This window comes from Panthera uncia, chromosome F1 (assembly GCF_023721935.1).
Source record: "Panthera uncia isolate 11264 chromosome F1, Puncia_PCG_1.0, whole genome shotgun sequence".
Lineage (NCBI taxonomy): Eukaryota > Metazoa > Chordata > Mammalia > Carnivora > Felidae > Panthera > Panthera uncia.
The window spans coordinates 30,287,796-30,576,153 of record NC_064813.1 but is presented as its reverse complement, the minus strand read 5'-3'; the positions used below and the strand labels follow the sequence as shown (position 1 = coordinate 30,576,153).

Sequence of the window (288,358 nt, the reverse complement as noted above, 5' to 3'; positions counted from 1 at the left end):
TTGCCTCTTCTAGGCATTTTATATAAATGGAATCACATAGTGCATGGCCTTTTGTGTTTGGCTTCTATCACTTAGCAGAATGTTTTAAGGTTCATCCATGTTGTAGAATGGATTGGAACTGTGTTTCTTTTTATCGCCAAGTAATATTCTATTGTCTAAGTAATACCACATTGTATTTACCAGTTCATTAGCCCGTGGATGTTTGGGTTGTTTCTGCTTTGGGGCTATTATGAATCATTGCTGCTATCGCCATTCATGCACAAGTTTTTGCATGGACATGTGTTTTCTGTTCTCTTGGTTATGTTCCTGGGGGTGGAATTGCTAGGTCATATGGTAACTCTGTGTTTACCCTTTTGAGGAACTATCAGTCTGTTTTTCAAAATGGCTACACCGTTTCACATTCCCATCAGCAATGAATGTGTAAAGGTTCCAGTTTTTCCACATTCTCATCAAAACTTGCTATTTTCCCTCTTTCTGCTCCTAGGCATCCTAATGGGCGTGAGGTAATATCTCATTGTGGTTTTGATTTGCATTTTCCTGATGTTTAATGATATTGGGTATCTTTTCATACACTTATTGGCCACTAGTATCTATTCAGACACTTTACCCTTTTTACATTGGGTTGTCTTGTTATATTCAGGTTGTAAGAGTACTTTACATATTCTAAATACAAGTCCCCTACCTGATAATATGATTTGCAAGTATTCTCTACCGTCCTGTGGATTTTCTTTTCGCTTGCTTGATGGCAAAGAACAAAAATGTCTAATTTTGATGATGTGACATTTATCTATTTTTTGCTGTTGTTGCTTGTTCTTTTGGTGTCATATCTATGAAACCATGGCTTAATCCAAGATCTCAAAGATTTACACCTATGTTTTCTTCTAAGAGTTTGAGCTCTAGCTTCTCCAGTTTGAGCTAACTTTTGTATGAGATGTGAGGTGGGGCATCCAACCTCATTCTTTTGCATGTGGCTCTCCAGTTGTCCCAGACTATTCTTTCTCCAGTGGATGGCCTTGGCACCCTTGTCAGAATCAACTGATTATAAATGTGAGGGTGTACTTCTGGACCTTCAATTCTATCTATTGAAATATATGTCTCTACTTATGCTAGTACCATATTGTCTTGATGACTATAGCTTTGTAGTAAGTTTTGAAATTGGGAAGTGTGAATCTTTCATCTTCACTTGTCTGTTTCAATATTGTTTTGATTATTTTGGGTCCCTTGAATTTCCAGAAGAATTTTAGGATCAGCTTGTTGATTTCTGAAAAAACAACAACTGGGATTTTGATAAGGATTGTGTTGCATCCAAGGTGTCCTGGGGAGTGTACAATATATATTTTTTAATGTTTTATTTATTTTTGAGAGAGAGACAGAGCATGAGCAGGGGAGGGGCAGAGAAAGAGGGAGACACAGAATCTGAAGCAGGCTCCAGGCTCTGAGCTGTCAGCACAGAGCCCAACATGGGGCTCGAACTCACGAACTGCAAAATTATGACCTGAGCCGAAGTTGGACACTTAACCAACTGAGCCACCCAGGCACCCTGGGACTTGGTGGGGGGGAAGTGTCCATATTAAGTCTCTATTTGTTTAGATCTTCTTGAATTTCTTTCAACGGTATTTTGTAGTTTTCAGAATATAGGTTTTATATGTCTTTATTAAATTTATTCCTAAGTATTTTGTTATTTTTTTTTCAACGTTTTTTTTTTTTTTTTTTTTTTTTTTTAATTTTTGGGACAGAGAGAGACAGAGCATGAACAGGGGAGGGGCAGAGAGAGAGGGAGACACAGAATCGGAAACAGGCTCCAGGCTCCGAGCCATCAGCCCAGAGCCTGACGCAGGGCTCGAACTCACAGACCGCGAGATCGTGACCTGGCTGAAGTCGGACGCTTAACTGACTGCGCCACGCAGGCGCCCCAGTATTTTGTTATTTTTGATGCTATTGTAAATAGAAATGGTTTCCTAATTTCATTTTCAGATTTTTTTCATTGTGAGTATATAGAAAACGTTTTTGTGTGTGTATTAATCTTGTATCCTGGGACCTTGATGAAATCATGTATTAGCTGTAATAGTTTCTTTGTGTGGATTCCTTAGGGTTTTCAGTAGATAAGATCACGGTCACCTGCCACCTGAAGGTTCTTAGGGATGACAACAACTGCACAATGTTAGGAATAAGCTGGAGGTGGATCTTCAATCCCTTCAAAATAGAGATGTGTTTTTTGCTGGAAGTTCTTCATTATTCCAGTTAGAAAGGATGAGTCCTCAATTACAAAATTCACCACTAATTCTTTACACATTACATTTCAATTAATGCAGCTGAGAAACACAGTTTTGTTTTTTGACCACAAGGGTTGCACTTATCCATCTATGAAAATACATGAGATCATGACTGCAAACAACTGTCAGTGTTTATCTTTTTCATTCAGAACGCAGCCTGATTTCATGGAAAGACCTCCTTGGATTTAGAATTGGAAGGCTGGTTTTTAGTCCAGCTCTGTCCATATAAGCAGTGCTGTTACAGGGTTATTGTTGAGAGTCCAGGGAGGGGCCAGCTGCTTCCTGGGGCTTTCTTCTGTAGGCTGGCTGTTTCCCCTATAGAGGATTGAGCCTTAGCGAGGTGGCAGTGCCCTGGACCAGAGGAGGCAGGGCCGGCTGTGCAGTTTCCTTGGGAAATACCTACCTCTTTTTAGTCACGGCATTTCCCTGGTTTCATCAGGGATAATTCCTGATGATAATTTTTCTTAGTCTAAAACTATTATTGGGGCACCTGGGTGACTCAGTCAGCTGAGCGTCCAACTTCGGCTCAGGTCATGATCTCATAGTCCATGAGTTCGGCCCCGCGTTGGGCCCTGTGCTGGCAGCTCAGAGCCTGCTTTGGATTCTGTGTCTCCCTCTATTTCTCTGCCCCTCCCTCACCCTCTCTCTCTCTCTCTCTCTCTCAAAAATAAAAAAAAATAAAAAAAGTTTTAAACTATTATGGCATTTCACCTCATTGAGGAAACCCTCTCAAGCTGAGAGTGGATCTGTTTTTGGTGAAGGTATTTCCAGACCTTCCCTGGCCTGGTACCTGTGGACTGAAGAAGATCTACAAAATGGATGGGAAAGTCACAATAGTGATCTGGAAGAACAAACAGGCTGTGGCCTTATCTTAATCACAGAGCCAAGGCTTGTCACCAGGATGGAGAACTGGCAGGGGAACTTCCATGCCTTATCATAAGGCTCATTGCTTTGGCTGCATCACTGCGTCCTTCCTTAATATGCAATTAAGGACTGAATTTATAGGAGACAAACAACATGTCAGTTTTATGATAGCCAAAGCCTATAATCTGAACATGTGTTTTCCCAGCTGGGCTCAATAGCGTAGTGGCAAGAACGTGGCCCTAAAGACAGTTTGTCCTTAGATTTTAAATCCTGCTTCCCTCTCTTAACAGCATGTGACCTTGGCAATTTACTTAGCCTTTCTATGCCCCTACTTCCTCATCTGTAAAGAGAGCAAATAGTAGTTCATAGAAATGATTGTGAGAATTGGAGAAAATATATACAGTCCTCACCATATGATAAGCACATAATACATTTTAGCTATTAGGTGCAGGAAGAGGAATATTCTTCTTCGAGGCATTTTGTTGATGAAGCTAAGAAAACTATTTCAAGTCCATTCCAGTGGTGTTCAAACGAACAGTCACCAAGAATCACTTTTTTCAATGAAAATTCCCAGGCTCTACCCCCAGACTTTCCACTTCAGAAATCAGTGGCAGGGCCCATGCGTCTGCATCTTTAATGACACCTGTACTCCATCCAGTATTCTGATTCAGGTGATCCATGGGCACTTTTTAAAATTACCTTTAACTTTTAAAATATTTTTTTAAATGTTTTTTCACTTTTTTGAGAGACAGAGACAGAGTGTGAGCAGAGCAGGGGCAGAGAGAGAGGGAGACGCAGAATCCGAAGCAGGCTCCAGGCTCTGAACCGTCAGCACACAGCCCCATGCGGGGCCCGAACTCACAAACCATGAGATCATGACCTGAGCCGAAGTCGGACGCTCAACCGACTTTACCTTTAATTTTGATGTAACTTTAAGTTTACAGAAAAGTTGCAAAAACGGCACAAAGAACTCATATATGCTTTACAAAGATTCATCAATTTTTATTTTGCTACCTTTACACTATTACTCTCTTTTTTCCTCTATTTGTCTCTATCTAGAAAATTTTTCTCTAAATCATTTGATAGTGGGTTATATATCATACCTTTTTGACTCTTTAAAACTTCAGTGTGTATTTCCTAAAAAAAAGAATATTCTTGGGGCACCTGAGTGGCTCAGGTGGGTAAGCAACCAACTAAAGCTCAGGCCATGATCTCATGGTTCATGAGTTTGAGCCCCACATCGGGCTCTCTGCTATTGGTACAGAGCTGGCTTGTATCCTCTGTCTCCCTCTCTCACTGCCCCTCCCCAACAGCTCTCTCAAAAATAAATAAACATAAAAAAATTTTTTTTTGATGTTCTCTCTACGTAAGCACTGGTCAGTTAACAAATTCAGGAAATTTAACATTGATAAGATACTTTTATCTAATATACAATCCATATTCCAATTTTATCAATTGCCTCAATATGCCTTTTATCACAACTTTTTCTCCCCATACAGGATCCACTCCAGGGGCCACATACATATTGTATTTAGTGTGACATCTCTTTTGTCTCCTTCCACCTGGAACAGTGCCTGAGCCCATCTTTGTTTTTTTATGACATTGACATTTTTAAGCCAATTATTTTACAGAATATCCCTTATTGTGGGTTTGACTGATGTTTTCTAGTGATTAGATTTGGGTTATGTATTTTTGGCTAGAATCCTACATAGCTGATGTGTCCTTTTCAGAATATCTCCTCTAGAGGAGATACATGATACCCATTTGCTTCTTATTGGTGAGATAGACCACACTTACAGTAGCCACCTTCTGTTCCAAAGAGGCTTCAGAACCTAAAGTGGTCAGAGAAGGGATCAGGACTTTTACTGTTCTGAATTTTCTGATTGTGGGTTTGTTAAAGGGCTTATCTGTCCATTGCCTAGGAACTTCAGAAGATCATATATTAAACACACTGCTGTTACATTCAAAACCAAATCCTATCTTTATGTTTAAACTTATACAGTTCCCTACCTCTCCTTTCCATTTCTTTGGTTTTTGTTGTTGTTGTTGTTTGTTTAAGTAAGCTCTATGCCCAACTTGGGGCTTGAACTCACGACCCTGAGATCAAGAGCCACGTGCTCTATCAACTGAGCCAGCCAGGCACTACTGCACCCATTTAACTCTGGATCATGACTTCTGTGTTAATGCAGGTAATCTATGTGATGTATCATTTAACATAACGGGACACACCCGTGCTGGTGATGGTAGTTTGAGGCTAGTAGAGATAACTTAGTTTCTTGCATCACACGTTTTACAATGACATATCAGCTTCCTCTTCGATGGTGTGCTTGAAAGTGCTCACTTATCCTTCCATTGCCTCTAAAACACACTTAGGCATGACCTCTAACTGCTGTTTTACTCTATTACTTATGTTTTCATGTAAAAATCCCTGGGCTGCTCTCTCAGTATATCTACTTCATTGTAGACAATATAATTCTCTTGGCATGCATGCATGCATGCATTCCTTCATTAATTCATTCGTTCATTCTACAAGTAGTTTGAAGACTAAGAAAGACTATGCTTTAAGTCTTTAAAAAGCTGGCATTTCTTGAGACCAGCTCCACGTCAGTCACCACGAAGTGCCTCACAGCCAGAGAGGAATCTCTTTGTTGCTACCACTTTACGGACAAAGAAACAGAATTAAATAACTTACTTGACACCAAGCCACTAAAAAGTGATAGAACTAGGATTTAATCCTAGGTCTAATAAGCTCTAAACATACTGTATATGGGCACCACCAATAGAATTGCAATGGTAGGGGCGCCTGGGTGGCTCAGTCAGTTAAGTTTCCGACTTCAGCTCAGGTCATGATCTCACAGCTCGTGAGTTCGAGCCCCGCATCGGACTCTGTGCTGACAGCTCAGAGCCTGCAGCCTGCTTCAGATTCTGTCTCCGGCTCTCTCTGCCCCTCCCCAGCTTGTGCTCTGTCTCTCTGTCTCTAAAATAAATAAACATTAAAAATTGTTTTTAAATAAAAAAAATTTTTTTAAATGATAAAATTGCAATGGTAAAGATAGAATGAGCAAATGAAGTTCACAAATTTCAGAATGTCAGAATTAGGTATGCCTGTCAACATTGAAAGGGCAACTTCATGTCAGATGAGAGCATTACCTTCCAAAATGTCCAGGAAACTTAAGGAACTATTACCCCGCAGGACCCTTCAGGAGAAAACCAGAAGTATCATAAAAGATTCTTTTGAAAAATTTGAAAATAAAGTTGAAGTCCCAGTGTTCTTGCCCCGATCCCACCCACCCTCCTTCTTCCTTTCCCATAGGTTACTATTATTGTGTTTTTATACTTTGCATAAATGATGTCATTAAAAATATAAATAAATACAAATGGATGCAAAAATAGCATACTATATACAATAATGTACACTTGGTGTTGCCACTAACCATGTTTTCAAGACCTAGCACTTCTAGTAATCATGTAATCTAGTAATCGTGTAATCTAGTAATCATCTAACACACAATGTCTAAATATACATTTTAAATGCACTTATTTTTTTATGTTTATTTATTTTGAGAGAGAGTGAGAGAGAGAGCATGCATGCGTGCAGGGGTGGGGCAGAGAGAGAGGGAGAGGGAGAATCCCAAGTAGGCTCCATGCTGTCAGCACAGAGCCCGACGTGGGGCTCAATCTCACAATCCATGAGATCATGACCTGACCTAAAATCGAGAGTCAGATGCTTAACCAACTTAGCCACCCAGGCGCCCCAATGAATTTATTTTAATGACCATATAGTATGTGTATACCACGTGGAATGAATTCTCACATTTATTTATGTGTTCTCCTAATGAAACATATTTGGCTTATAATGGGTTCTCAGGGAACCTAAGATTGATTGAAAAATGCCTTTAATGTTTGAGATTAGCATTGTGAATAAAGCCCTAAAAGCCAAAGAGGATAAAAGGTGTCTGGAGTTGCATTTAGCATTAGGAAGACCGTTTGGCTTGAGCCTTAAGGTTTCAAAAAGATACACCTTATTTCAATAACTACTATGTATTAGGAAACGAGAGACAAATGTAAAGGAGAAGCTATATTAAATACTAATTAATGTTATATGTATTCTCATATGTGTACATTGTCCTTGTTTGTTTGTTTGTTTGTTTAATAAGCTTTATTTTTTAGAACAGGTTTAGGTTCACAGCAAAATTGAACCTATAACCTATAACCCCCCACCCCCTCACACATGCACAGCCTCCTACACTATTAATATCATGCACCAGAGTGGTACATTTGTTATAATCAATGAATGTATGCTGATACATCATTAATCATCCAAAGTCCATAGTTTATATTGGGGTTCACTTTTAGTGTTGTATATTCCATAGGTTTTGATAAATGTATGATGATACATATCCGCCACTGTGGTATCAGACAGAATAGTTTCACTGCCATAAAAATCCCCTGTTCTCTGCCTGTACATTCCTCCCTCTTCCCAAATCCTGGCATTCACTAATCTTTTCACTATGTCCATTGTTTTGCCTTTTCCAGAACGCCACATAATTGGAATCATACAGTATGTATGTAGCCTTTTCAGATTGGCTTCTTTCATTTAGTAATACCCATTTAAGTTTTCTCCATGTTTACATGACTTGATAGCTCATTTTTCTTTAAGTGCTGAATAATATTCCATAATTGTCTAGATGTACTACAGTTTGTTGGTTCACCTACTGAAGGACATCGTGTGTCTTCCAAGTTAGGGCAATTATGAATAAAGTCTCTATAAATACCTGTGTGTAGGGTTTCCTGTGTACATACGTTTGCAACTGCTTTCAGTAAATACCAAGGAGCATGATCTCTGGATTGTATGGTGAGAATGTATTTAGTTTTAAGAAACTGTCAAACTGTCTTCCAAAGTGGCTGTGCCATTTTACATTCTTACCATCAGTGGATGAGAGTTTCTGTTTATCCCCATCCTCACCAGCGTTTGGTGCTGTCAGTGTTTTGGATTGTGGTACCTCTGATAGGTATTAGTGGCTGTCATTGTTTTAGTTTGCAAATCCATAATGCACATGATATTTAGTGTATTTTCATATGCTTACTAACATCTGCATATCTACTTTGGTGAGATATCTGCTCCAGTCTTTTGCCCAATTTTTAATTTGGTTGTTTGTTTTCTTTTTGCTGAGTTTTAAAGTTCTTTGCATATTTTGGATAGCAATCTTTTATCAGATGTGTTGTTTGTAAATATTTTCTCCCAGTCTGGCTTGTCTTCTCTTTCTCTTTACATTGTCATTCACAGAGCATGAGTTTTTAGTTTTAAACATTTAAAAAAATTTTTTTAATGTTTTTATTTTTATTTTTGAGACAGAGAGACAGAGCATGAGCAAGGGAGGGGCAGTGAGAGAGGGAGACACAGAATCCAAAGCAGGCTCCAGGCTCTGAGCTGTCAGCACAGAGCCTGAGGTGGGGCTCTAACTCACAGACTGTGAGATCATGACCTGAGCTGAAGGCGGATGCTTAACTGACTAAGCCACCCAGGCACCCTGAGTTTTTAGTTTTAATGAGGTCCAGCATATCAATTATTTTTTCAGGGATGGTGCCTTTGTGTTGTACCTAAAAAGTCATCGCCAAACCCAAGGTCATCTGGATTTTTTTTCCTATGTTATCTTCTAGAAATTTTATAACTTTGTGTTATACATATAGGTCTTCGATCTATTTTGAATTAATTTTTGTGAAGGGTGTAAGGTCTGTGTCTAGATTCACTTTTCTGTACCTAGATGTTCTGTTGTTCCACATTTATGGAAGAGACTATCTTTGTTCCATTGCATTGTCTTTATTCCTTTGTCAAAGATCAATGTATGTCTACTTGTATAGGGTGTCTATTTTGCTTCATTGATCTATCTCACTATTCTTTTACCAATACCACATTGTCTTGATTACTATAGCTTTATCATAAGCCTTGAAGTTGAGTAGTGCCAGTCTTCTGACTTTCTTCTTCTCCTTCAATATTGGGTTGATTATTCTGGGTCTTTTGCCTCTCTACATAAACTTTAGATTCAGATTGTTGATATTCATAAGATAACTTGCTGAGATTTTGATTGGGATTTTTTTTCTTGTCTAATTGCTTTGGCTAGGACTTCCTCTCTACTAAGCCACTTATCATCACCTATCCACTTTCCATCAACAATAAAATGTTGTTGACATCCCTCATTTGCTGTGGTCCCCATTCTTTTCTTTTTCTTTGTGGATTTGTATCTTTTTTAAATCCCCCCCTTAACATTTTAGTGATATTTCAGAAGAAACAGAAATAAATAAATATGATTAATTCGTTAGGTTACCCAGAAGTGTATTTATTTTTCATATATCATCACTTTAAAAATTATGGCTAAGGGACCAAAAAAGCTGCAAGCTGTAGGGCTTCTTTCAACTTTTAGGTAGGTCTGATAGCTACAATCTTCATAAACTCTTCCTAGAGACAGAATCCCAAATGAATAATAGGTCTGACACAATATCCACATTTTCACATTTTTATGTACAAACACAAATTAGTGGATGATTATGTGCTTTGCAAAAGGATTTACTATGGGACATAGTTAGCTCCCCTAGGATATCTAGAGTAAAATTTTATGTGCAAAATCTCAATTTATAGCTAATGAGAATATAATCATTATATATAATATAGTGTACTTCTATCTTTCTGCTAGCCATGTCACTAAGCGTATTCTTTAATTTGGAAGCTGGAGTTTAGTAAATGGCGCCAACATTTAAATCACATTCTTATAGACCACAAAGAAGTGGAAACTGTAAAGAAGAGGACACACAGAGAGAAAACAGGCTTTGAGAAGGATTGGACAACAAGGTAGGATGACAGCCACAGGTGACAGAAGGCCATCTGAGTACCTGTACCTGCGGAAAGGTACCACTAAGATAATGTAAAAACAATGCTGAGTTCTCACTCATTGTAATGGAGATGGTAATGGAGAGATTAAGGGCAGGGAGGTGGGAGGTTGGAGCAAACAACTGTTGCAGACATGAACCTAGTGTCAAGGGCATGACTGTTGTGAAACCAAGAGTTTCCAAGTTATAAGATGTACTGGCTTTGAATAATGGGTTGTGTATCAAGAGTGTTCTAAATTAACAATAACGGCCAAGAGAGGCGACCTAGAGAATTTAAAGGGAAAAAAAGTAAAGAAAAAAGACTCAGTGAGGATCAGAAGGAAGGAATCTTTCCAGGTCGATTTCAGAATGTCAAAAATATTGATATTCCAAAAGAGGGGGAGAGGGAAGACATGTGGCCTAATTAACAAGGAAACAGTATATGTGATGACATCAGGGACAAACCAAACAAAAACATAGTGAAGAGGGCCTCATAAAGCATTAATATAATAACCAACGTATATTCAGCATTTACTACATAAGAAGCACAATGCTAAATATCATAGCATTATCACATTTAATCTTCACAGCAGCACTATGAAGTAAGAACTGTTGCCTGATTGATAGATGAGGAAACTGAGGTTTTGTAACTTTAAATACTTGCTCAAGGTCTCATGAACTCAAGTCTGCCTGGCTCAAAGTTGGAGCATGTGTTTCTAATTCATAGCATCAGTAATAATTACTATTTCATAAATATCACTTATGTGTCAGGCACATTATATACTTATCTTTATTCCTCACTTCAGCTCTGAAGTAGATTTAAATAATCATGAAGTTTTAATAAGGTATCATGCCTTATTAAATATTAATGGTAGCCTTAAACCAGTCCTGTGAGGTAACTGTACAGATATTTATAGGATATTATCTTATCAATTATTAATAATATTTTGATGGAGATTTACATTCAAAAGTATGAAAAGCTGATATTGAATTCCCTCAAAAGCAAACCACCTTTAGCCTCTGTGTCCTCCTCCTCCTCCTCTTCCTCCCCAGTTCCTAGCACATCTTAGCTTACTCCTGTACCCAGTTCTAGCTGCTGCTTCTCACACCCAGGCTGGAGCCCATCCTAACTGAGGCCGGGAGTCTGTCTTAGTTTATTCCAGCTGCTATAACAGAGTACCATAACAGGGAAGTCCAAGATCAAGGTGCCAGCAGACTCAGTGTCTGGTGAGAGCCTGCTTCCTGGTTCGTTGAAAAGCCATCTTTTCCCTGTGTCCTCACAGTGATGGGCAAGGTTGCTCTCTGGGATCTCTTTTATAAGAGCACTAATCCCATTTGTGAGAGTGGAGCCTAGAACCTCCCAAAGGTTCCACCTCCTAATACCGTCACATTAGGAATTTAGGATTTCAACATGAATTTGAGGGGTGGGGGGGTGGGGAAGGACACAAACATTCAGTACATAGCAGGTTTCGGTATTTACAGGCTTAGCCTGTCCCCATAACCTCATCTCATGGAGTTCAGAAGTAAGTCTAGTCTCTAACACCTGGAGTCGGACTCCCTAATTATGGCTGCTGGGTAACCACTGCCCTGTTTCTTTAGTTTCTGGGAAGACCTGGGATTCAGTGTTCCTGAGGAATGCACAGAGGGTGATCGTGTTGTTCTGTGAGGCACATGTCTCACTGCTTGGCCCTCGGCACACCTAGTCCTGAATTTTGACACGTATCCTGACCAGGACCTCGGTGCTGAGGCTGCAAATCAAAGGTCAGCGGGTTGGAACTATGCATTTCATGGCCAGGGTCACTGTTCTCCAGACTTTGAGTTGTTTTTTGCTGCAATCTCAATTTCATTTAGCTGTACTCCCTGCCCACCTCCAACCTACCTTCCAGTGCCAAGTTTTCTGAAATTGTGATTAAGGTAACTAGGCCTCATGGGCTTTGTGCCTTCTCTGCCCAGCCGGGCCCCTATCCAAAGCAGTATGCTGCAGCAAGGAAAGACCTGGAGACAGATTTTCCATAGCACTTGCTCAAGATGCTTAAACTTGAGGGTGTCTGTTAGCAGTGGGAGGTGTAGAGTATTCTAGGTGGGGAGAGAAAGCAGGTTGTCATAGAGAATTTTTTGCTGGTAACTTGTCTACTGTGATCTCAAAAGAAAGGTGTATGGGGCGGGGGGCTGGGTGGCTCAGTCGGTTAAGCGTCCAACTCTTGATTTTGGCTCATGATCTCATGGTTCGTGGATTTGAGCCCTGAACTAAGTGCAGGGCCTTCTTGAGATTCTCTCTCTCCCTCTCTCTCTTCCCCTTCCCTGCTCGTGCACGTGCATGTGTGTGTACTCTTTCTCTCTCAAAATAAATAAATGAATAGACTCAAATAAAAAAAAAAAGAAAGGGATATGAATCTCCAAGACACAAGTATTTTGTTGTAAATTATTTACTCATTCTAAATGAATATTCACTTCCAGATCTAATTTTTAAATTTTTATTATTTTTCTAAAAGAAGGGCCCCCAAATTTTATAAGCTTCAAGCCCACAAAACCTGGATCTGCCTTTGGGAAGACTCATACCCAAGCCTCATCTCCAGAGACTGTGATTTCATTGATCTGGGGCAGTAGATCTCAGCTGAGGTAAAATTATCCCGCCATGTGGATATCTAGCAATGTCTAGAGACATTTTTGGTTATCACAACTGAGAATGGGGGAGGTTTGCTATTGGCATTAACAGATAAATGCCAGAGATGCTGCTAAAGATCCTACAAGGACAGGACCGCTCCACAACAAAAAATTATCTGACCAAAAATGTCAATGGTGTTGCTCTGAGCATTGGCGTTCTTCAAAATCTTCCCAATTAATTTGAATATGCAAATGGGGTTGAGAACAACAGTTCTAGAGATAACAATAGCTAACCTTTATTACTGAGTACTGTGTGCCAGCCACTGTTCTAAATGAATTAACTTATTTAGTCTCTGGAGTAAGCCTATGAAATAAGTACTATTACTATTCCCATTTTACAGCTGTGGAAACTGAGGTACAAATATTAAAAACACATCCTAAAATTCAATCCCAGACAGTTGGGTTCCAAAGTCTGAGCAGTTGACTAGTATTGCACACCTGAGCCTCCTTGACTGACTTATTTCATCCAGCTAGAGCTCTCTAGGGGAAAGGGAGGGAGAGTGCCTGGTGGCTCCCATAGCCATAATCCTGCCTACCCCCAACACTCAGAAATGAAAAGGAGCAAAGGTCTCAAAGTAGATACAGCTGAGGAGGCAGGGGGTGGGGGCGGTCTAGATCCACTCTGAAGTTTATGTCAACAGAGAGCAGTTGGGGGTATGGGTATTTGTTCCAGTTTCTCACATATGCCTGTGCCTTGTTCAATTTGATGAAATTTCTTAAAATGAAAGTTTAATCTAGATATGGTAGACCCTTGCTCGGGTACGAAAAAAAAAAGGTGCCTTGGCCCATTAGACGGTAAATAAGTAACAGTAATTGTTGCTCCCATCACCATCTCTTGTACAGTAATGAGCTGTGTGGCAGTGTACCTTTCACAGATGGCCATATTTAATTGAAAGCCGGGCCCAGCAGCTGCCAGAAATGCTGGCTACCAGACTGGGAAAAGGGCTGCCAAATGAGAGGACTGCAGACAAGTTCTGTGGCAAAATGGTAGAAATATATAACGTGAAATGACTCTCTCTTTATTCACTGTTACAAAATGCTCAAGCAGAAAAGGAAAGTACCAGCACACTTGGACATTGTCGTTGAATTCCATAACACCGGGGTGATGAAGACAGCTGCTGCCTTCAGGGCAGGGGCTGTGGTGGGGATAAGGCAAAAATGCAAGTATTTCTAAAATAAAACGGGCTATGGAAAGAGGGCTAGCCCATGCTTGGAAGAGAACGCCAAGCCCCACATGGGAACTACAGCGATGGCCAACTCCTTGATTTCAGCCCAGTGAGACCCTGAGCAGAGGATCTAATTGTGCCATGTTTGGACTTGTGATTTATAGAAACTGTGAGATAATAAATCTGCATCGTTGTGAACTGCTAAGTTTGTGATAATTTTATACACAATAACAGGAAACAAATACAATGCATTCTAATGGTTGATTTTTCAACGCCAAACCAACTTTACATTCCTGGGATGAGCCTTATTTGGTCATGATGTGTTGTCCTTTTATATACTGTTAGATTTGATTTGCTAAAATTTTGGTCAGAATTGTTTATATCTGTTTATGAGAGACATGGCTTGAAGTGAAAGTGAGAAGAAATTTGAAAGAGGAAGAAATGGAAGTAAGCTGAGAAAGGAAGACATGACAGATGGGAGAACAATGAGCAGAGGTGGGAAAATGTCGGAATAGGTTTTGAAAACAGTCCAGCAATTCATCTGGCTGGATAGTCACATACAGGAAGTCAAGTGGTGGGGAATGCAGCTGGAAACCTAGGGAAGAGAATGCACACTTAATTTGGGAGATGAAGTCAAAAGCCGCTGAAAGTCATTGTTGGACATAACGGGATGAGCGAGCCAGAAGCAGTGTGTCATTTGAAGTGTACCAAACAGAACCTAGAGAGCAGTAGGGAGGCCCTTGCAATCGTCTGGTTAGAGGTCACTAGAGCCTAAGCCTGCACGTGGTCAGGGGGAGGAGAGGAAGCAAGGGACAGAGGAGGAGATCCAGCCCAGATGTTAGATTATCTCCACCTCCTCTTTGGACACCTGAAGAACACCAGCAGGACTTATTCTATCAACTGGTGATTGGAACCGAGTGCTGAAGGCAAATCTGAAAACTACTGGTTGTCTGCAGGTTCAGCTCCCTGTGTTCCCGCTGGATCCAGGCCTGGCTGGTTGGCCCCAGACAGTACACAGCTATTAGCGGGGCACAGGAGGACTCCAAGCATCTGGTTTGAGTCTGATGTCTACTCTGGGATGGGAGGTGGTTCAGCTTAACAGAGGAAACGTGGGAGAGGGCCAAGGGGGTTCAGGGAGCAGAACTGTGCTCACTCAGTAGGGGCTTGAGGCATCTCTTTTGGGTTTGTGGTCGCAATGCAGGATCAGAAGCAGAAGCTGACAGGAAGGACCTTCCTGGAAGGAGCCATTGCCGGACCGGAAGCTTATCCCACCACAGAGGTCAGAAGGGAACGGAGAAAGCTTGGGGAAACATGGCATGTTGGACATTTATTCTTGGTCCTTTGCCTCACACCGGCTCCCCAGGTGTGTGAGAGGCCCTATATTCGTGAGTACACCGGGCACTCGCCCACAATGTCCTCCTGGGAGTTGCCCCTCTAAATTCATTCTTCCTCCAAGAAGACAGCTTTTACTTTCACAGCAGAGGCAAGTGGCTCTAATGAGATGCTGGCATTTCCTGGGAGAGGATTAGTACGTCAGCGTACCTGACCATCTTGACAGGGGCACGGATATCTCTGGGAAGAGATAACGTAGTGCATGGGACGGACTGATGAGGGGAGGAGAGACTACATCTGAGACATTGGGCCAAGGAAGTGAGGATGGGTGTCGTGAGAGCACTGGGGTGGGTGGCATTGGCAACAGAAGGAGCCCCCAGTTCACAGCTTCGCTCCAGCCTCACCCTGTAGCTTCGTACAACTCTCCTCCACGTTCCCTTCTGTGGTGGCTTTCAATTAGGTCCACTAATTCTTTGATCAACCACTGTTCAGTCGGCGAAGGGAGTTTGATTCTCTTCCCCTTGGTTATGGGCCAAACTTAGTGACTACTAATGGACAGAGTATGGCAAAAATAACTGTGTTACTTCCAGGACTAAGTCATAGGGCTTTCCTCTTGGTTGCTCTCTCTTGGATCCTTTGCTCTGGGGGAAGCCAGCTGCCATGTCACAAGGAGAGGTCCACGTGTCATGGAGCAGGGACCTCCTGCCAACAGCTCTGTGAGTTCAGCCACCGTACGAGTGTATCCTCCAACCCCAGGCAAGCCTTAAAATGACTGCAGCCCCTGCTGACACCGGGACTAACCCTGAGTAGAACCCTCCTGCTAAGCTGCTCTCAAATTCCTGACCTAAAGAAACTGAGATAATATGCATTTGTTATTTTAAGCCACTGAACGTTGTAGTAACTTGTTATTCAGCAAGAGATAACTGTTATACCTTCCAGTATACAGTCTCAATCAGCTGCTTCAGCAAATATGATTCAGTGGCCCTTAGCATGGAAAGGCCTAGCAAATAAAGATTGTTGCGTAAGACCAATCTCTGTATTTTACACAGTTAAGGAAAACGAGACCCTATCTGGAATAGGGGCTAGAGTGCTTTGCTTTGTTTAATTTTGCCTACTTGAAGTAATACTTTTGAACTGTGACATGGAAAGTTGTATGTTGGAGTATACCGATTTATGCACAGCCTGAGACAGAATTCATTATTCGGCTTATAAACACCAGCTTTTGGCCTTGCCTATGATGGAGAATTTAAAGGGGCATAACACCAGAATTATAAAGTGCGCCATGAGACATGCTGACTGGGAGTAAATCCATGGAAAAGCTGTTTCCGTTAGCCTGGAGGTGTCTCAACGAGAGGATAAATCTCAAAACTGGTAACAATCCCCACCGACTCGCCAGGGTGGAGCAGTGTACCCTTTCTCCATCTATTCTGATCCCAGGAAGGTGGCTCTAGGTCCACTGACCTGACCTCCCACCCCGCCTGAAGAAGGGAAGAACAGTCTGGCTTGATAGGAACGAAAACGAGTGAAAATGGAAGGCACAGTCTGAGGAATTCTCGGATGCTCAGAATTCTCGGATGACCTGGACCAAACAGGGATAGCTAGGGCGGGATAATCAAGTCCATCAGGGCAGTCCGTGGACATATCTGAGAGGTCCCTGAGGGCAGCCCTCACCAGTGCTGTCAGGGGCTTCCTAACCTGAGCCCGTTGAACGTTGGAGCTAGAAGCGATTGAGAATTAGGACAGCAGCTCCGAAAGTGCTGGGGAAGGAGGCAATTGCGGACATCTCTTCTCTCACCTGCTCTCTTCTTCCCCAGCAGCTGGGAGCATGCGAGTCCATCACCTCTGCTCTTCTAAGGCAAGGGTAGGAGGCTGGCACAGACCCAGAGACCTCAACTTCCTCAGGCAGCTTTCCCTTTTCCGTTTCAGATGTGATCCCTCCACCTTCTGAGAGCTCACTCTACTGCACCTGTACCTGCCTTCCAGCACCATGGTGTCACATCACACTTGGTATTTTTTTTTTAAGTTGTTCGTTTATTTATTTAAGTAATCTCTACACCCTACGTGGGGCTCCAACTCATGACCCTGAGATCAAGAGCCACATGCTCCTCCACCTGAGCCAGCCAGGCGCCCGTCGGATTTTGTGTTACTGTGTTATATTCCCTCATAGCGGATACTGTGGTGTGCCACCCAGATCCCCACCTCCGGGGCTGAGGAACAAATCCCCCCAACTTCTGGGGAGGTCGCCTGCCGAAAGCTCATCGCTGAGTCCCTCCCCAGGAATTTCCCTCCCCCGAAGGGAACCGTCTTGCCCGAGTATTCTCCCTCCCAGGAGGGGGAGGCCCACACCCAATGACATTCTACAAAGGCACATCTCCCTCGCCTCAATTCTGGACCTCTCTGAAGGGCCTTCTCACTTCAGAGCTTCCTATGGAATCACATTCCACTTCAGCTCCCTCTTCTAAGTGATTTTTAGTGGCAGTGTCTATAGCCTTATTGGAGCTGTGTTTCTGCTCTAATGGGTCCCAGTCAACTTTCCCAGCAAGAGGTTGTGAGGCAGGTCCTCCAGTGGGTTGGCATTTTACTCTTCCAACAACCTTCTGCTCTGCTTGATCAGCCTTGTAGCCACCCCTCCCCTCCCCCCGCCATGTTATAGCCGCCTTCCTAACCCCCTGGGGAATACCAGAGGACATCTGCGGCATTGGGTTCTAGATTACACAAATCCAGGAGGTCAAAGTTCTTAGCTGGGCTCCTTGTTAACATTTATTTTTGTATCCCCAGAATCTAGCACCAAGTCTGGCTCGAAAATGTTTGCATGAAAGAATGAACGGACGAAATGATGACTCTCACTCGCTGGGATGGTGAAAGCCCACAGGTGGGTTAATCTGGCAAGCATGTGCCTTTGGTCATTCTCTGCAGACAAGAAGCATCAGCCTGAGATCCTTAATTCTTCACCCAGAGCACAGCGACCTTTATAGATTTTTCTCTCCTGTACTTTTTCCCTTTCAAATGCAAACACCAACACCATGCTTCCAGGAGCGGAGGATTCCTATCCTGAATGACTCTATTATGTTTGAGCCCCACATCGGCACTAGAGCAGGTCACACAGAGCCCTCCCATTCTCCCAGGTGGGCCCTGCCCCCACCCCTGGGGTTTAGTTCCCATCAAAACCTCCCAGGAAAGGCCCATCTTCACCCCCAGTGTGGGCACTCTCTAAGCCAGGCTCGGCTGACAAAGGCCCCTCAGTTTTCCCTTTCCTAACCAAAGTGTCTAGGGTGACAACCCCCACTCTCCACCCCAGCCCCAGGGGAATTCATTCCGTATTCAGTTACGTTCGTATATTCATCAGATGAGACTCCTGTTCTGTAAATCCAGGAGATATTCATTTTTTTGATTGATTTAAAGTGACTACCTATCTCTTCTCTGCTTAACTGATTTTAATTTCATTTCTTTTATTTCAGATCCATGATGCCCTCCTCATGGCTCATCTCACTGTTAACTTCTCGCTTCCTCTGGGGCCCCCAAAACAGTACGTAAGGATGGCTTTCCTTTTAAATGCTCAGTACTGTTGACCGCTCACGGGGCACAGCCTAGGCTACAAGGTAGCTAGCGAGCCACTGCTTTTTTTTTTGTTGGTTTCAGCTTTATTGAGATATGGTTGAAATACAACATTGGAAGTTTAGGGTGCACAGTGAGATGATTTGATACATGTAAATACTGTGACGTGATTACCACGAGATTAATTAACTCATCTATCACTGGACACTATTGCCATTTTGTTGTTATGTTTGTAGTAAGAACATTTAAGATTTGGTCTCCTAGCAACTTTCAAATATAGAATACAGTTTTGTTAACTAGAGTCACAATGCCATACAGTAGGTTTCCAGAACTTCTTCATCTCATGGCTAAAAGTTTGTGCCCTGACCTACATTTTCCCCATTCCCCAGCACCCCCACCAACGTACTCTGTTTCCATGAGTTTGGCTTTTTAGGATTCTACATATAAATGAAAATATGCGGTATTTGTCTTTCTCTGTCTAGATTATTGCACTTAGCATAACACCCTCTAGGTTCATCCGGGTCACAAATGGCAAGATTTCCTTCTTTTTTATAACTGAGTGATATTTCAGTGTGTGTGTGTGTGTGTGTGTGTATGTGTGTATACAGTATCTTATTTATCCATTCATCCATAGACACTTAAAGCTGTTTTCATATCCTAGCTGTTGTTTTTTTAAGCTCTTTAAAACATTTTTTTCTGTTTATGTATTTTTGAGAGTGAGAGAGAGCGTGCATGCGTGCATGAGTAGGGGAGGGGCAGAGAGCAGGCTCCAGGCTCCACGCTGTCATCACAGAGCCCAACGCAGGGCTTGAACTCACAAACCGAGAGATCACCACCTGAGCCAAAGCCGGACACTTTGCCAACTGAGCCATTCAGGTGCCCCTCATAACCTGGCTATTATAAATAAAGCTACAATGAACATGAGAGAGAAGATATCTCTTCAACATAGTGATTTCATCTCCTTTGGATATATACCCAGAAGTAGGATGGCTGGACGATATGATATGGTACTTCTATTTTTAATTTCTTGAGGAGGCTTCATATTGCTTTCCATAGTGGTGGCACCAAGTAACATTCTCACCAACAGTGCTCCCTTTCCTCCAGATCCTCACCAGCACTTACTATCCTAGTGAGCCAATTCTGATCCTTCTCTGCCCTTCCCTTTTCCCCAGTTACTGGCTCATTCAATAATCAAGTATGGAGCACCCACCAAGGTTCAGGTTCACAGCCATCTGCTTGGGATACAGGATACATATGTCTTGGTGGACCCTACCTTCAAGAACCCACAGTGAGGGAGGCATGGAAGTGTGATGTGGTCAGGGCAATGAGGGAACAACCCATTTAAGAGGATGGAAGAGGATAGTGACCTTGGGAGGTTTCCTAAGGGAGGAGATACCCATTTGTCATAAAAGATTAGTAGGTGATGGCCTCATGGAGAGGAGAAGATGTGAATATCCATTTATGATTTGATCACTAAGTGTGTTTTGGGACCTGCCACCTACCAAGCAAAGTTCTAGGTGCTGGAGAGATAGCAATGAACAAAATAGAAAGTTCACACTCCTGGGAAGAAACAGACAATAAGCAACATAAATAAGTAAAATATATACTATGTCATAAGGTGATAAGAGTTATATAGAGGAAAATAAATCAGGGAAGGGGATTTAAGTATGCATGTGTGTAAGGGGGTGACTTTTAAAAATGGTAGTTTTGGGGCACTTGGGTGGCTCAGTTAGTTAAGCATCCTAATTTTTGATTTTGACTCAGGTCATGATTTGAAGTTCGTGGGTCTAAGCCCTGCATTGGGCCCCACACTGACAGCATGGAGCCTGCTTGGGATCCTCTCTCCCTCTCTCTCTGTCCCCCTCCCCCAAAATACATAAATAAACTTCAAACAAAATGGTAGTTTAAAATACGGTAGCTAGGGAATGCTACTCTATTTTTACCAATCCCTTTTGTCTTCATGGTGGTTTAAACTATTTGCAAAGTGCTCTTACATCTATTAGCTTATTCAGTTCTGAAAATAATCCCACAAAGGGGTAGGAAAAATTGGTCTCCTTGTCTCTGTTGCTCCCTGTATTTGTTTGCTAGGGCTGCTGTAAAAAGCACCACTTAGTGGCTTAAACAATAGAAATGTACTTTCTTATAGCTTTGGAGGCTGGAAGTCCGAGGTCACGGTGTGGGCTGGGTTGGCTCCTTCCGGGAGCTATGAGGGAAGCACTGCTCTGGGCCTCTCCCTTTGGCTTGTACATGGCTGCCTTCCTCTTGTATCTCTTAACCTAGTTGTCCCTCTATTTGTGTCTCTGTGTCCAGATTTCTTGTTGCTATGATGACTCCAGTCATATAGGATCAGGTCCCACCCTAATGCCCTGATTTCGACTTGATTACCTCTTTAAAGGCCCTATCTCCAAATCAGGCTACATTCTGAAGGACTGTGGGGTTAAGATCCAACACGTGAATTGTGATGGAGGTAGGAGGTGAGGGACACAGGTCAACCCATATCACTCCTCAAATTACTGACCTTTGCATTTCACAAGATACATGGAAGCTCTTATCGAGCTGGTTAGCTCGAGGCTAGAGGTACAAGACAGCCTACGCTATGCATGATCACTCTCAATTCATAAGCCTACTTACCTAAGACCATTTATCCAGGAGTGAAGTCACTTTACATGAAGGGTTCTACTTGACTCATTTGGAAAGCCAAAAAAAAAATGTTTTAAAGGACCCAACAGATCTAGGTTGAATTAGATTTTGATTCCGGGATCAGCCACCTCTTTTAACTCTGAGTAACCCTGAAAAATCCAGACTAAGCAGGGCCTTGAGTGAGCTGCTAAAGCTAAGAAAGCCAGCAGAAAGACAAGAGAGAAAGGACTGATTAAAAGGGATATGAACCCAAGAAGGAAGGAGAATATTGAACAAAGGGGAAGTAAAGAGGTCAGGGAGCTGCAAACCCTCTGGTCACGTCAGAAATTATACCTCTTCGCTGGAGATTAAGTAACATACGCAAATGTATTTTGAAAGGTTGAAAGTGTTACAATTGTAAGGCATTCTCTTCTGAGGTAGAAAAACAGGGCATTGTCCCCTCTGGAGACTGGTACAGCCAGATTTTTCTGGCAGACTGCCTCCTAGTCTTGCCTTCATTTAATTTCTTCATCACAAATAGAATATCATAAATCTGGGAGTTGCCAGCATCCCTCGTCATTGCTTTGAGGAGGTTGCTCTTTTTAATTAACAAGTGTGAAAATTTCCAAGTCACGCTGACCTCCATGCTAACTTAACTGGGAGTGTCAGGTTGGAACACTCTGCTTTCTCCTGAGGTCCTGGCTTAACTCTTACTGTAGAAGTCAAGGGAGTTGGAATTAATGTCCCTGGCTCTCATATCTCACTCCTGCCTTGTCTAAGACCCCGGCAAATAGCAATTAGCTGTGTTGCAGAGCCTTGCTCCCAGTGATTCTCAAAAGCAACCCAAGGCACACCTGATGGACCTCAAACTGACCTGAGAAAGTTCACCTTCTCGTTAGTCCTTTGGGACAAACTATTTATAAATGCATATGATTGCTTTTATGTACATCTAAGACCTACTTAGTAATAGCATGCTAAGTGAATTATGAAAGGTTAATCTAATTTGGAATTCATAAACCAGAATCAACGAGCTACTAAATTCTATTGAGGATTCTAATTTAATATTCCACCAAGAAGTCTGGCTCTCAGAGAAAGTTCTGGTGGACCCTTGCCCACTTCCTCTGGATGGCGCTTTGTCATTACTCCATACTGCCCTGTGTGAGTTGAGGTCTTCAAATGCTGCCATTCTTGCTTCTAATTATAATTACTGTTAACTTTGCTTCATCGTTATCAAGTTAGTTGTGATGTGTTTGGTTAAAGCGACTAGCGTTGCATAGTTGTTTCAACTGTATTTTTTGGCTTTTAATTTTCCAGTAATTAGACTCAAAGACCATCATGCGTTGCTGTTTGAATATGAATCATTTATGCCCTAATTGCTAAAGCATGTGTACACTTAATCTCCCAAAACATACTTTGTAATGGCCCCTCAATAGTATTCTTGAATTATTTTTCCATTAGTACATGGGAAAGGAAGAGATTGATTAGCTATGGACTACTTTCCCGGCTTAGAGTGGGCTCAAGGAGGAAAAAGACAAGATTGAAAACCACTGTTTTAGACTCTGGGAATAATCAACTAAATTTACTGCATGTTTTGCAAGTAGCTTGTAAATGGCACGTGCAAACTCATTTCCCTTGGTAAATGCCTGGGAAATAAATATCCACACTTACCTTTCTCCAACCGCTACTCGGCTGCAGGCTCACTGTGGCTGGAGCAGGAAGTACTGCCGTCCAACAGATCAGGCGGCAGAGTGGTGATCGGCAGTGGGGTGGGGCCGACTTCAGAGCAAAGGTTTCGGGGCAACTGTAAATATGATTGGCAGAGTCACAAACAACGCTGAGCTCTACAAACAGTGGCCACTGCTCGAAGCAATAAGTTTCTGTTCAAGTTTGTGATAATTGCTGGTTGCACATCAATGAATGGCCAGTGCCCGTACAAGTCCAAAGTGACTTGAGGAGACCACTCTGGGGTTAATCTGGGCATCCAAGTATTCGGAATCCCCCAAAGCTGGCCCCGGGCTGACTTGAGGCATAATCACTCCCCTGTCCATCCCACTGAATGTTACTTGTATCTACGTTATAGCGCTGTGTTCTGCTTTGTTTTGTAGTGGTTTATAAGGGTCTAACTTCCTTGCAGACTTTGTTTCTTTGGAGCAGGACCAAGTTTTACCCACCTTTAGGAGGCAGCTTGGCAGAGGGCCAGCAGCAGAGGGCCAGGGGATCAGAGAAACCTGGAGCGAATCTTGGCTCACCAGTGACTGACTAAATAAATGACTTATACAAGGAGTGATACCCAAAGGTGTTGCCAGTTTACATTTATGACTTAACCCAGAGACTAAAATAGTTTCAGATTACTTCCCTACCCGCTCTCATAAATAGATAGATAGATGGCTGGCTGGCTAGATGGCTAGATGGCTGGCTGGCTGGCTGGCTAGATAAAGATATCTATCTCAATCATTCTTTCTTTACACACACACACACACACACACAATCAGCTCTGCTTCTTTCTGCAATTGCCCTCATTTTCTCCTACTATAAATGAGCTTCCTCCATACAAGTGGTGGCAGTGGTTTCAAATACTTTGATTTCTTTAATTTCTGCTCAGCAACTCAGAGGGAAAGAGGACTTCTCTTTCTCCATATTAGTATATATGAGCCCAAAGAAGTCTCTGATTAGCCATATCTGGGTTATATGACCACCCTTGGGAGGGGAGAAGGGCTTTGTATTGGCAGTCCCACCAGAATCTACTGGTGCAATGGGGAGAGGAAACTCCCTAGAGGAAAGGGTCTTTGTAAATGCTATTAACAAAAATAAGAATTGAGGTGTGTGTGCGGGAGGGGTGGGGGGGGGGGGGGGGGAAGGTGCTGAATTTGGTCAGACAAAATAGCAGCCATCTATTTCAATCAACAGGATGCTATATGTAAGGCAACAGGGCCTGGTACCAAAATAGACATTAAACTGAGCCACCCATGTCTTCCATTTTTGGCAGCTTCCAGTCCCTCTGTTCTTGGTGTCTCCTACCTCCTTTCTTAAGTATTTTTGTCCCAGGCACACCCAAAGTTACTTCTGGGACTGTAGGGAAACTGCAGCCAAAGGGGACACAGAGGACCCTGCCCCGCTTGACTCCATCCAGGAGCAGGAGAGAAAATATGCTTTCATTCTGGAATAGAAGGAAGGCTCACAGGGAAAGCTGAAAGCTGCAGTGGTAAAGGAAAGTGAGCAGAGAGGCCATTATCAGGCCTATTCTCTTAGTGCTTGAGGAATCGTGAGCCGGGGCACAGCAAGTCCCATCAAAATTAGTGGCAGGATGGGGTGCCTGGGTGGCACAGTCAGTTGAGCGGCTGACTCTTGATTCAGGCTCAGGTCATGGTCTCACGGTTCTGGGGATTGAGCCCCGTGCTGGGCTCTGTGCTGGCAGCACAGAGCCTGCTTGAGATTCTCTGTCTCTCTCTGTCCACCCCTCCCTTGCTCACTCTCACCCTCTCTCTAAAAAATCAGTAAATATGGGCGCCTGGGTGGCTCAGTTGGTTGAGCGTCTGACTTCGGCTCAGGTCATGACCTCACGGCTTGTGAGTTCGAGCCCCGCGTCGGGTTCTGTGCTGACAGCTCAGAGCCTGGAGCCTGCTTTGCTTCTGTGTCTCCCTCTCTCTCTGCCCTCCCCTGCTTGTGCTCTGTCTTTCTTTCTCTCTTTCAAAAATAAACATTAAAAAAATCAATAAATAAACTTTTTTTTTTTAATTACAGGAAAAAAAGAATTAGTGGCAGGGTTCAGGGAAGGGCCAATAGACTGATAGGTGGGGTTTCCTTTCTCCTTCCCCTCCTCCCTCTCCTCCTGCTTCTTCTCTTCTCTGCGGTTTTTCCACCGTATCAGGGAACTCAAGGCAGTGTTTCTCCCCTTGCCAGAGGCTCGGCACAAAGAGTGCCCCACTCAAGGGCTGAGGTGTTTAATCAGGAAGCAGAGAGTGATTTAACTCAGGCCCAGATAAGGCCTGGGGGTGGAGGGCATGCCAGGTTTCAATCCAGTAACCTGCACGGTGGGGCTTTGCTCTGAGTCCGTGACAGAGAAGACACCTGTGGAGGAGGGGTTGCTGACAGACCCAGGCTTGGGTTTGAGCAAGTTGACCCTGGTGACAGACTCAGAGCCAATGGGAACCATTTCCCCAGCACTAGGAAGAGTCAACACCTACACAAGGGTTTGTACTGAGTCCTTGATGATTTTCTGTTTCTGGTTTTGTTTTTGTTTTTCTGTCGGAAGCACACTCCAATAAGACTGGAAGTGCAGAGAGAAAGAGATAATATATGGTTTCCCCAGTTCTCGGTCATAGCTGGGGGCTGAGTGATGCAGGAGGTTGGGGACAGGAGAAAGTAAACGATGGAAGTTTAAGGACCCCCTCCCAGGCAGCTGTGATGTACAGAAAAGAGAAGGGATGTGGAATCAGGAGATCTGAATTTAAAGTCCGATTCAACTTCTTACTCACTGGGTGATCTTGGACAAGTTACTTGGCTCCTCTGTGCCTCAGTTTCCTCATTGGAAAGAATAGAGACAATAATATTTCAAAGGGTTGTTGTCAGGACGAAAAGAGTAAATACTGCTAATGTATTATTCCATTTCTCTGGGTCTACTAACTTCCTCAGGAAGCTGGAGAATGTAGTTGTTAAGGGCTTCGACGGTGGAATTTGACAGAGCTGAGTTTAAATGCCCATTTTGAATCACAAATAGAGGTATTTACGTCTGGAATGATCAAATACCTGGGATTTGCTTCAAAATAATGCAGGAAGTGGAGAGCCGGCGGGGTCTCACAGAAACCAGGCTGGCCAGAGGTTGATAATTATTGAGGCCGGGTGATGGATACATGGGGGTTTATCAGAGAATCGCCCTACCTTGTATCTACAGGCGGTCTTCACTTTGCATGGTTCTGATATGCATGGATTGCGGTTGCCATGGTTTAGTTAGATAACAACAGTCCATCCACAACACAGTTCAAATTTCAGTTACCGCGGTATATTAACCGTGAGTAATTGCGTAGAGCACACGTTCTGCTGCCAGCTCTTCAGTGCTCAAATCACTGCATAAAAAACCGACGCATGTCACCATCAGTGAGCTGTCACATCACTTCTTTTAAAGGCTGTCGCTTGGTTGTTGGTCACCGCCCATCTGTTGTTGGGCTCATTGGCAGACAGGGAAGCATGTGCTGAGTTGCCTGCCTGTCCCCCAGGAATAAACCCACACGACACTGTACAAAAATGGATGATCGAAAGAGAACATTGGCCGACAGAGATGGACATGCACCAGAGACATGGAAAGTGATAATACTGAAAGTGAAATGGGAGATCACGACTGTGGGTATGTTGGTGTTCCCGCCACCCGAGACTACAGATACAGCTGGAGGATGTCGGCAAAGGCAAGCTCAGGGACATACGTGCTTGTGACGAAAAGGATGATGGTGTCTGAGAGGAAGTGACACCAGGAAAATGTTCACATGGAAGGCACTCTGGGAGGTGTTTCACAAAATGGAAAGTCCAAATGATAAAATGTTGGAAACTGATCCAATCTTAGAAAGGAAGTTGACAGTTTGCCAAGGCATTAAAAAAATGCTCAGTCGGTGTTGTATGTTACATGAGGAGAAGGCAAACACTGTTCAAACTACTCCTGATATGTTTTTTTTTTTTTTTAGAAAGACATAAAATACTTTTCTTTGTGATGTGTCTAATGTTTTTAAGTTGCAGGGTACTAAATAAACATTAGCATTGCTTTTTTTTTTTTCATGTCCCGATACATTTACAACTGACAGAGAATTTTAAATGTTTTGACAAAAATATTTGAAGGTCAGGGCACCTGGGTGGCTCAGTCGGTTAAGCGTCCCAACTTCGGCTCAGGTCATGATCCCACAGTCCATGAGTTCGAGCCCTGCATCAGGCTCTGTTCTGACGGCTTAGAGCCTGGAGCCTGCTTCAGATTCTGTGTCTCCATCTCTCTCTCTCTCTCTCTCTCTCTCTCTCTCTCTCTCTCCGCCCCTCCCCCACTGGTGCTCTCTCTCAAAAATAAATAAACATTTAAAAAAATATTTGAAGGTCACCAAACAATTGTAATTTTTCTCATTGTTTACAAACATCCCTTTGCACGGTTTCAGCTCTCAGGGCCGTTTTAACAGTCCTGCGCACTGCCATGAGTGAGCACGTTTTCCATTTAGACATTTTTCAATACTGAATAGTTTTTTTCTCATCCCTATTACCCACTTTTTAATGCAAACTAACTTTCCTGTGCCTCATCTGTCAAATGGGAACAGTAAGAGTAATCACTTTGCTGTGTTGCTGTGAAGTTTTAACAAGTTAACGCCTGTCGGATACTCAGCAGAGTGAATGACATCAGTAAAGCATTTAATGCATGTCGGCCGCTGTTCTGTTTATTCGCCTGGACCAGAGACAGATAAAAGACACTGAGAGATCACCAAGTATCACTGTGTTATAATAATCACCACTGCTACCGTCAGATGTCTCTCAGTCGTTTCCTGTTTACCTACTTCCTTAAAATGCTGCCCGGAATACTACGCAGGAGATTTCAGACATTTTCATTTGGATGTTTGAATGTTACTATAGACCTAACTAATTTCCTGCCTCCTTCCTCTGAACTGCATTTCCCCTCCTGTGCTCTGGATCCAACACTCTTAGCCTCTGTATCTTTCAAAAATGCATCTGTCATGATTCAGCTCCTTGACCCTCAGGTACCACAAGTGGCCTTCTCCTCTAGTCTCCTGTAGTATTTTGAATCTCTCCTGTCACTCTTTGCTTATTTGTTTGTTTAATTACTTATTTGTTTAGAAAGAGAGAGTGCCTGCACATAAGCACAAGTGGGGGAGGTCAGAGAGAGAGAGAGAGAGAGAGAGATAATCCTAAATAAGCTCTGCGATCTTAGTAGAGCCCGACGTGGGGCTCGAACTCAGGAACCGTGAAATCATGACCTGAGCCGAAATCAAGAGTGGGACGCAGAGCCGACTGAGCCACCCAGGCTCCCCCCTGCCCCCCGCCTCCTGTCACTTTTCATTATGAGCAGATTACAACCCTGTCTCCCCCTTTCAACTGTAAACTCCTTGCAGAGGGAGACTGTAATAGGAAAATGGCACCGCATCCTTTGTGCGATTCCCTGACACCACCCTGATTTTCACTCAGGTATTTACTTTCTGGCCTATTAGCTTTGGGGAAGGATGACTCTACTCCCCCACCCCAACCAAAAAGATGGGATTTTATTGCCTAGAGGTAGTTCCTGTTGTGCCGAGGCAATTGGTTTAGGCTTAGGTTTCTGAACCAGTCAATGCATGACATTTCTTTGGATGTGGGGATTGGTTTTGAAAGGAGCACATGGTCCAGTTGGACCAATGAAAAATGGAGTTAACTTTGCTAGATGCTTCTGGGAAAAAAGTGTCTTTGCTTTTAAAAGTGAACCTCCAGGGGCCCCTGGAGGACAGTGGCTCAGTCGGTTAAGCATTCGACTCTTGATTTTGGCTCTGGTCATCATCTCACAGTTCTGTTTGTGAGCTTGAGCCCCGCATCTGGCTCTGCACTGACAGTGTGGAGCCTCCTTGGGATTCTCTCTCTCCTTCTCTCTGTTCCTCCCCCACTTCTCTCTCTCTCTCTCTCAAAATAAATAAATAAACTTTAAAAAAAATTAAAAAAGAAAAAGTGAACCTCCATGGAAAGCTTTCCTCTCTTTGGGAAATCCTGGCCTTTAGAAGAGCTGTGTCACAACGTGGGAAGCCAGCCAACCTGAAGATGAGGTCAGTACGCAGAGGGAAGATGACCCAGGAGCCACTGAATTAATCCAACACTGAAGCCTGAACTTCTGTAGACATGAGCCAAAAAAACATTACTTATTAATTGGAGCCTCATTCTCTGGAACTTGCCACGCAAGGATACTGAACTGAACTTTATCTTCAACTTTGTATCCACTATAGCGTCTGTGATATGGCAGGCAAGAAATGCTTGTTGGGTTGGATAAACTCCTGATCCTCGTACAGTTCCCTTCTGGCTCTCTGCATCTTGTCTGTAGAGCAATTCTCCTCACACAGGTCTCTGAAATCTCCCCTCCTCACCTGAGCTTCTGATTTGAATAGTTGATTTTTCTAAAACTGAAACAGAGCTGCCTGAAGTGATGGGAACGTTCTTGTGTATCCAGTCCTGCTCTCTCTTGGAAGTTCCTTGATGAACACTGGCAAATCTGAACTCATGGACTCTCCTTTTTTAGACTCTGGTCTGCCACTTTTTAGATTGCAATTGTAGTCATTTCAAAATACTTTCATGAAACGTTAACTGTATTACTTCCCAGCACTAACTTTGCAATCACCAGAATCTAATCAATCAGCTGTCTGCAAATTGCATTTTAGGGTAGGTTGTTGTTGTTAAGTATTCAATCACCAAACACTTGAGTTGCAAAATCCCACACTATGGAATGACATAATTTTTAGAAAGTTTTCTGTTTATTTTCTTCATCTCTGGATATGGATTATTAAGAGCTTTGTTGTTATTAAGTAACATTTCTTAACTTAAATATATTGTCCTTTGTCTAATTTATACCTGTCCCATCAGTTATTGTTTTATTTAATTTTTTTAATTTAAGTTTATTTAAGTAATCTCTATACCCAACATGAGGCTTAAACTCACAACTCTGAGAACAAGAGATACATGCTCTTCCAATTGAGCCAGCCAGGCACGCCTCATTTTTTTTTTTAAATGGTACTCCCCTACCTTATGGATAGTAAATAGGCCCAGAGATTAGCACTGATCCTAACACAGACACCTGTAGGCCACCTAGAAATGGTTTTGCGTGAGAGTATCATCCAATCACATTGTCCTATACTATGCTTGGGCAGATAATTAGATCATCTCTCAGACATTCTGAGTATGAACCATAGATAGGGAAATGCACACTGAGGAATTAAAAAAATTAAGCTTAACCACATTAAAATTAAGTACTTCTCATCACCATCAGGAGACCAGATAGTGAGTGAAAAGATGAGCCCCAAAGTGGGAGAAAATATTTGCAACATTATGTAGTAATTAATTGTTACATAAAAGAATTCCTAAAAGTTAATGTGAAAGAGATAGACAACCCAATAGTTCTACTCAAAAGTTTTGAATAGGCACAAAAGGGCAAGTCCAGATGGCCAATAAATAATATAAAAAGATAGTTAACCTCATTAGAAGTTGGGAAATGTGAATTAAACCCCAACAACACAACGTTATGCCTCTACCAGTTAGACAATATTAGAAGATCCAGAAATAACACATCAGACAAGGGTATGGGACAAAGGGAACACAAATACACTGTAGGAGGGGCTATAATTGGCACAATCACTATGAGAGTTTGACATTACTGAGTAATTAATGACCCTTTAATTGTACCCCTAAGAATCTACCCTAGAGAACTCTGTCCATTTGTGCACCAAGAAATATGTAAAAGAATGTTCATAACATGGTAACAAAAAAACCCAGAAACAACCTAAATATCTATAAAAGATAGAATGGCTAAATTATGGTGTGTTCTTACAAAGGAATACCATCACCCAATGAAAATGACCAATAGCTACATGCAAACAACGTGATTAATCCCAGCTGGCAAGAAGTGGTAAAGAGTATGGAAGAGGTATGTCCATTGACCTTCGTGGATGATGGCTTTGCCTTCTTGAGGTTATTCTGCCATCTATTTTTCTTCCTGGCAGCATTTGAAGTGAGCTCTGGATTAAGCCCTCTTTGGTGCCATGCAAATTTCACAGCTGGCTTCCTACTGGGGCATATGTCAGAGACTCAAGGCCAAGGGTTTCTTTATGCCTTGAAGACTTAGAGACTTTTTTTTTTTTCTGGATGAGGCTTGTTTCTTTGGCAATGTAGAAGTCTAAAAACCGTAAAAGCTTCAGTCAGTTCCATGAACCAGTCACCATTCCCAAAGTTCTTTTCTGAACATCGTTCGTAAAGCTGCTTTATTTCTTTGCTTCCTTGATTGATCAATAACTCTCTCTCTCTCTCTCTCTCTCTCATTTTAATAGTGGCTACCTTGAGTCCATCTGAAATGATAGGCTTCAGGGTAAATTCCTAGACCCTTAGTCTCACCTTTGCCACAGGCCTGGCTCTTGGTTCGGCTAAGAAGTATTAACTGACCTTTGAAAAATGCTCTAGACAACTATAGTTTTATCTCTTCTTGTTTTGGGTAGAGAGGCAATTGACTTTAAAGATCCCTATTTCTGGGTTCGTGGCGGTCTGACCAGTGTTTGCCAGCACTCTGTTGCAGTGTATTACTGAAAAACAGGAAGGAGCAGCCAGTATATACTAACAATGTGGTTTTATGCAACGACTTCATGTAGATTTAGGGGCTTAGGCAATTGGTCTGTCCTTCAAATAATGGCAGGTGACAATCTTTACAAGTTTTTGCCCCAGCATAACAAAGACACTGTCTCTCTAGTAAACCACATCAATTATCTTATCTCCCAACTGCTAAGCCAATGCCACATATTTTTGGTTTTTATAATAACAATACCATACTTTTGGTACCAATTTCTGTATTCATTAGGGTGAGGTTAGTTTGCTCTAACAAAGAGACCCATCAAAAATCCCATGCCTTAGAGAAGACAGAAGTTTAGTTCTTTGTCAGGTGACAGTCCCATGTGAGTGCTCCAGGCAGTGGGGGGCTCTGATCTACCTGACATTTAAGGATCGAAGTTTCTTCCATTTTGTGGCTTCTCCATCGCCTAGGCCTTGATGTTGTCTGCATGGTCAAAGTTAAGTCATGACCTTATTTGGATCCCCGTGTGTGGGAAGAGGGGAAAGAATAAGAACGAGGCACAGCCTGTTCACAGGTAGAGGCCTATGGCATACGGCCCTTCTGCTCACAGTTTTGTTTTTTTTGGAAGAAATTTAGCCACGTGGCCATTATACCAAGGAAGGCTGGGAGATGTGGCAAGGATAAAGGAGAGAACAGATATCAGTAGGCAATTGAAGTTATATTATCCCCAAAATTTCCATCTGGAGCCTTCAAGTTACTTTTCAGCTCTGAGAATAGAATGAGATTACAGATATTGATCATACACTCAGAGCTACATAGAAGATCAGAAAAACAAAAGGAAATTCCCTCGTGTATATTATTAGCTGAAAAGCTGAACAATGTCACAAGCATTTTGCTGAAATGCTGGGCCATTGAGATTTTGAATAATATCTAGCAAGCCAGACATAGTAAAAGAAAATAATTAATTCATTATTAGTAATTGAAGATACCTAAAATTTCATAGATAGGCTCTTAGAAAGTTGTATTCCAAGAAAGAAAGAAAGAAGAAAAAGAAAGGGAGAAAGAAAGAAGGAAAGAAAGGAAGGAAGGAAGAGAAAGAAAGAAAGAAAGAAAAGAAAGAAACAAAGAAAGAAAGAAAAAGAGAGAAAGAAAAGAAAAAAGAAGGAGGGAGGGAGGGAAGAAGGGAAAGGAGAGAGAAAGGAAGAGCCTACAACAGCGCCTGGTATAAAGTAGGTCCTTAAATGTCAGTTTCCCTCTCTTCTGTCATATTTATTCCTCTCCGGCGGCTGCCTCGGTTCACCTAAAAAGAAGGTGATGTGATGCAGAGGGGGCTGTTGCCTCCCAGAGAACCCAGAGACTCAGAGGGCAAGGCAGCAGCACCGAAGTTGCATTCAGGGTTGCCCACCGGGGACCAGTAGCCTGGCCACCATGAGGTGGGGGTGGCCAATATAACCCCCACGGAGCTGCTTCTCACTCATGGAGGCCTCTGCTGGCTGGCAAGCCTCTCCCCTCTCCTGTTCTCCCCCGTCTGCTCCAATTCCATCTTCTCAAGCCACTGTCTCTGCCTTGTTGTGAAAGACCTTCAGCAGCTGGGGCCAGAGGCGGGGGAGCTCGCCTAGTGCGCTGTGCGCAGCCGCGGCCTGACTGGTGGGGACGGTGGCGATCTCCCAGTGGCCACTTGGGAGGTTCTTGTTTGCTCTGTCAAAAAGTTCAGGAACGTGATGCGATAGATTTTTCCAAGCTCAATGAGGCCAATTAAATAGATATCTCTATTCCTGGACGTTTGAGTAAATTCCTGTCTGGTTGTGTAATGGATTCATTCACGTTGAATCCAAAGCCCTGTGTTGAACTATGTCCACTGTCAGGAGGGAGCCGGCCACAAGGAGAGGAGGGAAAAGGACAGGACAGTGAAGAAACTGCCATCAGAGAAACTACCTGTGAAAGCATAAGCACGGTATCATTATTTTGAGCTCTGTAAAGCAAACACAAAACATACACCCCAAAACCCCCACGAATCGACACCAGTTGTTCGTAAAGCCTTGTGCTAGGGATGAGAAAGAGAGCGAGAGGAAGGCCTTCGCTTTACAGCCTGTCAGGCAGACAAGGACAAAACAGGGAAGAAAAACTTGTCCCAAAAGAAATGATATTAGTGAAGTAAAACAGCATTGCTGGTGTGCCAGCACATCCGTGTGAAGAGACCGTGAATGAAATGAGTCCAGGAGAGAAATGCGTTGGTTTAATGATTCGTCCACAAACGCTTATTAAGTACCAACCATGTGCCATCCACTGTGACAGGGGCTAGAGACACAAAAACAAATAGGACGCAGACCCTGCCCCAAGGCCCTTCCAAGACAGGTAGCTTGGAAGACGAAGCAGGAATATGTCATCAGAGCTCTCACCGACATTGGTACAAGGTTCAGGCGAGTCCAATGAGGTGGGGAGTCTGTGGGCAGAGCCAAGAAGAGGCTTTCGAGAAGGTCTAGCAAGGGTGACAGCAGCAGTGTATAGGGAGCAGGTCCAGGGCGAGATGCTGCGGTAGCTGCTAGCGGCTTAGGAACCCAAGTTCCCAAAGCATCTGTTTCTGTGGCGTGCCGTTGAAACCTGGAGAGCGACAACACCGTGGGAAAGGTGCACGTTCTGGGGGAACGTGGGGAACTATTAAACGGTCTGAGCGAGTTGAGCAGCTGCTGAACAGCCCTCTCCCCTCATCAGCGCAGCTGGTTATGAGACAGATGACACCTGACGGGCACAGAAACCACCTTGATGAAGCAGAGAGCAAGCCGTCCCGCCAAACCTCCTTTTAGGAAGTGTTACCCTAAAACTGCCACTCTGGAGCAGACAGAAAGGGGCTGGGAGATCCCCATGGACGAACCTAAGTTGGAAGACTGGCCCCTTGGTTAACAGATGGACAAAACACCGTATTAGTTCAAAACTTACTGGTTGCCAGGAATAGACGCTCAAGCTAGTGTATGCAAAAAGGGTCAACTTAAAGACAGAGGGCTGTCTCTTAATACTGGAGGGCAGGAAGGCATCCAGGTCCCAGGAAAGAGCGGAGCCGTGGAAGTGGTGACTGCTTACCAGGCAGCACGTGGTGCACTCTCCTTGTCTCTTTTTCTCTGCGTATCTGATTTCTCTGTCTGTCTTTCTGTCTCTTCTGTTCTCTGTCTCAGCATAACAGAATATGGCCACCCACAGTGTCCTTGTGTCTGTTTTACAGTTCACGGGAAGCTTAGATCTCTCCTTGGACACAGTTCCGGATGCCTGGGGGGAGAGCTCAGACTCAGCTGAGGGCAGGAGAGCAGGGTTCATGCTAAACAGATGGCTGCTGAGGCAAGGGGCAGTTCCAAGGTTCGTGGGAGTGAGGCAGGCACGCCAAAGGAGGTCGGCCGTTGCTCCTCCTTCCTCTGGACCCTGATCCCTGAAAACAATAGGCATTGCTCTACCTGGTTACTGACTAGATATGTGAAGCAACTACCATATAGTAGATCCTTAGTAAATGGAAGTGGTTACAATTATAGTAAATATAGAATGTGATCTATTTTTAGGAAAGCCCAACCCAGGAGACTGGCACGCAGCCTTCTTTCCTTCACCAGAGCTGTTCACATTAACACGAAGCTATGGAGCAAGGCCTCTCTTCCTTTGCCTCCCCCCCAACTGTGCCCCCCAGCCTCTCATTTCTCATCTCTTAGTTGCAACTGGAAGGTCTCCCCAACTCAAGCTCTCTTTGCTATTACAAATCAATCATTTACATTTTGGGCCCCTGCCAGGCCCACAGGTACTCATCTGTAATGACAGTATTTAAGAATGTTAAGTTTATACAGTGATTATATGTCTTTCCTCTTTTATTAAACTTTAAACCTGTGGTCTGAGGGGCACCTGGGTGGCCCAGTCGGTCGAGCAACCGACTTCGGATCAGGTCCTGATCTCACCGTTGGTGGGTTCAAGCCCCGCGTCGGGCTCTGTGCTGACAGCTCGGAGCCTGGAGCCTGCTTCGGATTCTGTGTCTCCCTCTCTCTCTGCCCCTCCCCCGCTCACGCTCTGTCTCTGTCTCAGAAATAAATAAGCATTAAAAAAAAAACCAACTTTAAACCTGTGGTCCGAGAGACCACATCTTAATACTCCAGATATTGTCGTGTATCTATTGTTCACTTGATGATATTTGTTGACTTATCATGTTTTCGCAGCAAGGGCAATATCCACTTATAGGCTCATTAGAGGAATCTCAAGAACTCATTTATTTGGGGCCACTGCCTTTAGCCAAGACAAGGCTGAAGCTTCCTAAATAAATGGTCATATGTTTTATTTTCACTCCCATGTAAGCCTACGGTCATACAGCCTGGGATTTGGAAGGGATTTGGGAAGGGTCTTAGGTCAGGCACCTCCCCAAGGCAGAATTTCTCTCTCTAGGAACCCTGAGACATGGGCATCGGGTCTCTACTTGCACAGGGAGTTTATTACCTTGCTGGGAAGCTCATTCCAGCTTTATTCTTTTACAACCTAGAAAGTTCTTCTCTGTTGAAGAATCTCACATCTGCCTTTGTGTCACTTCCATAAAATGTTCCTACTTCTTTAGGACTAATACTAATGCCTCTTCCCCATGGCACCTCTCCTTGCATTTGGAATGAGGGCTCAGGTCACTGTATCATGACTCCTCTAAGCCTCTTCAACCCAAGTATACTTAAATCCTTCTCCACGAGAAACAGTTTAGAGACCCTTTGTCTCCCCGTTCACGCCTTCATATGTTGTGTTTCCCTTTGTGAATCTTTCTTAGAGTTCAGAATCCAGCACCGCATGTAACACTTCAGTGTGGTCTGATTGCTGAGGGGAGTAGGATTAGGACCTTTGTTCTACATGTAGCTGCTGTGATTTTATTAATGCTGTGTAGATTTGAGCTAGTGTTTTTCTTTCTTCACCTTCTTCTTCTTCTTCTTCTTCTTTTGGTAGAACTATCACAATTTTAGCTCATATTCATTTTAAATCTTCATATATTTTTTCAAAATATGGAAATTACTGGGGCGTCTGGCTGGCTCAGTCAGTGGAGCATGTAACTCTTGATCTCGGGGTTGTGAGTTCGAGCCCCACGTGGGACGCAGAGGTTACTTAAAAATGAAATCTTTTAAAAAAATATGGAAATTACTCTTTTTTATAAATGTAACATACGTTATTCTGGAAAATTCAGGGAGAAAAAAGCAACACGTGAAAGGATAAATAAGAGAATAACAACCATATTGTAACCATCCTCTTAAAGATAACCATCATTTACATCTTGGTATGTACTCTTCCACACATCATTCTCTATGCATAAACATGCATATGCATACATGTGCATGCATGAGCGTGCACACACACACACACACACACACACACACTGACAGACATGGAGGTAAACCTCTGTGGTCAATTAGAGATGGCTGCAAATTCTTTGCCGCTCCTCTCATTGATAGGTGAGGTCTATTTCCTCTCCTCTGTGTCTGGGCTGGGCCTGAGTCTGTTTTTTGGGTTTTTTTTTTTTAAGTTTATTTATTTTAAGAGAGAGAAAGCAAGAAGGGGAGGGGCAGAGAAAGAGAGGGAGAGAGAGTATCCCAAGCAGGCTCTGTTTGACATGGGGCCCAAACCCACGAACAGTGAGATCATGACCTGAGCCGAAACCAAGAGCTGGATGCTTTTTTTTTTTTTAACGTTTATTTATTTTTGAGACAGAGAGAGACAGAGCATGAACAGGGGAGGGGCAGAGAGAGAGGGAGACACAGAATCCGAAACGGGCTCCAGGCTCTGAGCTGTCAGCACAGAGCCTGACGCGGGGCTCGAACTCACAGACTGTGAGATCATGACCTGAGCCGAAGCTTAACCTCAGGTTAAGCCTGAGCTTAACCCTGAGCTTAACCGACCGAGCCACCCAAGCGCCCCAGCCAAGAGCTGGATGCTTAACCGGCTGAGCCACCCAGGCGCCCCAAGGGATAGTTTTTTGGTTTTTTTTTTTAACAGCAATAGATAACTGAAACAATTACATATAATGACAGCAAATGTTTCTACAGTATTTTCTATGTGCCAGGCACAGTTATAAATCCTTTATACATATTCACTCACATAATCCTCACAGTAACCCTATGAGACAAGTACTATAATTACATAGCACTGTTCCCATTTTACAGATGAGGAAACTGGGGCACAGGGAAAGAAGAAGCTTGCTCAGGACCACATAGTGAGTAAACGGTAAGGCTGGGATTCGAACCCATGCAGTCCATTAGGTTCCAATGTCTGTGCTCTAATCCACCATACCCGCTGCCTCTCTGTTGCTTTCTCTCATTTTAGATACTGTGAACAACTTTCAGTGTCAATAAATATCAATCTGTAAAATCATACTTAAGGGCCACATGTTGAAATCTGTTGAAATCTCAATTTGATCATCTAAAGTATTAGTAATCTCTTGCAATTCTGGGGTCCTCTTTGTTGGATATATATGCTACTGAAGTCTTCAAGTTGATAAAATTTGTTGACTAAATCAGAGTTCAGGAGTGAGCCCTCTTGAACCCAGATGAGATCTCCTTCCAGGATAACATCATTTGACAATACTTTGTCCAGATTATTCAACAATGTTTTGTTTTCTCATACACCGGCTCCCAGGCGCAGGCTGGGAGATGTGCCGCATAAAATCATGTGGGCGCTTGTTAAAATACAGATTCTCAGGCTTTGTGCCAGACTCCCTCATAAGAGACTCTCTGAAAATGGAGCCCAGGAATCTGCCTTCTAGTAACCCTTCACACATGATGCTGGTAACAGCTAGATTTGGGAACCATTCATCTAACCTCCCTTTCTCCTTTTCATCCATATTGGTAGCTCCATCAAATCCCATGCCAAATTCCACGTACACTAGGCCTGTGGGAATACTCTAATAACCATTTTGAGAGATGTCCCAGCTTGGCTGTTAACCGGCTATATGATTTCATCTCTGGACTTTTTTCACCTGTAAAATAAGGAGGTGGGATTAATTATTTGTGGGTGCCATGGTGTGCCCACACATTCTTTCTTCAAGACTGAGTCACTCATTCCCTCAGCTCTTGGGAGTGTTGGCTGCTGACAGTTCACAGGTGGTCCAAGGTCACACCTCGTCCAGGAGCATAGCCTATATCCCTGACTGGTTGATGAGGTAGACAGACCCAGCCCCCTAGCCTCAGGGTGAGCCAATTCTAAAGAGCCAGTCTATGGGGCGGACCTGAGATTTTCTGCATCTGCATTACAGTTCAATCCTGTTTCTATCCCCTTCACTCACCCAGTCGCCATCTCAGTCTCTTTCCTACGGAGCTGATTACCACAGTGAACTTTTGCTCCTGATTTGGATTGAATTGATAGCACAGACTCTTTTCTCACACTTTTTCAAACATCCTGGGCTCTCTGTTGAACTCCAAGGGCACTCTCCTCTTTATCCTCCTCCCATTCATTCTCCATTCCCTGAAGAAATTTTTATTGTACTCCTACTGTGTGCCAGATCCTGAGCTCAGCCTGAGCATTCAGAGACCTGGTTGTGTCTCCAATAGAGGAAAGAGAGCAAGTACTTAGGACCTTAGTGTCTCTTCTGTCTCTTTGTCACTTGTTAACACTGTGCTGTTTCCCAAACTGTGGGTCTAGCCCATCTTCTGGCTCTGAACATGACCCAGTGGGCCTTTTTATTGCCCTGGTCATGATTGGCAAGGCCCACCTTTGTAGGAGCTTTAACCTTCCTGACACCATTCTTCTGGGTTTGTGTCTCTCTTTGTATTACCTTCTTTGCTTTTGGGTTCCTCGTTCCAGCTCTTGGCAAGGGCCAACAGAAATATTTCGTTCATTTAAGATACTAGTGTCTATTTCATGGTTACTGGGATTGGGATAGTGAAGGATCTGAGGGGGAAGGATCTTAAGGTCTTCCAGAAGGGCTAGGGTAAAAGTAAGGGAGCAGAGTTTAAACTGGCATCCAATAATCCATCTAGGACCTCCCTACCTCAGGCAAAATAAATCAGCCACGTTTGCTGCTGCCACCCTTCTCTTTTATCACCTCCAGCAATTTCTCCCCACTCCTCTTCATGGATTTACAGCCTCCCTGCTTTCTGTTCTGCACACTCCCCCCTCCCTATGCTGTCAGTCGTTTTCATTTTTCACTTGAAAAATGCATGAGACTGAGTCGTAATGCATCTTGTCTAGGGTTTATCACATTTTAAGCGTGTTCTTATACCACATTGCAACATAGGGACAAAGAATCAATAGACATTAAGAAAATAGAGGGCTCTTTTCAGCCCTTGCAATCACATCATGTCCAAGGGCTATTCAGTGAACAGATATAATAATCTAGAAAGAAAGTAGAAGATGGGGCGCCTGGGTGGCTCAGTCGGTTAAGCGTCCGACTTCAGCTCAGGTCACAATCTCGCGGTCCGTGAGTTCGAGCCCCGCGTCGGGCTCTGGGCTGATGGCTCGGAGCCTGGAGCCTGCTTCTGATTCTGTGTCTCCCTCTCTCTCTGCCCTTCCCCCGTTCATGCTCTCTCTCTGTCTCAAAAATAAAAATTAAAACGTTAAAAAAAATTTTTTTTTAAAAAAAAGAAAGAAAGTAGAAAGAACCCAAACCCACCATTCTCATTGTATAGATGAAGAAACCAATGAACAGTGAGGTCAAGCAGATTTTCAAACATCCCACAGCAGTAATCACCAGAGCAGGAAAAGTTAATGGATGGTACATTTGGGGAAGGGCTTTGCCTGTAGGAGGTACTCATTTATGGATACTGCCTAAGAGTATTACTTTGATTACATACGGAAGTAGACCTATTCTTATTAGTCAGGCCTCTTTTCTCTGCTGCTTCTCCATCGTAGGTCAAGACCAAGCCCTAGATGCCCTTTTTGATTGGGTCAGGAGCAAAAGAACCCAGGTTCCAGCCCACCTGGTTCCAGCCTGTACAAGCTGTCTGACCTTAAAAACAACATTTAACCACCATATCCTTAGTTTCCCAGCCTGGTCTTGCCCTGGGTATCAGGCAAGACGAAGCACACAAAATCTCTCTGAAGGATGGAGAGCACTTTACAGCACGAAGAGCTGTTTTCCATTCTGCCTGTGCACTGGAATCCTTCATGGAACTTGAAATAGGGAGTGGGGGGTACTGGGGCTGGGAACTCTTTAAAAAGCTCCATAAGTAATTTTGATGCACAGCCAAGCATGGAAACCACTGACAAAGTATAAAAGACAAATAGGAGAGGAGAAATAAATGATATTAGCCAAAAAGAAGTCTTAGATTATCTGATTAAGGTGGTTAACAGATAACCTAAAGAACAATGAAATTGCCTGCCTTTTTCAGAGCCCCCGGAACCCTAATCTCAGATTCCTTTCCTCCTCCTAGAAAAGATGTCTGTTACTTCAGTGACACTCCTTTTACCTCAAAGTACACACACACACACACACACACACACACATCATGAGTCATCTCAACCCACCTCCATGCTGAAGTCAGATTCCAAGTAATGTCTTATATTCTTTGACCTCTGAGTAACCACGCTGCCCCTGTTCTGTCCTTTCAGGTCCAGGAAAACCATCTGATTAGGCCATGGAGAGAGTAACCCAAATCTCCACAGGGCGATCTATAAACCAGCCTGCTAATGTGTTCCCTGGGGAATATTCTGTCAGAGTCCTAGTTCCTCTTTGAAAGTAATTGAATGGCTCTGAGCAAACTGTCCAATCGCTAGGTCTCTCAGATAATTGTTGTCACCTGATCGTCACCCTCACCAAGCATTTCCTTCCCTGGAGCAGTTCTCTTTGGAATACCAGTTAAGTGTGGTCAGAAACTGGCTGCAGCAGCTATAACATTAAAGAAAATGAACCAGAAGGAGAAGAATGAATTTGGGGGAACACTTCATTCAGTCCCTGAGACACCAATGGAGACAGTTGGTACTTTTGTCTGCCCAGCACATCTCTCCCCTCTTCTGGGAATGGAGCTTCATTCCTTGGGAGAAAGCCTTTCTTCCTCTGCATGGTTCTGGGTGGCTGACCAAAGTACCCTGGCTTGTTCCTCTGAGGCCACAAGGGTGGACCTGTCCCCTGACTTATTTAACCATAATAACATCCTACTCACCTGGTCACAACAATTGGTCTGGGGATTATCCAAGGACTGATCAAAAAAAAAAAAAATAATAATAATAATAATCAGGGATTAAAAAAAATAAAGCTGGTGGCGAAACTGTCTTTTCTTTCTGGTCAAGTGGCTGTATAACTGTGACACCAGAGCTGCCACATGAGAAGGCGGAAAGGATGAGGCTGCCATCCAGAGATGAGGTTGTGAGAGAGAGAAGGAAATGAAAGAGTATGTTTTTACGGGGTCAAGTTTTGTCTGACTTGGCATCATCTGGCAACTATTCTTTTGATTCTTTGAGTTGCCCCAAGATTTTTGCCCAAAGCCTTTTTTTTTTTTTTACCTAAGCCAGTTTGTATTAGAATTTCTGTCACTTGCAACCCAGAGTCTTGATGGACAGAAACACTGACAGCATTCCTCTCTACCATCGACTTTTCTGAAACTTCAAAAATGTGTCTGTGAATCTCAGAACTGAGTGTGTTCCTGTCTTTCCCAGATCAGAGTGTGGGATTGCTGGATGGTCACCTTGATTATTCTGGGAACTGTGTTTCCCAGCACCCCCTTCCCTGAATGACTCTGGTTAGGGTGGCTAGAAGTGAAGTGGCATGAGATGGTGAGGGCAGCAGTGAAGCAGCCGCCATCTTGTGCTGAAGGCCACTGTTGGCTGGAGCTGGTGAGGGGCACAGAGATTCAGCCAGGCTCCTGTGTGTCCCTGTTCTTCCCTGCCCCTCTGGGACTGCCAGCCCTGCTGACCAACAGTGACCCCATGCCCACTCTCAGACATTTTGCTGCAAACTCACAGAGGCAAGAGCTGCAAAGAGCCAATCAACTCCAAAGAGTCAATCCTTCCAAAGATTCTGCATGAGCCCTGGAAGGCACCATTCCACAGCTCGACCTGCCTTGCTTTCTGTAAGCTCCACTTGGTTCAGCCACACCAAGGCTGGTTAGTGACTTCCGTGATCTTTTAGATTTTTACTCTCCCAGCTCCACACCCCCATTGTGAAAGAGCTTATTTATTATGATAAATTCCGTATTCTGTACTAGTCATAGTAGTTCTGCTTCCAGAGTTCAATTCTGACTCATACAAGTGGCATCGGGTGGACCCAGACACAGAAGCTTCCTGATTCCTTTCTTTGCTTGGTACCTACACTCAGTCCATCCATCTTTGTAATTCTCCTCCTCTCTGTTCACTACAACTCCTTCATCTTCTCCCGGCTCGCCCATGTGTTCGTGGGAAGACCTGACTCTGTTCCTGATCACCTTACCATTGTGCTATTTGCTGTCTCATGCCAATTTCCCCCCAACCTCTGTCTGACTCACTTTCACACTATTTCCTGCTCTCCCTTCCAATCACAAGACTGCAGGCAGTCTAGAGGTTTAACACACACTGACATCCAGTTAAGGCAAAGGCCAGGACGTCCTACCCAGAGGCTCCCGCTCCTGATTTCCATCTAGGAAATGTCAGTAAAGAACAAAAAAAGAGAACTTAATGGGTACTGTGTGTTGTCGATAAATATTTTTTAAATGAATTAACATTGTAAAAACTATTTGAGTTGAAAATTACCAAGCAATATTTAAAAAATCAACATGGCATACTATTGGCCCATTGAACGCTGCAAGCATGGGTTTGAAATTTCCAGTGTGATGGGCTCAAGGTCTCTTCCAGCTTTGTGATAATAGCTCAAAGTCCAGAACCACTAATCCCTGCCCAGCCATTGCTCAATGTGCAACCTCTGTTGAGTCAGCTGGCCTCTCTAGGCTTTGGCAAGTCTATCTGGATCCATGAAGTCAACAGAGAAAAATCTTAAAACTGTGGTGTGTCAGGCTTGGAAGCAACCTTAGGGGTTACCCGTAATTTGGAAGCTGCTTCTTGCTTATTTCCATCCAGTCCCTCTGGCAGTGTTAACCCTTCCAGCTGGAGCCATGTGGCCATGGGGCACTGTGCCACCATTGTAAGAGGAAGCCGGGGATGGTGGTTTGTGCCTCTGTTGGGACTCTGTCCAAGAGAAGAACAAGTCTAACAGCAGAATTTTCTTCATATAGAATTAGGCATCCTAAATTTTAAAAAGGATACTGTTACCCAGTTGACATGGGACATGAACAGCAAGTGAGTACTGAGGGAACTCGGACCATGCGAGAGGAAGAATAATTTATTACAAGCAAGAATAAAGCAAGTAGCTACCAGTATTGAGCATCTACAACGGGGTGTGTTAACATTTAATCTTCACAACGACCCATGAGTGAGGCTGTGCTGCCTCAAACTTACAAATTTACAAATGAGATCCAGCAATTTTGAGTAACGTGCCTCAGGTGGCACAGCTGGTAAGTGGCAGATTTGGGATACCAGACACTTTGGAGTGACCCCAACCTCTGTTCTCTTCCCGTATATAACCCTGTACCTCTATACCTGTCTCTCAGTCATAGTTGATTCAGGGTCCTTTCTAGTTTTTTGGTAAGAAAGGAATTAGAAGCCAACACATTGTATCATTATATTTTATAAATATATATATATATATATATATATATATACACATATATCATATCATATTATATCATATCAGTGGTTGGTTGGGTAAATTTATAATTAAACAATGAAATGCTCTTTCAGTCATTCAGATTTGGTTATTCTTCCCTCTTCCTTCTTTTTGTCTATATACACTCCCTGTAAAACTCCTCTGGCTTTTTGGGCTACTAGGTGGATTCTGCCAGGTCATTGAAATCAAGATTGGATATCCCAACCAGGTGAGCAGGGATCTTTATTTAACTGAGGTTTGTTTGACAATATTTGCTTGGTTCACATCCATTCGTATCTGTCCTCAGGACCTCCTGGAGTGCTATGGGCAGGCCAGCAGAGCCCTGACTGCAGCCCAGAGAGGAAAATGACTTGCCCCAGTCAGTAAGTGGCAAAGTGAGTACCAAAGGCCAAGTTCCTTGACTCTTGTGTGCATGTTTTGATGTTTCTTTCATACATGTAGGATGCATTTTTACCCAGGCCTAATGCGGAGCAGGGTTGGGAGATGTTAGCCACCCTCTCTTCAACTCTATCACCACCCCGTCCCTCCACACACTCACCTTTTACTTGGCCATGAACAGCTGATGTTCCCCTAGTTCAGGTAAATTCTGTGCAAAGACGACAAGCTGGGTCCTCAAGCCCACCCTTTCCCAACCAATGAGGGGCCTAAGTCCTTCCTGTATCGAAATTCTGGAGCCACCAGTACATAACTGCCTCTTCTAGGAGACTGTCAGCTTCTTCCCAAGGACAGGAAATAGAACCCCTCCCCCCACCGCTTTCTCTGATGTCCCCAGAAGTATAATGTGAGCTCTGCATAGTGTAGACTTACAAAGAATATTTGCTCCCGGGCCTGCTGCTGGAGTGGCCAACTATGCTCAGTCCCAATTAAGGAAGCTTGCGTATTTGAAAACCAGGATTCCTTGCATAGTCTCTCTAGGACAAGCCAGGAGTTAAATAATAAGATGAATTTCAATTTTTCATGGCTCATATCACTTCGATGCTATATATCATGGATTCCTACCCTACGCTGTGGATTCCTCAAGCAAAGCCGCCATGGGTCAGCACCTAGTTGCTACTCCGTGTTTGCTAAGTGAATGACTCAGAATCTGGATACGTGCTCCTTATAGTACCTAATAGCGTACCTAAGGGCAGCACACCTTACTTGAAAAGACGTCCGACTGTACTATCAAATAACAGTGAGTGATTACATAATGCTTTTTACCATCAGAGAGAGATAAACAAATGGAATTTACAACACAGTGTAAAATATGAAGGCGATCACTGGTCACCTCTGTGCCTTCTGCTTTTCACATTGTAGCGAGGTGACTCTTATAAGAAAGGATGGTACACATTTCAGGACGGCTGTAGACATACACTGGGTTATCTGCTCAGTTGTTATCTTCTCGGGGTACAGTTCAACCTGCCCCAACCCCCTCCAAACACATCCGCTCACCACACCCCTCGGTGTGGTCCAGGCAGCCATGTTTATGCAGTGACCTGCTCGGGTTCTCTCTTCTAAGAATTTGGAATTTGAAATATAGAGACACAAAGAAAGGAGGCTGTCTGGAGAGGCAGACCCATTAGTGGCAGCCCCCCTGGAGGGGAGGTTCACACACACACACACACACACACACACACACAGAATTGAAATGGAATCAGAAAACTTGGTAGTTCTCAGGATTCAGTACATAGAATCTGAAAGTGAATTAATCTTTTCTCCCTGTTGCTTTCTACACCTCCATGGTAAAAATAACAATAAAAGCTTGTATTTTATTTCATATTTCGAATGATTCTAGAAGCCCATGGAGGGCAAGAATGCACTTACCTTTCTACTTCCCATAGGCTTAACGAATCCCTGACCCTCCTCAGGCACTCAGTGAACATTGATGTAGCTGAAGTAATTTGATTGACCATATTGACAAAAACAGTGAATTTGCACGTTTCTGGGGTAAACAGTATTAAGACATTACTCACGTTTAATCACCTATCTGCTTTAACAACGACACCACAAGGATGAAAGGGAAATTCCTGTGGGATGTTTTAGTGGCTTTCTCTGCCCTCAGGCTTCCCCACTGCCTGTGTCCCCAGGGACCCCACAGGGGACACACCGTTGGGAAAGGGTACAGAGAGCAATCGGGGCCTGCAGTCCGTGGATACACCCTGAGCAGACTCTCTCCAGGCCCAGGCTGACCTTGTGAACTTTGGAACCAGCTCTTTGGGCACAGAGAGTCCAGAGGCTCTGGAGAGAGTTGAGAATGAGCTGGGGGCGTGGAGCCCGGACAGAAGGTGGGTGGGTGTGGAGGGTAACAGCTCGCCCCTGAGGACACAGTTGGCAGAGACCTTCAGTGGTTGCCTACAGGTGAGTAGCCTCCTGTCTGAAGAGTTTGTTAGTTCACTGCACTGGCCGCCTAAAGTCACTCATGAAGGACTGGGGAATGGTCTTGGTGAGGTGGGGAAGGGTGCAGAGTCAAGGCCGGCAGTCCCAGGGATCAAAGCATTCAGGGTGTGGAAACCTATCCCCCCCGCACTCCACATCAGGTGTCCTTCAGTCGGTGCCCTCGTTCCTGCCCTCTGGGAGGCCCTGCCCTGATAAACAGCTATGGAATGCCGACACACATGTGAATGTGCTTGCAGCTGAAGCTCTTGAACATTCAAATGCCTTCCCTGCTGGATAATCTCTGAAAGAAGTTGGACAAAGGAGAGGGGAATGGACCCAGGGAGCTTAAGAAATGTTTTTGTAAACCTGTATCCGGCCACACTAAATATGTATGCAATGTAGGTGGGCCTTGCACTCCGGGGGGTTTCCATTCATGTGTTAGGATTTCAGTGATAAGAAAATATATTTTTAAGTTCTTTTTCCATGCCTGTTATGTATCTTGGAAAGTTAGCAGCTGGGGAGATTTTTTTTTCCTACTGCGTCCTATTTAAAAAAAAAAAATGAAAACAAACCTTTTGATTTTTTAAAGTAATTATGCGTACCATTTAGAAAAAGCTACCTTATTAATATTTTGATAGACTTCCCAGGCTCTTACTTACACACCTATACATGAAAAGATACAGCTTTAAGAATATGAGATCATACCATACTGTTTCATAACCTGACTTTTTTTTTATGCAAGAATCTATAGTGAACCTGTGTCCATGGACATCAAAAGATGTACATCATCATCATCAATCTTTTTTTTTTTATTTTATTTATTTATTTATTTTTTTAATTTTTTTTTAACGTTTATTTATTTTTGAGACAGAGAGAGGCAGAGCATGAACAGGGGAGGGGCAGAGAGAGAGGGAGACACAGAATCAGAAACAGGCTCCAGGCTCTGAGCTGTCAGCACAGAGCCCGACGCGGGGCTCGAACTCACGGGCCGTGAGATCATGCCCTGAGCCGAAGTCGGACGCTTAACTGACCGAGCCACCCAGGCGCCCCCATCATCATCAATCTTAATAGTTACATAGTATTCTATTTTATGGAGTTAGTGTAATTTGATCAATTCCTATTGACAAAACTTTATATTGTTTCCAATTTTTGTCTTACTAAACCACGTTTGATGTTCTTTTATAATATCTTTGCTCTCTTGTCTCTATCTTAGGGAAACTTCTTAGAAGAAGTATAATTTTTACATGGATAGGAGAGACATTCTCCTTTCTAGAAAAGTTGTATTGATGTATATCAATACATTAATTGGCAGGGGCCAATGCATTGGCAGGGGCCTTCCAACAGCAGTTGTGTCAAAGTCTTTTAAAAATAATTTTAAGGATGCCTGGGTGGCTCAGCCAGTTAAGCGTCTGACTTCTGCTCAGATCATGATCTCATGGTTTGTGGCTTTGAGTCCTGCATCAGGCTCTGTGCTGACAGCCCAAGAGCCTGGAGCCTGCTTTAGATTCTCTGTCTCCCTCTCTTTCTGCCCCTTTCAAGCTTGTGCTCTCTCTCTCTCTCTAAAAAAAAAAAAAAACAAAAAGAAAAAAATTTAAAAACAATTTTAATTTTGTTTCCATTAAATACATGAAAATGATATTTCTAACATGTGAAGGACATAAAGACTGATAAAACATCTGTGAATTTACCATCTAGCTTAAGAGCTAAAAGATCATAACCATCCAAAGCCCCCATCCTGCTCCTCAGAAGAATCTACCTTCCTGAATTGAGTCTCTACCAGCCCCTTGCTTTTCTTTAGTTTCACCACATATGCTCATATTCTTTAACAATATATGACTTAGTTTTGCATGCTTTTTCCTCATGTAAATGAAATAATGCTTTGTGTGTGTATTCTTTGAGGACTTGCTTTTAAAAAACATTTACAAGTGAAGTATATCATGCATACAAAAAAGTGCACTTATCATGAAGGTTTAGCTTGATGAATTTTCTCAGAATGAACACATCCCTAGATCAAGACACAACATTGTTAGTGTCATAGAAATGCACCTCAGCCCTGACCCGGTTACTACGCCCTTCCAAAGGGAACCAATATTCTGACTTGGAACACCATAACATTTATATAAATGGAATCAGAGTGACTAACTTCATACACTCAACTTCATGCATGTTGCTACCTGTATCTGTAATCATTTGTTGTTAGCATTGTATAGTGTTCTATTGTGAATATATCATAATTTATATATCTACCTATTGATGGATATTTGGGTTCATTCCAGTGTTTGCTATTACAAATAAAGATATTACAAACATTCTCCCATGTGTCTACTTATGCCCAGATGCAAAGTTTCCTTGAGGAGGAATAAGGAATGGAATTGTAGGGTCATAGAATATAATTATAGTTACCCTTACTAGGTAACATTAAATGTGAGTTCACCATATCGCTAAAAATAAAAATCTATGCCAATCTAATAGCTGAAAACAATGAAATCTTTTTGCTTAAATTTGCATTTCTTTCATTACATTTATTTCATTATAACGTTTTTAAAAGCTGTTCATTAGCCATTTGTAATTTTTATTTTGTGGATTCTCTGGATCCTCAACCCATTTTTCTGTTGGGTGCTATTATTTTTCGTAATGATTTTCAAAGACTTTTATATATTAAGGATAGTACTCATTAGTCTATTATGAATATTGCAAATATATCCCCTACCATTTGTTCTTTTTATCTTATAGTTTGGGTTATGGTGTTTTTTTTTTTTTTTTCATTCAGGAGTTTGAAATTTTTGTGCAACCAGAGCCACCATTCTTTGCAGATCCTGTCCTTTCTTCTGTCAGAGCAATGCTTCAACATATTTTTCCATGTTGGATGATCTGTTTGTTAAGGGAGCTTTATTTTTCACAGATACAGTGCATCTGGGTGGTTTTCTAAAGTTGCTGCCCAGCGGTAGCAATGGCTGGGTCAAGATGTGACCCAGATGGGACTTCTGCTATGCAGAGTTTAGAAGCAAAAGTGGTGATGAATTTTCTAGTATCTGGAGATCCATCTTGGTCATACAGAGAATGAAAAGTAACCTGAACTGTGCTAAGGCCAATTCTTTGCATCTTATGCAAGGGAAGTGGAAGTAATGGTTGTTTCTCTCCAGAACCCAGCAAATAGGCTAGGCTCATTAGAGCAGGGAAATGTCACCCAAGTGAGAACACCTGAGGGACAAAACTGGGCCGCCTACAATGACCAAATCAACTCTCCAGCAATAGCCTGGCATGGGCTCCCCTCCCACAGGGGTTGTTGACTGCTCAGGCTTTTACAATTCTCAAGCCCTGTTCCAAGGAGCTTTTGTGGTTTAAATCAATGTGCTTCTGGGAATAAGTGCCCTTATTATTCCTAGTTTCCATTATTTGCCGTGCTCTTATACCACTGTGACATAATATCCTTTGTGCAGCTGAACAATAACAGTCCTTTCAGGAATCCCTAAGAGCTTTCTAATTAAGACCCACAACCACATGACAGATGCAGAAACTGAAGCCCAGGGACAGGGATGACAGAGCTTCACCTTGGTCACAAAGGGGCCAAGCCCATGTCTGGCTCCTACCGGAGACTGCAGGGCCCGGGCCACACTACTCATGGAGGAAATGCACCTCTGCAGCAGTGACTGCAGTAATTATCAGGTTGCCCAAGTGCATGGCCGGGACCGTTGGGCCCTTTTAGTACTGCTTAGGCTCCCCCGGGCAGTTGAACTATTGAGTTGAGGACTGAGAACTAGAAATGCCCATTGGGCTGGGCAAGAGCTCTTGAGTTTGCAATCTGTTCTCAGTGGCTTGGCTCCCAGGACCACAAACTGTACCATGGCTAGGTCATTTGAATTCTCAAGAAAGTAAACTTGACCGATGGCCTACCCTGTGTCAGGCACCAGGAATGCAAAGATGAACTTCCAATCCCCCCCTTGGATGTTCACAACCTAGACAGAAGAGGAGACAGGTATGTAAGTGGGGAGTTACAAGAAGCTGAGGGCTTTAATGGAGAGTAGACCAGAAGCTAGGGTGGTGTCCAGCTCTGTGGGGCTTTCAGGGAAAGCTTTATGGAGAGGCAAACTCTCCATCTGGGTAAATCTTTAGAGGTGATCTGAACTTGCTAGGCAGAGCCATAGGGAAGAGAGCAGTGCATGCTGAAAGCCAAGTGTGCGCACAGGCTTAATATGTGAAATGCATGGAGGTTCAGGGAACGGTTAGAATGCCAACATGTCTAAAGTGGGGCAAGGTAATCCTATTGTTCTTCCTCTCTTCTATGTTAATGCTTTTTTTTTTTTTTTTTTGAGAGAGAGAGAGAGATTGGCTAAGCGTGGAGCCTGAGCCTGATGTGGGGCTTGAACTCATGACAGTGAGATCATGACCTGAGCTGAAGTCAAGAGGCCATGCTTAACTGACTGAGCCACGCAGGCTCCCCTTTCTCTTCTATTAAAAAAAAAATTTTTTTTAAATGTTTAATTTTGAGAGAGAGACAGAACATGAGCAGCGGAAGGGCAGAGAGAGAGGGAAAAACAGGCTCCAGGCTCCGAGCTGTCAGCACAGAGCCTGATGTGGGGTTTGAACCCACGAACTGTGAGATCATGACCTGAGCTGAAGTCAGACACTTAATTGCCTGAGCCACCCAGGCGCCCCTTTCTCTTCTATTTTTATTGGCCAAACTCTATCTTTTTTTATTCTTGATATCTTCCCTATGGATGTTAAAAAGACTAAACATGGGTTTTTTGTTTTTGGGTTTGTCTTTGCATTATTGCTTTAACCCGTCACTCTTCAGGGCATTGTGGATGCCTCTGACTAGGGAAAGATCAAGTATTGGGGAGTGCCCAGATGAAAAGCACAAAGATAAATGTTTTCCTGAATTGTAAGGACACAAGGGCGGCTTACAGAACCTTGGACAGGAAGTCAGCTGGGCTGTCTTCTTTTATATAGCCAAAAACATGGCCCTGGACAGCTCCTGAGGTTACCTGCTCCAGGCTCTGTCACCCAGAGGGAGGTTCCATTTGTGGAGTAGAAGCTGGCAAAAGCACATGGGGATGTGAGGGGGAAACGCGAGATGGCCAGCAATGTAATAGAAGACCCGTACGGGAGTGAAAGCATCAGATTTGAACTGTCGGAGTCTGATTTGTAGCTGGCTCTGGAGTCAGGCTGGATTGGGGTGGCGAGAAACCAAAAGCCACCTCCGCTTCCTCTCCTTCCCCTTTCTTCCTTGGTGTCCTCCATTGCCCATTTCACCTCCCACGGGCTCTTCTGGACGGCACTTTATATACCTCCTGAGTCAATGAGAATAATGACGCAGAGTGCTTCTCAGTGTCCCCCTCTGTGCACGCTTGGCACCTCAGCTAGCCCTCAGCACCACGGACAAACACTGTCACCCTGACGTATGTGACGACTACCCACCAAAGCTTCCTGAGAGCACGGACTCTACCCAGGCAGTGCCCTGCATAGAACAAGCACTCAATCAGTCCACGGAGACGAAAGGCAGGGAGAGAGCAAGGGATGAAGAGAGGATGCACCGGGAAGAACCCGGCCAGAAACCAAAGCTCGCAAAGTATCAACGCATTCTAAGTTCTGACCAATTCCAGCTGCTGCTGGAGGAGAGTGAAGAGGACTCCAAGGAAAGAGCCGAATAAATGATCTTTAAAAATTTTTTTTTTTACTTGGGGTACGTGGGTGGCTCAGTCAGTTAAGGGTCCGACTTTTGATTTCGGCTCGGGTCATGATCTCATGTTTGTGAGTTCAAGCCCTGCATTGGGCTCTGCACTGATAGCATGGAGCCTACTTAGGATTATCTATTTCTCAATCTCTCTCTCAAAAATAAATAAACATTAAAAACAATTCTTTTTTTTCTCATGAGCTCTAGGCACTGGTCCTCTCCCTCCTGCCTCAGGCCTTAGATCAGAACCTGAGCTGTACTCTGGACCTCTGCTGGGCCCCGTGATACCTGTAGGCTGTGCTCCCACCATTACACTTCTCAGAGCTCAGAAACAGCAGAAAGCTGGTTCCACACCTCTGATCTCTAAGGTGAACAGCGGGCCGGTGGGCAGATCAGACAGGGCTGCTCCTTGCAGGGATGAGTGAGGGCTGGAGGCCAGAGAATAGCCACAGGCCAGTGGGGTGGGGGCGGACAGTGGAGGGAGCCATTTGTTCTCATCAGCAGGACATGGTAACGTTAGCTACGACGTGTCCTCCTTTATGCCTGCCCAAGGGCCAAGCAGCCTGACTGCTTCACACCATATTGAATAGGATACGGGCCATGCAGAAATCCTGCACCTGGTTGGAGAATCTGCCCACGGAGGGATGAACAGACTTTTCAGTGATGCCGAGAGGAGCATTCAAGTGGAGGGAAGATATGAACAAAACCATGGCGGTGAAAAAGTGCAGACTGAGCTCTGGGGATGTCCAAGAAGCCAGTTTTCCCACAGACTGGGCTATCCACGCAAGTGTGGCCAGAGGTGAGGCCCTCCCGGCCGCTAGGCTGACAATTGGGGCTGTTTCGAGAACCCAGTGGGAATGAAAGCTTTGGTCCAGACGAGTGAATTGGGAAGCAATGGGAAGTACGGATTCCTGAGGAGACAGAGACTGGCAGCAAGGAAAACAGGAAGTGAAGGTGATATCCAGGAAGACATAATGAGGTTGTGAGCAAGCATGATGGTAGTAGGGACAGAAGGAGAGAACGTTGTGAAGGCCAGTCTCCCTCCCTCAAAAGTAGGGCAGCTCCTCCCTTTGGCTAGACACATATCTCATATACACACACACAGACACTCACTGAGGAGGTGAGAGGAAACATAACCTCTTCGCCACCCCTCTCTTCTCAGCCGTCAAGCCTGACCCCCGCCCCCCAGCCCTCCTCCCACCTCGGTTCCCTTGTCCTTCTGGGCAGTGTCCAGAGGCATTTACCCTAAAGCCAGAAAGAGTCAAGCAGGGGTTATTAATATCTGCAGCCGCAGTGCCCGAGTACTGTCTGGAGGGCACGTGCCTGGTGGGGAGGAGGGCCACACCCCGTCTCCCAGGCAGAGCCCTCAGCTGGGGACGCTGCGGCCGCCAAGAGCTCCTGCTGATGGAATGGGCCAGGAGGTCCGACAGTCCATCCTTCTGCCTCCAGAGAGGTAACTGGCAAACACATCCTTCTGTTTGGACCGAATAGCTCACACAGTCCAAATGCCTCCTTCCTTTAGTATTTAATTATTTTCACAGTTCACGAAGTTCTTCCTTCTAGCCAACCTAAACATCTCAATCTTCAGCCTCTGTGCCTCATGGTCCGAGTTTGGGGGTAATGGCAAACTCTGATCGGTAGGAAAATAGTTACGTTCTGTCAGAAAGTGTCCATTGAATCCTGGGGCGTCTGTCCAGTAGATTTGATGGCAAAGAACTAAGTCTGGATATAAGCCCACTTCTTTTGCAGCTGCTAAATAACTCCGAATGACAGAGAAGCCTGGGTTGGCTCATTGCACTGGTGACATTTCTCTATTTTTCCCTCCCCACTGGGCCCAAAGATGATGCTGACAAGGATGCCGATAAATGTAAATGCCCTCCTCCCCAGAGAGAATAATAAATTTCTAGTGAGTCTAAGACATTTTAGTACTTTTAGGTCCTCAAATGCCCTGGGACGTCATCTTCCTTTAAGGTGGAGATGAGATGATCTGAGACAAACATCGCTGTTCCAGAAGGCTGGTTTCTCTTCTTGCTGTTCTCTGGGCCACCAGGCCACGCTGGCCACTTGACCAGAGAGGCCGAAGGCAACATTTGGTGGGTCCTTGCCAAGGAGCAGGCTTGGTACATGTATCAGTACATTTAATACTGACAACTCTTCAAAGGGCAGTCATCAGCCCCATTTCACAGATGAAGCACCCAGGGCTCCCAGAGGCAGTATGAAAGGAAACAGAGACCCTGAAAATAGCCAAACAGCTGATGTGGGGCATGGGACAGCACAGTGAGCTGCCTGTTCCTATGAACGGGACGTGGCAACTTTAGCCACCATTTGTCCACATTTGTGCCAACCCTGAAGGCTGGGCAGCAGACCGTACCCAAGACTGGGTTGGGTACCGGTCACACAAGGGGACCAGCTCTCATGTCTGGCTGAAGGATCAGGGCAAGGGGGTTTCTGCCAGGTCTGGAGGGTCTGGGATAGCTGGGGTCAGGGGAGACTGTTTTGATTAGAGCTATTTCCCCATGACCGTGGTTTTGGGGAGTTTTCCATTTCCCTCAAACACAGAGAAGCAGGAGGCCGACTGCCATGAGGGGCTTAAGTTGGACAGAAGGAAGAACTTAGCGAGGCGTGAAGACGACAGATACACAAGGAGCCGCATCAGGCTAAGCGCTTTACCGAAGGGCCGCCCTGGAAACCACGAGGACTCTAGCCTCGACAGTCCTGTCCAGACATCCTTTTCCCCTTTCACTGGAGCAAATGATCAGAAGCTCAGATCCACCAGCATAAATCAAGAGCACGGTGGGTTTCTCACAGCCTTCCCTCCCGCGGTCTGCACAAACACAAGTGTCAGGGCCATAAACCCAAGGAGCTTGTCCATCATAAGCCCAGTTCTGGGTACCCTGGACGCATCCGATAAACATTTATTTGGTGAATGAATAAAAAAGGTCACCCGTTCTCAGAATTGTTTGTGTCCTTGTTGGCTGTGCCTTTGGCACAGATCGGGGGAATCTGTCCAAATTCACAAACTCCAGCTCAGACGAATGTTGCTGACTGAGCTACAGAGCCCTGTGATGTCAGCTGAGGTAGCTTTAGTGCTCAGGAGGAAGGAAAAGTGCTTTCCATCAGCTACTCCTGGCCCCAGCCGCTTGAGGGAGGAAGGAGAGGTACTGCTTAGGACAGACTCATGGGCCCTCTCCTGTGTCAAGGGCCCTCAAGGAGAGATTCCTGATGAGCTCACTCCCTGAGAGACGATTCTAGCCAGGGCCAATATGCTTTTGAGCATCCCAGGGGACACTGTAACCACTAAGTAGGATAGATCTGATGTTGCTTAAGTGATTCTGTGATGACAGATTTCTCCCTAAGGCCCTGGTACCTTGGAATGTGACATTGGGGGTTTGTGTCATTGAACAGTCTGGCTAGAAGCAGCAGTGGTTTCTGCAACATGAGACAATATTTAATTCTTTTTGAGTGTAAGCTCCTATCTCCTTGAGGCCAAATACTGACTTTACACTTTAGGAGTGTATCTTTTTTCCCAATGCTCTTGCGTTCCTCTCTGGCTTCCAGGGAATAGGTACCCAATAGGTACCCAATAGGTCTCTGATTATGTCAAGAAGCTGTCTGAGGAGGAAGGGAACTTACATTTCCAAGCGCTGCAAAAGGAGAAAATGCCAAATGATGGCCGCTTTCTAATCGCCTAAGAGCCAGTCCTGTTGCATACAAGGGGAGACACTATTAGAATTTCAGGAATGGCATCTTTTGGGCTCTCTCGATAGCTTTTTTTTTTTTTTTAATTAAAAAAAATTTTTTTTAACATTTATTCATTTTTCAAGAGACAGAGACAGTGCAAATGGGGGAAGGACAGAGAGAGGAAGACACAGAATCCGAAGCAGGCTCCAGGCTCTGAGTTGTCAGCACAGAGCCCTACGCGGGGCTCAAACTCACAAACTGTGAGATCATGACCTGGGCCGAAGTCGGACGCTTACCCGACTGAGCCACCCAGGCGCCCCTCTCACTAGCTTTTATAAAGCCCTCTCCACGTTCTGTAGAAATACAAGTCTCCTTCTGTCAAGAGACTACAAGTTGCTTGAGGGCTCTCCCTGTCAGTTTTTTGCATTTCCCACGCCCAGCTCAGAGCCTGGTATAGCGTGGAGCTCACAGGGAGGCCCTTCTCCCCAGGTCCCCCGCTTGCATTTGCACAGTAGGCTTTTCATCTACTCTTGTCCTATGTGTGGGTGTTGGGAGGGTTCAGAACTGACCTTCCTAACACATGACATCTGCCTTTGTTACTGGCTGGGGTGGGAAGGGAAAGCCAGGTGGGGGACACAAGTCTTAGCAATGCGTCATCACTTTGCTCATCTCCCCAGAGTGAGAGGACGAATAAGGCAAAAAGCATCATTAGCGTCACTGCTTCCAGGGATGGGGGTCGACTTGGGGCAGTACTGCCTGTCCTCACCTTCCATGACACACAACTAGACATTGCTATCTTCTCGCGATTCCTCAGCCTAATTTAGCTCTATGATGTCTTGGTTTTCCATTTGAAATATTTTTGCTTCTTGCCACAAAGAACCTTCATCAAAACCCACCCATGAATCTCCCAAGAAAACCAAAAGGTGAGGTAGAGAATATTTTCTCTCTGTAAAACAATCTGATTTTCTTTAACTCATCCTGACTTCTGAGGGTAGAGATGTTCATTTTGCTGACTGATTCATTTCCTAATGCCAAATGAGTTAGTATTATTTTACCTTTATAATTTGCTAAAAATAACTGCAAACAACAATAAAAATATTTTTAGTCTCCGTTTGCCAGCTAAGTACCACAAGACGAAAGCTAGCCCTTGTAGACAGGATCTGAGAGGAGAACAGTCCCTCAACTCGTTTCATCAAGTTTCAATCTTTAACCAAGCCTAAACAGAGGACAGTTATTGCACAACAAACTTGACTGGACATGACAGAATTGCTTTGGGGGAGATTAGCAAGGAAGCAGGAAGGGAAAAGATATAGACTGAAAAATGTTTTGTACCTGCAGTAGATTTGAAAAAAGTAAATTTACAACATTTAGCATTCTACATTTGAATGTGGAAATCAATGGCTCTAGGCCTTCATATATTAGTTAAGGAGAAAAACATGTCTCATTCTGTTTAAATCCCAACTGCAATTAAAAATTAAACTGCTCATAGAATGAATACGTTAGACCAGGAGATACTACGGGGTAATAATGGCCGAGGTGCACTCAAGCCAATAAAATACACAGCCCATAGAGTTAAAGGTCTTTGTGTTCTTGAGCAAGAAGTGAAAAGGGAGACCATGACCTCTGGCTGTTGGGAGGAGATCTAAGCCCACTCACCAGACTTTTGGACCTCATACTTTGAATGTTGATGATTGACAAAGGCTAAATCCAAGGGTTAACTACAGAAAGAACAGGGCTGGGTGTCTGAGCAGCACAGTATTCCTAGGAGCAAAGCACACCCACAAACCCCGAGTACCTTCCTTGTCGTTTACAGTCTTCCATGTGAAACCTTCAGGACATCAAAAAATTCCAATGTAGACAGACCTCTTATCTAGAAATCTATTTAAGAGTTATCTAGGCCCTAAGGGAATAGAGAATTTTTTTTCTTCGCACTCTTGCACGGTCCCAATTCTGCAGGCAGTAGCCATGCGAGGCTCTTTAAATTTAACTGAACTAAAAGCAAATAAAAGATTCAGTCACAGTAGCCATATTTTAGATGTTCAATAACTACATATGGCTAGTGGCTATATTGGAAGGCCAGACTTAGAACATTTCCCTCATCACGGAACCTTCTATCCGACAAGCGCTCCGTATACGCTACATACCAAGCGGCAGGATCCTCTCACTCCCAATGCTGGCCAGTGTTGGCACAGAAAGACCAAGGGACGAATCTAAGGATCCATGGCAAGGGAGTCTTACAAATACAACTCAAACTGGCATCTCTGGGACTCTCGTCTGGGCATCTTGGTTTCTTCTTCTAGGAACTATACCACAAGGTGAAAAGTCACTTAGTGCCTCTAGCTGCAAATTACCTGCCACCTTGGTTAGTCTGTGCTAGAAAGGTCATTATCACAAGACCTCTTAGGTCAAGCTGGAATATAACAGTACTTTAATTTCTAAATGGTCAATATACTATTGCTGTCACCATTGAAGACAATCAGCAGCTTTGGAAAGGATTTTCATGATCTTCTTCATACATGTCTTTAAATATTTTAATTAATAGGATTTATAGTATTGGTTGTAGACAGGAATTCCGTTTTGTTGAGGTCAACATTATTTTGTTATTACCCCACAATTGAGAATGTGGGAAGATAAGCTTAAATGTGTGTTTAGTAGCAGAGGAAGGTAACTTTTATTATGAATAAATAAAATACTAAAAATAAGAATGGATCTTATGAAAGATCAAATACTGTGAAAAATAGTATTCGGGAGGGTATAATAATAGAAGTAACAATGCTAGTGAACCTGTATATCTGCTTACTATATGCTATAGGGTTGTTCTAATTGCTTTCCTGTACTACGTCTATGTTAACTCACTTAATCCTCACACCTATCCCATGAAGCACTATTAAACTTCTCAATTTTAGGAGTAAGGAAACTGAGGCAGAGAGATATCAAGTATCAAGTAGCCTGTGCAAGGTCACAAAGTTAGGTACGTAGGATTTGGACCCAGACGGTGTAGCTCCAAAGGCTGTGCTCCGACCCCCCAGGTTATAATGCAAAATGACTAAACACAGAAAAATCAGCCCTGTCTTCCCTAGAATCGATCGGCCGATACCCTTTTTTATCCATATTTGTAAATTCACAGAACACGCTCACTTCACAATCAGTATACATGTATCTTTCATTCCTTCATCTTTCTTTTTCATTTATAATTATAGTGTAGAAATTATAAACACAATTTCCCCTTACTCCAAATAATTGCTTAACAGTTGATGCCAGAAATGCAGTAGACATGATACCAAACATAAAATCAGAATTCTAACCCTGGGTCTAACGGACACACTCAATTAAAATAGCCTTTTTTGCTTCACAGAGTTATTTTCATACTTTGAACTATTTGGATTAATTCCTACAGTGCACCAAATCAAAGAGTTTGTAACTACAGCTATCAAAAGCTGGTCTTTTAAGAACATAAAATTTGGGGGGCATCTGGGTGGCTCAGCCGGTTGAGCGTCTGACTCCACCTCAGGTCATGATCTCACGGTTTTTGAGTTCGAGCCCCACGTCGGGCCTTGTGCTGATAGCTTGGAGCCTGGAGCTGCCTCGAATTCTGTGTCTCCCTCTCTCTCTGCCCCTCGCCTGTTCGTGTCCTGTCTCTCTCTCTCTCAAAAAAAACAATAAACGGTTTTTAAAAAAAAAAAAGAACATAAAATTTGGGCAGGTCTCAAGGGAACTGGGGAGGGCTGGAGGCTTACAAGATTTGCCTCTTGAGAATTCTGCTTCAAAACAGTACCAGAAACCTGACAGCGACATTATAAAATTTCATTCTGAAAATAGACACTTAATTAAAAAAAAAAAATTTCTCCCCTAATTTAAGAGTCTTTTTTTTTTTTTTTTGGTCTTTTAGTCTTTCAGTCACCTGATAAAAACTCTAGATTGACTTGAAGAGATCCAGTCTAATTCAGTCATTTTAGAGACAAGGAAACTAGCCTAGAGAGATTGAGTAACTTGCCCAAGGTAACTCAGCTAATTCATCAGAGCTAAAAGGACAACCTGTGCTTGCTGAGTCAGCTCTTTCCACGCCTGGCAGGTCAAGGGGTCCGTAGCCTCCTCCACACCCCTCTGGCGGTTCTTCCTAAGGCCTGTGCCCTCAGATGCTATCACAACTGTTCATACCGTGCACTGTGTACAACGGGGCTGAACATAAAGGGATGCCATCTACAGTCAACACTGGAGATTCGTACGTTTTGCCATGATGTTCTGGCTGGCCAATGGCGAAGAGGGACAATAGCTCACCCGAGCCCGGCAATCTCAGAGGGACCCGAATCGCCAATCACTTCTCATCCCTGGAGGCAACATGACAAGGGAAAAAGAAATACCAACTCATTTTTTTTTCTTTGAGCCAATGTTGACTTTAAAGGGAAAAAAAGTACAAAACACAAACAAAGGAAATGGGAGATTTATTTAAAAAGGGAACCTCTATGAGGGTTGGGGGGGGGGAGGGAGGGGAGGGTGGGTGATGGGTATTGAGGAGGGCACCTTTTGGGATGAGCACTGGGTGTTGTATGGAAACCAATTTGACAATAAACTTCATATATTGAAAAAAAAAGAAAAAGAAAAAGAAATCAATAAATAAAAAGGGAACCTCTAGGGAAGGTGCCCAGCTCCATCTCGGGAACTGCTTCCAGCCCAACTGCCCCACACACGTCATGAACATGCGCAACCCTACGATCCCTGATGTTTGGAAACCATGATCCCAAGCACTGAATGATCCCAAACCGAGAACGAACAGGTAAAATACATCTAGTATACTGTGTTAAGACAAGAAAGTTTATTATTATTATATTTTATATAATGGTTTTCAACCAGTATTGAGATAGAAAAAAAGGGATTTTCTGGCTAACCAGAAAATTTCTATTCCCTGAGCATCCCAACTAATTGAGGTTGTGCTATAGATTGTTCTTTCTAGACAATCAAGTCTAGCATTACATAACTTAAGAAACCAAACCAATCAAAAGATCTGCCTCCTAATTTAAAAGATTAAGATATTACATGTGAGTGATTTTTTTCACTCTTGGAAATAATGTAAAAACTCTATAATATAAACAAATATTAGAAAACACAAATGATTACTTGCCAATCTTTGTTTGTAACTGTTAGCTGGTTTTGGGGGGGGTCAATTAAATACTAAAACAATAAATTAAGATTGCTTTAGCACAGAGAAATATAGGTGAATAGTTGAAATAATGTAGCAGGATGTTTCAATTCTGCTAGACTGCTTCCTCTCAAAACCCAGAAAACTGGATGTTTCAGGGGACACACTGAAGTCAGTCTAGGGGAGAACTCAGTTTCTACTCCCACAGACTCCTCCGTACCAACTAGTCAGCACTTCCCAATGCCTAGCTCAGAATGAGAGGTCTGTGCCAGGTAGTGAGTGATGTGTTTTGGTGGACAAATCAGTCAAATATATGAATTCAGTGATCCCAACACATGACTTTTCTTGAAAGAGAAAGAAAGGCTCAGCAACAGAAAAACAATGAAAATGTCAAACAGAAGATAAAGGACATGGTTTGAGAAGGAACAAGGGGAAAGCGTCTTTCTGGCTAGGAATCCAATTATTTCTCAAATTAAATTTTTAAAGAAAAACCAACTCTTTTTTTTCGCCAGAGTATGACATTATAGAAACCAATGAATAGATGGACTCCACATTCTTTTATATCTTAATCCATATGAAAAATCAAATTATTTTTGCCCATTTGATCAATTCCTGTAAAGTCTGTAGTGCATTCATCATGTGGCTAAAACCGTGAGTAGGCATTTCGTTGTTGCTGCTGTTGTAATGGTTGTTGGGCCTGCTGTTGTTGTAGGCGAATTTGCTGGGAATAAGGGTCTTCCAGGGATTTTACAAATATGGTAGTTCTGGGACCCGTCTTCCACACAATACCATTGGCATCTTTCACAGAAGATTCCACTGTAATGTTGTGTGTTCCAAGGATAGCAAAGTTCAACAGAAATTGAGTACTGAAGTAATCATTATGAGGTTCAACCCTCTGCTCCATCTCATTGGTCATATTGTCAATGGGTATCTGGAACGAAAAAATTGTTAAATAATAGTAATAGCTAATATGTACTGAGTGCTTACTGTGAGGTAGGCCCTGTACTAAGCGCTTACTTAATCCCTGCAAACAACCAAGAGGTGTAGGTACTATTATTATCCTTGTTTTACAGATAAAAACACTGAGGCAGAGAGGTTAAGTCATTTCTCCAAGGTCACACAGCTAATGAGTAGTGGAACTGGCATCTGAACCAAGGCAGGTGAACTCCAGAGCCTACACTCTCTATCACTAAGTGATACTACCTCCTCACTACCAGAACAAGCTCCCAGAGCCTGTCTCGACCCCTTCATATGCTGCCTTTCCTCCTTGTGAAGGAGCTCAGGACACGCCTCTTCAAAACAATGCTGCTTTGGCACATTGATTCTTTTCAACTAAAGGCACTTGCGAAACAGAGGATGTAGGAAGGGTCTCTGACCTTGCCATTTTTACCTAAAACAGGCCATAAAACCTCCCATGAGAAAGGTGCCTTCTCTGTACCAAGAGAAGGAGAACATCCTTATCACCAGAGACTGGGAATCAAGGTTGAAATGCACGGACTGCCGCCCCATCTCTCTCCCAGTCAGTCCCCACCTCTTTACTGCCCATTTGTCTTAAGTCTCCACAAATTTACTGTTTCTTTGTCTAAAAGTTACATAAGCTTTCTGCTCTGGTCACTTCTCTGGGTTTCCATTGTCTGTGAAGACTCCCATGTATGTGTACAATTCTAACAAACTTGTATGCTTTTCTCCTGTTAATGCGCCTTAATGTTAGTTTAATCGTAGGCCCAGCCGGAGACCTTAAGAGGGTGGAAAAGAATATTCCCCTCTTACACTTGCTTACCCAACCCCAACTCTGATTCCCATCTTTCTTTAGTCTGTAAAGAGAAATTCTGAAGAAACAGGGTACAATCACCTGTTTCAGGGAGTTTAAAATCTAAGAGACTGAAAAAGAACATAACTCTAAGTAAATACAAGTTAGGGTTCCTCCTCCTAGCCAGTCTGATTTTGTATTACTTAATACAGTCAACCCTCCCTCTTTAAAACAAATTAACTTTATAACTTGTACAGTGCTCATTTAATAATCAGTGTCTTGTTCAGATGGGCAGCACAATATATTCTAAAACACAGATTTATGGGCTTGTTCACTTATGTAGCTAGACACTCATGCCTTTGTCCTTCAAAGAACAGAGTAACACTTGCTGGTATACCCTGACCTGTACCTAAGATGAAGTATGTTAAGAGAGACACTTATTCTGAGAATGCATACACAGGTAACCTTAATGAATATTTGGCCAGATTGTTCTACATTTATGTGTGTGTTTCTGTTGTATAATTAATGATATAAATGTGCCCTGAAGCTTTGTGACTCAGGGAACAGGTTAATCTTTCCGTAACAGCAATGGAATGAAGTCACTGACCAATTCAAGATCTTAGATTTATAAGCCCGGTTTTGTTTGTTTGCACAACTTCTATAGGGGTTTTATGTCCCTAAACAACATGCCTACCAAATAAGAACTTCCTTAAAAGGACCAGAAATAGGCCAAGGCAACCTGATCGCTCTGAATGGATGATGCATTTCAAGTTGAGAACTCACTGCATGTAACACAACAGAGCAATCCTGTCCTATATAACTTATATCAGCTTCCGGGCATTAAGCAATGCCTCCAGAGGGAAGTCAATAAGCAGAAGACTGGTTTGAAGGTTTTTTTCTTAAGAGTGGAAATCATATACAAGGAACAATAAGAATCATCGTTACTGTTCTCTCAAACTCAAAGTGAGGAGACAGCTGTTGAAAGGGGTAAGTTAACTATGTAAATTCTCACTAGGATCTTCTGTGACAACAGGGATCACCCACGAACATAGCAGTTGTACTCCAAATACAGTAAATGATTTTTTTTTCATCATTCATCAAATATTTGCTACATAAGGCACCATGCTCCGTGTTGTGGGAGTCAGAGAGGAAGAGAAGAGAATAAAGGCTGAGCCATATCAGAGTGGGCAAAGAAGGAGGAGAAAGTTACCAAAGTAAAGAAAGTAAAAACGGCCTAAGCCACACCTTCTCTTGGGTTTTTAGCCTAAAACCACCAAAGAGAATAAAATGCTCTCTTTTTATATTTCTACTAATACTCCTTTCCTTGCTATGGAGCTCAGTTCAAGCGTGCCCACAATAAACCCGGATACAACCAATGTGGGCATCTGAACAACTCCGTCCCTACAACTGTGTACTTGTTCCCTTGTTCCATTTACTGTGAATAAACCATCAAGGAACCAGAAAGAGATGTCCATAGAAAGGAACACTCTGCATTTGGAATACTGGTATTCCACGGTACTCAGCATCCCAGTCTCAGCTAACAAAGCAAGCACGATTTTTGGTTACCTACCTCGTGATTTCTCAAAGCAGCCAATTCCTAGGGTTACACCCTTGAGGAAAGATTTTACTTTATCTGACCATGCCTGTCAATGTTGTATAGCCTTTTTGGGGGAAAATGCTACAATTCCCTTAAAATAGAGAAAAATAATTCGATGTGTGCTTTTTGGGGGAAAGGGAGCACTTATTCCCTCAGTCCTGAGGTTTCCCTCCATGTGGAGGGACTTTTCATTAGATGGGCAGTACTGGTCTCCAGGGAAGGAGGTAAATCCTACTGATGGGGAGTTTCTGGGTAGGAACTGAGCACGGGGAGCTAAGATCTTCTCTTTGCCTTCTCTGGGACTCAGGGCGCTCCTTCCTACCATCAGTTTTACAGGGGCAGGCTCTTGTGTGTGCGGGCTGAGGCTGGTGGGAAAATTCAGTGGTACAAAGCTAGAAGTCCCTGTTGCCAGATACCTGAGCGGGGTTTCCCGACAGCTATAATAATAAAACTCGTATCTGATTACTGTCTGCCTGGATGTTTCTCCATCAGCTGGCTCAGGCAGGGAAAAGAGAAGTGCTGTTCACGAGCCCCCTCAAGCCTGAGAATGTACTTTTAACTTGTGTCCGTATCTCATCTGTTAGGAGGTGTAACTGCAGTCTGCTTAGCACTAGAAAACTTCCATTAATGTAAGTTGATAAAATCCACATCATAACTCTGCCTCTTTTCTAAATTACCTTGTAGTCTTGTCCAGATTTACTCTGTAGTGTAGAAGAAACATTCAGACAGACGGACTGAATTTTGCGGAAGAGTCCTGGTTTTGATCCATGTTGAACCACTCCCTCTACCTTTAGTGCCAGCTGCTGGTTATTCTGGACCGCGATGGGCTCTGCAGGGTTCCGGGGGGACGGCGACAGAGCAAGCTAGAATACCAACATTAAAATAAATGCTAACAAGCAAGAGCAAGCTCTCTCCTGACAGACAAGTTTGTGCTAATTATTATTTACAGGTTACAACGTTACACATACAACTAACGACCTGGCTATGCCAGGATAAGCAGGCAGATGTACCTTTAAGGTCAAGGGTTCCTTCTCCTAATGCTTCCTTTTAAATACCACTGTGTTTTCTACGTCAAACCCCAGTTCTGTGTGAGGGTAAAAGAGGATTAGAAAAAAGTGAAGGCACTATTCTTGCCCATTCCTGTGGTGGGGCCTTTCTTTGACAAGGAACCAATTCCAGTACAGAAATGCATCATGTAAATTTTCATATCTAGAGGCTGTCCTCTGGTCTTTCGTAATTTTAAATACACTAAATTCAAAGGCAAACGTACTTAATATTCTAGGATTACACATAAAATCAAGTCACAATGGTATGAAAGTCAATTTCAAACCTCTCATTAGAGTAGTTTTTTATTTAAAAACATATTTAAAATCCCAATACACTTAAACTACCGAAAGCCCAAATTCTGCTAAATGAAGAGATGGAAGAAATTGGGTCTTTCTGATAATGTTGAGCATTGCCTCAATCAACCCTGCACACATCTTACCTAAGGTAATCAATTTTCCTTATTATTCACGTCATTCTGAAATGCAACCCAAAACATTCGAATGGATATGCAACGTGCACGGAAGACATTTACTGCCAGGGATAACCTAGAAAACCTCTTGCGGGTGACAGTTTTCCTCCTTTCCCAAAAATTCCATTCTCTGAATCAAAAATACATTTTTGAATGTTGAGTGGCTTACATATTTTCAAATACTAGCTCTTCTCATTGGCCAGCTCCTCAAAACTGGATATTCACAGACAAAAGTGCCCTGGAGGTAGGACTGGTGATGTTTTATTGGACCTGATTTATTCTGGGTCTGGAAAGTCCAATCACACACGGGCTCAGCTCAAGATCCTTGTAGGTGACTATCATGAAACCTCTCAAATTATTCTTGGAGACAAGGGACAGAGCTCCAGGTACCCAAACACCGTCTCACTGCATCTGGCACTGACAGGTCACAAGGGAGAGGGTTTAATCCCCAAATCCCGTTCCTTTCACCAAACCACTCAGTAAAGGGAGACGAAATTCACAACTAAAGGCTGTAAGTTTCATCAAAACCAAAGGTAAGATCCTGAAGCAGAGCTCTATCCCACATATTCTTCAAAAGGTAACTGGGTTTTTAATCAGTATTAACCTCTATTCTTGCTATTATTACCTTGATGCTGGTAGACTGCAGTTTCTGGAAAAAATATCTCTGAAATGAAAGAGGAACTTTCAGCAAGGAAATGATGGCATTGCAGAGGCATGCTGTATGCTGGGGGGAAGAAAAGAAACTAAGTCAAATAAAAATAAATTTCCAAATTTCATCAACAAATGGTACTTTAAGGAAGAAGTTTAAAAAGTAGAAATGGTTGGGGCACCTGGGTGGCTCAGTTGGTTAAGCGTCTGACTTTGGCTCAGGTCATGATCTTGCAATCTGTGAGTTCAAGCCCCACGTCGGGCTCTGTGCTGACAGCTCAGAGCCTGGAGCCTGCTTCCGATTCTGTTTCCCTCTCTCTCTCTCTCTCTCTGCCCCTCCCCCACTCATGCTCTGTCTCTTTCCATCTCTCAAAAATGAATAAACGTTAAAAAAAATTTTTTTTTAAAGTACAAATGGTCCTATGATTATTGCAAAGGTACATACCTATCAGGAAATAGGCATAACACCCAAATGTTTGCCAAATCTCTCATGTCAAGGAATACAATTGCAGATTTTTACTTTACTTTGAAGTATATTTGATAAAATAAAAAGTAAATGTAGAAGAAAATCCTCAAGGCAAAATAATGCACAAACTTTGCATTTCCATAACACTTAGAACTATTAGATATATTATTATATAATGATTTTAGTTACTACAACAAAGAGTAACTATTGTATGTTAAAGTAGGATAAAGAAAATATGGTAAAGAAGCCAGAGCAGTATATCGATGTCCGAGGCCAGACACCAAATCCCACGAACCCTGACATCCTCATTCTTCCATCCCATCTCCATCTCCATCTCCACATGGTGGCTTCCCTGTCCCTATAGCCCCAGAGTGAGCAATGGGGGAAACTTACTGGAATTCAGATGAAGAATGACAATACAGTCCAACTCTATGGAATTCCGAAATTTTAATAGAATACTTTATTTCAAATATCTATTTCACAAATTTAACTGAGTTTTGAAAATCCCAGCATAGCTGAAGAGAATCACTACAATGAATCCTTTGAGTCTTAGTAAGAGGAGCCACACAACTAGAACTTAAAAGAGTTCTGAGATATTATATGTATGTATATATGTATGTATGTATGTATGTATTTAAAACCACTTTATTGAGGTATGACCGACATACAAAAAACTTTACGTATTTAATGTATCCAACTTGGTGAGTTTGGAGATGAGCATACAACTGTGACACCGTCAAAGATACTGCAAAGATCACCCAGTCTAATCCTCAATTCTGCTGATAACACAGGTCACCCAGACAGGTAATGGGACAAGCTGGGACTAGAACCTGGGTTGCTTGACTCTTAGTTCAGTGATTTGTTTTCTATTTCACCAATGGTTTGCAAACTTAAGAGAAAAAAAATTACAGCACCATCAGAACACTTGTAACTTGAGGTGACCTAGAACTGCTCCTGTTGGTGTACCCTCCCCTCCCCTCCTCAGTCTACTTCCCCACCAATGGCCTGAAGCTGCAAGCCACTCTACTGTGCTGTCTGCCCTTCTGAGCTGCTGATTCTAAGCACAGTGCCACCTAGTTGCCTATGTTTGTGAACAATTTTAAACAGCTGGGCATTAAGGCTCTAGGCCAGAAGAATCCACTCCTTATTGGTTTCAGGCTGTTGAACATTTCGTGCCCAAGAGACTCCTAATACAAATGCCAGGTCTATTACTTGAGAAAACCACAACACAGATTCAAACACATTGGGTCTATTTCTTCAGGTTTAACTGCTAAGGCAACATTATTCACCTTCCTGCAACGAGGAATCTGGGAAGCACTTGCAGGGACATCCTACTGGTGGTGGAAGTCTGATGCCAACAGTATTTTAGGAGAGAAACCTCTTTAAAGGCTGGACTTAGGGGACCCAAGTGCCCTCAGGCTGTTCTGGGGCAAAAAGGCACCATTCTCTCTTTTAAAAGAATGGAGGCAGATTTTGCAATTCCCCATATGGAGAGTGTGGAGTGCCTCTGAGGCCGATGGCCCCTTGGGCACATGTGCATAGGTGTGTTAGGAGCAGATTACCATTATAGTTAACAGTCTGGAAATATGGAGGCACGTAGTGTAGTTAGTAAGCCAGAAGGAGGACTAGCATAGCACCAACACGCTCTTCTTTGTTGAGTGTGATACTTTACAGCCTTTGTATTTTTTTTTAAAGTTTATTTGAGAGAGAGAGAGAGAGAGAGAGAGAGAGGGCATGTGCAAGAGTAGGGGGAGGGGCAGAGAGAGAATCCCAAGCTGTGGGGCTTGAACACACGAACCGTGAGAGCATGACCCAAGCTGAAACCAAGAGTAGGATGCTCAATCGAATGAACCACCCAGGTGCCCCCAGCCTTTATATTTTTTGACATCTAATCAATGTCTTGCATGGATGTGTGTATTTCCTTCAAAGAGAATCTTTACTCTGTCCCTTAGCAACCAAGTCTCTGTCAAACAACCACCCAGGTCAATTCAACTCAGCAAATACGTATTGACGATCTTATGTCAGGGAATGTATCTGTCCTGAAAATCTAATCTAACTCTTCAACAACATACCTCACCAATTTCTTCTTAAACACCTGATAACGGGTGAGAGTACAGAGCGAGAAGAGCGGGAGCCAGAAAAGAGCTACAGGGAATGTCAGCATCTAATGGGTAGCCAAGGCAAGGGAAACTCTCCAAGGTATAAGGTCACAGATGGGGTGTTATGGGCTGAATGTGTGGCTTCCCCAAACTCCTGCATTGAAGCCCTATCTCCCAATATGTTGGTAATTGGAGACATGGCTTTTGAGAGGGTATGAGGGTTGGATGAGGTCATGAGGATGGGGCCCCATGATGCGATTAGTGTCCTTACAAGAAAAAAAGAGACCAGAGCTCCCTTTCTCTTCCACGTGTGAGGGCACAGTGAGAAGGTGGCTGTCCACAAGCCAGCAAGAGGGTTGTCACCAGGAACCAAACTGGCTGCCACCTTTGTTCTGGACTTTCCAGCCCCTACAACCATGAGAGAGAAGTGCCTGTTGTTTAAGCCAGCCTGTCTACAGGTATTTTGATACAGGAGCCTGAGCTGACTAAGACACTTGGGGAATGGCCAGACAGGGAGGAGAAAATCTGGGTGAAGGTGTGTCAGTCTGTCCTGTGATGGAGGAAACTGAAGGAAGAGGAAGAGCTGAACAGGGCCAAAGGCAATAGATTCAGCAGGCTAAAAGGACATCAGTGGCATCATCTGGCAGGAAGTGATTCACTGCCTTGTAGATGACAAGCACAGTTCTGTTTCAATTGGCCAGTGGTTCTCAACCCTGGTGGCAGGACAGAATCAATCACCTGGGAGCTTTTTATAAATACTAATGCCTGGGCCTCAACTGCAGAGATTCAAAGTTACTTGGTCTGGAGTGGGGCCTGGGTAGTGATTTATTTTTTAAAAAAAACTCCCAAAGTGATTCTAACGTGTAGCCAGGGTTGAGAACTATTGCAACTTCAGTTCAATTGTTAAAAGGAAAAAAAAAGTGCATTCTGGTAGAGCAGATTTGACACATTAACGTAACTCTATAGCAGTGAGAGATGTGCTAAGTGCTCCATGGATTAGCTCATTTCATCCTCACAGCAATTATTAACCCTTACAAAATAGGCACAGCAGAAAACAGGCAGAGAGGGGAATTCGATGAATTCACATGGTTAGTAAGTGTTGGATAAAAACCCACTTCTATCTATGTAATGAAAACTCACTAAAACAAATGTCACTTGCCATGTAAGAAACAGGGGTATATTTCCGATTGAGTGATTCCACTTCCTCCAAGACATGATTATACACAGACATCATTCTCCTCTCATATTCACTGTCAGCATGGGCCGCTCCAGTAGATCCGTATTCCTGGAAACTGAGGTCAAATCAGTATCAATTAATCAACCAAAATAGTCACTACTTCAGTGTCTACATGTGTCAGGCACTTTGCACATGTTCTCATTTAATTTGTAAAATAACGACGTAGGTATGGTTGTTCCATTTTACAGGTGGGGGGAAACTGAGGCTTGGAGAGGTTAAGTAATAAGCCTGGAATTCAAACCCAGACCTGACTTCAAATTCTGTAAGTCTAATCACTTTGGTGTTAGGTAGTAGAAAAATGTTTAAACCCTGTCTGTGCCATGAGGGGAAGGAGACCTAAGACATTTGAAAAGGTAATTATCCATAAGTGCCAAATAACCAGTGAAGATCTATAAATAACAGATCAGCACATGGAGGGAGGGGAGGAATGCCACAGAAGAGACAGGTCCTGAGCAAATTAGCGGGCTAGCAGGATGGAGATGTGGAGAGGTGGAAGTGTGGAGGGCATTTGTGGCTGTGGAAACGGCATGGATCCACAGCATGGATGTGAAAGGCACAGGCATGTTCAGGGGAGAGCTAGTATATAGAGCATGCTGGAAAGTTTTACCGAGATTCCTTCTTTCTTCCTCTACTGCCTCAGACCTAAAAGTGTTTTTGAAAGTCTTCCTAAGTGAAAAAAGAAAGCAAACCTTTTGTATTCCAACTAAACTTCAAGGCGGTTATTTGAAAATGCAACATAGGTAATTCGGCCACACTGGGCATAACTGTTCTTATTATTTCCTTATTATCCTTTTTAAAAAACGTTTATTTGTTTAGAGAGAAAGTGTGAACATGCGAGTGAGCAGGGGAGGGGCAGAGACAGAGAGAGGTAGAGAATCCCAGGCAGGCTCCACGCTGTCAGCACAGAGCCCAATGTGGGACTTAATGTCACAAACCATGAGATCATGACCTGAGCCAAAACTAAGAAAGAGTCAGACACTCAACTCACGGAGCCACCCAGGCGCCCCTCTCTTATTATCCTCTTAACATCAAGTGGTGTGTTAAAGGCATAACTAAAGCACTTCCCTTAGGTACTTTAGACAGGTTATTTCAGTTAACCACCACAACCACTCTAGGAGGTAGGCATCACAAGTTACCTGTAGTTCATGCATATGCGGCTCAATGTGATGAAATCACATGCACATATTTATACAGCTAGGAGTGAATGACAAGGGATTCATGTTTGTATTGGCCTGGCTCCAAAGCTTTGTTTCCTGCTCTGTACTATATCTTAAGTTCCAATAAGACAAGAACTGAACCTCATTTATAGGACTCTAAGGAAAACTATACACAAAAAGCATAAAGAAACTAAAGTCTTTTACGGAGTTACCTGCTACCAAAAGGGTCTAAATTCAGAATATACTGCTCTACCTCCTACCAAAGCATTCATTTACTTAAGAAATGAACTTCATTAAGATGTAAGTTGAAGGACCTTGGTACCTTTGTCAAAAATCAAATGATCACATACGTGAGTGGTCTCTCCATTCTACCATCAAACAAATATCATATAGTCTTAATTACTATAGCTTCATAGTAAGACTTGAAATGTTTATTAAGCTCTCCGCTTCAGCTTTTCTCCTTTATTATGCAATATGGTAAATTACACCGTTTGGTCTTCTATTGTTAACCTGGTATTCCTGGGATAAAACCTACTTAGTTCTGATGCATTATCTTTTGGATATTGCTGGATTCAATCTGCACATGTCTTGTTAAAAGTTTTTGTGTCTGTGTTCATGAAAACTGTTATTCCCTTATTATGGCTTTTAATAGCTATAGGACTTGGTCTGGTGTTTTTGATTTCTGGTATCGGTAATTTGTGTTCCTTTACCACTCAGACTAACTGGTTTTATCAGTTTCATTGTCTTTTCAAAGAGCCAGCTTTTGGTTTCATTGATTTTCTCCACTATTTATTTCTAATTCATTTATCAGTGCTCATATTTTTGTTACTTCTTTCCTTCAAATTATTTTGAGTTTAATTTGCTTTCTTTTTGTAGCATCAGATAAGGTAGAAACTTAGATCACTGATTCTAAACTTTTTATGTTATACAAAAACATTTAAAGCTGTCAATTTCCCTCTAGGCTCTGCATTCGCTGCATCCCACAAGTTTTGATATGTGTTCTCATTTTCATCCTGTTTTAACATATTTTCTAATTTTTCTTCTGATTTCTTGACCAGTTAGGTTATTCAGAAGTCTTATTTAATATTTAAATGTGTGGGGATTTTCCGGAGATCGTTTTTGTTAGTCAATTCTAACTTAATTGTCAGATACCATATTCTGTATGATTTCAACGCTTTTAAAAGTTCATTGAGATTTGTTTTCTAGCCCAGTGTATGGTTTATCTCATTAAATGTTCCAAATGCACTTGAAAAGAACATATACGCTGCTTTTGGTACATGTCAATTAGGTCAAGATGATTGATAGTGTTGTTCAAGTCTTCTACATCCTAAGAAATTTTCTGACAAGCTGTTCTTTACTCACAGAGGAAGTGTTGAAAACTTGATAATTGTGGATTTATTTCTCCTTTCAGTTCTGCCAGTTTTTGCTTCATGTTTCTTTGTACATATTTAGAACTATGTCTTCTTGATGGATGGAATCCTTTATTATGATGAAATGTACCTTGTACTGAGGTCTATTTTGTATGATATTAATATGGTCACTTCAGCTTTTAGAGTTTCAGGATATATACTTTTCTGTCCTTATGTTTACTTTTATCTGTGTCTTTATAATGGGTTACTTGTGGTGAGCAGACAGTTGGGTTTGCTTTTGTATTCAGTAGGGTAATCTCTGATTTTATTTAGAGTAAGACTACATTTACTGTAATAACTGGTATGATTGGGTTTATGGCTACCATCTTGTAATTTGTTTTCTACTTTTCCATCTGTTCACGGTTTCTTTTTATCCTGTCTTCCCCATCTTCTTTTGGATTAACTGGGTTTGTTTCTGTTGTTTTTAGTATTTCATTTTACCTCATCTCCTGGCTTGTTTTATTTTTTAGTGGTTGCTCTAGAGTTTATTCGTCCTTAGTTTATCACAAGTTATCTTCAAATAATTTTCTATATGCTACTTCATGTAAAACATAAAAATCATACAGCAATCCCCTCCCTGTCATGTCTTATTTCCTACATTTTACTTCCACATGTTATAAACTCCCATAGTTATTATTGTTTTGAATGATCAACACTTTAAAAAAATGAAAGAAGTCTTTTATATTTAGTGACATATTTACCATTTCCAGTGCCCTTCACTCTGTTTTGTGGCTCTAAGTTTACAGTGGAAATGGTTTCACTTCAGCCTGAAGAACTTAACATTTCTAGTAGTGCACATCTGGTGGTAACAAGTTTTCTCAGATTTTGTCTGAAAAGGCCTTTATTTAGTCTTAATTACTGAAGGGTAATTTTTACTGAATATAGAATACTGGGTTACCTTTTTCACTCTCATAACTTTAACGATGTTCTAATTGTCTTCTGGCTTGCATTATTTCTGATGAGAAATCAGTGGATTTCTGATCTTTCTTCCCTTCTATGCACTCCCTTTCTCCATTTAAATTTTTTCTCTTCATCATTAGTTTTCAGCAATTTGATTACAATGTATGGCTTGTTATGGTTTTCTTTGTTTACCTTACTTGTGGTTTGTTAAGCTTCTTGAATCTGTGGGTTTACATTTTTAATTAAACATTTAAAAACTTCAGCCATTTAAATATTTCCCTTTCCTTCATTCCCCTCTTTCTAGGATTTGTGGTTACATGTATATATTAGTACAAATGATACTGTTCCACAGGCTAGTTTTGACTCTGTTGTTTTTCAGGCTGTTTCTTATTTCACTGTCCGGTCTGGGTAGTTTTTATTGTTACGTCTTCCAAGTTCACTGAACTTTTCTCTTGCAATATCGAATGTACCATTAAACCTAACCCAAAGTTGAATTCTATATCCATCAAAATTATCTTTCAAAAATAAAGGCAAAATCAAGATACTGTATTTTTTAGCTCTAGAAATTCCATTTGGTCCTTTTTACATCTTTAATTTTTCTCCTAATTATGTTATCTTTTACCTTTAAATCTCTGAAAATATTAGTAATAGCTATTCTAGAGTCCAACTCTGTAAATTCCATCATCTGTCATTTGTTGAGTCTTTTTCCTAAATGACTTAATTTTCTCCTGGTTATGTCACATTTTCCTGCTTCCTCTCATGTCTAATAATTCTTGATCTGATGCTACAAGTGTGGATTTTATACTGTTGAACTTTTTATTTTATTGTCTTTAGAGAATGTTAAATTTTGTTTTGGTAGACAGTCAAGTTACTTGTATATAATCCTGATTCATTTGAACCTTATCTGAAAGACTGCTCTAGACTTAGTTTAGCCCTACTGCTAAGGTGGTGTGACCCTTCTGGTGTTTCTTCTGAATGCTCTCAGTGTTCAATAAGGTCTCTCCATTTGGCTAGGTGGAACTCAAAACATTTCTCAGACATGTGTGAACTCTAGGAATTGTTCAGCTTATAACTTCTGGTCATCATTCTTCCCCCAGTAGTTGTTTTTTGCCTGGCCTTGTGCAGTTTCCCTTACATATGTGTATCTTAGTACACATATGCTAATCTTCAGCCAAAGAATCACAGCCTATGAAATTTCTGGAGCTCTTTCCCTGGAAAGCTGCTTTCTCTCCCCTGTATTCTGTCCTGCAAGTTCTAGCTTCTTCTGGTTCCCTGAGCCCTGATTCCTATCTCTTCAACTAAGCAAGACCACTGTGTTCTGCTGAGTGTTTCCAGGGAAAAGAAAGGAAAGACTATGGTAGGGTTTACCTTATTTGTGTCCCTTCACCAAGGGATGACATTCTTGAATTTCCTATTGTCCAATGTCTGTAAACAGTTAACTGTTTACAGTTTTACATAAAACTTTTATGTTTTATCCAGGTTTTAGTTGTTCGCAGTAAAAGGAAAAGTCCAGTCTATTTATTCTGTCATAGCCAGGAACTGTTCGCTTATCTTTTAGGCAGTAACATAAAGATTAAGTGCAAAGGACTTATTACAAATAAAAAGTCAGAATAGAAAAATGCAATGAACCACCATCTCAAAATATTTCTTCTTGATAATTCTAAAAAGTTGGAATGAGGTAGACAATTCATAATTATAAACATCTACCCTGTCATAATCTATTTACTGTTATTGGTTCAGGCACTATATTAGGTGCTAGAGATACAAAGCTGAATAGTAAGACAAGATGCCTTCTTCCAAAAAAGCTTCTAGGCTATGAAAAAGATAGACACATTTTTGTAAAAACTACAGTGAAATACCAATGTTATGCCTCCTTTTCTTGAGTTTTTTTTTAAATTAACCTTAAAGTTTATATCCAAGTGAGTTAGCATGTAGGGCAATAATGATTTCAAGAGTAGATTCCAATGATTCATCCCCTATGTATAACACCCAGTGCTCATCCCAACAAGGGTCTTCCTTAATGTCCCTTGCCCCATTTAGCCCATTCCCCCACTCACAACTCCTCTGGCAACCCTCAGTTTGCTCTCCATATTTAAGAGTCTCTTCTGTTTTGTCCCCCCCCCCCTTTTTATATTATTTTTGCTTCCTTTCCTTATTTTCATCTGTTTTGTATCTTAAATTCCACATATCAATGAAGTCATATGATATCTGTCTTTCTCTAATTTTGCTTAGGATAATACCTTCTAGTTCCATCCACGTAGTTGCAAATGGTAAGATTCATTCTTTTTGATTGTCGAGTAATACTCCATTGTATATATATACCATACCTTCTTTACCTATTCATCAGTCGATGGGCATTTGGGCTTTTTCCATACTTTGGCTATTGTCGATAGTGCTGTTATGAACATTAGGGTGCATGTGTCCCTTCAAAACACCACACCTGTATCCCTTGGATAAATACCTAGTAGAGCAATTGCTGGTAACAGGGTAGTTCTATTTTTAATTTTTTGAGGAACCTCCATACTGATTTCCAGAGTGGCTGTGCCAGTTTGCATTCCCACCAGCAGTGCAAAAGAGGTCCTCTTGAGGTTCTTTTTTAGCTGCAAGTCCTTCTTTACTTGGAAGGCACAGAATATATAATATCGAGAACAGAAGTTTTAGGAGGAAGCCACTCTTAGCAGTTGTATACTATTGAGAATGAAACCCAAAGAACCCTCCTTCAAGGTACAAGCTTTCTTTTCCAACTTTTCCCTGCTATGAAGGGCAGAGGCTAGGAGAACTGGTTTGGAGAGTGAGAGGGGGCGGAGAAGAGTGAGAAAGAGAGTAGCAGCATGAGTAAGCTGGCTGGATAACTCCCTTCACCCCATCCCTGCTGACAGTGCACTCAATCTCTGTTAAAAAGTCAATCAAGAGAAAAACATGCCTATCATACCAGTCAACAGTACAACGATATCTGGGTGCTAAGAGGTAAAATGAGTATGGCACAATAAAAGATGGTGTGATGTGAGTCTTGAATCAGCAATTAATTGGCAAAGACTCTGTAAAGTACATGAAAGTGTAAGCACACTTTGAAACTTAAAAGGAAGGGGTTTGTTTTTTTAAAAACAAGCACTGCAGGTCTGAAGGGAAAATGAACACTGGTGAGAACAGGATAAAAGGAAAAATAAGCAAATATTAGTATGTTATGAAAATATTAAAATGGATCAGATGAATGGGGAAAAAGATAGCCAAGCGGCCTAGTCTAGGAGTAGGCAGAATTTTAAGACAGAAGCAAGGACTTTGCTATTGTCCGGAAAGGAAATGGTGAGTGAATGCTTCAGGGTAGAGAAATTTTACCCGGCTTTGTTGATTGTATTCTTTGAGAAAGCTGATCCTGGAATCACAGGCCTTATTAGATTGGAAATTACAGACACCTGAAAATGCACATTCCAAAACAGAATAGTATAATGGGAAAAAAAACAAAAAAACAAACAAAAAAACCAGTGGAACATTCCTGAATAATTAGTTAATGGAAGAGGAGAGAAGAATATTAATGAAGCAAAAATAGGAATATCTTTTTGTTTAGGAAACCAAAGAATAAAAATGTCAAGCTTAATTATATTACTAACCCAGTTTTCCATACCAAAATTTAGTTACAGTATACAAGAAGAAAATATTCAAATTTCAAAGAATTTCTTCTTAGTTATTTTTCCAGGTCAGTGTTTTAAAAATAGGAGGCAGGAGGTAAATAAACAATGGAGTCGGAAAATCCATGTTTTGTCAGTAGCTGTGACCTCAGGTAAATACTGGAGAAGTCCCTGTTCTTTGTTCTTCTGTAAAACCTCTTCCAAAACACTGTTGTGATGACTAGGTAAGATAACATATTTGAAAATGCACTTCAATGTAAACTATTATTAGAAATACCTTGCTGATTCTGGGTCCAAAATGAGGGCTTCTATTGCATGAGATATCAATAAACAGCTCTGCTGCTGTCTGGATGGACGTTAAGGTTATACATGAAAAGAGAGAAATCCACATAGACTTTATATTCTCTGAAGTTCAAGTCGAGATGAGGACCACATTTTAAGTGAGGCAACAATAATGTTATCAAATCAAATAGTTTGGGACTCTATTTTTTCCCCCTTTTATTGTTTATAATAGTGACTCTCACATTCTGTTCCAGGAAGAGTACTTCAGAGGCCGCCTAATGTGGGGTTGGGGTAGGGGGTGGGAACCAAGCAACAGGCTCTGTGATTCAATCACAGAAATGGTTTTCTTCTGCTTAGATGTAGAAGTTTCACTGATAAAAGTTAAAAACAGCAACAACCAAAATGGTCTCTAGATACCCCAGAGGTTCCTAAGCTGGGGCTCAAGGGATCTGTTAACCCTACTGCAACTTTACAAATCTGCTGGGGGGTGTGCATAAATGCATTCTGGAGAGGAGAGGGTCCACAGCATTCATAAGGTTTTTACTTAGAAACCCAAAAGGCCCAGAACTACTGGTTTATAGGCCCTACAACTTAAAAACAATTTATCTCTGCCCTCCTTTCAAAAAGGGTTTGAGGCTGCTAATAAGAAAATACGGAAAACCCAAGGAAGGCTTAGGGAACAAAAGGGACAATGAAGATTATGGAATAATAGATCATTAGTAAAGGTGATGGGAACCAGGGTTGTTCACCATGAAGAAAACAGAAGTGATGCAAAAGAGAAAATGGTTTTCTGGTGGGAAAATGTGTTACGTTTTCCGCTGCAGCTCAAGTGAGCACCAAGTATGTGACACTGGGGGACCCGGGTTTTGGATGCTCTTCTTAGCGGTGGAGAAAGGCCACCACTGAGTCACTATTAATTTTTAAAGCCTGGCTGAAGTTAAAAAGTACAACTGTACTGCTCATACTAGATTTCAAAAGAGAAGTTATTAATTATAATAAATTTGTAGGCTTATCTACTATATATTTTTTAGTCAAGCACATCTGAAGCATTAACTCTACATTTAAAAGAATACTTCCAGAGAACAAGAAATAACAAGGTGGGTTTAGGATATAGTTCCACATTCCTCAAAGTTGCTGAATCAGCATCAAAAGATGCCTGATAAAGATCCCCATATCGGGAAGCAAGGCTTCGGAATTCTTCCATGGACTGTTTCATCTGAAAAGAAGGAAAAGTATCCATTACCAGAAACAAACATGCTATCATTATTGTATAATAACAGACCACAAAAAAAAAAAAACAAAAAAAAACCCTCCTCAAACAAACAAACAAATCCAAAAGTAGTTCAACTCTTTTCATTTCCATTCCATTCATTCTTACAAATGTTGTTAAATAAAATTAACAAAGATGGTAAACGTTCAAGGAAGTATAATAATACATATAATACACAGAAACAAAAAACATTGCTTTTTTAGCTTCCAGTTCCACTAAAACAATTAATACAGTTATAAACATGCAGCACCTACTGAGACATCTTCAATCATTTTGCCACTAAAAAAATGTCAGCCTATTTTTGGCAAGACAGATGAGTTAATAAGCATTTGATAGTTAATGTCTTTTAGTCAAACCGCTGATTTCAGAATTTTTCATCTCACAACTAACCTCAAAAACCTCTAAAGTATAAATAAACACTGCACTGAAAATAAAGTTAAGACACACCTGATTGGAGATGCGACCACACCTCTGAAGGTCATTCCCTAAGGTCATGGCAATGGTTGTGGCAATTGCAGGTGGAGGGCTTGTCTTTAGGCTATTGCAAGTACAGATAAGTTGAGAGAAGGCTTGTAGAAGGTCAATCCTGAGTTTTACAAATTCACACTGAAAACTTAAAGGATTCAGTGGTGTACTGGCAGCCTGGGGGGAAAAAGATATATAAGACAAAATAAACATAAGAGCAAGATGGGGCCAGACAAAAAGTATTCGGCACCGTTTGTGCGTAAGAGCAGGAGCTCTAACACTGATGGATAAACAAACACCTACATTATAAGAGGAATGATGTAATATTAGAAAGAAAAACTTAGCATACTTAGCATCAGCTCTGAAAAACTGTATGTTTCATCAGCATTCAGGTTCCTTACTTCCTACATTCACAGTCTCTACAGCATGTGGGTTGGTTCGATCATCACCGGTAGGTTATCATTTGAGGGAGACTTCAAGGACATTATCATTCTTCCAAAACCCCCTTATCACCACCTTACTTTCTTTTAAAAAAAAAATTTTTTTAGGGGCGCCTGGGTGGCTCAGTCGGTTGGGCGTCCGACTTCGGCTCAGGTCATGATCTCGTGGTCCGTGGGTTCGAGCCCCATGTCGGGCTCTGTGCTGACAGCTCAGAGCCTGGAGCCTGTTTCAGATTCTGTGTCTCCCTCTCTCTCTGACCCTCTCCCATTCTGTCTCTCTGTCTCTCTCTGTCTCAAAAATAAATAAATGTTAAAAAAAACATTAAAAAAAATTTTTTTTTAACGTTTATTTATTCTGACAAATGGAGCAGAAGCAGGGGAGGGGTAAAGAGAGAAGGAGACACAGAATTCCAAGCAGGTTCCATGTTGTCAGCACAGAGCTCGACGTGGGGCTCGAACCCACGAACCGTGAGATCATGACCTGAGCCAAAGTCAGAGGCTTAACCAACTGAGCCACCCCAGGCACCCCACCACCTTCCTACCTTACTAACCTGAAATTCTCATCACTGGAATCATTAATAGGATTTTTAAAAGTTGGGAGGTGAAGGAGGAAAGAAAGATAAGGGCAGAAGAAACATGGTGCTAGACAGTCACTGTTAAAAAAACATGTTGTCTCATAGCTGCATTTTCCCACTGTGAGCCCAGATTAATACTAAAAAGAATTTCTGAGTAGACATGTTTAGAATGCAGAGAGAGGCTAATGGAAGGAAGAACAGTTCAAAACAGACAAATAAGTTTCAACGAAGATGGAGAAATATCAGGGTACTTATCCAGGGTCCTGGATAGTAAAAGCAACATTTGCTATGTAGAGGGGGCAAAAAATGTTAAGTCAAGCCAGAGACTCATTGGCAACGAACCAGGACAACTTTTAACTACTCAGCAACTACTCTAGCAGAGAACTGAGCATGGTGCTTTCAACACAAGGCATACCAAAAATATGCTAAATTAACAATAAATGGAGGCATAGTGAAAATAATTTTCCTCTGATATGACTAGCTTAAAACATGCTGATGCTGTTTGCTCCTTAGATACTACCTCACTTAACACTATCCTTTCAGCAGGAGAGCAACGCATTTGACTTAGGGAAGTCAGGTACAATATTACCATCTAGCCAAGTATCACATATTGACCTTAGTGTACTTCTCTCTACTTTTAACGTCAAATAGTAAGTTTTGTTATTTGGTAGTATTCATATTTTACTCTAGGACTTAGCCACTCCCTAGAACACACACCTGCTCTAGTATCCTTCTTAAATTCCAAGGTCCTTGATGATATTTAAAAGCTACATATAAATAGAGCTATAGTAGTTAGAGGTAATAATTGTACTCAATATAGTGAATTCTGTGGTTTTCATGCTTTTGGGATGTCTGTTCTAATCATGACACAGCATAGATTAGGAGATCAAACAGATCAGTTCAATTGTTTTTAATTCCTTAGAGATTTAATTTGCTCTTATAAGACCTCCTCTGCTCCTTAAACTACTACCTGCTATTTTTAACTTACTGCTTGTCAATAACTTTACAATGGTCATGAATACAAGTAGGTGTATATGATACTTTTATATAAATACAGACCATCTGACCAGACAAAAAACACTGGCAATCTTGTCCCAACATGCATTATAAAAATGAAAGAGAAGCAAGATGTAGTTACAATGAGGGAGATTTACCGCAATTCTGGATTTATTTTTGAATATTTTATTGATGATATAAGATGGTCACCTTGAAAGTGACTGTGCATCTTGGATTGTGTTAAACTGAAGGAAAGCAATGCTAGATATAACACATGTTCAAAAGAACATAGAAAAGATAGATTTGTCATAGAGGTCAGAGGCTTTACGGTAAGATCACCCATGAAAGACAGAAAATGTGTAAGAAATAAAACTTAGATTTATAGCAGTATGCATAATGCTAATAAGGAATATAAAGGATATTATTTACTTTTCTTTGTATTGAAACTAAAGCTTAAACAGAAGTTGGGAATCTAAGGTTAACAGGTAAAGCAAAAATTATATGTAACTAATATTACCCTTGCAACTTCCTCAAGGAGGAATGATATTCAGTGAATTCAACACATGCCAATGAAGGAACAACAGACTCAGAGCTCTCCCTAGGGCTTACTCTGAGGCATCAGCTAATTGGGAAGAGCTATCCCCACTATTTGGATTGCTATTTTACTTCCCCGTTAAATAACTATTTTTCTCCTTCCTTGCTTTTTTCCCCTTCCTTCTTTCTTTTCCCCTAAACATTTACAGTTAAATCTTTGTTAGGTATGCAAATAACACTACTTAACTGTTGACTTGTAGTACTTACCCAATTTTCTTTTTTTATTTTTAAAGTTTATTTCCTTTGAGAGACAGAGAGACAGAGAGAGAGAGAGAGAGAGAGAGAGAGAGAGAGACAGAGCATGAGTTGGGGAGAGGCAGAGAGGGAGACACAGAATTCAAAGCAGGTTCCGGGCTCCAGCACAGAGCCCTACGCAGGGCTTGAACCCATGAACCATGAGATCATGACCTGAGCCAAAGTTAGATGCTTAACTGACTGAGCCACCCAGGTGCCCCCCCACCCAATTTTCTAAATGGAGCTACCTAAAGAAACCAACATGGCTTAAAAGAAAGCTATCTGATGAGCCCAGTTAAAAAACAGGGTGTGTGTGTGTATGTGTAAGCCATAATGCAGACTTTGGACCTGGCAACCACCATTGTACTTTTGTTCCTATAAATCCAACTTCTTTACATATCTCGTACAAGTGGAATCACGTATCATGTGTCTTTTTGTGTCTGGCTTATTTTGCTTACTATAAGCTCAGATTTTGAAAGAATAAGCCAAGCATAAAGCAATCATGGCCTAGACTGTTTTAGACCAGGCCTCCTGCTAACAACAGCAGTGAAGACTGAATACAATATTAAGAACATCTATTTGAAAGCGCTGAAGAGCTTAAGGCAAAAAAGGATTTTGAAGTAAAAAATCATGGAGAGATGGAAAATGCAAGGAGGTGAGACTAACATTTGCTAACATTTTCTCCCTTGAGATATTTGCTAACTTGCAAGCTGCTCCTGAGAGTCTGAGAAGCTGAGCAGAATTGCTGGCAATCTCCTAGGACCAAGGGGGTGCTGGGAAGAACATTTCAGGCTTTTGGCTATAACCTCAAAGGGCTACGCCCCAGGAGTCAGGAGAACCCAAAAATGTACTGGCTCTCTCCAGGACTGAAGCCTAGCTTTGAATCAGTTCAGTCCTTGGTTGGATTAAGGTGATCTTACCCTAACTGCCTGCCAAGGGCAAAGAAAGAGATGTAAGGCTCTGGATGATGTAATCGGATACTTTTTCATCCACAGTGTCCAAAACCAAATAAAAAATTACCTAGCATACAAAAAAGACAAAATTCTCCAAACCAAGAGGCAGAAAAATCAGTCTAAGACACAAGCCACAATGGATCCAGAAAACAGAACATCAGACATGAATTAGTTAAAAGAAAGTAAACGGCAAGACAGAGTCCTGGCAGAGAACTGGAAAATATAAAATAGCCAAATGGAAATTCTGGAACTGAAAAAAAAAAAAACACAACAAATGAAATTAAGGACCTAATGAATAGGTCTGACAGCAGATTAGACACAATGTAAGAATCACTGAATTGGAAGATAGGTCAGAAGAACATACACAGAGCTAAGAATAGAGAGATAAAAAGATGGAAAATGCAGAAGAGAATGTAAGAGAAAAATGAAACATGGTGAAAAGAGTTATTGTAGGTATCTGGAGTCCTAAATGAAAGAGAAAGGGACAGAAGCTATAGCTGAAGAGACAATGGCCAAATGTTTGAAAATGATCAAAGTCATCAAGCCATAAATTCAAGAAACACTATGAACCCCAAAAAGCATTTATACTGGTAAGAGTCTGAGCTGGAAACCACCATGGGAAACTTTTGGTGGTATTTATTAAAGCTGAATCTCAGTATATCTTATGACACGGCACTACCATTCAGAAGAAATGCACACGTCTACCAAAAGATGAACATTAGAATATTCATATCAAATTACTCTTAATAGTCCCAAACTGGAAATAATCCAAATGTTCCCCAGTGATATCAAAGATAAACAAATTGCTTTAACAGTCACCAAAAGAATATCACAGAGCAATGAAAATGAATGAATTACCACAATATGTAAAAACAATAAAATGAATGAATAAACATAAAGCTGAGCAAAACAAGCTACAAAGGTAAAGGAAGCATGAACTGGGGAAAAAATTTTTAAAACAAAAACCATAAAGGAAGAAAGACCAATAACTTAGACCATTAAGTCTTAGACTACTAAGAACTACTGTTCATCAAAAGATAGAAAGTGGGGAATAAAAGCTACAAAATAAGATATTTGCAACTCGTATCACCTGTAAAAAAACTAGTATCCAGAACACATAAGGAACTCTGACAAATCAATAAGATAACCAGCCTGCTAGGAAAATGAACAAAAAACTTCAACTTTCACTTCTGTGAAACATCTTTTCTCTCTCTCTCTCTCTCTCTTTCACACACACACACACACACACACACACACACACACACACAAAATACAAGTGGCCAAATATGAAACAAATGTTCAATTGTTTCAAGAAAATAAAAAGGTAACTACTGAATGGGAGAAAAGATGTGCAAATCCTGTATCTGACAAGGGGCTAATATCCAAAATATATAAAGAACTCTTATTAACCCAATAACAAAACAAAACAAAACAAAACAAAACAAACAATCTGATTACAAAATTAGTAGATCTGACTAGACATTTTTCCAAAGAAGACATAAAGATGGCCAAGAGGTACATGAAAAGATGCTCATCATCACTAATCATCAGGGAAATGCAAATCAAAACCACAAGATATCACTTCATATCTGTTAGAATAACCATCATCAAAAAGATAAGAAATAAATATTATCAAGGATGTGGAGATAAGGAAACTCTGATATACTGTTAGTGGGAATGTAAACTGGTGTTAGCCACTATGGAAAACGGTATGGAAGGTTTCTCAAAAAACTAAAAACAGAACTACCATATAATCCAGCAATTCCACATCTGGGTATTCATCTGAAGAAAACAAAAACATTATCTCATATATGCACCCCCATGTTCATTACAGCATTATTTACAATAGATATGGCAACAACCCAAACGTCCATCAACAGATGAATGGATACAGGAAATGTGGTGCATATATATAATGGAATATTATTCAGTCATAAAAAAGTGAAATTTTGCCATCTGCAATAACACCGATGGACCATGAGGGCATTATGCTAAGTGAAATAAGTCAGACAAAGACCAATGTTGTATGATCTCATTTATATGTGGAATACAAAACAAAAAACAAACAAAAAAACCCCAAGCTCATAAATACAGGGAATAGATTTGTGGTTGCCAGAGGTGGGGAGGTGGGGGGCGGGGGGGTGGTAGGTAGGTGGGTGAAATGGGTGAAGGGGGTCAAAAGTATAAACTCCCAGGTATAAAATAAATAAATCATGGGGATATTGTGTATAGTATGGTGAGTATAGTTAATAATACTGTATTGCATGTTTGAAAGGTGCTGAGAGTAGATCTTAAGTTGTCAGCACGAGAAAAATTTTTATAACTATGTATGCTGATGATGGATATTAACTAACTACACTTACTGTAGTGATCATCTTACAATATATACAAATATTGAATCATTGTGTTATATACCTGAAACCAGTATGTTACATGTCATTTATACCTAATAAATAAGAAAATAAGTAAAATGTTTAATTGAATTAATGACTTGAGAAATGTCAATCAGAACTTCTAGAATATACCAAGTCAGGAGAACAATGCAGAGCAACAGAACTCTTATACCCTGCTGGGAGGACTAGAAGTTTGTAAACCACTGTAGAGAGGCTCCTGGTATTAGTTAGTTGAAGGTACACATAACCTTGCCATTATCCTCCTAGGAAATATATCAGAGCAGTATTTCTTAGCAGAGGCAGGAGTGTCCTGGGCATTTCAGGATTAAAGCCAGTAGCAGTCCCCCTTACCCTATGACAAAGAGAAACATCCCCACACACTTTGGAGCAGGGGACAGATACACCACTTCGATTGAGGTCTACTGCCCCAGAAGAGGGTTTTCAACCTCAGTGTACCAGCCACATTTTGAACCGAGTAATTCTTTGTTGAGGGGACTTGTCCTGTGGATTGTTGGATGTTTAGCAGCATCTCTGGCCTGTGCTCGCTATAAATGCCAGTAATACCATGACATATCACGATGACCAAAAATGTCTCTAGACATTGCCAAATGTCCTCTGGAAGGATGAAATCATCCCCAACTGAGAATGACTGTCCTAGAGAAAGCTTTACATAGGTGTATCAAAAGACATGTACAAGCATGTTCACAGCAGTACTGTTATACTAGCAAAAAACTGGAAAAATGAAAATTTCTATCAACACTAGAAGGGGCAAATATTCATATGATATAAGAATATACAGCAGTAAAACTGACCTAGAGCTTCACACAACAAGATGAATAAATCTTAACATCATCTAGATGGGGGAGCCTGGGTGGCTCAGTCGGTTGAGCATCCAGCTCTTGATTTCAGCTCAGGTCACGATCTCATGGTACATGGGATCAAGGCCCGAGCCAGGCTCTGTGCTGACAGCGTGAAGCCTGCTTGGGCTTCTCTCAACCTCTCACTCTGCCTCTCATGCACACTGTCCCTCGCACACTCTCTCTCTCTCTCAAAGTCAATAAAACTTTAAAAAAAAAAAAAAAGAACATAATTTAGATAAAGCAAGTTGAATACAAATATGTAGGATTCCTTTTTATATAAAATTCAAAAACAACATAAAATGGTACCTTGTCTAGAATTACAAAAAAGCACATTAAAATTATAAAGAAGGGCGAGGGAACGGTACACACAAGATGCAGGATGGTGGTTATCTTTGTAGGGTAGGAAATGGTCTGCAAACATGGAGGAATATGCATGAATTTTAGAAGCTATGGTAATGTCCCATTTCCTGAAGATGACAGGTATACTTGGATATTTGTTACATTTTTATATACGCTCTACAATGCATATGGAGATGTTATACATATTCACTCTTTTAAAATAGATAAAGTTAACAATCCACCATCATAGGCAGAATGCTAAGATGGTTCCTCTGGTTCATATCCCTTGGTATCCACATCTTCAGTAATCTCTGAGTGTGAATGAAACCTGTTACTTGTTTCTAACTAATGCAATATGACAAAGGTGATGAATTGGGGGGATGTAATTTAGATCCTTAATCAAGTTACTTTGTATCAATCAAAAGAGAGATTCGTATATTCTGGATGGATCTCCCCTAATCAGGTGAGCCCATTAAAAGACAGTCTTGAAGGTGAGAGATCTTCCTGCTGGACTTGAAGCTTCCACAGATTCTACAGCTGTGAGGAAATGAATTCTGCAAACGTGAGTTCTGAAGAGGACCCTGCACTTCCTTGAGCCTCAGACAAGACTGGCCCTGGCAGACACCATGACTGCAACCAGGTCAATATGAGCCGAGGACCCAGCTAAGCCATGTCTGGACTTCTGGCTCATGGACACAGTGAAATAATAAATGAGTGTTGTCTTAAGTCACTAAATTTGTGGTGATTTGTTACACAGCACAGAAAACTAAAATACTTTTTACAATTTTTATTCTTAAGTAGCAAGATAACTGTATCATTAATCACTGTGTTGGGAAATTAGCTACCCAGCGTCGCTGTAGGGTCCCCGTAAGCACAGAATGTTGAGCTTCTCTTGTTTAGTTTGGCTGAAGGAGGTAATTCACAGAGCTATACAATCTCACATCAGCTTATTCACGTGGCAGGAGTAGAAGGGCGTCTGTGCTCATATCTTCTCAGTTACAAAGATGCAAAGCTAGTATCAAATCCACACTTGCCCAATGAATGATAAAAATAAAATCTTTACAAAAACCCTGATGGTATAGTACAATAAGAAATGTGGAAAGTTCCAAATGACTGTAAGGATCATACTGCCTTCTTCTCTAACCTGTTATCAAGAAGAGAATCATTTCCTGATTTTTTTTTTTTTTTTTTTAACCTCAAAGCAGCGTCTGGCACATAGTAAGTGCTTATGGTCTGTTGAATAAAAGAACTCCATTTCAAAAGGAGATGATGTGAGGCCCAATAACCTGCCTTAGGTCATAATATGTTAACGGCAGAGCGGAGATGAAGACAGGGGCTTTCTGTCTGTCAACTGAGTACTTTCTGTCTATGTCAGAATTCAATCCTTAATTACTGCCAAGCCTCATTAAATACACATACCACACAAATCATTAGAAGACTATTAAATATTCAACAGGATTTTCATAATATTAATTCTGTCTGCTTCACTGTTCTCTGAGCTTCTTTCACGGATGGAACCATTTTCTGTGCTGAATAAACAAGCCCCATGTGAACTAGAAAATGAAATAATTTTACTGATCGCAACCAATAACCGTACCTTTTGATTTTCTGAGGCATTTATTAGCCTGATATAGGTAACAACACTCTTTTCCTGGAATAATCAAGAGGAAAGAATCACAGTAGTCCCTGCTACTGGGAGCACCATGAGCCAGAGAGAAGCCATTTGTGTATTCCCGTTTTTAAAACAGCTGCTGATTAATCCTAGCTAAAAAAGAAATTATACTTCAAAAGATATGTACCACGAGAGTCTTAATATTCTGTCTCTTTTGTGACATCTGTTTACTCTTTATTCTACTTCGGAGCATCTCTTTTGGGATGGCCCACCATTAAGAATAGTTTAGATTATGTGATAAACACATGTAAACAGGTACCAAAAGTTTTATGGTTCCATGTAAATATATACAATCTTAAAAGTTGGGTGACAATACTTACAAATTGTCTAATTTTGATTATATAAACTCTTTACTCTTGAGGGGAAAAAAATCTTTGCATTAATACAGAACACGCTCCTCTTGGATATAGGTTCTTACTTTGGAATACGACTCATTTCAAGGAAATGTAAGAAATGTTAATGGTCTGCCCTTCCTGCAACCCCTTTACTCTCCTGGCAGAGAAAACAAAAAACAGTAGCTGGCTGACTATTAATTTGAATAGGAGGATATCACAAAGGGGTAAAAAATGGGACGCTAGCATCCTTGATAATTCCTTCTTTGTCTACAAAGTAAGAAACTCTAGTTTCTTAGTGAGCAGCTTCCAGGCATGAAATAGGGGGCAGGGAGTTACATGTGATGGTTGGTACTGAGCCAGTACGTCTTATTACTAGGAGTCTAGAGAGGAAATACCTATCTCCATGTGTCCTTTCTGCATGGATTCAGTAATCCTTCTTCTCTGTGGTACCTAGTACCAAAACAAAATGATAAACTTCCATCAACTTATGAATATTAAAAAGTGGGGGAGGGGTTAAGGATTTACTACCACGTCCTATTTATTGTTTTAATATTGCTAAATCTATTTATCAGCAGATTTTTCAAGGTAGTTAGAACAGAATAACCCAAAAAGAAAAGGGAGACCATTCTCACACGAATCAAGTTATCACCACCAAAGGAGAATTAAGAGTACTTACTGTTAAGGAAGCAATCCCTTTGTGGTAGAATTTTAAAGACTCAGCAATGCAAGAAAGTGCTGAACTATAGTTCTCCTCTTGCAACCCGGTGAGGCACTGTTCTGCATGTGAGAACTCCTTCAGACTATTCAGCCAGAAGTAGAAATGTTCTGAGGCAACCTGAGTCAGCAAACTCTGATAAAGCTCTCTGGCCATGTCATGGTTACCCTAAAAAGGGGGGGGGGGGTGTGCACATGATGAGATTCTTACACTTGAATTAGGTAGTGAGGCAGCTAAAAGACTAACTCAAACCTTGGATAAGTTTTAACAATCATTCTTCACATTATATAATTCTTTGAGACTCAGTCTAAGTATTTCTTCAGAGAAAATATGCTGAGCTGCTTTTATATAACAGAATGCCTGAAGTTCTTTTCTAAAACAGTTCCAAAGAGAAAATAAATGGAATGAACTATAACTCACATCTAGAATTTTAGTTCAAACTATAGAAAGTATGAACACCTACTGTATGTCATTCTGTATGAGCTAGTTAGTGCAGTGGGGAGGTGGGGTGTGAACTCCAGGAAGTTCCCTGAAGTGATTATTAGCAGCACCGTGAATGCCTCTCGAAATGACCGAGGGAGGGGAGCTGTTGGGGGGAACGTGAGCTCGGTATCCTGCAGTGCCTGGATGCTTGGGGGTATTGACTATAACAAAGAATTGTTCTCTCGATAGAGCTCCTCCCCACATTTGAGAAACACCGTAAAATGAGAACATGTGTTACAATATCTAGGATAACACTTCTCAAACTTGCTCTCTGGTCTTATCCCCAAAGGATTTCTATACTGTCCAAGCTCTATATTTCTCTCAAACAAAATAAAAATTGTTAGGCTTTTCATATGGCCGAGAAGGGAACAGCCTACTAAAACGTGCCCCTATCTCCAAATAAGAATGACAAGGTTGGAGAGAGAGAAGGAAGAAAGATCTGGTGTACTGATGATGGAGGATGGAAGTGGTGGGTGGGAGGCAGCTGTGGTTATGAGAATACAGGGCAAAATGAAGTGGCTGAAACTCTTCAGCCAAAAAGAGTTCATATTTTTGGAATTCCCATGGAACTTTCCCCATCACAACACACGAGAAAAGTTATAAACTAGGTCCTTTCCATTATCATCTTTCAATCCCGTGACTAAAACATACTTCCATATTTACTTTCCATCTTGACTAGGGGTGACAATCACACAATCAAAGGTTTGTAACCTGTCACTTTCACCAACCCAGTTCACACAGAAGGATAACACGTACCATTCTGGATGCCTGTCTGGCAATTCGGTAAACAGTCCATCCATTGGACACACTTTCGAGCTGCTGCTTAATTACTGCCTTTACTTCAGCAGATAGTGCTTTCTGACTTGCTACGAATATCACAGTGGCCAAACTCACCTAACGTTGAGAAAGAAGTAAGAAAAATAAGGAAGAAAACATGTAATTCTATCCAACGTCATAGATAACTTTAACCAAAAGGGAGAAGAATTAGAACCCATCAAAAAAGAACAAAATTTGTTTTCCTTTGACATTTATTAATTTTCCACTTCGAAGTCATTAAGCAATTTATCCCACTGCTCAGAGTATTGTTTGTAATAGCAAATAGTCAGAAACAATGCCCATAAATATGGATTAGGAGATTATGATATCACACAGTGAAATACCATATAGTAGTGAAAGGGGTAAACCAGAGATACCCTTATCTATTAGATGGCTCCCACCAAACAGGCAAAGAGACAACATGCAAAAGATTTCATGTAGCAAGATAACCTTTATATAAAGTTAAAAATATGAAAAGAATATTGTTTATTACTTAGGATATATACCAAGGTAGTAAATGTATAACATGCATGGGAACGATGAACACCAAATGCAGGACAGTGGTTAGCTCTGGGAGAAGGAAGAAGATACTATTAGGGAGGTACATAGGGAAGTACAATTCAACTGTACTGGTAAGATTTTTTTTCTTAAGCTAGGTGACGGATGCAAATGTTTTCATATTATTCCTTATGCTTTAATATTATGTTTCATAATTTAAAACTGTCTCACAGTAGTACTAACAAAAAAGGGACAAAGAACATTAGTTGAAAATGCTGCTTCAATAAAAAATAAACTTGGCTAACTGTGTCTTAGTATTCTGAAGCTGATATATACAAAGGTCCACATAAGCTGGGATAACTGTATGATGTCATTCCCATGGCTACTGCCACTTGGTCATCAAGGGTAACTTTTCCTGGTAGGAATGAAATGGGGGTAATCTTTTACACAATTTTCCCTGGACGATTAAATATAAAATGAGCTTGAGTAAGAAATCTCATTACACTTTTCTCCAAGCCCTAAATTCAGATGACCACAATATGAAGCGGCCAACTTAAGGCTTCCATCTCATTTATGCTTATTTAGAGCGAAGCCTACTCTCAGCCCTGGAGAACTTCCAACTACACGTTATTATATAGCTTCCCTGTCTTCTGTTTCTAAGCATGCACCTTTCCCAACCCCAGGACTATACTGAAACCTAAACAGGATTCTAAACAGCTACAGAGGTCCTGAATTGGAAAAGAGGAATTTGAGCTAATTTATGGTCACTGTTATCATTACGTCCTTAACTTACATTTTTGAAAGTACAAAATAGGGTTTAGTTCATTACTGCTTTGCATTAGAAAGGAAAAAAAATTATTTTCACTTTGAAATAAAACAAAAATATCAGACTAGAGGCTTGGCTACACTAAGCAACTTGACAGGGCTTGGGAAGAATGCGGTTTTAGATTTGAACTAAACAGAGCTTTGTAAATCAAAAATCAAAAGTGGAAATAGTCAAAAGCTCACAGTTCCAATTCTGTTCTGACTTCAGCAGACTCTTGGTCTTACATAATTAATCTAAGTAGAGTCAAACAGTAACGCTGACTTCCTAAAGTAATTCCCACTATACCAGATCTATTCATCCCCGGCAGTTTCAAAAGGTGGCTCTTTACCAGAAGTTCCTGTTGCTTGTCTGTGGCTGACCGTCCGATCACCTTGTAGAGCTCCATGAGGTCCCCGAGCATTCCGTCGCCCAGCACTGGCAGCTGCATGGCAATGGCCGCCAGGCAATGGCACATCAGGATCCGCGCGGCATCCTGAGCACTGTGCAGCTGGGTCAACAAGGTCTCAACCACTGACTGGCTAAGATGAGGCCTGCCCTTGGCTAGCTTCACCATACAATTCAGAGCAATCTGCACATTGAATAGAAGATGGACCAGTTACATGCTGAAGGTATTAACTGAAGCTTTAAAGAAAAGAACTTCGTACAAGTGATTAGGAAATATCAAGGAAAAGGTTTTCTGTGGGCATAACATTTTCCTGCCTAAGAAACACACGGCATACTGAATCTTATTATCAGGATCTGAAAGTGAGCCATGTTTAAATGAGAGTAAGTCGGGACTGTGTATTAACCACTCATTTCAATGTAGGCCTATTTAAAAAAAAGACTTGAGATGAAAATCACAACAAGGAAGAGGCCATATACATGCCAAATGGGATATCACCATGCTGCACTTTCGTTACTTTTCAAAAACTGCTTCTGAAGTATGGTTTGTAAACTTCCCTATACCAGCATCACCCAGGATGCTAACGAAAATACAGATTTCCGAACCCCACCTGTCCCAAACTTAATAGATTAACTTTTTTTAGTATTTGGGTTACTAGGAGTTTAAAGTTCAAAAAAGGTGTCCTAAATGACACTGAGGCACACTGAAGTGGGAAGAGACTTCTAATTTTCTTTCTTTCTTACTTCTAACCTGAAATCCAAAAATCAATTGGCTTTAGAACTTCCATTCGGTCCAGTTAATGGCATCGACTAATATCCCAGCCACCAAAACCAGAAACCAGAAGTCCTCTCATTTTTATGTAGCCAAATGACTGCTACATTTAGTCATTTCCATTTTCGCCAAATCTTCAATATCCACCTCCTTTCCATTCTCTCTACCACAACGTAAATCTCTTCCTAATTTCCATCTCTTGAAAGCATGGGCCCGTTAACCCACCTTCACACTACAACCATGTAGCTTTCAGTACGTGTTAGGAAGACACAATGAGGTCTTCAGAACCAGACAGGTCCAAAGTTGAAGATCAGCCTGCCCTTGATCAGCTAGGTATCTTTCAACAAGTTATTTTATCTTTATGAATCTTAATTTCCTCGTGAGCATTAAAGAGGGACAAATTTCACTAGATTGGTTTTTTGTAAAGAAAAAAATATATATACAAGTTGTCAACAAAGTATGGCACATAGCAGACATATTTAAATAACAATAATAACTACAACAAATGTTACAGCATGTCCATTACTTTAGAAATTTTAATATTCCCTCAACTACCTTGAGAATCAAGACAAAGTTCCTTGGCATCAGGTCTGGTAACCTGCTTGACAGAGCAGATCTTCCAGATCTCCTAATTGTGTCATGTAGCCACAGGGGGCTATTCACCCATCTTCCAACATGAGAGGTAGATTGCTGTTTTCATAACTTCTATAACAGTCATCACTTGGATTCAAATGATCTTTCCTCAATACCGAAATTCTACCCCATCTTTCAAGGTTTAACTCACAAGACAGCTACTCGTTCAAATCTTCCCTAACATCCTTAGTTCAACTGAATCACTCTTAACTCTGTCCTCTCATTAGAACTGCACTTTGATTCGTACTACCAGGGAACTTAGTGCATTCTGTTTGGTATTATTGTCCCTTAGATAAATGTCAGTGTGTTCTAGATGGGGAACTCCTCTAATACAGAGACCTTTCTTGACCATCTATGTATGTCCTATGGTGCTGAGGCCAGTGTTTTATTGACACCTACAACTGGTAAGAAAAGGATTTGGTTTGTTTTCTTTCTCTCTTTTTTAAAACTTTTATGTAAATGTATTGTGGCTCCAAAGGGATTCTGGGGATGAATCATTTGCCAAACACATTTTTATTTAACTAATATCTTCACTGTTCATCACTGTGACATACCTTTTCTTAACATTCTAAACTAAGTTATGACTTACTTCGAACTGAATCATAACTTAGACAAGCTATCATTCTTATAATCTCTAATATCTACCTAATAGCCTTTTACTTCTATTAGCCCCACCTTTCTTAATTTTGTACCATCACAAATTGTATTTCATATTTCACTCCAATAAGAGTAGGCTCATTTCACATCTTAAAAGCCTTAAAAATCTCCAGTGTCATAATAAATTTTAAATATCTCTTTTAAAATCTCTTATCAGTGTTACCTCAGATTATAAACTTCTGTAAGTACAGGGGCTCTGCCTATTTAATTTTGCCTTATGTTGCCTAGGACCTTCATATGTATTTGCTTCAACTAAATAAACACTGTCAACTGAAGGCAAAATAGGCCAAAGTTTGGGTTTTTACTTTGTCTATTCTTTGGAATAACAATGGTCAAAGCGATAATTTTGAAAGTGAAGATCAAGGGCAAATTGTGTGTTTAAGCCAGAGTTGACAAACTACTGCCCTTTGGCCAACACCTGCTTGGTTTTGTAAATAAAGTTTTACTGCCGTACCACCACACTTTCTTTCTTCCCCTTATGCACACCATCCATGGCTGCTTTGTCCTGTAACTGTAGAACTGAGTAGCTGTGACAAGAGTGTATAGCCTGCAAAACTTAAAATATTTACTATTTGGCCCTTTATCGAGACTGCCAATCCCTAGTTGAGGCAATAAAAACAGGCATTATATTAAAATAAATGATATTTTCACCTTTAACGTGGCTTGAGCACCTGGACTATCATCTTGACTACAAAGTACCAAAAGGGATTCCAGGCCAAAGACAGCATCTTGTTCCAGTGCCAAAAGGTCTAGAGGAAAAACACTAAGTTTTACAATGGTCAAATGGAGAAGATTAAATACACACACACACACACACACACACACACACACACACTTAGAAGAAAAAACATTAAGGACTGGAAGATACAGGAAACACTGTCATGTGTAAAGCTAACCTTCCTGAAAAAGTACATGCGCCATTACTTATGAAATGTAAAGGCTATCTTTAGACTTCCACTTTCCACTACTTTACTAATGATTATAAAAATATATACATTACATCAAACTAAAAACTTTCTGCACAGCAAAGGAAACCATTAACAAAATGAAAAGGCATCCTGCTGAATGGGATAAAATATGTGCAAATCATGTATGTGGTAAGGGGTTAATATCCAAAATATATAAAGAACTCATATGCAGCAGCAAAAAACAAACTATCCGATTAAAAACTGGGTAGAGGACCTGAAAAATCATTTTTCTGAAGGACACATCCAGAGGGCCAACAAGTACACGAAAAGAGGCTCAACATCACCAATCATCAGGGAAATGTAAATCAAAACGACCATGAGAGATCGCCTCACACCTGTTAGAATGGCTACTGTCGAAAAGACAAGAAAGAACAAGCTGGTGAGGATGTGGAGAAAAAGGAACCCTTGTGCACTGCTGGTGAGAATGCATATTGATGCAACTGCTCTGGAAGGCAGCATGGAGGTTCTTCAGAAAACTGAAAACAGAACTAGTATATGATCCAGCAATTCCATTTCTGGATATTTACTCACAGAAAATAAAAATGATAACTCAAAAAGACATATGCACCTTCATGTTCGTTACAGCATTATTTATAACAGCCAAGATATGGAAACAACCAATAAGATGATGGATAAAGAAAATGTGGTATTGATACACAAAGGGTCATTATTCAGACACAAAAAGAAGGAAAACCTGACATTTGAGACAACATGGATCGATACTGAAGGCATAATGTTAAGTGAAATAAGTCAGACAGAAAAAGACATATGATCATATGATTTCACTTATACGTGGAATCTAAAACAAACAAATACACAAGCAAAAAGCAAAAGCAAAAGCAAACAAAAACCGAGCTCGTAAGTACAAAGAACAGACTGGTGGTTGCCAGAGGCAGGTGGTAGGTAAAAATGGGAGAAGAGAGTTGAAAGGTGCAAACCTCTAGCTATAAGATGAGTAAGTCATGGGATGTATTGTATAGCATGGTGAGTATAGTTAATAATGCTATATTGCATATTTGAAAGTTGTTAAAAGGGTAGATCTTAAAAATTCTCATCACAAGAAGAAAATTGTATAACTGTATATAGTGACTGACATTAAACAGACTGTGGTGATCATTTCACAATATATGCAAATATCAAATCACTCTGTCATACACCTGAAACTAATATTTAAAAAAAGATATATATACCCACACTAAATCAAGAGCTAAAGCCGTAAAGGTATAAATAAAGCATAACTGAAACAGGGTCACCAGCTTCGCTGAGGAAAATACTAGGAACGGCAAACCACGTCTTCCTAACTAGACATAAATCTTTAATCTTCTTTCCTAACTGGACAGATTATGCTTGTCTATTTTCACCTACAAGGTAACTTTCTAATGAAAACTGCACCCCTTTTAGGAAGTAATGAAGATGCCACATAATCTTATTAATGTTATAAGTCAGACCACAAAGAACAAATTCCTTAAGATGTCTCATGTAATAGAGTACTACAGCATCTTTCCACTTCCATGGGGCTAAAATTTCTCTAGAAGTTCTAGAAAGTTCTGAATATATTAGTTAACCATATTTAGGTTAATATGTATGAGCTTTGAGAACGCACAGTTTTCTATGTTACATGATAGAAAACACTCATAACTATTTAAAAAATAAAACAGGTTTAATTATTCAAATAAGAACAACATTTAAAGAACAATTTAAAGAAATGTTATCTGAATTAGTATAAGGCTTGACAAACAGTGTTAAGACTACTGAAGGTCAGGATGCTAGAGAAAAAAAATAGGTACTAAGAATGAGCAGTGCTGACGTTTTGTGGGGCTAAGATTTCTATTTATGATCCTTAATAAAGATCAAAATAAACACTGTAATAGAAGAAATATCCAAAATGCATTTCTGGTTTTGAACACCAGCATGAACTTATTCAAGCCTTTATTTAGATCAAAGATGTTAGGAATATAATAAAATGTAAGCATTTTCTTTCTTTCTTTCTTTCTTTCTTTCCTTTCTTTTTCTTTTCTTTTCCTTTTTTTTTTTTTTTTTCTGAGAGAGAGAAAGAGCTCCAGCAGGGAAGAGGGGCAGGGGGAGAGATCTAGAGTGAACCTTAACCAGGCTCTACGGTCCACAGAACCCCAAGTGGGGCTCAATCTCAGAACCCTGGGATTACGACCTGGGTCCAAATCAAGAGTCTGCCAACCACTTAACCAATTGAGCCACCCAGGCACCCCTAAGCATTTTCTATTCATATCTTAAATTATGCAAATCAGTTTAACTTTAAATACCCAGAGACAAATTCTATGCCAATTTAATTCATATTACTCTGTTAACTCATTTGCCCCTAGGTGAAAACTATTTGTTACTTAAGCCCCTTGTTAACTTAAAGTATTTTTTCCTAAATTTCTCAGGCTTTTGTACAGGTGAACAAACTGTCATACCACAGGGCAGTCATAAGCGATTCCTACCCACAGCACCATCCACGCAAAGTTCAGCACTGAGAGGAATGGGCAATGCTCCATGAAACCTTTCAGTTTCACAATCTCAATCCCAAGGTCCTCATTTTCATATTTTTATTTTTCATGGGATTAAGTAGTCTTGAGAAAACCTGCTCTAAGAACACTTCAGGAGGCAACCAGTAGGTAAAAGCACAAGTGCTAAAAATAATAAGGGATTAAAAAACCAAAGACACATACACAATTCCACCAAAACTTCAATTTGAAAGTTTATATAGAGTATCAGTCCTGATCAAACTGACCTTTTTCTTGACAGGAGACAGTTATATTAGTTAGGACTCGCACTCCATGAGCTGCAATGCCTCTGTTGTTATGGTAACAGCATTCTTGGGCTAATCGGACCAAGTCAGAAGATCTGGGGGAAGAACCCACGTTTCCTAAACAAGAAGAGAAAAGCAGCACCAATTTAATTCACTCATATAGTCCAAAAGCAATTCAATGTCTAGGTTCATTTTTCTCATTTTCAAAGGAAAATTTCTACTCCATCTACTTCTACTCCATCATCAATAAAAACAATCATTCCTGCTTCTCCTGTCAAGGTACTTAGAACAGGTATATGCGATAGTCTGTAATGATTAGGATCTAAAATAATATAGGACTTTCCCACAAAAATATTAATAAAAACTGACTAAGGAGCACAGCAAAAGCCAAAACAACTAAAGATTGGTTCTGGGGAACCAATTGGTTCTCATTAAAATTAGGATGTCAATACAGGCTTCTAATCAGGTAAACCTGACCTTTAAGAGAGGAAAGAAAAAGAGAAGCAAAACTTTTAAAGTTTGATTTTCTTACCTCAATGGCTGGCATAGAGTTAAGGTTTACACAGAATTCATGATTTTAGAACTGGAAAGGATTCTGACATCACATAATTCGATGCTTTTTACAGAAGAAACTGAAGCCCAAAGATTTTAAGCATCTTGCCCCTGAGATCATAAAATCTGTTACTTATGTCCTACCCCTGTGCTTTATACCTTATGCTCTCTGCTGTAGATTGCAGTGACTTTTAAAATTCACACTTGAAATTCTGTAACGTAAAATCCGTTACTTATGTCCTACCCCTGTGCTTTATACCTCACGCTCTATGCTGTAGACTGCAGTCACCTTTAAAATTCACACTTGAAATTCTGTAACGTAAGGCTTATGTTGCAAATATTTTTACATACAGTAGAGAAGCTCTCAGGTATAAGTGAGTGAGCTTCAAGAAGATTAAAGCTTTTCAACTTTTTAGCAGTCTCTTGTTTCTGCCTTCCTTTTTCCATTCTTGCTTATTTTCCATGATTCCTATCAACTTCAACCTTGCCTCTCCTACCAAGGTTGATCATATCTTTTGAGGCTGAAGGGGGACATCATTACTACTTACAACAGGCATAAACCAAGACTACCTCAGGCAGTGTGGGACATATGTCGCCTTACTGATTCGCAGTTTAACATAAAAATACTAGCTCAGGTAAAGCCTCAGTGTTTTTAAAATATTTGAAAAGCTTTTCAAAACTATGGCACTTGTATTTCCTCCATTCTTTTTCTTTCCTATGTGATTTGGACAAAACAGACTCATTTATAAATTTACAGATGTGTTCTGCAACTTACATTTTTCCTTTTTTTCTATGAAGCGTCATCATAGGACATTTGGCAAAAAAACATAAAGATCCAAAAAAAAAACCAAAAATCATCCCAAATCCCACAAATGAGTGTGGCATTATTTCATTAGCTTTCTAGAGTGTTTCCTTTAAATAAATTTTTTTCCCTTTACGCACATCAACACAATTTAAAAATTCACACATACTCATGATAAGTAGATAGTGGCCAATACTCTGCCTTTAAAATATAGTATTTTGTGGCATTTTTCTATGTTAACTGTTTCAGGGAAAATATTCCTTTTAAATTTAATTTTTTTATTTACTTAGAAATTATTTGCTAAGATAAATCCAACTGGTTCAAAAGGTTCAACAAATATTAGAAAAATGTATAAAGTCAGTGAATGAGAAGTCTTCTTCATGCGCCCAATGCTATCAGTTCCTTGTGTATCATTCCAGGCTCTATAAATTTGCAAGTGCACATATTTTGCTATTGCTTTCTCCTTTCATACACTTTTGCATCTTGCTTTTCTTTAAACATTGTATCACGGAGATTATTCCATGCCATACATTCTTTTTAATAAATTACACTGACTTCTATTGCCGTTGTATAACATTATTTCTTTAATGCGGTCCCTACTGACGGATTTTTTTATGCTCTTACACCCCTGCTGATGGATAGTATTTTGCTATTACATATAATGATGCTATGAATACCCTTGTACATCTGTCATTTGTCAAATATGTGACTATACTAGTAGGATAAATTCCTAGAAGTGAAATTTCTGGCTCATTTATAATTTTGATGAGTATTTCCAAATCACCTATGCAGACTAATAATTCACAACCCATGAGCAATGAATGAGAGTCGTGGTTCACCCACACCCCTGCTATCAAACTTCTGAATCTATGCCAATCTGATGGACTGGTAAAGTATTTCAGTGTGGCTTTGTTTGGCATTCTTCTTAGGTATGTGCGACACTGAACATCTTACATGCTTACGAGCCATTTGTTAGTGATTTAGATGCAAAATTTAATTTTGTTTTACAAACTATCCTGCTTACGTTGAAAAAATCTAAGCAATGAAAACATACTTAAACATTTACCATTGCTTACGGGAATAGTCCAATTTTGTAAAATCCCTGACTTTTAATTTCCTATAAGCATTACCTAATGTGGTTATTTAAACCTTTTGCTTAATTCCATATAGAAACTGCAATTTAATAAAATTCAACATTCAATAAAAGGACAAAGCTCAAGAAGTGCTTGAATACTATAACCTGACAAAGCTTATACATGACTTTTAAAAAATAAAGAAAAAGAAAGTCATTTTACGTCTAGGTCATTTAGTATAAAACTGCACCCTAAGTCAGAACTTTTGGGTTCTGGCCCAGGCTAAGGCTCTTTATAATGTGTGCCTTTGGACATATCACTGCAAATCTGTAAGCCTCGATTTTAATACTTATAAACTCCTCTGCATGTGCCTTACTTGAAAGGCTACTTGTACAGAAGCAATGAGACCTTGCATGGGAAGGCACTTGTAAGTTATAAGACACAATTAATACTCTGCTTACCACAGCTTTCTTCAGGTAGGATGTCGGTCAAGGATAGTAAGTATCAGCTGAGAAACTGAGACTGGCTGACTCATGTAGAAAAAGAACTTAGGGAAAGCATAATGGGCATGTGATTGTTGATAAAAAAGGCTGTAATAATACATCCCTTGCAGGCAAGCCCCTTTGCAATGCAATTTTCTAATTCCTTGCCTCAAGAGGTGTTTATTTCTCCACTTATTTAGACTTGGCTGTGTGACTTGCCCTGGCTACCGAGACATGAAGAAACATGTGCAAGCGCAACGCGAAGAAGTGCTTATGTGCTGGTGGCCTGCCTCCTTTTGGCTGCTGTGAGGACCCTGAGGACACGATGTTAACAAAGCTAAGCTGGCCTGCTGAGAGTCCCATGCAGGAGAACCACGGTGCCTCTGCTGAAAGCCTTTCACGCTCCAGCTGGTGAATGAGACTACCTTAGACCGTCCAGTCTGGTCCAGGTTCCAGAGGACTGCAGTTTTCTGAGTAAAAGCCAATCAAAATTGCTGATATACAGAATCAGAGCAAACACGATGGTTTTAAGCCACTAAGTTTTGAGGTGATTTATTTTGTAGCAATGGATAACTGACATAGAAATACCTCACAGAATGGGGCGCTTGGGTGGCTCAGTCAGTTGGGTGTCTGACTGAGGCTCAAGGTCATGATCTCACGGTCTGTGAGTTTGAGCCCCATGTCGGGCTCTGTGCTGACAGCTCATGGCTTGGAACCTGCTTCTGATTCTGTGTCTCCCTCGCTCTCTACCCCTCCCCCAGTCACACTCTATCTCTGACTCTCTCAAAAATAAACAAACATTAAAAAGAAAACTTTTTTAAAAAGAAATACCTCACAGAGTTACTGGAAAGGCTAGAAAACTAAGCTTAGAAAATAGGAAACAGGCAAGGCTAGAGACCAACCAAGATCACTGCCCAAATCATGCGCAGAATGAGTTCAGTGAAGATATTGCCACCACTGGCACTGATTCCTCAATGTCACAACTTACACTGCTGCCAAAGGGACCATGCATGACACAGCAAACGCCCACTGCCTACGGCAGATCCTAGAAACTGGTTGTGGCCGTGGTCACCGCTGTATCACTAGTATGTATTCTCCCACTTCCCAACTTTTTTTTTTTTTAATTTTTTTAAATGTTTATTTAATTTTGAGAGACAGAGGCAGAGACAGAGCACAAGTAGGGGAGGGGGAGGAGGGAGAGAGGGGGAGAGAGAGAGAGAGAGAGAGAGAGAGAGAGAGAGAGAGAGAACCCGAAGCAGGCTCCAGGCTCTGAGCGGTCCGCACAAAGCCCAATGGGGGGCTCGAACCCACGAACTATGAGATCATGACCTGAGCTAAAGTCAGGTGTTTAACTGACTGAGCCACCCAAGCACCCCAATAAAGGCATTCTGAAGTTAAATCATCTGGAATAGGCAACTAGGAAATCATTATTGAACTGGGGTAAAGTTTTATTTTAATCATTTTCCAGAGGGATGACATATACCTAAAAGAGGGCATGTGACATTTGCTTTTAAACATCACCACCATTTGGCCTTTGAAATGTACTTAAATCCAAAGGGCACTTTGAGTCAGAGGCATACAAAAGCAAACAAGCTATGTTAAGTACCTGCAAAAATACTGTTTCACCTACATATAATTCAAAACAGGGCAAATCTAGAAAACCAATATCCTTGAATTATAATCAAAGGTGCAAGATTTTATGACAACAGACATTAGTTAAGAAATCCTTTTCAAATCAATCACTAGCATATAACAGAGTATGAGATTGGAACCGTCCTGGATTCTAAGGCTTTACAGAAGAAGCAACATGACCCATCAGCATGAAAAAGGGATTACCACATTGTCCGTATGCTCTCCCCTGTCTTCGCCTTACCTGAAGCTATGCTGAAGTAATGTTTGATGGCAATGGTCCCTGACAGTGTGGAAAGGACAGACAACATCCCAAGTTTCAGACTGTCATAAGGAGTCTGGAGGGCACATTCACAGAGTGCCTGAAATACAGAGGAGTAAAGAACGCAGAAGTTGAAATGCCAATATACTTTAAAATTGTCTAGTTGTTTTAAATGTCCTAGCTTTTAGAAAAATTGTATCTTTTCCCCCCCATGATAAAAACTTAAGTCAAACTGCCACAGCCAAGAGGACCCTAAGGAAACATGTTAGCTAAATATAATGTAGTTTCCTAGATGGGCTCCTGGAACAGAAAAAGGACACCAAGTAACAACTAAAGGAACCAGAATAAGGAATGAACTTTGATTAATAATAATAATGTATCAGGGCGCCTGGGTGGCTCAGTCGGTTGAGCGTCCGACTTCGGCTCAGGTCACGATCTCACGGTACGTGAGTTCGAGCCCCGCGTCGGGCTCTGGGCTGACGGCTCAGAGCCTGGAGCCTGCTTCTGATTCTGTGTCTCCCTCTCTCTCTGCCCCTCCCCCGTTCATGCTCTGTCTCTCTCTGTCTCAAAAATAAATAAACGTTAAAAAAAAATTTTTAAAAATTAAAAAAAAAATAATGTATCAACAGTTTATTAATTTTAACAAATGTGCCATACTAATGTTAATTACCAATAATAGGGGTTAACTGGATGTGGGGTGTGTGGCGATCCTCTGTATTGTCTTTCCCATTTTTCTGTAAATCTACACCTATTATGAAGAATAAAGTCTATTTAAAAAAAAAGGTCATCATGACTGATTTTTTATTAAGCCCAGTGTATAAATTACGTACTATTTAGTCCTCACAAGCAGAACCTCTACCACACTCTGCTTACTTGAGAGATACCTATGTTAGTTCATGTATGTATATTTAAAAAAAAATAGAATGTGGCAATTCTATCTACTATACAAGTGAATGAGCTGTCTCTTCTCCATTTCGGGTCATCTACTCTATGCCTAAGATGACCTGAAGAATTACGAAAAAGAAGATGCTTTTCTTTCAGCACAGTCAGCTATAAATATAAGCTTATACTACAGGGACTCCTGCCTCATCCTGTATACTTACTCTTGGGACATGTCTTGTAAGTAGTCAAATAACTGCCCTGCTAAATTCAACTAATTCCCATTCTCCAACAAGGGCAAAGGTTCAGAAAATGGCAAAACTTAAAGACCAGGGGAAAAATAAAAAATAAAATTCCAGAAAGGGTTAATAAACTTTACAAAATATAAAATAAACTTAGTATGTCCCAGATAAAAATATCAAAATCTTGGGAATGGGGAGATTTAGATCTGTTTCTAAAGATAATATGGAAAAATAAAAATCAGAAAATATCCAGAAAAATTCTGATAAAGTATAATGACGGACAAAAATAAGCCCTACCAAATATAAAATGTATAATAAACCTGTAGAAGTCAAAGTTTTTCATACTCATGGACAGAGAAATCAATCAGAGAGAACTGGTCCCAGAAATGGATTCAAATACACATAGAATTTAATATACGATAATGGCATTTCAAATCAGAGGGGCTTTTAAATCAACAGTTCAAGGACAACTGGCGAGTCATTTGGGTAAGATAAAACTAAACTCTTGTTTCTTTTTTGTCACAAATAAGAACCAAAACTGTAAAAACTACTAAGGGATCAACATGGGAAAAGAAAAAGTAAAAAGATAATTGACAAACCTGGAAAAAAAAATATTCCCATCATGTAAGGTCAATGAAGGCCCAATAACCTCAATATATAAAAAGTTCTTACTAATAAATAGACAACCCAATAGAAAAATGAGTAGTTCACAGATAGTATTTATACAAAATGGTTTTTGTATACAAAATGGCTTTTAAATAAATATAAGAAGTTAAACCTCACTCATAATTTGAAAAATTTAAATTAAGAGACTTTTTTTCACCAGATTAGACAAGTTTAATAAAATACAATACTGAAAACAGTGTGGGATACAGGTGTTCTCATGCATTGCTGATAGAATGGTAAAATGGCGTAAACTTCACTGGTGGGTAAGTGGCATTAAATATAAAAATTTTAAATGTACATATCATTGGACCCAAGGACTCCTTTTTTAGAAATGGTACATTCATAAAGGTGATTTTTTTTTTTTAAACCAACTAGTCAATGTAGCAATGTAATCAGTAACAGTAAAAGTACTAAAAACAACTCTAATATCCGTCCGTCCGTGGGACTGGAAATATAAAGGGAGTACCACACAGCTGGTAAAAGAACGCAGTAGATCTAAGTGCTAACATGAGATGTTTCCCAAGATGTACTATTGATAAAAGGTTCAGAACATGTATATACTGTATTTCCATTTTCGTACAGAAAGAAGATGGGACATACACATGCTTGCATATGGATGACAAATGACAAAATTCAGAAGGATATGTAAGAAAATAGTAACGCTGACCACCTCTGTGGGCGAGGGCTGGGGGAAGAGATGATTTGTATCTCATTCACTGTGCACTTTGAACTCTGAATTTTTTATCATGTGCACATGTACTTTTTCAACTGAAACAAAAACCTAGTTAATAAGAAAAGCAGCAGCAGCAGAAGCAAATAATCCCGGGAGAAATGCAAATGGACTTGAAAGATAAAGTAGTTTCTGGTCATGGAAGGGAAGACTGTGATTAAGATGAAGCAAACAAGAACTGTGGCAATTAGATCTGAATATGGAGTATTTATTTGTGACCTATGAGGAGGTATGACCAAAAGAGAAACACTGCATAAGGAAGATTAGGTCAGATTAAGGATGACGTTGAAAGTTAGGCAGAGTAATTTAGACTTAATGAGAAAGGTAAAAGGAAGCCACTGGAGAGGAATAACTTATCAAAAGCATTAGGGAAGATTATTCTGGCAATGATAAACACAGTTGAGAGCCAAGGAGCCAACCTACAGACTATGGCAGTAATCCAGGCAGGTGGTGATGGACAATAGCCTGAACCACAGCTTGGTGGTGGGAATGGAGAGTGGAGTGTGAATATGAAAGACGTTTTGAAACAGATTATGTATGAGGGAATCAACAAGGACTCAATGACTACTACAAAATTTCAAACCTGATGACAAGAGCATGTTGATTCCATTTTTGAAGATTGAGAATTTACAGGAATAAGCTAATTTCAGAGGAAAGACGGAAATAGGAAGAGATATGAAGTCCAAGGAGAAATATCTACCAAGCATTTGGAATCTGACAAGAAACAGATTTTTAACTGGAAGATTCACACTGGAATTCTGGCCCTGCCACTTACCATCTCTGTGATCTGAGCCAATTACTGAAATCTTTGAGTCTCAACTTCTTTGTCTGCAAAATGGGGGTAAAGATGTATACCAAATTGCTTTCATGTAAAACATCTCTGGAAAAACATACAAGAAATTAGGCATTGGTTGCCATTGGGCAAAAGAGCTGAGGGGATGGCAGAAGAGTAAGTGGGAAATATTTTACATATATATATAGATAATACATATATATATATATATATACACGTGTGTGTATATATCTATATCTATATATCTATATCTATGGATCCTTTTGCAGCTTTTGAATTTTCACACACGAATGTATTGGCATAAAAAGAAATAAATGTTAAAATAAAAGGGGGGTGATGTTTATTGTCTATAATAATAGAAAGTCCAAGAATTCTGTAAGCTCTACAAGCTATGATGCTGGAGAGTAGTTCAGCTCCAGGAGAAGGACTAGAATGCCCAGGCTGATGTGAAGGGGAGCACTCAGACTGGCACAAAATAAGTGGGAGGAAGCACCCAGCTTCAACTCAACCCAAAGACTCAACTCCAAAGAAAAGGAGGGGTGAAGAATGCAAAGATGATACAGTTTCAAGGGTGGAAAAACTGAGTGAGGGCAGTTCAGTGCAAAGAAGCCAAGAGAAGGGGCAGGCTGAAGGGGCCATGACGAAGGCAGAAAAGCCTCCGGATTTAGCATTAAGAACACTGGCGACGTTTTTAAGTGCCTAAGCAGAAGCAATAGGGAAACATCTAAATGCAAGTGTATGAAAGAAAGAGTGAAGGATTAAGAAATAAGAGAAGACACAGACGCTGTTTTTGAAGTACAGAAGAAAGCAGTTTTTAAAAAAGTGATTGTGGTTAGGTAATACCACAGTCTTTTTTTATTTATTCAAATACTTAAGCCATTTCCACTTATCTATGTCTTATTCCCTAAACTGTCCTGCCTTGTGCTATTAACTTACTTGTGCTTAAGAATAAAACCCTCAGCCAAATAGCCCCAGAAGTTAAGGATTATGTCTTATATTGCTATGTATTAAAAATTATGCCTTGTAGAGTGCTCTGTGTATTAGGAGACATTTAACCTTTCGGGACGATCAAGAAGGCATATGTGAGACATTTATGAAAACGATATTAATGATTTTTAAAAAGCAAGAAGAATTTTACCATTTAAAAAATTGAGGGAAAATATTAGAAAATTAATGTTATCTTCTAATTTCTGTCATTCAGCACAGTACTGGGTACTAAAATGCTCCCAGTAAATACATACTGATTTCAAGGTTCATTAATTCAGATCAGTAAGCTTAACAGAGCACATCACGAAGTTCCCCAGGGATGGCACATCAATCCTATGTCAGTGATGAAGTCTGGCTCAAGTTTCGGTTCCAAGGACATAGCCTATTACAAACTGTTCTTACCAGGGCCATTTTCACATTGACAAAAAGGAAAACTAACTCTTCAAACAGAGCGCCCTTTCTCACTCACCACGACAATCTTCTTCACTATTTGGTCTGAATTTCTCTCTCTAGGCTGGCTTACCTCACTTCTCAACTGAAGCTCTGTCCTGAATTACCGTTTTCTGGGTCAGTTCCTAAATAGGGGCTTCTCCTCTACCCTAGAATGGGACTGGCCACCAGGGATGTGTTCCAGAAAAGCATGGCAAAAATTTTATAATCTTTAAGGTACAGAAAAACATTATGTTTCAAAGTACTCTGCCAGAGACATAATCTCTCAAAATGTCTCCATTCTACTAACCACAAAGAAAAAGATGTAAAAGAACTAATTCTCAGGCTTAACTTATCATTCCTCCTAGTATCAGATAAGGTACAAATCAGAGCTCTCAGGAGATATAAAACCAAAAATAAAATTATGTCTTTGAAAATATCCAGAATTATCTTTTGCTTCGTAACAGACAGGTTGTATAAATCAACTTCTTCAGATAAGATTATAACATCAAAATAAGTGTAAGCTATTAACACAAATTAACACCAACTAAAATGGATATTTATATTAGCAAGCATACAAAATCCAAACAAAAATATAAACACATGAAAAAATATTTTTGTTCTTATGAAATTAATTCTGTTTTTGGCTATTTTAATAAAAATACACTATATTAGGCCTTCATTTTGTTTTTAAAACATTTAGAATGAAAGGATTTCCTTTAAATCTGGAATATATGATTCCATATGTTAATTATAATACCTACCATCACACCAGCAAAAGTAGCAATGAAACAGACACAATCACTCTTGAAGTACCAAAACCCAAAAATTAATCAGTGGTGGATGCGACTGGATGAGAGGCAGGAAAAAAGGAGGGAGGGAAGGGGGGGGAAGAAGGAAGCCCTAGAAAAAATATAATTACTCTTGGTAATTGGGAGTAAAACTCAAATTTGAAACCAACAAATATCATTATCACTGTTTTCCTCTGTTCTATTTCAATATTTTCAAAAATATATCTAGGCTGTGAGGTAGTGATTATTTGACCATATCTATTTAATTAAGATCAATATGCTCAGGTTTCAGGCACAGGAAAAAATTCTTTGTGAGAGAAACAAATATTAAAAAATACATATTTTCAATTAAAATTAATCAAAGAAAAAAGTTAGTTAATCAAAGAAAAAAGAAAGATAAATCAGAATTAAAAACTCAAGGGAAGATGTGGTAAAATGAAGAAATACTAGCAAGCTGTGAAATAAACAAACTAGTTAACATTTAAGTGACTGTTCATGTGGCTGTGAAGTTCAGTGCATATATTATGAAAAAACTTATTACAAAAAAAAAACCCACTGTATAGCATTAAAAAAAAAAAAAGATTGATCATTAAATTCCAGATTATTTTAATAAGATATAGGAAAGAGTGAAGGGGAGGAAAAAAGAGAATTCAAGTCTGCTAAAATTTGCAACATTTCAATGACCACACTTTTCATTCTTAACAGACACACATGTTCTTACATTAATATATACTGAGTACAGATATAAGTAAAAACAAATGTTTAATTAGCATCTAAAAATCTTTTTAATTCACTAGAACATAAAGGAATAAAGAAAACAATCAAAGTAACAAAGGAAAGTAATGGAGAAAGGAAACAAGAAAGAATGTATAAGAACAATAGGAAGATGGGGAAAGTAAGCAAAAACATCAGGTATATCAATAAATGCAAATAATTTATATTACACTATTTAAAGAGACTCAGATTAAGTCTAAAGAGGTAAATTTAACTATGTGCTATTTATAAGGATTAAACCCAAATGACGGAGAAAAGTCAATAATAAAATTGACAGACTAATGAATACATGCAAAGAAAAACAAGTAGCAATGTTAATGATATATAAAGAATCAGAGACAAAAGGCTTTAATGTTTTATTTATTTTTGAGAGACAGGGACAGACAGAGCATGAGCAGGGGAGGGGCAGAGAGAGAGAGGGAGACATAGAATCCAAAGTAGGCTCCAAGCTCTGAGCTGTCAGCACAGAGCCCCATGCGGGGCTCAAACTCACAAACTGTGAGATCAGGCCCTGAGCTGAAGTCAGACACCTAACCAACTGAGCCACCCAGGAGCCCCTAGAGGCAAAAAGCTTTAAATAGGATAGAGGATCCCTTTACATTAATAAGTTCTATTTGTGCAATAAGAGCATTAAGATAAAAAAAATTCTTTTGTTACCGTTTATTTACTTTTAAAGAGAGTGAGAGTGCACACGTGAGCAGGGAAGGGGCAGAGAGAGGGGGAGACCCAAAATCCAAAGCAGGCTCCAGGCTCTGAGCTGTCAGCACAGAGCCCAACGCGGGGCTTGAACTCACAGACCATGAGATCATGACCTGAGCTGAAGTCGGACACTCAACAGTCTGAGCCACCCAGGCACCCCTAAGATTTTTAAATTAAAATACAAATGGGTGTGAGAAGAGAATAAATATCAAAACTCCATAGATCAAAAGAAAAAAAAACTAATTTAAGATGGTATACTTGAGTACTATCAATAAAGTAGATTCAATATAGCTTTATACTAAAACGCTATATTAGTAATATATAGTATGTAGTATACATATACAATATGTAACATTACATGTAATATGTAATATTAACGCAATACATATATATAACACGTAACATTATATACTATATATTTGTCTACATATTTTACTACATATAACATATCTGGTATAATTAATATAGAAAATATACCTTCTTTTTAAATCCTTTGAACTACAGTTGACACAGGGGTGAGGGTGCTGACTCCCTACACAGTAGAACATGGTAGTCTGACAGATATATATATAAAATCCATGTATAAGTGGACCCATGCAGTTCAAACACATGTTGTTCAATGGTCAACCATATTTATAAAAAGTGATCCTACACTGGGTCTCAAAGAAACTTTAAAATTAGACATTAATAACAGAAGGTTGGCAACAACAAAAATTCCATGAATACAAAAAACTGATAACTTCAAAAACAGAAACTTCCAGTTATAAGATCAGTTGGTATCAGGTGTGGAACATACAACATGACTACAGTCAACACTGCTGTGTGATGTATATGAAAATTGTTAAGAGAGTAAAGCGTAAGAGCTCTCATCGTAAGAAAACTTTTTTCTATTGTTCCTGCATGAGATGACGGACACTAAGTAAACTTACTTCGGTCATTATTTCACAATAAATGTAAGTGAAAGCATGCTGCACGCCTTCAACTTATACAGTGATGTGTGTCAAGTGTATCTCAATAAAACCAGAAAAAAACAATATGAATAAAGAAAAAAATTAATTTCAGGGTCACAGAAGAAATCAAAATTGCTCTCTTGGAAATCTAAGAAAACAATCATTTATAATACCACCAAAACCCACGAACTACTTAGGAATAAATCTAACAGAATGTTACAAGATTTGGATGCTTTAAACTAAGAACTGCTGATGATAAACTAAAACCTAAATAAACAGAGAGAGATATTTTGTTCGTGGATCAGAAAACTCAATACTATTAAGAGGTCAGCTCTTTTCAAACTGATTTATAGATGCAAATACCAATCAAAATCCTAGCAAGGTTTTTTGCAGAGACTGACAAATTGATTCTAAATTTTATATGAAAAGGCAAAGGACCTAGAACACCGAAAATAATTTTGATACATACAAAGGTAGAGGACTCACACCACCTGATTCCAAGACTTACTATAAAGGTACAGTAATCAAGATAGTGTGCTATTGGGGTGCCTGGCTGGCTCAGTCGGAAGAGCCTGGGACTCTTGCTCTCAGGGTCGTGAGTTGGAGCCCCACATTGGGTGTAGAGATTACTTAAATAAATAAAACTAAAAAAAACCCCAAGACAGTGTGCTATTCATTTAAGGATAGACACATAGATCAAAGAAACAGAACCCAGAAACAGACTTATGTCAACATGGTAAAAGAATTTTTAACAAAGATGCTAAGGTAAGCCAATGAAGAAAGGACAGTCTTTTCAACAAAAGGTGTGGGATGATTGCCTATCTAAATGCATATCAATCCCTACCTTGTACCTGAGTAGACAACAGTCAACTCAAAATGGATCACACAGAGCTAAATATAAAACCACAGTTATAAAACTTCTAGAAAAAAACACAGGGCAAAATCTCTGTGACCTTGGATCAGGTAAAGATTTCCTAGATAAAACAAAAAACACAACCTAAAAAAGTGAAAAAAAAATTGATAAACTAAATTTCATCAAAGTAAATAACTTCTACTCTCTAGAAGATACTGTAAAGACACATACTGGCAGGAAATACTTGTAAAATACATATCTGATCAAGTATCTGTATTCAGAATATATAAAAACCTCAGTAACAAGAACACCATCTTTAAAAAATGCATAAAAGATTAAAATAGGTACTTCACCAAAGAGATATAGATGACAAGCCTGTAAGATACTCATCATTAGTCATTAGGAAAATGCAAATTAAAACCATGATGCGATACCACTGCATACCTAATAAAATGGCTAAAATTACAAAGCCCTATGATAGAAAGTGCTAGCAAAGATAGAGAACTAGAACTCTTACATACTGCTGGTGGGAATGTAAAATGGTACAGTCAGCATGGAAAACAGTTTGGCAGTATCTTACAAAGTTAGTAATATATTTACCACACAACCCACCAGTTCAAGTCCTAGGTATTTACCTCAGAAATGTCTCCCAAAGACCTGTACAACAGTAGCTTGATTTATAATAACAAAAACTGGAAACAATCCAAGTGTCCCTCAACCTGTGAATGAATAAGCAAATTGTGGTACGTCCATACACTGGGATGCTACTGAGCAATAAAAAGGAACAAATTACTGCTTAATGCAGCAACATGAATGAATATCAAAAGCATTATGCTAAGTAAAAAAAAGTCATATCCAGAAGGCTACATACTGTGTGATTGCATTTATATTCTAGAAAGGCAAAATTATAGGGACAGAAATCAGATTGGTGGTTGTTAGGAGTTGGGGGAAGGACTGACTACAGAGGAGCCTGAAGGAACTTTTGGGTGATGAAAATGTTCTATATGTCAATTGTGGTGGTGGTTATATAACTATACACACTTATTAGAACTCATTGATCAGTATACCTAGAAAGGTTTCTGTAAATAAATTATACCACAATAAACCTGACTTCTAAAAAATGCTTTTCAAATTAATGGCAATGAGAGCACTAGAAGCCATAATTTATAGAATTTAGGCAATCTGCACTACGGGGAAAATTAATAGCCTTAACTGCTTTCATTATTAAACAAGAATAAAAATAAGTGTTCTAAGCCCTTGAAAAAGATAAGAAAGCCATGCCTCTGCAAAGTCAAATCAAGAAAAGGGGGATATAAACACAAAGAGTAAGAAAAAATAAAGATAAAATTTCAAATACAAGAACACTAAAAATTATAAAGGTTCTCTATATTGATACTAATGAATCTGAGAAGTGAATTAAATGGAAAACATCAAAACTGGTTGAAGAAAAGGTAGAAAAGATAGGGCAATACCTATATAAATAATTGGAAGTATTCTCAAAATACTATCCCTGGAGAAAGTTCCAGGTTCAGATGGGTTTCTGATACCTTTTAAGCAGTATCCTTAGGAGACAGAAAATTTCTGTCATAGTTATTCACCATTCCAGAATAAAGAAAGATAAAGATCCCAATTCATTTTATTAAGACAGCACCACCCGAACCCTACAATCTGTCAAAGTATACAGGAAGAAAATGATAGAAAAATCTTACCTTTTAATATAGTTTTTTAGAGCTACTCTTACAATAGCATTTTTTTTCTTTTTTTTTTTTAGACAGAGTACAAATGGTAGAGGGAAAGAGAATCCTAAGCAGGCTCAATGCCCAGCAAGGAGCCTGACACAGAGCTGGACGCCACAACCCCCAAGGTCACAACCTGAGCTGAAACCAAGTCAGATGCCCAACCGACTGAGCCACCCAGGCGCCTCTTAAAAAAGCACTTATATATATATGCCAGAAACCATATGTATATACACTGCTTTGCTCAAATATCTTATCTGGCAATCCTCTATTACCCTAGCTTAATGGCACTTCTGTTTCTTTAAACTCCTCCCATGATAAAAACAAAAAGCAGACAACATACACTTTAGCAGTACAGTCTCAATTCTTTGCTCTTTAAAGCAGAACTCCTGTATTTTTTATTTAGTTTTTAGTTTTTATGTAAATTCCAGTTAGTTAACATACAGTGTAATACTAGTTTCAGGAGTACAATTTAGTGACTCAACACTTGGTGCTCATCACAAGTACGTTCCTAAATCTCCATCACCTATTTAACTCATGCGCCCCCCACCATCCTCTCCACCGACCCCCTGATAACCATCATTTGGTCTTTATAGTTCAGAGTCTGTCTCTTGGTTTGCCTCTCCCCATTTTCCCCCTATGATTATTTGTTTCTTAAATTCCACCTGAGTGAAATCATATGGGATTTGTTTTACTCTGACTGACCTATTTTGTAAAGCAGAACTCCTTTAAAAGAACCTTCTAGGGGCACCTGGGTGGCTCAGTTGGTTGAACATCCAACTCTTGATTTCAGCTGAGGTCATGATCTCCCGGTCCTGAGTTCAAGCTCCACTCCACACTGAATGTGGAGCCTGCTTAAGATTCTCTCTCTCCCCCTTTCCCCTCCCCCATGCTCGTTCTCTTGTTTTCTCTCTCTCCCTCTGAAATTAAAAACAAAACAAAAACCTCAAACTTAAAAAAGAAATAAAAAATAGGGGCAGCTGGGTGGCTCAGTAGGTTAAGTGTCCAATCCTTGATGCGGGCTCAGGTCAAGATCTCGTGGTTCGTGGGTTCAAGCCCCACAATGGGCTCTCTGCTGTGTCAGCTCGGATCCTGCTTGGAATTCTCTTTCCCTCTCTCTCTCTGCCCCTCCGCCACTCGTGCACATGCAAGCACTCTCTCTCAAAATAAATAAACTTAAAAAATTTTTAAATAAAAAATTTTTAAAAACCCACTTTCTATATTCACAGTCTGTATTTTTCCTGTTTTCCTCCAACCAGTCTTGTGCCCACAATACTCCAATAAAACTGCTCTCATGCAGGTCATTAATGACTTCGTTTTGCTAACTGCAAAGGTAAATTATCAGTCCTATATCCTGAAGAATACAAATATAGTACAGTATCCCTCATGGTTGATTATAACCTTCTTCCTATAAAATAATACTATCTTGACTTATCTCCTGCCTCACAGACTGCATATCAGGTTGCTTTGCTGGTTCTTTCTTATTTCATCGTTCCCTGAATCTCATCTATACTCTCTCCCTAGGTGACTCATCTGGTCTCATGAGTTTAAATACCATCTATAAATTGATGACTCCCATATTTACAACTTCAGGTAGATCTGTTCACTAAACTCCCAACTCCTTGACATCTCTACTTGGATGTCTGACACTGTAAACGTCATTTGTTCAGAACTGAACTCCTGATCTTCAAGAAAAAAGCCTCCTAGAATCTTACTCAATCCAAGTAAATTTGTTGAAGCCAAAAACCTTGAGTCATTCTTTCTTTCTCTTACACTCTACGTATAATTTGCCAGTAAATCCGTCAGCTTTGCCTTTAAAATATATCCAGAATATTACCACTTCTCACTGCTATCTCCACTGCTCCCCCAGGTTCAGATAACCACAGTATTTTCTAATTGGAATATTTACAACTACCTCCTAAATGTTCTCCCTGCTTCTGCCCTTGTGTCCCTATAATCTAGTCTCGATATATCTAAGTCAGAGAGAGTCTCTTAGAACAAGTATACTAATGTCCTCTGCACCCCACCCCCATCACCCTGGTAACCACTGTTTTAGTTTTCCTAAGTTTGGCCTTTTCAGATTCCACAAATAAGTGACATCATAGAGTATTTGTCTCTCTCTGTCTAACCTGGGGGTGGGAGGATAGGACAGATGTTGTGTAAGGGTACAAATTTATGAGTAAATAAGTCCTAGAGATCTAATGTATCATACAGTGAATATGGAAAACAATGTTGTATGATCATCATCAAACTTGCTAAGACTCTAGAACTTAACTATTCCAAACACTAAAATTAAGAAATGATAATTATGTAATGTGATGGTGCTAATTATCACAACAATGGCAATCGTATTACAATATGGAAGTGTCCCATAATAACATGCTTAAATTAACACAATGTGATATGTCAAATATATTTCAATGAAAAAATAATAATGGCCTGTGCTAAAGTCCTTCCTTACAAAGGACTCAAAGGCCCTAAATGATCTGCTACCCCCTCCACCCATCTTACACTGTATGTACAGCCACACTGATCTCACACTTATGAATGCTCTCACATCAGGACCTTTTTCTTGCTGTTCTCCCTGCTGGTAATGTTCTTCTTTCAGAGGCTCACAAAGTTGGGATCCCTCCTTTACGTCCTTGCTAAAGTGTCAGCTTCTCAGTGAGAGCTCCCCTGACCACCCTACATAAAACTAGAACCTCCCTCTTCCTCACTCACTGATCTTCTTCCCTGACTTTATTTTCCCCACAACATGAATCACTACCTGGTCTCTCCATCCAGCAGAAGCAAACGCAAACCTTCTCTAGAGAAATTATTCTTTAGAAGATTCCCACACACACTTCTCCAAAGAAAATGAGGAGCTCAAAGTAAAAAACAGCCAAGTATATAAAGAAAAAGGGTACTACAAAAGAGGGCCAAGAGAAATAGAGAGCAGAGACAGGTCTGAAAAGACCTTAGATAAGCTGGAGAGATAATTACTGGACTAAAACATGGACGGGAGAAATTATTCAGAGCACGGCACAGAGAGTTAAAGAGGCGGAAAAAAGATATAAGATTACGGGGGGGATTACGAGAAGGGCTAACATACATTTAACTGGAGATCTGGGAGGAAAGGCAAGATAGACTGGCAACATCTGCAAAAATGATGGCTGACAATTTCCCAAAAGTGTTGAAAAACACCATTCTTATGTTTCAAGAAAATCAATAGCCGAGACAGTTTAAACAGAAGAAATCCACAGATGGTTCACTGTGCAGACCGTCAAATTAAACAGAGAAAATTTAAAGCAGGAAAAAAGTTCCTTCCAAAGAGTACTGCCATTCTCAGCAGTAATAATGAAAATCAGTAGACGGCAGAATGGTATCCTCAAGGCCCTGGGCATTATTCTACCCCCAGAGAAAGTATCTTTCAAGATGGAGGGCAAAATAAAGACCGTTTCAGACAAGCAAATACTGGGAGAGCTTACCACCACAGACCCTCACTAAAGGGCTTCCCAATCAATCAATCAACCAACCAAAAAAAAATCAATCAATCAATCAATAAAGGACTTTCCAAAGGCAGGAAAAAAAAGTATCCCAGAGAGAAAGCCTGAAGAGCAAAGACAGTGGAAGGTCCAAATGATCAATGAATTGATAAGACAGAATTAAGACACATGACAACAATACGTAAGAGTTTAGAGGAATATAAATGAGTAGTGTGTTGTAAGGTCTTTGTAGCAGAATTAACATAAGATATATCTGAAACATACAGATAAAGACTAGAAGTAAAAAGACGATACTCTACCATGTAGGTACATCCTGAAGAAAACTGAAATAATATATTAGTATCAGACAAAACAGACTAAGGTAAAAGATAAACTGCAGAAAACTAAATAAATGCAATGTATTTATTCATGTATTAGAAGACATAACACTGTAAAAACATCAATTTCTTACAAATTGATCTTTCCATTCAATGTAATCCCAATGAAATGATCAGCTTTTTTTTCAAGTTTTATTTATTTTGAGAGAGAGAGAAAGGGGGGGGGAGACGGGGGGAGGGGCAGAAAGAGGGAGAGAGGGAGAGAATCCCATGCAGGTTCCACACTGTCAGTGCAGAGTCCCACGCATGGGGCTAAACTCACAAATCATGAGATCGTGACCTGAGACGAAATCGAGTCAGATGCTTAACTGACCAAGGCACCCAGGCGCCCCTCTCAGCATTTTTTTTTTTTTTAACCTGGAATTTGATCAGCTGCTTCTGAAATTTATATAGAATGCCAAGGACCAATAAAGTACAAGTATCCAGAATATACAAAGAATGACTACAAATCAACAGAAAAGTAATCAAGACTTGAATAGCTGTGTCACAAAAGAGGAAATCCAAATGATCAATAAACATATTAAAAGGATGTTCAACTTCTTTAGTAATCAAGGAATTACAAATTAAAACTACAACTTCTAAACTGGTAAAAATGTAAAGGTCTGGTAATTCTAAGTGTTGGCAAGGAAGTGGACCAATGGGCACTCACCTTATTAGGAATGTAAACTGGCTCAATCAATTTGGAACACAGTTTGACACTAACTGGTAGAGCTGAAGATCTACATATTCTAGAAGTCAGCAGTTTCACTCTTAAGTATACAAAGAAAGCCCAGCACATATGTGCCAGGAGATAAAGAATGCCCATAGCAGCACTGTTTGCAAGTGCCCCGTGTTGGAAATAACCCATCAAAAGCAAATAAACTGTGGTCCATTCGTATAATGGAAAACTACACAGCCATTAAAGGGAAAAAAAAACAAACATGCAAACACATGGATGAGTCTCATCAGTACGATGTTAAGCAAAAGAAATAAAAACAAAAACTAAACATTATTTTTCAGGGAAGCATATATAGGTGGTAAAACAATAAAGAGTGAAGAAACGATTATCACAAAAGTCAAAATAGCAGTTTCCTCTGGGTAGGTGTTCTGGTTCTGATCAGGGAGGACTGTGTGAGGGAAGGTGGCAGGAGTCTGTGAGCCTGCAGTCCTCTATTTCTAGCTGGATGGTGGCTACATTGCTTTCATTTACAATTATTTAAACCATTAAGCCATATTTTACATACTTTTTTGTACGTGTGATGTGTCATACAATAAAGAGGCAAATGTGAAGGAATAATACAACACTTTCACTGGGTTTGCTTCCCTGCTGTAGCCGAGTACATTCTCTTCTTGGAAAGACAGTATTATTTAGTGGAAAAAGCATTAGAGGACAGAGCTCTCTTAATTAAAATCTCAATTAAGTCCCCTTAAGAAGCCCTCTTAAGCATATTAAGTCTCTCTGAACCCTAATTTGTTCACCCCCTAAATGCAAATACTAACACCTGCCCTTATCTCTTGGAATAGTCGGGCCTACCAATCACAACATACGGAAACGTGTTTAGAAAATGCAAACAAAAAACCCAAATTAACGCGGCACCTTAGCTTCATGATCTGAAATTCAAAGGTTTTTGTTGCACTGTAGCTATGATGACACCAAAAGATAATAAAATCCATGAAAATAAAGGTTACATTCTAATAATCCTCCATTTCACTTCAAACATTTTTTAGAAAATGGTGCATCTGTTAACAGTAATGAATAAACAAATTTCTTCTTTTGAGAAGAAATATAAAACATTAACTTGACCTAAAAAATGTTATAAAAGATGCCACATTAAAAGTCTAGAGATTGACTGGGGTGCCTGGGTGGCTCAGTCCGTTAAGTCTGACTCTTGATCTCAGCTCAGGTCATGATCTCACGGTTCAGGGGATCGAGCCCTGCGTCAGGCTCTGCACTGATGGTGTGGAGCCTGCTTGGGATTCTCTTTTCCCTCTCTCTCTCTGTCCCTTCCCTGCTCTCTCTCTTGCTCTCAAAATAAGTAAGTAACCTTAATAAAAGTCTAGAGATTGAGACCTGCTCCTGCATTTACAAAATAAAACTTAAGAATGTCCTTCCTATCTATAAAGAGGAAAAATATACTTTGCTGAGTTACGCTTCCAGTACCTTCTCCCTAATAAATCACAGCTGGCACCAACTGTTCTCCCTGAAGTGAGTAAAGGAGACAGGAATTAAATAAATGATTTTACTGGGCTTCTCATGTAGCCTTAGTGCTGCTATGGGAAAAGTAACAGGAAACTGAGAGGCAAAGTCTAACTCACTAAAACAAACAATGCACAAAAGGATAAAAGTTTTAGGTATTTATTTTGCCACTTAAAAAATAACTTCTGCCATACGTATCGACACTGCTCTTAATTTTTTTTTTCAAATTCAAACATTTAAAAGATGACAAAGATGGTACAAAATGCAAAGTAGAACAATTTATGACAATGTTGCATTATTTTTCTATATAAAATATTAATGTTGAAAGTTCTACATACCTGAATATTTTCCCTACTCCAAGTGTGTGGTGTTTTATTGGCAAGTAATTTCAGATCTTGAATAGCAAGTCTCTTTACTGCCTTCCTAGGGTCATTCTTCAAATACTGCAATAGTAGCTGAATCTATGAAAGAAAGGTCATTCATGAACAACACTGCCACCGAAATTACCATTAGGGATGTACTACGGTTTAGTGAAGCTTTTAGATCTGAGACAGGACTCATTTCAGATTGCAGCCCTATCATTAGCTATGGGTCCATGTTTGGGCCAGTTTCTCCTCGTGCATAAAAGTATACTTATATTGGGGCGCCTGGGTGGCTCAGTCGGTTAAGCGTCCGACTTCGGCTCAGGTCATGATCTCACGGTCCGTGGGTTTGAGCCCCGCGTCGGGCTCTGTGCTGACAGCTCAGAGCCTGGAGCCTGTTTCAGATTCTGTGTCTCCTTCTCTCTGTGACCCTCCCCCGTTCATGCTCTGTCTCTCTCTGTCTCAAAAATAAATAAACGTTAAAAAAAAAAAAAGTTTAAAAAAAAGTATACTTATAATCCTTTAACTCGTAAGATTCTAGCACAGGACCTGGCCTTTTAATCTTTACTGCCAACTCCATGCTCTGCCAAGTGCCCTCACTTCTACTTCATGTTCTTAAAGGGCTCCCAAGAATTACTACTGTGGATGCAGAAAGAAAAAAGCAAGCAAAAGGAAATTAAGTCATCTTTATCAGAGAAAGGGACCTTAATATTATCAAAGCTTAGGGGTTACTTAAATTTCTTGGTTTATACTTAATAGGAAAGTTTACTGAAGAAAAGGCAGTTTAAAGAAAACTGAAATTACCTGCTTAGGCGTATCAACCAAAGATGAAGCGGCAAGCAGAGTAAAAGTGTGCAAAGAAACAATCACCATCTTGGTGGAGGGATAGGATGTGACCAGCTGCTGTAAAAGCTGACGTGCGCTGGACGCCAGGATCGCATCATGGTGCATGTGCTGAAGGATGGGGATTAACTTCAGCTTCAAGTCAACTGGTGTGGCTAACCCTGGATGCAAAAGGAATCGTTAGGGACAGATTTCTGATTATCATCCTTGATAATATTTCACATTTAAAAGGTCTGATTCGGGGCTCCTGGGTGGCTCAGTCGGTTGAGCATCCAACTTCAGATCAGGTCATGATCTCGGGGTTCAGGAGTTCGAGCCCCACATCTGTCTCTGTGCTGACAGCTCGGAGCCTGGAACCTGCTTCAGATTCTGTCTCCCTCTCTCTCTCTCTGCCCCTCCCCTACTTGTGATCTGTCTCTGTCTCTCTCTCTCTCAAAAATAAACATTAAAAAAAAATTAAAAGAAAAAAAGGTCTGATTCACTTAGCAAAATGACCATTAAAACAAACAGTATACTAACGTTATGTTTACGACATCAAAGATAATTATAGTAAAGCTAACCCCCAATTAAGTTTGATAGTTTTCTTCCAAAGTATTTATCTTAACATTAATTTTTTGGTGAGTATGAAACTACATGCTGACAGTAGAAAATGCCTTTAAAAGGCACAGCAGAAAGCAAAGTTTATTATTTGCTGTCTATTTCTTCCCATAGCATACTAAAAAGATATATGCATGCAGGTACATATACATATGTACACACATACTTAATGGCTACAATTTAATTATATTTACAGTTTTAATTATTTCCTTCAACACTAAGTCAAGACCTGGATGTGAACAGACTGTGTGTGGAGGGGTTCTGAAGTTCTCTGAACTTAGTGAGGCAATGCCTTTTTTTACCTCCTCCACGGCAGGCATTCCATGAGGATTAAGTCCAGCATATCTTTTGCTGTCAACACTGTAGCTACACAAAAGCATGTTTTCTTCTGCAGCATGGCTTTGTGATGATAAAGAACAAAAACCTGTAGATCATAATTCACCACATATATGCCAAAAGCTAATTCATACTCTGCGGAACACTGTTTTCCCATTGTGAAGTCACCGTTAGTGGGAATATATAAGAACATTCCAACATCCAGGGTGCCTTCCATCGACAACTCCCTTGCTGTGTGGCCTCTGTTTAGGTCTGGCCAAAGCAGAGAGCCCCAGGAGATGGAGGGGAGAAAAATGAGGTCAGAGTATGGACTCCCTGGTTTCCTTTCTGTAGCCATAACCTGCTTATGGTATTAATGTTTTGATCCTTATAGCACCAAATGCGTTTGACACTGCTGGCCATTCTGTCTTTGAAACTCTTCTCTCTTGAAGGCATACTCTTCCTGGCTTTTGTCCTTCTTCTGGCTATTCCTTCTCAATCTCTCTGTATTCATCTCTTTTAGCCACACTTTAATTTCTGGTATTCCTTGGGGTTGGTTAAGACACTTTTCTTCTCACCCTCAGTACTTTCCTTGAGTGAGGTGATATAATCCCATGGCTTCCATTATCAGCTATATGCTAAAGACTACCTCCTCCTACCCCTCCACCCTGCCCCTGAACTTCAGATACATGAATCCCATTACCTCCTGTCACCTCCACTGGGATGTCTGGTCAGAAGCATTTTGTACTTACTGGGGTGCAGAGAACTTCTGGTCTTCCCCACAAAAAAATGGGAAAATTTTTCCCATTTTAGTATATGACAGGTGCATCATTATAGAGCCTTTCTTGATTCTCTTACTTCTCTCACACCCCACATCCAAATTTATTAGCAAATCCTATTGATCGTAGCTTTAAAATACAAGCCACATCTGACAATGCCATTCTGTTCCCATTGCTGTCCCTCTGGCCGACTTCCACCACCATCTCCAGACTGAATTACTGCAAAGTTCTCCTAAGTATTTTCCCTACTTACACCTTTCCCCATGGCAGACTCCTATCTCATATCCCTCCCTCCTTCCTCTGCAAATCTATGCTCAACCCAGCAGTCAGTGGAATTTTTCGCATTGATAGACATTTTTACTGGTTTAGGGACACTCAAGAGGTTTTCCTTGGCAGAAACACAAGCAACTTAAACTTAAATGTAAGGATGCTTTTATTACTAAGACTCCCCTGCCATTTCCCTATCTTGGGCTCCAGCCTTCCTCCACCCTACTCCTGTGCTTTTTTTCCCTCTTTCTCTTTCAACCCCCTAGAGTTCCTGTTCTTTTGCTTAAAATTTTTTATAGATAAAACTTGAGAAACAATAATGAATCTTAAGTGTGCAAACTAGTGGGTTTCTACATGTGAATAAACCCAAATAACTATCACCCAAATACACACAATACTCCCGCACCGGCATAGGAAGGTCATGGGCATAGCTTCCACCAACTCCCTTGCTATTTGCCCGCTGTCTGAGTTTAGCCAGTGTAGAGCCCCAGCAGGGTATAGGAGGAAGAAGAAAGACGTCAGGGTATTTATTCCCTGAGTCCCTCTCCACAGGGCCACATCAGGTCAAGCACACTGAAGGTCAGTTTTTCAAAGTGGCCCTCTTGACATGACTTCACGCTTCTGGTAGTCACTCCCTCTTTGCACCCTTGGGTGCAGGACTACATTATCCCCTACAGTTCATCCTGCCCACAACTTTATAAATCGCTGCTTCCTTAAACCCTCCTTGGATTATTTTAATTCAAGTGTGATATCTGTTCCCTGCTGAGCTCCTGTCTGACAGAGCAAGCGTTTGATAAAAACTACTCAACAAATGAGTGACGCATCCTTTTAATGATAGCTTTCTGCAGTAGAGCCCTTTTCTGGCAGTGAGAAAAAAGCACAAAGGAATAAAGGAGAACAGGACAAAGCTCAACCATTGTATCCTGGTCTTCAGGTAATTTTAACGTGGCTCCATTTCCTTTTCTGTAAAAGAGACCTAACAGCATTACCTGTCGACGTCTGCCAAGTTGTACAACTCAAAGGAACGTCACTTAGAAAAATACAAAGGACGTGGTGCTCTCTAGAGCTGTGCAGTGCTGGAGCCCCAGAGCCCCCTTTAATGAGCAGGAGGGTAAATGGGGTTAATACACATGAAGCGTAATATGGAAGATGAGATTAGAAAACTAGGGCCTTGTAGGCCATGGTAAGGAATCTGGATTTGAGTTTAGCTGCAACTGGAAGAAGACACTGGAGGAACATGAACAGAGTAAGAAACGAACTCCAGAACTTCTAACAGCCCTCCGCTCCCCAGATCAGACTGTTCTTCCCCTAAATATCTGCATCTCTCACACAAGTATCACTCCACTAGTGGCCTTCCTTGACCAGCATATACAAAATATAAAGCACCCCCTTCCACCCTGGGGTGGGGACTCTACTCTGGGAGCTCCCTGTCCCTACCCTGCTTTTTTTTCCATAGCAACTGTTATATTTTATTTTTATTTGTCTATTGCCACCACCCCCCCCACCCCCCACTTCTGCCACTAGAATGTAGGTTACAGAAGGGCAAGGACTTTGTTTTGTTCATTACTGTATCCTAAGCACCCAGAACAGCTCTGGCATTTAGAAGACACTTAATAAATATTATTTAAATGAATAAGTAAATGAATGGTGACAAGCACACAGTAAGTACTTAATAAATGGTAGCAGCTATTATTAATACAAATACCAGTAAGTCACTTCATAATACTAAATGAAGCACACATACCTTGAATCATTTCACTGATTTTGTTACAGATTCCTACAGCAAAATCCCTTTGAAAAAAGAGAGAACAGCAACAACTTTAAAACCAAGAATAATTACATTTGCTGACGTTTTCTTTTTTTTTTCCAATTTAATACATTATTTATTTTATTGTATTCATTATTAATGATTTTTTTTAAATATATGAAATTTATTGTCAAATTGGTTTCCATACAACACCCAGTGCTCATCCCAACAGGTGCCCTCCTCAATATCCATCCCCCACCCTCCCCTCCCTCCCACCCCCCATCAGCCCTCAGTTTGTTCTCAGTTTTTAAGAGTCTCTTACGCTTTGCTGACGTTTTCTAAGGACTTAAAGAGAACAAAATCAACACAATATTACAAATCGTAACAAGGGTCTGGTACAGGGGGTGGGGTGAGAACTGCAACTGACACCTAAACTTCCACCAGCGAACGGCTCTGTCAACACTATTCACCAGCGAACGGCTCTGTCAACGCTATTCTCAAGTGGTGTTCAAGGAACGATGCTCTGACTTACGAGTGCTGCTGCACGCATCCTGCATCACCAAGCCCCACTGTCTAAAAGATTCGAGGTCACCATCTCAGTTCGCGATGTTTTAGGAAAAGCTTTTAATTATGAAAAGCTTTTAATACCATAAGCTGACTATACAAGGAATAAAATATATTTTAAATATTCTAAGTTTTAGAAAAATAGACTAATTATGAAATAGAAAAGTGGTAGGAAATATGGGCAGAATCTTACCAAGAGCTGAATTATTTAAAGTTAGCCATGTTTGGGTTTTTTTTTTTTTTTATATTATATACATGTAAAGTATTTTCCAAGGGGCTGCTTTTGATTCTGTCTTAACAAAAATATAAGTGAGTGTTGCAAAAGTTATTAATAACATGAATATTTGGGATAGGACATTACATCATATGTAAGGAAATATGATACAGATAATATGATCAAGCTTGGCTCATTTAGCCATGATAAATGATATGTTAAGACATAAAATACTCCCCCTCTGCAGTTCAGTGGATGTCCACATAAAATATTTCCTGCCATTAAGATATTTGCCATTTTCAGTTTCATTCTCTCATAAGCTCAGTGTTTTCCAGAGGCTACATGATACATAATGACACCATTTCTTGACAGCTAATGGAATGTGTAATTGTGCATTCTTGTGTTTTCTAGAATTTTCCAAGGTAGTAGGTTTAGTATATGAATACGTTCTCTGAGATTAACTCAATTTGTTCTCAATTCTCCTGTGTTGTTACTATATTTGACTGTATCTATTTTTTTTAATGTTTATTTTTGAGAGAGAGAGAGAAGCGAGCACGAGGCAGGGAGAGGCAGAGAGAGAGACACAGAATCTGAAGCAGGCTCCAGGCTCTGAGCTGTCAGCACAGAGCCCCACGCAGGGCTGGAACAAATGAACTGCAAGATCATGACCTGAGCCAAAGTGGGACGCTTAACTGACTGAGCTACCCAGGCGTCCCTTGACTATATCTATTATTATCTTTAGAATCTCATTATCATTCATCATTATTTTGAAATCCTGAGGTTTTCCTTATGTTTATAGAGAAACATATCAGGAAGTACACATTGTCATGTTCTGCATTAAATTTTGAAAGATTTTCCTAAAATTTTATCTAAAGTTGCTTTTGTTTTAGAATTCAATAATATTTTATTCCAAAATAAAATAAAGTTTATTTGCAAAGTCTTTTTTTATAATTAAAAAAAAAAAAATCAGTGGCCAGAGATTAGCAGGCTCGTTTTCTCAACACACAGCTGTACTGTCTAGGTCTAAAGATGCTGAAAAAAGCTAAAACTGACATATCAGAGAGTTTTCTAATGTGTGGAAAGAAAGAACCTATTCTAAAGGAAAGCAAAATTGTAAATTAAAAAAAATGACTAAAGCTATCCTTGATTTTTTTAGATGTTTATAATTTAACTTATCGTGCCTCATGATATAAAACATTTCAAAATGTATTATGGTACCAGTTAACTCGTGGTTTCATTTTGAGACTATTTAGCATTTTTTTAAAAAGACTATTTTAAATGGGCTCTTTAAAAGCAAAATATTGATTTTCAAACCAAAAATAAGAACAGGGTGAGTTATAATGCACTGGCTGGAGAAGTGCACCTAACATAAGAGTCATGTGCAGCTGAGCACTGACAATGCTGAAAACCTGGATGAAAAGTCAGTGAAAGAAGTCAAGGCACTGCCACTTTTCAACATTAGAGTAATTTATGAAATAAAAGATTTAGCTGCAAACAGGAAGACTAAGTAACAGCTCAACTGCAGAGTTTTATTTCTGCATACAGATGGACAAATCAACAGACATGGCGAGATGTGCTCTTCTGGTTGTATCAGCATCACCTAATCATAAAACCTCATCTCTTATGTGAACTCTGGGCAATCAACATGATTTGTGCCGAAATTTTCAAAGTGAGTAACTTTTTTTTGGTTGTTTTTATATTTTCTGGTTTTTCTGGAACACCAATGCTGCCATCTTCACCACTGGTACCAAAGTAACGATTGAAATTGCTAGCACCTCACCAAGAGTCAAGGCAGTGTCCCCAAACTGAACTACAGTCATTGCACTGCTGACCGCTGCACACTCACATGAAAAGGAAGAAAGGAAGTCAGATGTGCTTACAAATGTCCCTGATAAAACAGTGGAAATTACTAATTTTATTGAATTTCAACCCTTGAGCAAGTGTCTTTTTAATATTATCGGACAAAATGGAAGGCACACATAAAGTACACACTGGATGTCTCCAGGATAAGTCCCCAGCAACTGTTTCAATTATGATATGAATTAGCCATTTTTTTTCATAAAACTTCATGGTTATTCAGACATGGCTATTTGGTAGACATTTTCTCAAAAGACGAATAAAGCCAGCTTGTAAATTCACAGAAAATAACGGGAAAATTTTTTGCCAATCTGAACTTCTAAGCAAAAATCAGGATTTCAGAAAACTTGCAACTATGGCCATGAGTTTGACAGCTTAATATTTAAAGACTTTCCTGATGAGATCGGTGGTGAGAGTAACAAATGTGAACCTCTGATATGATACAGTGAGGTGCATCAACATTTGGATGACGTGCATAACACAGCGAACCAATACTTTCCAAAAGACAAATGCATAAGTTACAAAAACAGACACGGGTAAGAGATTCCAATGGATTTCAGCATAATAAAGTACAAGTTCATGGATACGGTTCTAGAGCCCACACTGCAGTTTAACTTTAAGAAACCATACTTGTCTGGTTTTGGTATAGCATCAAAGAAAAATATCCGTAATTACCTATCAAGCCTTTAAAAATATTCCTTTCTGGGGCGCCTGGGTGGCGCAGTCGGTTAAGCGTCCGACTTCAGCCAGGTCACGATCTCATGGTCCGTGAGTTCGAGCCCCGCGTCAGGCTCTGGGCTGATGGCTCGGAGCCTGGAGCCTGTTTCCGATTCTGTGTCTCCCTCTCTAGACTCTGTCCCTCCCCCGTTCATGCTCTGTCTCTCTCTGTCCCAAAAATCAATAAACGTTGAAAAAAAAAATTTAAAAAAAAAATAAAAATATTCCTTTCTTAGATACCATATGTTTTCACTCTTATGTGGATCCTGAGAAACTTAACAGAAGACCATGGGGGAGGAGAAGAAAAAAAAAAAAAAAGAGGTTAGAGAGGGAGGGAGCCAAAACATAAGAGACTCTTAAAAACTGAGAACAAACTGAGGGTTGATGGGGGGTAGGAGGGAGAGGGGGGTGGTGATGGGTATTGAGGAGGGCACCCGTTGGGATGAGCACTGGGTGTTGTATGGAAACCAATTTGACAATAAATTTCATGTTTAAAAATAAAATAAAATAAAATAAAATAAAACCCCTATAATAAAATAAATAAAAAATAAATAAAAATATTCCTTTCTTTTCCAACTACATATCTGTGTGAGGTTGGATTTTTTTCATACACTTTAACCAAAATAACATATTGCCAGCAGAAATGTTGAGTACAGAAACAGATATTAGAATCCAGCCAGCCATTAAAGAGATTTCCAAAAAAGGTATAACGATGCTACTCATCTCACAAAACTGCTTTTTTATTTTGGAAAATAATTATTTTCATAGCAGTATTTTTACATTAACATCTTTAGAGAACTGTTATTTTAAAAATGAATTAATAAGTACTTTAAAAATTTAGACATTTAAATTTCTAATAGTGTAAATATCAACCACTGTAGTCCACATAAACAAGCTCTTTGAGGACCTCGATAATGCTTGAAAAGTGTAAAGAGATTCTAATACCAAATAGTTTGAAAACTACTGTTCTAAGATAACAATTTCACATTTGATAAGAAAACGTTAAGTTATAAATGTCTTTTAGGTATAAGGTAAAAGGTGTATCAGGTCTGTATATACAACTCATCCACATTTCAGAATGCTCTCATACTTGTTATCCCTTCTTCTTAGAATATTCTTCCTCTCACTTGCTGCCTCTTTATCACCCAGTTTCAGCTCAAATGTCATTTGTCAGAGAGGCCTTCCCTGATCACCCTACTTAAAGCAGTTCATTCAGGTCATTATCACAATGATGAAATTATTTTTATCACAAAATGGTTTTAGTGTTTCATATATTAACACGCATCTAAAACTATTCTGGGTTTACATAACAATAGGGCCATGATCTTCTCTACCCCTGTATTCCTGGGTGCTTAGACAGTTATCTGGATATGGTGGATATTCAATAAGAATTTTTTTCACTAACTATATAACTTTTATGCAACTCAAAATTTAAAAATCTGTTACAGGGCTTTAGGGCCAATGAACTGCAAATTAGAAGCCTGCAGTTTTCTTATCTTTTCCTTTCTTTTCTTTCTTTCTTTCTTTCTTTTTCTTTCTTTGCTTTCACTTATCCAGTAACACTTTTTAAAATTCTTAATGTCAACACTAAGAATGTACGTTAAAAATATATAGTCTCATATGGTAATAAGATTATAAACAGAATAATCAGATTTTCCAGCCCCCCCCCCCCCAAAAAAAGTCAGATCTCACAACATTGCACCTACATTCCTGCCCTATCACAATCAGCTGGGGCCAAGGGGCATGCAGCTACCACTTTTAAATGGCAAGTGCACTATTCAGTTCAGCACAGTGGCCACAAGAGGGCACCTTTCTCATTGACAATGCATCCCCATTCTCTGAAGGCATTTGGGTTTCCAACTCCTGCTTTGTGACCCGGTGACTAGCTCTTTAGATATATAAAATCCCAACCTTTTTTAGAACAAGTGAGATGTGATTATGATACTAGACAGGGGGAGAACAGTGTTAAATAAATTCTTAAGGTCTTATTTGGCCAGTTGCTCTAATCCATTTAAGATCCAAAATTGATAGAGATACTAAGACAAAAACCCTTCAGTACTGGTTGAACTATCTGATCTCAGGCCAGGTCTGTCATCATTTCAGAAGAGGTAAACGCTAATCTCAAAAAGATACAGTTCATCATACAATTTTACACTCTGATACATTTTGATAAGCCCTTCAGCCTTCCCTACTGTGCTATTTTGGTATTTTTAAACATCACAAATTATATCATATTGAAACCTTTTACACTAAAAACTGCTTCTACATAAACTGCCAATTTAAATGTTTACTGGTCATCAATTCTATAAACAAAGAATCATGTTTCTATGTTATTTGGTCTTAATCTTTTCTAAAACAGATTAGAAATTCCATAGCTGGTAAAATTGGCTTCTGATTATAACATAAGAGAAAATCTGAAGTAAAGATGATTCTCGTTAAATCAAATATAATCACTAAATTACAAATCTATCATCTAAATTTAGAAACTAAATTTAGAAAGCTATTTTGGAGGGGCACCTGGGTGGCTCAGTGGGTTAAGCGTCTGACTTCGGTTCAGATCATGATCTCTCAGCTTGTGAGTTTGAGCCCCACGTCGGGCTCTGTGCTGACAGCTCAGAGCCTAGAGCCTGTTTCAGATTCTGTGTCTCCCTCTCTCTCTGTCCCTCCCCTGCTCATGCTCTGTCTCTCTCTGTCTCAAAAATAAACAAACAGGGGCGCCTGGGTGGCTCAGTCGGTTAAGCGTCCGACTTCGGCTCAGGTCACGATCTCACGGTTCGTGGGTTCGAGCCCCGCATCGGGCTCTGTGCTGACAGCTCAGAGCCTGGAGCCTGTTTCAGATTCTGTGTCTCCCTCTCTCTCTGCCCCTCCCCTGTTCATGCTCTGTCTCTGTCTCAAAAATAAATAAACATTAAAAAAAAAAAAACATTAAAAAATAAAAAAATAAAAAAATAAAAAAATAAACAAACATTAGAAATTAAAAAAAAAAAAGAAAAAACTATTTTGGAGCTACAGAAAGTAGCAAATTTACTCAGATTATAAAGTACTGGCACTTTGTCAGTGGTAATCAGATAACCATTCACTAAATATAATTCTTATCCAATAAAAATAATTTTTAAAAAGTTCTCTCAATAGTAATTACTCTCAATAAGAAAAAAAACATTAGTTTTCAAAAGCACAAATAAGAATTGTATTTACTCAGATATTTCTCTTCCTCAATTACTGCCACACCTACTAATTTTGAGCAGTACATTAAAAATTACATGCTTTCTATTCTCCATTCTCCTTTTCCAATGAATAATCCTATGATTCTGAAGGTTTGATAGGAGCAGCTGAAGAAATGAATACTCATATGGCTAAAATCTGAATGAAGAAAATTGGTGATTATTTCAAGTTTTATCCAAATTTAGCAGAGATTCTTAATAGGAAATGCTATTTTTTAATTTCAAAAATAACATCATTCATCTGATTATAAAGTCCAAACCTGCTCCTGACAGTATATACAGAAATTTATAAAAAGTAAAATTAAAATAAGATACCAATTTATCACCCAGAGACAATATTTGATCTATATATCCTTTGTCTTTTTCCATTCCATCAATACAAACACACGTTTCTTAAAAAATATATTCTATACTATCCCATAAGCTATGATGTACCCTGTTTTCAAATACATTTCTAAAATATATTTGTTAAGAACTGATATAACACTTCATTATATGATCATATTTATCTACATACATTGGTTAGAAGTTAGGTTGCTACTAATCTTTTTTGTTTTTATAACATTGCAACTAGCATCCTTGCAAATAATTATCAGTACACTTTGCTGATTCCTTGGGGTAAGTTCTCAGAAGTGGACTTCATAGGCCCACTTAAGGAGAAAAAGGATGGACATGTTTAAGGCAAAATGCATACTACCAAAATGTCCTCCAGAGCAATGCTACTTTTGATTATCAGTCAGTAAAGGGGATAATATATTTTTTTAGAGAGAGTAATTTAACAAGTCAAACAGTAACATAATCATGGTCAACACTGCATCCAAAAAAAAAAAAAAACCAAAACTGTCCTACAAGATAATAGTGTAGGATATGACATCCCAAATAGGTTAAACCTGGTTTCAGCTCGAGTTACTATCTCTGTCAAACTATCCACAGCTCTAATGCCAAACAGTCAACCTTGAAGAGACAACAGAAAGTAGCAATTGAGCATCCGAACCGTGTATGTTTAGGAGGGTGCCTCGGTGGACAGAACTTCGGTTCCTCAATGGAGCCCTCCTTAACTACCCCAATCCGTGCTGATCTGTCCTTCTGGAAATTCTCATTTATTACAGTTAATGCCAACATATGTACTTTTCTATTACATGTACTGAGGTTCTGTTTCCCCAACATGATGTAAACTCTCTTGGAAAATACGCCTCGCCATTTGTATTTTCCTCTTAGTGTTTATGTACAGTGATGAGTTATTCCTTCAAAACCTCTTCTCGGGAAGCCAAATTATTAAAAGGCTGATGCTTACTTTGACTGTGCAGAAAAGTTTGCAGCAGCAAAAACGGCAGCTTCAACTTCTACGTTATCATGTGAATCCAGACTCTGCCGGATACTGTGATGAGCATTCTTCCTCTCAGGAATTATTGATGCCAGACTTCCCAACATCCTACAGAGAAAAAGAAACCCAAGAATAACAGAAATACCTTAAGCTAAAAATCAAGAGAGGAAGAAGCAAGGCAAAGCTAGATACCAAAATTAAAATTTGTAGGTAAATCCTTAAACCTCAGGTTAATAAAGCATCAATTTTAGGAACCAAGCAGTGACTCAAATTCTAAACACTTTTCCATACTCCAATATGTCAGAAAAATTAAGATGGCTTATCTAACATAAGCAAAATTTAAAATTATCATCCTGAAGTACATTCCAGGTACCAAGTGGAGCCCAGAAACTTCTGAATTATTAAAGCATCAAAATACCAATTTTCCAATGTTCTATAAGTAAGTCCATTTTAGCAGAGCAACATTTTTGCTATTAAGCAGATCCACAATGTAAAAAAAGTAAGATTTCCAATTTTTTTTTTCCACATCAGTAAATACTGATAGCATGATCTTCAAATCTGTCTTCAACACCAAGAGAAAAGAGGTAGAGGATGTTCCCTGGGGCTCATATTGGAGTCTGCGAGGGTAAGGAAGGTAGAGTCTGGAAAAACACAGGCTACTTTATAATAAACTGTCAATCTGGGAAAGGGAAAAAAAAATCTATTGTTTGTAACATAAACTACAGAAGGTAGAGCTTGAAAGATGTTTTCAGCAGAAAGGCGTGGATGTTAGAGGGCTGCAAAACACTGCAATGAACAAAACAGAGTTCTTACAGGGACAACCTTTGTCTAAGTCAATGTCCTAAGTACCTTCCAACTTGACACGCCATCACTATCTTATGGAGGTTTGACTGGACTGAAGTGTTAGAGTTTATACAAAACAAAATACTAAAACGGACTAAATATGTGATTTGTATTCAATTTGAAAATAAAGTTTTGAAATTACATAGATATTTTTCAAAAGAAATAAATGGCTTGTGATATATTTTATACAAGAAAATGAGATTAGGCTAATATTGACACATTTGGATTAACAGTTTGTTGCTATTTAAATATAAAAGGGCAAAACAAGCATAATCCCACTGGTCACTACTTTCTGAAGATATTTCTGGTAATATAAATAACTTGTAGCACTACATTTCAAACCTTATAAATACCTTCCAGCTTCTTCTCCTTCCATTTGCTTTGATAAGTCTAGATTTTTTAAAAATATTTTTGAGAGAGAGTGAGAGCAAAAGTGAGAGAGAGACAGAATCCCAACAGGCCCTGCGCTGTCAGAGCAGAGCCTGACCCGGGGCTCAAACTCACGAACCGTGAGATCATGCCCTGAGTGGAAATCAAGAGTCGGATGTTTATTAACCAACTGAGCTACCCAGGCGCCCCTGTTTTAATTGGTAAGTCTAAAGTAATGGGTAAAAAAAGAAAACATCTTTGAAATATCATCTCTTCCTTGTCCTTTCTCCTTTTTAAGTTTAAATCATTCTGACTCTAAAAACTCCTTAGCGTTTGAGAGACATCACTTTTTGCTTTTCTTCACGAGTTTAATCTTATTAATACATTCTTCTAGAAAGCAGTCTCCTTGAGATCAGAGTTCTCACTTAAATCTATGTTCCTTAAAACACACAACAAACTTTCTACTCAACGGGTACTTAATGTTGATCTATCATTTACCAGCCCCATCTTTTCTTTGTAGACTTTGTTTTTCTCAACAGACTCGTTTTTCAGTTTTTCATTGTGCTATTACCAGGCTCTTCAATGAAAAATCATGTTCCTATAAAATGTTAAGATCATTTCTGTATTATATCTTTTTATTTATAAAAAAAGTATTATAATCAAGCATTTCATGATAGAAGGAATGAATATATAATCACTAATATGCTTCATACATTTCAAAGATAGATTTTTTTTTTTTTTAACGTTTATTTATTTTTGAGACAGAGAGAGACAGAGCGTGAACAGGGGAGGGGCAGAGAGAGAGGGAGACACAGAATCTGAAACAGGCTCTAGGCTCTGAGCTGTCAGCACAGAGCCTGACGCGGGGCTCGAACTCACAGACCGTGAGATCATGACCTGAGCCGAAGTCGGCTGCTTAACCGACTGAGCCACCCAGGCGCCCCTCAAGGATAGATTTTTAACAGCCAGTTTCTTTACATTTCTATGGTGACTGAAAACTTTTTTTTTTTTTTTTTTTTTTTGGCATGTGTTGCATTTTGCCACATAGGAAATAAGTGAATCCATTAGGGCAGGTATCATTTTTCTCATTTTACAGCAGGGAAAGTGATTTATGAAATGTCAGCACATCAGAATGTGAGTTGGGACCAAAACAGTTCTCCCTATGCATACAGCCAAACTTCTCTTCAGTTGAGCAGGCCACTATTTCCCAAATGGGGTTTCAAAATGCTGACATCCTTTTTTTTTTTTTTTAATTACAAAAGTACTTAAATTACTTTTCCATTTTAAAAGCAGAATATTTTGAAGACCTTGTGGTATGAACTAAAAGCATATGTACAGTGGTTAGTGGCTATAACATAAGCACACTCGCAGCCTACTCACTTGGCTTTACACTGCCAGCATCTGGGGTGGTTTTGACAGTTACCCAGTTTGGAACTTTCTTTATTCTGAGGCATACATTATTTTAGTTACAGACAGAAAACATAAGAAACAATTATGTTGAGACATAACTTAATGAAGAGTATAAAAAATGGTAGTAATTCTGTTCATGGCATTCAGGCCCTAAAAGAAGTTTCTGTCTATTCTTAAATATGATATGTAAAACATGCATCTGACAAAGGACTGGTATTGAGAATATATCAAGAAATCCTACAATTCTGTAATAAAAAGACAAGTAAAATCTTAAAATCTAAACAATCTAATAAAAGAAAATGGGCAAGTGATTTGAACGACTACTCCCCAAAAAGAGAGAGAAAAACCGTGAGAAAAAGCTCAACATCATTACCATCAGGGAAATGCAAATCAAAACTGCTACACACCCATCAGAATGGCTAATGTAGAAGATAAGACACACCAAAGGCTGGCAAGAAGGTGAAGTAACCAGAACTCACATACTGTTGGTCAGAATATAAAATGGTTAAAATCGCTTTGGAAAAAGGCTTGGCAGTTTCTTATAAAATTAAATATACACCTACCCTATGGTTCAGCAATTTCACTCCTAAGTATATATTTGTCAGAAAGGGAAGCATGTTCACAACAGGTCTTGGACAAGAAGGTTCATAGCAACTTATGATAGCTGTAAATTGGAAAGAGCCTAAGAGTTCATCAGTAAGAGAACAAATAAACTGTTACTGTCACACAATGGAAAAGTACTCAGCAATAAAAACAAATTAATGACATACAAAATGGATTAATATCAAAAAACGAAAAGAAGCCTTATACAAAAGGATACCCACTGTAGGAGGCCACTTATATGACATTTGAAAACAGATGAAAACTTATCTAGGTAACAGGAAAAACTCAGACCAGCAGTGGCCTCTGGGGAGGTGGACGAGAGAAGTGAGTAGGATGGGGCGTGAAGGAATATTCTGGAGTAAGTTCTATACCTTGATAGTGGTTGGAGTTACTTGAAGCATCTGTCAGTACTCAGTAAATTAACTGACATTAAAGAACCAGATAACCCTGTAAACGAACTGAACTCTAGCTAATGATACGCATGCTAAAGTATCCAAAGGAAAGTGTATGGTCTATAATTTACTAGGAAATGCATTAGAAAAAATTTTTTGCTCTTTTGTTAAAATTTATAGTAAAGTGTTACTGGAAAAGAAAGGAATCTACATTTTAATATATTTAGTCCCAAGTCAAACATGTGATTTAAATTTTTTTATTGACAAATCATGCTTTTTCTTACATAAGCAGTAAATGATATGGTGTTTGTTACTTGCTGAAGCACAAACTTAGTTTTCTTTATAATTTCTAAAAGATTGTATTTTTATATTTTTTAATTTTTTTTAATTTACATCCAAATTAGTTAGCACATAGTGCAACAATGATTTCAGGAGTAGATTCCTTAATGCCCCTTACGCATTTAGCCCATCCCCCCCCCCACAACCCCTCCAGTAACCTTCTGTTTGTTCTCCATATTTAAGAGTCTCTTGGGGCGCCTGGGTGGCGCAGTCGGTTAAGCGTCCGACTTCAGCCAGGTCACGATCTCGCGGTCCGTGAGTTCGAGCCCCGCGTCAGGCTCTGGGCTGATGGCTCAGAGCCTGGAGCCTGTTTCCGATTCTGTGTCTCCCTCTCTCTCTGCTCCTCCCCCGTTCATGCTCTGTCTCTCTCTGTCCCAAAAATAAATAAAAAACGCTGAAAAAAAAATTTTTAAAAAAATAAAAAAAAAGAGTCTCTTATGCTTTGTCCCCCTCCCTGTTTTTATATTATTTTTGCTTCCTTTCCCTTATGTTCATCTGCTTTGTCTCTCAAAGTCCTCATATGAGTGAAGTCATATGATACCTGTCTTTCTCTAATTTTGCTTAGCATAATACCCTCTAGTTCCATCCACGTAGTTGCAAATGGCAAGATTTCATTCTTTTTGATTGCCGAGTAATACTCCAGTGTGTGTGTGTGTGTGTGTGTGTGTGTGTGTGTGTGTGTACCACTTCTTTATCCATTCAACCATCGATGGACTTTGGGGCTCTTTCCATACTTTGGCTACTGTTGATAGTGCTGCTATAAACAGTGGGGTGCATACGTCCCTTCGAAACAGTACACCTGTATCCCATGGATAAATGCCCAGTAGTGCAATTGCTGGGTCGTAGGGTAGTTCTATTTTCAATTTTTTGAGGAACCTCCGTACTGTTTTCCAGAGTGGCCGCACCAGCTTGCATTCCCACCAACAACGCAAAAGAGATTCTCTTTCTCCACATCCTCGCCAACATCTGTTGTTGCCTGAGTTGTTAATTTAGCCATTCTGACAGGTGTAAGGTGGTATCTCATTGTGGTTTTGATTTGTATTTCCCTGATGATGAGTGACGTTAAGCATTTTTTCATGTGTCGGTTGGCCATCTGGACGTCTTCTTTGGAAAAGTGTCTATTCATGTCTTTTGCCCATTTCTTCACTGGATTATTTGTTTTTTGGATGTTGAGTTTGATAAGTTCTTATAGATTTTGGACACTAACCCTTTACGTGATATGTCATTTGCAAATATAAAAGATTGTATTTTTAAAACTTTATAATGTAATATTAAATAATACACTAAATTAAAAAATACTTTTTTACTTTAAGTCATTTCTTATATGATGAAAAAACAATGAAATCATGAAAAAAATTTCTAAGGCTATTCAAAAATGTTCTATTTTTGTGAAAAGTGTTTGATATTCTCATATTGTATTGATACTACAATTTCAGTTTTGAGTTATTATAAAAACACTTTTTTTTTTGGTTTGGTATTTACAATTCTGCAAACTTTACAAAACGATCTGATCACCCCTTATTCCCAATCATCAAGCTCTTTATCCTCTTCCTAAAGTGCCTACGCCAAGAATGTTTTCAAAACAGGTCCTTGTATTTGGCAAAAACATCTGAGGCCTTATCTATCTGAAGACCTTCTTATTGTACTACATTTTAAATGGCAACTGGATTCCATAACACTCTTAGCTCAAATTTCTTTTAGTACTTTTTGCATCAAGTGTTATGTTGAAACCTATTACTTCAATCTGAATTTTTTCCCTTTAAAGTGCTCTAAATAAGTAAATCCTCTCTTTCTGGAAGCTTTCTAGAAATCTCTGGTTATTCAATGAAGAACTGTGGCAAAGCCCAGTTGCCATGACTTAGAAAGGGCAAGCATGCAAAATGAATGGAATATTCAAATATTAATCTATAGTCTTCTCAAAATATTCAAATTAGGTCTAAATTATTTATGAAATCATTCCCCTATTTACATTCTATTTTTTCTTTTTTTTTTTGTCTTCTGATCAAAATAAATAAATAAATAATGTATACATGTGGAAAATAACTCAAACATTACAAAACCACTCGGAAGTCTCTTGTAATCCGTAGCCCAATGACCCCTGACAAAACTCATCACTGTTAACAGTATATATTCCTTCAGATTTTTTTTCTGAGCCTGTATAAACACATATATTAATATTATAGACAAAAATGAGTTAATAAAATGAACATCACTTGACTGTTTTTTTTTAACTTAGTATCTCTATGTTAAACACATACTTACTTCATTCTTTAAAAGTTATACAGTGGTCCATAAATTAACTATTCCCATATCAACACATCATTTTTCACCTTTTACAAAAATGATACTATGATCATCTGTATACATATATCCACCAACTTTTAAAAATGATTTATAGCAAACAATTTCTGTAAGTGAATTTGCTGAATCAAAAGGTAAGAATATCTTGGGTCTGGGTAGTCAGTTAAGCATCCATCTAACTCTTGATTCGGCTCAGGTCATGATCTCACGGTTTGTGAGACTGAGCCCCACATGGGGCTCTGTGTTGGCAGCGTGGAGCCTGCTTGGGATTCTCTCTCTACCCCTCCCTCACTTGTGTGTGAGTGTTGACTCTCTCTCTCTCTCTCTCTCTCTCTCAAAAATAAACAAACAAAAAAAAAGGTAAGATATCTTTAAATCTTTTATATATGGTTTTTAAAAGATAAAGCCAATTTACTGTCTTTAAAATATCACACTGTGCTCAAAATTTAATCACTCAAAAGGCAGAGGAATGACAAAAGCACTTAATCCTGAACAAGAGGGAAGCGCTGGCTCCTGATGGAAAAACTTAGGGAAAAAGTGACATCCTAGACTTCATGGCTAAAAAGAAGATTGTCTGAACAAGGCAAGTCAGAAATGAGCCCTATAATTTAGGAAAGTCAATTTCAAAAGTCTAAACATTACACATACATTCCATAGATGGCAGACCTAAAAAGAAAATATGGTTGAAACTGGATAGAAGGCTTATAGTATAAAATTCTGACGGAATTAAAAAAAAATTTTTTTTAGATGCCAAGAAAGAAAAGGCTGAACAAACAACAGTAGTTGTATCTGGCATTCTCCAAGGGGTTCAAATACAAATGACTGCGTATAAAAATGAGCACATAACAGGGGCGCCTGGGTGGTTCAGTCGGTTAAGCATACGACGTCAGCTCAGGTCATGATCTCACAGTTCATGAGTTTGAACCCCATGTCAGGCTCTGTGCTGACAGCTCGGAGCCTGGAGCCTGCTTTGGATTCTGTGTCTCCCTCTCTGTGCCCCTCCCCAGCTTTCTCTCTCCCTCTCTCTCTCTCTCTCTCTCTCTCTCAAAAATAAAACATTAAAAAAAATTTTTTTTTTAAAATGAGCACATAACCACGGATGAATACAAAAACTGACTTGAAACAGAACAAAGTCAGGAAGAGTTCAAAATCAGCTGAGGCTAAGCTAGATTCAGATCCAAGTTATCTGATCAGAACACCAACTTAGGAAAAGGAATGTTTCAAACACACAAGTTAGGCAATAAGTCACAACCAAACAGTATCATAGATGGTAACTGAAAAGCATGTATAGATTGGGATGGTTACCATATTTCTGCCTGGAGTCTTAATTGAAAAAATAAATTAGTACCATCCAAAATGAAAAAAGTACATATACTGCCTTTCTTGAGTACATAATTACAGCCCAAACAATCTTGTGGTTTCATTATAGCAACAGAGTATACCGGAGTGTGATGGCTCTTGCCACAGGATCGTTACTATGAATCACAGAGAAAATTCTCTTCACAAATTCATCCACATTTAGAATCTTCTCCAAATGCTTCTCACTCTGTTGAGTAACTTTAAGGACACACAACCTCAGGAAATTGTTTCTACGAAGAAGCAGAGAAAAGGTAAATGAGACCACCTTAGGAAAGTAACATTTAATTAGGAATCAAAGCAACACATGATTTTAAATGTTAGCAACGGGGCAATGTTTTTCAATCTTATCATTTTTTCGTCTCATCACTAAAAGTGTTGAAGCCTATGCCTTGAATACAAAGCATAAGCAGTTAGCAATGCCTACAGTTCTGAGGCCAGACACCAAGAGGGTAGAGTCAGAAAGAGAAGCTGTGGAGATGAACCTCATCTCTTCAATTGTATTATAACCATGGCCGGGAGCTCAGATGGTCTTCCTCTTCTAGCAAGCTAATTCTACAAATCTCTTCTCCTTCAAGTCTGACTCGGTGTGTATATAAGTACCCGAGTGCATGAAAAATGGTGGAAAGAAGTAGGAGGGACTGGTGGGGAGAAAACAAACCAACCAACCAGCAGGGATTTATCCAGGGCTTCCATGTTTTAGGAACCTCACAGTAACATGCAATCTTGTGTTACAAAATATTAAGTCAGAAACTTCTCAAAACAACCTGTGCAAATCAGATACTTCCAAAATATACAACAATACATTAAGATCATCTTAATTTGATTTATCCTGTTCCCCAAAGAAGTACCCTCTGACTTGTGACTTCATTTGTGCTTAAAACACCACTATATTTCACACCAAAAAGTGTTGCAAACTGCCATGTGCATCCACTAAAATGGTCACTGACCACATGGAAGTCCTAAAGCGCAAAAAGAATAAAGACCACGATATTAAACAAAGAAACGTGAACAAATACTTTAGGATGCCGAGGCTTTAAAAAGACTTACCCAACTCTGAAAACGTCAGCTAACTTTAGGAATGCGGAATTGATGAGAATAGGGAATGGATACTTCTGAAAGAGCCTGGGAAAGCGAACAACTGCTTCACATTGCTCGCCAAGCTTGCCAGATCTTAGACCTACGAAAAGCCATGAAAACAGAAGAATAGCTTACAAATCTGTGGTTACAACAAGGCAAAAATAGCAAATACCAACACAGCATTACACAGTAAAATTACTTATACCATAAAATAACATTCACAACAATTAGGTAAGGTACAATTGTAACTCATGATCTTTTATAAATAATAGGCCAGATAGAAATTTGGTAAACTGTCACTTTTAGATATAAACTAATGAAGAAGAAACAACTTTTTTTAAAAAAGGTTGAGTAGTTTAAGAATATTTGGGGCCATAAAATAAGTCTCAACAAATTTAAAAGGACTGAAATCATACCTTGTTATGTTCTCTGACCATAATGGAATTAAGTTAGAAATCTCTAAGAGAAAAATATCTAGAAACTTACCAAATATTTGGAAATTAAAAAACTTATAAATAAGCCATGGGTGAAAGGGAAATTAGAAAAATATCTTGGGGTGCCTGGCTGACTGAGTCGGTTAAGCATCCAACTCTTGATCTTGGCTCATGGTTCATGGGATCAAGCCCCACATTGGGCTCTGCACTGACAGCACGGAGCCTGCTTGGATTCCCTCTCCCTCTCTCTCTGCCCATCTCCCGCTCATGTGAGCGCCCACAGGCACTCTTCCTCTCTCTCAAAATAAATAAGCAAAAAATAAACAAACTTCACAAAGAAATGTCTTCAACTGAATGAAAAAGAAAGCGCAACCTAAGGGAGGCAGCTAATGCAATTCTTCAAGAAACCTAACACTAAATGCTTTATATTAGGGAAGAAGAAAGGTTTCAAAGCAATGATGTAACAAAGGGGCCAAGATAATTCAATGTTGAAAGGATACTCTTTTTAACAAACTATCCTGGGACAACGGAATATCCATATGCAAAAATAAATAAATAAATAAAACCTTGATCCTTAATTTGCACCATACACAAAAATTAACTCAAAAATGAACCATAGGCCTAAATGTAAGAGCTAAAATTATAAACCATATGAAGAAAATACAGAGACAATCTTTATGAGCTTGGGTTAAGCAAAGACTTCTTAGATCAAACACAAAAAGCATAAACCATAAAATAAAAAAGTATTAAACTCCATCAAAATTAAAAACTTCTGCTCTTTGGGGTGCCTGAGTAGCTCAGTCAGTTAAGCGTCCACTTTGGCTCAGGTTATGATCATTCGGTTCATGGGTTCAAGTCCCACGTCAGGTTCTAACCCGACAGCTGGGAACTTGGAGTCTGCTTCAGATTCTGTGTCTCCTTCTCTCTCTCTCTGTCTCTCCCCCACTTGTGTGTACTCGCTCTCCTTCAAAAATAAATACACGTTAAAAAAAAAAAAAAAACTTCTCTTCAAAAGATACTGTTAAGAGAATGAAAAGACAAGCCACATACCAGAAGAAAATATTTAGAGAACACATATCTGATAAAGGACAATGTGGAGGCCACTTTTAGGCAACAGGCTCGACCAATGGAAACCTGAGTAAGGTAAAAGGGTCCATGGTGACTATGGAGCTGAATGCAAACGGGAAGACCCACCTCAAAATATCCATAAGCCCTAGCTGACCAATGGGCTGCTTATGACGAGGCCCAAGTACCAAAAAAGGAAAATTCCATATGTTCCCATGCCTCTTCACTTCCCACCCGCTTAAATCCAGTCCCCCAACTTTGCCTACTCGCTTGTCTCTCCTTTGCTATCCTGCCCCGAAGTTCTCTTGCAGTGTATTCAATAAACTTCTATCTCCTTTGTTCTGCCTTGGGTGAATTCTTACACCACCCACATCTCCAGCCTCTACCCTATAGGGTCACTCCACAGACATCATCCATACTTCTTCTGCCTCAATAAGATGACAACACGATTTTTAATTTTTATTTATTTAGTAATTTTAACATTTATTTATTTTTGAGAGACAGAGAGACAGAGTGCGAGCGGGGACGGGGCAGAGAGAGGGGGACACAGAATCTGAAGCACGCTCCAGTCTCCAAGCTGTCAGCACAGAGCCCGACGTGGGGCTCGAACCCACGAACTGTGAGACTGTGATCTGAACTGAAGTCACATGCTTAACTGACTCAGCCACCCAGGTAACCCTAGAAGACAACCTGATTTATTTATTTATTTATTTATTTTAATTTTTTTTTTTAAATTTTACATTTATTGATTTTTGAGAGACATAGTGAGACAGAGCATGAGCCGGGGGTGGGGGCGGGGGGGGGGGAGAGAGAGAGAGAGAGAACAAGACACAGAATCTGAAGCAGGCTCTAGGCTCTGAGCAAGTGTTCAGCACAGAGCCCCATGCGGGGCTTGAACCCATGAACTGTGAGATCATGACCTGAGCTGAAGTCAAATGCTCAACCGACTGAGCCACCCAGGCACCCCACAAGCTGATTTTTTTTAAATGGGCAAGATATGAAGAGATATTTCATTAAAGAACAAATATAAATGGCACACACATGCAAGTTAACAGATGTTCAACACGGCTGGTCATCAGGGAAATGTAAATTAAAAACCACATTAAGATGGCAGTACATACCCACTAGAACGGCAAAAAATGTTATGACAGACAATAGCAAGTGCTAATGAGGCTATGGAGCAACTATAACTCTCATATATTGCTGGTGGGAATACAAAACTATACAACTCCTTGGAAAACAGTTTGGTTGTTTTTTATAAAGGTGATCATTTACCTACTGTCCACTCAGCAATCCTACTTCTAAATATTTACCCAGGAGCATTGAGAATATTCGTCTGTACAAATACCTGTATTCAACTGCTCACAGTAGCTTTATTCATAATGGCCGCCAATTGGAAAAAACCCAAATGTCCATCAACTGGCGAATAAATAAACAAATTGTGGTCTATCCACACAAGGGACTACCACTCAGCAATAAAAAGGAAACAAATGCTGCTTCATGCAACAACATGGGTAGATCTCAAAATCACTAGGCTAAGTAAAAGAAGTCAGACCCAAAAAAGACTACAAAACTTTAAGACTGTTTTATATGACATTCAAGGAAAGGCAAAACTTTGGGACAGAGAACAGATCAGTAATTGTCAGGGGCTTGAGAGAGAAAATTGACTGCAAAGGGGTACAGGGAAAGTTTTTGGGGTGAAGGAAATGTTTTATATCTTTTTTTTTTTTTAAGTTTATTTATTTTGAGAGAGAGAAAGAGAAAAAGAACAGGGAGAGCTTGAGCGGGGGAGGGGGGAGAGAGAGAATCCCAGGCATGCTCCTTGTTGTCCATGCAGGCAGAATGTGGGGCTGGAACTCACTAACCATGAGACCACAACCTGAGCCGAAATCAAGAGTCAAATGCTCAACCAACTGAGCCACCCAGGCACCCCAGAAACATTCTATGTCTTGACTGTGGTAGTGGTTTCATGACTGCATGCATTTGGTGAATTTAATTATACATAAATTATACCTCAATTAATCTGATTTTTTTAACATAAAAAAAAAGCAACCAACAAATTATAAAGTTAATGTTCAATTCCTGAAAAAATATTCATTTAGAATGAGTATCTTAATATGGTATTAATATAATCAGCTTCAAATATTTCTTTTTTTTAGTATTTTAGCATTTACAAAATGCTAATTATATATATCTAAATCTGGGCAAGAATAGGGGCGCTATAATCTCTCTGTTCAGTAAAGTCTGCTCGCTGTTAGAAAATGACAAAGAAAATACTCATCTGAGGACTCTTTACTGGGTGTGACTACGCTTCAATACAAAAGACAGAGTAAATCTGCACGGGCAATTCCTACAACGTATTAATGGTTTGAGTTTTGTAAACGCACTCTTGTTGGTTATTTGGTACTTGGAATATATTTCCTTGTAGGAAAAAAAAAAGCACTGTCAGCACTCATCATATTCCAGAATCCAATAACAACTTATAATAAAAGTTCCCATGGGAAAATTCAAATTTCTAATTGAGATATTTAGAACATATCCCTTCTTTGCCTGCTCCCCCTTTCCTCTGCCCCCCACCTCCATACATATAAGAACTGCCATTAAAGCTCTAGAACTCTTCTCCCAGCCAAACACACCTTGCCAATGGAAATGTTCTAGGTACCTGGCAATGGCTCATGTAGGCTTAAAAGCTTTTCTAAAGGCCTGACTTGACAGAGGGTTCCAGAGACACACACACATGGCAGTAAAGACAAAAGGGAAGGGGAGATAAGGAAGGGCAGGTCTGAGGATGCAGGTGAGAGAACAGAGAAGTAACAGATATGTTTGTGCATGTGTGCTAGGGGAACCTATTGGGATGATGCACAGCCATTGAACTTTTTTCCTCCTCTTCTCTCTGCCAGTAGTTCAGTGATGCAAAAGGGAGTAAAATTCTGTTTGTAATGAATTAAACCTTGGTTGGGATGAAAAACGTAAAGTAGGAGACAGCCCATGTAGAGGGAGTTTCCTGACAGAATATGATCTGTTTTACATTCCCTTAAAAAGCAAAATCACAGATTACACTGATTTGTTTAAACATGGTGATTTAAAATGCACCAAAGATAATTTTGAATTTGGCCAGAGAAATGTTTTGATTTCTCTAATACTGTCTAATTTTATTTCTTTAAGATAAAATATACCCTCATTCCTGTAACAGAGCCAACCAAAATAAATAAGTAAAAGAAGAGTCAATTTCTTGCTTATTTTCTGATGTAAGAGCTTTTGGAAAAAGGAAACAAGAAGCTAGGTTGACTCTGAGGGACAGAAGCTAAGGTTCAAGGGAAGAGGAAAATGCACGAAGACCTAGGATTTGGCAACAATCCTAAGCTGGGGCTATGGTACCCATCTTGCTTGCTCTGGGCCAGTTTCAATTTCATAATAAACCAAGCACCTGAAAATGGGCACTCAGCACAATCAGATCATGTAAGAAGGGCTGTTCACTTTATTTCTGTTGCTAGCTACAACCAACCTGAGGAAGAATGCCCTGATCATAAGACCAACGATTGTGAGAATGCCACTATAAAAACAGATATTAAGGTGTAGGGATGTGATTGCTGTTTCTACATCTTTCTTTGTATTCTCCCACCAAAGAAACGGAGCTCTCCTTCTTTTTTATTTTTTAAATGTTCATTTTTGAGAGAGTGAGAGCGAGTGTGCACGCACGAGTGGGGAAGGGGCAGACAGAGAGGGAGAGAGAGAATCTCAAGGAGGCTCCACACTGTCAGCGCAGAGCCCGATGAGGGGCTCGATCTCATGAATCATGAGATCATGACCTGAGCTGAAATCAAGAGTTGGACGCTCAACTAAATGAGCCACCTTTTATCTCCATTTTAAAGATGACACAGGCAAAGACTTGTTAAGCAACTTGCCCAAGGAACAAAAGCTAATAAATGGCAGATGCGGGATTCAAGTCCTGGCAATCTGGCTCCAGAGCCTATGGTCCTAAACTATGAAGCTAAAATACATCTGTAGCACGCAACTAGAGAGTAGAAGTTAAGATTTAAAAAGGGATTCTTTGATTATGATTTTAGAGTGCTCTAATTCTGAGGGATAACAAATTCTAGGGAACTGAGGAAGAATAACATAAATTATGGTAAACTTGGGGGTTGTTATGTACATGAATCAAGTCTTCAAAACAACACACATTTCCAGGCAGCATGTATCAGTCAGAGTTCTTAGCTTCAAGCCACACAAGCTAACTGGCTGATTAGGCAGAACAGGAGTTTATTAAAAACCTAATAAACAGTTTCGAGGCTAAACAGCTAAGAACACCTAATACTGCACTGCCAGACTGATGAGATGCGAAGTCTTGTTGCTGGGAAACTCAGGATGCAACTATTAGCTCTGCTGTCATCCAGGAACGCTGAAGCCATTGCTGCCGTTACTGTCCACTCACACCGCAGCCACGGTCACTGCCAGGGCACGGAACTGTGAGTGTGCCCTCAAGTACATCTTCGTGCATTGCTAACCTCCTGTATCACAGAGCCCGGAGGAGGTCTCTCTGACTGGCAGAGCTGAGTTCACATCTCGCGCTTTGCAAAGTTAACTAGAAAGGTGAGTTTTGGCTTCCACTCTGGTGAGACAGGGCTCTTGGTGTGAGTCATTCCTCAAGCACAGGAGGAGCGATCACAAGATGTTAAGTGACCACCAACATGACTAATACCCACCACAAAGAACACTGCTAATACACATTACCATCCAAGCACGTTTTAAGAGAGTTTGGTATGTACGTTCGCTTTAGCTGAGGGGTGAGGATGATTTAAAATGGAACCATAACACGTATGTATCTTGAAGTGTATTCATTAAAAATGGGGGTAGGGAAGAAGAAATACCAACATAAGTATGCACCACACATTGTAAGATAACCTAACATCCCACAGCTTAATAAATTGATCACGGCAAGTCTCAGTAAATTATATTTAAAAAGCGGGAACAGAAACAACAGAAATGATAGTCAACTCAACTGATAATGAACAATAAAACGTCCTTCACTCAAATTTCATAAACTGTCTATAACTGTGTATGGTGGGATGTATGCAATACCGTACAGCCAGAATAGTGATTCGGAATCATAAACAAATTAGCTTTATTTTATGAATACCAACTTTCAGTAATATTTAAGGATGCAGTTTGTAAGTTACAAAATCGTCAAAACAGTAGCTCTTACCCACATATAAAAATGAGTCTATGGATTTCAGTAAGAACTGAAGAAGGGCCTTGGGTTTTTGGAATAGTTCACGACCCATCAAGTAATCACCAATCAGGAATTGAGATGTTAAGACTTTCAATTCCACGTGACCTTCTTACAGGTCCACCTCTTGATACTCTCAGGCTAAATATGGTCTGATGGTACAGATCTCAAGAGAGAATCCGGTTGACTCAGTGTGGGTCACATGTCCCCTTCTGAATCAGTCAGTTCTGGCATGGAATGGGTCACCTGGTACAGACTTTGTCGCAGAGGCCTCTCTCTTGAGCAGGGGATATGGAGATACTTCCACAGCCTCGTGTTTGTTTATCATAACACCAACTACATCTGTGCCAAAATGGACAGTGTAATAGCAATCTGTGGTTTTCAGTCTGAGAACTCACAGGTTTGGAATACAGGTGAGGTGATAGCATCTAAGGGGAAAATAAGGGAAGATAAATAGTTGTCCTGATTTGTATCAGTTTTCTATTTCATAAATTTTTCAAAGAGCACGCCTCAAAATTTCATGCAGCAGTAAGTTCACCAACACCTCAAGCAGCAACTCCATCTCTTATATTTCCTCTCTTCCCATAGCCCAGCTGCAAGAAAGGGAACCACTCCCTTCCTGGTTGCTCTTTCACCTCATCCTTTCCAAGGCCAACCTTACAGGAATCAGGCTGAGTGATGTCATTTAAAGGAGACTCCTTTTCACTCAGGGTGAAGGAGATCTTGCATAGGTTTTCCTAAATCATTAGGACACTTTCTGTCAGTTCAGACTATGCAGAAGTTATATTAATGAGAAAGTTATACTGATCAATGTAAACGAGATATGTCCTTTATAATGCCCGGATTAATGATTATCCATATTCTGAAATGTGGCAGATAAATTTAAGTTATACCTGATTGTAACATTTAACTCCGTATGTGCTTAGTCTTCACAGCTCAGTCAGCATGGTTATCAGCTAAAAACTCTGAAAAAGAGACATACCACCGAAAGACCTCTACAAAGCAGCTAGAGTGATCACTAAAAATGTAAACCAATCTCATGTCAGTCCTCTGCTTAAAAATTTTCAGTGTCTTCTCAATGCACTTGGCATAAAATCCAAACTTCTTGTCCTGACTAACAAGGCCATATATGATTTAGCCCTGTTTCCTTCTTAAAGCTGTACTGTTCACTAATATAGCCCCAAGTCCAAGTACAGTGACTAACACAATGTAGGCGATCTGTAAATATTTGCTGAGTGAATGAATGGCTATCACCTGATTATTTTTCTGTGTTACTAACTACATCTGGAAGGAATGGACTTGTGTCAGCTTCAAAATGGCATCCATTTATTCCTAGAGAGATCAGAAACAAATGGCTTAACTGCCATGCTTGCTCAAAAGGCTCAGAACAAAGTGCAAGAAATCATAAATGACATCTCCCAAGCGTGCATCTTAGGACACGAGTGCCACAGACATTTCCTTATAATGGAGTTCAAGTGTCACATCTGTACATCTAACTGCCTACACAACATCTCCATTTGGATGACTAAGAGATGTCTCAAATTTAGCAGTCCCAAACTGATTTCACTTTCATCCACTCAGTAAATGGCAATACATACTTCTAGTAGATCAGACCAAACACCTCTAAGTTTTTTCCTGACCACTAATTCTCACATTCTCATCACATTCATTAGCTAATCTTATTGGCTCTACCTTCAGAATATATCCAGAATCTCAGCACTTCACATATCTTCACTGAAATCACCCTGGACCAAACCACTATTGTCTTCTTCCTGGATTGTGACAATTGCCTCACTAGCTTCCTCACTTCCATCCCTGGCTCTCCCACTTCAATGTACTCTCAACACAGCAGTCAGACTGATCCTTCTCAAAATTAAGTCAGATATGCCACACCTGTGCTGAAAATTCCCTATGGTTTCCCATCTCAGAATTAAAGCCAATCATTTCAATGGATTGTATTGCCCTACACGAACTGGCTCCTGGCTATCTTTTTATCTTCAATGTCTATCACTCTGCTCCAGAAACAGCATGCAAAACAGGCTCCAACCTCAGGGCCTTTGCACTTGTTCCTCTATTTGACCAGTAAGGCCTGTCCCTCACTATCCGACATAAAATAACAAACCAGGGGCACCTGGGCAGCTCAGTTAAGCGTCAGACTTAGACTTAGGTCATGATCTCACAGTTTGTGGGTTCAAACTCCACGCTGGGCTCTGTGCTGACAGCTCAGAGCCTGGAGCCTGCATTGGATTCTGTGTCTCCCTCTTTCTCCCTGCCCCTCCCCCACTCACATGCTGTCTCTCTCAAAAGTAAATAAAAGTAAAAAATAAATAAATAAAATAACCAACCCCAATCCCACACCCAGTTTTCTCCAGCCCCCTTCATTAGTTTCACTTTTCTTTACAGTATGTATCACTGCCTGTCACAATATATGCTTAATATATTTGCTTATTGCCTGTTTTCTCTGTCCCAAATATAAGCTCTACAGATGCAGGGGCTTCATTTTGTTTTGTCACTGTTTCCCTAGCACAAAGCCTGATGAAATAAGTTGTGTGTGTGAATATGAGTGTACATTTTGGGGGGTGCAAGGGAGGGACATGAAGAGGGGCTATGGACTAAGAACCTCCTATTAAAATACTTGAGAAACTATTCCTTGGAATACAATTTGGGGAACTCTGGTCTAGATGTTTGGGAATTAAAACAAAGTCAGAACTTGTAGCCTTCTGACCCTATGACCTTTGGCTCATAAAACAGAAATACTTTAACAGATACAGGATGAAATGACTCAATAGTTAAAATACTAAACTATATTCTAATGAAACTGGCCATTCCTGTAATCTAATTTCATAACAGCTTTAAAAGGGGAGCATGGTGAAGCGAAAAAGAACAAAAGTTTTGTTCTTTTTTTTTTTTAATGTTTATTTATTTTTAAGAGAAAGAGAGATAGAGCACGAGTGGGGGAAGGGCAGAGAGCGAGGGAGACACAGAGTCCGAAGCAGGTTCCAGGCTCTGAGCCGGCAGCACAGAGCCCGACGCGGGGCTCAAACTCACCAACTGTGAGATCATGACCTGAGCCAAAGTCGGACCCTCAACCGACTGAGCCACCCAGGCGCCCCCACAAGTTTTGTTCTTATATTGTTCAAATTATTTTTCTGAGCCTGAGACATATGGGGAATACTCACCTGGGGTACTGCTGGGAGACTTGAACACGATCACTTGCTTAATACCTAGGACTGACTGCCGGTTTATAGTTAAACACTCAATAATCATGCATTTATTTCTTACAGATATGAAATACCGTATGCTATATCAACTTCTAAAAAGCAAAAATTGTGTTATATATTTTTTAACACAATGTCAAATTTTTAGGAATTCTAGATTTCTCAACTTCTTCAGAGCCTGATCCTGATCTTTGTTCTACAACCACTGTCCTACTGTCATGAAATGAGCCCACCTGGACCAGAGTGGTAGAAAATGTCTTCAGAATTGGTAGAGTTATGAGATATCCAGACCTGCAACTTTCACTGGGAAATAGGAAGGAATTTCCAGAATGAAAAGATTATGTGGTGTTTAAAAATCACATTTACTATTATAATTTCATATTTCATAGGGGAAACAGCTCACAGCTTTGGTAAGAGAAAGCAAAGCCCAGCATCATTTTCTTGGCTGATGAGGATGTACTAAAGTTAATGTGACTCAACCAAAGGAATATCTCATTGGAGTGCTGTGACATCTTTATGTTGATCAAAAGAAGTTAAAAGCTTTTTCTGGTAAACTCTTATCTAGACCTACCTACTAGAAATGTTTACAGGTTAAAAAACAAAAAAACGAAATCCCATAAAGTTGACAGAGTGTCCACGTTAGAGAGCTGGGAAATGGCTCAAAGTGCACTTAAAGACACATCCTTCTAAGCTGTAGTCCCAATCCTCGATAAAGTATACATTGGCTCTGGTCAATGAAGAATTAACTGTATACCAGGTGACAAAACGTTTCCTCCATTCAATAAAAATCACTGAAGTACACTGAAAGAAAGGTTTAATACTTTAGTTCTTTACCGTCAAATATTTGCCTTTGCCTCCCACATCCATCTCTAAGAAGGCATATCTCTTTAGCATTTAATAAAGGCTTCCTTTGCATACAATTACATCAATATTTACAACAGTCTTGCCAGCTCAGTGGTACTGAACCCACTTTGGAGACAAAATACCTAGGTTAGGTGAACTTAGGTGACCTGTCCATGATAATAAAATTAGTGGCATTGGAATTTGACTCAGTCTAACTCCAAAGCTCCTTCGACTACACCAAGCAGCCCTCGCACCTCTCACCCCTTCTCCGACAGGAAAAGAGAACTCGTGGAATTTACCAAAAAAGGGGCGATGCTTTTTGGATTTTTTTTAGCCATATTTAATCTGCCTAGTAACCCGTAGGTAACAGAGTTACAGAAATAAAATACAACGCTATAAAGTGGGTGTAAGATTATTATTTAGCACTCCTGGTGAAGACCTTGTCTCAACTGAACGTACTGAAAAACAATTTCACAATTTAAATTTAGCATTTTTACAAACTGCTTGGAAAAGCGGGGAACTGTGCCCTCAAGTGATCAAATCGGGCCCATCACTGGAGCTCGCTACTTGTTCAACTGGTGCAAAGCCAAGCCAGCAACGTTGCAATTTTCCTGCAATCTACCAGGGCTGCAAAAGCTCTGGATTCACCAAAAGCATGGGTGCCCGCCCCCGCCCTCTTTCCCTCTCCCAGGAAAACTAGGCGCATGCGCCTGTCCGGCGGCCACCACCGCCTGGTGGCGCCAGTGCCCCCCACACCCGTTTCACCCGCTCAGCCCGCTCTTTCGAATACCTTTGTCTAATTCCATAAGGGCAGAGTTAGCATCCAGCTCCTGTTCGCCATAGCCGGCATCTGCCAGGAAAGACTTAGTTGAGTTTGACGCCATGACCCGAATAGTTACTCGACTAGCCTATTTAAAAAGATTGCAAACTCTGCCCCAGCACCGCCATCTTCTTCCACCACCTCGCGGATTTTTCCTCCGCGCTATGTCAAGCCCTGTTACGCATGCGCCCTGGTCTCCCCGCCGTTCGCCAGCGCCTCTGCGGCCCCCCGCGCAGGCGCTCAGGGAGCTCCAGAACTCTGGGTTCCCGCGGCTCGGAGAAAAGGAGGCGGGGATTGGAAGGGGGAAGTGACTCGGAGGCGCCCGGACGCCGCGGCGAGAGCCAATCAGAGGGCGTGACGTCAGTTTGGCGGGGAGTTTGGTGGCCGGGGCTTACAGTGGCGGGAGTTGGAGGCAATAACTAGTCGTGTTCAGAGGGGCGCAAGCTACGATTTCTGCAGAACCTAGGGGCATTTCCACGGCTTTTCGTGCAGTTGAACCTTTTCCTCTGGCCCAGATGCTTTTCAATTCGGTGCTCCGCCAGCCCCAGTTCGGCGTCCCGAGAAATGGTGAGTAACGGCCCTAACCGCTGCTTGTTGCTGGCGGGCTTCACCTCCCCCGAACAACACCGCGGACCAAGGCCGACTCCAACTCTGTTTCCCAGCCCCCGAGTTCTCCCACGGCCAAAGTGAGTTCGTGTTAGTGAGAACTACTGAAGAAAGCTGCACTTTCCTGTCCTTGGGACACTTTTAATCGTAATCGGGAGTTTTTAAGTTGTAATACGGGCCGACGGAGGGAGGAAAGTTGAATCGGCTGGCCTTCTTTACGGCTTCTGTCTATATTGCACATTAACTGGACAATGCGTGCATTTGAGTGTGTGTGTGTGTGCGGTTTAACAGCTTTGTGAGATCTTCAAGACTCATTTACGGATCCATTTGTTAATTCATTGATTCATTTGTTGTAGAACTTTAGTAAGCCCTACTGTTTGCTGTATATGCTGGTGAATATGATTCGCTATTAAAGAACTCAGTCAAGCAGAGAAGACAGAACATCTGCTTCCAGCATGGTCAAAAAAAAATGTTCCCCCTGATTACTGCATGTGCATAAAAATTCGAAATTACACAGTGAAAAATGCCCTTAACCACATCCCCCAGAGATAATCACTGATAGTAGATTAAAGTATATTATTACAAATGTTTTTCGATGCCAAGGTAGTATGTATTGTTGTTTACAGAAATGGGATTAAAATGCTTTGTTTCGTTTTTCACTGTAGCGGTATAACTTGGGGATGTTTCTGTGTTAGTGGTATGTAGAAATCCAACTTACTCGCTACAGTTGTTGGGGTTCCTTAGGTTAAAACATTGGCAATAGGAGTTTTGAGCTCAGGTTTGAGTATCATCAACCTGAAACTTCCTGGTAAGTTTCTGACCAGGGAGTTACTACCCAGACTGAGGTTGGATAGAAATGAAAGCCCATTCATTTAAAAGGGGACCAGGTCTTCTTTCCCCCTTGACATCATGTGGAAAACAAAAAGAATCTGAGAAGGGAACTTTTTATATTATTAAGGCAAAGGTCTAGGAAAAGGATATTGAGAAGTAGTAGACTGAGGAATAGTCCCTCCGTTTCTTGCCCCCATTCTGAACTTTGTATCATCCTTACCTACTGCCCCCTTGTATATTTTTCTGATGGTACTCGAAATGCCCCTCTCTGACTCTCCTGGGACCTTGCTTAAGTACCTTCTCTGTGCCCTGTGTCCTGAGTGGCAGTACTGCCCAGTGGATAAGAGCTCTGTCTTTGGAGTTAAACTGCAAGAGTTTTAATTCCAGCCCGAGTCCTTACTATCTGTGAGACCTGAGGCAAGCTATTGGGGCTATATTTAGCCCCTATTTTGTAACAGATTTTTTCCTCATTCTCTCAGTGTATCTGTCTACTTCCCCTCTCTCTCTCATTCACAAATACTCATTTATTGTTATGTGTCAGACTCTGAAATTCATTCATTGTTACATACTATGCCCTGAATTTTGTAGGACCTTCTTCTTTCCCCTTCCATGTTGGCGTTCCATTCTAGGCCCCTTTTCTCCTTCTGCCTACTCCTATGGATGATCATAGCCACAACCAGGCCTTCTTCCCCTACTACCTGCAACCTTCCATTCCCTATACTTTACATCCATTCCTATAAAAGCTGTGTGAGTATCTTCACCCGGCAGGTCAGTCTCACAAACATCTCAGACTCAAGTACTCAAAACGGAACTTTTTTCCCAAACCTGCTCTATTACCTACTTTAGGGAGTGGTCCCATTATTTGAAACTAGTCTTCTTAGCCAGAAACTTGAGTCAATCAAAATTCCTCTGTTGTCCACAAGATACAGAAAGTTCTCTTAAAACCTCTTGAATCTGTCCTCTCTATTCCCACTGATTTTGCCTCATCAGTGTATCTTGGATCTGTTCTATGCTTACCATTCCATTTCCACTGGGTCCTGATAACTTCTTGTCTGTACTAAATAACAAGTTTCCTAAATGGTCTCTTAGTTTCTCTCTCTCCAGTTTATGCTCCACATTGCTGCTAACAGTCTTTCTAAAGTGGAAATCTGATTACTCCTCTATTTTTAAATTGTTATCTAAAAGTTTTTATCATAGGTTTAAACTTACTGAAATTTTAAAATAAAAAATTAAAATGTATCTAATAGAATATAAAAACTAGTGATTTGATGATCACATCAATCATTTTTTAAAAATATGAACAAACTCTTTAACTGCCATATTTTGCATGTACAGTTGAACCTTGAGCAACATGGGGGTTAGAGTCATCAATGCCACGCAGTCAAAATTCCACCATAACTTTTGACTTCTCCACAGCTTTACTAATAGCCTCCTGTTAACTGGAAGGAAGCCTTACCAATAACATAGTTAACGCACGCTTTCTATGTTATGCATATTATATATTGTATTTTTACGATAAAACTAGAGAAAAGTTATTAAGAAAATCATTAGGAAGAGAAAATTCATTTACAGTACTGTATTTGTCAAAAAAATCCACATGTCAAGGGACTCGCACAGTTTAAACCTGTGTTCAAGGTCAGCTATAGTTGCTTTTTCTCTTGATTTTATTTCCACTGTCTTTCACAGGATTTATCCTAATGTAATTTGATTCTAGGCTTGAAAAGTTATTTTACTGACCACACTGTCAAAATTTTCTGTAATCATAAGGCTCTAAGTGTCAAGAGTTTCTTCTGAATTGTTACATTTATTAGTATGCAAGTTATCAAAACAATATGGACTATTAATTTTGATAAGTAATTATGAAGCAAAAAGTAAAATTTCATTGGAAGTATATCTTAAAGAGATGGATTGGGCTATTTATGATGCCTTTATTAAAGGAATTATCCTATTGTCTCTTAGTTGGAGTCCCATAAGTTTTTATACTTTGGATCAACACAAGTTTTAAGATTGGGACATGGAAATGCCTTTCTTTTGAAAAGTAGAAGAAAGACCGTGATGAAGGGAGAGGAGGGAAAAGAGCCACAACCTTCTCAGACATTATAGAAATGCACATATATCAAATGATTCACTGAAAACTCATATCTTAGATACTTCTTGAAAAATTGGCGTGTAATTCTAGGGGCTTAAATTGTACATCGAGGAAAGAACAGGCTTTTCCAAGTGTGTGTTATGGGGGAAAGAATTATACATTCGTATTGGAAACTGCAAAGCACAATAAGGATCCAACAGTTGGTTAAGAGAGCCGTCTACAACTGTTTGTTATAGGGAGTGCAAAAATGTAAGGGTGGATAGGGACAAGTTACCAAGCCCTGTTAGGCCTTTTGTGCATATTAGTCCATAAGCAGTGAGGTAGAGTTTGAAGGAGTCCCTGTGTAATTGCAGAGAATTGCATCTCCAGAGCTTATCCTGTTCAGTTCTGCCTAAATTGTTCAAGACTTGGTCCTCTAGACTCTTTGTGTTGCAATCATTAGATTATTATATTTTTTAATCCCAAACCACAAGTGTACATTTACATGACTTTAGAATACAGGTTTTTGTTTTAAAATTCATCCTGTAGATGTATATTTTACAACATAACTGTTGTATTCTTCCTTTAATGGTCTTTTAATGGCTTATTTACCCTGATACCTGACCTTGAGGTAATATCCCCGGGAATAATGACTAAATCTGGATTGTATTCTTTGCTTCTTTTGTACCGATTCTTTCCGGTTATCTCTAGGAACACCAAAGCTAGATGTGTCTGAGGTATGTCAGACTAAGAGGTCTTCTCCAAACAGTATTTTTGATGAAAGTGGGAATTAAAAGTACCCTAAAACGTAAGAGGGTTTATTAATTATTTAGACAGCTCTCAATAGAATGTAACTTCATTGTCCTCTGGTGCTTAATAAACATTTAGTTCTCAGTTCTCAGTTTAAAATATTTAAATATTTTAAATATTTTAAATGTATTGACCCCTATATCTAAATGATAAAACAAATCTTTGAAGATTGCTTACTATTTATTTAGGACCTAGTGCACATTAGATCTCTGACCCAAGTCGAATAAATTCTCCCTGTACCCTGAATTTCTTCCTCTCTCTTGTATATTCAGTGAAAACTTACTCATCTCTCAACTTCTATTTCTAAAGACTCTAAAGACTTCCCTGACCCTACCACTACCCAGGGTTTAACCGATTGTACTCTAGGGGTAGGTACCTAATGCCTCACATGAAAACTGCTCTAATGTACTTTAAGATACTGTGACTTGTTGCTGTTAACATTTTAGAATCCTAGAATTTCAGCACTGGTAAGGAAAGAGGAAATGGAATTAGAATTTACTTGTGAATATGTTAGTGGCTAGGTGGGCACATTTACCTACATTATTTCCTTTAACTCTTTGACCATTGGATTATGTACGATATTTCTAGTAATTTAAGAGTTTGCGGTGATGTTGATTTAGAAACCCTGGAAACAATTTTTAATTGAAGAGAAGGGCAGTTTTAATGGTTGCGGTAATCTTTGTGGTTGTGTTTTGTGGTTGTCACCAAAGGGTGGAGGAGAGGTAAGATCTGTTTTAATGTGCAGAGGCCACTTGCTTTTTAAAATCTCCACTGTACAAAGGAGAGTCTCCATTTAAAATGGATTAAGACTCCATTTAAGCCTAAAGCTGTACCTCACCAGAAGTTGAGTGCGCTCTTTCATTTCCACCTTTCTACCTCAGATTCCCTTAGGGAAATATCAGAAACTGTATTCTAGAGGATCCTGGATAGTGAGTGGATCTATATAAAGTATGTAAAGCTTTTAAAAACAGATATGTACCTCTGTGCTTGTTTAAAGTACTGATATGTGATGATATATTGGAATTCTATAAGGAATTGTGTCTTACTTTAGGATGGTCTTCACAGTACCCTCTACAGTCCCTTCTAACTGGTTATCAGTGCAACTGTAATGATGAGCACACTTCTTATGGAGAAACAGGAGTCCCAGTTCCTCCTTTTGGATGTACCTTCTCTTCTGGTAAGAGAATTACTATCTAATCTAGGCTTGCTCAGAAATAATCTGTTTCACACTTAGAGAAGAAATAATACTGGCTGTCCCCCTTTCAAGAAAAAGTAAGTTAGATAGATGGTAGAGTTTTTCTATGTTTTTTTTTTAATGTTTATTTTTTATTTTTGAGACAGAAACAGAGCATGAGCAGGGGAGGGGCAGAGAAAGAGGGAGACACAGAATCTGAAGCAGGCTCCAGGCTCTGAGCTGTCAGCACAGAGCTTGACATGGGGCTCGAACTCCCCAACCGTGAGATCATGACCTGAGCTGAAGTCGGTCACTTAACGACTGAGCCACCCAGGTGCCCCTAGAATTTTTCTAATAACTGTTCTATGATTTATGAAATAGGCTTTTCTTAATCTGTATGCATAATTATAGATTTCCTCTAAAGCATAGACTATTATAGCACTGTTGGTTTTGTTGTTTTTTAATTGATACTGGGAAAGGATTGCAAAGGTTCAGCCATCATGAAAAACTGTTTTGCCCAGTAGGTACACCTTTTGGTCTGATGGAATCTCTCTCTTTCTATAATGCATTGGGGAACGTATGAACAGAAATAGAAGTACTTGTCCCCACGGTTAATGGTTTAAGAGAGGAAAAGTAAAAGGGTATGAAAAGGAAATTTAACTAGTAGACTCAACTTGCTGGTGGCTTGTATCATATGCTTTTCTTCGCCATTGGTTAGTACCACTCTTACTTTGTTTAAGTACTACCCTTCTCTAAATAAGAGACTATCTGAAGATAATTTTGGTGGTTTTGAGTCATTCACTGAATTAGATATTATGGCAAATTTTAAGCAGTCTTTAATTCAAATAACGTCTCTACCATATCAAATGCTATTTGGGTAGAATCCTCTTCCCTCTTTTCAAACAGATTCTTTGTGTTTAACTAGTAGCATTCAGTTAATCTATATTGTATTGTTTTTAGAGCTTTATACTCAGCTTTAAAATTTTTGTGTTACTTTTCATATATTTTATTTTTTATTTCTTATTTAGCTCCCAATATGGAGCATATACTAGCAGTTGCCAATGAAGAAGGCTTCGTTAGGTTATATAACACAGAATCACAAGCCAATCGAAAGAAGTGTGTCAAAGGTAAGTCTAGGTCTAAACTTGTTGTTTTAACATTATTCTGAATTCATAAAGCCTCATGTAAGGTGTTATTTGGATATATTACCAATTATATTCACTTCTTTTTTTTTTTTTAATTTTTTTTTTTTTTTAATGTTTATTTCTGAGACAGAGATAGAGCATGAGTGGGGGAGGGGCAGAGAGAGAGGGAGACACAGAATCCAAAGCAGGCTCCAGGCTCTAAGCTGTCAGCACAGAGCCCGACGCGGGGCTCAAACCCACAAACCGTGAGATCATGACCTGAGCTGAAGTCGGTCACTCAACCGACTGAGCCACCCAGGTGCCCCTATTCACTTCTGATTAAGTCTGTTCAGGGACCAGGCCGAAAGTAAATGGTGGACTGCCTTTCTGTCAATATTATTAACTATGGCAATACCTTTACTGAAAGCTTAAAAAACACACACACACATTTTAGGATTAAAAACAGTTCTTCTTTTAAGAAGTTAAATCTTTTACACTTAACGTGGTTGGAGGAAACATCACTTTCAAGTATTTATGTTGCCCAAGCATTTCCCAAGGAAAAGTTCTGCTGACCTTAAGAAGCTAATAGTTTGGAACTAGTTAAGTCAAGTGTGGAGATAAATAAAACAGGCTATAAATGATGTAGACATACAAGAAAAATGCCACAGTGTCAAAAGGAAAGCTTTCGTGTAGTAAAGATGGCAAGGAAGATTTTTCATGAAGTGTAGGATATTTGAGTTGGACTATGGTATTTAAACCAATGGAGGTGGAATAGGACACGCCAGGTGGAGGCAAAAGCATCAGCAGAGCCCTAGAGATAAGAAAGCATAGGCTACAATCAGGGAATAGGGAGTGATCCAGTTTGGTTGGAATAAGATATATGGAGAACAGTGAGAGATAAACCTTGCAACAGAGATAAAGACCAAAGTATGCAGAACCTTGAATGTCAAACTAGTTTAGATTACATTCAGAGAGCATGATGAAGATTTTTGAACTGGAAATGTTTCAGAAACATTCCATTTTAGAGAGTATAATACTAGTCACCTCATGGAAAGGAATTTGATATCAAATGGTAGTTCTCTATAGTAGTAAAGGGAATGTATAATGTCTGTGTGTACGCAAGTTCTCTTTGGCCCATGGACTGTGGGGTGCTGATGACTGATCTTTTCACAACAGCTTTCAAGAAATTCAGACGGCTATTGATATGGCTACCCCGAACATAGTCTAGACATTTCACATTCACCATTTTCTTTGTTTAGAATGGATGGCTCACTGGAATGCTGTCTTTGATCTGGCCTGGGTTCCTGGTGAACTTAAGCTTGTAAGTGACTTTCATTTTATTGGAATTTGGGTAAGCACTGGTAAAGCGTTTCTTTATTAAATTATGATACCTTATTTTTGAAAGGTTACAGCAGCAGGTGATCAAACAGCCAAATTTTGGGATGTAAAAGCTGGTGAGCTGATTGGAACATGCAAAGGTCATCAGTGCAGCCTCAAATCAGTTGCCTTTTCTAAGTTTGAGAAAGGTAGGTTTGTACCTTTCCCCTTTCATGTCCTTAACCTTTATAGTGAGTTAATAAGAAGCTGTGATTGTTTCCTCCCTTTTCCCTGTCAGAGTTGCTACTTTACCTACATAGATGATTGAGAGTCTCATGACTGAAACCCATGAAATAAAGTTGGCTTTTAGTCCCGTTCTTATGGACATTATCTCCAGCTTGTCCCTGTTAAGAATCTTCAGATAATTTTTTTCTATAATCTTGCAGATAAGGTAAATACTTATAAACAGCCACAATACCTCTGTACAACTTCGAGTGTCCTTTAAAATCAAAACCTGTACTGGACACTGGTTAACTCTATTTATAAATTAGATACTTTTTAATTTTAATTAAAATTTTAATTAAATGGGGTGTGAAGATAGAGTGGGAAACTTGATAAAATGGGCATGATTCTCTACCTAAAAATTTACTATATAATTACTTTAAATGGCCCAATTCTCTAATATGTTTTCAATTATTTACTCGCAATTGATCTTTCTATATTTATTTTGCTGTTGTAATAGAGAAAGAAGATATAAAGAGTGATATAATACAGAACAGTGCTGTAGTAGCTAGGGAAAAACAGGATTGTCTGAATGAGCTCTTCATTTCTGTTCACTTCTTTTCTCCTTCCTCTATTAGTTTCTCACTGAAGTTTTTTTTTTCTTTTTTTTTAACAAAAAGACCAACAAACAATGATCTCAAAGAAGTGGCTGAACTAATCTGATTTTTACCTCAGTGGTAAAGACAAGCATTGCGGTCTCCTTTATCGTTAAGAAATATTCTATTTTTAAAAGGAACATTTTCATTTATTCACATGAGCACTCAGGAAAATCAAACTGAGTTGTTGAGCTGATTTGTACTCAAAAAAATGTCAATTTTAATTGACTGGTTGCTTTTGAGAGCGCAACCTTGAAGAAAAATAAATGGCATAGTTTTTACCTCTAAGTTTTCATTCATACATCTATTGTATAAAGTTAGGTGTTTGTGTTCTGATTTACTACTGTGTCAGAGTTTACTGTGAGTTTATAAAAATAAGAGGAAAATTTACCTTACAAAGTAAATTTATTTAAAGAGTGATAGGAAAGGGAAACACTGTATCTTTTGGTCCCTTCGCTTAATTTCTTTAAAACTCTATACAGTAAGTCTATGCCAATGTGGTCTAGTAGAAAAAAGCACTGTGTTAGAAATTGGGGCTGATGGCTTTTATCATGGCTCCCAGTAGTCTGTAGGTGCTCTAGCATGAATTATCTGGTTGGACACTGCCCCCAAGGCCACATAGTTTGGTTGGTAAACACAGATTAGATTTTAGATCCTTCAGCCAAATGCCTTTGTACAGGGCACACTTTTACAACCATACGTAGAACCCCTGTTTTAATGTGGTTTCTGCCTCTAAACTCTTGGGCGAAGTCATTTTTATTTCCCTGGACTTTCATTTGTTGATATTTTTGTTTTAACAGGCAATTAACTCAGTAGTAGTTAGATGGCAGGCTGTTAGACATACAGAAGGGTCAGACCCCATTTTCAGTTCTTCAACGTAAGCCTTAGTTACCAGCTGCCTTTGGTTTTCCCTTGCATATATGGTTCAGGGGTCAACCAGAGACTTGTGCTAAATTTAATTTTTTTAATGTTTATTTATTTTTAGAGACAGTATGAGCAGAGGAGAGGCACAGAGAGAGGGAGACACAGAATCTGAAGCAGGCTCCAGGCTCTGAGCTGTCAGCACAGAGCCCGACACGGGGCTCGAACTCACAAGCTGTGAGATCATGACCTGAACCGAAGTCGGAGGCTTAACCGACTGAGCCACCCAGGTGCCCTGTGCTTTAAATTTAAACACAGAATTAGAGTTACCCTTTCTCTGGCTCTCTCTGGAGTTCCCCTCTCACTCTGGCAGCTCTTGTTGCCTCAGTCTCCTTTTCCTAGTTCCTATGGCTTGAAAGATGGCAGATATTTTATTGGCATCTTAGCTGCCTGGTACTGCTCGTGCAACTGTGGTCACCTTCAAGGCAAAACTACAAAAAAAACTGTAATTTAGCCCAGGCCAACCATTTGCTTCAGGTGTAAACTCCCCTCCAAAAATTGCATGTTTTTGTTCATTTTCTAAACAGCCCTCAGGTAGTTGGTTTTTATATTTTGTCCAAAATTTATAGCTAATGCAGGTAAAGATTGGTTCGGTAAGGGCTCACTCTTTCACACAGGAAACAGTCTTTTAGGTTTAGTTTTTAAAGAGTAAAACATTACAGATAAATTGAAGTTCCCCTGTGTTCCCTTCTCTAATCCCATTGCCCTTTTTTCTAACCTAGAGGCAACCTCTTGTACCATTGTGTGTAGATCTGGTCCCTATTTTAATACTGAGACAGTATAGCTTGTAGATTTGGAGAGTGGGTTCTCGATTTATTCTGCTAAGAATATCTTTATAAGTTACTTATCTTCTCTATGCCTTAGTTTTCTTATCAATAAAATGGGGATAGTAATAACCCCCTAAGAGGGTTGATAACAAGGATTGAGATAATTTGTATAAAGCACATGGGTTAGTGTGTAGCACTTAGTAACCTCTCAGTATATTTTGGTTACTGTTTGTTTATCATTATTCTTTCCATAAGCGTACCATATATAGTGTTTTGTGTGGTTTTAAGAATATTTACACAGAGGGATTGTTCTGTAAAGTGTTTTTTTCAGCATAAACCTTTTGAGTTCTTTGTAATCTTTTCCCTTCACGGCTTTGTTTTCTCTTATTGTTAAGCCATGTATTTTTTTCGATTTTAATCTCCTCTGCCAATTACAGTGTGTAGTATATAATACATGCTCTAGGAAACTTAAATTGAAATGCATGCATTATTGACTGGTTTTGTTAACTTCTTATAAACTATTTCCCCATAGCCGTCTTCTGTACAGGTGGAAGAGATGGCAACATTATGGTCTGGGACACCAGGTGCAACAAAAAAGGTAGCCTAGTTCCATTTTAGTTTTGATAAATGTAGGATCACCCCATACTTACGTTGATTGAGTTAGTGGTTTCATATAGTTACCACCAGGGGGCACATGTTCACAATCCCTCATTTCTGCTCACTGTACAAATTCTCATTGTGTTGCAAGTATTACCCTCCATATTTACTTCTGTTGTCTTCTGAACTGCAATAATTTACCTAAACTATTGATGGAATTATTAATACATGGGCTCGCTGGGAGATGATCTTTTAGTTTAAAAATTATTTGGCTTTAAAGAATTGGATTAAACATAATTATGCTCACACTGCCCCCATGATACCATTAAGCAGAATGCAATGATCGTATCTCTGCTTGCTTTTTTAAAAATAACTTATTTATTTTTAATAGACTATTTTTTCAGAGGGCTTTTAGATACACAGCAAAATGGAGCAGAAAATCCAGAATTTTCTCTGTACTGGTCTACTCCCTATCCTTACAGCCTTTCCCACTGTCAGCATCCCACAGCCGAGCTGTGGACATTTGTCAAAATTGATACACCTGCACTGATACATCATTAGTACCCAGTGTCCCTCTGTACTTTACATTAGGGTTCACTCTCGGTATTGTACATTCTATTGGCTTTGACAAACATATGATGACATGTATCTATAATTATGGTATCATGCAGACTAGTTTCACAACGCTAAAATTCCCCCGTGTTCTGCCTATTCATCCTGACCCTTGGCAACCACTGATCTTTTACTGGCTCCATAGTTTTGCTTCTTTCAGTATGTCATATAATTGGAGTCTTACATTTGTAGCCTTTTGAGATTTGCTTCTCTCACTTAATATGTATTTAAGGTTCCTCTATGTCTATTCGTGGCTTGGTAGCTCATTTCTTTTTACCAGTGAATAATATGCCATTGTCTGGATATACCACAGTTTACTTATACATTCATCTCCTGAAAGACATCTTGATTGCTTCTAAGTTTTGGCAATTAGGAATAAAGCTGCTCTAAATATCCCTACGTTTATTTCTTTTTGATATATTATAATCTCACTGAAAGAAATGTAATGCAGTAGCTCCTGGCTTCTTCTTTCACTTTTAGGAATACAATTTTGGGATCTTATACATAAATGTTATATTCAGCATGGGAATAAAGTTCTGAAACCTAAATCAGTTTGTTCGGAATATCTTTCAGATGGATTTTATAGGCAAGTGAATCAAATCAGTGGAGCTCACAATACCTTAGACAAGCAAACCCCTTCAAAACCTAAGAAGAAACAGAATTCAAAAGGACTTGCTCCTTCTGTGGTAAGGTTTTATAGCTGTGTACCTGTGTGCATCTTAACAGGATAGAATCTCATTTTACAGAACTTCTTGGGCATAAAATAGGAGCTATAGATTAAATGAATGAGAATCTTCATTTCCTCTTGGTATCAGTGGTTTATTGCTTAATACTCAATACCTACAGTACTACAGTAGTAGTTCTCAAACTGTAGGGTGCAACACAGTCACCTGGAAGTATAGTAAAAAGTCATCTTCCTGAGCCTCGTCCCTAGAGACCTCCATACGTACACGTATCTAGAGTATAATGTAATTCATTAGAAAAGGGGGGATGGTTTGAAGAAGCATATTAAGTACCTTGATAGAGTTTTCTTTAGGAGGAGGGAATTCCTGTTGTTTTCATAACTACAGAAAATATGTAGGTTTTTAATATTTTTTTAAACATTTGGCAAAATATTAAATATATTGAGACATTTAAGTAGAATATAGTATCTCTGAAAATTTGTAGTCAAAGCTTAAACAATGCCCATAATATACCTTTTCTCTTTCAAAAAAAAAAAAAAATCGCCATTTTTTTGGTGGGTCTTATTGTGTTTATTTTGCTAATATTCCTGGTCTGTAGGATTCAAATTAATATGTTAGAGAAATGTGTTTACTAATTAAAATTGTAAACCATGAATAGGACACAGGCATGAGAAGAAACTGACAGGGTTAACGTGATTTTTGGAGGCCAGATGAAGTTAAAATTAATATCATTTTAGACAATCAGTTTCTGAGCCAAGGAAATTTGTTAATGACAATTAGGAGGTAAAACTCTACTGAGCTCCTTTTAATTTTTCAGAGCGTGTAGTCATTTTTTATCCATAATTCTTTAGACACTCCTATATGATAGTTTAGGTAGACGGTGACATTTTACAGATGAAACAGGCACAGGGAAGTTAAATGAGTTTTCTAAGAATACACAGCTTATTAGTAGGGCTGATTTTAAGTAGAACCAGTTTGTTTCTTGAGTACAAGGCAAAGTCAACACTACATACTATAACTTAATGATGTTTAGGTCATTTTCACACAAAATTACTTCTTGGTCAGGATAAATATCTGATTTAGGATTATTGGAAAGGGAAAATTTAGTCTAACTCAGAGTTTGGGTGAGGGGGAAGCCATCATTTTAGCATCTTGGTTTCTTTGTGGTAAAGATTATGATACCCAAAATAGGACTTTCTGCCATTCTTTTTCTGCCTCTGGTGCTGTTAGGATTTCCAGCAGAGTGTTACTGTGGTCCTCTTTCAAGATGAGAATACATTAATCTCGGCGGGAGCTGTGGATGGGTAAGAGCCTTGCTTCTTTTGATGAGATGTTTTTCATAAACATAGGGAAGTCACCTAGTCCCGTTAAAATTGAATGTGTGTGCTTTTAACTTTCGACGTAGTGAATATCCAGCTGAGAACTACAGATGACACTGAAAAATACCTAGTTAGGACTTTTGCTCAAAAAATTAAATGAGGTAATGTATCACACTGAGCACATTACCTAGCACACGGGAGCATTGTTGGCTGCTATTGCTGTTGTAGAGAAGCTGGATGGGTAGCTCACTTGTCCGTGTGGTAGAATTTAAGCAGTGGGTCTTATTTTGAGGAGTAAGATTTCTGTTATTTTGGATTTTATCTTCTCAGGTTTAGTAATAACCCTAAAAGAAGAAATCTGATTCTGGGTATATAATGGGCATTTCAAGGAGTAATAAGGCCTAATGACTTTCACATACCTACCATCCGTGATTGGTCTGAATGTTTGGTTTTCAAATAAGTTTGTGGTGGGGCGCCTGGGTGGCTCAGTCGGTTAAGCATCCGACTTCGGCTCAGGTCATGATCTCACGGTCCGTGAGTTTGAGCCCCACGTCGGGCTCTCTGCTGATAGCTCAGAGCCTGGAGCCTGTTTCAGATTCTGTGTCTCCCTCTCTCTCTGGCCCTCCCCTGTTCATGCTCTGTCTCTCTCTGTCTCAAAAATAAATAAGTATTTAAAAAAAAAATAATAATAAGTTTGTGGTACTTCTTGATTGGTTGCTTTGTTAGAATAAAAATTCTTTGAATGTTTTTTTAAGCACCCTTCTTTGCCCTCTTATTTGCTCATTGTATCTCTGAAGACATCCCTACCTTCGAAACTAATTTAGGATGATGGCTTAATGAACTAGGATTTCTGTTGTCTCTTCTGGACACCAAAACTTGTCTGTGGACCAAATTCTCAGGCACAAATGAAGGATTATCTGAAGGTTATTAGTAATGCTTCTGAATGGCTGTGAAAGCTTGCTCTGTTTCCAAGGATACTGCCCTTTTATACCAAACTTGGGTTTTTTTCAGGTTGCCTATAAACTAGATGTTGAGGATTAAGACAATTATACCAGTAAGTGAAATGAAGAAATACTTCATTTCACGGGAAAATTTATTTAGATTACTTAAGGATTTATACAGAGAGATAACCATAGGGACAGGGCTTATTCCTTATGATGTTAGAGGTTACATGCAGAGTGTTAATGGCTTAGGAAGCATTTATTTTGTTTTGTTTCTGAAAACAATGAAACAATGACCATCGGAACCCAACCTTCATCTTCCTTTTCCGCTCCCTTAAAGTAAACTCAAGGTAACCCATCACTGGGTCAGATCACATCTGTTTCCGTTCTGCTTAAGTTGTTAGCCTGACATTGGAAATAACAGTATGAGATAGTTCAATCTGTTTCCCAGTGAGATATCCTCATTACACCTGATTGATGAGCCAGAGGAGTCAGATTAAAAGTCATTTCACATTCAATGTAGTTGAAACTGGTTGGAGTTGGGTGGCTACAAAATAACTTTCTTTACCTTGGTTTTTAGGGTAATCAAAATATGGGATTTACGGAAGAATTATACTGCTTATCGACAGGAACCCATAGCATCCAAGTCTTTTCTGTACCCAGGTAGCAGCACTCGAAAACTAGGTAAGCCTTTTTATAGCCTGTAGGACTTTTTTTAGATGTGCGAGTTTTTGTTAAAATTTTAAAAATAAATATCAAGCTAGTTTTCAGCAACACAGACTTAAAGCTAACATGTCATTGTATCTTTTTGAAATTAGAAAGATAAACACTCTGAAGAATATTTTTGGTTTATATATATTTGGGGGAGGACAAATTCTGATAATCTTGTGGAATGTTCTTTTTGCCTCCACATTTTCACTTCTGTTCTACTCACTGTCATCAGGACATGCTAACTAAAGTTTCCTTTTTCTAGGATACTCAAGTCTGATTTTGGATTCCACGGGCTCTACTTTATTTGCTAACTGCACAGATGACAACATCTACATGTTCAATATGACTGGATTAAAGACTTCTCCAGGTAAGATCTTAGCAACTTCAAATCTCCTACCCAAAAACTAATATGGAAGTGTTTGTTAATGATAATTTAATATTGGCCTTTTTTCTAAACCAAATCTATGAAGACGTATGAGGACTTTGAGGTCTTTGATTAGTTCTAGTGATGTTTTGATAGATATATTTCCCTGTGGTAATTGCACAAGTAAACAGAATCCTGCTCTCTATGGTGATTTAATTTTATGTTAACGGTGAGTCTTTCCTGAAATTATGTCCCTTTGACTATATTTGGATTTATCTCACTTTTCGTGATACAGAAAGCTGTTCTGCTTAGCTTTTGTCTTGTTTGGGGGTTGTTTGTTAAAATTAGGGGGCTGAAGTTTTTAAGCCCCTAAATAGTTTTTATCTACTCAGCCTCCTTAAATATCTCTAGTTTTCCCCAACCTCGCCTTCTTTTTGTCTTCAAGAAAATTAAAATTGGAATTTGGTGTTCAAAGTTGATACATGACATTTTTTAAAAAGTGAAAATTTCTTAGACATCATCGAAAAGGGTTATTTGGGTTATATAATTTTAAGAATATTATCAATTACTTAGGCAAGCTACATATTCGTAACCTGGTTCTTGCTCAGGTCAGAAACAGACTTTGAATTCTATAACCAATCCCCAAAGTTACCTAGTTCCCATTAAAGTAAGATGTGTTGATAAATAAGGAACCTTAAAATAGTATAGAATTTAGCTGGGCTCTTACAGAAGTTTCCAAAGACTGCCCCAAGCCATTATTAGGAGTTTGAATTCTATGACAGCTTCACAGTTGGTATTTCTAACACCCTGGATTGGTTCTGGTGTTTGTCTAAACAAGAACAAGATTATTTGGAAAGGGGAAGCGGTATATAACTTCTTTTCCTATTTTCCTGAGTAAAGCCAGAACTTGGATAGCTTTTAATTTAAATAGCCATATAAAATAGACTTTTTAAAATCTTCCAAAAAATAAAAATATAATCCCAATTGTGTTATCAAATATACAAGAGCTCCTTTTTTTAAAAAAATTTTTTAATGTTAATTTTTGAGAGAGAGAGAGAGAGCGAGCGAGCGTGAGTGGGGGAGGGGGAGCGAGAGTTGGAGACACAGAATCTGAAGCAGGCTCTAGGCTCCAAGCTGTTAGCACAGAGCCTGACGTGGGGCTCGAACTCACAAGCCGTGAGATCATGACCTGAGCTGAAGTTGGACGCTCAACCGACTAAGCCACCCAACGCCCCACAAGAGCTCTTTTTGTGTCATTTTTTTTTATGGTGTGGCCCTAAAGGGGGGCTTGAGTTTAGTTTGTCCCTCTGTCATCGAACAAATATGCCCAATGCTACTTTACTAATAATTTAGTGACCTTTTTCCTGTGCTCCTAAAATAGTATTAGATAGATAGATAGGTAGATAGATAACGTTCCTTAGAAATTGAGTGACAGATGTGTGTGTGACATCTGGTAATTACTTATCTTTTTCAAAACTTCAGAGGGTCCTGGGGCCCCTGGGTGGCTCAGTCGGTTGGGCGACTGCGGCTCAGGTCGTGATCTCACGGTTTGTGGGTTCGAGCCCCGCATCTGGCTCTGTGCTGACAGCTCAGAGCCTGGAGCCTGCTTCCAATTCTGTGTCTCCCTCTCTCTGTACCTCCCCTGCTCATGCTCTGTCTCTCTCTGACTCTCAAAAAATAAATAAATGTTAGTAAAAAAATTTTTTAATTAAAAATACTTCATAGGGTCCTGGGCTTAATATTTCATTTCCCATGCTTTTAATTCACAATATTTTATTATACTAAGTGATGTTCATAAGGATGACTCTGAACTACTTCAGTAAAGCATTTTCAGAGCCCAAATTATTAATTTAAATTAAGCTGATCAAAGCCAATACAGGTTTAAGGATTTTTCAAAAGGTTTGAAGCGTTTACAGTGTACATTATTAGACCAGCAGAGGGCAGTAAACACTTACTGGTTTAGTGAGAAATTTGGTCTGTAGTTTTCCATTCATAGTTCGAGTTGAAAAAAATAAATATAGTTTTGGAGTTGGATTCAGAACAAAGGAGGCTATTTATTTTGTGAGGATTTATCCATCATAATAGGTGAAAAGAAAATTATATCTGAATTGATTCACATTCTACTTCCACATTGAGAGTGTTGCAGTGGAAACTATTTAATATGTAGGCTTTTTCTTGAAAAGCAAAAACTACAAGATCTTTTTCCAGTTTTATTCTGGTAAAAGGAAGAGGTTTCTATGACCACTTAAGGAAAGCTATTAAGTGCCTTAATAATTCCTATTTCCTTTCTGTTAGAAGATTGGAGTGAATTTTTTTTCCTGTTTATATGTATCCTTAAATTCTCCAGTAAGTGAGATTATTTTTCTTATATTTCCTATTAGTGTTCTCATACCAGAGGCCTCAGGTTTTGGTCTGAGGGTAGAAGAAACTGTCAAGCACATTGTGCTAGATTAGATTACTTGCCCTTTTACCACAGGTAGTAAGAAGTCTAAACCTGAAGGCTAAAACTAGCCTAGTTGGAGTATCTTACGTGTGAACATATAGTTTACCCCACTAGCTTTTTCTTTCCAGCCTTTTTAAAGTGTGGAATTAAAAAGACTCCTACAAAAAAATTAAGATAGATTCCTACATCCCAAATGACCTGTCCCTAAATCTTAACTCTTTCCACTGATTACTGCTTATTCATGCAACAAATGTTTGAAAATCTACTCTGTTCAAAGCACTGTGAGGTCTAGTGAGGAAAGAATAAAATAGGAAATTTGTCCTTGAGATTTGAAGTCTTAGAGGAAGAAGGACCAATGTATTATACAATGGAAAAGCCCTTCCTCAGGGTGGGGAAAGAGGGGTCTAATAAAGGCATTTAACTAAAAGAGTGGAAACTGGTTCCATTCTTCTTAGGAATGTTTTTCATCACTTTCTCTTCTATAGCCAGCTCTATACCAAGTATTTGGGCTTAGGTCATGAGAGTGCGTCTAATATAAAACCTCTCTCTGAGACTTCCTTTACTTTTGTGACAATGTCCAATTCCTTTTAATTTAGTGAAAATAGCTTGACTATCTGTTTCAATATTCAATAGTCAATACACTAATAAAACTTGTTAGAACATTTATACTGTCTGCATTTATTTGAATACTGGAAATAATAAGAACCAAGTAATTTTATTTTTTCCCCCTCTGGCAGTGGCTATCTTCAATGGACATCAAAACTCTACCTTCTATGTTAAATCCAGTCTTAGTCCAGATGACCAGTTTTTAGTCAGTGGCTCAAGTGATGAAGCTGCCTACATCTGGAAGGTAAGTTGCCAAACTTCCCTCACAAATGTGAGACTAAAGTGTTCTTACAAATATTTTTTCTAAGATGAGCAAGTTGAATGCAAACACGTACTGTTAACTTTCTTTACATCAGATGTTCAATACAAGTTGCTTCTTGCTTCTTAACATAGCCAAACCTCTCTCTGTCAGAATATAACACACTTTCATGGCCAGAGCTGCTCAGAAATGACAATCCGTGTCCTCCAGGAGTTTCACAGATTATCAGGAAATTGAGAATTCAGAAGACCGGAGAGAGTCTTAACTACTTTGTCCTACTTCCTGGAAAAACACGTTGGACTGCCTTTCTGCCTTGATCATGAGATCAAGCCCCATGTCAGGCTCTGCGCTGAGCGTGGAGCTTCCTTGGGATTCTCTTTCTCCCTCTCTCTCTGCCTCTCCCCTGCTTGCACACACACTCTCTCTCAAAATAAATAAATAAAAATTTTTTAGAAATATCTTCAAAATACAGTGTTTTAATCCCCAGGATCCTCTACTCAAATTAACCATAGAGCCTTACACAAAACACTCAAAAATATTTGTATGGCAATTGTATCCTTTACTCTTTCATAAGTGTTCAATCTTAAGGTTACTAGAATAGAATAGATGCTTTATCAAGTTTATATATATATATACATTTTAAGTTTATTATTTTGAGAGAGAGAGAGAGAGAGAGTGCGGGGGAGGGACAGAGAGAGAGGGAAAGAGAGAATCCAAATCCCAAGCAGGCACTGCACTACAGTCAGCACAGAGCCCAAAGCGGGGCTCAAACTCACGAACTGTGAGATTCACGCCCTGAGCTAAAATCAAGAGTCAGACGCTTAACCAGCTGAGCTGTCCAGGTGCTTCTCACTTTTGTATATATTTAATAGCATTATTTAATTTTTTTATTTTACTGATTTCCCATTTCACAAGTTTATAATATTTTTTTACTTTTTTTTTTTTTTTTTTTTTTTTAACGTTTATTTGTTTTTGAGAGACTGAGAGAGCATGAGCAGGGGAGGGGCAGAGAGAGAGGGAGACGCAGAATCCGAGGCAGGCTCCAGGCTCTGAGCTGTCAGCACACAGCCTGACACAGGGCTCTACCTCATGAATTGTGAGATCATGACCTGGGCTGAGGTCGGACACTTAACTGACTGAGCCACCCAGGTGCCCCAATATTTTTTTACTTTTTAAATAACAATGATACCTAAGTGACTACTATAAGCTAAGAAGTTTAAAGCTGCTGGGGTCATCTGGGTGGCTCAGTCCATTAAGCGCCTGACTTCAGCTCCAGTCATGATCTTGTGGTTCGTGAGTTCAAGCCCCAAGTTGGCTCTGTGCTGACAGCGTAGAGCCTGCTTCGGATCTCCTCTCTCTCTCTCTCTCTCTCTCTGTGTCTCTAAAAAATAAACATTAAAAAATATATTAAAAAGAAATTTAAAGCTTTCCATTTGACATTAGTGGAGAAAACTGAAATACTACACAAGTAGCACTTGCTGACCACTGAAAAGTAGCTCTTGTGGGACTAATTAATTATAGAAGTGTCTGGGAGTTCAGAGAAATAAGAGTAATGTGGCATTGTTTTCCTAGGGCTAGAAATTATCTTCTAGGTTGCCCTGTAATATCATAAATGTCCCTGACATTGGTGAATTAAATGATCAGAATTCACACATTTTGGATCTTAGAGTCATAATGTCTCAAACTTCATAGACCCAGATTTAATGTTATCAAATCCCTTCTTAGGAGGCAATTACATCATTCGTAAGTCCTGCCAACCTATAGGAAGTTGTATCTTTAATGTTGGCTTAGGACAGGGTAGAATCTGTCAGGTATGAAGGATAATTCTTCAGCTTAATTTCATCTGGTCCTGGGGGACACACTAAAAAATGATTTCTCTGAATACCTAGAAGTACAAAAATGCAACACTACCTTAAGAGTTTTTAGTCACAATATCCTAGATGGTCACATGGTGGAGACGTTGTTCTATCCAAGTTGCTTTTGTGTTGTACTTGCCTCTTTTCCTACAAGCACGTTTCTTTTTTTTATTTATTGTATTTTTATTTTTTTTTTATGTTTATTTATTTTTGAGAGACAGAGCATGAGCAGGGGAGGCGGGGAGAGAGAGAGGGAAACACAGAATCTGAAGCAGGCTCCAGGCTCTGAGCTGTCAGCACAGAGCCCAAAGCAGGGTTGAACTCACAAGCTGTGAGATCATGACCTAAGCCATTGGTTGGATGCTTAACCGACCAAGCCCCCCAGGCACCCCTACTTATTGTATTTTTAAATGAAAATTTGCTTGTAAAATATATGCTTGAGACCCTGATTCATAAGAGTTTTTACTTAGTTTCTTGTCTATAAAATTTTCTGATACAAGTTTTAAACTTTGATGATATAGGTTAGCAACACTAATGCTTTCTTCTAATATTTTAAGTTTTGAGTTTCAAATTTGGTCTTAATGCTTATTTTTCTTTTTGTTTTCCCTTTCTCCTTCTCTCACTATCTTATCTCCATTCCTTTTTCTATTTGACTTCCAACTTAGCAGAAAGATTTTATTCCTACCAAAGTCTGTATCTTTTTAAGTTTTTTAATTCCTTAAAAGAAAAGTACACATACAAAAAAGCATAATAAAAGATTATGCAAAAAATACTTAATGCACTGATCATTACTAAAAATCTTTTAAAATAAGTTTTTTATTACATATGTGTAATTATGCATATAATTGTATATTATACATGGGTGTATGTGTTTACAGATATATTTTATTGTCAATTCTATTTCCTTTAAGTACACAAACTGTTTTGTTTCGTTTCAGGGAATAAGGGTGGAGGTCTAGTTTCTTTAGAGACATGCAGTAAAGATACTTGACTGTTGTTAGTAACCCATTTTCAGATGTCTACTCAGTGGCTATCACATACATGGGTGACCCTTTCTAAATTCCTAGGCAGGGTCACATGTCAGTGCTGAATGATGTGGTTCAGACATGATGTTCTCCTGCCTGTCCACACATAACTCAATGTGCAGGCTCTGATATTTGAGATCCTGGCAAGCTTACTGCTCCTAAAATTGAATTTGCCTAGTGACGTGGCTCAGTTTCTCTTTTCCATGATTAAAAAATAAGATGGGGGTGTAGTTTAAAACCATTCCATGCAAGCTGAGTATCCAGGCTGTTAGGTTATCTTATAGCTCTGCTGTGTTTCCAGCAGTCAGAATTCCTTCAAGTGTTGGGATTTTTTCCATGGTAAAAAGCCCATGGGCACAAGAAAACAGTGAAATAAAGGAGTTCCAGATCTTAAGACAGAAGAGAATAGCCTTCTAATCTTTACCACTGCTCAGCAAAGGGGAGATATAATATATAGTTAGGCTCTCTGATACTGAGGCCCAAGACTTCAAAAATACAGTTAATATATTTTTTTCTTTTTAATTTCTTATCCCTCACCTCCTTTTCCTGGTTCATTTCTGTTATAGCCGCTGAATAGTATTGAAGTGGTTATAAATAAACTCATTTGGCACAGTCAGTTCTACCGCTGACTGGCGAAACATTGAGCCTGACACTTTAGGAAGTGTAAATGATCTCATGGCAGAAATAAAGATGAGATTTGGTTTCTCACTGGGCATAGTAAGGAGATTTTGGGGGGAAAGGTGCTCATCTTTTTTACATGTTTAAGGATACAAAATGTTTATTACATGCATAGCTTAGAGCCAGTTCTTTCTACCTGTTGCGTTTATAGTTCCAGGAGTTTTACCATGGGGACTCTTCATGCCTTGAAGCAAAGTCTGTATAACAGCTAGAATATGTAAGAGAAGGCAGTTTTCCATGGTTTGACCCTCTCCAGGATGCACAGGTGTAAATGTCTCTTGGACTTAGTTTCCTCTTCCTACTTAAAAATAGAGAGAGGCTTTTAAAAAAATGAAATCATGTAAAGGCAGTAATGTTTTATAAAAATGAAGTGACCATAAATAAAAACTTACTTGAATAAAAAGGAAGGATTTAAAAACAACTTGAGCTTCACCAGAGGACATTTTATCTCCTTCGAGTAGTCAGCAAGGGTACTATACCACGCTAGTATAGTCCTAAACTGTGAAAGCGCTTGTAACTACCATTCAGATAAACTTGCTGGACAGTACCTCTCATTTCAGCCTACCTCATGTCCTTCTCTCCAATTTTTTTTTTGTTGAGATAGAATTCATAGGATATAAGGTTCATCATTTTAGTCATTTGTCAATGTACAGTTCAGGGATTTTGAGTATAATCACAATATCGTGCAACCACCATCACTATTCATTCCCAGATGTTTTCATTACTCCAAAACGAAACACTGTACCTTTTAATAAGAGTCGCTCTCTGTTCTTCCCTGCCTTCAGCCTCTGGCAAGCACTAACCTCTGTTCTGTCTATGGTTTTGCCTCTTCTGGACATATCCTACACATAGAGTCACACAGTGTTTTCAAGATTCATCATGTTGTTGCAGGTATCAGTACTCCATTCCTTTTTATGGCTGAGTATTCACTGTATGTATTGACCACATTTTACTTATGCATTTATTAGTTGGTAGATATTTGAATTCTTTCACTTTTTTGGCTTTATGAATAAAGCACCTATGAGCGTTCATGTACAAGTGTTTGAACATACATTTTCAGCTCTTCTGTGTGTATATCTAAGAATATAAGTGCTGGGTCGTCTAGTAATTAATTCTATGTTTAACTTTTTGAGGAACCTTCTCCCCCCACGTTTGAAGCTATGTAAAGTGCCTGGCTCAACAAATGCTGACTTTTATTGTCATTATTATTCCTATCTTACCAGTTTGTAAAAAGTTTTTCCAAGGGATCTTTTGTTTTTTCTCTTAGATCCTATAGGTAAATGCAAAAATGTACATGGATTCTATTGGCAGATATTTGTTTGTTTTTTAATTTATTTTAATCCTTTGTATACACGTTTAGGTTTCCTTAGGTATTATAATGCCTAGGAAATTGAAGAAGAGCCAGTATCATGAAATGACAAGCTAGAGGCCATAAGCAGAGTAAACCAATGCAGTAGAGTAATGTGTTCCTACCAGGGAGGGTCAAAAGAACATTAGGGTTTTCTCTCCCTTTTAATTTGCTGCTACCCATCCTGCTTGGGCCTTGGGTGAAGAGAAACTTAATGGGCTGGGGCCATCCCAAAGAGAGAAGGGTGGAGAATTTCTGTGACTCCTGAAATGAAAGTCTTTTCTAAAATATGCTACCTTGTGAGAGAATGAGTTATTGCTCTCTGTGCCATTGTAGGAGGCAGAAAGTGAGATCCTTTTTGTTAATACTCAGGAAAAAGCTTTTTCTGTGAAACTCTAATTAACCCAGCAAGGCAAATTAGACTCTGTTCTTTCTCTTCTTTTGCTTTTTGAATCATTACCTGTGCCATTTAACCCAAGAGAGGAGTAGTAATGATTGAGTTGGAGAACCTTATGAATCAGTGTGTTGAATATCTTCACTACAATTGAAGGACATCTATTAAGTTTACTTAGTCATTCTTGCAAATATTCTTTCCAGAGTCGCCTCCACTTTCTTCATACAGATGAACAATGATTCAGAGCCTTGGGAAAATGAAAAGGGAATAATTTCTCTTTTTCAAACACATGTGCTAATAATAGTTAAATGAGTTTGTGCCATATTGTGCTGATTAATTCCCATGGCCTCTGAAAGGGATTGACAGCTCTCGAATGAATCAACTGTCAAACGCAGATCACTAATGGCATCCAGCGAGGGGGGGATTCTGATCCTTAGTCATGTGTGTTGTACTGCATAATATGACCCTTGATTCATTAAAACATAGCAGAACTTAACTGAAAATTCAAGAGTTCTTTAATCAAATTAACCAAAATGAAATTGTAAAAGATTCTTTTTTTCCAAAAAGGATACCAAAGTGCCATGTAAAAGTATATGGTTTATAGTCCTTCAAAATGCAGGGATGACTTTGGTAAAAATCAGTGAATCTTTTGGATGAAAGACTGTCCTCTTGTCGCAGGAGAACTGGTAGTATGTCTGAGATGCCTTCAGGGTTTAGTTAATGCAGTATTCCCAGAAGTCACTGATTAGAGAAGATCTGAAAATGCCTAGGCTATGTAAAAACAGGGCTCCCTTGAAGTGCACACTACCTAGCAGCTGAACCCCATCCTTGCAGAAAGTTACCAGCTAAGAAGTGAGGAAAAATGTCATTCTTGAATTTTAGTCAAAATATATATAGATAGTTAGGTAGTCCTGTCCTGGTATCTGAGTTCATATCTGTTTTCTCAGATCGGTGGCAGAAATATTTTGCCCATTGGAACTCTTTTCTGAGCTATAACTAGGCATACTTAAGAGACGTTTGGTAACAAAGCTATCTAAGGCACAAATATGGAGAGATTCAAAGGCTCTATCTGGGAGACCTAGCACTGCTCTGCTGACTTGTTTTTTTCTTTTTTTGATGGTGTAATAGGTCTCCACACCCTGGCATCCTCCTACGGTACTCCAGGGTCACTCTCAAGAGGTCACATCTGTGTGCTGGTGTCCATCAGACTTCACAAAGGTTTGTAAATAAATCTCTGTAGTTGATTTAAAAAGTGGATCACAGATTTGTAGATTTTCCCAAGGTTATTCTGAGTGTTATACAGACTTCAATGTTTAAATAGAGATCGAAAGAACTAGAGGCCATCCAGGATCTATGTCAGCATTAATCATACACATTCTACTTTTCTCTACCAATAGAGAAACTTACACTAAAGAATAAGAATGGATTTCTTGATTCCTTGGAAGTCATTGTTTTCCTAAACATAGAATTAAGTTTTTAACGTCATTAAATTTTATCCGAAACTCTAAAGTAAAAAGAAAATTTTAAGGTGAAAAAACTAGTTTTATTAACTATCTACATATTATCAATGTGACATATTAAAGGTAACATCTCGACTGTTCTTCACAATCCAATTTAGTGTTCACATGCCTAAACAATGCTTGCTGTGAAGTCTTCATGTGCTAGGTTATCTATAGCAAAACTACATAAGTAGCTCTAAAATGTTTTAGACATTTCTCACTTAAAAAAAAAAAAATTTAACAGTAATACTTAAAAACAAAATCCTGAAATGTGGAAAGACCAGAAACATAATCATAATCTTTATGTATATGTAGGGCTTTCATACAATAGCGGCCCAAGTTCCAGTCACTCTCCTGGCCTGTACTTCCCCTGGTCTTTGGGTTATTGGGATTTACAAGAAATATCACTTCTGTGGAGATCTCCCCTTTCACGTATGAAGTTTTGAGGTTTTGTTCCCATCTGTTTTTTATCTTCCAGAAACTTTTTATGGTCTGCTCTACTCAAGGCATCTCTGCTAGCTTTCCAGTACTGCTGTGGATTTCTTTTTATTTCTGTATCCCTATATAACCATTTCTGTGGTCAGCCTCGTGATAGGCCTTTTTTTTTTTTTTAACTTAATCGTTTTAATCACCAGTAATTATATCCCAATGACATTTTCCTTCTGAGATTCCATGTAACTTCCAGTGAAATATCTGCTTTTAACATAGTTTCTATTTTGTAGAATTGGGATAGTTTTTTAATTTTTCAGTTATTTATGTCATCTTTTTTCAACCACCATATATTGTCCTCATGTATATGCACAGGAAAGACTCCTAGGAAATGACAGGGCTGTTTACCTATACTCATCTAGTGACAACCCTTTTAAAAGTTTTTTTTAAATAATTTTGCTCCTAGGGGCACCTGGGTGGCTCAGTCGGTTAAGTGTCCGAGTGTCCGACTTTGGCTCAGGTCATGATCTCACGGCTCTTGGGTTCAAGCCCCACGTCGGGCTCTGTGCTGACAGCTCAGAGCCTGGAGCCTGCTTTGGATTCTGTGCCTCCCTCTCCCTCTCTTCCCCTCCCCTGCTCATGCTCTGTCTCTCTCTGTCTCTCAAAAGTACATAAACATTAAAATAAAATAAAATAATTTTGCTCCCAGCCTAGAGTTAGGAAGGTAACTATGGTATAAAAACAAAAGGTTCTAGCCTCTGAAATTGGAAAAACATAATATTTCAGTTCTAGCTTTGCCACTTAATTGTGGTGACATTGGGCAAACAACTTTATTCTAATCTGCAGATGAGGTTATTTGAGTTCAAGGTTTTTTACATTGTGAGTATTAAACAAGTTAAAAAATGTAAATTGTCAGATGCACAGTAGGTGCTCTGGAACTAATAACTCTTATTAATAGACCGTAGAGTAACTGGGGATTCCAGGCATTTCTTGTTGAGCAGTTAAATATGTGTGTCTTCTTTTGGCCTCCCAGTAAGGAAAGGAAAAAGCTGCCAGTCTCTTGGGGGCCAAGACTTAAGAGAACGTGTGTTCTTTTTTTCTCTCTCTTTAGTGACTGAAATAGAGAAATTATATAAACAAATGCTGGGGAACAGCTCTGGTACCAGTGGCCATTTGCCACAAGCTCTTCAGGCTGGACTTTCTCTGCCATAAAAGGCTGGGACCAAGATCGGGAATGGTCAGATATTTTTAAAGGGGCAAAGGTTATTTTTAACTTCTTTCAGCCTAGTGAACTTGTTGTTTTCCGAGATCGCTCCTTTACCTATTTAAAAAGAATCTCAAAGGAATGGTTTCATTCTACTTGTCAAAGCTTCCTAGAGTCCTGAACTAAGCCTGATCTTGGAAATGATCCCATTACTTTAGCAGTAAGCCAGATCATGTATAATCCAGAAGAAAGTGGTAGAAATTGAATGGTGACATGTACTGGTTTATCACTTAAGAGGGAGAGTAAAAAAGGTATTATAATTATATATGTCATAGTCCTATAGAAAGTTATAAAGATAATGACTAGCCCAAGTTTTTAAGGCAAAAATGAAATGAACTTGGTTTTATAGTATGGCATTAGGTCAGGTAATAAATGACTGGTAATGAAAGACATACCAGCAGAATTATTAAGAAACTATAGAGAGTCCTTTGGAAATCTGGAGTGATTCCTGAAAGCAAAGAATGGAAGTATATGATTTTTCAGATATCATTTTCTATATCCTGGTGTGTCAGACAGAATAATTCTCCTTATGAGTCCTTAAGATCTACAAAATTTTTCCTTTGTTGTAAGTCTTTGATTGAAACTTCTTGACTCCCTTCCTGGTTCTCACTAGATTGCTACCTGCTCTGATGACAATACACTGAAAATCTGGCGTTTGAATAGAGGCTTAGAGGAGAAATCAGGAGGAGATAAGCTCTCCATAGTGGGTTGGGCATCTCAGAAGAAAAAAGAGGCGAGAGCTGACCTAGGTAAGGATCCCATGCATTTTTCTAAGTTGTTCATGGTTTAATTGGTTTCATTCTACAGTACAGAGTGATAAGCTAGATTTCATCTTGTCTTGGTATATTTTTAAAGGAAAGCACCATCTTTTTGACATTCATTCTTTTCAATACATATTTTCTGAGTACTACTATGTTTATCATCTATACGAAGCACTGGAATCCAGTGGTAGATTTATTTTCAAAATTTTTATTGAACATTTACTATGTGCCAGGCACTGTTCTGAGTTGCTGGAGATTTAGCAATGAACAAAAGAATCAAAAAACCCAAAGACATAAACGAAGCTTACAGATTAGTATGAGCGGCATAGAAACAAGTTAAAGTAAAATATGTACTATGTCAAATCATGAGTACTTGAGAAAAAAAAAAGAACACTGGGAAATTAGGTGCCCAGGGAGGTCTAAATGTTTAGATGACATTTGAGTAAAAGAAGTGAAATAGTGAGCCACGTGGACGTTTTGAAGAACATTCCAGGCAGACAAGTGCAAAAGCCCTAAAGTAGGAGCAGGCCTGACATATTTTTTTGTTCCTTGAAGGGGCTAATATGGCTATAGCCCCTGTGGCTGGTGCAAGCTAAGGAGAGAGGGAGGGCAATAGTAATGGGAAATGAGGTTCTTCTACAATTTGGCTTTTATTCTGACAGACAAAAAGCTATTGCAGGGTATTAAATAGACGAGTATCATGATCTGACTTTGCTTGATCATTCTTACTCCTGTGTTGAAAACAAATCGTAAAGGGAGCAGTATAAAAGCTGGAAGCTAATTTTAATGTTTTGAAATAATCCAGGAAGCCATGATGGTGACTTGGACAGAGGGGTAGCAAAAGATATGGTAAGAAGTCTTCAAATTCTGGATATATGTACAAGGTGGAGCCAACAGAATATGGTGTGGAATCAGATGTGGGATGTAAGGGAGAATTACTAAGGATGACTTCAGAGCTTAGGGCTTGTAAAACTAGAAGAAGGGAATTGCCATTGACCTAAACAGGAATCACTGCAGAAGGAACAGGTTTGGGAGGGAATAGCAGAAGTTCCCTTTGGGTATTTGTTTGATATGATTATTAGACATTCAAATGGAGATGTCAGAGAGGCAGTTAGATGTTAATTTTGCAGTTTGGGGCTAAAGCTATAAATTTGGGGTCCATCATCATAGAGCAAGGAAGCTATAGCTAAGGTAGAGAATAGGTCTGGGGTCTGAGCCTTGGAACACCCCAATGTTTAGAGATTAGAGAGGTGAAGAAACAGACACAACCAGAGAAGTTAGAGAAGAAACCAGGAGAGTACTGTGTTTTGGGACCCAAGTAAGTAATGGAGAGGGGGGTCCATTTGGTCAAATGTTTTTAGCATTCCACATAAGACAAGGACTGAAATGACCTTTGGATTTGGCAGTGTGGGGATTATTTGGTGACTTCCATGAGAGCAATTTTGGTGGAGTGTCATGGTCTGATGGATGTTCAGGAGGATCAGAGAAGAGAACTTGGAGACTACAAGTATAGAAGGCTCTATCAAGGAGTTTTGCTAGAAAGGAAAGGAGAGAAATAAAGTGGTGGCTGAAGGAAGAAGAAGCATTTGTTTGTTTTGTTTTAATAGGAATATAGCATTTTGGAGTACCTGGGTGGCTCGGTCAGTTAAGCGTCGGACATTGGCCCAGGTCATGATCTCACACTCCGTGAGTTCAAGCCCCATGTTGGGCTCTGTGCTGACAGTGAAGAGTCTGGTTAAGATTCATTTTCTCTCTCTCTCTCTCTCTCTCTCTCTCTCTCTCTGTCCCTCCCCCTCTCCCCCTCTCCTCCACTCTTGCTTGCACTCTGTCTCTCAAAAGTAAATGTTTAAAAAAAAATTTATTTAAGCAGTGTAGCATTTTGTATGTGATTGGAAGGATCCTATAGAGAGAGAAACTTGATGCAGGGAAATTTACTAGAGCAGTGTTCTCAAGTAAGTGTGAAGGGATGGTATCGAATTCACAAGTAGAAGGGTAGGACTTTGCTAAGAGTGTGGATAGTTCATCCATAATAATTAGAGAGAAGGTGGAACATACAGGCACAGTGAAGGTAGGTCAGAACCTATGGAAGTTGATAGCTTCTATTTTCTTAGTAAGATAGGAATCAGGATCATCAACTGAAAATAAGAGTAGGGGAGGAAGTGGTTGAGATTTGAGGAGAGATAAGTGAGTCTGAAATAGTCACGCAGAGAAAAGAAGAGAAAGTGGACCAGGGAAATACGGTTGTTGGGCAGTGGGTCAACTTGAGGCTAGTGGTCATGAATTGCAAGTGAGCAGTGTCTAATGGTTGTCTGCTGCCCAGGTACAGATACACTATAGGTGTGGAGTTGCATTTAACCAGAGGTGTGCTTTAAATCCACAAGTGTAAAGTGAGAGGAGGGCCAAGGAAGTTGAGGGTAGATACGAGAGGATGGTTGTAATGGTTGACTGCAGGATTTAAACTGGGTAAGGAAGGAAGTGAGCATATAATGGTACTAGGGGATAGTGTCAAAGTGGGAAGATAAATGAATTGAGGATCCCCTAGAGATGAGGGATTTTGGAGATTGATCACTAAAGTGAACTGTTATATAGGTGGTGGTTGAAACTGAGATAACAGGATTTGCAGATTGGTAGTAATAAGGTCAAGGAGTAAGTGGCTTGAGTGAATTAAAGGACAAGGCTATAGAAACCAAGGCATTGGAAAGACCATGTATGTGGATTTTGTAATAGCCATGAATTGACAGAGACAGTATTGAAGAGAGTGATAGTACACCAAGAGCAAAACTCTTCCAAGCACTGGACCAGCCAGAGGGGATTCTCATGTTATCAACAGATATATAGTAGTAAGCTGGAAATTCAAGCTTAAAGATTCATTTTACGTTAACCATCAAGGCCTAAGCTAATGGGGAATTGAAGATGAGACCGAATATATGCCCATTTTTCTAATGACTTAGTTCTTTAGTCTCTTAAAAGATGCTATAAGCAGAACTGGATTCCAAGGGAGGGTCTTTTACTTGTAGGTCTGCTTTAGTAAAGCCTTTGATGCCTTTATTTTTTAGTTTTTAGTGTTTCCTCTCTTTAAAAAAAATTTTTTTATTAGTATTATATAAGTTTAAAAAGCCAGCGAGTCCTTCAACAGTGAATGAGATAAACAGTCCCCAGATGCCCTGCCCCATAGTACCCTTTTCTCAGGGACAGCCACTCTCAAATCTTCTAGCTGATTCTTTGATATGTGTGTCTATATCTCTAAATAGTATTTGTGCATTTCTGTTTCTTTTGATTTTTGTTTTCTTTTGTTTTCAACTTTATCTACTGACGTCTCACTTTGTGAGATGAGGATTTCGCTCTCTGTGTCCCCACCATTACCAAGCCTCTGCATGCTCCGCATTCCCCTATCTTCCCCATACAGGATCATAATTTTGGTTTGAACAGGAGTTAGCTTTTTGTTTTTGGTTTTTTTCTATTCAGAAGGGAGTTAGATAGTAAACTGCTGTTACTTTTTATTTCCTGAACTTTTTTTCCCCCTTGAGGCTCTTTTTTTTTTTTTTTTTTTTTTTTTTTTTTAAGAGACTTGTCAAGATGTATTTACCTACCATAAGTCCACCCATTTAAAGTATACAGTGCAGTGGCCTTTAGTATATTGAATTAGGCAGTCATCAACACAATCTCATTCTAGAGTATTTTCATTATCCAAAATGAGGGTCCCAATTTCCCTATATCTTTATCAGCACTTGTTATTGTCTAATTAATTACAGCCCTCCTAGTGAATGTGAAGTGGTATCCATTGTGGTTTAGATTTGAATTTCCCTAATGGCTAACAATATTGAGCATTCTTTCCTGTGCTTATTATTTGCCATTTGTATATTTTCTTTGGAGAAATGCCTCTGCACATCTTTTGCCCAAATTTTAATTGGACTATTTGTCTTTTTAATGTTGAGTTGTAAGTGTTCTTTATATACTCTGGATATAAGCCCTTTGTCATATAACGATTTGCAAATATTCTCTTATTCTATAGGTTGTCTTTTTACTTCCCTAATGATGTCCTTTGACACAAAATTTTCTAATTCTGATGAAATCCAACTTACCTGTTTTATCCTTTGTCAATTAGTGCTTTTGATGTTGTGTCTAAGAAACCATTTCTTAACCCAAGGTCACAAAGAGATTTTTAGTTTTAAGCCATCTGGTCCATTTTGTGTTTGTTTTTGTGTACGATGTAAGATAAGGATCTAAATTCATTCTTTTATACATGGATATCCAGGTTTCTCAGTATCATTTTTTTTTTTTAATTTCTTTAACGTTTTTTATTTTTGAGACAGAGAGAGACAGAGCATGGACGGGGGAGGGGCAGAGAGAGAGGGAGACACAGAATCAGAAGCAAGCTCCAGGCTCTGAGCCATCAGCCCAGAGCCTGACGCGGGGCTCGAACTCACGGACGGCGAGATCAGACCTGAGCTGAAGTCGGACGCTTAACCGACTGAGCCACCCAGGCGCCCCTCTCAGTATCATTTTTAACAGAGACTATTCTTTACTCCATTAAATTATTTTCATACCCTTGCCAAAAATCAATTGACCATAAATGTAAGGATTTATTTCTAGATTCTCATTCTGTTCCATTGATGTATATGTCTATCCTTAGGCTGATACTACATTGTCTTGATTACTATAGCTTTGTAGCAAGTTTTTGAAATTGGAAACTCTGGGCCCCCCAATTTTCTTCTTTTTCAAGATTATTTTGGTTATTCTTGGTCACTTGTATTTCTATACAGATACTAGAACCAGCTTGTCAATTTCTACAAAATAGTTCCCTGAAATTTTGATAGGCATTATATCAAATCTATAGTTCAGTTTGGGGAATACTGCCATCTTAAAGATGTGTTAACTTTTGTGATCCGTGAACATAGATGTCTATCAGCTGCCTTGTCTTTATATTTACTTATCTATCCCTAATTTGGGAAAATAAAAAAGAGAAGAATCATGTGTTTCTACCACTCACAAATAATTTTAATTAACATTTTAACTTATTTTTGAGATTTTCCTCCTTTTCCACAGAGATTCTTATTAATAGAATCATGTTTATACTGTAAATACATTTGGATTTCTTGGGGATGTCTTCCCTGAACATGATGTTCTAAGCACTTTCTGTGTTATCTTTTTAGCAAAATATTTAAAATAGTCCACTGAGTAAATGTTCCACAGTTTATCTAGCTATTCTCTCGTAGTTGGACATTTTGTTTCCAAAATTTTGTGAAACTTTTTTCTGAATTTAGGGTTCCCTCATCCCATTAAAATAGATTCCCAGAGGTGGCATTTCTATGTTAATTGCTGTAACCATTTTAAGAGTATTAATGAAAAGTGAAGTTGCTTTTAATTATTTTTAGTGTATCATTAATTATTCTTGGTTTTGGAAGCCAAGTCACAAAAAGTTATACATGTTGACCAAGTTTGGACCATAATAATAGCGACCACATTCAGCCATTATTGAGTAGGAGACAATCTAAAGACCCACTTGGATTATCTTACTTAGTTTCCCAAACAGCCGAAACTAAAGCTCAAGGAAGTTAGGTTCGCCTAAGATCCCGCACAGCTGTGAAGTTTGTAGTAGAACCAGACTTCAAACACTTGCAGTCTGGTTTTAGAGTGCGTGCTTGGTCTGTGCTGACAGCTCAGAGCCTGGAGCCTGCTTCAGATTCTTTATCTCCCTCTCTCTCTCTGCCCTTTCCTCACCCACACTCTGTCTCTCCTTTTCTTAAAAAATAAATAACATTTAGAGTGCATGCTTGGAAGCACTCTCCAGTACTGCCTCCTTTAAAACCCAACACAGGAAAGCATAGTTCAAGTTAAGACCCAACCAAGATTTCTCCACTCAGGGTGCTGCTAGAGTTACTCTGAAGAGCACTAAAGAAAATCAACCCCACTTGAATGCCAAAGGTTGGCACATTGGCTATTCAGCCCTGTAATCCAGCTTCCAGCAACAGAGTAGCTGCTGTTAATCACACCACCAGTTTGAAAATGATGGTCCTCTGCTTTCCCAAGCTTCTAATTGCCACCCCAATCCTTCACTGTTGTCCTGGGCTTCGTATCTTCTCTTCTGGCCCTCTTAACACACCAACTAGAAGGCTTTAAACCCGAGGCACAGCGCCTTTTCCCTCTGCCCTACTTTTCCCAGCCAGCACCTGCTCTATCGCTTACTATTGTGTCACTGTTTCAGCCAGCAATCTGAGTACTGTCAAGGCAAATGGTTCTCAACCCTGGCTGTGCATCTTAACCAGTTGTGGAGCTTTTTAAAAGTTTGTGTGTCCCCAGAGATTATTCAGTAGGTCTGGGGTGGGGGCCAAGTATTCTTACAAAGCTTACCTGTATTCTTACCTGTATTCTTACAAAGCTCCAAGTAATTCTGGTATGCAGCCAGGATTGAGAACCTCTGGTCTAGGCATTATTGAGTGACAAAGATGATTGTCCTTATCTTGAAGAGAAGGAAACCTTACCTGTACTATCTCATGTGCTTGCCATAGTCTTGCAAGTGTGCAGAATGCTTACAGAGTCTGTTTTTTGATGCATGGAACCTCACTGTCATCCCTCTCAGCAGTAATGAAATTTCACAAACATTGTTTAATGATTCTTTGCTGGGTACTACAGGGGCCCTAGACCTAAAAATGAGTAAATCATCATCACCTGCCTTCTAGGTGCTCACAGTCTAGTCCAGGAGGCAGATACAAAAGCCCTGTAGTACATTGTAAACATTTCTCTTAGCTGTATAAACAAAAGGAGCCTACTTCCTGTGGGAGAGGAGGAAAGAAGTTTGTGAAATCTTCACAATGAAGTTAACGGCTGTCATCAGAGCCTGAAACATGAGGAGAATTTTTACCTGGCCAAGAAGGGGCAGACTTGGCAAGAAAGCCACATGAACAAAGACAGAGATGTGACAGTGCACAGCTTGTTCAGGAAGCAGTGAGTAGTCTCCTGTAACAGGATCCTAAAGTAGCAGTACATGATATGACTGGAAAGGTAGGCTGAGGCCAAATGGCAAACTCTTATACAGAAAGAAGCTGCAAAGTGACTGATTATTAGTAAGCTTTCTATAATTCCTCAAAAGAACTGACTTGCAGGAGGCCCTTAGGGCAGTAATGCAGTCTATGATACCGTGTCCTCAGATCTCACACAGTGCTTCGGGTCAGTGGGGGTTCAGTAGATGATGTACTACCGGCCATGTTATATTTAAATCGAGGGACCATATAGTGACATACTGTGTAGCTGTTAAAAAGAATGCAGTGTGTCTAAGTTTATAGAGACATAGAGAAAAAAAACACTGTTTAGAGAAAAGAAGAAATTGCAGAATGTGTGTATGTGGTGTGTGTTTGTGTAATAATCCATTGTTGGGTTTTTAAGATCTGATATACCTTTGTGTGGTAATAGGCATCTAGAAAATTGTGGGATGCACACGAGTAAAATGAGGTTGAAAAGAGGGTTTTTTACTTTTCGCTTAATTTCCCTTTGAAACTGAATTTTTTTTTACCATGAGATTTTATTATCTTAATAATCTTATTACTATTTTTTTAAAAAGATTGAAATTTGGTGCAGAGTTTTGTTAACCTTCAAAGTTAATAAAATCTTCTCTTTGAAACCCCATGGTCCACTCCTTCCTCCATTTAACATCCTAAAGGAAGAGAAATGCCCCAGCTTTCCACCACATCAGATCTCCCTCTGACCCTTAGTAAACACTTCAGATGTCTGCTACTCAGGTATCAGAAACTTAGATACCTGCTTAGCCCAGGGCCCTGCTTTTCCTTCTCCCCTAATCCTGTGTTAGAATGTGCCTGTTCTAAGACCCATGCCATTTTAGGACTTTCTGCCTTAACCCTACCCTTCAGCCCACTCTCATGGAACTAATAACTGTAGGGACTGTGCAGTGACTGTTGATCTGTGCTGAAGAGTGAAACAAATGAAAAGTTTCTGTCCTCCTGAAATAATGACTAATCAAGCTCTAGAATATGAGAACTATCACCAGATGCTTCAGGGACAGTCCCTGTCACTAACTCTCCTTCTGTAGCACGTTACTCCAGAATGGGATTTTCCAGTAAAATGATCTTAATTGAAAGAGCAGTATCACTTTGGCCATTTCTGAACGTATAGTTGATGGGGAAAGTTTAGGCAAAAGTCAGTTTGTAGAATTTCTCTGTCTCAAGGCAAAACTGCTTGATGAGTAAAAAGCACAGGGTAGAACATACAGGGTAACTAAATGACTGAAATTAGTGCTTGTGAATCTGTATTCTAGTGATTGTCTTGTGTCAGCTCATCCTAAATTCAGTTGCATATAAATGCAATTCAGTAATTAAACTGAATTAAATATCAGTTATAATTTAAAGAGTTTGTGACTTAGAAATAATTGATGGCCTTTCCTTGTTACTAGAGACAGGAACACTATTTCAGAAATCTAGAAAGCTCAGAAGGAAAGTAAGAAAATACAGAGTTGTCTATGGCGGGGCCAAAGTGGGAAGAAGCATGAAGTTTATAAGAATTTTCCTCAAGGGCTTGCCATTGCTTGTAAACAAGGGACAAGACACATAGAGAAGAGTTCTGTCCACTGACTTGCTTTACCGAGAGCAAGCATTTGGTTTTAGAAATGTTCTTTGGCATTCTTTGACTTGCGGAAAGTAGCCATTTATAAATTAAGGTGGAAAGCCAAGTGAGGCCTAATAACTTTAACAAGCAATTGATGGGATTATTTCCTGTGGGCATTAAAAGCTCTCCATTTCACAGATATGGAAACTGAAGCAGAAGCAGAGGAGGTAAGGGGTTGTGTTCAAGTCAGTAGTAAATGGTCGTGCCAAATTTTAGACCAGTGCACTTATGTTTGGGAACCACTGTGCAGTGCCCCCCTGCCCTCACATTGCTCCAAAGCATATACAGGAATTGTAATGGCAACTTTACTTGTGAAAACAAAATATCATTAACAACTTAAATGTCTTGCTGTTACCTTAGAATACTTGGTAGCTAGTAAAAATTATAATGTACATCTATATTAATGTGGGGAAGGTTCATTATATGCTAAGAAGCAGGTTACCGAATAGTATATACATTATGGTCTCTTTTGTATAGAAAAAATTTGAGGTGTGTAACGTATATATCACATGCACAAGTATAGAAAAAATGCTGTAAGTGGTGTACCTGGACGCTTTAAAATTTTCCCTTTAATATTTCTATATTTTCTAGATTATTACAAGTAAATGTTTTACAACAGAGTGGTTGGGAGGCTGGCAGTTAGGAAAGGGGAAGGAAAATGCTGAAAGGGTGTGGTAAGAATCAAGTGATTTATGTAATCGACTCACTGGGAAATCCATTCCTATATGAGTAAGTTAGCTCTAATTTTCCTTGGTGAGAATTCAGGGATTTTCTATGGCTTTCTCTTCTGATTTTTGTGACCCTCTGTTCTTTTTCAGTAACAGTGACAAGTAGCCAGAGCACTCCTGCCAAAGCCCCCAGAGTAAAGAGCAGTCCATCTATTTCTTCCCCATCGTCAGCAGCTTGTGCTCCAAGCTGTGCAGGAGACCTCCCTCTTCCTTCAAATACTCCCACCTTCTCTATTAAAACCCCTCCTGCCAAAGCCCGGTCTCCCATCAGCAGAAGAGGCTCTGTGTCCTCGGTCTCTCCCAAGCCACCCTCGTCTTTCAAGATGTCCATTAGAAACTGGATGACCCGAACACCATCCTCCTCACCACCCATCACGCCACCTGCTTCTGAAACCAAGATCACTTCTCCAAGAAAAGCCCTCATTCCTGTGAGCCTGAAATCATCCCAAGCAGTGGCTTGCTCTGAGTCCAGAAATCGAGTCAAGAGGAGGCTGGACTCAAGTTGTCTGGAGAGTGTGAAACAGAAGTGTGTGAAGAGTTGCAACTGTGTGACTGAGCTTGATGACCCAGTTGAAAAGCTTCATTTGGATCTGTGCTGCCTTGCTGGTAGCCAGGAAGACCTTGGTAAGGACTCTCTAGGTCCTCCCAAACCAAGCAAGATTGAAGGAGCTAGTATGAGTATCTCAGAGCCTCCTTCTCCCGCCAGTCCTTATGCTTCAGAAAGCTGCGGAACACTACCTCTTCCTTTGGGATCTTGTGGAGAAGGGTCTGAGGTGGTAGGCAAAGAGAATAGCTCCCCGGAGAATAAAAACTGGTTATTGGCCATGGCGGCCAAACGGAAGGCTGAGAATTCATCTCCCCGAAGTCCATCCTCCCAGACCCCCAATTCTAGGAGACAGAGTGGAAAGACTTCTCCAGGCCCGGTAAGTCGGCAGTGGTGGGAAGATGCATTTCCTAACTTGAAAGGAGCCAGTGAGAACATAGATTCTCTAACTTGAGGAGGTCAAGCACAAATCCCTTCTCAGAAGTCAGGATTTTCTTTTTTTTTTTTTCAGTAAATCTATTTATACCTAGGGTTGCCAGATTTAGCACATAAAAATTCAGGACAAATATTGTGTGGGACATATTTATACTAAAAATTCTTTATACTGAAAGGTTATTTGTTTGAAATTCAAATGTAACTAGGTGTTGCTGTATTTCATTATCTAGCAACCCGATTTACTCCCATTAAAATCCCTTCCGTGAAGGTCCATACCACTCAGCCCTGGTGTCTGTTTCCTCAAAGCCTTCATCATGCTCTAATATATCAATTCAAAAATATCTTCCCTCTTCTTTGTTTGGCATTATTCCCTCCCCACCCAACCCCTGCGTTTTTTGTTTTTTTTTCTTTTCCCCTTTCGCCAGCCCCTGGCAACCAGTTTTTATAGGTTCCCTCCCCTTTTTATAGATAAAACTGACATTCATGGGCACGTTACCAACATCCATGAATAGATTTCCAGTTTGGTCATTATGGTTTATGATTATTTCAAATACAGTGAAACTTAGATACTTAAAGCAATTTAAATGCAGAATCCTTCCAGATTTTTATGATTTTCCCCCCATTTTTTTACCGTCACCTTGCTCACACCAGTATTTTTGGCAATTCATCTATATCTATACTTTTTAAACATTCAGGTTAGTTTCACTTATCTTTTTAGGACTACTGTTTTCATTGACTGACACAATATTGAAGTTAAATAATTTCAAAAACACATATTGCTGCTAGAAATAGGTTTGTGAACCTTAAAAAGCAAATGACCTATTGAAATGGTGGAGGGAGAAGTAGCTATGAGCATCGAGTGAGTATGGGCACAGGTCAGAGGGACTAGAAAGCTTCAGGTAATCAGTTTGCAAGGGGCGGGGGGGGTAGGTTCACAAAGTTTCTGCTCTGATTCATAGTGGTTCTTGCTCTGTGTTAAGAAGGTGGTACAATGATTAAAATTCAATCTAAAAGCTGGAGAGCCTCAAGCCAGCTCTAGTTTAATAAGTGTTCATATCCCCCATCCTACTGTCCTGAAGCCTGTCCCATAATTTTAGGGAAAATAAACTAGAAATATTTTAAAGATTACTTAAAACACAGAATCCAACCAAGATCTTGCTACAGAACATGGGGAGAAAAAACAGCTATGAGGAATCTTTTCTTTCTTCTCCTAAAATTATCTTTGTATCTGTTTTTTGCCCCTGACCAAAATCCTTTTTTTCCAGAACTGATCTCAGCTGTGTGTTATCAGAAAAATAATTTCAGTGAAAAATTGTTTTCACTAATGTGTACATTATAAAGGCTTTTAAAAATAGTGTGCCAGTCCCATATATTTCCGGTTTTATAATTTCAATCTTTGAAGCTAAAGTTTCTTTAGAAGGTTTTTCTTCTTTATGTGCATAATGATAAGACTTCCTCAGAAAAGGGTAGCAGCTGCCATTTGAGTCCCTGTCCCATTTGTAAATTGGGGGGGGGGGGGGGGGGATTTACTCATTTCTTTCAAAGAGGAGGGTTATTATAGCCTTTGGATCTTATCGGGAGGTTTAACTAGTAAATATTTTCAGTTCACATGAAAAATCTATGCCTTCCATTCTTACATACATCTGTTAAATTTTTATTAAATTCAGTACAAATCAGCCAAAAGAGACATTGCCCTCAAAGTATTTGGAACTTGAAAGCTGGCTGACTAAATAATCAAATTTCTAGGCATCCCAACTTAAAATACCCTCTACTGATAACTTGCTGAAGTAACAGCTAAACTTTATCTTAGAAAATCTCTGAAATCTAAACTTTCTTTTTCTAGGTCACTATTACTCCCAGCTCCATGAGGAAAATCTGTACATACTTCCATAGAAAATCTCAAGATGACTACTGTAGTCCCGAACAGTCAACAGAATTATAGATTCTAATCTGAGTGAGTTAACTGAACTTTGGCCCCTTAAAACAAGACAAAAAATACAACAGAGTGATTCAGTAACTCTGATCTTTAAGAAAGCTACCATTCTTTCATTTTCAGAGAAAAATCGTTTCAACTCTGAAGCTTACCTACTCTGGTTCTAAACTTATATGCAGCTTCCTTGGGGTGAATGCTGTGTTTAAATTCCACAAAGTAAGTTTGTCACTCTGTAACATTTTGAATGAGTAGTCTTCACTTTTTAAATTATGCCTCTTCTCTACAATAATGACATCCCAGCTCATAGAGGCAAAAAGTAAGACTTGTCTCTTGTTACTCTGAGACTGTGGGTGCACGGTGGAAAATATCTGCTGGTCACAGCAGGAGGCCTGTCTGTGAAGGCCAAGTGCTGAAGAAGTCTTCTGCTGGGGACCCCTGGATCTGTGCTGCCTCAAACAAATATAATTTCATTTAAAATTTATATAATCTTTTCACTACACTTTTGGTTTTTTGTTTTGTTTTGTTTTTAGTATGTGTAAAAATGTGATGTTCAGATAAGTACATTTATATTGATTCAGTGTTAAAATACAGTCTTCTTAAGTTAAAATCATCTTTATTTTCAGAGCAGTGATAAATGTCGACGCTTTGGAGAAACTAGGAGAACAACACTAGAAACCTTTACTTGGCCTTTTTCCCCCAAATATATCTCCCATATGAGACTATGACCCTTATATTTTTTACTAAGCAATTTACTATGTAGCAACCCAACATCATGTTCTATAAGAGGTTATGGTTTTGCCACTTACTAGACAAAGATACTTATAAAATCAATAGTCCTGCATGGAAGCTGGGGTGTGAAATCATCTTCAGTTCTCTAGGGGCTGCAAGTTTTTCAAAATATAAGTCATCAGATTTTAAGAAAAAGTAATCATCTCTGATTGATACTTTTATAAAAGAAGATAGGTCTGAACTGAAAACCCAGAACCTAAAAAACAACTCTTGGCTTTTTAACTTGATTTTTTGGATTTTCTTCATGTATATATATGAAAAAAACAAAAAACAGTGACCCTCTAGAATAGCCCTGAGCTGAAAAGTCATGGAAATTTCTCTAGATATTTAATGTAGAAGATGTTTAGATTGACTCTAAGTTAATAGTGTACAGAATATCTTGAGCATCTTCTCCTTTAACCAACAGTTAACATGTCGATCATCTTGAACTGAACTGTTGTTTTATATTTGTCCCCTTTATAAGCTCATAGAAACAAGTTCCATGTACTTTCTATGTGCTACATCCTTAGAAGGGACTCCCCTAACAATCATGAAACTTGATTCATTTTATCCATAACCCTGAGAAATGTGTAGAGTTTATTCATATTTTTGTCATAATTTAAAAATCTGTTCTTAATGACAACTTTTTAATTCCTTTGCTTCCTATAAGTCAAGCTTGTAACAACCTGCACTACATATGTTGATTACGCGTGGTTTTCTCCAAGGAGAAAAATAAGTAAAGGGAAGCCACAGAATTGCTGTTTTTGAAACAAAGCACTCCATAGCATTAACTGAGTATTTAGGAATTCTACTTATAATTGGTGTTTGATTTTTGAATGTTAGGCTATGGGAAGGTGTTGCTTATGACCATATCTACTAATAATGATATCTGTCTCTTGCTTTGAACGCCAAGTGGGGGGGGGGGGAAGGATAACTAGATAATTACATTCTTTGTATCCTTGAACATCTAACAGCTCTGCTGAGTGAAATTGGGGTAAATGTGGCTGGCAGGAACTGTGCTGAGAGTCTACTGGCTGTAACACGTCCCACTTGGAAAACTAGTACTTCAAATGGGTGCCAAAGGTCAAATGTAATGAGATAATAATTATCCCTGCCTCTGTCAGTGTCAGACTTTGAGCTGATCCTGAATAATAAAGCTTTTTACCTTATCTGATATCCTTTTCTGAACTTTTTGCATTAACCTAGAAGCAGTCTACACAAAAGAACTATAGTAGTAATCAAGAATCCCTTCTACTTGTTCATTGAATAAAATTTGTTTATTCCCAAGGATATGATCTAGTTCAAGCTGAAAGAAGTTTTAATAAATATTGTCTTGCTTGGTCAGACCTTGAGCGCTTAAGATGGCTTGAATTACTTGATGAAGTAGGGTGGAGTGATGTAGTTCTTTTTCTGAACAAGTATTTCCAGCCCAAGCTTTTCCATTTGAATACACTCCAAGCATTATTGCTACAGTGCTGTATTAGAGTTTCCTTTGGCTGTTTCATCACAGGCCCATAATTTACTTTTGTGAGGGTTGACTAATTAGTCCTTTAAAATGTTTCCTTTAATCTGGGCTGCACATTTAACTGATGATAAATCAAAACCATCTGTAGCTATCGCTGTTGGACTGGCAGAGGGTGAGTTCAGCTCACTACCCCATCTCTAGCCCTAAAAGCTTAAAACTTCACTAAGACTTTCGGGAAACCCAGTATAGGAGGCATTTTTTTAAAACCTCAGCTGGGCAATATGGATGCCTGGAGATAACTCGTGTGTGTGTGTGTGTGTGTGTGTGTGTGTGTGTGTGTGTGTTGTTTAGTCCCCAGCTTGAAATTAGCCTATGGTCATGATCTTGTATAGGTCATATATCAGTTCAGCATGTGCTTTTTGAGAGCCTATCCTAGCAGATAAACTGCTACTCTCAGATCTATTTTTCCTGGACTTCCCTTCACACTGCTCATAAAGCAAAGGCTGAGTAGCCTCATAGAATGAGTTCACAACTAGGTAGCATGCGCAGCATTTTACAGCTGTGCATCAGAAGAGAGATTAGAGGAGAATGTTATGTTGGGGAAACTGAGTTGTCCTCCACATGGCAATTAAAGGGCTGAATATGGGTCCAGTGAGCTCTTGCTCATCAGCTCTCCCTACTTCTCAACAGGTCTCCATAGGAGGTTCTTTGGCTGCCTAGGTTTGGATCATGCCACATTGTGAACTAACTAACCATCACTCATTAAATTCTTGGGAATTATGGAAAACCCTGCTTTATGCATTATTAGCTCTTTAGATACTGGATAAAAGTTATGGGGAGGCCAAACACAACATTTTGCTGGACATGACGTGAGTCTAATGCCTCGTTAGATCTAGTGCTAGGAATACAAGCTCAGCATTGTTCTAAGGAACCCATTTTGTTGTCTAAAGTGGTAGAAAAGCCTTTTTTATTTCTGAGCTATGTTTAAATGCCTGTTAAAAAGTGCAAGGGTCGTTAGGGAATGTGGTGGGGTAAAGTCAGCCTTTTAAAAAAAATCACCTGAGCATATTAAGCAGCTTGTTCAGATCAGTATGCTTACAGCAAGTACATAGAACACAAATAAGAAGTATTATATTATTAAAGAATAGGCTTATTCCATCCCCAGAGCTTACCCCTCCCATTTCCTGGCTAAGCCAAGAAAGAGGATTTCAAGGATATATAACCAGGTTCTTTATTTTGAATTTCAAAGGTTTAGTATTCCATTTATACTTCATTTCTCTTTAATTTCCTTAACTTGCCACATGCCCCTTCCTGTTTTGACATTCTAAATAATTTGTATTCAAGCCATTTTGTGGACTATGAATAGCACATTTCAAAGTGCCTTTGACTGGAAGGCTTTCAATTCAGTCAACATTTTATTCATCACCTGGGTGCCAGGCCCCGTGTGAGGCACCTGGTCTGCAGAGTTCTTCTCTTTATTTTCGGTTGTCAAAGGAGTCACTTTACCTGTGGCACTTCGGTAGACTAAAGTCAGCATTTGAGAGAAACAGGCAAAGATCGGATTTTCAAGTCCTTTGAGTGAAGTTGTTTGTGAGCAGCTGTAAATGTAGCAAGTGCTGTCTGGAAGCCACATAGACTGTTCCCTCCAGGAAGTTCATTCAACAGCTTCTTGGAGCACCTTAACTTTTCAAAGTAAAATGCTTTTCTCATGCATGGTTCTATTATATTCTTTACAATATTATGAATAATGGTTAAAAACATATTCTCTGTAGCCAAACTGCCTAGCTTTGAATCCAAGCCCTAGCTGTGTGATGTTGGGCAAGTTCCTTAACCTCTCTGTGAAGCGGTTTTTCTCGTTTGTAAAATGGGATTGTGTGGTTATTATAGGTATAGCTCTTGGGACAGTGCCTGGCACATAATAGCTAACATTTATTGAACAATTACTGTTAGCTATTATTCTCAAAGTAGAGAGAGCAAGATTCTATCCTTATTTAATAAATGGGCATAAAGGTTTAACTTTTTGTTTCTAAATCATTCCTGTTCATTCCCGTTCCACTAGAGCCATGGTCCTCAAAGGTATGGGAACTAAATAAGAATCACTTGGGAAGCTTTTTTTGTTGTTGTTAGTGTTGCTTCGGTCTTCTAGTCCTGACACTTTTCAAAAGGAGCAAATAGACCTCTGGGTGGGGGGACAAAACCCTCCAGTTTCACAGGTGTTTGATATTCATGAATCTTTCCCACCAGGTACACATGAAAATTACAGAGGTTATTTCATATGTGGCCTCAGCCAATGTTCAAAGAGGTATAATTTGCAAATCTGTATCCTGCACTCCTAAGCAAGCCACGCATTTGCTCACACAGAGTCCATCCTCCCATTTCCTGACTGCTGCCCCCAGCTCTGCTATACTGTTTAACACGTGTTCACCCCTAGGGAGGAAGCCACAGCTGGCTCGCCATTAATGCCGACTCTTGATCACTTGTTAGGCTGTTGTGTTCCCTGGCCAGTGGGAAGGCAAATAAGACATGAAGCTCAAAGCAGGCCGTGTGGCTGTCTTAGTTGGATGCAAGATTCAAACATTTGACTGAGGAGTAATGTGTAGACTCTAGATTCTTTTTTCTCACTTAATGAGATTCTTCCCTGGGCTTCTGTTTGGTGCCAGTGATACCTGTTGCCAGTGTCACACCAGTGCCAAAATACCAGTCGTGAAGCTTTCAGACTCAACATTGGGGTTTCTCTTGGCATCTGAGCACCAGATTATGCTGCCACTGCCACTGCCGCTGTTCAAGACTCTGGTTTCCAAATGGGAACTTGTAGTTCTAGAATGGGGCATTCTTTTATTAGCTGGTATCTGCACCTCTGCAAACAGATGATCCCACCATGCTCAGCCCCCTTCATGGGTTGGTGCCAAAATTATCAATTCAAATGAAGATGATAAGGGCTACTTTTTTTTTCCTGTTATCAGCCTTTTAATCTTTCTTAATGTTTATTTTTGAGAGAGAGCGCAAGCAGGAGAGGAGCAGAGAGGGAGACACAGAATCCAAAACAGGCTGCAGGCTCTGAGCTGGCAGTGCAGAGCCCAGTGGCAGGGCTTGAACTCATGAACCGCGAGATCGTGACCTGAGCCAAAGTCAGCCACCCTGGGCGCCCCAGCCTACTCACTTTTAAAGTCATAGTGTAAAAGTACCGTAATTGTACAAATCAGCCCTTCCCCTAACAATATACTACCAGATAATATATGTTACTGAAACAACAAACTATAAATAAATTATCTGGCCTTGCTATGTTGACCTGTAGTTAGCAAATATTGTCATAACACATCATTCAATAATCATTCCAAACCACTCTTCCCCTTTTCAATTTCTTTTCTACCTTTTTTCTATAACCTACAGTGCACTCACAATATTCCAAGAATTATTTAATAAGAAGCATAATATGGCTTATTAAGCATAACGGTGAAATAGTAATGATACAGGAACTGAAATAATTAAAACTAAAATCCAGTAAGGCATTGTTGCCTCTGTAATGCGTCGTCGTTTGGCCCACCAGTTGATGTCGAGTTGGAAATGCTGCTTCCTCAAAAGCCTTATTGAATTTAGATAACTTTATGTGTAAGTAAGAGACTCAGAGCCCAAAAATCACTGTCTTTACAAGGGTTGACTTAACAGACAAGTCGAAGCGAATGTTAATAACTTCAGGGAAGGGGTAAGGAGAGGATGGCAATGCTAAACATTTCTCAGCTCCCTAATGAGGCGATTAGGTATTGGCCTTGAAGTGTTGAACCTGTAATTAAGTTTCTGGCTTTGGAAAACTAGGTCCTAAAACCAAGAGATACAAGCAACAAAGTCTGGAATCCTATATGGAGAGTCTAGAGGATAAGGAAAATTAGAACGTGGTTTTTTGACGATTGGGAATGGTTTCTGTTGCAGCCAACTCTCTTGTACAACAAGTTTCACAAGAGGGTGCCATTTAGAGCAGCTTGTTAATTTGAGCTATCCTCTGGTGTCCTCTTGCCTTCCTGTTTACTTTGACAGTATTTCTAGTCCCATTCACTTTTTCCTTCTTCATGTTATGTTGCCCACTGAACTCTGTTGAATAGTGCTTAAAGTCAGGGCTGTGTATTTGATTCCCAGATGGGCCAATTCACTTCACCCTGTCCTGTGGCCACAGGCGGCATCCCACTTGCCTACCCTAGCCAGCTGCTCCAGCAAGGAGCGAGAAAAGTATTTAGGCTCAGTATAAACACTGGAGACAAACTCATAGAATATCTCCTCACTACATTTTGAAAGCCTGTCTTTCTCCTTAAAGACCAAGTTTATAAACCTCTTTTGACCAAATTTATATAGATTGTTTCATGTAATACACAAAATTGCACTATAGGTAGGTATAATTTGTTATCCACATTTTGACAGATAAAGAAACTAAAGTACAAAGAGGTTAAGTAATCAGCCCAAGGACACATAGCCAGCACTTTGTGGATTTGGTCTGACTCAAAGCCCACAGTCTTAATTCCCATACTATAATGCCTCACAGAAAGAAACTTGTCCCTGGCCCTCTATTAATCAAATACATGCTTTCTATTTTGCACACTTAGAAGAACTCTCAAAATGTTCCAAATCTATTTTCTCTTTGAGTAATAAATGAAAAAATGTTACTTCTTGGAGAGGAAACCATTCTTAACTACCAGAGGAAGGTGATGCGCAGCACTAGAAGCTAGCATCAGTACCGATAATGTGTGTTAATAGGAACCTAAGATTAACACGATTGAAGGTTGGAAAAAAGGAGCGAAGAATTCTGAACAAAATTCTTCAGAAAAGAAAAGTAGAGAAAGGCTTGCTCACAAATGTAGGGGAGAGACTGAAGAATGGAGATGAGGATATACATACCCTCCGACCCAGCAATTTCACCCCTGTACTCTAGGGAAGCTCACATGCCCAGGGCACGAAAACGGAGATGGTCAGAGCGGCATTGTTTACACTGGCCAAAGCCTGGAAACAACCCAGATAACCAGCCGGGGTAGAATGGGTGAACTTGGATACTCATGATAGAACACTATGTAACCATGAAATGAAAAAGAATAAACTAGCTACACACAGCAAGAATGAGTGTTAGAACGGTGAGCAGAAGAAACAAGCAAATGCAGGTGATATGATTTTGTTCATGTCAAGTGTTAACAAAAAATGCAATACTGAACTAGGATGGAAACGTACATACATGGGCGGTAAAAGGCCAAACAAGGATCATGATCGCAATAAATCAAGACGGTGGATCCCTCTGGAAGGTTGTATACTTGGGAAGTAACAGGGGGACTTCCTAGGATGTGGCAAGGTTCTCTCTTCCCCAGCTTGGTGGTCACATGGGTGTTTGCTTTATAATTATGTCTTGCATTTATGTTATACACATATTTCTGAATGTTTTATGATTCATGTTTTTAAAGGCTTTTGAAAAGGAATGAAGATTAAATAGTTCTATAGAGAAGATTAGGCAAGATGTAGGGATAGAGAAATTCTAAATAGATTTGATAATAACAATTATTCAAATGGAATAAGCTACTAGGGAAGTCTGTGGGATCTTTTTAATACTCTGTAAGGAAAAAGGAGAATCCTCTGTTCCCTCAAAGCAGAAGGATGAACTGACTTGGATTCACTATATTCATTCAGTTTAAAAGAAAAGAACTGATCCTTTAGCAAACCATGCAATTGCTCAGATATAGGGTTGGGATTTCCATAATTGGAACTGAGCCAGAAGCTAGCAAGTAGGACGAGTTAGAAGAGAAGGTCCTGCAGCATTTGACCTTCTAAAAGTTTCACACTAAGTACATTTCTTTCTTTTTTCCTTCTTCCCCACTCATATTTTCTTTCTCTTTCCAAGATTCGTCATCAAATCAAGACAGAAATGGGCCATGGAAATCAAATTCTTACTTTCAAATGAAGAAACTGGCCTGGGGAAGTTAACCAGTTTGACTAAGGTCACAAAACTAGATAGTGGCAGAATCCGTTCTGGCACCCCACATTCTTTGTACCCTAGTCTTCCTGATCTACTAGCCATTTCTCTGCGTACCATTTTTAAGATCCAGTTCGAACCCTCCCTCCTTCCTATAAGAGGTATTCACAGATTTTCCTAAATAAACCTTCCTTCCACTCAGCCTCATGCGTGGTGCCTTGTTTTAATGCCCTCAGTAGTGCTTATCACATTTGTCTCAGAATTATTTCTGTCTTCCCTCCACCAGATTGTATCCTCCTAAATGTCAAATTGGTCTAATTCATTTCTACATACCCAGCGTTAGGCTCGTCGGAGCCAATTATTAAATACTCAGGAATTTTGTGAGCTGGTCGTTAAAATGTAGGTAGCTGGAAATCGGTCCTGGTGAGAGTCTTTGCACCATGGAGCAAACAAAAGCTGCAAATCAGGGCTTTCCCCACCCCACCCCCACCCCCCAGGGAGCCAGGTTACCAGCACATCACTGTCCGAATCCCACCACCACCAGCAGCCACCTCTAGACTTGCTGTGATGCAGAGCAGTCGCAAGGAGCACGAAGAAGGCAGGATCCAGTACAAGTGAAGACCAAAAAGTAACAAGAATTCAAAAAGCATCAGTTCAGGAGCCCAAGGAAGAGAATGTTTTGAGAAATAGGTGATTCATTCTGCAGACAAGTCAGGAAGATGAGAGCTTGAATAAGGCCAGCACATCTTTGTCCTCAAGAGCTTTTTCAGTAGCATAATAAGGATGAGATGTGGCTGGGAATGAAAAGATGGGGGTGGTTAGGAAATAGGCGGTGAATGTAGATGCCTTTAAAAAAAAATGGCAGTCTTCCTTATTAAGCAGCTATTTCTGAATACCTACTGTGTGTCAAGCCTTGCACTAAACAAAGATGACATACAGGCCCATCTTCAAGCTGCTTCCCGGTGCTTAGGGCAGACAAGAGAACATTGAACACGCTGTGATGAGGGCTCTGATGAAGACAGATGTGGGGCCTGTGGGAGCACATCAGACTGAGCCTGTGCATTCAGGGAAAGTTTCATACCAAAGCTGACCGAGCTGAGCCTTAGAGAAGAAACATTTTCTAGGTGGTAAGTGAAGGAGGGACATTCCTCACAAAGGAAATAGTGGTCTGAGGGCGTGAGGAAGAGTGGCGTGTCTGAGGAACTCTTGAGTAGTTCCCTTTCCTGTTAGAGCTGGAGCAGAGGGAACATATAAAACACCAGCAGGAGATGAGGCTGCAGAGGCCAGCAGGGCTCAGGGCATAGACACCCCTACAGTGCCGCCATACTGAGTTTGAACTTTATGTCAAAGGCCCTGGACAGCCACTGAATGACTAAGCAGGGAATAAGCACAACCGTTTTTTTTGTTTTTTTGTTTTTTTATTTTAGAAAGATGATTCTGGTAGCAATGTGGAGGGTCCGTTGGAAAGGGACCAGACGTTAGGCAGTTCACCCAGTCAGAAGGAGACTAGTAATCTAGGCGGTAAGGAGGGTGGGCCTGAAGTGAAGTAATGGGAGTGCATAACAAGGATATTGCCGATTTGAAAGATACTCCTGAAATGGCAAACTAGTGTTTTCATAAGTGGGTAAAAGAGGAATCCTGAATCCCAGGATCCTGGCACTGGCAATGGGGTAACAGTGGTATCATTTGGGGAAGGGAGATACAGAGGTGATAGGATTATAAGATTGTTTTCCTTGGGGACACCTAATGGACAGCCACTGGAGATGCCCCATCGGTAGTTGCATGTATACAATTGGAGCTCTGGAGAGCCGTCTGGAGTGGAAAGGATTTTTGGTGTGAAAAGAATAGTTCGAAGGGGAGCTCACAGAGATCAGCCAGAAAGACAATGTGTAGCATGGTAGCTCTCAAACGAGCAAGTTTTTGATTCAGTTTTTGATTCAGGGTGTCTGAGGTGGGACCTGAAAAATACGCATTTCTTTTTTTTTTTTTTTTTTTTTTTTTTTTGGGACAGAGAGAGACAGAGCATGAACGGGGGAGGGGCAGAGAGAGAGGGAGACACAGAATCGGAAACAGGCTCCAGGCTCCGAGCCATCAGCCCAGAGCCTGACGCGGGGCTCGAACTCACGGACCGCGAGATCGTGACCTGGCTGAAGTCGGACGCTTAACCGACTGCGCCACCCAGGCGCCCCGAAAAATACGCATTTCTAACAAGTTCCCAGACTGTGCTGATGCTGCTGGTCTGGGAATCACACTTGGAGAACCGTCAGTATAAAGAAAAGCCAGCATTTGGGGGTGATTAAAGAAAGAAGTGACAGAAGTGAGTGAGGAGGAGTCATTTTAGGAAGAGATGGTCAGGGTAACGTTTCAGGAAACAAAATTGAATAAAGTCAGGCAAGATGAAAAACAAATAATGTCAACTGCATTTGGCAATTTAGAGGATACTACTGGAGCCAGGTGGCAGTATCAGGGAGAAAGGGGGAGATGGTCATTGTAGTTTACTCTCCAAGGAGTCTGACTGAGAAAAGTGAGAAAGGATAGATGCTGGGGGGCAGGTCATGATCAGGAAAAGATCGGCTGATAGGAAAAATGGAGTAAACGTATAGCTAGGCAAAAGGAGGGTGTGGAAAAGAGAAGGAAAAGGAACAAATGCTTTGAGTGCCTAATCTGTGCCAGGCTCTACGCTAGGCTCTTTAATAAATACAACCCTTTAAGTGGATTATTATTTCCATTTTACAGAGAAAGAAACTAAACCTCTAAATTTAAATAATTTGCCCATAGAAGATAACAAGTAGTAAAGGAGGGATTTAAATCCCAGCCTCCAAAGCCAGTTCACATGGACATGGCTGGAAATAACCATTATGAGAATTACAGTGTCTTCCCTCCCTAGAGAATGGAGACCAGGACACTGCAGCCCAGTTAAGCCCTTAGAATGACCCAGGGCTATGGTAAATGTTGTCTAGAGGGAAGCTATATGGGAGCTGATTCAATCAGAAATGAGGCAGGAGAAGATAGAATTCCCTGAGATTCTAGATATTCACTGGGACTTCTGCGGCGATGCCTTTGGTCTCTGATCTACACTGACCAAAAATAATGAAGAGTCAGAGTTGAAATGCACATACGTCCAATTAGGAGTGAACAAAAGTTGACTTAAAAGATTGCTGAACTGCAGCAGGAGCTCTGATGAAAGTCAACTGACTTTGTGCAGAGTTAATGATCATCTTATGATGAGACATGATATAATGTCTCACCCAGATTGCCTAATCTTGACTGCTACTTGCGAATTCTGTGACTTTCTGCAATTTACTTCATCTTTCTGAGCCCCCATTTGCTCACCAGGTGAGAGAAGTATTCACAGTATTGTCCTCATTGTTATTGGGTAGGGGTTGAATAAGTCAGTATGTGTCAAGTGCCTAGACAAGTGCAAGATGTGTGCTAAGTTTTAACTTTTTGTAACTTCCGGGGTGGCAAAATTCCTACCTTGAAGAGCACGCAGTGGGGAAGAGAATCAGACACACATGCTCTTAATGGGATGGTTTGTCAAGGGCTCAGGTACACAGGAAGCTGGTCAGTTTCCAGCAGAGCTCAGCAATCTGGTAGCAGAGGCAAAGAAAGCTGAGCTGGGGATTAGCCAGGATGGGAAGGCAGCAGCAAGGAAGCACCCAGGGAAGAATAAAGAAAGGGATCCATGAGCACTCTGGGACAGCCAGTAGGTCCAGGCTGGATATGGAGGAAGTGGGAGATTCTGGGGACGGTGGAGGAAGAAATACCTCGACAGGTAGAAAAAAAGTTGCTTAGGTTGTGGTCCAAGTAGGGCTGTGAGAATTTGAGATGACGGGCCATTCTGGTACCCATCTCCAAATCACGTTCATCACAGTGACTCATAGGTTGGGCAGAATTTAGTCGTGTAGTTTTTCAAAATGATGGTGAACCCAGGGTATCTGAAGGGTCCCCCTCACCTCACAGGGATGCAGTGGCCAAGAAAGCTGTGAGGCAGGCATTAAGCCACTGAGGAGGATAAGAGTGCAGGAAATCAGGATACGGTTGGATGGACAAGGTGGCCAGTAAGATGGGATGCTGTGCCCAAGAGGGATGGGGGAGCATGGTCTGGGGAAACAACGGGAACTTGGAGAATGCCAGGTTGTTCTCCTGACCTTGAAAACCAGGGGAGGGAGAGAAACTGCCCTCTCTGGAGAGGGCCAGAGGGCAGAGCAGGGCAGGTGTTCATTTAGGACAAGAAGGTGGAAAGAGTGTGTGTTGAAAAGGTGGGGAAGATAAGGAAGTGTGTTCACCGGTTAACACGCTGTACCATCCAGGGGCAAGGAGACACATGTTCAAAGGCCTAGGAACAGTTAAGTAAAGCCCCGTCCTGTGGTAGGATTACTGCCTGGCAGGAGGTGAGAGTCAGAGGCCAGGCCATGCAGCTCTGCCTGGGCCCACCACGCCAGGACAGGACCCTGCCAGAAGAAAGAACCGTGGCCTCCTGGGTCAGTGCACTCGGCCTATTTCTGTACATTCAGGCTGCTGAGTAATGGCTCCAAAGGCAGTGCCAGCATCTCACAGGGCGCAAGGGGAAAGTGAGAAGTAGGGCTTGGCACCTTATTTTGGGACCTGCCGTCACAGGCCCAGCCCTCCAGTTCTGTGTGCCTGACACTCAGCTACAGCTCTCACTGTGAGTCTGGATGACCAGCCCTGCAGGTCTGGCTGAGATGCCCAGGCAGCCCTCAAGAAAGAAGAGTTGTGCGGTTTCCCCAAAGAGAGAGAATTCTGAGTACTTACTCCCTGAAGGAGAATTGCCAGTCATTCCAATTGGTCAGCCCACTAGGCTAGTGCCTCAGCTTGAAGACCCTCAGAAGTGAATCCTCAGAAGTGAATCTTCTCTCCCTGCTCACATGGTCTTCTAAATACCATAAAATGACAATGACCCTGCTCTAAACCTGAGGTATCAAGGTGTGTAGTTTGAGCCAGAGTGTTCTTTGAGCAAGATTCCAAAGGGGTTGGGGGGGGGGGGGGTGGGAAGCGGAATCCACCTGTCCTCCTCTCCCAGCCAGTCCCCTGTGTGTCTCTGGTGATGTACATGTGTGACTGCCAGCTAGGGCTAGGGCTCAGTCTAACGTGGGGACAGTTACACATATACAGAGGTCAAACCTGTGATCCCATGAGCACAGGGCTCTAGCAACTTGCACTAACTGGCCCTGAGAGCCCTTGGGACAAGACTTTGGGTTAGTTGCTGCTGAACAGATATGTCCAAAGACTCCCCTGGAGATACTTGTGGCTCCTTTATTGTAAATCTGGTTGCCTCAAACCCTCCAACCTCCCTTAGATCCATTCAAGGCCCCCAAGTCTGGACTCTAGGTGAATCCCCATTAGTATCTTGACTTCCTCTATACCTCCCCCTTTTCTTTAAAAAAAAATTTGTTTAAGTTTATTCATTTTTCAGAGACAAAGCGTGAGTGGAGGAGGGGCAGAGAGAGAGGGAGACACAGAATCCGAAACAGGCTTCAGGCTCTGAGCTGTCAGCACAGAGCCCAACGCAGAGTTCGAACTCACAACCATGAGATCATGACCTGAGCCGAAGTCAGCCACTCAACCGACTGAGCCACCCAGGCGCCCCTATACCTCCCCCTTTTCTTAAAAAGTAAACCCTGTTCACTTCTTGGGATTTCTTATGAATTCAAGTTTCTTTTCTTATATTAAATACTCCTAAGAAATAAAGGACTTGGTATCCAACAGGTTTGAGTGGTTTGCAGTAAACTCAAGAACTCTGCAGCACAGTAGGGATTAGAGCCCAATGGGGGCTCTGCCTCTTTCAGTTGACCCACCCCCTGCCTGCTTGCCTCTGGATTTGTGCCAATCTAAGAACCAAACCATGGATGGCCACAGGTATGGGCTCCTTCTCCATCACTGCCATCTGTCTCTCTGTGACAGGCTTGGACATCACTGCATCAGGTAGAGATTATCATACTAGGGGAACTTTTCTGACACAGACCTCTGGCAACTGCTTTCTACTCTTTCTACGAGTTTGACTTCTTTTTTTTCTTTTTTTAGTTTTTAGATTCCACATGCAGTATTTGTCTTTATCTGCCTTCCCTTAGCAAAATGCCCTCAAGCCCTCAAGTTCCATCCATGCTGTAAGACGTCCTTTTTCCTTATGGCTGAGTAATATTCCATTATATATATCTTCTTTATTCATTCATCTATTGATGGACACTTGTTTCCATACCTTGACTATTGTGAATAATGCTACATTGAGCATAGGAGTGCAGATAATGCTTCAAGATCCTGTTTTCCTTTCTTTTGGAAAAATAATCAGCAGTGGGATTGTTGCATCAAATGGGAGTTCTATTTTTAAATTTTTTGAGGAGCCTCCATATTGTTTTCCGTACTAACTACAACAATTTATATTCCCACCAACAGTGTACAAGGGTTCCCTTTTCCCTACATCCTCTTCAGTACTTGTTATGTCTTATCTTTTTGATGATAATCTTTCTAACAGTAACCGGCATGAGGTGCTATCTTAATTGTGGTTTTGATTTGTATTTCTGTGATAGTTAGTGATGCTGAGTACTTTTTCATGTATTTATTGGCCATCTGTATATCTTTGGGGAAATGTCTATTCAGTTCCTCCGCCCATTTTTTAATTGAATTGTTTGGGGTGTTTTGTTTTGTTTTTGCTATTGAGTTGTGTGTGAGTTCTTTATATATTTTGGATATTACCCCTTATCAGATATATGATATACAAATATTTTCTCCTGTTCAGTAGGTTGCCTTTTCCTTTTGTTAATGGTTTCCTTTGCTCTTCAGAAGCTTCTTAGTTTGATGTAGTCTCACTTGTTTATTTTTGCTTTTGTTGTCTTTGCTTTTGGTGTCAAATTAAAAACATCATTACCAGACCAATGTCAAAGAGCTTACCCTCTATGCTTTCTCCTAGGAATCTTATGGTTTCAGGTCTCATGTTTAAGTCTCTCATCTATTTGACTTGATGTTTGTATATGGTGTAAAATAGGAGTCTAGTTTCATTCTTTTGCATGTGGCTACCTAGTTTTCCTAGCACTCTTTATTGAAGAGACTGTCCTCCCCATTATATATCCTTGGCTCCTTTGTTGAACTGTAATTGACCACATATGCATGCGTTTATCTCTGGACTGTCTATTCTATTCCCATTGATCTATGTGTCTGTTTTTATGCCAGTACCATATTGTTTTTGATTACTATAGCTTTGTAATACAGTTTTAAATCAGGAAGTGTGATGCTTCCTGCTTTGTTCTTCTTTCACAACATTTCTTTGGCTCTTTGGGGTCTTCTGTGGTTCCATATAAATTTTAGGATTGTTCTATTTTTGTGAAAAATTCCATTGGAATTTTGATAGGGATTGCATTGAATCTGTAGATTCCCTTGGGTAGTACAGACATTTTAACATTAATTCTTCTAATCCATGAATATGAAATATCTGTCCATTTATTTATTTCCTTGATATCTTTCATCACTTATAGTTTACAGCATATGGATTATTCACCTCCTTGGTTAAATTTATTCTTAGGTATTTTATTATTTTGATGTAATTGTAAATGGAGTGGTTTTCTTAATTTCCCTCTGATCATTATTAGTGCATAGAAACGACTGATTTTTGTATATTGATCTTTATTGAATTTGTTTATTAGTTCTTACAGTTGTTTAGTGGAGTCTTGGTGGGGGGGGGTCTATATATAATATCATGTCATCTGCGAATAGAGACAGTTTTACTTCTTTCGTACTGATTCAGGTGTCTTATTTCTTTTTCTTGCCTAATTGCTCTGGCTGGGACTTCTAACACTGTGTTAAATTACAGTACTGAGAGTGAGCATCCTTGTCTTGTTCCTAATCTTAATGGAAAAGCTTTCTGCTTTTTACTGTTGAGTATATTAGCTATGTGCTTGTCATATATGGCCTTTCTTATGTTGAGGTACATTCTCTCTATACCCTGTTATTGAAATTTCACGTAATCTTTACAACAACATAGCTAGGGGGTACTTTTATCAGCCCCCTCTTAAAGGTCAGAAAACTAACCTCACAGTTTACAAAGGTTGAATAACTTCCCCAAAGTTTGCAAATGGCGAAACCAGAACTGAACCCAGCAGTCTGACCCCCACAAAGCCCCTTGTGAGAGCTGAAGTAGCAGAAGGCCATGGGGAAGCAAGCTGTAACTGTGGCTCCTCCAGCCTGCAGCTTGCCCAGAGAGAGCCATCCTGTGGTGTCTGTATTATTCATTTGGCCATGGATAATACTGCATGTTATACTATACTTTCCTGTGTGTGTGGCTTAGTATTTTTAAAAGTACATTATGAGCTCCTTGAGATAGGGATCATGTTCCACTATAGCACTGCACAAACGCCAAGCAAACAGTTCAATAAATACACTGTATTTATCCACTGGCGCTCAAAATTACCTGAGGAGAGAGAGACCTGCAACAAGAAAATCAGAACTACATCTTAAAGATCTTCTAGGCTTAGAGTTTGAGTTTGTAGTTGAGGAAACTGAGGCCTAAAAAGTGCAGTCAGAGCCATGGAGGTTCAACACTTTCTTCAGAGTGGAGCCATCCTAAATTATTCTCTCTCTCCTCTGACCCCCTCCTCTGGAACCAGTGCTGGGACTCTGTGTATATCATCCAATGTGTGTTAAGACCTCAGGATCCAGTTCCCATAAAACAATTAAAATCTGGTATCATTCCAGTTCAGTCAGATTTATACCCAGACTATACCAGACTTACAATCAGAAGAAGCCTTAGAAATCATCCCGTTCAACTGTCAGGTTGTAGATGAAGTAACAGGCCCAGAGATGGCAAGTGATATGCGAGTCCTTGTCAGCTGGCCAGTACCTTATCATTTAAATGAGGTTCATCTGTCTAGAGGGAGCAAAGACACATAGGAAACACACATTGGCCTTTTTCTAGTTGGAGCATGTATGTCGGGGGAAGGGAGAGGCGGGAGTGTGACTGTCTTCCCAAGGCCAACTTGTTCCCAAAGCCAGTCTGCCTGGGAAACATTGTCTACAATTCAGCAGAACCAATAATGGCTCACCCTGTGTGTACCCTTTCGCCTCTCTCCTCTATGCAGTAGAAGTTACAGCTGAGTCCTGTGCAGGAGCTGGAACCTGATTCTTCCACTCCTTCCATCCCACCAGCCCTTCTCTTCCCAGCACCAACTCTGGCCCGGCGACCAGGTTAGGAATGTCACACATGCACAAATTATAACTTGGCTTCCATGTTTTCTCCTCCTTGGGTTAAAAGCTTAGAGCTGAAGAAAATCAGTATCTCCCTTCTATTTTGCTTTCCACAGAAGCCAAGGGCCAGAGGAAAGAGAAGCCCCGTTGCTTCTGACAGGCAGTACTGGCAACAGAGTATTGAGTGAGTAGGGTATTAAAGAAGGCTGTTTGTCCTCTCACTGGAACTTAACAGTGACCTTCCTCAGGGAGTCAAGCCCTGTCCCTCCCATGCACTCACAAGCACAGTATGGATCAAGAAGCAGCACTTATAAAAAGACCTTTCTGAAAACTGAAAGGGATTGTTCCTGACAAGCCTACAGAAACAGCAAAGAGCATATATGGAAGGCTGAGCTCTACATGGGGGAATCTGTCAGGCTAACAAAAGACCCGCTCTCCCAGGGACAGGAAGTTTGGAAGGTGGACTTTAGGGATACTCATTTAGTGGGGACAGAGGAACCTTCTTCCCATTTCCCTCTGGCTATGCTTCCACAGAAGAGCTGGGCAACAGCCACCTAGGCTCACAAGCAGGTGGGAGAAATTTTCATCTCCTGTATGGCCAAATCCCAACAACAGGTGAACCTTTCTATCTGCTTCCTTCTTGCCTGCACCCAAGAAACCAAATACTACTGAAGAAAGTCTGACTGCCAGAGAGATGGGTTCCACTACAATTCAGGATCGCCACCCCCAAATGGGACAAAGCGTGATTGAAAGTTTACTACTTGTCTCTGGTCAGCTCACACTCCTACTATCCACAACTGTTTCAAACCTTCCCCACTCCCCTGACCCTTCTGACACCCTCTACACAAATCCTCGTTGTTGAGTCCTTCCTTTGTATTGCCAAATGTTTAAAGCTACCCACACGTTTACCCTTCCTTCATGCTTCCTTTTACAATTGAAAAGTGTTTCTTCCTACTAACTAACCAAGAACAATTCCACCACTTGTGTTTTATAGCCCATCCTCACCCATGTTTTCATGAATCTCATCTGTAATTTATCCGGTCTTACTCTTGTGTATCTAGTCTTTCCCTCTTTACTGGATCCAAACAAACTCATATCTCTCTCAATAAAAAAAGAATCCCTGGGGTACCTGGGTGACTCATTTGGTTAAGCATCCGACTTTAGCTCAGGTCATGATCTCACGATTCGTGAGTTCAAGCCCCGTGCCAAGCTCGGTACTGACAGCTCAGAGCCTGGAGCCCTTCTTCAGATTCTGTGTCTCCCTCTCCCTCTTCCCCTCCCCCACTTGTGGTCTCTCAGAAATAATAAATGAATAAACTTTATAAAAAATAAAGGATCCCTGAACATACATCCTCTATCTGTGGCCTTCTGTCTCACATTCTTTACACAATCTAATTCCTAACAGTAGTTCCACTTTCTCACCTCCCATCTACCTTTCAACCCACTCCAGTCTGGCTTTTGCTCTCATTAATCTGCTAAAACAGCTCTTGCAATGGTCATTAGTGGTATCCATGGTCAATATAATGGTCATGTTTCGGTCCTCATCTTGCCTCTTCAACATTGGACTCTATCGAATGGTTGAATGACCATTCCTTCTTTCTTAAAAAAATATCTTCCCCTGCCTTCTATGACACAATACTTTTCATATATCTTTGACCTGATCTTTGACCCTGATCTTGCTAAGTCTCTTTTGCAAGTTCATCCTTCTCTACCTAGCCATTAGTTGTTAGAGTTCAAGGTACGGAGTTCTCTTAAGTCTGTTTATTCGAGAGTGCTTTTAAACACCACACTGTACTGCCTTGTTAAAATGTTTATATCAGCAATATATATTGTAAACATCTTCCCATATCTGCAAAATTATTTTACTGAGTGCTTACCATTGTTGTACATACTATAACTTATTTATTTCATCTACTGTTAGGCGTGTAGTAGGTCATTTCTAATATTTTACTTTTATAGATAGTGCTATGATAAAATTCCTTATCTAGTCCTTTTTATGTGTGACTAGATGAATAATGTTAATATTGATTACCACTCTCCAGTCAATAATAAATTGCTATGGGGAAATTGAAGATATTTGGGAAATATGCACTTAGTGTTTTGAGGGCAAAGGCAGAGTACAACAACCAAGTTTCCTACACAGTAATACTGTGCAGGACAGAATCTTTGATAGAAGAAACTGGCTTTGTCAAGGATTATATGAATGCTACTTCCCTGTTCTTCTGAGCTCTCAATATGGGATTTGCTATCACAGATGATAAGAGGGTTTGGCCACACCACTGCTCACTGTGGAAGTCATGGCATTCGCCTTATTCCTACTCTATACTTTGGCAGGAATCAATCCTGATGGAGCCAGATGGATCTCAAATGACTCCAGAGCACTCTGAGGACATGGATTGGCTAAAGCAGTTTCTAAGGCCCAATACAATACTGATCCGTCAGGCCCGGACTGGGAGGGCCACAGGATAAAACAGGTCAGCAGAAGTCAGAGCCAGAAAATCAGCAAGACAGGACGGGGCATAGTCATGGGAGTAAGAGAGAATCATGGGGATGGGGGAGAGGCAGAGTTAGCACAAACAATTTCAGGTTTCCTCTTCATCTCCCCAAATATTTAATATTGGAGTGTCCCAGGACTCAGTCCTTGGACTTCTATTTTCCACCCACTCTCTTCCTGGGTGATCTCATTCAGACTCATGGCTTCTCATGCCATCTATACAGAGACAGTTCCCAATTGTATATTTCTAGCCTGATCTCCAACCTGAACGCCTGACTCCTATATCCAATTGAAAAGTTGACATCCCCACCTGGATGTTTAACTGAACTTCTAATTTTACCCCTCCCCCCACCACACACACACACACACACACACACACACACACACCCTATTCTGATCTAACCTCAGGTAACAGCAATGCCACCCTTCTAGTTTCAGGCCAAAAACTTGAAGTCATCCTTGACATCTCTCTTTTTCTCACAACCTGTATCCAACTCATAATCAAATGCTGTTGACTTTATCTTCAGAATATATTCAGGCTCTGCTTCCACCTGTGAAAAAATGGGACTTACTCTCTCACCATAACCAACTGAAAAACGGGCTCAAAGATATGAAACAACCATTTTTAGACATTGGACAAGAGTCAAGACAGGACTGTGATCCGTGAAGGAAAGGAAACAAAAGAGATGAACCCTCAATTGTGGAGGAAACTTTTGGATTCCTCAGCCTCCATTACAGCACCAATGCAATTTTACGAATTGCTTTGGAAAACCCTAACAGAGCCCAGTGGTCTTGCTGAACTGAGGAGGCAAATTAGAGTTTGTGGAAGCCGAGTCAGCTAAAAATTTGTAGATAAATGCCCAAAAGGAAGGAGCTATATGGAGAAAGAGCTCTGTATAAGGAGTTGAGTCTTTGAATGAACACCAGTCTGTGCATGCACAGGGTGACATTTCACAAGACCAGACAAAAAAAAAAAAAAAAAAAACTGCTGCAGAAAGGCTAATTCCTGGGAACTATGAGCTGAAAAATTCCTAGGGCTCATTCATGACTGGGAATTATTCAAGTTCTTACCAGCCTGAGTAGAGAGACCTTGTTGTGGCAGATTGTACTTTCCAAAGATGACCCAATATCTCCTATACCACATACTCTTCTAAAGTGTGACTTGCTATTCCCACATCAAGTAGAGTCTGATTTTTTTTTTTTTTTTACCTTTAATCAGGGAAAGTTTGTGACTTTTCCTACCAATTGAACAAGGTGGTGATGCTATATTGACTTTGAGGCAAGGTTGGAAAGGCTGTGTAGCTTCCAGGCTCGCATGTCAACTACCACATTTCCCTCAGCTCATACTTGTGACCACGTGGTGGGGCTCTTCCAATCAGCTGATAGAAGAAGAAGAAGCTAAGATTGGGTCACAGATGGGACAAGCCACAAGTGGACTGGTGCTGCATTACAGCCTATCCAGGAGCAGCCCTGAAAAACAGTGGTGAGGAGAAACCTTCATAATAGAGCTTTCATGCACCTGTAACTCTCTTGTAAGAAAAGAGAAATAGTCTAAGGTAAAGAATATACAGATGGTGGTGAATAGCTTGGCTGTATTGACCAGGGGCCTGGGAAGGACAAAGCTTAGGAGATAAGAGCCAGGAAGGTCTGAGGGAGAGGCATGTGATAGATCTATGGAAGTAGGCATGAAGTATGAAGTATTTTGCCACATATTAATGGCCACCAGAAAGCAACTGCCACTAAACCCAAATAGAATGTCTCAGCCAGTTGACCTCAGATACTTTCTGTCACTGGCTAACTCTGTGCAGACTCCAAGTTACAAAGGCTAGTCTAGCTGCTGCCTCCACAAACGACCAACCTACCAGGAACAGAAGCTAATGCTCAGCCCCCAGTACAGCACTATCCTCTGAGGACACGAGCCAACCACTTGTGGCAAGTTGATGCCCTGGAGCTTTTTCATCTTAGAAGAGGAAACCATTTGACTGGCCTTAAGACATATTTCATTAACTCAAATGCATGTACATAACTCTTACATTGACTCAAAATGGATTATGGGCTTACATGTAGAATGTAAAGCTATAAAACTTACAGGGAAAAAAAAAAAAAAACAGGAGAAAATGTTTAGGATCTAGAACTAGGCAAAGAGTTTTTTACTTGACACCAAAAGCATGACCCACAAGGAAAAATTGATAAATTTGACCTCATCAAAATGTAAGACTTTTGTTCTGTGAGAGACCCTATAAAGAGGATTAAAAAACAAACTATAATTGGGAGAAAATATTTGCAAAGCATATATCTGACAGAGAACTAGTATCTAAAAATATACATATATAAAAATCTGAAAACTCAACAGTGAAAAAAAATCCAATTATAAAATGGGCAAAAAAATGAACAGACATTTCACTGAAGATCTACGGATGGCCAATAAGCATGTGGAAAGATGTTAATATCATTCGCCAATAGAGAAATACGAACGAGGGGCGCCTGGGTGGCGCAGTCGGTTAAGCGTCCGACTTCAGCCAGGTCACGATCTCGCGGTCCGTGAGTTCGAGCCCCGCGTCAGGCTCTGGGCTGATGGCTCGGAGCCTGGAGCCTGTTTCCGATTCTGTGTCTCCCTCTCTCTCTGCCCCTCCCCCGTTCATGCTCTGTCTCTCTCTGTCCCAAAAATTAAAAAAAAAAAAAAAAAAATGAGAAATACGAACGAAAGCCACAATGAAATATCACTACATGCTTACTAAAATAAAAAAGTGGTGACATCAAATGCTGGTGAGGATGGAGAAAAACTGGATCACTCACATATTGCTGGAGAGAATGTAAAATGGTCCAGTTGCACTGGAAAACAGTTTGGTAGTCTTTTTAATAAAACTAAACATATAATTGTCATATGGCCCAGCAATTGCACTCTTGGCCCTTTATCCCAAAGAAGTTAAGACTTAATGTTCACACAAACAGCCGTATACAAATATGCAGAGGAGCTTTATTCATTATAACCAAAAAAACTAAAAACAGCCCAGATGTCCTTCAGTGAATAAATGGTTAAACAAAGGATGGTATATTCATATCATGGAATACTTGGCAATAAAAGGAACGAACTATTAATGGGTGGGACTTGGATGAATCTTCAGGGAACTATGCTGAGTGGGAAAAAAGCCAATTCCAAAAACTTGCGTACCGTATGATTCTGTTTATAAAACATTTTTGAAATGACAAAATTTTAGAAATGGAGAACAGATCAATGGTTGTCGGGCATTAGGGATGGGGGAGTGTGGTTATACAAGGCCAATACAGGGATTCTTGCAGGGATGGAACTGTTCTGTATCTTGACTGCAGTAGTGGGTATACTAACCCACGTGTATGATAAAATTGTGTAGAACTAAGGGTGTGTGCACAACCACACACACATACACACACACACACACACACACACATACACACACACATGCACACAAATTAGTGTAAGTAAAATTGGGGCAATCTGAGTTGTATCACAGTTGATATCCCAGTTGTGACTTTGTGCTATAGTTTTGCAAGATGTACATTGAGGGAAACGGATCTCTGGTACATGGATCTCTGGTTTAATTTTAACAGCTGTGTGTGCATTTATAATTATCAAGTAAAGATTTAATTTAAAAACAGTATATTCCTGGTTGATATTCCATATTTGGTTTTGCCTTTTCTACTGATGGAGCCTTGGCCAATACCACAACTCAAAGGTTTACAGAACATTAGACCCACTGACATGGGATTGAGCATGACCTTGCCTTGGACCATGGGCCTTGCTTTTTAGCAAAGGAGATATGGGAGTGGGTATCCCCTCCCATATACAGGACCACGGTATCCCCTAGTGCTATACCCAGAACTGCTGGCCTGATAGAGTGGCAAAGTGGCTGCTTAAAGATGCAGCTCAGGTACCAATTTGGAATTGATATCCTACAAAGTTGGGGTGTTGTCCCCCAGGAGGTGATCTCACCCTGAGCACAACCATTATATGGTACTGTGTCTTCAATAGGCAGAATACATAGGTCCAGGAACCAAGAGGAAGACCCATTCACCATCACTCCAGTGACCTGCTTGAGGAATCTGTACTTCCCGTCCCTGCAACTTACAGCTTTGTGGGTCTAGAGGCCCTGGTTCCCAAAGGGAGAATGCTTCTACTAGGAGGAGGCACATTAGGGGTTCCAGTAAGCTTTAAGCCACAGCTTCTGCCTGGTCACTTCAGGCTCCTCCTGCCAAGAGACTGACAGACAGGAAAGGATCACTACATTGGCCAAGGTGATTGACCCTAATCAGCAGGATGCTGTGTTACACCCTGGGGGAAGGGAAGACTATCTTTGGCACTCACATAATCCACTGGGGTGTCTCTGGATACTCCTGATTATAAAGGTAAATGGAAAAGTGCATCAATGTTGATCTAGGAAGGACATGGTGACCCACTGCTCAGATCCCTTAGGGATGAGGGTCTGGGTCACAACGCCAGGTGAGCCACTTGGAACAGTGTGCCAGCCCCGGATGAGGCGACTCTAGGTAGTACAGGAGGGAGATGATGAGTATTAGTTGTGGCCTCAAGACTAGCTGAAGTAGTGGAGACAGGGAGGAATGTGGCTAGTTCATCCCACTAACCTTCCATAAGTTTCCCAAGGAAACAGACCAGCTATAGTTCTAGAGAAACTATGCCCAGATGGAGTGGATTTGAACAGCACAAGAGGTGATTTATAGTGGATACTGTGAGGTAGCATCCAGATCCCCTCCCTTCAAGACTAAGACATGGATTCCCTCAGCATCCATGAGTGTTACCTGTTGATGGCCCCTAGCTCTGTCCCTCTCTGGACAATGTTGTCAGCTAAAGGGAGCTTCCGTGGCTTATTTCCACACCTTGCTGGGGGCAGGCCACATCTGAAAACTGGTCACTGTGCTTCAGTTTGGAAATCTCTAAGAAGCTTCTCAAAATTAACTCATTCAAAACCAAACTCTCAGAGTCTTCTCTAAACCTGTCCCCTCTCCCCATTTCAGTAAACACCAATTCCATGCTTCCAATTGTCCAGTCTAAAACCTTGGGAGTTTTCCTTGACTCCTCTCTTTTTCTGGTTCCCTGGACATCTTAATATACCAGCAAATCTTGGTGGCTTTACCTTCATATCCTCAATGTAACCACTTCTCAGCATCACCTTTGCTAACCTTCTGGTCCAAATCCCTATAAATTCTCTCCTAACTGGCCTCCCTGCTTCTCTGCTTGCCTCCTCCCATCTATTCCATGCAGGCAACCAAAGTGGTACTATTAAGAGCTAAGTCAGATCATGTCATTCTTCTAACAAGTTCTTCTAGTGGCTTCTCATCACACTTGTAGTACAAGCTAGAATCTTTACAACAGCCTACAAAGCCCTACATGATCTGGCCCTGCCACACCTAACTTCATCTCCTGCCACACTCCAGCCTCTGGCTTCCATTCTGTTTCTCACACTCGTGAGAAGGCTCCTGCTCCAGGGTCTTGGTATTTGCCTTTCATTCTGCCTGGAATGCTGTTCCCCCAGATAGCTCCATGGCTCTATCCCTCACTTCCTTTGGGGCTCCTCTTCAATATCACCTTATCTAAGACATGTTTACTGATCACCTTCTAGGTAATAGAAACTCCCCTCTCACCTTATCACCACCGGCTCTCCCTACTCATCTTTCTTAGCACTTATCACCTGATGTACATTGTTTGTTTCTTATCTATTTCCCCCCACTAGAAGACAAGCTGCATGAGGACAGGGACTTTGTCCTTTTTGTTCATTGTAGTATGTCTCCAGTTCTTATAACCGGACCAGGTTCCTATAAATACTAAAAAAAAATATATTTGTCGGATGAACCAATAAAGTTTCAGGCACTTTATAATTTAGGCTTTCATACTACCCTTCCCCCACTCCAAAGCAGCTACATCCTAAAGTTCAGACACACTGAGGCCACCACAGAAATACCCAGTCATGTGTGACACACACCCTCACTGATCCAATAAATATCTTAGGGGGTAAAAACCCTCTTCAATTGTGAATTCATTCTTCTGAGTCATTTTGGTTGCAAAGATTCAAGAAGAAGGAAGGGGGGCTCCTGGGTGGCTCAGTTGGTTCAGCGTCCGACTCTTGGTTTCGGCTCAGGTCATGATCTCACAGTTCATGGGTACGAGCCCCTCATGGGGCTCTGTGCTAAGAGCCCAGAGCCTGGAGCCCGCTTCATATTCTGTGTCTCCCTCTCTCTCTGCCCCTCCCCTGCGCACTCTCTATCTCTCTGTCTCAAAAATAAATAAATAAACATTAACAAAGAAGGAAGAGGAGTGCCTGGGTGGCTCAGTTGGTTAAGAGTCTGACTCTTGATTTCACCTCAGGTCATGATCTCATGGTTCATGGGTTCGAGCCCAGCATCGGGCTCTGTGCTGACAGCATGAAGCCTGCTTGGGATTCTCTGTCTCACTCTCTGTCTCTGTCCCTCCACACGTGCACATGCTGTCTCTCTCTCTCTCTCAAAAATAAATAAACATTTAAAAAAAGGAGGGGGGAAGAAGGAAGAGACCCAAGCCTGCATGAATAGCTTATGGCCTGACACCATATCCAACCTATCCATTAGGCACAGCGTTGAGGGCCCATGATACTTCTAGGGGCCACAAAAATATAATTTTAATTTGTTAGAATCAGAAGAAAAGTGAGTATAAGAATAATAATGAATATAATAATAAATCCAGATTGGATTATATCCATCTTTATACCAATGTAGTCATAAAATAGAATTTTAATACTTTTTTATGAAAGAAGCAACCCAGGAAGACAAAAGGGACCCATGAGAGTCATAATGTGGCCCTGCTTGACACAGCTCACCTCTAAGGCTCTGGGGAATATTGAGGGCCAGCATGACAGGAAAGAGAGGAACTGATGTCCAACATGCTTTCTCACTTATTTGTCACCCCCACTTAGCATTACAGCCCCATGTTATCAAAGGGGAAACTGAGGCCCTGAAAAGTTAAATGACTAGGATTTGAGCCTAGGCCATTGGAGACCAAGCCACTGGTGAACTTACCGCCCTGCTAATGGTGCCTGCAAAGCCGCAGGCACAGAGATGCGGTTAGACACTTTCCTCAGATCTGCCCCTGCCTGCCAGAGGCTGTGCCCCACACTGGGTCCTGCCCCCTGAGTCACCCCAGCTCCACCCTGCTCTTTGCGAGCCTGAATTTCCCTTGTCTACTTTGTAGATGCCAAGCCCCTGCCCCACCCCGGCTCCCAATCTTAATCATGAAACTTGGGAAAAACAGGGTCAAGTTGTATTGCCTCACCCTGTGAACAGGCAGGCCTGGTTGCCCTCTCCTGCCCATCAGTACTTCCAGAGAATAGTAACTTAGTCCTGAAGGAGGAAAGAACAGCCTAGGAGGGATTCGTCCTTCCTGCCGCAGGCTGTGTGCCTCCTCCTCCATCCTTGTGCCCATGAAAAGGTCTTCAAAGACTCTGAGGGCCTCTTCTGTCTGTACCTAATCCTCCTCAGCACAAGCTTAAGGGTGAGTTCTCTCCTGAGGCCCAAGCAGAAGTTCTCAAATGGAACCCTCCTGTTATTCTCCCCTCCACCTCTGCCCGTATTTGGTGAACCCTCAAATAGGAGTGGCTGGGTCATAGTCAACATCCAGGAGGAGGGCTAGAAAGTGTAGCATGGACTCGGGAACAGAGGGGCCTAGCGGAATCCCAGCTGCAGATAAATAATCTGACCTCTCCAGATGTAACTAAAACTTGCTAAACACTAACAGTGAACAAGATTCATCACATGCTTAATACGCAATCTGGAATAGAGTTGCGCCGACAAATGTTAGTGATCTTTCATGCCTGCTGTCTTCCACTCTAATTTGCCTGGTTCTGTAGTTAACCTTTTCCCGGTTTGCATCTCATTAATGCATTACACGTTTATTGAACACTTGCTATATGTCAATCAATATGTAGGCATTGGAGACACAACGCTGAACAGAAAATATCTTTGCCTTTGAGCATCTTGTGCTCTGGTGGGGATTGCAGAGAAGTGAACAGTCAGCTACAATACAGTGTGGTCATTGTCCAGCTCTAGATCTCAGTCAATGGTGTCGCCAATTAGGGAACCAAAAACTCAGATGGCAGAGAAGCAATTAGCCTTTAAAAATTGGGTAGTACAGGGGCGCCTGGGTGGCTCAGTCAGTTAAGCGTCCAACTTCAGCTCAGGTCATGATCTCACAGCTTGTGGGTTTAAGCCCCGCATTGGGCTCTGTGCTGACATCTCAGAGCCTGGAACTACTTCAGATTCTGTGTTTCCCTCTCTCTCTGCCCCTCCCCTGCTCACGCTCTTTCTCTCTCTCTCTCTCTCTCTCTCTCTCTCTCTCACGCACATACACACACACACACAAATAAGTAAATAAAAGTGAAAAAAAAATTTAATTGGGTAGTACATAGATAAACAAGACACCAAATCATTGGTACACAAGATGGACCAGGACGGATAATAACAGGACCCTGTAACCTAGCATTTGGCCATTTTATAAAGTAGACAGCGTAAACCTAGTTGTTCCTGGCTATTCCTCCTAAAAGTGAAAGCCCTATTAGGGTCCTGGGGATTTAGCCCTATGAGTTTTCTATTTTTTTTTTAATTTTTTTTAACATTTATTTATATTTGAGAGGCAGAGAGAAACAGAGCATGAGTGGGGGAAGGGCAGAGAGAGAGGGAGACACAGAATCTGAAGCAGGCTCCAGGCTCTGAGCTGTCAGCACAGAGCCCAACATGGGGCTCGAACCCACAAACGATGAGATCTTGACCTGAGCCGAAGTCAGACACTTAACCCACTGAGCCACCCAGGTGCCCCAGCCCCAGGAGTTTTCTAAATTGATAGTAGATTATTTTTTAGCAGGGCTGGTTTTATGAGTAAATAGAATAGGTTGCCACCCATGTGTATGTTCTGAGAGAAATGGGAGGACCTCAGCTGCATACCAAAATGCCTCCTTATGTCAGCATTCCTAGAAGTCCATCATTAGAGTCAGTCCTTAGGGATGGTTTTAGCTCTCAGAGTCTTCTTGTAAAGGCATGTAGTCCATAGAGAAATGAGCCATTGCTCTCGCTGTTTCTTTTCCTAGGTTGTTCTTTTCCATATATTCAAATCCTATCTGTCATTCAGTCCCAGAACACTTCCTCAGTGGTTTTGTTCTAGCCTGGCCTTGTCTTTAGGCTTTGAGTTGCTGGTACAAGCCTTTGATCCAGCAGGCATGACTTTATGTGGCTTCTTGGTTGGATTCTGTGTGTGTGTGTGTGTGTGTGTGTGTGTGTGTACACTCTTCCTAATTAGTGTCTATCAACTGTTAGTTCATTTGTCTATTGCATTATAAACCACACCAAGGGGCGCCTGGGTGGCTCAGTCGGTTGAGCCTCCAACTTCAGCTCGGGTCACGATCTCACGGTTTGTGAGTTCAAGCCCCGCATCGGGCTCTGGGCTGATGGCTCAGAGCCTGGAGCCTGCTTCCGATCCTGTGTCTCCCTCTCTCTCTGCCCCTCCCCCATTCATGCTCTGTCTTTCTCTGTCTCAAAAATAAATAAACATTAAAAAAAATAAAAAATAAAAAATAAACCACACCAAAACTTAGTGACTTAAAATGATTTTTACTTACAACTCTACAATACAGGCTGGGATCAGTTGGGTGGTCCTTTTGCTGGCTCAATGTGTCTCACGTAGCTGCAGTCATCTGGAAGCTCAGTCTTGATGGGAGATTCCAAGAGAGCTTCATTCACATGTCAGATACCTCAGCCGAGGAAATTAGAGCCACTGGGTGCAGGCTGGCCCTTTTCTCCATGTGATGCCTCATTCTTCAAGGCCTCTCCACATGGTCTCCTCTCTTGCTCGTTGTCCTGGGCCTCCCTACAGCGTGGCAGCTAAGTTCAAAAAGAGAGCATTTCAAGAAGTAGAGCTCCATTATGCTAGTACTTACCTACTTGCTTCATGTTTGTTAATATCTCCTTGATTGAGAAAGCCACCAGCTTACCCAAGAATCAATGTGGGCTTCAAAAGGGTAATACTAGTGGGAGATGCGGTTTTTGGTGTGCCACCAATGTGTACCACAGTTTATAAACACTTAGAGTAGAGATTGCATCTTTTATTTTTTTAAATAATAGCCTGGAGTATATTGGTAGGTGCTAAATGATATTTGTTGACTGACAAGTGTTGAGTATTGTTAACTGCCAGGCAAGCAAGAACTGAAGGTTGCTCCATGAGGAAAGCAGAAGCCTAAAAGGAAAGGTTTTTGAACACCAAATACAAATTGGTGGGTTTTGGTGAATTTAACTAATGCCTTTGCTGTTGATTTCAAGACCAGAAAAATGTAAGCAACAAATACCATAAGAAACCAAAGTATACTCAGTTCAGCACTATGTTAAGCTTCATAGAGGATATAGACGAAAACAGGACCATTGAGGTCATTCAAGAAATGAGAAGTGAAAACAGGATAACTTAAATATTACCAGACAAAATAATATCCCTAACACAGTGTATGGCACATAATAGACACTCAAGAAATGTTCTGGAAAAAAGGAACAAGATGTGGTCAGGAAGGGAAAGATAGGGAAGTCCAGGGTTTGGCAAACTACAACCTACAGGCCAAATCTGGCTTTCCAACTGTTTTTGTGAATAAGTTTTATTGTAACACTGGCATGGCCTTTTTTTTTTTTTTTTTTTTTAACGTATTATCCATGATTCCTTTTGCGTTACAACAGCAGAATTAAGTAGTTGCGACAAAGACTGTAAGTCCTGCAAGGCCTGAATATGTACTAGCTGGCCCTTTACAGATGAAGTTTGCCAACCTAAGGACTCAGTGAATGCTTCCTAGACTCCGTAAAACTGGTACAATTTTCCTTGATGGAGGAGAAGGTAGGTGAGCACTAGGTTAGATGGAAGATAAAATACTTTGTGCTCAAAAGTGAATAGTTCTGGTCCCTGTGAAAAATGTTTTTTGAGACCCCTCTCCCCCTCCCAGCCACAGGCAAGGATTTGTGCTGGTACGCAATAATCTCAGGCTCTGGGCCCCTGTTTAGACTAGTGGTCCAGGTAATTCCTTCTGGCTTTGTCCTCCTCTCATCACCCTGTTTTGCACATCTTCCTCTACATTTTTGACTTGTGGTGAGGCAAAGTATCCAGATATTGAACTTGGACATCAGGGAACCATTGACAAGGTAGATGCACTTTCCATTTGGATACATATCTGGGTTCACAGGAGGAGAGGGAACATCTAACTCGAAAGAGAAAGGGCTTGGTTCCTTAATCCTTATTTCTTCAGCTTACATGGGCCTCAAGAGGTCATCTTGGTCATTCCTCTGTTCCAGACTGGGTTGAGCTTAAATCATCTCCTAGATCTAAATCACACACACATATGGATATACACGGATACACACCCCTCTCTGTGCCTCACGCCCACATGCTTAAAAATAGCATAGCCCCTCTCCAGAGCTCACTTACCCATAGGCACAGTGCTGAGGGCCCATGATATTTTAGGGACCAACAAAAATGGTTTTTTTTGTTTTTAATGTTTTTATTTGTTTTTGAAAGAGAAAGAGGCAGAGTGCAAGCGAGGCAGGGGCAGAGAGAGAGGAAGACATGGAATCTGAAGCAGGCTCCAGGCTCTGAGCTGTCAGCACAAGAGCCCAGAGTGGGGCTGGAACCCATGAACCCTGAGATTGTGATCTGAGCTGAAGTCGGATGCTTAACTGACTGAGTCACCAGGAGCCCCAAAATGTTTTAACTTCTTTTAAAACCAGAAGGAAAAAAATATATATAATATTAATGGACATATAATAAGAATCCAGAGTGAATTATGCTAATCCGTATACCAATTATATAAAACATAATTTTCAATATTTTTATATGGAGGGAGGAGCCCACAAAGGCAAAAGCGCCAAGGGCCAGCGAAAGCCATAATGCAACCCTCTTTTCCTCAAATAACATGTTTCAAGGCCCACAAACTTCATGGAGAGAGAATGCTTTGCAAGATCCGAGCGGAGTTCCTCATGACCATGTCCTTCTTTGGCACAGTCCTTGGGAGAATGGAACACAGCCGGCTTTGACCTTTGAGTCAGAATAAAAAACAAAAAAGCTCTCTGGGAAGGAAGCAGAGGCTTGCAGCTAGACGAGAAGAGGGCTGGTGTTGATTCAATTGGCCCCAGGGCCTGGCAAGGCCAGACTGCCAAGCAGTGCGCCCGTCACCAGTGTGTCCGCTCTCAGCAGAGCAGAGCCCAGCTCAGACCCTTCATAAATAAATATTGCTTCAGGCCCAAGTGTGTTGACTTAAGAAAGCTTCACCTTTCCCTGGCAATGCAGATTGTTCTGGGGGGAGCAGCACTCCAGCTAAGAGTTCTCCAGGGAGCGAACACAGCCTGGAATTTGCTTTCAAGCTTGGTCAAGCTTTTGGAGCGCTAAGTGCTCCATCTTTCAGAAGCCAAGGTTTCCGTTTGTTGATTAACCAGCTGCTTTAATTTTCCTCCAATCCCCCAAGTCCCCCCTACTTCCCTTTGTTTTTGCCTCACAGCGGTCCTTTATGGAAGAGTGGGGTGACTGAAATTTGCTTTCCTTAGGGCAGCTGGTGCCACTTAAAACACAACTTAAAATTTACCTGGACGGTCTTTGTTATGGGTTGAGTTGTGTCCCCTCTGCAAAGGTGTGTTGAAGTCCTAGTCCTTAGTCCCTCAGAACATGACCCTATCTGGAAATAGCCTCACTGCAGATGAAATTGAGTTAAGATGACATTGCGCTAATCTGATGTGACTGGTTTCCTCATGAAAAGAACATTACTGTGTGAAGAGACAGAGACACAGAGACAGAAGACCGTCATGGAAAAACAGAAGCAGAGAAAGGAGTTCTGCTGTGAGAAGCCAAGAAACAGCTGGGGCCACCAGCAGTGGACAAGACAAGGAAAGATCATCTTGTAGAGGCTTTGGAGGGAGCGTGACCCTGCCAACACCTTGATATCAGACCTCTAGCCTTCAGAACCGTGAGAGAATAAACTTCTGTTGTTTTAAGCTACCAGTTTGTGGTACTTTGTCCCGGCAGCCCTAGGAAACCATACAGTCTTCAAAGCAAATAATGCACACAGCTAGAGCCTCAAGAATCAGTTGACTGATGTATGGTAATCACACTGAGCCCTTGTTCAGTGTAAAAACCTTACTTCTCAAAGTTCTTCTTTCCCCATTATCTCACTTTTGCCTCATGAATACTTTGTGACCCAGGGCAGATTTTTATGATCCCTCATTTTACAGATGGCAAAATCTGGAACTCAGGATGTAAATCATTTACCCCAAGTCATACGTTAAGTGTCTCTGTGGGTTAGAAGAAAACAATGAGTAATAGACATTCAAAATCAGCCCTGCCTCTGACTAGACTTATAGGGCCTTTGGTGAGTTACCTGTGTATCTGAACTTTGGAATTTCAAGTACGGTCACTACATTTGTTTAAAGAGCATTAAAAATTACCTTAAACATGAAAAACAAGAGAAGGTCATAATATCAGAACAAAAGACACACCTTTCAAATTCAATAAATTTAGTTAGTTTTTTTTTTTAAATCACTACTTTGTCTCCCCTGACCCCCAGAAGACAGATAAAAGGATTGGCATTTGGGAACTACTTCTGAAATCTCTCTAGGCCTCATTTACCTTATCAGAGAGTGTTGGATTTCTCCTTGAGTCCCTTCCTACCACTTCACGTTTTATGATTCTCTGACTCAAGCCCAGATTCTCTTTGTACTGACACATCTGGAAACAAGAACCCCTGGGTGTGTGTGGCGACAGCCAGAGTTCCCTGATCAGGGGAACCGGTTGAATGAATGTCTAGCTTCTGTCCTGAGACCACAATATATCCTGTGTTCTCTGAGAGAGCAACCAGGGGTGGCTGTGATGGCCTCAGGTAAGCTGTGGGAAGAACTGCCTTCCTCTGAGAAAGCGACCCCTTCCAATTTGAGGCAAAACAGTTTGGGATATGATGTGCAAACTGCAGCCAGCTTTCTCCCTGCACCTCCTGCCAGCAGGCTGGCTCTGGCTGGCTTTGCTCTCCCCCTCAGCTGGAGAGCCCCTTGGGCTACCAGGCCATCAGTCCCCATGGGTCACCTGTTTGGAAAAGCCAACCTAAAGAATCCCAGGCCTCCACCACTGGCTGCCACTGGGCTAAGCCTGAAGCTTGAACGTGCCCCATGGCTAAGGTCAATGATTTTATGCTCATCAATGATAATAATAATCTTTTGCACACCATTTCTGAACTACTTTTAAAATGCAATATCTTTTGGGGTGCCTGGGTGGCTCAGTGGGATAAGCGGCCAACTCTTGATTTCCACTCAGGTCGTGATCTCACAGTTCGTGGGTTTGAGCCCCACATCGGGCTCTGCACTGACAATTTGGGGTCTGCTTGGGATTCTCTCTCTCCCTCTCTCTGCACCCCCTCTCAAACATAACTAAATAAGCATTTAAAATCCAATATCTTCTTAGCATAATATCACTGCTCAGGGAGATCTTCATGAAAGAGATAGGACTGAAAGGGCTCCCCGAAGAGGCAGGTGGTATTTGATGGGAGAGCAGAGGTGGGAAGGATGGTGTGGTCTGTGGGGGGGACTAAAGGACAGCCTGGAGGGTGGGAGGAATGGTGTTTACAGCTGGGGAAAGCCCTGCCTGAAGGGGACGCTGAATTCCCACAGGGGGAAGAGGGGATGAGCCAGAAGTATAGAGATGTCACAGGCTTCTGAGGCAGACAGACTGGGTCAAACCCTAGTTCGCTAGTGTTATCTGCAACCGCCTGCCCCCTCACTGTGAGGGAAAGCTCTCCAAGGCCGGAAAAGTTAAGTGATCATGAAAGATCCGGACAGGGCAGGAACGGAATGAGTCTGACAGGCAGGGGTTCTATTAAAACGTCCTTCAGGGAAACAGACTACCTCCACCCTCTCAATCAATCTTTTGACCTGGTTGTGTTTAGTCCCTCCTTTTCCCTGAGGGAAAACTGCCAGGGTAACAAAAATCCAAGGAAATCAACAGGTCTTCAGGCAGACTTGACTCCTCTAAGGCCCTCTGACCAAATGACCAAGCCAAAGAACCATCCTTCTTCCCCTTTGCTCTCAGGCAGGGTCCACAACAAGGGCTGAGGAAGTGACCTGCAATTCAGCCCTTCCCTTCTTGGAAGGAGCTTATCATGTCAAGGAGGAAAGCTTTAAAAATGCGCTCCTTTTTCAGTGCAGAAGGAAAAAGGAGTGGGGGGAAGAATTTACTGTCCTGCAATAGTTTTCAGAATATAGAGGAAAAATATTTTCTACAATAGGGCACCTGCTCCCTCCAATCTGAGTGGAGAGTCTGCAGCCTTAAAGAGACCTTTCTCTAGAAAATTTCGCTTCTACTTTTATAATTGTCCCAATTGGAAACCTAGAGGAATTTTTATCATACATGATGTTGATGTGTTTATTTCTTTACTATGTTTTGTTTGCCCACCATTTCCTGTTGCACCTGTTGAGATCCAGATTTGGTAGTGTGTGAGGAAGTGAGGCATGCCAACCTAGGAACCAGAGGAAGATTGGGAGCAAACACCTAATTAAAATGTATTTGGTTTTCCATGACTTTATTTAAATTCGCATTTTTTTTTATGAAAGCAATATATGTACCCTGTCAATTTGGCATTTTTACTATGAAAGTAACTTAAGTACCCATTGTAGAGTTTAAAATGAGTATAGGCTCAAAATTAAAATAAAATAAAATAAAATAAAATAAAATAAAATAAAATAAAATAAAAATGGTTCCCATATGGTCTTGTTCTCCCCATATCTGACTGCGGTAATTAGTTCTTTATACATTTTATATAAAAAAGCATTTATGCATATATAACTATGAGATGTACCCTTTCTTTAAAACAGAAACACAAATGGAACCATGCTATGCATAGTGTTATATAACTTGCTTTTCTCACTTAAAAAGCTTCCTTGGAGAATCTTCTTTTTTTTTTTAAGTTTATATGTTTATTTTGAAAGAGAGAGAGCAGAGGAGGAACAGAGAGAGAGAGAATCCAAAGCAGGCTCTGTGCTGACAGCACAGGGCTTGAACAGACAGGGCTTGAACCCACGAACCATGAGATCATCACCTGAGCCAGAACCAAGAGTCAGAAGCTTAACTGACTGAGCCACCTCAGTGCCCCTGGAGATTATTATTTATTGGTAGTATGATCATATGTCCCATACCAGACAGTCCTGATTTACACATTCTAACCCAGCATACTTATCAATAGAATCCCTTCCACTCTCAAGAAAGTATCAGTTTGGATAAAGCTTCTGGTCACTCTACGTGTCAGGCCAAATGGATCTTTTTTGCTTTCCACAACATGGAATGTCATACCATGGATGCCTCAAATGTAACGAATCAGCCATACGTGAACATTTATTTCTAGTTTTTAACAACTAGAAACCATTCAACAGAGGGCCTCCTTGTACACTTATCTTTGAACTCCTATGAGGACACACGTACACAGTAAGTTCCCAGCAGTGAAAATTGCTGGGCCTAAAGATTTATGTCTTTTACATTTTTTTCTGCAAAAATATTTTTATTTGCTTTCTAATTGAGGTATTATATTCTGTTGTATAAATATATCACAATTTATTTATCCACCTTTTACATTTTGAGCACTCTCGCCAAATACTTCTCCAAAAAGAAGTAACTATAGGCATAGGGACCAGCCCAGACCCTCCCACACCTCTTCACTGGACTTCTGATGGGCCAGGTCACAATCCCCCACCCCTGGTGACAGCAGGTTCTCATCTGGCTCCTCCCCTTCTCCTGCGGGTACCCAGCCCCTTCCTCTAGAAGGCACTGCCTGGCTCCCCCACTGAGGCTGGGATGGGACCCCTTCCATACAGTCCCAGCACCTGCTACTTCTCTGATCACTGCACTCATCACATTGAACGATAATTTCGTCTTTAATTCCCATCTTCCCACTTGAACTCTATGTTAAGTAAGAAATTAACAAATGTTACTGTAACAAATGACCACAAACTGAGTGGCTTAAAACAGGACAGATTTACTATCATACTGTTCTGGAGGTCAGAAGTCTAAAATAGGTTTCCTTGGGGTAAAAACAAGCTGCGCGTAGGCCCAGATTGCTAGTGTAGAGAATCAGATCAGTGAGGAAATCAGCAGCCAGAGACAAGGCAGTGTGACAGCAAGAGAAAGGGCAGGGGACAGCAAGAGAAGGGGCAGGGGACAGCAAGAGAAGGGGCAGGGGACAGCAAGAGAAGGGGCAGGGGCTGGGTTCAAGAACGTGGGTGTGGGTGGAGGTTAAAATTGAGGGAGAATATCAGGAACCTGCTGGAGAATAGGAGCAAGCTTAACCATGCCAGCTTCCTGCTCCATACCCCCAGGTATTTATATCATTCCTCTGTGCCAAGAATCTTGACCTAGCCACACGCCCCTGGACACTGGATGGTGCCCATGGCATGGGAGCAGGAGCAGCAGCAGTGAGGGGCTCTGTCCCAGACATGAGCTGGGGACAATACAACAAGTGGCGGTCACAGTAGATACAGAGCCGAATATGACACAGTCACCATCCTTGGGAAATCACAATTTCGGGCAACAGTCAGGCACTAATCCACTATTATGCAAGGTAGTAGATTAGAATAAAAGGGGACTAAACGGAAAGTTCTTTTAAAAAAAAAAAAAAGGCCTCATTTACTCTTCGCAGTAATCCATGTGGTAGATGTTATTTCCTCCATCTTATAAACGAGAAACAGGAGACTCAGAGAGGGAAGGTACTTTGCCCAAGGTCACACAGGTGGTAAATAGTAGAGCCAAGCTACAACTTTTCGATTTCTCTTACTCTCTCTGTTTTGCTATATTGCCGAGCACAGCACCAAGCACATAATTCTTAAGTTCTTGTACTTTGCACACATTTCTATTATAGCTCTATTTTAGCACTAAGCTCTTGGTAGAATAATCACATCTCGCTCATGCCAAACGGGACTTGCAACAGGATAGTTATATGTTTCTGAACCTCCTTTGCTATGAAACTGTGAGCTCCTGGAGAGAGGAGCTTCAGTAGTCGCTCCCTTTGCTGTGGTTTTGCTTTTCATGGTTTCAGTTAGCTGCAGTCAACCGTGGTCTGGAAGCAGACAATCCTCAGTCTGACATAGCCACAGAAGGTCAGCTGTGGCCTAATGCTACATCACAATTCCTTCATCACTCGTTTCATTCCATCTCATAAGGTAGGTATTTTATCATCTTATATTATCACAGGAAGAGTGAGTACAGTACAATAAGGTATTGAGAGAGAGAGAGAGAGACCACATTCACATAACTTTTACTTTAGTATCTTGTTATCATTGTTCTATTTTGTCTTTGGGTAAGTTGTTAATCTCTCATCATGCCTAATGTATATGTTAAACATTATCATAGGTATATAAGCATAGAAAAAATAGTATATACAGAGTTTGGTACTATCCACAGTTTCAGGCATCCACTGGGTGTCTTGGAACTAATCCTTCATGAATAAAAGTGAGCTACTCTATATCCTCTTTACCTATTAGCCTCACACATAGTAGGTGTTCGGTAACTTGGAGTATGAATAAGTGAAGTTTAATAATCTATGCTATTATAATCTATGGACAGGATGGAGAACAAAGAGGTTCTGGGCTGAAATGGTGGGGACCCTCTTTTTCTTCTCAATGTTAGTATAGTGCCTGGCACATTAAAAGTACTCATGGGACACCTCGGTGGCTCAGTTGGTTAAGCGTCCAACTCTTGGATTCGGCTCAGATCATGATCCCAGGGTTGTGGGATTGAGCCCTGCATCGGGCTCTGTGCTGAACATGGAGCCTGCTTAAAACTCTCTCTCTCTGCCCCTCCCCCCACTCACGTGTTCTCTCTCTCTCTGTCTAAAATTTTTAAAAAGCATTCATAAACATTAGTTGAACAAACGAACAAATGAATGGATCCTGCATTTACATTCCTGCATTTTAGAATCCTAATTCTCATTATAACAGTGAAATCCTATCCACTCTGGGCAGTTCTAGAACCAGTAGAGATACTGTGTTACATTCTGGGGATCCTCCCAGCCCAAGGAATTTCACACTGTGTCTACAGAATACCCCATCTCCAAAGAAACTACACTTCAGTTCCAAGTAGTTGCACCACAATCATAAACACAACCACAAAGGGATAGAAACAAACCTCTATGAGTGGGAGGCCCAACTCCTCCCAACCAGGGGAAAGCATTTCTAAACAAACACAAAGGGGCTTACACCTGCTCCAGATCCTGCCAAAACAATACAAAGCAGACCCATGAAAGTCAGACTGTCACCAAGTGAGAACCCAATGGGGCCAAACAGGAAGTTTCCTGGAGAAGAGATTCCAGGGATTAATGGTGGTCAGAGATTGATCTAATTCTACTGTCTTCAGGAAATATTATTGCACAGTCTAATGAGTCATACAGTTCAGGCACATCATATAGTTTTAAGCAGAGATGATAATAAGAATAACTGACTTTTACTGAGTGATTACTGACCACCAGGTTCAACACTAAGCACTCTTTAACATGAGCTCACTTTTCATGGCAGTCCTGAGACCTGAGACCTGCTAACACCGGACAGGGTGGTAATCAAGTCATGGGACCAGCAAGGTAGGTGAGAGAAAAGTTAAGGCGAACACAGTACGACAGCTCAGGGCAACAAGTCCAGATGTCCACCGGCAAGAGACCCGGCATAGGTGTCTGCCAGACCCGACTCCTTAAACTGACGACTCCCAAGACACCAGGGTTATTTGAGGAAGTTTTCAAAAGACAGCTTTTTTGGGTCCTCCTAAGATTGACCAAATCTGAATTCCTTTTTTTAAAAAATGTTTATTTATTTATTTTTGAGAGAGAAAGAGAGCGAACACAAGCTGGGCAGGGGCAGAGAGAGAGAGGGAGACACAGAATCCGAAGCAGGGTCCAGGCTCCATTCTGTCAGCACAGAGCCCTATGCAGGGCTCAAACCCACGAACTGTGAGATCATGACCTGAGCCGAAGTCGGATGCTCAACTGACTGAGCCACCCAGATCCCCCCTAAATGTGAATTTCTAAGAGCAGGGCTTAGAAATCTGTATTTTAACCTATATTTTTAAATATATATATTTAAAAATCTCTATTTTTAAAAAAGCACCCTGAATTAACTCCAATTTGTGTGGATGTATTTAATACACATAGGGCCTTAAGGAAAGTGCAAATGTTGAAGTAACTCAGGACTCTGTGTTGGCTTATTCCCAAACTGCTTTCCTTTAATACCAGCTCTACCTGGTCCCATGGCTCTGAAACCTCAGCATTCTGGTGTTTCTCTGGACTACACTCAGTCTTTGAATCTGAGTCAGTCTGCAACTCCCTAGGATTAACTTGACTCCCTCTGACATTTAGTGCTACCCCAGGTGCCTATGTCCTTCCACCCAGTCTTTGCATCCAGCCAAAGCTGTGCTGAGCCTCATTAGTGAGGGTGTGGGAAGGGACACTTTGGATTCAGAATACCAACAATCAGAGCATCACATAATAAGATGAGGGCACTATAAGGTCTGTCCCAACCAAAGACTTGATATCTACTTTCTGTTAGGAGAGGAATGAATCCCTTACGGTCCTGAGCCTACAGATAAGAGGATACATGTGAGGAGGAGAATGAGAGGTCTGAGCTTAAAGGTGGAGGTAGGATCATCTCAACAAGTTCTGAATCCTGTTCATGGGCCTTCCTTCTACATCAGTAACCATCTCCACCAACCCCTGTCTCTGGTCTTTACTGCAGGCAAACCCCTCTGCTCATTCTTGGCAACCATCCCTGATACATAGACAAAAATAGGCCAGCTGGCCTCTGCGAGCACTTTGCCTTCACTGATGAGAAACAAACGCCCATTTGGTTTACTTTCCCTTCAAATGTCCAGGAAGCCTCTTGACAGAAGATACTGGGAAGGTTTAGTAAAGGCCAAGGGTTTAAGTTTTGAAATCTAAACCATTTGACAGGCCCTGCGAAGGTGATGAAAGCCAAGAAACTTATGGTCAAGTTGAAACCCTCCTACTTTAGGTCTCGCTAGATGTGGTAAGACATTCATCAGGATTGCTTAAGTGCAGAAAAAAAATCAAGTACAGTGAAACAGCTTTGTGCTCTATAGAAGAAAGAACTTTCTACCAGAGCCTTTCATCAAGAGGAAGAGTAGGCCCTGGGGAGGCATGAAAATATTTTCACTGGCTGTGACTCCAACTCATTATCTATTAGCCATGCCACAGGTGTGAGGTTGGAACAAGATGACCTTTAAGGTATCTTCTAATCCCTAAATCCATAACTGTGATCATTATTACCATAAACCATGAACTTACAAAATTTTAATCCTAGGAATATTTTTGGATGTTTCAGTCATTGAGAATCCAAGCAGCCTCAGCTCTGAGCAATGTCTGCTAATCAGCTTTCTTTTTTAACACAGTATCTGGGGGCACCTGGGTGGCTTAGTCAGTTAAGTGTCTGACTCTTGATTTCAGCTCAGGTCATGATCTTATGGTTCTTGAGATCAAACCCTGTGTTGGTCTCTGCCTGCTTGGGATTCTCTCTCTCTCCTTCTCTTTCTGCCCCTCCTCTGCTTGTTCTCTCTCTCTCCCTCCCTTTCTCTCAAGATAAATACACATTAAAAAAATAAAACAGTATCTGTCTTGTACACATTTTTCCCTCTGTCTGAAACACTCTGACCCTAGTTATCTGCATGTCTTGTTCCCTCTTTTCCTTCAAGTAGTCGTTCAGTTGTCACCTTTGCAGTGAGGCCTTACTAGACCATCCTATTTATCCAGCCTATCCTTTAATTGAAGTGTTTAGATCATTTATATTTAGTGTAATTATAGATACAAGTGCGTTTAAGTCTACTCTCTTGCTATTTATTTTTAATTTATTCTAGCTCTTCTCTGCTTCTTTTTACCTCCCTTCCTGCTTTTATTTGTATATAGCAAAACATTTTTTAGTATTCCATTTTAGCTATTTCTCATGGGGTTTTTGTTTATTTTAGTGGTTTCTCTAGAAGTCAAAATATATATTCCTAACATCACAACCATATTTTGAAGTAATATTATAATATTATATCACTTCATGTACAAGGTAAGAAACATACAATAATATATTTACTCCCTTTCTGGCTTCCGTGCTACTGTTATAATATGTTAATTATTTCTACATGTTATAAGCCCCACAAATTCTTAATTTTTGGTTAAAAGTCAGTTGTATAGACTCACTGAACTCCTATTCAATGACTTATAATGTTACTATTTTTTTTTCTTTAATCTTCAAACTGTCCCCCATTTGGTCAGTAGGAATCCCTTCATGTTATCTCCTGTGTCCTTTCGATATGTTAGTACTTTGTTACTTCTGGTAACAAGCCCTAGGCTCATCTTATACTTCCCTGCCCTTACCCTGAAATCAGCCATTTCTCCAAGAAGTTTTGGTTCCTTTTAGTGGAAGATGATCATCATAAGCGAGGATCTGGGTGCTCAGTGTGCTCCTTCCTTCTGGAGTGTCATTTATTGCTTCTAGGCCTTTGTCCTTTCAATGGATAGAACTCGGAAATTATAAATGTAAATGTAAATATAAATAAATATAAATAATATAAATATACATAAACATGCACATGTGTATCTATTTCCATATCTATCTATCAAAAACCATGAGATATAACCAATGCCTCCAATTCCAACCCAATATCGCAGGGTTTATCTTCCCCATTCCATACTTGTAACTCCCTTCACTAACAGGATTGGCTTTCATTATCCTGAATATATTACATATTTGCTTAGTCCACCTGTATGTAACCAATGTCCTGGCTGTTCTGGGCCCAGTCCTTGGTCCTTAAGTCCCACTGATTTCCACCAGTGACATCAGGGCTGACTTTTTGTCCTTTGCCCCCCTAATCACTGCTGGCCATGTTGGGGCAAAAACCTAGGCCCTGATGAAGGACTCAGTAGCCCTAACATAGAAGCAAAAGAGACGGCTGGATTGATTCAAGAGTGGTGGCCGGTAAAGAAGATGTAATGGGAAAAATCAGGGACCTTGGATGCTAAGAAGGCCACGGGATATGTCACAGGTTTCATGCAGGATGTAGAAGAAAAATATGTCAGGAGGCATGCTGCATTGGTTGAAATGGAGGGGTGAGAGCACTGGAGAGCCCGATAAAATCAGAGAATAGGTATGGTGGGAATCTGGGAAACCCCGTCATTTCCAACTAGTTAGCCAAATGTCTGATTATATCTACACGTGAACCACACTACAGTGATTGCACTGGAACTTTTACTGTCAAGTGGGTCACATCCGGGAGAGCTGCCATTAAACGTTTTTCCAAACGGGTTGCAGGTGCTTCCCCTCCAGTAAATTAAATCCCTAATAACAGAACTAAAGGAAGCACATGTACACAGACTGAATATAATACTGGCCCCCAATCAAAAATCATCAGGAAGTCAAACTTCAAGGCAAGCCCCTGTCCTGAAATGACTCTTTCATGATCAGATAGCACAGGTATCAAAGAGAAAAGGCATAGATGGACCTTTGGCCAGTTCCTGAACCCAGAAGGTCTGAGGTTCTGAGAGACCACCTGGAAATTGGATTGGTTAAAATCAATAAATGAGTAAATAAACCGGAGCTGGGCTTTGCAGACCCAGTAGGATTTCTGTCAATAAGAGGGAGAAGGAGTAGAGTTCACATGAAAAGCAACTAACTCACGGATCTAAAGCGAGCCACAAACACACCAGAACCGTGTGACAGAACAGTAGATACATCTGCTCCACTGGATGTGACACAGGTCAGGGCCTTGGCAGAGTCACGTCTCCATCCAAAGCCAGGCGCTTGGTGCCACTTGGCAGTATCTGTGTTGTCAGTTTCCTCCTTTCTTCCCTATGATGGCTTTTCAAAATCTCCCCTCTCAGAAGACAGCCTTACTGGCTTCGGTAATAGACATCAAGACTATCAGTCATGAACTTCCTTGATCTCCTTCCTCTGCACCTACAAATTATTGCATCAAATTTTTTTTTATTATTTTTTAAAGTAATCTCTACACCTCTGTTTAAGTAATTTCATGACCCTGAGATTAAGAGTTTCATGCTCTAGGGGCACCTGGGTAGCTCAGTCAGTTAAGCATCCAACTGAGGCTCAGGTCATGATCTCACAGTTTGTGAGTTCGAGTCCCGCGTCATGCTCTGTGCTGACAATTTGGCCCTGGAGCCTGCTTCAGATTCTGTGTCTCCCTCTATGCCCCTCCCCCACTCACGCTCTGTCTCTGTGTCTCGAAAATAAATAAGCATTAAAAACAAAAAAGAGTTGCATGCTGTACCGACCGAGTCAGCCAGGTGCCCCTAAATTATTGCATTTATATCTATTCACAACTTCTTTCCTTCCCGATCACAGGAAGACACATCCTGTCCAAGGCTAATTCTTCAAACTGCATTCCGACCCCTTTTCCTTCTCCCTCCCCAGAAACATTGTTGCCACAGTTATCACCCTCAGCACCTTTCAGGCTTTTTCAAAAGCCGTGAACAGGCAAATGTCTGTCCCACCAGAAGCACATGAAATTTTCATCCTATACACTTTAGCTATTTCCTTTTCTTTATCTTTTCTTGAATAGCAACACTTTTTTGTTGTTGTTAAATATCATTTTACGTGTTTTTCTAATTATAAAAGTAGTACACGTTCCTTGTAGACTATTTGCACAAAACTGTACTGAAAGACCTTTTGTAATCCTGCCACTCATTCTTGGGTTTCCATGTATATATGGCTGTCTAACACTTCACAGCTGATATTTTGCTGAGCGCTTTCTGTGTGCCCAGCTCACCGTGATCCAATGAGAGACTTACCCACAGATGTGCATCGAGTCAGTGGCATAGTCTAGATTCAGTCTTAGCAAGTCTGGCTTGAGAGCATAAGCTCCTAAATTAGCTCCGTATGCTTCTAATTTACACCCAAATCAGAATCATATATAATAGGCAGAGGGAGAATTTTTCAGTACCACAAAATAATGTTTCAGAAATGTGATTTCTAAGCATAACCAAGATTTTCAATATAATGGCTGGCCAGTCTCCAGTCAGCTGTCAGCCCACTGGCACTTTTGCCCTCATCCTCACCGCTCAACAACACACACTGAGCCCACAGGGCTAAAGGCAACCTCTTTGAGGCCAAATCCAACGGACACTTTAGAACCCTTCTCTTTCTTGACCCCCGAGCAATATTTGAAACCATTATCCCTTCCTTCCTTCTGTCATTTAGTCAGTAAGTATTTATTGAGCACCAATTATATTCTAAGCACAGTGCCAAGTATCAGAAACTTCCTTTTCTATTGATTTCCAGGACATATTCTCCTTTGCTTTCCTCCTCCTTCTCTGACCATGTTTTCTTAGTCTCAAACTTCATGTCCCCCTGGTCCTCAGCCTCATGTTAGGGTCTTCACCAGGGTCTCTCTGCCCTGGCTGTGCCTTAGAATCACCTGTGGCACATGCCTGGAGATTCTGATTCGGGGTGGAGCCTAGGCATCAATATTTGAAGATGTCACATGTCTTCCACTCAACAGTTGATTTTCCTCCTGTGTTCCTCATCCCAGGAAATGGTATACCTCTCCATCTACTTGCTGAAGCTGGAAGCCTTTCCTTCTCTTCCTCTTCCAATCAACCACTATGTCCTGTTGATTCTATCCACCTTCCACATGTCTCCATCTCCATTGTCATTACTTACATTCAGACCATCATCATTTCTTAGCTGGATTATTGAAAATACCCTCCCAGTTGATCTTGCCTCCAACCTTGCCTCACTCCAATCTCTTTGTTATTTTTGTTGTTCCACAATGAAAATAACTTTGCCGTTTCTTTCCTGATTATATAAGTAATACATGATCAATATAAAAATAAGACAATCATACCAAAATAAGGAAGAAAGAAAATGATTACCTGAAATCTCACTACCCTGAGATACTTCTATTCCTCCGTCAGCTTTTTAACCTTGATCAATCATATGAGAAAAGAGTCTGAACCTTGTCTCTTGCTGGGATTCAGATGCCTCAGGATGGCCCTCAGGGAGGGAGAATTTTAAGTAGGAACAAAGAGGGCTCAGAAGGAGTGAATATATAATTGGAAATAAATGGTACAATATCATAATGCTGTTTTGTTCTGAATAGAAGGCACTTAAAATTTTTTTTTTCTATACCTTCCCTTCTCTCTCTTTCTTTACTTCCTGCACCCCACCCCTACGCCAGTTAATCAATGCTAAGAACTTGGTATGTATACTTCCACTTTTCTTCATGCTCACATAATCGTATATTGTGTTGGCCTCCTCACAACAGTGACCAGCTACAGAGGTTTAATTCCTTGAGGGTTTATGCTTATATGAACAAAGCCCAGGGCTCTATAAAGTGATCAGGGAGCCAGGTTCCTTCAAACTGTCTGCCTTGCGATCTTTCACACGGTCATATCTTCAAAGCCATAAAAATGTTTGTAAAAGTGCCAGCTATCACATTCCCATTTCAGATAAAAAAAAGAGAATACCACTCCCCAGCCCCAGCCCCAGACGTAGCAGCCAACGAGATGTTGATGCCCAAGGAGAGCCGTATTGTCATTATGAACTCCTTTTCAAGAAGGGAGCGACGATAGCCAAGGAAGACATCCACATGCCTAAACCCCCTGAGCCAGCAGACAAGAATGTGCCCAATCTTCACATCATGAAGACCATGTAGTCTCTCAAATCACAGGGCCACGTAAAGGAACAATTTGCCTGGAGACATTTTTGCTGGTATCTTACCAGCCAGGGTATCCAGTATCTCTGTGACTACCTCCACCTGCCCCCTGAGATCGTGCCTGCCGCTCTGTGTCACAGCCGTCCTGAGATGGCAGGCCAGGGCCCGAAGGTCTGGAGGGAGAGAGACCTGAAAGACTCACCTGAGGGGACACTGACAGAGACAGAGACAGAGACAGGGCTGTGTCCCTTGGTGCCAACAAGGAAGCTGAGGCCGGAGCTGGGTCAGCAACTGAATTCCAGTTTAGAGGTGGATTTGGTCATGGTCAGCCACCTCAGTAAAAGTGGACGAGATGGTTTTGTGTTAAATCTGTAGGCAGAAAAAGAAAAAAGAAAGAAAGAAAGAAAGAGAGAGAAAGAAGGAAGGAAAAAGAAAAAAAGAAAGAAAAGGGGAAGACCAATAGCAAGAAAGAGCTTCACCAAACACTCAGTCCAAAACTCCCATTATACCTCATTGGCCACTCCGATCTGCAAGACAAGGCAGGAGAAATGTACACACACACACACACACACACGCACGCATGCACGCACATGCACATACACACACATACATGCTAACACACAAAAGATGTTAGGGTTTTTGTTTTGCTGTTAGCAGCAAAATTGAATTGGAGGACATATACACTGTTGCATACAGCTCTTCGTACTTAATCATATTTAGTGGAAATGCCTCCAAGTCACTAAGTATAGATGCAGCCTATACTTTTTAAATGGCTCCGTTACTCCCCATGGTATGTGCATGCTATAATGTATTCAATCATTCCCCTAATGGTGGGCATTCACTTCTTTTCAGTGTTTTGCCAACCACAAACAACAGCAAAAAAAATACCTTTGTACATGTATCTTTTCTACCATGATTTATTTCTGTAGACTAGATTCCCAGCAGGCGGATTGCTGGGTTGAAGTCCATATATATTTAACTGTTATAGTCTTTCCCTGATTGCCAAATAGTTTGCAGCAATTCATCTTTCATCCAGCAACGGATGAATAGCCATTTCCTCTTCACTTCCACCAGTAGTAGGTGTTATCACTGTTCTTAATTTTTACCAGTCCAGAGGGTATATAAAGTGCTATTATATTACTACTTTAATTTTAATTAGCATCTTTAAATATATTTTTTGGACATTTGGATTTTTCTTCTATGAATTGCATTCATATTATTTACCCGTCTCTATCAGGTTTGTCTTTTCAAATCAGTTTCTTTTTCTTTTTTTAAGTTGATTTATTTATTATAAGAGTGTGTGTGTGAGCAGGGGAAGGGCAGAGAGAGAGGGAGAGAGAGAATCCCAAGCAGCCTCTGCACTGTCAACGTGGTGCCCGATGTGGGGCTCAAACTCACCAAATGTGAGATCAGGACCTGAGCTAAAATCAGGAGTCAGACACTTAAGTGAGCCACCCAGGCACCATTCAAATCAGTTTCTGAGAGTTCTTTGTATATTATGGATATTAATCCTTAATTAGTATAGTGCAATTTGTATACTAATAGACTATATAAAAACTCGATTGGATCCTCTTTGTCTGCAGCATAAAATCTAAGTAGCTTAACAAATCCAGATGTGTTGTCTGAGCAGGAGATGTTATTTAGATACCTTTGATAAGAACAGTTAGGCAACACCCTCCTCTCCGTGTATCTATTTACACCCACTGATTTACACAGAAGTTGAACAGTCCAGCCTATGAGAAAGAGTCTGAATCTTGTCCCTAGTTGGATTTCAGTCATCTGATGGGCCCAAAGGAGTCATGATTATAAGTAGCAGGGGGACCCAAGAATTAAGTCATCATATAGAAGAAGGTGTTTGGCCCCTTAGATCAAATCCAGTAGTTAGGCCAGAGTGCCCAAGGGGAATGGCATTCTGGGTTCATGGTGGAAGCTAACTCTGTAACTTGCCTCACTAACCACTTTGGCAGCATGTGTGGCTCCTGTAAGAAAGTGGAGTGGGGAGAACTTCTGTGGAAGTTTGAAAAGCTGTTGGTGTGCAGTCAAGCAGCCTTACTGGGGAAACTTTATTTGAACGTTACCCAACAAGGGCATTTTCCCAGAGGGTTTGCTAGATCCGTGGCAATAATCTCTGGTCTTTAGATGCAGCAGTGATGCTCCGGTATCAACACTATAAAGCTCAATAGACTGCTAGGTATTTGTGACAATGATAGGACGGAACTTCCAGCCTTGTGTTGGTACCCTTGTTGAAGGATTAAAGCCTGGGACTGCAGGAGTCCAGCCTCGCTAGACGTGGGCAGGTGATAACCTAGACTATTTCACCGAAACATGGAAGTACTCCCTGAAGAGTCTTCTAAGGACTTGGTGGAAAAGACCCTGAAAATACCTGATATTCTGCAAAGATCTCAACTTCCTTTAGTCAAGCTGATGGGATGCTGAGCTTGGGAGAGCTGGATATTGATGCTGGTGGCGTTGCCCCTGCACACACTGACTGGCGAAGCCTGAAACTGGTCGCTTTCGTTCTCATTGTACATGCTATGGCCCCTGCCAACTCTCTGGCCTCACCTCCTGCATTTTCTCTGTCCCTCTTGAAGTTTTGGATTTGCTACACCAGTAGGAAACTCCTCCAAGCACCACACTTTGTCTACTATAATTTTGCTGATGCAGCTCTCTGCCCCTGAAACACCCAACCCCTCAGCCACATTATTTACTGGCTAACTCCTGTCAGCTACTACCTCTTTCAGGAAGCTTTCCTTAGTTCTTCCCATCCGGGTTTCAGGTCCCTCCTTAATGTTCTCATAGCATCCTACATGCTCCCACACTCACCCCTTCTATTAGACTGGAAGCTACTTTCCTCAGCATTGAGTACAGTGCTTGACATATAATGGATGGTTGGTAATGCTTATTAAAAGAGTGAATTAATGAATGAAAAATTAAATGTCTACATGTGCTCAATGCTGTACTCATTTCTTCGAAGAGAAATAAAGGGCATATCCTCTACCCTCAAGTGACTGATAACTCAGTTGAGAAGATAGAGGTGGTTTTTTTTAATTTTTTAATTTTTAATTTTTTTGCTTTTTTCTCCCCCCCAAAACTAGTAAATAATTATATGCCTTTAAGATTAAATGCTTAAGAGCATTGAGGGCTGGGAAAAGGGAACATAATGAAGTCACATACATCAGGAGAAAGGAATGCCCTATTCTGTTCATGAACATCTTTATATGGTACAAAAATAGCCTCCAAACATGTATCAAATATTGACTATGTGAAGCCTGTTGTGCCAGTCATAGATGCTACAAATTGGGAACATTACTGTCTTTGGAGACTTATTATCTAATTGGAACCACCCCAGATTCTATTTGGAAGTAGGCAGGGCATACACAATAATCAAACAGGTAACAAACAAGTACCATACCTCTCATGACAGGACAAGGTAGCTACATAAAGAGAAAGCAGGAGTGCCTGGGTGGCTCAGTCGGTTAAGTGTCCAACTTCAGCTCAGGTCATGATCTTGCAGTTTGGGAGTTCGAGCCCCACACTGAGCTCTGTGCTGACAGCTCAGAGCCTGGAACCTGCTTTGGATTCTCTCTCTCCCGCTCTCTCTGCCCCTCCTCCCACCCTCTCTCTCAAAAATAAACATTTTTTAAAAAGATAAGGCAAATCAGTTTGCATGTATTAAAAGAGTAAAGATTAAAGCAGAGATAATATCCAGCTGTGGTGGGCATGGGGTGAAGTGAGTACTTTTGCACACTACTCGCAGAAGGGCAAATTGGTACGTATTTTCTGAAGGGCAATTGGCTCCGTATATCAAGACTTTCAAAAATATTCCTACTGTTTTGACCCACTGGTTCTATTTCTAGTAATTTATATTAAGGAAATAATCAGAGGCATGGACACTTATGGACAAAGATATTAATAGCAGTGTTATTTTTAATAGAAAAAAAATAAAAATAGTCTAAATGTCGAACAATAGGGAATCAGCTAAGTAACTTATGATTCATCTGTATGAATGTCTGTATGACAGACATTATACAGCCATTAAAATCCATGTCGTTCTCAGAATTTTAGCATCATGGGAAATTTCTCACAGCATAACATTAAGTGAAAAAGTACACAAAACTATATATACCTGTCATCTCCCACATTTTGTGGTTGCGAAAGGAAATACCCCCAAGATGTTAGCAGTGGTGGAATTATAGCTCTTTTTTTTCTCCTAAAAGTATTTAGTATTTTACAGTTAGAAAATGGTTTTAATGTTTTAATGAAAGAAAATTGCTAGGACAAGGTAGTTAATGCTAAAAGCAAGAGGAGTCAGTGGCCGTCAAGTCACATTCACACGGAATGGCTAGGAATTGCACCCAGTCTTGGCTTTCGTGCCGTGTAGCTATAGCCTCGTCCTCCACAGCCTTCACATTGTTTGAGAGGGGAGGGCATGATGAACAAAACAAAGACAGGGGACTTGAGAGACTTCCCATGAAATCTTGTCATGGTCAAGTGTTTCATGGAAAGTCTGTGGGTGAGACCATGGCAGTCAGCATCCCATACCCTGTGTCCCTATGTACCCCTTTTCTTTTGTTTTCTTTTTCTTTTCTTTTTATTTTTGTTACCCTTGTTGAAGAAAAGACTGGAACAACATAAGTCTTGAGAGGGTTTGGGAGGCGAGGAGAAAGGATTCTCACACTCACATCAGCAAGTGGGGATCATCACTTCTATCCCTAGAAGTCTGTAATGGCTATTCAGGAACATCTGACCTGTCCCAGGCACAATGGGATCAACAGTGTCCCAGTTCTTTTGACCTCATGGGGAAGGGAATCTAAGGTAAGGATTGACGAGCAGAGAAGAAGGAACAGGCTCAGATGTTAGCCCAGCAAGTCAACCCAGTAATTACAATGCTTCAAGCAGATGACCAATGCAAAAGCTAGCTTCCATTTGTATCCCTTTTGCCCCCAGTTCATTAAGGGCTTTTACGTTCATTATTTTATTGGATCCTAACCAGAACCCTGTGAGAGAGGCACTAGTGTCCTCGTTTTACAGCTGAGATCTTTGAGGCTCAACAAGATGAATGGATCTGCCCAAGGTCTGTCTCAGTTAATAAGAGCTGGCACTGGAACCCGGGACTTGTGATTGATTCCTCTTTATTTTTTTTAATGTTTGTTTGTTTATTTTTGAGAGACACAGAGAGAGTTGGCATGAGCGGGGAGGGGCAAAGAGAGGGAGACAGAGAATCCCAAGCAGGCTCTGAGCCGTCAGCACAGAACCCGACGTGGGGCTCCGTCTCACGACAGCGAGACCATGACCTGAGCCGAAATCCAGAGTCGGACACTTAACCAACTGAGCCACCCAGGCACCCCTGGTTCCTCTTTCTCGTTTGACACACTGAGCTGTAAGAGATACATTTTCATACAAGAACACACAAGGAATATTAAAAAGCAAGAAGAAAAATGGAAGTGTGTTTACAAAAAGTTGGTTCATGTGATCTTAACCAATAGTTCCCCTTTTGAGATTCCTTTTCATTTCTCAGCCCTTATCATCAATGCCCAGGAGACATACCACAGACAGCACCGAGGCACCACCTCTGGGCCTTAATGCCGTGTTCGTGTTGTGTTATTCAGGCACAGTTGCAGAGCCTGGGCTTGGTGGGAGTTTCCAAAGGTGGCCCTATTTGCCAAAGGCAGTGCTGAGGCATGGGCCGTGTGGCCCATGTGTCCTAGGCCTGCCACGGGCTCTATGTGGAGGAGTCTCTGGACAGGCTGCCATCTTGGACAGGCAATCTGGGTTCAGGCTGGCTCCCCTCCAGATGGCACTTCATTAGAGAAAAGCACAGTTAAAGCCCCACATGGGGCACACCTGTTTATCCAGCTCCATCTCAGATCCTGCCTTCCCAGTGTGCCTCTGACAGGCACAGAAGTGAAACACATGGAGCTCCTTTTGGCCTAGTGCTGTTTATTGTCACATTTAATTCTCAGTCCCACCGTAGGGAGTGATTGTCTGCATTTTATAATAAGGATCCTGTGGAACCAGGGAGTTCAAGCAACTTGTTCAAGGAAACACGACTAGTAAGCAGCCCACGTAGTACTTGAGCCCAGCTCTTTCCGGCAACAGAAACCAGGCACTTTTCAACGTGCTACCCAGCCTCTTCAGGCAACAGGAACTCTACAGACACCTCAGCTCACTCCAATCTATTGACCAACTTGAATGTGTTACCACTGCCGAGCAGGGGAGTGTACACGAAGACACATTCGTAGATCGTGCATGAGACAGGAGATAGCTCCTTTTCATTCAGCCAAGTAGATTTGAAATCCCCCTTTTCTAGAAAACGTTCCTGGCCCCACCTGAATCCACTTAGCTATAGACCATCATACCTCCCTCCTTCCCTGTTTTAACCGCCGAATGATTGTCCTTTGAGACAGTTACAGAGCAGTGGCAGAAGCATTTCAGACCACCCGCAAGGCAACTGCCTGCATGTTTGCATGGGGGATCCTGTCGCAGGATTTTGGCCCACAGGAGGCAGGGGCCTGGGCTGCCTGAGTCACCGTAGGTAAGGCAGCAAATCCCAAATCAGCCCTGAGTCATCCGCACCCACCCCTCTCTCACTGCCAGCCACCTTTCCAGGGGTAACACCTGAATCATCTTCTCTGCCTTCAGGAAGTGCACATCTTAACCGAAACAATAGCAGAGTCTCTCCTCAGAAGATTTGCATGCTCAGGTAAGAAAAAATAGTTCTTTTCATAGAGTTTTCTCCGTTCGGTGGGCTCTATAATTAGCTCTTTGGGCTTTCGACTAGAATCACCTGTCTTTTCCCACATGTATGCCCTCTGTATCCAGTCTTCGGCCCTCCTGTCGGTGGTCTGGGGCCTGGCTGAGGTCTACAAAGATCACGCTTAAGGCAAAAAGTGGAGAGGCACCTGGGTGGCTCAGTCAGTTAAGTGTTTGACTTCGGCTCAGGTCACGATCTCACCGCTCGTCAGTTCGAGCCCTGCGTCGGGCCCTGTGCTGATAGCTCGGAGCCTGGAGCCTGCTTCAGATTCCATCTCTCTCTCTCTCTCTCTCTCTCTCTCTCTCTCTCTCTCTCTCTCTCTGCCTCTCTGCCCCTCCCCTGCTCATGTGCTCTCTCTCTTTCTCTCTCAAAAATAAATAAAAACATGAAAAAAAAATTTTAAAAGGCAGAAAGTGGAGACTTGACTCCATCGCTACATTTCCTGCTGCTTAGCATTTCTGCATTTTCGATGTATGTTTATCCGGTCTCCTCCAATAAACCAGAATAGCAGAATGTTAGGGATGGGAGGAAATTTAGGTCACAAAGCACCTCCACACCCTATTCCTAGATACCTCCTGAGTTTTGGGCACTTGACCCAGAACTCCCTCCCATCACCACAACAGTTCCTAGGGGAAGCCTCTTTTTTTTGCCTCGTATCTTTCCCTCCAAATCTTTGCTCTTGCGCCAAATTCACTGCTCCGTGTTGCCGACCAGAGAAGCAGAATCTTCTGGCTCTTCTCACCCTAGAGGGACCTCCCAGGTTAGCCAACAGAACTGCAGGCACAGGCATGGCTGTTGGGCTCGCTTTGGCTGTGCCAAGGCATGGCGGGCATGACTCCTCTGAGGGTACAAGCCTCCTCTGGTCCCCGCTCCTCCGCCACCATAACAGCCCTAGCCCCTTCCTCCCCAGAATAAGCTGCCCTTGTTCCTGGGGGCAGGGGAGTGGGCCTCCACTCTAGAGTCTCTTCTGTATCATCTTCTGGACAAGTCTTGGCCCCCACATGTCCCAGCCTGGGAATCTCAGCAGTGCATCTGTGCCCACTGATGGCTTCGGTTGGCTATGGTGCTGACGCCCTGAAGAGGATTAACAAGCTTCCCGGGCCTGTCGGTTGACTCTGCCTTGGGAAGCCGTCCAATCCAGAGCTGGGTCTTTCCCCACAGCACGGCATGCTTTGCTATGACTCAGAGCCTGCAAATGCTGAAAATACTACCACCATGTTCCTCGGGATGACAAATCCTCCCAAATGCTATCACTACGGACTTCCTTCCATGGCAGGCTTCGTGCCCAGTCTGCAAGTCAGAGTAAGCCCTAAGGCTCTGGGCTTCAGGTGAGTCTGTTTTTTATGTTAGTTTTCAACAGTGGTTTGGATAATCCAAAGAGACAGATTGTCTAGAAATAATTTAAATAATTAAATCTCTTTCTGGAGTGTGTTGGGTGATTTATTTGTTTTAGGGAGAGCATTTACCTTCCTAATGATACTTAATTTAGAGTAATGAGAGAAAGAAATGGCATTCCATCATCCCAGGTTAGATAGACAGGCCTGGAGGTGCAGGAGAAAGGGGATCCCGGGGGGGCAGAAACAATGTGCTCGGCATTCACTGCAGCCAGAGGAACCCCCTACTCACTTCCTACCCAGGCTGTTACATGGGCTCACTGTCATTGCTCCCAGGGATAGGTTGGCACATCTTGCCATCTTCCCATTGGTGTGGAGAGGCCTGCCATCTTGGGAGCCACAGAGGAGTGAATCGGGGAGGGAAAGAAGTACTTCTTACGTCCAGGATGTGGGAGCTGTATCCCAAAGCAAAAAAGGGTAGGATAGAATGCTCCTCTTGTAGTAAGTATGAGAAGATACCCTTGAGGGAGAGAGCAGGCTCTGGAGCTCATGGATGACCAACTCCCTCTTGCCTTTTCTAGGATCTCAGAACTCTTAGCCTTGAACATCAGGACATAAAAAGATTCCAGTGAGCAGGAAGGGGACGAGGCAGGCAGATAGCGTGAGAACTGTACAAGATTCAGACTGAGAAGAAAAGGGTTGCCTCTTGATGGCTCTGGGATCTTAGGCAAGTTATTAACTTCTCTGGCTTTCTATGTACTCTTCTGAAAAAATGAAAACAGTAATAATAAGAGTATCTAGCTTACAGATGAGTGGCAGCTAAATAATAATGTTTATGAAAGTATTTTGGAAGCTGTAAGGTCCTGTGAAAATTTCAGTTATTACCATACCTCCAAGTGGCTCACTGAGACCCAGCCACAGACCTGGATAGGCAACTCAAGGCACATGTCACATTCATGTTTGAAGGACTGTGTGTTCAGTACATAAGGGGTATTTTCAGGTGTGTACAACAGGCCTCCCGTACTCATGGGGGATACGTTCACAGACCCGCAGGGGATGCCTGCAACCGTGGATAGTACCAAGCCCTATATACACTGTGTTTTTTTCCTGTGCGTACATGTCTACGATAAAGCTTATAAGCTAGTCACAGTAAGAGATTAACAACAAAAGCTAGTAATGGGGCAGAACAATTATAACGATATGTTGTAATAAAAGTTACATGGATGTGATCTCTCTCAAAATCTCTCACTGTACTGTGCTCGCCCTTCTTGTGAGGATGTGAGATGAGAAACATGCCTTTATGATGAGATGAAGTGAGGCGAATGACACAGACATTGCAACATAGCGTCAGGCTACTATTGACTCCCTGATGACAGGTCAGAGGGAGGATCCTCTGCTTCCAGACCCCAGTTGGCAAGAGGTGACTGCGACTGCAGAAGGCAAAACCACGGTTAAGGGGGGGCTACTCAGTCACTGCCATTCTCATTCTGATGTAGGTAGAGATGGCCTTCCTGCACATGGTCCTTTCTCAGATTCCTGACATTTGGGTGAATTTGCTAATGATTCTAGATCTCGGCGTCTTCATAAATGCTTGGCAGTAGAATTACCATCTACTTTGGAAGCCAGGTTGGAATCTGCCCAGACTCTCAGTAAGAGGGTACTTCCAAACACTCTGTGTGGGGTCCCTTGTCCAAGATCCTTTCTTCAGTGGATGGCGAGGTGGTGGAGTGGGCAAGAGTGGCAGGGGGTGACGAGGGGCTTGGGGGAGGGGGGTGATAGCCACTGCTGATCTCAGGCTTTCCCATGGACTATTGTCTTTTCCCACAGAAGAGAGGGAAAAGAAAATCATGACCGAAGCATTGGGATACCCTGAGTTTTCCTTCCCTGATCTGAACCCTCATTCCCATCTCTCATTGTGCCCCTTTCTTTGTTCTGACCATGGATCCCACCCCTGGCTTTAGTGTTTCTGCTCTCTTGTCCTCTTATCTTAAAGCCACAGGGCCTCTGGAATCAAATGGCAGACTTCTTCAGAGGAAAATAAGCTATGTGCTCTGGGGCCTGCAGGCTCTCTTTATTGCTGAGAACAGGGACAACAGGTTCACCTGGATGTTGTCAAACGGGTTGTTCTCATTTAGGTTAAGCCTGGCTGTTCCTATGTCTTCACAGACCTGTGTTCCCTACCTGTCCAAATTTGATGGAGTCTTAATCCTTTTTTCTACACGTTCTTGTCATCACCTATTAGTCCTTCAATCACGTATCCACCACCTCCCAGTGCTTCCTACCCTTCATGGTAACTTGGCAAATGTCAAACTGTCTTCAATGAGCATAGTGAGTCTACAGACAGAATTCTTCATTAGGATTTAGTAAATCAAATTTTCAGAAGGTTCCTATCCTGTTGTAGGCTGAGTTCCCTAGGAGGAAAGCCTAATGTGGAGATTCTTGTGCAGGTGATTTTCAGGGAGAGTGTTCTAGAAGAATCATGAAAGGAGGACGGGGAGCAGGATAAGGAGGGGAAGAAGCTAGGCAGGAATGTGGTTTCAGGAGAAATGTGGCCTCCACCTGGTCCTTCTGGGAGCTCTGGAATATAAATGGCACCGCAATTTGTCCTGCATTGAGTCAAGGAGGTAGGTGCTTTTGTCTCCCCACACCCGTCAGTCATTGACTGTAGGCTGTGGAGGGAGGAGTGTCATTCCCAGGCATGGGGGGAGGTGGCTCCATTGGGCAAAGGTGTGTTGTCAGCAGCGCCTGCAGGGGCTAGAGGAAGGACACCGCTGACGGTAAAAGGGATCCTGGCGGTAGCAACAGCCTCTGCTACATACCCTCTGTCTCTTTAATGCCAGTCCTGGAATTCTGCCATATTGAAAGAATTCTAAGTACAGAAAGGAAAAAGAAAAATCAAAGATGTTTACTGCAGTGTCATTTATGATAAAACATTTCAAAATGCAAGAACCTAAGTTTCAACAGGACAGGAATAAGTAAGTTAATTATATAATGGTACAATTAAGTAAATAAATTACACACTTGCATGGTATTCTTTGCCCCACAAAGCCTTGGCCCCCTTGTCTCTTCCCTGATTTTATCTGGCATGACTCTTCCCTCTTGCTCGCTATACTCTACCCAAACTGGTCTCCTCTCTGTTCCTCCAGTACCCCAGGCTCCCTACTTTCCTGGGGCTCCTGCAGTAATGTTCCCTCTGCCCAGAATGCTTTGCACATGGCTGCTCTTAACTCAGGGAGTAGACTCCATATCTCAGAGAGGACTTCTCTAAATACCCATCTTCAATAGCTGTCCTTGTCACTCTCTAACATATTGCCCTGTTTTATAGCTCTTATCACTCTGTGGTTTGCTCATTTATTTCTTATCTTTTACCTGTCTTCCCTCCACTAGAGCAAAACCTCTGTGAAAATGGCAATCTTACCTGTTCGGTTCACTGCTTTATTCAGAGCCTGGAGCATAAGAGTTACTCAACTGATAGCTTTTTGATAAGTAAATGATTGTAAACACAGTTTAAAACAATGTCTACAAAAATTATACAGTGAAATGGAAAAATGACCAAAATACACACACACAGAATCCAAAGCAGGCTCCAGGCCCTGAGCTGTCAGCACAGAGCCCGATGTGGGGCTCGAACTCATAAGCTGTAAGATCATGACCTAAGCTGAAGTCAGATGCTTAAACAACTGAGCCACTCAGGCATTCCATCTCTCTTTTCTTTTTTTTTTTTTTTTTTTGAGAGACAGAGAGTGAGTGGGGGAGGGGCAGAGAGAGAGAGAGAGAGAGAGAGGGAGAATCCCAAGCAGGCTCCACACTGTCAGCATGGAGCCCAATGTGGGGCTTAAACTCACAAACCATGAGATCATGACCTAAGCCAAAACCAAGAGTCTGATGCTTAACTGACTGAGCCACCCAGGCACCCTAGGAATTTATTTTCTTAACTTAAACTAAAGCTAAAAACCTGGACAAACTATGACACAATGGTTTCAGGTTTTGGGCCATAGTGACCACAGGGCTGTGTCACTTAGAGCAGGGAAAAAAAACAAACCCAAGGTCAATTCCACAGTTGCTTCAGCTTACCAGCTGGAGGAAGTCTCCAGGCTGCAGCATGGGGAGGCAGAACCCAAGCAGCCTGGTGGTTTCACTGGCTTGACAGATTGGAATTCAGGGAAGCCAAGATGGCTAGAGTTGGAGAGGCAGCATATTAGAGAGGATGGACCCACCCAGAGGAAGAGCTCTGAAGGTCTGTAGATCAACTCTTTGGCTGAGTACTGATTCAGGCACGTGTGAGACAATAATACATGAAGCTGGTGGGAGGGGTCAGTTAGAGAGGGAGCACAACAATGGAAAGCAAGAGCCCCCATATTCCTGGAGCTCACAAAATTCTGTTCCCCTTAGTCAGAGTGGAAAGACCTCTTAATACACACGGCGTCTGGGAGAGTCCTCAGAAAGGCATTGTCCTAGCAGTGGAGCTAATTTGTTCTGAACTCACTGTTGTTCAGGATCCACCCTAACAAAGCTTAAAGCAAGCCTTGCAGGAACCAAACTGACTTTAGGCAACTTATCTGCATGCCAGAACACGTAGCGCCTCACTTCAGGGATTACAACAAAATGCAGTAAACAGCAATGTAAAATTCACCATGTCCCACAACCAAGCAAAATTTGCCAAGCATGCATCAACGTAGGATAACATTATCCATAACTGGGAGAAAGATCAATTAGTAGAAACAGACCCAGAAAGGACAGAGAATATGGATTCAGCAGACAAGAGCATTAACACAGCTATTGTAAACATGCTTCATGTGCTGAGGAAGACAGAGGGAAACATAAACACAATGAAGGGGAAAATGGAAGATGCAAAAAAAGATCTAAAAATTTCTAGAGATGAAAACTACAATTTCTAAATGAGAAGTATGCTGAATGGGATTAAAAACAGTTCAGATGATATAAAATAAAAGATCAGTGCATTAAAGACATAGCAGTAGAAACTGTCCAAAGGAAAAAAAGACTAAGAAAAAAAGCCCTTCAGTTACCTGTGAGTCAGTATCAAGTAGTATAGCATACTTGAAATTTGAGTTCCAGGAGAGGAGGGAGAACAGAAAAAAAATTTGAAGAAAATAATGGCTGAAATGTTCCCAAAGTTGATGAAAACTATAAACTTACAGATACAATAAGCTCAAGAAATTCCAAGCAGAATAAACATAAAGAAAACTGCATCAAGGCACAGCATAATCAAATTGCTAAAAGCTAGTGATACAAATTAAAATCGTAAAAGTAAGGGGAAAAGAAGGAATATACAGAGGAGTAAAAGACAAGAATGATAGCATTCTTTTGTCAGAAACTTTGCAAGTTAGCAACAGTGGGGCATCTTTACAATGCTGAAAGTAAAAACTATCAACCTAGAAGTCTATACCTTATGAAAATATCTTTTCAGGAAAAAAAAGCAAAAACAAATACTCTCTCGGACAAAGAAAAGGCAATAATTGGTTGCCCGGAAGACTTGCACTGGAAGTAATGTTAAAGGGGGTTCTTCAGGTAGAAGGTGATGGAAATTTGGATCTACACCAAGGAATAAAGAGCACCAGAAATGTCAAATTGTAGGGCAAGTGTAAAAGAATATTATCTTGCTTTTAAATTTCTTTAAAAGATAATTGATTAATATAAAAATCATTACAGTGTATCTTGGGGTTCACAGCCTATGTTGGAGTAAAACATATGACAATAGCACAAAAGATAGGAGGGAAGAAATGAAATTAAACTGTTGTAAGTTGCTCTTACTATACATGAAGTGACATAAAACTAAAACATTGTTCGAAGGCAGACTGGGATAAGGTGTGTGCTATAAACCATAGAGAGCAAGCACCAAAGAAAAATTTTTAAGAGACACAGTTAATAAGCCAATAGTGGAAATAAAATGGAATCATAAAAAAAAAAAAATCAATCCAAAAAAAGACAAAGAGGAAAAAAGAAACAAAGAACAAATGAGACATGTAGAAAACAATAGCTCAGGGGCCCCTGGGTGGCTCAGTCGGTTAAGTGTTGGACTCCGGCTCGGGTCATGATCTTGTGGTTTGTGAGTTCAAGCCCCACGTCGGGCTCTGTGCTGACAGCTCAGAGCCTGAAGCCTGCTTCAGATTCTGTGTCTCCCTCTCTCTCTGACTCTCCCCACTAGCACTCTGTCTCTGTCCCTCTCTCTCAAAAATAAATAAACATTAAAAAAAAAAAAGGAAACAATAGCTTGAACATTTCAACCAATGCACATGAATAACACGTCTCCCAACCTCCTGATTTGAGGGAAGGAAAGCCACTTGGTTCAGCTAGGGTCACACCTCAGCCTCCCAAGTGGAAAGGGAGTTATGGTGTAAATCATGGTATGAATCATGGCTATACCAGACACCTCCCCAAGACAACCTTCCTGAACACCATCCTAAAGGACACCACTAAGGAAAACACCCTTGGACCTTCATTTGTCATTCAGAAAAGTCTGTCAATCAGCCAGCCCATCAGACAAATAGTAACAATGAACACTGCTTGTATAAAGAGAATAGCAGGTGTGTCAGGATAGACCGAGTGTCCCAAGACCACACCTGTGCAGGAGTATCTCTCAACCAAGGTTTCTTCATGTGTCCATCTTCTACCTTCACAGGCACTGGAGAGGTAGGGTCTTCTGAGACCGCCATGAAAATGAATAGTGAATGGAAGGGGGGATTCCATGTCATTTGCATATTATCATTGATTAATTAGATTAACTAGAGTATACCTTGAAACTACCAACTCTAGGAGAAAGAACTCTTTTACCAGTAAGTTTTATATGTCGCCAGGAAGCCAGCAATTGTGGGCAAGAAGGTTGCAGCAGGAAGAGGAAATTATACCCTGAAGACCAACACTCCTATTTCAATTTGCCCTTGGGCTAGTCCTGTTGAGACTTTATGGTAGAGTGTGGTGGTTCTTAGTCCTTTTCAGCCAGAGACACGTCTTTGACCACTAGAATTTGGAACGGAATATTTGGGGAAAAATTATCATAAGGCTCAATATGACACCACAGCCAGCAGTGATTTTTGTCTTCAGTCATTGCTAGAGTATAACAAGCCCTCACAGCGTCTCCACCAACCACAGACAGAACATTCACTTTTGGCCCTTTGGTCCCTTTACATCACCATGTCGCTGTTTGAAAAGATCCTGTTTATTGCCATTCTCTTACATAATCCTGAGACGAAGGTCTCATATGTTCCAGTCAGAGAGTAGAGTTTTTTGGTTTTTGGTTTTTCATGAATTTTCTTGGGGAAGGGTGGGAGGGTAGTTTCTGGCTCCATGGTCCAACATCCCTCTTTCTAAAAGAAAGTTCACATCCCTCTGTGTGCCCTGTACGTGATCTGCTTGACTCAGCATTCATTCTGACGTACGGCGAACCCTCAGCTGTAGCAAAAAATTAACTTTGTGCGTTAACCAACATTCGGCAGCGCCGTATGAGAAGATCTGCAGGAGCAGAGAGAGTAAATAGGAAACAGGGTTCCAGCCCCAGGAAGTTCAACTTGATTCAGTCGAGGTCGCACACCTGCCACATCCAAGGTCCCGAGCCTGAGTGGGTCACACAGAGTGGGCTTCTGTCACCAGCAGGAGCCCTTGCCTTGAGCCATATCACTGGGTTGGGGCAGGGCCAGTTACGAGTAAGGAAACCATCCACGTACGTCAGAGATATGTTTTCTCCTCTTTTTCCTTCGGGAAGATGTTCTTGGGAATTCTTTGCCAGGAAGTCTGTCACTTCCTGCCCCAACGATGAGATTTCCGAAAGGCATAAATAGCTTCTCTTGCCACATGGAATTGGCTGAAGATGCCTCCATGCTACAGAAGGCAGACCTCAGGGAGGGTGCTTTCCAGCAGCAGGGAAGGGGCATCAGGAGCTGCGGGATGAGCTCCAGGGGCTTGGCCGGGGGGTTGGGGGAGAGCCTTGAGGGCTAAAGGGAAAAGGCAGAAGGACCCAGAAAAGGGGCCAGTCTGCTGGAGAAACTGCCAGAAGAAATGTGCTGAGAGTGTGGGGAAGCACATGAGAAGAAAGAGTAAAAGACGAGGAAGAGTAAGAAAATGCATTTGTAAGAAAGGGTCTCAGAGGACACAGCAAAGCTCTAACAGACATGTCAGTCATGGGTCAGTAACGGGTCAGTGAGTGACACAGGGTGAGCCACACAAGGGAGGAGCTCCAGTGTGCAAGAAAGGGAAGAAAACAATAACTAGTAGGGCTGCAAGCTGTGATACTCACCTGTCATGACACTGGTCATGCTAGAGTGAAGGGCTCCCCAGGTGTGGGCTTGATGCCGCATTCAACTTTGTGTTGTGTACACATTGCTTTTTGCGTAGTCTAGTGTGTCTTAAGTTCTGTTGGTAGTTTATCCATGGCGGTGAGTAAGTTGTTATACAATACATCCTGTTGTGCTAAAGGTACTGGTCTGCCCCGGCAAGAGGGACCCCTGCCTTGGGTCTATGCTTTAGACTTTTCCTATTCAAAATACGGTCCTGTACCACCAGGACTGGCATCACCCCCGAGTTTTTAGAAATGCAGACTCTCAGGCCTTACCCAGACCTACTAAATAAGATCCCAGGAGATTCACATGCGCATTAGTGTCTGAGAAACGTGCTTCCTCCAGCCGCATGTCTCCTCGCTGGAAGAGGAGTCCTCAGGGCCAAGGAGATATGGCCACTCAGAGCCCACCTCCTCTTTTAGACCATGCTTCAGGTAGTTGGGATGCCGGAATCCTTTGCACAAATAGCCCTGCCTCATCCTGCCTTCAGGGTGTATGTGACTTTCCCCAGGCCCATCCTCCTAGGGTCAACCTCCCTGCCAGTGTGAGATCAAGTTGTCTTGGGGCAGCTGTTTGCAGGGGATGTGGACAGAGGTCGGGCTGCAGGATGGAGTTTGCACATGAGGTACCTGAGAGCGAGCCAGGGACAGGAAGAGGAGCAGGGAGCGGGCGGGAGGCAGGAATCATCATTACCTGTGCTGCCCCACTGCAGTGCAGAACCCCAAGGAGTTCAAGCATTCTGAATTTGAAATGGTCCTTCCAGGTCAACCTCAAGGTATATTTGTCAAGGTAGGAGAATAAAACGTACTCAATGGTTTATTCTCTTGATTTATAACTTTTATATATTTAGATCTGTGTATATGGGACGCCATGTGTGCTTTTGTCTGGGCCCCACAAATGTTTTTGTTGTACCTAAAATACACAAATCTGGGAAGAGCCAGATGACCATCATCACATCAGTTTGTCCCCAAGCAGGATAGGACTGTCCCCAAATGAGGACAAAACACGGATTCTTGAAGGTGGAGCAAAAACAGACCAAGAATCGGCCTCCAACAGAAATATAAGTAGTATATCTTCTGAGCCCAGAGGAGAAAGAGATTACTTCAGCCAGGGAAGTTTCCAGTGTGAAAGCTGGAACTTCTGGGATGAAGGGTGTTTTTAGAAGTGGCAATTTTGGCAGCAACAAGGTGGAAAGGGGCAGTGGGCAGCTCAGTCTTGCTGGAGGACTGAATGTATCCAAAAAGTCCCAAGGGCCAAGTGTGCAGAAGTGGGAAGGACCAGGCTACGGAGGGTCTTTGTTTAGAAGATCAACATCTCCAAAAGTGCTCTGAAGCCGCCCTTATGCCTTGAGAGGTCACTAGGATGTTACCAATATTTTTCTTATAAAATTCATTTAAATACATGTATTAAAAAGATATATACATGTGATATATACTGTGAATCTACATGTGAAATAAACTAATTTAGACACAAGACCTTATGCTCTCCACAAAAATATCATAGAACTAAAAGTAAAGCACAAAATTGTAAAACTCCTAGAAGACAATATAAGAGAAAACCTGGATGACCTTGGGTGTGGCAATGGCTTTTGAAATACAACACCAAGGCACAATATATGAAAGAAATGACTGATGAGCTGGACTTCATCACAATTAAAAATTTCTGTTTTGCAAAAGACAATGTCAGGAGAGTAAGCCAAGACACAGACTGGGAGGAAATATTTGCAAAAAGACACGTCTGATAAAGGGCTGTTATCCACAATATACAAAGAACTCTTAAAACTCAACATTAAGAAAAGAAACAACCCCGTTTTAAAAGTGGCCAAAAATAGGGGCGCCTGGGTGGCGCAGTCGGTTAAGCGTCCGACTTCAGCCAGGTCACGATCTCACGGTCCGTGAGTTCGAGCCCCGCGTCAGGCTCTGGGCTGATGGCTCGGAGCCTGGAGCCTGTTTCCGATTCTGTGTCTCCCTCTCTCTCTGCCCCTCCCCCGTTCATGCTCTGTCTCTCTCTGTCCCAAAAATAAATTAAAAAAAAAACGTTGAGAAAAAAAAAAATTAAAAAAAAAAAAAAGTGGCCAAAAATGTAAACAAACACTTCACCAAAGAAGATATACAGATGGCAAGTAAGCATATGTAAAGATGTTAGGCATTATGTGTCGTTAGAGAATTACAAATTAAACTGCAATGAGATACCACTATGTCCCTGTTAGAATGGCTAAAATGCAGAACACTGATAACACCAAATGCTGGGAAGGATATGGAGAAACAAGAACTCTCATTCACTGCCAGTGGGAATGCAAAAATGGTACAGTCACTTTGGAGATAGTTTGGCGGTTTCTGAAAAAACTGAACATACTCTTACCATGTGATCCAGCCATTGCCCTCCTTGGCATTTATCCAAATGAATTGAAAACTTATGTCCACACAAAAACCTGCACACAGATGCTCATAGCAACTTTATTCATAATTTCCAAAACTTGGAAGCAGCCAAGATGTCCTTTGACAGGTGAAGAGATAGATAAACTGTGGTCCATCAGACAATGGAGTATCGTTCAGCACTGAAAAGAAATGAGCTATCAAACCATGAAAAGATATGAAAAAAATCTTCAATGCATATTACTAAGTGAAAGGAACCGATCTGAAAAGGCTACGTATATACTGTATGATTCCAATTATATGGCATTCTGGAAAAGGCAAGACTATGGAGACAGTAGAAAGATTAGTGGTTGCCAGGGGAACCACTGTTAGGGGGAAAAGGGATACAGAGGCAGAGCAAGAGGATTTTCAGGGCAGTGAAAATATTCTGTACAGTTCTACAGTGGTGGGTACATCATTATACATTCGTCAAAACCCATAGAATGTCCAACACCAAGAGTGAACCCCAATATAAACTTGGGAATTTGGGTGATGATGATGTGACAATATAAATTTACTTATTGTAGCAAATGTACCACTCTACTTCAGGATGTTGATAGTGGGGGAGACTGTGTGTGTGTGCGGGGCATGGGGTTTATGGAAACTCTCTGTACTTTCTGCTCAATTTTGCAATGAATCTGAAATTCCTCTAAAAAATAAAGTCAGGGGGAAAAGGAGGCGGAGAAGGAGAAATAGAGAAGGAGGAGAAGGAAGAAGAAGAGGAAGATGAATGATGTGAATAAATCAGTGGGGGGAAAAAGACAAGTCTCCTGTGCTGAAGAATCCCAAATAATTGCATAGGCACCCCCACCCTCAGGAAGGTCGAGCGTAACTCCTTACTCCTTCAGTGTGGGCTATGCAGTGACTTCCTTCTAATGAGTACAGCATGGAAAGGGGTGGAAGGAGTCATTTGTGATGAGAAATCTGACAAACATGACCTCAGCCAGGCGATCAAGGTCAACATCAAAAAAGATTAAGTCATGTTGATAATATGTACCTTTTATATAATGTGGTGAAAATGATACTTTACCTCTGTGGTCTTTTTCCTAAAAACCCATAATCCTCCTAATCATGAGAAAAACAGAGGAACATTCTACAGAACGCCTAACTCCTGTGCCTCAAAACTGTCAAGGTCATCAAAAACAAGGAAAGTCTAGGAAACTGTCATAGCCAAGAGGAGCCTAAGGATGTGACAACTAAATGGAATGTGGCATCCTAGAGGAGATCCTGGTATACAAAAAGGACACTTGATAAAAACTAAGGAAATCTGAAGTAAGAATGGACATTGGTTAATAATAATGTATCAATATTGGTTCATTAATTGTAACAAATGTACCATACCAGTGTATGGGGTACACAGGAACTCTCTGTACTATTTTTGCAATTTTTATGTCAATCTAAAGGTATTCTAAAAGAAAGTTTTATTTTTTTTTAACATATTGAACATACTTGCATGGTTTCTAAAGGCAAGTGGCCTTTAGAAATGTTGTGTCCAAGTGAGCCCCGTGGGCAGGCAAGACACTGCGCACCTGTGCTCAGTGGGAGCTGAGAGGAGGTAACAACACTGATCAATCAACAATCATCTCTCATTAGGCATCTTGTGTATTATTTCAGCATTCATTGTAGTGTTTAGTGTTTATTGTGGCCTAAACATTTACACACTGATTCCCTACAATTCTGTGCTGCGCAGGAGGATGTGGTATAGTGTTTATCTTAGTCTGTTTGAGCCACCATAACAAACACGATAAACCAGTGCCTTAAACATCAGAAATTCATTTCTCGTGGTTCCAGAGGCTGAAGTCCAAGATCAAGGTGCTGACAGGGTAGGTTTCGATCTGAGGCCTCTTTTCTTGGTTTGTAGTTTACCTCCGTCTTAGTGTGTGCTTACATGACCTCTTCCCTGTACACACAAAGAGGAGAGAGACAGACAGAGAAAGGCAGACAGAGACAGAAGAGTTCTCATGCATCTTCTATTAATAAGGGTGCTAATCCCATCATGGGGAAGGGCACTAATGCCATCATGAGGACCCCACCCTTATGACTTCATCTAAACCTTTGCCTCCCAAAGACCCCATCTCCAAATACCATCATTGGAGTTAGAGCTTCAACATAGACATTTTGGGAATGGGGGTAGACACAGCCTTTTAGTCCTCAACGGTGGGTGAGGCCCATGTCGGCTTTATAGAGTCCAACTAACTACCTTGACTCAAATCCTGACATTACCCCTTACTAGCTCTGTGACCTTGAACAATTCACTCCATGCCTGGCTGTGCCTCTGTTTCCTCATCTGTAAAATGGGAGATATTAACAATACCTACCTTGTAGGTTGCTTTGAGGGTAAATGTCAGTATAAAATGTTTAGAACGGTGTTGGCATGTTAAGTATCAGCAAATGCTAGCTACTATCATTATTATGATGTAATTGATGAGCTCCTACTGGTATTTTTGTCAATATCTTATATATAAAAAATGTTCTGAAGTCAGATATGTTTGAGGGAGACTGCAACAATGGGGAGGCTTTTGAAAAAATATTTTGGGCGGGAAGGTCTGTCTCCAGTGTTCAACTTTCCCTGCAGATGCGCCCATCAAAGACACCCGGCCCAAGTGGCCATTTCCTTCCTTTGTTCCTTACCTCACTTGGACGGCTGGAATTTAATGTTCTTGGCACGTTCTGACTTTTAACTTAGAGGGAAAAGAATGAAGTCACGTGTTCAACTGTGTAATATTATTAACATTCTCAGCTCCACCTCAGATTCTTTTTCAAAGGCAGAAAATTATAAATAAAAACAGACATCTAATGAATCTAGCACTTAGTTATGCATTCAATCCCATTTGAATTCCAAGTTCAAGTTCAATTTTGATTTCTTAACAAATGCCTAACTCTATATCATAGTTAATGTTACTGGTTATTTTCCTCCTCACCTAACTTGTGGTATAGCAGAGTTATTGACTGCCCTCATCCTTCCATTAGGCTAAAATAGCTTAACCCATCTTCCACCCTAAGTTTGTACTCTCCCATTTTCCATTTTCAACCTGCTACTCTTATTTTAATGCTTGCTATTGTATACAGACTGAACTTTAAAGTTTATTTATTTTATTTTAGAGAGAGAGAGAGAGAGAGAAGGAGAGAGAGAGTGTGCATGGGTATTTGTGGGGTGGGGAGCAAGGGGCAGAGAGAGAGAGAGAGAGAGAGAGAGAGAGAATCCCAGGCAGTCTCCACACTTAACATGGAAGCCAACGCAGGGCTCGATTCCACGACCCTGGAATCATGACCTGAGCTGAAATCAAGAGTCCAGACACTCAACTGACTGAGCCATCCAGGTGGCCCCAGACTGTGCTTTTTTTTTTTTTTTTTTTTTAAAGTTCATTCATTTTGAGAAACAGAGTGGGGGAAAGGCAGAGAAGAGAGAATCCCAAGCAGGCTCTGCACTGTCAGTGCAAAGCCTAACGCGGGGCTCAAACTCACAAACCATGAGATCATGACCTGAGCCAAAGTCGGATGCTTCACTGACAGAGCCAACAAGGTGCCCCATCAGACTGCACTTTTTAAAAAAAGTTTTTAATTGTGGTAAAAATGCACATAACATAAAACTTATCATCTTAAGCATGTAAATGCATGGTTCAGCCTGGATTGCATGTTTTTGCTTTTTAAGTCCTCAGATGACTGGTAACACCTCCAGAAGGAAGCTGTGGAGAGTTTTTCTTTGCTTCCTTTTTTTTTAATGGTCCACCTCTATTCAACAGGAAAAGGTTTGGTTTTCTAAGAAAATCTTAGTAATCTGGATAATGGTAATTGCTCTCATAAACCTCTCTAAACAGCTGATAGTACTTTCTGTTTCCCTGATACCTTATCTCTTGAATAAAAAGATAAACATCACTTTTTTGGCCTTCTGGTAAGGGAAAAAACAGGACAGATGAATGTGGTTCCTGTCTGGCCACAAAAAAGGGAACCAGGTATGGAGTCAGTGAAGTGCAGTGTCCCAGGGCATGCTGGGAAGCAGAAGCAGGGAGGCCCTGGACCATGGCTGATAAAGAGCCTGTTGCCCTGGTCTCCTCTCGAGAGTTCTATGCTCAGCTCAGCTAGACATTGTTACTCACACTTCACCCTGCCTGTGAAGGGTCTACAGTCAAGTCAGGAAGGTGAGGTGCATGTATATAAATGTAGTAAAAAGGCAGCTCAAGGCCATCTTTAAGAGGCAAATGAATGGTACAGATAGTAAATGCAGAAACTCTGTGGATTGGAGGGTTAGAGGAAGCTTCTTAGGAGAAGTGGGATTCCTGAGTTACCTTGAAAGATGGGTAGGTTGTTGGAGAAACAGGTGAATTAAGGTCCTGTTGCTAGAGGAAAGTATATAAACAAAGGAGAAAAGAACATGGAGTATTGAGAAGACCTTTATCTCCCCAAACCGTTTACTATTGATTTCCATCTTTTCCTCAACTTAAGTTGGTTGGATTGGCTTTTGCCATTTGCAAAGTCTGTTTTTTCTTTCCACCTCTCCTTGAATCCCTAAGACAACCTCCAGCGTTTACCTTTTTATATTTCTGTGGACGAAAAACAGATTTGTCTTTTCCCCTTTTTGAATGTTGGCTTCCTGAGGGTAGAGGAATACAAGGAGATACTCTCTGCCTGAACCCAGCCATGTACCCACCATGTGCCCAAGATTAGACTTCTCTCCTGGCAAGAGATGCCTGTGAGTAGTATTGAGGAGTGATCGTACTTTCAGATACTCCTGTGGTGCCTATGACTAGCTAACCTTGGGGAAGGTCTCCTCCATCACTGACTTCGAGCTTCTCCAAACAGAGATCACGTGTAGAGTTTTCATGACTGTGTTTATTCAACAGCAACACTGACCAGTCTGGTCTCAGAGTCAGGACTGGCTCAAGTCTGGACCCTGAAGGCATTGATCAGCTTTGTGGTCTCTCCTTGACCCTTTTGGGTCTCAGTCTGGTTAGTCAACGTATCCTGGTCACGTGGGTCAGCCAAAAAGAAAGGGCTTCCGGGCAGAATGCCATTAGGAAGGTTGTCCCTCAGGAAACAACACACCCTTTTATTTATGGTCTTTTCCTAATCCCCCATCAAATCAGATTTTGCTTTCTTACACTACTGAGGTGAAAGAGACAAAGACTCGTGTTTAATATGCAAAAGCAGTAGCTCACATCCAAATTGCTATTATTCCTGTAAAAAGGCTTCTTTCAGTGCTTTAAAATCCTTTAGCTATTTACTTGCGTTGCATGGGTTACATTTACCTATTTTGTTGTTGTTGTTGCAAGTTTTGTATAGCATAATCACAAGGGAAGGGAAACAGTTCTAGACTATTTCTTTTGCTAGCCAGCCATCCCATTGAATTTTTATTTTAAAAAGAAGGAGAAAGGGAAGAAGAAGAAGAAGAAAATTCTACCTTGATTTCATGTAAAGGAATTGCATAATATTTGAATTAAAAATAATTATATTTCATCATATTTTTTATCGTATTTGCCAAGACAGATGATGAAGTCATTGACACATGCAAGTATAAAACCACAATATGCCTTCAATTTCTTTTGATTTCCTCCTCTACAGAATGAAAGGTTTGCCCTGAATAGATTATTTTTAAGTTTCCTTCTAGTTAATATTTATGATTCTACAAGAAGATATAATGTTGTTTTTGTTAGACATTCAAGATGGTAACATCATTAAAAAAACAAAAACAAAAACAAAAACAAAAACTAGGAGAGACCAAAATTTGGCCTGGAGTAGATTGGTGACCACAACTTGAGACCGCCCAGTTCTTTTTTTTTTTTTTTCTAGTTTTTAAACTTTTTTTTTTTTTTGAGACAGAGAGAGACAGAGCATGAACGGGGGAGGGTCAGAGAGAGGGAGACACAGAATCTGAAACAGGCTCCAGGCTCTGAGCTGTCAGCACAGAGCCCGACGCGGGGCTCGAACTCACAGACCGTGAGATCATGACCTGAGCCGAAGTCGGCCACTTAACCGACTGAGCCACCCAGGCGCCCCGAGACTGCCCAGTTCTAAGAATGGTTGGCATTAGCATGGACCGAAGGAAGAGTCAGCAGCCCTTCCACGGAGTCCTTCCACCTGAAGTTTAGCATTTGTGGCCAAGGGTTGCAAACTCAAATGCCTCCTGGGTTTTGAGGCAGGTAATGAAAGTGTGTGAAGTGGTGGAGTGTGAGTCCAAGGTGAACGGTCAGAGCCCCGGCCCCTACCTAAGAGTATGTAAATAAATAAATAAATCCTATAAGGCTTTGTTGGTCAAAGCACACAAACGAATCTGTGGCTCTATCTGGCCCATAAGCCACTAGCCTCCCACTCTTAAATTCTAATTTAGCCAATCTCTTTATTTATTTTTTAATTTTTTAATTTATTTTTGAGAGAGACAGAGATAGAATGCGAGTGGGCTAGGGGCAGAGAGAGAGAGACACAGAAGCGGAAGCAGCCTCCAGGCTCTGAGCTATCAGCAAAGAGCCCGACATGGGGCTGGAACTCACGAACTGCGAGATCATGACCTGAGCCGAAGTTGGACGCTCAACCACCTGAGCCACCCAGGCACCCCTCTTTATTTTTTAAGTAAAACGTGACGCCAAGAGAGGGGCAGTAATTTGCTGGAAGTCACACGCTGTTTAATGCTACAACAAGGATGGGAAGCCAGGTTTGATTCCCAAGTCAGTGTTCTTCCGCCTGATTCTCCCCTAGCTTGGATCTGCTCCAGCCAAGCAAGTCTACTGATTGTCCAAACACAGAATGGATTGTGGTCTTGCTGCCCTTATCTGAAAATTTGTTATAATAATACCTACTTCATAAAGGTAAAAGGAGATCTACGTTAAAGTCACTTTTTAAAAATGCAGGCATGCTATTAGCCATTATTAAATCACGAACAGCACCATTCAGGAGCCACATAGATCATTTTAAATTGTCTAGTAGCCACGTTAACATAAGTAAAGCAGATACATAAAAATTTGTAATACATATAAAAATTATTGAGAAATTTACCTTCTTGTTTCATACAAATCTTCAAAATCTGGTACGTATTTTATGCTTACAGCACATCTTGATTTGGACAATCACATTTTAAGTGCCCAATAGCTACTGTGGCTACCATATTGGACAGTGAAGTTCTGGAAGGTTCCTTTTTGTTCCATTCTCCCTCTGCTCACAGCCAACCAAAGAAGAGCAAAAGTCCCCAGAGGTTTGCTTCTTTCAAGCCTCCTATTGCTGGTTAATTAAATCTCTAAGCAACGCTGAGTCACTTGCAACTGCAGAAGACAATTTAAGAATCTGTCTCAAAGCCAAGAACATAGCTCCCCCTGTACAAGGAGGGGAGGGCAAGTCCTTTGGGCTAGATGCCTTGAAGGAGGAAGTCTGCATTGAATCAGGTGCTCCTGTGGGAGAGGGGAAGATAAGTCTTTACAAGGAGAGAGGAAAGCAGAGAAGAAAAAGGGTCTTATTAGGGTCACTGTTTCCTTCCAGGCTGCTGTAAAGGAGAGTCTATAGTGTTTCACTCAATCCTCACCACTGGTCCGTGAGGTGAATACTATGTTATTCCCATTTTATAGAGGAGGAAACTGAATCATAGAAAAGGTCATGTAGCTTGCCTGAGGTCGGGTAGCTAGTAATCAGTAGAGCTTGTGCTCAGTCCCTAGTTCTTAACCATTAAGCTGTACTTAGGTTGTTGTCACACCATCTCCAAATCCACATGGGTCACACGGATATTTACATGTTCAAAAAATGTGCGTGGGTGTTTGGTGTTTACATATAATTTATTATTGTCTGCACGACTGAATGGTCTATTTTCAGGCGAATGCCAATCTAAAACAGGGCACTACTTCCTAATAAAAGTGGTAGTTTCTTAATTTTTCTCTTTGCTAATCCTTTTCCCTCACCCACTGTTTCTGGCGGACTCCTGGGAGCAGAACTGTATGAGGGGGCAAAACAGAGCTAAGAAGAAGGAGGTGAATGCCAGAAATCAGCAGGGCTGGCTATCAGCCAAGGAGCTGGCTTATCTGTAGCATCTGGTTTGAGGTGGGAGAGAGGGAAATATCAAAATTCTTGTTTGTCTATTAATTTTTCCTCCTGTGATACCTACTGTTAGAATGGACACTGATACTTGAAATCATGCAGTGTCTACGATCCACAGGTGGCTTCAGCTGAGATTATACTTGGTTATTTCTCAATACAGATGGTCCTTGACTTAAGATGGTTCAACTTAGGGGGCGTCTGGGAGGCTCAGGTGGTTGTGTGTTTGACTCTTGGTTTCGGCTCAGGTCATGATCTCACAGATCATGAGCTTGAGCCCTGCATTGGGCTCTGTGTTGACAGAGTAGAGCCTGCTTGGGATTCTCTCTCTCCCTCTCTCTCTCTCTCTCTGCCCCTCCTCACTCATGCTCTCTTGCGTGCATGCTCTTTCTCTCAAATAAACTGTAAAAAGAAAAAAAAGATGGTTCACCTTAGGATTTTTCTACTCTATGATAATGAGAAAGTGATAAGCATTCAGTAGAAATCATACTTTGAATTTTGATCTTTTCCCCAGTCTAGCGATATTCAGTATGATACTCTCTTGTGATGCTAACATCAGCCACAATCACGGAAGTAAACAACCGATACACTTACAACCATTTTGTACCCACACAACCATGCTGTTCTTCACTTTCAGTACACTATTCAATCAGTTACATGAAACATTAAACACTTTATTATAAAATAGGCTTTGTGTTAGATGATGTTGCCCAATTGTAGGCTAATGGAAGTGTTCTGGGCATGTTTAAGGTAGGCTAGGCTAAGTGATGATGTCCAGTAGGTTAAGTGCATTAAATGCATTTTCAACTTATGATGTTCTCAACTTACAATGGGTTTATTGAGGTGTAACCCCATCCTAAGTCAAGGAAGATTTTTATTCTCCAAGATGGTGGCCAGAACTAGTACAAAGAAAGAAGCCATTCACAGACTCAGCCTGGGGGTGTCCTGAAGCAAAATGAGAATGAGTTGGGTGTTATTTACAGCTTCAGACTCCACAGGATGAAAGACTACATGGCAAGTTAGCAACAGAAACACCCAGGACACCCCCAGATTGGGTGCGGTCCGTGAATGGCTCATTTCTTTGGGTGCCTTCATAGTGTTCTCTTCACCTCTCGGTTATGTACTTATTGAAACCCCTGGCATATGGCTGGTTTCCAATACCTTTGAACCACAACACTTAGAGCCCACTAGTGGAATCATTTTATAAAAAATAATAGCTGTCACTCATATATTTCTTTATAGAGCATTTTCATAAATCTTATTTGTGTAATTGTCACAAATTCTCTGATTATGAAGCAGGAAAGGAAAATCTTACATTTTCCTGGAAAAAAGTAAATAAACAAACTGAAGTTCAAAGGGCTTAAGTAAATGGCCCAAGGTTCGTGCAGTTATTAAGTGGAAGGTCTGTCTCTTGAATTCAGGTTTCAGGTTCCAAATCTCAAGTGTTATGTATTGCCTGGGGGAGAAGCTGGAAAGCTGGAAACCACCTCTTGTTTGCCACCTGCCCGGTCAAGCCAGAGATGGACAGAGCTGCCTTTTAGAGATACCTTAACAGAGCTACCCCTCTGTAAGTGAATCTCACTTCCAGCCCAGTAACAAGCCGCTCCACTGGTTCAGCACCCATGACGGAGGACCATCTTGGTGCCAGGTGCTGTGCTAAGTGCTGGGGATGTAAAGAGTAATAAGGCAGGTGAGGAGCCCACATGGCAGTAGGGGTTCCTGGATTCTCTGCTGCACATCTGACACGGAGATGGGGGAAGTGGGTGTGATCTTGGAAACAGGGAAAGAGGCATCAATGATCAGAATAAAGGCAAAATGTCAACAAGAGCCCCAAAGCAAGAAAAGTCATAATGTGAATAACAAAGAGACAACAGCAAGGAAACTCAAACTGACTTCTTTCTGAGCTGCCCCTCTCCCCACTCCTGTTCCCAATATCCCCTGTTAGAATGTCTTGTGGGTAGAAAGCTCTTGGTAAAGATTGGCCATATCTTGTGCTGGTTGGCCCCAAGAGCAACGGGGGAGATTTCCCCTTTGAGGGCTTCCTCCTCACCTGGACAGGTAGGGGATTCCTGCCGGGGTGTTGAGGTGGGATCTGCTTCTGAAAATGGACAGGAGTTGTTTGTTTGTTTGTTTGTTTTTTAATTTTTATTTTGAGAGAGAGGGCAGGAGGAGCGGAAAGAGAGGGAGAGACAGAGAATCCCAAGTAGACTCTGCACTGCCAGTGCAAAGCCCAATGTGGGGCTCGAACTCATGAACTGTGAGATCATTATATGAGCTGAAATCAAGAGTCGGACGCTTAACTGACTGAGCCACCCAGGTGCCCCCTGGAGTTTATTTTTTAGCAGGGAAGAAGCCAATGAAACTCTCCCCACTGCCTGTTGCTGCCCCACCCAGCTTCCCTGCTACCACCACCTCTGAGTGGATACCAATCCTCAGTGACCCACCCTCCAGGACCCCTGACCAACAACCTGGCAGCTGTTCTTCCTGCGGAAAATTCAGTTTCCTTCAACTCCTGAAGGTCAGCTGCATGACTGAACAGTTGCTGCCAGGGATGCTCGCAAAAGTTTGGTTTTCCATCTTCACAGAGGGCATTGGTGTTGAAAGAAGCCAGGCCTCCCTCCTGACAAGACAAGTGATGCTGACATTGCCTGACCACCAGGCACTGCTGGGCATAAATTAATCCTCACCAGAAGCTTAAAGAAAGCTATAATGATCTCTACTACAGAGATGGGGAAACTGAGGCTCAGAGAGAAGTGTTTTCCACAAAGTCACACAGCCAGCAAGTGACTGGGCCTGAGTTTCCTCACTGACCTGTCTGGCTTCAAAGCCCATACCTTTCCCACCATATTGCTTGCCCCTTGGTATTCTGGGCACCATACAGATAACAACTTAATATTCTGGTGCACCAGTGCCAGAGGACAATTGTGGCTGGTTTGTTACCCCTCCTGTCTTGGGAAAACAAATCTGCTCAGCCTGTAGTGTTTTCCTAGTGGGAATAACTCACTAACCACAGGGCTGAGGTTGATAGGATATTTTGAAACAAACAACATTTTCAACATTTCCTTTCTCTCCTACCCCAAGTTAGATGTCGAAGATGTTCCAGCTCCTCTGCTCGTTGTCAGACCCAATGGTTCCTGGCGTTTACCTCCTCCTCCTTTGCTCTGTCTCCCCACCAACCAGTTTCACTTCCAAGAGTTCATCAGAAACAGTGAGCGGGTGAAAAGGAATAGCAAAGAGAGAAATTATGAAAATACCACTTTATTGGGGAGCACTGGTACTGTTTTAGATGGAAGTTTGCCCAAAAATAGACCATTCAGTCATGCAGATAATAATAGTGTTACTTAGGACTTGGTTTTGCCAATGGGCCAGGCACGATTTCAAGTGATTTGCAAATATGAGCTCGTTTAATCTTTACAAGAGCCCCACCAGATAGGTTTATGACTAGCCTCATTTTCCGTAAGGGGACACCAAAGCACAGGAAGTTTGAGCACAAGAAGGTGAGCCGTGAGCTGAACCCAGGGAGTCCTGCTCCGAAGCGAACTGGGCAAGCCACTAACCCTGGGGACAGCCTCTGGGACCAGGATGGACTCTGCCCAGAAAGAGGGGCAGCATGCCGAGTGACCTTTCACTGGTCACCACCTCTTCTCCAACTTGCTCTCCAGGATTACCAGGTCATTAGTGGTTTTTCCAAGGGTTCAGGAAGAAGGAGACTTTCAATTTTTTATTCTATTTTGTTATAAGGACAACTTTAAAAAAAAGGTGAAAATCATGACGAGATATAAAACAAACACATGTTCGAGGTTGTTTAAGGAGTGCCTGGGTGGCTCGGTCAGTTAAGCATCTGACTTCAGGCCCAGTCATGATCTCACAGTTTGTGAGTTCGAGCTCTGCGTCTCGGGCTCCGCACTGACAGCTCAGAGCCTGGAGCCTGCTTCAAGTTCTCTGTCTCCCTCTCTCTCTGCCCCTGCCCCACACACTCTCTCATTCACTCACTCTCTCTCAAAAATAAACATTAAAAAAAATTTTTTTAAGATTGTTTAAACTTATTATTAATGAGAGGACTAGGCAGATGTTACAGTTGGTTCAAAGGAATCCAAAGGGCAGCAGATTTATAGATCAGGAATATTGAAAAGAATTTGTAAATGGATGCAAAACTGGCTTTTCTAGGGTGGGGAGAGGGGGACGTCATCCCTCCACTAGACGGAATTCACTTCTGTGTCTATGGACAAACATTATTTTGCTTTGCTATCAGTACTCTTTACAGAATTGTAAAATAAATCAAAGGCAATGAAAGGCTAGAATCAGATCATCCTAAAGGGTAGGCTCTAAGCAGAGCATAGCTTTCTATTGGAGACATTTAATAATTTTTTTCCTTATTCCTAATTTCCTTACATTCTGCATTGCTACAATCTTTACAACATGTATATGTCACTGTATTATTTGAGTAATTATGTTAACTCTGCTTTTTTTAAATTTTTTTAAAATTTATTTTTGATAGAGAGAGACAGAGCACAAGTCAGGGAGGGGCAGAGAGAGAGGAGACACAGAATCTGAAGCAGGCTCCAGGCTCTGAGCTGCCAGCACAGAGCCCGATGCAGGGCTCAAACTCACAGACTGCGAGATCATGACCTGAGCCGAAGTCGGACGCTTAACCGACTGAGCCACCCAGGCGCCCCGCTTTTTAAAAAAAGAATACAAGCCTAACACCCTCTTCATTCTCTTACCTTTTTTCTACCCCCAATACTTCTTTTTTTTCCTCATTCCACTGATACTAAATGTATTTAATTTATGTTCTGTTTCGATAATTCCAGTATCTGAAGTCTTTGTGACCCGATTCTTCTGTTTGTTGTTTCTGTTGACTCTCACTCATGGCACTTTGTTTCCTTGTGTGTTTCATAATTTGTTTTTGAAAACCGTGGGCTTATATTTATTGGATCTTTATCTGATGGAATTTTTCAAGGCCTGGCCAAGGGTGGTATCTTCCTCTAGAGAGGATCTATATTTGCGTTTTCTAAGCACTCAGAATCATGGCCTACCCAGGATCAATTTAAATGTAATTCTCAATTGGAGGTCTTCAGAATAGGCAAGTAGAGTGAATTTGGACCCAAAACCTGAGTTGAGGGCTGGTTTGTGATGCCTCACAGCTCAAGGAAACATTTTTTCTCTCAAACTGAGAGCAAAAGCCAAGACAAGTGATTCTGTGGTCTGTCCCTTTGGAGGGTACCCCACTCGCACTGCGGCTCTGCCCTTCAGAAGCCCAGCTTTGAGCTGCAGTCTCTGATCTGATCCTTCAGCTTGTGTGGGCTCTGTGGTTTCCAGAAACTGAGAGATTTCCCTCAGAGTGCTTTTGCCTTTTGTACTCGCTTACCTCTCTAAACTTGCTATTGCTTTGATTTTTTTGCCTTTTAGTTTTTCCTTTTCTGTGTGTGCACACACCCACGCAAGCACACACAGGAATGTCAGCTCGGCAGTACGTTTTAATAGTTTAAAAAATGTTTTTAGTATTTTTAGATATTTCAGGTATTTGGTAGTGATGGGATTTTTAAGAATAGCTGGCCTACCATATTGCAGGAAGTAGAAGTTACCTGTTATTTCTTTTTTTTTTTTTATTAATTTTTTTTTCAACGTTTTTTATTTATTTTTGGGACAGAGAGAGACAGAGCATGAACGGGGGAGGGGCAGAGAGAGAGGGAGACACAGAATCGGAAACAGGCTCCAGGCTCCGAGCCATCAGCCCAGAGCCTGACGCGGGGCTCGAACTCACGGACCGCGAGATCGTGACCTGGCTGAAGTCGGACGCTTAACCGACTGCGCCACCCAGGCGCCCCACCCGTTATTTCTAAAGTAGTGGCATAGGGTAATGAACCTGGGATCTGGGCTAATTTATTCAAAATGGCTCCCATGTGCCAGACACTGCACTAGAGACCAGTGAACAAAGTTCTGACCTTGCCTTCAGGGTCCTGCCTGGTCCCATCTTCTTCATGAAGTCACAACTAGATTGAATTTGGGCTAAGCTGATTATCAACTGTATTAACTTAAATGCATTTCTTAACCTATAAAAAAGGAGATAGGGGTGCCTGGTTGGCTTGGTCTGTTGAGCATCCGACTTCGGCTCAGGTCATGATCTCGAGGTCCGTGAGTTCGGGCCCCGCGTCGGCCTCTGTGCTGACAGCTCAGAGCCTGGAGCCTGCTTCGGCTTCTGTGTCTCCTGCTCTCTCTGCCCCTCCCCCGCTTACACTCTGTCTCTCTCCAAAATAAATAAACATTAAAAAATATTAAAAAAAAAAAAAAGGAGATAGCTACCTCATGGGCAGTGCTGAAGACTAGGTGAACTTAACCTATAAACATCAATTAGGATGATTTCTGATGAAAATATATCACATGACTTTTCCTAAACCAGCCATTGTCAAGGGAAATAGAAATATCATAATTGGCTTAGACCAATTAATACCTACCTTTGGAATTGAAGACAGATCACTTTCCTCTGACCCTCAAAAGGAAAGAATTGATGAACAAAACTGAGGATCTGTTAGCAAGGATGAAAGAGAAATGGAAGTTGAGAGTTGAAGAGGTTCTGTTAGCAAGGATGAAAGAGAAATGAAGTTCCCACTACAGTCCGCGAATGCCCAGGACAATGGCAACCAGCCAGCAGTTATACGTCCAAAAAATGTTAGTTACTAGTTCTCTCAACTACAACCAAAACTAATCTATACAAACTGGCTTGAGGTCAGCCCCTTAATACAACTATTCACCTGGAAATCAAGCCATCTGACAGGCACCAATGAAAATTTTTTCGAAAGCTCGAGCCTGACCGCCTCCCATGGTGGATGCCAGCTCTTCACACCTTGCTCCGCGCTGCACAGCACATCGCCAGGCAGGTGTTCTTGTGCTGATTCGTTGCCGCTCCTGCTGCCCTCTGTGTCGGTGGACCCCCTGAACTTCTGGACAGCCTTCATGCCACAACTGGCAAAGAAAGTCTCCTCTGGGACGGAGGCCCCGCCGCACACACCCCCGTGCCTGGGAGAAGTGACTTCCAGCTGCGTCCCTTTCACTCCAAATAAATATGTAAGAAAGTAAAACACAAGAGAGACAGACAAAAAGCAGGCTTGGAAAGACAGAATAAGGAAAACGTACTTTCACAAAAGCAAGAGAGAAGAAAAGGAGGCAGAGGGAAAAACATCTCTCTGTGTCCACTTGAGCTCTGGGAAAACCAGATTTTTTAAACTATTCTTTTAGATTTAAGGGTTTATTACTACTCCTTCCCTTCCTAATAGCCCTCTTTTCAGCAGTTTCTTTATTCATCTGGAAGCAGGGAGGATGGACAAAGGATCTTTCCTCCTCAAGAAACACCCCCTCCTTCCTTGTCTCCACACCCCTGTCCTAGGAATCCATGATTCCAGGAAACGTTTTCAGATAAGACAATTCCGGTTACTGGAAAATCTTAAGGCTTTCCTCTATGGGTTTATAATGGCCTGGTCTCTGACTCACAAATAAAAGAGATTTACTGAGATAGTAACACCTTTTATGTAGTCTCAAGTCACTTCATCTCTCCCAGATTCAGACTCCTCAGTCACACAGTGATGAAAGGTAGAATGGGTTAGTGTTTTCCAAACTGTGTACGTGTGCATGTATGTAAGTGTGAATGCATGCATGCATGTGTGTGTGGGTACATATTGACATAACAGAACATCTTTTTGGATGATGACATCTTGTGTGAAACGCCATCATAAAAAACAGATAAAAACATATGCGCTTTGGTTGAAGGGAGGGTGGAAGGGATAAGGGTGGAAGAGGAGAAGAAGGGGGTCCTTAGAGGTCCCACCCTTGGACCCGGCATCCCCTTGAAGTACTGCCCCAGGTGAGACCTTCCTGGGGCTATTAGACAACCTCTGGCCTAGCTGTTTTTTCTCTATGGTCCCTTCTGATCTAAAATCCTCCCTCCCTCCCTTTCTTCCCTCCCTCCCTCCTTCCTTCCTTCCTTCCCTCCTTCCTTCCTTCCCTCCCTCCTTCCTTCCTTCCTTCCCTCCTTCCTTCCCTCCTTCCTTCCTTCCTTCCCTCCTTCCTTCCCTCCTTCCTTCCTTCCTTCCCTCCCGCCTGCCTTTCTTCCTTCCTTCCCTCCCTCCTTCCTTCCTTCCTTCCTTCCCTCCTTCCTTCCTTCCCTCCCTCCTTCCTTCCTTCCTTCCTTCCCTCCCTCCTTCCTTCCTTCCTTCCTTCCCTCCCTCCTTCCTTCCTTCCCTCCCTCCCCCTTCCTTCCTTCCTTCCTTCCTTCCTTCCTTCCTCCCTTTCCTTCTTCCTCCCTTTCTTTTTCTTTCTCTTTCTTTCTTTCTTTTTTTTCTTTCATTCTTTCTTAAAAAGTCTGATTATTCCCTTATAGATCACACAATAGTACAGCACACCTTTCATAGATATAAAGCAGGTTAAAATGTACTATTCCTTTCCTAACCTCATTTCTCTCTCTCTGGTAACTTTGAACAAAAATTGATAGAGGGATATATATATGATTTTATATATATATATATAATCATATATATATAAAATCATATATATATGATTATATATATATAATCATATATATAAGTATTTATTTATAATATAAAAATACATATATATACCATAAATATATATGAAATATATATATATATAAATGATATGGAATATATATACGGAATAATATAACTAACACTTACCATCCATAATCATAAAAATTGTAATTTGACATAAAGACTTTTTTAAAGCAAAGAAATAAAACCTGGCAGACAAAGTTGAAGTTTTCTTTGTCTTCCCAATCCTGTTTTCTTCGTTCTCTCCTCAGGTAAACACTATCATGACTAAATAATGGCCCTCCAAAGGTATCCATGTGCCAAACTGTGGGTATGTTACCTTACATGGCAAATGGGAATTTGCAGATATAATTACATTAAGGATTTTGAGATGGAGAGATTGTTCTGGATTACCCACCTGAGCCCAATGTAATCACCCGTGTCTTTATTAGAGCCCAGTGTAATCACCAGAGGATCAGAGAGAAGACGTGATAATGGAAACAGAGGTTGGTGGGATGTGGCCAAGAGCCAAGGAATATGGGCAGCCTCTAGAAGCTGGAACAGGCAAGGATTCTCTCCCAGAGCCTCCAGAAGGAACACAGCCTTGCTGACCCATTGTAGACTTCTGACCTTGGGAACTGTAAGATGATAGAGTGGTGTTTTTGAAAGTTATTAAGTTTATGCCAATTAGAGCAACAATAGAAAACTATTACAGTGAGTTAGACAGGTTTCCATCTGGTCCATGTTTTTGTACTTGGATTAGATAGATGATTGATTGATTGATTGATTGATAATAGAGAAAGCAATTTTGTTTAGTTTTTTTCTATACTCAATGTTTTTGAGAATCTATGCATTTGATACGTAAACATTTAGTTCATCCAGTTCAACTGCTATTTAGTATTTTGTAATGAATATATCACAGTTTATTTATGTAGTTCTCTAAAATGGGAATTAGGATATTTTTTTATTTTTCACAGCAATAAACTTCCTTGTGCATATTTCCTTACACACATACCTCCTTGTACACATATGCCAAAGGTCTGCTAGAATATGTGTCTAGAATTTGTGATTGTGTCTTTAACCCGGCCTCAGATTTTAAAGTTATTAGCATATGTGCCCAGACTATTGACAGGGGCTCTCTGGGGAAGGGAATAGGATTTGAGGAAAGAATGGGGAGGAAAACCTTCACATTCACCTTAATGTTTTGATGTTTGAATTTTTTACAGGCATATATTACTATAGTGAGGGAAAAAAAAAAAAACCTAGGTATTTAGGACTTAAAACAGAGGTTGAAAACCAGAGGTCCTTAGACTAGATACAGCTGGCAGACATGTTTTGCTTGACCCACACAGGTTTTTTAAAATATTGAAATGTTCACTTATACTAAACAATAGGGTATTTCGTATAACTATCCAAAATTTCAACTTCTCTTGAAAAATTGGAAGAGTTGGAAATATCGGGCCTGCATTTTCACATGGCAACAATTGTCAGCAGCAAAGTCGAGCTGATTCCCCGAGTGAAATAAGTGTTCTCTCGTTTTGCCACAGTCCTCAGTCGCCTCTATTGCCTTACACCTGCCCATATTACTCATGTATTTTATCTCCTGGACTTCTGTAGGCTTTTGAGTTTGCCACCCTAGCTAGAGTTGCCAGATAAAAACCAGAACTTCCAGTTAAATTGGAACTTCAAATAAACAACAAATACTTTTTTTAGCATAAGTGTGTCCCAAATATTGCTAAGCTCCCTGTATTTTTATTTGCTAAATCTATCGACTCTAACCCCAGGTTTCCAGCTCTTGGTAGCCTGGCCTCCCCCATTCCAACTTTATCTCTTACTGATTTTCTTTATGCTCTGGCCAAACCAGACTGCTCACCAGTTTCCTGAACATGTTGTTTGCAATCTTCTTCTGACTTGGAGATCCCACCCCTGTTTCTCTCCAGTCACCTAAGATTAAATCAGTGCTCTTTATGATCAAATTGAAGTTCAGGCTCCTATACAAATTTTCTCTGCCTTAGAGATCACTTCTTCCTCCTTATGCCACAGCACTATTAGAACTCACTTAGCATTTATCACTTTGAACTGCAGTGTTACTTACTTTTTCACAGGTAAGACATCTCCCCAAGTAGACTATAACCGTTAAGTTTTTACTTATTATTGTACCCCTAGTGTCTAACAAATGCTTTGTTGGTTGGTTGATAGGAGTATATAAGATGTAAGATGTATGGATAATGTATTAATGAGCTTTTCATAACAAATTACTCCAAAACTTAGTGATTTAAAATAACAAACATTTAATCTAGTTCATGATTCTGTGGGTTGGCTGGGTGGTTCTTCTGGGCTGGGCTAGTTTGGTTGAGGCTAGATGTCTGGGACAGCCACACTCCTACGTCTGGGGCCTCAAGTGGAATGCTGGACCAAGGATGTGGCTGGAGCCTCTTTCCATGTGGTGCTTCTCATCCTCAATGAGAAGGGGCCAGGCTTGTTCACATGGAGGTAAAGAGATCCCACCAGCAAGAGCCTCTGCTGTGTCAATTTTGCAATTGTCCCATTCGCCAAATAAGGTCATTTAGCCAGGCCTGGATTCAATAGATAGAGAAATAGACTCAGAGAAACAGACTCTGCTGCTAGTGGGAAGAGGGATAGAATCACACTGCAGAGAATGCATGCAGGGGGCAAGAACAAATGGGAGGCTATTATTGCAACAATGATAATAACAATAAAATAACAATAAATAAACAATGACAATGACAATAAAAACGATCAGATGATAATAAGAACCCAGCTTACAAAGTGCTTAGAAATTCATTTTGGGGCACCTGGGTGGCTCAGTGAGTTAAGCGTCCAACTTCGGCTCAGGTCATGATCTTACAGTTTGTGATTCGAGCCCCACATCAGGCTCTGTGCTAACAGCTCAGAGCCTGGAGCCTGTTTGGATTCTGTGTCTCCCTCTCTCTCTGCCTCTCCCCCGCTCGTGCTCTGTCTCTCTTTCTCCCTCTCAAAAATAAATAAACATTGAAACAATTTTTCTTTAAAGAAATTCATCTCAATTAAAGAAGCATGCTTACGTTCAATCTTGGTCTCTGCATATCGGTAAAACTGGACTTCTGGAATGCCAAACTCCTTCCCCCAGGGGCCTTTCCTATGCTGCTTTCTCTGCCCGGAATGCTCCTCTTCACCTCCTTGTCAGGCTAATTACTACATTTCCTTCAAGTTCTTTCCTGAAGTCACTTCCTTATGGGGAGCCTCCCCTGACTCTTCAGACCAGTCCAGGTCTCCTGTTCTGCACCCTCAGAGCACCGTGGGCGCTGCTTTTACGGGGCTCCCCACCATCGTCATCAATTACTGTGTTGGGTACTTACTTAATGTCATCTGTCCCTCTCAAAAGAAAGAGCTCTGGGGCAGAGACCGGATCTATCTTGTTGAATCCCCAACATCTAGCACCATGGCTAGCATATAGCAGGTGCTCAGTATCAGGAGAGTAAATGACTGAATATACAAACAAATGGCCTACAGTTTGCTCAGTGTAGAAGAGACCTGTTCAGAGCACCCTGAACTCTGTCAGGGTGGAAGTCATGGGAAACTGCAGTCAGTTGGGGAGATGAGAATGGGTTGCACAAAGTCATCCAAGAACAACTCAGGGCCAAATAAAGATTTAAATGCCAGCTGCTAGACTGTAATTGCTGTGGGAGATGAGGAAGAAGATATCAGGACAGGATGGGTGGTTATAGAAGGCTTCACATGGGAACTAGGCCCAGGGAAGGAACAGGATTTGGATGTGATGAAATTAGGGAAGGAGGCTAATAAGTCAAGGTCATGAGTTTGAGCCTCTGTGGCTCCAGTTATACTGGTATCTTCATAAGCTATTACAAGGAGAATGAGTGAGGATGGTTGGGCAGAGCCAATCCCACTGTCACTGAAACGTCCCTAGAAGATTATGTTTCAAAGGACATTGCAAAGTTGAGAGTTGTCCACACACATAAAAAACAGCCCATTCAGAACTCAGACTCCTCTGAGCCAGTAAAAGGGAACAACAGTAAACATCTGCTTCTGCTCTTCTGGAAACACTGTGGTCTAGATGCTCTCTCTTTTTTTCTTCCTCTCTTTCATGTTTAACTATTTATTATGACAACTTCTGAACATAAACAAAGAAGAAGGGTACAAGAAACCCCATCCCCAACTTCAAAATGCATCCATACTTTGCCATATTTCTTTCATCTCTCTCCCTCTCCAACCCTTTTTTTTCCCCTGAAGCATTTTAAAGCAAATCCCAGATACAGTGTCATAACACTCCTAAATAATTCAGTATGCATCTCTAAAAGAAATAAGGGCATTTTTTTTACATAACCACAATACCTTTCACATGCACAGCAAAATAAGGCATAATTCCTCAGTATCATTTAATACCCAGTCCATATTTAATGTTTCTTGATCATCTAAGACATATCTTTTTACCGTTAGTTTATTTGAATCGGGATCTAAACAAAGTCCACACATTAATTTGGTCAACATGCCTCTTAAATCTCTTTTAATCTAGACTACTGTTAAATTAATTAAACAAGAAGGCCATTAGACTGATGTGGCTCTAATTCCCTGGCAGCCTACAAAAGCAAGCCCAAATCTAAGCCTGTAAATGCCTCAAGGTTATGAAATCAAAATGCTAAGGACAACCAGTTACAGTCAACTAGGCTTTAAGCTACAGTCAATCAAATAATTTTCTCTCTCTGTTTTTGTACTTTCTGTACATAAATCTTTCCTCTGACTCCTGTTGGTGGAGCACTCCTAACCACTTCTGGTTTGGTGCTACATAATCTGACTTGATCTTTGCTTAGATAAACTCCTCAAAATTTTAATATGCCTCAGTTTATCTTGTAACACTATGGATGTTCTCTTTGAATGGGCATCTCTTTGCTGACAACCCACCTTAGCCTTGCCGCCTTTCTCTCTCTCCTGGATGGGTAGGGAGCTGAAAGATTAAGATTCCCATATGAGGAGAGGGTGGGAGGGATGGAGTGAGTATCAGCATCCTTAATCTTATGAAAAAAAAAATTCTAATTGGCTTTGGAGGGAGCAGATTAAAATAAGAGACTCTTAAAAAACTGGAGCTGGCCTGCATGCTCTCTTAACATTTATGAATGAGAGGAATTTATGGAGATGTAAGAGTCTGATTCCTGTGCTCGCTTCGGCAGCACATATACTAAGAGTCTGATTCCTAAGGGCAAGAAAGGGAGGGTAAGTGAAAGGAAATCTGGTTGAATCTGAGGAACAACATAGAAACACAGGCAGGACCAGCTACATCATTTGCAGGGCTCTGTGCAAAGTAGAGGTCCCAGTCCCCTTATTCAAAAGTATTAGGAATGCGGGGGCGGGGGCTGGGTGGTTCAGTCAGTTAAGCATCCAACTCTTGGTTTCATCTCAGGTCATAATCTCATAGTTTGTGAGTTCAAACCCTGCATTGGGCCCTGCACTGATAGTGGGGAGCCTGCTGGGATTCATTCTCTCTGCCTTTCCTGCGTATTCCCTCTCTTGGGAAAAAAAAAAAAAGTATTAGGAATTCCAAGATGGCAGCAGAGGAGCAGAAGAACATTAAACCAAGCACGGGTCCTTCTGAGCACAGGGACCTGTGTGAGTACATAACCACATGCCCCCATGAAGCTGGCCCTGACATAGTCCAGGCCCAGGGAGGGGTTCTACAAGGCAATGCTTTACCAAGCTGTGTCTCATTTGCATTTCAGAGACATGCAAAGGCAATGGGAAACATTTCCACATTTGATAGCCACTGCCAGCATCTCAGACTTAGCAGGATGCTTACGGGTGGTGAATGGCTTCTGGAAGGTCACAGAGATCAGCACTACATAGCTCTCAAATCGTGGATAGTGATGGGTCTGGATCCTTAGATGCTGGTCTACGTGAGCACAGGCTCTAGAGTCAGAGTGCCTGGCTACATATCCAGACTCTATCATTTATTGGTCACTGTGAAACCTTGGTCAAGTTGCTTGACCTCTCTGTGCTTTAGTTTCCTCATCTATAAAATGGGGCTAATAAAAGTACCTACCTCATAGAGTTGAGAATTAAGTTAGTTGATATTTGCTGGACTGTGGCAAGCATTATATGTGTTTGTTAAAATAAATCCAGGGGCTAGAGTTGGAAGGGTCCAGACAGAGCTCTGGTAGCCGTGCTACCTGCAGGACAAAGACGGACTGTGATCTTCTTAAAGAAGAAAGCTGTGCCTGGCATCCTCATTGTTCTTCCCAACAATTTACATAATGGTCATCCACTCAGTAAGTATTTATTCGGCACCTACTATGTGCCAGGCACTTACTGAACGGAGAGCGAGCCACACGTGGTCCTTGTCCTTCTGGTGCTAGTCGTCTAGAATAGGGAGGGCTCCACATGCAAAGTCAAGTCCTTCCTGGGTCTGGCACCAGGTCTGGCTCTAGATCCTCCACCTGTAGCCCACCACCAAGGCAGTTCAGAAGCTAGTGAGCAAGATTTGACTTCGGTATCCTGATTCCTTATTATTAATCTGCTATGTGATATTCTGTTTTTACTAAGTCCCTGCCTGACAATTCAGCATTCCTTTTGTAAGATCCAATAGTTTATTCCCTGCCCCAGGACCTAGATTCCCAGCTTGAGGTCCCCTACCTGTTAAGCCCCAAGATGCTGTTAGCCTCCTGGCTGTTTGCCGAGGAGAAGCTCCCAGGTTCTTAGACTAGGTTGAGCCCACCTTTGGTTAAGCATAATTATGTCACATTGGCCTTCCCAGGCTGGCCTGGACCTACTGTGTGTCCACCTATCCAGTAAATAGTCTTACACCTTGCTCTTTTGTTCTCAACTCCTGGCTACTCCTTGAATCTGAACAGGTGTATGGCTTTGGATTCCCATATCACCAGTGTTCAATTCCAGGATATGAAGAATATGGGCAAGACAGGCTGTCAGAGGGAGCCTTTACCAATGTCAGTCTGACACTGACACCAGAGTCCTTTCCATCAACTAACAAATATTTGGCTACCAAGGACTTTGAGGGGCAGTTTGTGTTGGGATGGCTATGGAGGGTAAGACAGGGTCATGGAGGTAGAGGGAGAATGGTGATAGAGACACCAGCTGCTTTCCTGTTGGCCTGTTCCAACCCTGAGGTCACTTTGATGCTGTTCCAGCCAGCAGCCCAGGAACCCTGTCTAGCACACCACTGTCCTAGCTAAAGGCCTCCAGGCAACTGGGCTCTTCAGGTAGTCGGTGATACAAAGAAGTGGCAGGTTTAGAAGCTAAGTGAGAGTTTTTCTACATATCCTTCTCCTTCCCCAGATCTGCATTTCAGAACTTATGAAATGGTGAGGCTAGAAAAAAAAAAACAAAACAAAAAAAGGTTCCCCAAGGTCACTTTGAAAGAAGCAATGTATATAAATTTCGCCCTTAGGGCCACAGAGCTACTGGTCCTGTTGATGAAGCGTTATTGGAACAGCAGAGAACCAGACACTGAAGGGATTACCTCCAGAAAATCAGAGAGGACTTCAATGTATAAACCTGAATCCTTTGGCCCTGGGAAGGGAAGCAGCCCAGCCTGGGAAGAAGACAAGCAGAACAGACGATGGAGAAGGTGGCCACGGCGCAGGGCCAGGACTTTTTATCCTATTAGCCCATGGCTTCCCAGCAACTTCTGAACAGAAGCATTCATCTTACAGAAATGCTGGGCTTCTTAAAAGGGGATAAATGAAGTCAGTCTTTTGGCTACATTTTCTCTATAAACTAAGACCTTGTAACAATTGATGTTTTTAAACAATTTTAAGCTTTAACACAATTGATGTTGATGTCTTAAAGGACCGGTTGACAAATTAATTCAACAATACTTCCTAAACAAAACCAAAGGCTGGTTGGGGAAGGGAGGGAGTAAGAAGTGTGACTTCCTGAAACCATATTATAGTGTAGAAGGATAAATATTTTCAATCCTAGAAAATACAAAAATATATATATATATTTAGGAAGAAAGAAGTAACAATTTACAGACAATATAGGATATAAAGTTCTGAGGTGGCAGGAATGTTTCTCCTCAGGTATCTGGGAAGACTTGGGAAAGGCAGAATTTGAGCCTGGCCTTGCTGGTTGGGGAGGTTCTAGATTTCTTCCACGTGATAAAGCACCTACTGGGTGTCAGGCACTGTGGTAAGAATTGGAACACAACGATGAGCACTGCGTGGGCTCTGTCCTCAAGGAAAGACTTACTGTCTATGTGGGCAGCAGGTGTGGGAACAGAGGATGAAGCAGAGCCCTAGAAAAGGTGTGATATTGGAAGGTGGCTACGGAAGTAAGCTGGGGGCATGGAGTGTGTGTGTGTGTGTGTGTGTGTGTGTGTGGCATCTGATGTATGGAGAGAGAGAAAGAGAGATAGAGAAAGGTAGTTCTGGATGGGCTCCATTGAGGTTGTAACATTTGAGTTGAGTCTTGAAGCTTCTGTGTACTCTATGGACTCAGAGGAATGGCGTTCTAGACAGGGGGAACAGTGAATGAGAAGGCATGGACAGAGGCCACTTAGTAAAGACAGGGTGAGAATTTAGAGAAGTCTGCGTAACTGGAACAAAGGATGCGTGTGGGCTGTGATAGCAGTTGAGTCTGGGAAAAGGAGGCAGGAGAAAGATCCTGAAGGCCTTGAGTGCCAAATAGTGTGTGATTTTATCATGTGGGGGATCTCGGGCCAGCCATATTTTTAAGTAGGAGAGGGGTGGGTTCATATTTACCTTTAGAAATATCATGGAGAGAATGGAGTTTGGAGCTCAGAGAAGCAGGAGGAAGGGGACCAGTTCTGGGGGTTAGTGGGTTGGGCGGGAGGCACTGAGGCGTATAAGCAAGGAAATGGCAGCATCTCATGGGATGCTCACAGCTGGGTGGTGTGCAAGATGGGTTTAAGGCAAGAGAACTATCTGGGTTGAGGAAGACTGTTAGGGGAAATGCCCCATGAAAGTCATTTATTTAAAAAAAATTTTTAAGTTTATTTATTTATCCTGAGAGATACAGAGATAGCATGAGTGGGGAAGGGGCAGAGAGAGAGGGAGAGACAGAGAATCCTAAGCAGGCTCCACACTGCCAACACAGAGCCCATCATGGGGCTCCAACTGACGAAATCGTGAGATCATGTCCTGAACTGAAACCAAGAGTCAGATGCATAACCAACTGAGCTACCCAGGCACCCCGAAAGCCATTTATTTTAACAAATACTTTTCCATTGTTCCATTTCTTCCCAGAGGAGCACCTTTCATTTTGGAATTTTTAAAATAGCTGTCATTTCTGTAGCTTTCTGAGGTTTGGGTAATGATTTCCTTTTTCTCTCAGTTGAAATGGATTCTGCTTCACAGGAATCATCAGAGTTGACTTCAACTTTTTGTCTTCTGAGGGCTGCTTCAGAGTCCCTTGTTCGGGACTGAGGGAAAGTCTGTGATTGTCACAATGCTGTGAAGTTTCTAGAAATATGTACTGAAATCAGTTGGCACAATTGTGTTTATTTAAAAAAAATAAATTTCCCAGGGGCAGTCCCCAAATTCTGTATAAGGCGACCTTTTGCCTTGCTGTATAAATGGTTAGAACTGTAGAAATACTTAGAACTAGACAGATGTTTTCTGAGGTAGATCTGTCCTCACAGGAAAAGCTGGGCTGTAAGAAAAGGGCACTGAAGGAAGTGACTTTTGTTCTAATGCCAAATCCCTGGGAGACTGGTGTTTGCAAAGTTTACATCCTTTTGACTTTTTACATGATTTCTCTAACTGTTACATTTCAGACACCAAGAGCAAAATAGAACTTGACCCTGGCTTACTACATGGTGAGTCTGCCAGGCTGGCCATGCAATGGGCTAGTTAGTCAGGAGACTGGAGCAGAGAGCAAGTAAGGTCGAGGTCATGGTTGAAACTCCTACAGAAGCCTATTGGCTGGGTACATCCTGGCTTCCACTCTCTGGCTCCGGTCCTAAGGGGGTAGGTAGTAAGGGGTAACAATGACTCAACAGAGCCCAGTCTCACTCTCTTAAATTGCCTTGCATGTCCTCAATGGTGGGTCAGTAATAGGAACTTCAGACATAAGGAGACCTTGATTAAGAAACCATTGGGAAGAAACAACCATTTTCTATCTCAGCTCTGATTTTTTTTCAGCCTTCTGTAGTGATATGGGGTGGTGTTAATTGTTGCACCTTTTCTACTAAACAGAAAATACTTTGCTGCTCCAGACAGAAATACCTGCCTAACGTCTTTAATTTGCCCCCAAACAGTTGAGGGTGCATAGTGTTGGGCCATGCTTCCATTCCCCATTTTCTCTTTCTCTGCCCTTTGCTCCACCAATGGCCTCTCCTTCCCTGGGAGCCCCCCTGAAGACCCTTCTCTCTATCAAAGCAGGAAAGGCTCTTACAATGGTTGTTTGTACTCACAGGTTGACAGATTGCCCTTCACGGCAATGATTTCTGTAACCATGACTTCAACTAGACATTGCATTTCAAAGTATTTCCTGGAAGGCCGTGGATAGAGAGTGGTGGTTAAAAGTGGGTAGTCTGAAACCAGATCACAGCCAGGCTGGGATCTGGCGCTGACACTTACCAGCTATGTGACGTGAGATAAGTACTTCACCTTGCCAAGCCTCGGTTCCCCTCTCTGTAAAGAAAAATCCAGAATGCAGTGTTGCTCTAAGGACTCAAGGAGAAAACCTGCTTTAGCTCGGAATTCCCTGGCACGTGATAAATATTAGCTATGATTATTTATTGGCTAATTGACACACAAATGGCTTTATTCTACTGAAGTCCTTAGTATAACAGTGAGCATCTCAGTTTTTTTACAATGAGAAGCTTCGAACGTGTAGAAAAGTTGAAAGAATAGTGCAATTGACGCGGAAACCCTTCTCCTTAATTCTACAATTATTTATTCCACAATTGTTTACATTTTGCTGTCCGTATATATTTTTCTTAACCACTTCATAGTAAGGGGTACACAGGACCTCTAAATACTTCAACACATATCTCTTGAAAAAATAAGGATATTAATGAATAAGGGTATTCACAATCATCTTTATCACACTTAGGAAAATTAATGATAATCACCTTAATCACCTCATTCCAGTCCATGTGCCATTTTCCAAAATGTTATATATCCTCTAGTAGATTTTTTTTCAAACAAGATCCAATCAAAATTCTTTTGAGTTTGGTCGAAATGTCTCTTTGTTCTCTTTTGATCTAGAGCAATAGGTGTGTGGAAACTTAAAAACCACATCGTTACTGAAATCAGCTACATGAAAGGGTTGGCTGCCAGATAGGAACGTCCACAGCTTCCACCGACCCCCCTGGCCCTGGCACTTTGCATACTGACACAGGCTCTGTGATATGACCACATTGGTGGTTTGTCGAACAATAACTTGAGGTTAGGGACTGCACTGTACCCGACACAACAGATGGTCAATAAAAGTGGATGGAGGGAAAAGAGGCAGAGAGGGAAGCAGGGAAAAAGAGGGTAGGAAGAAGGCTGGCCCAGGGAGGCATCTGCATCCATGCCTGGTAGGTCCCGGGGGAGGACAATCTGATCTCCCGGAAGCACCCATTCTCCTTTGATTTGGGGAGGACAATCCTCTGCTGTGGCATGTGCCTTCCTCCCTCTTGTGCTCCTTTTCCACATCTCCCACCTTCCTCACCTGAACACTAGGTGGGCTCATGTCAGACTTCCTGCTAACTCTAGTTTAATCTCTCCCTCTATTTCCAGGGACTAGATTAGCACTCGACAGTGTTTAAAAAGTAATCTATCTTTTATCTTAATGTATCTTCTCCTACAACCACACTCACTTTTTCCAATACTCCCCTCCCACGTGATTTCCACCTTCAGTAATGAAATTCCTGACCACAAAGTGAATCATGGGGAATACACACTCTTTGTTCAGAGAGATTTCATGGTGTTAATAAGGAGGCATGCTCTGATGAAACAAGAGGACCCAGATGGATTAGTTCCCAAAGCCAAGAGGAGTTGTCCTCCAAACAGAACCAACAATGTTTAGCTTAGGCTTCACGGTCAAACTATTATTTCTAGTTGGTGGAGAGAGAACAGTGACCGAAATGACTGGAATAAACCAAAGTTTGTAGAGCAAGCTTTCTCCAGACCTCATATCTAATCCATCTCTAAAATTCCAAGGTAGACACAAGCAGAGAAGATATAGATAATGAATTCAAGAAACTCAAGATTATCTGCATGGCGTACTGACTAATCTTCATTCCAGGCTGATCTCGTTGATATGCTTCTCTGTCACCTCTCTTTGCTGAGCAGTTGGCTTCTATTCAAAGTACACAAGGCCATTTAATTATTAATCTGAGCAAAACAGTATTAGGAAAGTTAATCTGTTGAGTGTGTCTGTATGTGTACACTTGCGGATACTTTCTTGATTATCTGACGTTTTTGTTTTGCTGTTTACCTCTCTGGGCCCCTTCTTCTCTCCATTTGTGGAGATATCAATAAGGTTGTTATGACCAACAAGGAACTCCTAAGAATTTGTTGGTCCTTCTTCCCCTCTCCTTGGATGTGTGTGGAAATGTTTGTCAGCTGTGGGGGATTCATGTACACAAGAAGTGACTGACCTTGACCTTTGAATGGACTCTGTGTCTGTGACCAGGAAAAAGTGCAGTGTTTGTGTTTGATGATGGTTTTATGCCCTGATGTCAGTAGAGAGTACTTTATAGGGCTTGCTGATGGCCAAGGGCTCTGGGAAACATAATGATTATTTAGCCAACTATTTTAATGAGTCTCTATAAACTCACTCTATTTTTATGTTAATAACAGGGAGGGAAACATTGGAAGATTAAATATAGAGGAGGATGGGTTTTAGCTTCATTGCTCAGGGCTATTGGGAATTCTATAGATTTAAGTCCATCCTATTCTCATTATTTTTCTTCCCATACCTCTCATCCTGTCTTATTCTTCCTTCCTTTCTTCCTTTCTTCATCTTTCTTGCTTCCTATCTTTCCCTTCCTTCCTTCTTCTTTCTTTCTACAACATTTATTGCATTCTTACTATGTATTAAACACA

General features: G+C 40.9%; 2 protein-coding genes, 1 long non-coding RNA gene and 1 pseudogene across 6 annotated transcripts; 3 read left to right on the top strand and 1 right to left on the bottom strand.

Moving 5' to 3' along the window:
• Positions 1-11,417: 11,417 nt before the first annotated feature.
• LOC125925299 (uncharacterized) lies at positions 11,418-47,371 on the top strand. 2 transcript variants are annotated; one of them, XR_007458776.1, is made up of 5 exons: positions 11,418-17,170; positions 17,942-18,035; positions 18,622-18,689; positions 44,507-44,594; positions 46,737-47,371. It is a non-coding gene; the product is annotated as an uncharacterized LOC125925299 (long non-coding RNA). The 2 variants fall into 2 exon arrangements; XR_007458775.1 differs by having other exon boundaries at positions 18,622-18,693.
• Positions 47,372-61,605: 14,234 nt separating this feature from the next.
• INTS7 (integrator complex subunit 7) lies at positions 61,606-153,066 on the bottom strand. Its single transcript, XM_049634190.1, has 20 exons — positions 152,841-153,066; positions 141,234-141,363; positions 140,270-140,416; positions 132,541-132,678; positions 124,671-124,717; positions 120,930-121,129; positions 120,102-120,224; positions 103,179-103,296; positions 98,379-98,513; positions 95,313-95,410; positions 92,547-92,786; positions 90,835-90,972; positions 89,557-89,763; positions 79,472-79,666; positions 78,849-78,970; positions 77,750-77,818; positions 70,303-70,435; positions 66,556-66,654; positions 65,092-65,277; positions 61,606-61,998 (listed from the first exon to the last, which is right to left on the bottom strand). The coding sequence occupies exons 1-20, from the start codon at positions 152,932-152,934 to the stop codon at positions 61,711-61,713; spliced, it is 2,907 nt and encodes a 968-aa protein (XP_049490147.1). The 5' UTR covers positions 152,935-153,066; the 3' UTR covers positions 61,606-61,710.
• A 118-nt stretch (positions 153,067-153,184) lies between these two features.
• Positions 153,185-201,787, top strand: DTL (denticleless E3 ubiquitin protein ligase homolog). Of its 3 annotated transcripts, none has more exons than XM_049634189.1 (16): positions 153,185-153,437; positions 158,237-158,362; positions 159,388-159,486; positions 160,743-160,804; positions 160,889-161,009; positions 163,899-163,964; positions 165,149-165,261; positions 166,489-166,562; positions 168,099-168,202; positions 168,492-168,596; positions 171,774-171,886; positions 178,331-178,420; positions 181,008-181,143; positions 190,590-191,422; positions 193,322-193,432; positions 201,514-201,787. In XM_049634189.1, exons 1-15 carry the CDS (start codon positions 153,386-153,388, stop codon positions 193,418-193,420), a joined length of 2,193 nt encoding a protein of 730 aa, XP_049490146.1. In that variant the 5' UTR covers positions 153,185-153,385; the 3' UTR covers positions 193,421-193,432; positions 201,514-201,787. The 3 variants fall into 3 exon arrangements, 2 of the variants coding, with proteins under 2 accessions (XP_049490146.1, XP_049490145.1); XM_049634188.1 differs by lacking the exon at positions 201,514-201,787 and adding an exon at positions 193,535-195,601; XR_007458774.1 differs by having other exon boundaries at positions 153,186-153,437; positions 193,322-193,627.
• Positions 201,788-239,838: 38,051 nt separating this feature from the next.
• On the top strand, positions 239,839-240,922 carry LOC125925972 (40S ribosomal protein S10-like; annotated as a pseudogene).
• The last annotated feature ends 47,436 nt before the right edge of the window (positions 240,923-288,358 follow it).

Excerpts from the sequence above, each read along its gene's own strand:
- DTL (XM_049634189.1), top strand. The coding sequence starts at position 153,386 with ATGCTTTTCAATTCGGTGCTCCGCCAGCCCCAGTTCGGCGTCCCGAGA. Across the intron at positions 159,487-160,742 it reads TCGAAAGAAGTGTGTCAAAG|AATGGATGGCTCACTGGAAT; the intron begins GTAAGTCTAGGT and ends TTCTTTGTTTAG. Across the intron at positions 168,203-168,491 it reads TAGCAGCACTCGAAAACTAG|GATACTCAAGTCTGATTTTG; the intron begins GTAAGCCTTTTT and ends TCCTTTTTCTAG.
- INTS7 (XM_049634190.1), bottom strand. The coding sequence starts at position 152,934 with ATGGCGTCAAACTCAACTAAGTCTTTCCTGGCAGATGCCGGCTATGGC. Across the intron at positions 141,364-152,840 it reads CCTTATGGAATTAGACAAAG|GTCTAAGATCTGGCAAGCTT; the intron begins GTATTCGAAAGA and ends GGCTTTTCGTAG. Across the intron at positions 61,999-65,091 it reads AATCTGGACAAGACTACAAG|ATACCCATTGACAATATGAC; the intron begins GTAATTTAGAAA and ends TTTTCGTTCCAG.